The sequence below is a fragment of the Pristiophorus japonicus genome, chromosome 23, assembly GCF_044704955.1.
Source record: "Pristiophorus japonicus isolate sPriJap1 chromosome 23, sPriJap1.hap1, whole genome shotgun sequence".
Taxonomy (NCBI): domain Eukaryota; kingdom Metazoa; phylum Chordata; class Chondrichthyes; family Pristiophoridae; genus Pristiophorus; species Pristiophorus japonicus.
The window spans coordinates 40,512,678-40,801,035 of record NC_091999.1 but is presented as its reverse complement, the minus strand read 5'-3'; the positions used below and the strand labels follow the sequence as shown (position 1 = coordinate 40,801,035).

General features: G+C 47.4%; 2 protein-coding genes, 7 non-coding genes, 2 pseudogenes and 1 gene segment (V, D, J or C); 4 read left to right on the top strand and 8 right to left on the bottom strand.

Moving 5' to 3' along the window:
- Positions 1-14,273: 14,273 nt before the first annotated feature.
- Positions 14,274-14,356, bottom strand: trnal-uaa (transfer RNA leucine (anticodon UAA)). Its single transcript has one exon. It is a non-coding gene; the product is annotated as a tRNA-Leu (tRNA).
- Positions 14,357-19,065: 4,709 nt separating this feature from the next.
- trnas-aga (transfer RNA serine (anticodon AGA)) lies at positions 19,066-19,146 on the bottom strand. The gene has a single exon. It is a non-coding gene; the product is annotated as a tRNA-Ser (tRNA).
- An 88,217-nt stretch (positions 19,147-107,363) lies between these two features.
- On the bottom strand, positions 107,364-107,447 carry trnal-uaa (transfer RNA leucine (anticodon UAA)). The gene has a single exon. It is a non-coding gene; the product is annotated as a tRNA-Leu (tRNA).
- Positions 107,448-115,767: 8,320 nt separating this feature from the next.
- trnal-uaa (transfer RNA leucine (anticodon UAA)) lies at positions 115,768-115,850 on the bottom strand. The gene has a single exon. It is a non-coding gene; the product is annotated as a tRNA-Leu (tRNA).
- A 3,197-nt stretch (positions 115,851-119,047) lies between these two features.
- Positions 119,048-119,130, bottom strand: trnal-uaa (transfer RNA leucine (anticodon UAA)). Its single transcript has one exon. It is a non-coding gene; the product is annotated as a tRNA-Leu (tRNA).
- Positions 119,131-122,149: 3,019 nt separating this feature from the next.
- Positions 122,150-122,233, bottom strand: trnal-uaa (transfer RNA leucine (anticodon UAA)). The gene has a single exon. It is a non-coding gene; the product is annotated as a tRNA-Leu (tRNA).
- A 1,805-nt stretch (positions 122,234-124,038) lies between these two features.
- On the bottom strand, positions 124,039-124,120 carry trnal-uaa (transfer RNA leucine (anticodon UAA)). The gene has a single exon. It is a non-coding gene; the product is annotated as a tRNA-Leu (tRNA).
- A 1,708-nt stretch (positions 124,121-125,828) lies between these two features.
- Positions 125,829-130,490, top strand: LOC139235503 (Ig heavy chain C region-like). The segment is given in 4 exon segments: positions 125,829-125,961; positions 126,611-126,928; positions 128,895-129,203; positions 130,099-130,490. Coding segments are annotated over 4 exon segments (1,152 nt in total).
- A 1,168-nt stretch (positions 130,491-131,658) lies between these two features.
- On the top strand, positions 131,659-163,478 carry LOC139235502 (zinc finger protein 271-like; annotated as a pseudogene).
- A 380-nt stretch (positions 163,479-163,858) lies between these two features.
- Positions 163,859-233,395, bottom strand: LOC139235649 (zinc finger protein 16-like; annotated as a pseudogene).
- Positions 180,103-219,962, top strand: LOC139235648 (histone-lysine N-methyltransferase PRDM9-like). 2 transcript variants are annotated; one of them, XM_070866698.1, is made up of 3 exons: positions 180,103-180,272; positions 184,618-184,774; positions 218,459-219,962. In XM_070866698.1, exon 3 carries the CDS (start codon positions 218,812-218,814, stop codon positions 219,652-219,654), a length of 843 nt encoding a protein of 280 aa, XP_070722799.1. In that variant the 5' UTR covers positions 180,103-180,272; positions 184,618-184,774; positions 218,459-218,811; the 3' UTR covers positions 219,655-219,962. The 2 variants fall into 2 exon arrangements, with proteins under 2 accessions (XP_070722799.1, XP_070722798.1); XM_070866697.1 differs by lacking the exon at positions 180,103-180,272 and having other exon boundaries at positions 183,853-184,774.
- Positions 233,396-244,916: 11,521 nt separating the features above from the next.
- LOC139235355 (zinc finger protein 773-like) lies at positions 244,917-285,259 on the top strand. Of its 7 annotated transcripts, none has more exons than XM_070866500.1 (5): positions 244,917-244,983; positions 247,545-247,701; positions 267,573-267,924; positions 282,755-282,989; positions 283,758-285,259. In XM_070866500.1, the coding sequence occupies exon 5, from the start codon at positions 284,060-284,062 to the stop codon at positions 284,684-284,686; it is 627 nt and encodes a 208-aa protein (XP_070722601.1). In that variant the 5' UTR covers positions 244,917-244,983; positions 247,545-247,701; positions 267,573-267,924; positions 282,755-282,989; positions 283,758-284,059; the 3' UTR covers positions 284,687-285,259. The 7 variants fall into 7 exon arrangements, 6 of the variants coding, with proteins under 6 accessions (XP_070722601.1, XP_070722598.1, XP_070722599.1 ...); XM_070866497.1 differs by having other exon boundaries at positions 244,926-245,164; XM_070866498.1 differs by having other exon boundaries at positions 244,926-245,164; positions 247,219-247,701; positions 282,755-282,908.
- Positions 285,260-288,358: the final 3,099 nt, after the last annotated feature.

Sequence of the window (288,358 nt, the reverse complement as noted above, 5' to 3'; positions counted from 1 at the left end):
AATTATTGCTTCCTTTGACTTGGATATGGCGTTATATCAGAGTATCATTCGGAGCTTTACCCACCTGGAAAAAGTCCAATACATTAATGCTTTCAGTCCTTTCCCGACACCCACACGTCCCATCCATTGGAACATTCAGTCCCTGACCCGACACCCACAGGTCCCATATATTGGTTCTTTCAATACCTGAGCCAAACACCACACGTCCCATCCGCTGGTGAAATCAGTCCTGACCCAAACAGCACAGGTCCCATCCAATGATTTCATCAGTCCTGACCCAAACATCACAAGTCCCATTCATTTACTCCTGACACATTTCACACAAAATTCTTTGAGGCAGCTGTTGTTGCTCTCAATCTGAAATATAAATTCCCTGTTTTTCTCTTTCTTGCAGTGAACTTAGTGACGATAATGATCCTGTCTCGAGGAAGGTGCGGTCTCTCCACGTGTGTCAGCCGTTGCCTGGTGGCAATGGCAGCGGTGGATATCCAGGCAGATTCCTATTCATTATTGGACCGCGTTTGAGTTCATGTGGAAGATTAAAGTTTGTAATATCCATGCCTTCCTGCTTTACGCAGTCACAGACTAGTCTGTCTGGTTCACAGTTGCTTTTACCTTTGATCGATGTATAGCCATTTGTTGTCAGAAGCTCAAAACCAAATATTGCACCGAGAAAACGGCGACTGTGGCTGTGGGAACATGGAGTGCGCTGTTCTGTGTAAAGAACACTTTCTGGTACTTTATGTTTGGAGGTATGTATCAGATTTCCAATAGTCCCTGGTTTTGTTTTGTTAGATGGGAAGTCTCTGAGTCACTATCATGGGCAGTAATTGAATTCCTTCATTATATTATAACACCGTTTATTCCATTTGTTCTGACCCTTCTGCTCAATGCTTTAACTGTCAGATAGGTTTTAGTGTCGAGCAGAGCCCGCAGGGGACTCCGGGCCCACAACAGTGGGGAGAGTCCCATTGACCCAGAGATGGAGAAGCAAAGGAAATCCATCATTTTACTGTTTGTTATATCCGGCAATTTTATCCTCTTATTGGCAGTGTTTCTGTTATATTCTGTGGGGAATCGAATGTATTCGTTAAACTTTATTCCTGTATCTCTACCTAAATATGTACAGGAAATGGGATTTATGCTTCAGCTCCTGAGTTGCTGCACCAAAACATGTATTTATGCCGTGATCCAGTCGAAATTCAGAGAGGAGTTGAAGAATGTGGTGAAATAGCCCTTTACTGTCATTGTTAAATGTATTAAATAATAAGAATCACACAATGTTTTGGGCGTGTATTCTGCCCAATCCGCTCATCTCTGTGATACACACACAGTGAGGCCTATTTTCATCTTTCACCGCGCGGATTCAGTGACGAACAAAAATGATAGAGGTGGGGAAGTCCACGGGGATCAGTCCCGCTGGACTCCTGCAGGTTTTATCCCCGCTAAGACGTCTGCTGCGGCCTGGGACGGATTTATAAAGCTCCCGACCGCCAGGCTCGTGTCGGATGTGTTTACGCAAAGGGAGCGGCGCGGGGAAGGTGGCTCTGTTACTTTTCATTCCACGGGCGGAAGTGCCGCTCAGTCCCCAGCACTCCCAGGGAAAGCTGGGGGGAAATGGCCTGGGACCAAACAACAGCCAGAGAGGGAAGGTTTCAAAGGCTCAAAGGTCAGTGCTTTCATCCTTTTGCAGGCTCCTTGTGTTATTCTCCCAGTGGGGTTTAACCTGATCAGCCCCAGCGCCTGGTGATAGCGACGTATCCTTGTTTCAGATAATCTACCTTTGGGATTAAAGGGTCTCCTGCAGACGGAGTATATCCCAGTGACATTCACCACTGTAACGTTCCTTTGTAAGTTTGCCTGAACAATGCGGTGATCTGCAGGATGAAGTGTTCCCCGCACACACTCGACACACATTAAACTCAGCTCCTCCTCACTCTCTGTAAAATCTCAGAGCTAAACATAGCCCATAATATGCAGTGTTCAGGGAGGGTGGTAACGAGCTTTGTTACTAGGTATTGCAGTATGTGTGATGTAATAAAGCGGGGAAACTCGCATGACACTGTGCCTGAGCATTGTGACATCACAGATCTGCCCTTCTGACCACGCCCTGGCCTGTGGTTGACTCAGAATCGCATTTCAGACATCCCTTCTCCTTCACACCTCACTTTACATAGAGTTACTTAATGTCTGCAGCACAGAAATAGGCCATTCGGTGCTCGCGGCTGCAAACTTGTCTGAGGCGGTTCCCCTGAGGTTTCCCTGGGGGTGCTGGGAGTCAGCAGCCCGTCTGCCTGTGGACTGCAAATTTACAGAGCGACCTTCCCCACCCCGACCATTTCAGCCCAGCAGAGCATGCCAGAGTTTACTCTATCACCACATCCTGATCTTACACGGAGTGCACAAAGAGAGTGGTAAACTTGGGAACATAGAGAAAGTGAGATTCAGTGGTAAGTCCGGGGTGAGTCTGGATGAGTATTAGCTGTAAGAAGTGAAATTTAGTTTAACGTTTTGAATTGAACTTAGAACTTTAAAAACAGAAGTTAGCAGAAAGTGCCTGTTAGTTGTAGTTAACTATCAGTCAGCTTTAAGTGTTAGTCTTAAATATGTGCTAATTACTGCGAGCAATGGGCATGGAGCTGAGACAGCACTTGTAACTTGTGTGTGGCTCCAAAGGTATAAAACTAAACACTAACTGCCGATTCACAGTGTGTTCTGCACAGTGATATTAAACGGAATTTGGTGAGAGTTTGAATGGGAACAGTGTTTGAAGGAGGTGCTGCTTTGGCCTCCAAAATACAGCAGGTAGATGAATGTTTGCTGAGTATTACCTTTTTTCTCGAAGCTTGAACTAAACTAAGACCTGGGAGCAATAACAATACTTTATTACAATAATAATTTAACTATATAACCTAATTAATTAATATAATTATAAATAAGCATTTGAATAAAAACTAAATAATTAAATTAATTCAATGTGTAAATAAGCAAATACATTTATAAAAAATAACTAAAGATGGCAGGGTAGGCAATGAGTCGAGACTGTAATGTGTGTGAGTTTGTGGACATCAAATCTGTCCCACATTCACACATCTGCAGGAAATGTCTATGCTTTATTCACTCTGGCTCAGGGTAATTGGGCTGGAATGCGAGTTCGACAAACTCTGAAATACACAGGATAAGTGATTTCATCCAGAAAACAGTCACATCCCACAGAAAAGCGCAGGTTCAGGAAAGTCCGTGGCTGGTTAGGTGCCGTGTAGCGAGAACTGAGGAGAGACTGAGAATGAGACAATGCTCCTGCCCAAAAGGTACGATATACTCGTTACCTTTAACGATAAGGATAAAGATTGCGTGGAGGACATCCACAATACATACCAAAGTACGTGGCTCAGAAGGTTGTCCACAGGCAGAGATAGGTAGAAATATTAAACAATTGCTTTGCATCAGTATTTATCAGGGAGACAACACAGGTGGACATGACATCGGATGATATTAGAAATGAAATAACTGCATTTAAAATAACAAGAGGAAAATATTATATAAACTAATCAAACCGAAAATGGATAAAATGCCAGCTTCGGACGAATCACATCTAGAGAAGAGATAGCAGAGGCATTAATAAACATATTTAATACTTCGTTAGAATAAGGAGCTGTGCCGGAGGATTGGCAGACACCTAATGTAATAACTATTTTTAAGAAGGGAGGTAGAACGTGTCTGAGGAACTATAGTCCAGTCAACTTAACGTCATTGGGAGGAAAAATAATGGATTCCCTACTGAAAGAAAAAGGGGAAGAACAACTAGAAACCAAAAATGAATAGTCAGCATGGATTATAAAAGGGAAAGTCTTGAATTGACCAAATTCTTTGAATTTTTCGAACAGGTAACAGATAGCGTAAACTAACGTACTGTAGTAGATATGATTTATCTAGATTTCCAAAGGCCTTCGATAAGATACCCCATAATCGACTGAAAGGGCAGATCACAAATCGTAATTACAATTAATAATAATAATTGGGATGTTTTAAAATGGAGTTAGCAGATTTTTTAAATGGATCCCACAGCCTGTTTTTCAGTCTGTGGGAAGCATGTGTGGGATGCCTTCCACAGAGGGGCAGATGTTCCAATTCATAGATCAAATGCCTTGGGAGCTGGGCACAGACACAGATAACATAGAATTTGAATTCTATAACAAGATACAAGTTAAATAAAAAGAATCATAACAACATGTATCCTGAATTACCAATTAAATATATAGAGGCCATATTGGAGGAAGCAACCTACCAGATAATCATGTATTAATCAATCAGCACATATTAATTGTAACTTGCGTAATTACGTAATGCTATAATCTGAAACTGTATAAAATAATATATCTCTGGCAGTTTCTCTGAGCATTCCTTCAAGGATAGCTCCCCTGCCAGCTTGTATCTTTTATTAATAAAAACTGCATTTACTTTAAGGCTAACGGACTCCGAGTGGTGGTTTGAAGTTAACCCTAACAACTTGGCGCAGTCAGCAGGATCTACTGGACGGGCAGATTAGACAGAAAAAGCTGACGAAACTAACAACGAATGAGTAGAGAATTACCTTGAGAAATTTTCCTTGCAAAGTAACCAGAGATGCACCGAATCTGAAGCAGAGTCTGTGCAGCCAGTAAATCCAGTTGAGGGGTGCGTCAGGACACTGTAAGTAAATGCATGTGTCGGGAGAATAAGTATGTATACGGGATATTGGGCAGAAAGCCTCGGTGTAAATAGTTCCGCTTAAGTAAAGATGGGTAAAGTGGGAACTGGGGAAAAAGCCCCAGTGTAAAAAATGGCAAGGGAATCTGCCAAGGCCCTTGGAGGGGTGAGGTATAAACTACCAGAAGAGGTTCTGAGAGATAAATCTGAAAAGGTTAAGAAGATGGTTAAGGCAGGATATGATGAAGGGAAAAAGAGCAGTTTAACAGCCGAAAAGATGAATAGAAATATACCCGAAGTTGAGATGGACAGAGAAAGTGACAAAAGACAAGAGGCTGTAAGTATAAAAATAGATATAGTTGACAGAAGGGTATGGACAGAGGAATTTGGCCCAAATTTGTATCCCCCACTAACAGGGTTATGATTAGGAGCCGAAGAAAATAAAGGATTTATTGGGGGCCAGAAGTATTGCTAAGCAGATATTTTTCGGAAGACCATAATAAAAACTGTTAGTGACTATCTTAAGTGAAATATGGATCCAAAATTAGAGCCGGCCGAACAATAAGCTTTGTTGAATGAAGAGAGACTTTTGTGAATGTCTGTCTTTGAATGAAAGTGCTTCTGTGATTGTTGACTGCGGAATATTTTAGGTGGGTATTAATGAATTTTTCAAGTGTCTGAAAGCCTGCTTCAGAAAGTGGTGGAGCTGTCTGTTGTTTTGGCCCCACCTACTTTTTCAAACAGAGTGAACGTTTTTTTTAACCCTTTACAGTGTTGTCCTGTATGAGGGAAGTTTTAAGAAAGTAGGAACCTAGAATTGAATTACATTTTCATTTAGAAATCCAGGTGTGGATTTATTCGGATGATATGTTATGGAGTTAGGAAATGCACAAAGGATAGGTTTGTTGAGCAAAAGATAAAAAATGCGAGGTCCCGTTGGTTTAAATTGTTTTTTTCGACACGCTCACTTGTCAAAAGAAAACACGTATGCATTGATTACATTTTGTTGAAAGAAAATACATTTAGTCTAGGAATGAGATAAAGAACGATGAAGGGAAATTGTAATGCCTTAAAAAAAGAAGCCTGCGTGGGTGTCTCAAGGCTGTGGGCTTGGGAAATACGCCCCCATATACCTTTGTGTAAAATCTTGATGCAAAAGCTTCTAGCTCAGTAAAAAGATTTTTAAATAAAAGATTGGCAATACAATATTTGAATTGGGACTTTGAGATATTTCAGGTGATTCTCCTTGACAAACATTTTGGTTGTATTGGAAAATATTGTGTTTGGAAGCCTTTTAATAAAAGTAAACATACTGTGTCAGAAGCTGAAGCTTAAAAAGATTACATTTATGAGATACTGTATCACAAAATTGAAGTTACAGCGCAAAAGATTAGAGTTTTTGACGTTCAGCTTCTAAAACAGAAGATAGGCACATAATTATAAAACAAGTACTTTGCATTCTGTGATCTGTGACTCACTATAAGCATAAATGAGAAGTCCGATTAAAAAACAGTTTTACCATACTTGACATTTCATAATCCAACAATAAATATAAATACTACAAAAGGGGAGCAGAAATTAGGATGGAAGAAGTGAACAGTTAATTTTGTTGTGAAGATTTCAAGTACCAATGTTTAAGAAAATACACAACATAAAATGTTAAATCTGACCTCTTAAAAAAAAAGAAATAAAACTATAATGTTTCGAAACAATGTAGAAATGCCTTCAGGGATCAGGGCAAACTCCTGGGCAAGTGGGGAGCTACCTGTGAAAGTTAAAAGGAACTTTGAAAAAATTAAAATGTTAAAACGGCAGGCTTTAGCAGTTTAGAACAAAGGAAAATATAAGTTGAACTTGTGACTTCAGATACGGTGGTTGAAGAACCACAGAATGTGAGACGTAAAGTCTTTGAAACTGGAACAGTTGAGATAACGGAAAGCAGTTATCAAAGCCTATGTGTTAGACTTTGTTCTAGTTATGGAAAAGACATTTGAGATAACGGAAAGCAGGATTTAAAGTAAATCCCAAAAAGGCACAAATCGGACAAGCTGTCGTACAGTACCTGGGACATAAAATATCGCAAGGAACTCGGACCATGTCCAATGACAGGAAGGAGGACATTAGGATTATGCCCCGACTAAAACCAGCCTGAGGGGTGTGTAAGATATTGGGGTTCTTTAGCTATTGCAGGAATTTTGTGCCTAACCACAGCAATTGCAGAACCAATAGGCTAGTGAAAGGAAAATCCGGTTGAAATGGAAATGGTAAGACTCAATCTAAAACCTGGAATATCCAGGATGTGTTTTAAAAACAGAATCTAAACGTGATCATCACCGTGCTTTCGATTCTACAAGGACAAGCTGCAAGGCCGTCCCGAGGGGGCCCAGAAGCATTTTACCACACCAGAGGCTACGTAAAGCAGCCTCTAGGGGGCGGCATCTAAGTGTCAGGAGCGTTTGTCTTGAAGCCATAAGATAAGTGTGTAAAAAATGTTACCTGAATATTGTAAACCAGGGGAATTAACCTTGGGAAATTGGGTGGTAGTTAAACCTGGAACAGAAGTAATGTTGTTATTTGACAATGTCCAGCATGAAATTTGACCTGTGAGCATAAATTGAACAGCCAGAAAAAATTAACCACAAGGCTAGACACAATCCTGAGAATAGCTAGTGACACATCAGGAGCAAGGGAGTAACACAAGCAGCTGAGACACAAAGAAGGAAGACAGAGGAGACAGATGTAAAGAGAAAAAGGTTAGTAAAGACAAATGTAGGTCCCCTGCAGTCAGAATCAGGGGAAGTCATAACGGGGAACAAAGAAATGGCGGACCAATTGAACAAGTACTTTGGTTCGGTATTCACGAAGGAGGACACGAACAACCTTCCGGTTATAAAAGGGGTCGGGGGGTCCAGTAAGGAGGAGGAACTGAGGGAAATCCTTATTAGCCGGGAAATTGTGTTGGGGAAATTGATGGGTTTGAAGGCCGATAAATCCCCAGGGCCTGATGGACTGCATCCCAGAGTACTTAAGGAGGTGGCCTTGGAAATAGTGGATGCGTTGACAGTCATTTTCCAACATTCCATTGACTCTGGATCAGTTCCTATGGAGTGGAGGGTAGCCAATGTAACCCCACTTTTTAAAAAAGGAGGGAGAGAGAAAACAGGGAATTATAGACCGGTCAGCCTGACATCGGTAGTGGGTAAAATGATGGAATCAATTATTAAGGATGTCATAGCAGTGCATTTGGAAAGAGGTGACATGATAGGTCCAAGTCAGCATGGATTTGTGAAAGGGAAATCATGCTTGACAAATCTTCTGGAATTTTTTGAGGATGTTTCCAGTAGAGTGGATAAGGGAGAACCAGTTGATGTGGTATATTTGGACTTTCAGAAGGCGTTCGACAAGGTCCCACACAAGAGATTGGTGCACAAAATCAAAGTGCATGGTATTGGGATTAATGTACTGACATGGACAGAGTACTGGTTGGCAGACAGGAAGCAGAGAATTGGGATAAACGGGTCCTTTTCAGATTGGCAGTAAGTGACTAGTGGGGTGCCGCAGGGCTCAGTGCTGGGACTCCAGCTCTTTACAATATACATGAACAATTTAGTTGAAGGAATAGAGTGTAATATCTCCAAGTTTGCGGATGACACTAAACTGGGTGGCGGTACGAGCTGTGAGGAGGACGCTAAGAGGCTGCAGGGTGAATTGGACAGATTACGTGAGTGGGCAAATACATGGCAGATGCAGTATAATGTGGATAAATGTGAGGTTATCCATTTTGGGGGCAAAAACACGAAGGCAGAATATTATCTGAATGGCGGAAGACTAGAAAAAGTTGAGGTGCAATGAGACCTTGGTGTTATGGTTCATCAGTCACTGAAAGTGGGCATGCAGGTACAGCAGGCGGTAAAGAAGGCAAATGGTATGTTGGCCTTCGTAGCTCGGCGATTTGAATATAGGAGCCAGGAGATCTTACTGCAGTTGTACAAGGCCTTAGTGAGGACACACCTGGAATATTGTGTTCAGTTTTGGTCACCTAGTCTGAGGAACTACTTTCTTGCTGTTGAGGGAGTGCAGCGAAGGTTCACCAGACTGATTCCAGGGATGGCAGGACTGTCATATGAGGAGAGATTGGATCAACTAGGCCTTTAATCACTGGCGTTTAGAATGATGAGAGGGGATCTCATAGAATCATATAAGATTCTGACGGGACTGCACAGGTTAGATTCGGGAAGAATGTTCTCGATGTTGGGGAAGCCAGAACCAGGTGACATAGACTTAGGATAAGGGGTAGGCCATTTAGCAGTGAGATGAGGAGAAACTTCTTCACTCAGAGAGTTGTTGACCTGTGGAATTCCCTGCCACAGAGAGTTGTTGAAACCATTTCATTGGATATAATCAAGAGGGAGTTAGATATGGTCCTTACGCTAAAGTTGATGAAGTGGTATGGAGAGAAAAACAGGAAAGGGTAACTGAAGGAATGATCAGCCAATATTCATATTCAATGGCGGTGCAGGCTCGAAGGGCCTTATGGCCTACTCCTGCAGTTATTTTCTACGTTTCTATGTTTCAAAAACAGAAAATGATGGAAATACTCATCAGATTAGAGATAGGGACAAAATTAGACAGGCAAAGACACGGACAGGGATGATGGGAAAGAGAGAGACAGTCAGACAGAGAGTCTGAGAGAATCCCATTGGAACAGAACTGGACACCGTGAGAAAGAGACAGATTGAGAGACAGAGACAAACAGAGAACCAGGCACAGACAGAGTGAGTCAGAGAGAGGGAGACTGAGGGAGACAAAGGCTCAAGCACACAAACACACACACAGTTCTCTAAAGAGAGAAAGGCAGAGACTGAGATACACAGATCCATTCCACAATTTCATTTCATGATCGGCTCAGAGTGTCACAGAGTTACAGATTCAACCGATGAAAATCCGGTATCACTGGGCAGGATGGGAAAAATCTCTGTTAAATTAAAGAGATTCTTGGCTTGGGGTTCGAATCCACGTGGGAAAAACCCATTGAATTTTAAAGCCTACGCCTTAACCACTCGCCCATCCTGGTCTTTGTAGCGTTTGGATTCTGTCTCTGTGAGAATGTGGGCTTCAGCTCCACCTCTACAGCAACACACACACACAGACACATCGGGTTTCAGTGAGCATTTACGAAAATTTTTAGTAATATTGACACAGGCGCAACTCTCCTATTCTTTTTCGTGTAATGCTCTGGGAATTTTCACATCCACCCGAGGGTGCAGATGGAACTTCAATTTAACATTTCAGCCGATGGTCAACAGCTTCAACAATGCAAAATTCCCCAAATACTGCATTTGAGTGTCATCCAAGATGATGTGTTCAAGTCTCAGGAGTGAGACTTCCACACACAACCTCCTGATTCAGTCGAGAATGGAGTCACTGAACCAAAACCGATACCAAAGATCACAACCGTATTATTTTCCCCAAGTGTTTTGAAAAGTTCCGGGACGTACCAAATTCATGGTGATGATTTCCACAGACAGTTGCATATACACAGAGACATACATACAGATAGAAATACACAGACACGCGCACACACAATAACCAAAAATATACACGCATCAACATAGAAACATAGAAATTACTTGCAGGAATATGCCTTTCGGCCCTTCGAGCCTGCACCACCATTCAATAAGATCATGGCTCATCATTCAACCTCAGTACCCCTTTCCTGCTTTCTCTCCATACCCCTTGATTTCTTTAGCCGTAAGGGCCATATCTAACTCCCTCTTGAATATATCTAATGAACTGGCCTCAACGACTTTCTGCGGTAGAAAATTTCACAGGTTAACCACTCTCTGTGTGAAGAAGTTTCTCCTCATCTCGGTCATAAATGGCTTACCCCTTATTTTTAGACTGTAATTCTTGGTCTCAAACTCCCCAGCAATGAGAACATTCTTCCAGCCTCCAATCTCGTCAGAATTTTATATGTTTCTTTGAGATCCCCTCTCATTCTTCTAAACTCCAGTGGATACCAGCCCAGTTGAGCCAGTCTCTCCTCATATGTCAATCCTGCCATCCCGGGAATCATGCTGGTGAACCTTCGCTGTACTCCCTCAATAGCAAGGACGTTCTTCCTCAGATTCGGGGACCAAAACTGAACACAATATTCCAGGTGTGACCTCACCAAGGCCCTGTACAACTGCAGTAATATCTTCCTGCTCCAATACTCAAATCACTGAGCTATGAAGGCGAACATGCCATTTGTTTTCTTCACCGCCTGCTGCACCTACATGCCAACTTTCAATGACTGATGTACCATGACACCCAGATCAAGATATACACAGGTTGCCTTAGACAAATAGATGGATAGACAGGCAGGGTCACTGAGGCTACTTTGGCTGGTTTTTGCGTTTTTCTATCCGTATGTATCGTGAATACTGCAGATTAATGAAAGAAAGAAAACAGCGGCTGCATCGAAAGATGTGGGACGTTGCTCCATCTATCTCAGAATCAGTTTTGCAGTAACGTGGTTAAATTGTGAAACAGAATGAAATATGCTGAGAAACATAGTCGGCAGGATTCAAAACTGCGCAGAGAAACCCCGATGGATTTTTTGTCCATTGTCTAACCCACTCGGCCACGACTACTGGCTCGCTGCATCATTCAATGTTACTCAGATAAATCTCAGTCATCCATCTCTGTGCAGCAGACGGCCACAGAATCCGGAAAAAGTCTCCGTTTGCTAAAAATCTGGAAGAGGCAATCTCCTCTTCCTGTATTTGTACTGATCTATATTGCTCTGGAACTTTTTAATATGAATCAACACCAAGAAACAGAAGTAAAATTCTGCATTTTGTAAATGCTGCCACCGCGTCGGGAAGTAGAACCACGGTCTCTGGCGGAACAGGCGGGGATACTCACCACTATACTAACGAGCATGAGTTCTATCAGAGCAGGAAGCGAGCTGTGAATGGAACTGGACACCATGAGAAGACGACAGACACATTGCGAGACAGAGACAAACCGACAATCAGGGAGAGACTGACAACGAGATAGAGAAAATGAGAGACAGAAAATGTGAGACTGAGAAGGAGAGGCAGACTGAGTGAGAAAAAGACTCAAACATATACATATACAGAGATGTGTGTGTGTGATCTATAAAGAGAGAGGGAAAGAGTGAGAGAAAGAGAGTAATAAAGACAGTGACAAGGAGAGAGAGAGCGACAGATAGAGAGTGTCAGAGATAGAAACACTAATGCTGGAAATACTCAGCAGGTTAGAGACAGGAACTAACAGAGGCAGGCAAAGACATGGACAGACAGAAATGATGGCAAAGAGAGAGCCAGTCTTACAAAGAGTCTGAGAGAATCCCATTGGAACAGAACTGGATACCGTGGGAAAGAGACAGAGACACAGGAACAGACAGAGTGAGTCAGACTGAGAGTGAAAAACACACAAACACAAACACACCTCTCTAAAGAAAGAGGGAGGCAGAGACCGAGCGACACCGATACATTTCACAATTTCATTTCATTATCGCCTCAGAGTTTCACAGAGTTGCACATTCAACAAATAAAAATTGGGTATCACTGATGAGAATGGGAGGAAATCCGTGTTAATTTAAAGAAGTAGCAGGAGTCAGCTACGAGAACACGCGGGAAACATCCCATTTAATTTTAAGGCCAACGCCTTAACCACTCGGCCATCCTGGTCTTGTCAGAATATGGATTCTGTCTCTGTGAGAAACTGGGCTTCGACCCCACCCCCACAGACACACATACCTGGAGGCTTTCAGTGAGCATTTACGAACATTTTTAGTAATATTGACACGGGGGAATCTCTCCTATTCTTTTTCGAGTAAGGCTCAGGGACCTTTCACACACACCCGATAGTGCAGACTCAGCTTCAATTTAACATTTCATCCGAAAGTCAACAGCTTCAACATTGCAAAATTCCCCAAGTGCGGCACTTGAGTGTTAGCCAAGATGATATGCTCAAGTCTCAGGAGTGCGACTTGAACACACAAATTCCTGATTCAGTCGAGAATGCTGCCACTGAACCAAAGCCGATACAAACGTCCACAACCGTCTTAATTTCCCCAAGTATTTTTTATAATTTCCAGGACATACCAAATTCATGGTGATGATTTCCACAGACAGTTGCACATACACAGAGACATATATACAGATCGACAGACACAGAGACACACCCACATACATAACCAAATATTTACACGCACCAACGGACCTACACAGATGCCTTCAACATATAAAGGGATAGGCAGGCTGACTCACTGTCGCAACTTTGACTGATTTTTGTGTTTTCCTATCCGTATGTATCGTAAATATTGCAGATTAATAAAAATGAGAAAAAAATGACAGTGTTGAAAGGTGTGGGACGTTATACCATCTATCTCAGGATCAGTTTTGCAAAGTTCTGGTTAAATTGTGAAATGGAATGAAAAAATGCCGAGAATCGTAGTGGACAGGCCTCAAAACTACGCAGGGAAAACCCAATGGATTTTTAATCCATCGTCTTAACCACTCGGCCACTTCGAATGCGACTCTGTCTTCTTAAACGTTACACAGAAAAAACTCAGTCATCCATCTCTGTGCAGCAGACGGCCAAAGAATCCTGTAAAAGTCTACGTTTACTAAAAATCTGGAAGAGGCAATCTCCTCTCCGTGTATTTTTCCAGTTCTATATGGCTCTGGAACTTTTTAATATGAATCTCTACCAAGAAACAGAAGTAAAATTCTACATTTTGAAACACCTGGCTTCCAGTCGGGGAATTGAAACCCGGTCTCCCGCGTGACAAGTGGGGATACTCACCACTAAACTAACGAGGAACTTACAGGTAGCAGCTCTGTCAGAGCAGGAATCCAGCAGTGCACAGAACTGGACACCATGAGAAGTCGACAGACACATTGAGAGACAGAGACAAACCGACAACCAGGGAGAGACAGACCGCGAGATAGAGACAACAAGAGTCAGAAAGAGTAAGACTGAGAAGGAGAAGCAGACTTAGTGAGAAAAAGACTCAAATATATACATATACAGAGATGTGTGTGTGTGTGATCTATTAAGAGAGAGAGGGTAAGAGTGAGATAAAGACAATGATAAAGACAGTGACATGGAGAGAGACAGATGGAGAGAGAGCGATAGAGACTAAAACAGAAAATGATGGAAATACTTTTCAGCTTACAGGCAGGGACTAACAGAGACAGGCAAAGACATGGACAGACCGAAATGATGGGAAAGAGAGAGCCAGTCAGACAAAGAGTCTGAGAGAATCCCATTGGAACAGACGTGGGCACCGTGAGAAAGAGACAGATTGAGAGACAGAGACAAATGGAGAAACAGGGACAGACAGAGTGAGTCAGACTGAGAGAGACAAAGACTCAAACATAAAAACACATACACAACTCTCTGAAGAGAGAGAGAGAGGTAGAGACCGAGCGACACAGATACATTTCACAATTTCATTTCATTATCGGTTCAGAGTGTCACATTGTTACAGAAAATTGCTGATTCAACCGATGAAATTCCGGTCTCACTGATCAGAATGGGAGGAAATACGCGTTAAATTGAAGAGATACCAGGAGTGGGGTACGAACCCACGCGGGAAAAAACCCATTGAATTTTAAGGCCAACACCTTAACCACTCGGCTATCCTGTTTCTGTGAGAAGCAGCATTCTGTCTCTGTGAGAAACTGGGCTTCAACCCCAACCCCACATACAAACACATGCACATCGGCTTTCAGTGAGCATTTACGAACATTTTTAGTAATATTGACACGGGGGCAACTCTCCTATTCTTTTTCGAGTAATGCACTGGGAACTTTCATATTCACCCGAGGGTGCAGACAGAGCTTCACTTTAACATTTCATCCGAAAGTGAAATCTTCAACAATGCAAAATTCCCCAAGTGGTGCACTAGAGTGTTAGCCAAGATTATATGCTCAAGTCTCAGGAGTGCGACTTGAACACACAAACTCCAGATTCAGTCGAGAATGCTGCCACTGAACCAAAGCCGATACAAAAGATCACAACCATATTATTTTCCCCAAGTCTTTTTTATAAGTTCCAGGACATGCCAAATTCATGGTTATGAATTGCAGAGACATAAGCACATACACAGAGACATATATAGAGATAGACAGACACAGAGACACACACACACATAACTAAAAATTTGCACGCATCAACGGGTATGCACAGATGCCTGAGACATCTCGAGGGATAGACAGGCTGAATCACTGTCGCAACTTTGACTGATTTTTCCATTTTCTTATCCGGAAGTATCGCAAATATTGCAGATCAATAAAAATGAGGAAAAAATGACAGTGTTGAAAGGTGTGGGTCGTTATTCCATCTATCTCAGGATCAGTTTGGCAGAGAACCGGTTAAATTGTGAAATGGAATGAAAAATGCTGAGAATCGTAGTCGGCAGAATTCGAACATTCGCGGGATAACCCAATGGATTTCTAGTCCATCGCCATAACCACTCGGCCACGACTACTGTGTCGCTGCCTTTTTAAACGTTACTCAGAAAAAACTCAGTCATCCATCTCTGTGCAGCAGACGGCCAAAGACTCCTGAAAAATTCTCCGTTTGCTAAAAATCTGGACGAGGTAATCTCCTCCACCTGTATTTTTACAGTTCGATATTGCTCTGGAACTTTTTAATATGAATTTCTTCCAAGAAACAGAAGTAAAATTCTACAATTTGAAACAACTGCCTCCCCGTCGGGGAAGTGAACCCCGGTCTCCCACGTGACAGGCGGTGATACTCACCACTATACTAACGAGGAACTGACGTGTCCCAATTCTGTCAGAGCAGGAATCGAGCCACTGTGAACAGAACTGGACACCATGAGAAGTCGACAGACACATTGAGAGACAGAGACAAACCGACAAACAGGGAGAGACAGACAGCGAGATAGAGACAACGAGAGACAGAAAGTGTGAGACTGAGAAGGAGAGGCAGACTGAGTGAGAAAAAGACTCAAACATATACATATACAGAGATGTGTGTGTGTGATCTATTAAGAGAGAGAGAGGGAAAGAGTGAGAGAAAGACAATGATAAAGACAGTGACAAGGAGAGAGACAGATGGAGAGAGAGCGATAGAGACTAAAACAGAAAATGATGGAAATACTTCTCAGCTTACAGGCAGGGACTAACAGAGACAGGCAAAGATATGGACAGACCGAAATGATGGGAAAGAGAGAGCCAGTCAGACAAAGAGTCCGAGAGAATCCCATTGGAACAGACGTGGCAGCGTGAGAAAGAGACAGATTGAGAGACAGAGACAAACAGAGAAACTGGGACAGACAGAGTGAGGCAGACTGAGAGTGACAAAGACTCAAACATAAAAACACATGCACAACTCTCTGAAGAGAGAGAGAGAGGTAGAGACCGAGCGATGCAGATGCATTTCACAATTTCATTTCATTATCGGTTCAGAGTGTCACATTGTTACAGAAAATTGCTGATTCAACCGATGAAAATCCGGTCTCACTGATCAGAATGGGAGGAAATCCGTGTTAAATTAAAGAGATACCAGGAGTGGGGTACGAACCCACGCGGGAAAAAAACATTAAAATTTAAGGCCAACGCCTCAACCACTCGGCTATCCTGGTCCTGTGAGAACCTGGATTCTGTCTCTGTGAGAATCTGGGCTTCAACCCCAACCCCACATACAAACACATACACATCGGCTTTCAGTGAGCATTTACGAACATTTTTAGGAATATTGAGACGGGGGCAACTCTCCTATTCTTTTTCGAGTAATGCACTGGGAACTTTCATATCCACCCGAGGGTGCAGACCGAGCTTCAATTTAACATTTCATCCGAAAGTCAACATCTTCAACATTGCAAAATTCCCCAAGTGCTGCACTTGAGTGTTAGCCAAAATGATAATGCTCAAGTCTCAGAAGTGCGACTTGAACACACAAACTCCCGATTCAGTAGAGAATGCTGCCACTGAACCAAAGCCGATGCAAAAGTTCACAACCTTATTATTTCCCCCAAGTCTGTTTTATAAGTTCCAGGACATACCAAATTCATGGTGATGATTTCCACAGACAGTTGCACATACACAGAGACATATATAGAGATAGACAGACACAGAGACACACACACATAACCAAAAAATTTGCACGCACCAACGGGAATGCACAGATGCCTTCGTCATGTCGAGGGATAGACAGGCTGAATCACTGTCGCAACTTTGACTGATGTTTGCAATTTTTGAAACGGATGTATCGTGAATATTGCAGATTAATAAAAATGAGAAAAAAATGTCAAAGTTGAAAGGTGTGGGACGTTATTCCATCTATCTCAGGATCAGTTTGGCAAAGAACCGTTTAAATTGTGAAATGGAATGAAAAATGCTGAGAATCGTAGTCGGCAGGATTCGAACATTCGCGGGATAACCCAATGGATTTCTAGTCCATCGCTTTAATCACTCGGCCACGACTACTGTGTCGCTGTGTTTTTAAACGTTACTCAGAAATAACTCAGTCATTCATCTCTGTGCAGCAGACGGCCAAAGATTCCTGAAAAAGTCTCCGTTTGCTAAAAATCTGGACGAGGCAATCTCCTCTACCTGTATTTTTACAGTTCTGTATTGCTCTGGAACTTTTTAAGATGAATCTCTGCCAAAAACAAAAGTAAAATTCTACATTTTTAAACAACTGTCTCCCCGTCGGGGAATTGAACCGCGGTCTACCGCGTGACAGGTGGGGATACTCACCACTATACTAACGAGGAACTGACAGGTACCATCTCTGTCAGAGCAGGAATCGAGCTGTGCACAGAACTGGACACCTTGAGAAGTCGACAGACACATTGAGAGATGGAGACAAACCGACAAACAGGGAGAGACAGACAGCGAGATAGAGACAACAAGAGAGACAGAAAGTGTGAGACTGAGAAGGAGAGGCAGACTGAGTGAGAAAAAGACTCAAACACATACATATACAGAGATCTGTGTATGTGTGATCTATTAAGAGAGAGAGAGGGTAAGAGTGAGAGAAAGAAAATAATAAAGACAGTGACAAGGAGAGGAACAGACAGAGAGAGAGATAGAGACTAAAACATAAAATGATGGAAATACTTCTCAGGTTACAGGCAGGGACTAACAGAGACAGGCAAAGTCATGGACAGACCGAAATGATGGGAAAGAGAGAGCCAGTCAGACAAAGAGTCTGAGAGAATCCCATTGGAACAGACGTGGGCACGGTGAGAAAGAGACAGATTGAGAGACAGAGACAAACAGAGAAACAGGGACAGACAGAGTGAGTCAGACTAAGAGAGACAAAGGATTAAGCATACAAACCTCTCTAAAGAGAGAGAGAGGGAGAGGCAGAGACCGAGCGACATAGATACTTTTCACAATTTCATTTCATTATCGGTTCAGAGTTTCACATAGTTACAGAAAATTGTTGATTCAAAGGATGACAATCCGATATCACTGATCAGAATGGGAAGAAATCCGCGTTCGATTGAAGAGATAGCAGGAGTGGGGTACGAACCCACGCAGGAAAAAAAATTCAATTCAATTTTAAGGCCAACACCTTAACCACTCGGCTAACGCCTCAACCACTCGGCTATCCTGGTCCTGTGAGAACCTGGATTCTGTCTCTGTGAGAATCTGGGCTTCAACCCCAACCCCACATACAAACACATACATATCAGCTTTCAGTGAGCATTTACGAACATTTTTAGTAATATTGACACGGGGGCAACTCTATTCTTTTTCGAGTAATGCACTGGGAACTTTCATATCCACCCGAGGGTGCAGACGGAGCTTCAATTTAACATTTCATCCGAAAGTCAACAGCTTCAACATTGCAAAATTCCCCAAGTGCTGCACTTAAGTGTTAGACAAGATGATAATGCTCAAGTCTCAGAAGCGCCACTTGAACACACAAACTCCCGATTCAGTCGAGAATGCTGCCACTGAACCAAAGCCGATACAAAAGTTCACAACCTTATTATTTCCCCCAAGTCTTTTTTATAAGTTCCAGGACATACAAAATTCATGGTGATGATTTCCACAGACAGTTGCACATACACAGCGACATATATAGAGATAGACAGACACAGAGACACACACACACATAACCAAAAATTTGCACGGAGCAACAGACATGCACAGATGCCTTCGTTATCTCGAGGGATAGACAGGCTGAATCACTGTCGCAACTTTGACTGATGTTTGCGATTTTTGAAACGGATGTATCGTGAATATTGCAGATTAATAAAAATGAGAAAAAAATGTCAGTGTTGAAAGGTGTGGGACGTTATTCCATCTATCTCAGGATCAGTTTGGCAGAGAACCGGTTAAATTGTGAAATCGAATGAAAATTGCTGAGAGTCGTAGTCGGTAGGATTCGAACCTGCGCGGGATAACCCAATGGATTTCTAGTCCATCGCCTTAACCACTTGGCCACGACTACTGTGTCGTTGCCTTTTTAAACGTTACTCAGAAAAAACTCAAACACGCCAAGGTCCCTCTGTTCCTCTACACTTCTCAGTGTTCTGCCATCTATTGTGTACTCCCTTTCCTTGTTAGCCCTCACCAAATGCATTACCTCACACTCCTGCGGATTGAATTCCATTTGCCCCTGCTCTGCCCACCCGACAGGTCCATTGATACCTTCCTGCAGTCGACAGCTTTCTTCTTCATTATCAACCACACGGCCAATTTTCCTATCATCTGCAAACTTCGTAGTCATACCCCTTACATTCAAGTCTAAATCATTGATGTATACCAGAAACATCCTTCCAGGCACAAAAACACCCATTGACCATTAACCTTTGCTTCCGACCTCAGCCAATTTTGGATCCAAGTTGCCACTTTGCCTTGTATCCCATGGGCTATTACTTTAATGACCAGTCTGCCATGTGGGATCTCATCAAAAGCCTTCTTAAAATCCATATACACAACGTCAAACACAACACCGTCATCGACCCTCCGTGTGACCTCCTCAAAAACTACAATCAGGTTAGTCAGACACGACCTTCCATTAACAAATCCGGACTGAATGTCCCTGATTAATCCCGGTCTTCCTGAATGAAGATGTATCCTGTCGCTCAGAATTTGTTCCAATAATTGAAAGTACAAATTGGGGGAACTGAATTTTATTTTGTCATGCTATCGAGATTGGGGCCAGAGGGACAATAAATAATAATAAATAAATAATTTTAAAAATCGGTGATCAGACCTGCAGTATGATCAAAATCTCCAGATAACGCAAAAATGGGGAGCATGGGGCTCTGTGAAGAGGACTGTAAGTGAGCTCAGTTTGAATGCACAGGTTTGTAAATGGGCTGGATGGATGGCAGATGAAATTTAGTGCAGAGAAATCTGATGCAAAACATTTTGGAAGAAAAATGGAGGAAATGTACATTAAATGGTAACATTTTAAAAGGAGTGGAGGGGTAGAGAGATTTGGGGAAGTAAAGGTCGAGCCAATCCCTTGTCTTATTAATGAGCAAGTTCCAGAGTCCAGTGTTAGCAACTTTAATACCTTAATAAGAAATATAAGATGAGCAGTTTCTCCGTCATCCACCGTATCTTATACTGATCCACCAATCAGAGTAAAGATGCAAGTCCCGCGTGTCCACAGTAACTGACACCAGGTCAGCCCACTGGATGGAACCTCGGGCGCCCTGAGCTTGATCTCCGGTGTCTCCAGTCCCCACTGCCCCCTTACATCAGTCTCCCCTCACTTTTATACCCTGCACTGATCCACCTCTGGCACCGGACTCTTCTTTGTCTTCTCTGCTGGGTTTGGGCAGGAAGTGAGGAAAAGACAGCTGGAACTTCTCTAATCTGTGATTTTCAAGGACACTTTCCCTGGTTCCCAGCACTTACTTTTCTTCAGTAATTTTCTCATTATGCCTAAACTACCCTGCCTGCTGTTAGTTCTTATAGTTTCACAATTATAGGTATAAACATCTCACATTATAATCTAATCTATTCTATTACTCACACTGGTTTAAGCTTGGAAGAAGCACTGAGGGTAGCCGGGCACAGAATGTACTCTGGGTGGGGAACTTCAATGTCCATCACCAAGAGTGACTCGGTAGTACCACTACTGACTGAGCTGGTCGAGTCCTGAAGGACAGATCTGCCAGACTGAGCCTGCAGCAGATGGTGAGAGAACCAACACGAGGAAAAAACCTACTTGACCTGATCCTCACCAATCTACCTGTCGCAGATACGAACAATGACGGACAGGTAAAGACCATCAGGTACATCCAGCCTGTCCCACTTGGAGCTGCCTCTGTCTATGACAGCATTGGTAGCAGTGACCACCGCACACAGTCATTGTGGAGACAAAGACACATCGAACACACTCTCAAATGTGTTGTGTGGCACCATCACCGTGCTAAACGGGATAGATGCAGAACAGATCTAGCAGCTGAAAACGGGGCATCCTCAGGGTGCTGTGGGCCATCAGCAGCAGCAGCATTGTATTCCTCCACAATCTGTAACCTCATGGTCCGGCATATCGCTCACTCTAACATTACCATCAAGTCTGGTTCAATTCGGAGTGCAGAAGAGCATGCCAGGAGCAGCACCAGGCGTACCGAGAAATGAGGTACCAGCCTGGGGAAGCTGCAACACAGGACTACATGTATACTGAGCAGCGAGGGCAGCATGGTATAAACAGGGCTAAGCAATCCCACAATCAATGAATCAGATCAAAGCTCTGCAGTCATCCCACATCCAGTCGTGAATGAACACAAGAACATACATAAGAACTAGGAGCAGGAGTAGGTCATACGGCCCCTCGAGCCTGCACCGCCATTCAATAAGATCACGGCTGATTTTCTACCACAACTCCACTTTCCAGCACTGTCCCCACATCCCTTGATTCCCTTAATATCCTATGCTGGGTTCAGTTCTACACTCATTGGTTCCCCTCCCCTGAAGGTACTGACTCTGGCTGGGTTCAGTTCTACACTCACTGGTTCCCTTCCCCTGAAGGTACTGACTCTGGCTGGGTTCAGTTCTACACTCACTGGTTCCCCTCCCCTGAAGGTACTGACTCTGGCTGGGTTCAGTTCTACACTCACTGGTTCCCCTCCCCTGAAGGTACTGACTCTGGCTGGGTTCAGTTCTACACTCACTGGTTCCCCTCCCCTGAAGGTACTGACTCTGGCTGGGTTCAGTTCGACACTCACTGGTTCCCCTCCCCTGAAGGTACTGACTCTGGCTGGGTTCAGTTCTACACTCACTGGTTCCCCTCCCCTGAAGGTACTGACTCTGGCTGGGTTCAGTTCTACACTCACTGGATCTCCTCCCCTGAAGGTGCAGACTCTGGCTGGGTTCAGTTCTACACTCACTGGTTCCCCTCCCCTGAAGGTGCTGACTCTGGCTGGGTTCAGTTCTACACTCATCAGTTTCTCTCTAATATGTGACCCATGTGCCCAAACTCCATGTGTGAACCTCGACAGTGAATGTCGACTGGCTATTCCACTGTCGTCACCTGAGGCCTCACACGTGCATTTTCCAGCAAGGCCACCGGACCCTCCTCCCAATGGCTCAGTGGATAAAGGCATGTCGGTTCTGTTCCCCATCCCCCCTCCCCAACTGTAAAATGGATTGTCGAATGCAATATAAAACCCACGGGCGGTGGGACGGGTTAATAAAAAACAAACCTCTATACAAACACCCAAAGGGTGGGCTATACATTAAGGGGTTCATTCAAACATTGCAGCGAAACGATGACTCATTGAGAGACTGGAAGGACATCCTCAGAGACAATGATACAGGACACCTGCCATCGATCTAATCAACACAGGCAATAGCACCATACGCCGGCCATGCACACCTTCAATGGTCCCTGGTCCCTGTCAAGAAGGAAGAGGGACATTCACACATTCCTCAACTGTGGAGCCAGATCTGTTCCCAAGGAAGGTTTGCATTGTACTACACAGCAGGAGAGCTGATCGTGCCCGTGTCTGGGCCAGGGAGTGGAATACACTGATGATCAAGAGGTTATTAACCATCGGAAGAGTCGACAGGGGAACAGCAGGAAATATGTTTGATGCTGTGATTATGAAACCCCATAAAAAGAGGACCACTTCGGAGCGAGGGCAGTGCAGTGAAGGAGGATGCAGGGTGGTCAGCTGGTCCCAGCCTACAATCCACACCACAACCACCAGCTGTGTGGGTGATTATAAGTTTCAGTCAAACCGTCGGGGAATTTGTCCGAGTCGTTTTATAATCCCAGTCAAATCGCGGAAGGGTGTTAAACTGTGATATTTCCTGTTAGGTTTCAGGTAACATAGTGTAGGGGGTTTGTATTATGGGTTCGGTGTTATTCCGGTCGGAATCTCAGGGAGGTTGTGTACTGGGGAATAACGCAAGTTCAATAAACATACAAGTTTAAGGTTGAGCCAAAACCCTGTGCCGAGTGTATTTTGTTCTTGTAAATACTGAAGTCAAGAACTGTTGGTGATGGTTTACCGAATCTCTCACAGGCACCACCCAGTGTGACTGAGTCATAGTTCCACCATTCAATTAGATCGTGACTGATCAGTATCTTATCTCCATCTACCTGCCTTTGTTCCATCACTCTTAATACTCTTGCCCAAGAAGAAGCTAGCAAGCACAGTTTTGGAATTTTCAATTGGGCCCCAGCCTGAGTTTTATGGGGAACAGAGTTCCAGATTTCCACAACCTTTAAGAAGATAAGAAACAAAAGCAGGAGTAGGCCATACGGCCCCTCAAGCCTGCTGCACCATTCAATAAGATCCAGGATGAACTTGTACTTCAGCTCCACTTTCCCGCACTATCCCCATATCCCTCGATTCCTTTAGTGTCCAGCAGCTTTCGATCTCTGCTCTGAATATACTCACACTCACAGGTTCCCTCCCCTGAAGGTGCAGACTCTGGCTGTGTTCAATTCCACACTCACTGGTTCCCCTCCCTCCCCTCTCCAGCAGGCAGAGTTTAGGGAGTTTGGAGAGAGATTAAAAAGCAGGACCTCAAAGCTAGTAATCTCTGGATTCCTCCCGATGCCACGAGCTAGTGAGTACAGAAATAGGAGGATGGAGCAGATGTACACGTGACTGGAGAGATGGTGCAGGCGGGAGGGCTTTAGTTTCCTGAGGCACTGGGACCACTTCTGGGGGAGGTGGGACTGGTACAAGCCGGACGGGTTGCACCTCAACAGAGCCGGGACCAATATCCTATTGGGGTGGTTTGCTAGTGCTATTGGGGAGAGTTTAAACTGGCTTGGCAGGGGGTGGAAACCTGAAAATAGATTCAGTAGGGAGGGGAGAAAATCTAGAATTAGAAAGCAAAATTAAAGAAAGTGAGTTTGAAGGAGAGAGGAAACAAGCAGGAAAAAAATTTTAAAAAACAAACTGAAAGGCAGTTTGTCTAAATGCATGCAGCATTTGTAACAAAATAGATAAGGTGACGGCACAAATAGATACAAATGGATATGATCTGATAGGCATTACAGAGACGTGGTTGCAAGGTGACCAGGTCTTGGAATGAAATATTCAGCGGTACTGGAAAATCCGGAAGGACAGACAGAAAGGAAAAGGAGGTGGAGTAGCTCTATTGATAAAGAATGGAATCACTGCAATAGTAAGAAACGATATTGGCTCAAATGATCAGGATGTTGAAAAAGTTTGGCTGGAGATAAGGAACGATAAGCAGAAAAAGTCACAGGTGGGTGTAGTCTATAGGCCCCGTAACAATAGCTACTCTGTTGGTCAGCGCATAAACCAGGAAATAGTGGGGGCTTGTAAAAAGGGAACAGCAATAATCATGGGTGATTTTAATCTCCATATTGTTTGCACAAATCAAATTGGTCAGGGTAGCCTTGAGGAGGTCTTCATAGAGTGCATAAGGGATGGGTTCCTTGAGCATTATGTAACGGACCCAACCAGGGGGCAGGCGCTATCTTAGATCTGGTCCTGTGTTATGAGACAGGATTAATAAACAATCTCCTAGTAAAGGGTCACTTGGAATGAGTGGTCATAGCATGATCTGAATTTGAAATTCAGATGGAGGGTGAGAAAGTTAGATCTCTAACCAGCGTACTAATCTTAAATAAAGGAGACTATGTAGGTATGAGGGCAGAGTTGGGTAAAGTGGACTGGGAAAATAGATTAAAGTGCAGGACGGTTGATGAACATTGGTGTACATTTAAGGAGATATTGCACAACTCTCAAGAAAAATACATTCCATGAGGATAAAAGGGTGTAAAAGAAAAGATAGCCAGCCGTGGCTAACTAAAGAAATAAAGGACGGTATCCAATTAAAAACAAGGGCATACAAAGTGGTCAAAACTAGTGGGAGGACAGAAGACTGGGAAGCTTTTAAAAGCCAGCAAAGAATGATTAAAAAAATGATTAAGAAATGGAAAATAGACTATGAAAGTAAACTAGCACAAAATATAAATACAGATAGCAAGAGTTTCTAAAAAAGGAAAAGAGTGGCTAAAGTAAATGTTGGTCCCTTAGAGGACGAGATGAGGGAATTAGTAATGGGGAACATGGAGATGGCAGAAACTCTGAACAAATATATTCTATCAGTCTTTACGGCCGAGGACACTAACAATATCCCAACAGTGGACAGTCAAGGGGCTACAGGGGGGAGGAACTTAACACAATCACTAAGAAGGTGGTACTCAGTAAGATAACTGGATTAAAGGCAGATAAATCCCCTTGAGCTGATGGCTTGCATCCTCGGGTCTTAAGAGAAGTCGCAGCAGGGACAGTGGATGCATTGGTTGTAATTTACCAAAACTCCCTGGATTCTGGGGAGGTCCCAGCAATTGGAAAACTGCAAATGTAATGCCCCTTATTTAAAAAAGGAGGCAGACAAAAAGCAAGAAACGCGAGACCAGTTAGCCTAACTTCTGTGGTTGGGAAAATGTTGGAGTCCTTTATTAAAGAAGCAGTAGCAGGATATTTGGAAAAGCAAAATTCAGTCAGGCAGAGTCAGCATGGGTTTGTGAAGGGAAGGCATGTTTGACAAATTTGCTGGAATTCTTTGAGGATGTAACAAACAGGGTGGATGAAGGGGAACCAGTGAGTGTGGTGTGTTTGGACTTCCAGAAGTCATTTGACAAGGTGCCACGTAAAAGGTTACTGCACAAGATAAAAGTTCACTGGGTTGGGGGCAATATATCAGCAAGGATAGAGGATTGGCTAACTAACAGAAAACAGAGAGTTGGATAAATGGTTCATTCTCTGGTTGGCAACCAGTAACCAGTGGGGTGCTGCAGGGTTCAGTGCTGGGACCCCAACTATTTACATTCTATATTAAAGGACTTGGAAGAAGGGACTGAGTGTAATGTTGCCAAGTTTGCTGACGATACAAAGATGGGAGGAAAAACAATGTGTGAGGACACATAAAATCTGAAAAAGGACATAGACAGGCTAAGTGAATGAGAAAAAAATTGGCAGACAGAGTATAATATTAGAAAGTGTGAGGTCATGCACTTTGGCAAAAAAAAATCCAAGAGCAAGTTATTATTTAAGTGGAAAAGATTGCAAAGTTCTGCAGTACAGCGGGATCTGGGGGTACTTGTGCATGAAACACAAAAGGATAGTATGCAGTTACAGCAAGTGATCAGGAAGGCGAATGGAATCTTGGCCTTCCTGATCCATGTTTATGAAAGGATATACTTGCTTTGGAAGGTCAGAGAAGGTTTCGGGGATGAGGGGGATGACTTATGAGGAAAGGTTGAGTAGTTTGGGCCTCTACTCATTGGAATTCGGAAGAATGAGAGGTGATCTTATTGAAACGTATAAGGTTATGAGGGGGCAGGTCAAGGTGGAGGCAGAGAGGATGTTTCCACTGATGGGGGAGACTCGAACTAGAGGGCATAATCTTAGAATAAGGGGCCACCCATTTAAAACTGAGATGAGGAGGAATGACTTTTCTCAAAGGGTTGTAAATCTGTGGAATTTCCAGGAGCTGTTTCCAGTCCACTTTGGCTAAATCACATCTCAGCTTAGAAAAATTGGCTTTTCCCCAATTGAGAACTTTTATTCCTGGTCTATCTTTGTCCTTTTCCATAACTACGCTAAATCTAACTGAATTATGATCACGAGCACCAAAATGCTGTCCCACTGATACCCCTTCCTCTGCCCAGCTTCAGTCCCTTATACTAAGTCCAGAACTTCCCCCTCTCTTGTTGGGCCATGCTACATCCTGGCTCAAAGGTTCTGCTGGTTGCTGACCCCTCTGCGAAGGGAAATAGGTCCTTCCTATCCACTCTATCTAGGCCCCTCATAATTTTATACACCTCATTAAGGTCTCCCCTCAGCCTCCTCTGTTCCAATGAAAACAAACTTTTAAGAGGGTTGGTGAGCTGGAGGAGGTTACAGAGATAGGGAAGGGTGAGACCTTGGAGAGATTTGAACAAGAGGATGCGTATTTTAATGGCTGATCAGCCATCTCGCCCAGCACAGAATGTAACTCACTCCCAACAGGTAGGATGTTACTTTAACTATTACGAATGCATCATGCGGGGAAATCAATCTCTGTCCCTTTAACTAACAGCGACATGGAAAAGGGGAAATTAATGACCTTTAAACACCTGGTCCACTTGGCACTGAAGTGTCTGAAACTCATAATAGGAACTCCAAGAAAACAAAATGCTGACAAATGTTGAACTGTTTTGTTGACAAAAGAAATCTCGATTTAACTTTTAAAAGATGAATAGTTTAACAGGGTTCACACTGACTCACCTGACAGGCCGACTCAGGATCCATCCCTCAAGCACCGTGATTGGTTGCAGAACACGCTGCTCCCTGGGCCCTCCGGCCTCTGAGCTATCTTCCTGTGGTTCCCAGGGCAATCAATCACCACTCTCCAACATTACGCTGCCACATTAAGTTGAGGGGCTCGGAGGAAGAAATAAAATGTGGCCGTGAATCTGAGTTAAGAAATAAAATTAGACGAGCATGATGATATAAACAAGGATAGACAATATAAACTAAAGGGTACAATCCTAAAAGGGGTGCATGAACAGTGAGACCTGCGGGTATATGTGCACAAATCACTGAAGGTGGCAGGACAGGTTGAGAAAGCAGTTAAAAAAACTTACAGGATCCTGGGCATCACAGAGCACAAAAGCAAGGAGGTTATGATGAACCTTTGTAAAACACTGGTTCGGCCTCAACTGGAGCATTGTGTCCAATTCTGGGCACCGCACATTAGGATGTGAAGGCCTAAGAGTGGGTGCAGAAAAGATTGACAAGAATGATTCATGAGATGAGGGACTTCAGTTCCGTGGATTGACTGGAGAAGCTGGGGTTGTTCTCCTTGGAGCAGAGAAGGTTGAAAGGAGAATTGATCGAGGTGTTCAAAATCATGAGGGTTCCGGACAGAGTAGATAGTTCCCATTGGTGGAGGGGTCGAGAACCAGAGGAGACGGATTTAAGGTGATTTAAGAAAAACCCTTTTGCGCAGCGAGTGGTTAGGACCTGGAATGCACGGCCTGAAAGGGTGGTGGAGGCAGACTCAATCACAGCTTTCTAAAGGGAATTGGATAAGTATCGGAAAGAAACATTTGTAGGACTGGGGAAAAGGGCGGGGCAGTGGGACTAGCTGGGAGTAGGCAAAGGTTCGATGGGCCGAATGGCCTTCCGTGCTGTAACCATTCTCTGATTCTGTGAGCAGAACCACTCTGTTCCCTGACTCAATCTAAAGCCTTCCTGATTGTGAGCACCTGGTAAACCTGCCCTGCACCTTCACTGCTCCAAGGATCCGCCACGCGGCCGATGCCATCGAGTCGCTAAAAACAGCTCTGGGCCCTGACTGCGTTAGGTGCATCGAGGAGGCTCAAGCACGTGGGGAGATCCCGTCCGAACTGACCCCCGTCCGGACGGAATTCCTCATCGGCGCCAAACCCCGGAACCTCCCTCGGGGGCCGGCGCCTCACAACTTGAGCCGCCACGGGGAAATCCCCTCCGTGCCTTTCAGTTCCGCGCGGAGGGGTTTCCTGTACGGGCTGCTCCTGCACACCCCCAACTTTGCCATCCTCGCTGGCCGTCCGGACACGCCATGGCATACCATCTTGCCGTCCGGAGGAGGCGGGGTTCCCCGATGGAGGGCACTCTACGCAGGGGCCCTCCCACTATTCATCGGGGACTTGGCCTGGAGGGTGGTGCACGGAGCAGTGCCGTTCAACAAATTTTTAAGCCGGTTCACGGACTCCCAGGCCGCCTGCAATTTCTGCGGTCTGGAGGAGTCCGTGTTCCATGTTTTTATTGAGTGCACGAGGTTGCAGCCCCTGTTCCATTATTTGAAGGGGCTGCTCCTGAAATTCTGGCTGCACTTCAGTCCCACTCTCCTGATCTTTGGGCACCCTCTGCGGAGGGGAGCGGGTAGGTCCGAAGGCCTCCTCGTAGGACTGCTCCTGGGCACGGCCAAGGGTGCCATCAGCCGGTCCAGGCAGCGGGCGGTCGAGGGGGTCGTTCAACCTGACTGCCTGCCTCTCTTCCTTTCTTACATCTGGTCCAGTGTGTCCTTGGAGATGGAGCACGCGGTGTCCACCGGTACGCTCGCGGCCTTCCGCGAGAGGTGGGCACCGGAGGGACTGGAGTGCATCATCACGCCCGGCAACCAAATTTTAATTTGATTTTACGTTTTTAAGTTTAATTTGTTTTAATTGCCGGTGCTTTTAGTGTCCCCCTTCCCTTTTATAGGGGGCACTGGGAAAAATTGTGATTTTAGTGCCCAAAAAAAAAAAAAAAAAACACAAAAAAAAAGGGGGGGAAAAAAAAAGGGCCTTGTAAATGTCTGGAGTGTCACCCAGGTCGGGTGGCACCGTTTAATGTTTTATGTTTTGCAGATGAACTCCAAACAGAGTTTCACTGCTCCAAGGAGAACCACCCCAGATGCTGCAGCCATCATCTTATTGAATGGCGGCAGGCTCGAGGGGCCAAAGGGCCAACTCATCTCCTACTTCTGATGTTCTCATGTATTCATGTCACTGGTCCCCATCCTGCACCTGCTCCCTGCAGTAAGATGGCCGCCGCACATGCTCCCTGCCCTGCAGCGGGACAATGGAAAGCATTGCGACGTCGAGGAAGCCCCGCCCCTGTGGTTCCCTGCTCCCCGAGGCGGGCGGACCTCGGCCAAACTCCCCACAAACCCAGACAGTAACCAAGGCCCACTCCCCGCGAAGGTACCCCGTAACCGCCACCCGCCGACTTGGCGGGCAAATCTCCCCGCCCGCGCCTGTCTGTGAGTATGTGAGTCTGCAGGGAGGCTGCACGTGTTGCTCATCCATCGTCCGCGGCCGCAGCAAAACAATGTCCGTTAGTCTGTCAGCGGCCAATCTCCTACAATAGGCTGGCCCCGTGCCTGTGCACAACACCGCCCCGCCTCACCCGGCCCAGCAAGCTCAAAAGCCGCGAGCAGAGCCCGCCAACAAACCGCCCGCTGCACTCAGCCCGCAGCCAATGGCAAGGCACCAACCCAACCAGCGAATGCTGCTCCGCACCAATCAGTGGCGGGGCGGGGCGCGGCACCAATCAGTCAATGGTTCCCCTCCCCTGAAGGTTCTGGCTCTGGCTGGGTTCAGTTCTACACTCACTGGTTCCCCTCCCCTGAAGGTGCTGACTCTGGCTGGGTTCAGTTCTACACTCACTGGTTCCCCTCCCCTGAAGGTACTGACTCTGGCTGGGTTCAGTTCTACACTCACTGGTCCCCCTCCCCTGAAGGTACTGACTCTGGCTGGGTTCAGTTCTACACTCACTGGTTCCCCTCCCCTGAACATACTGACTCTGGCTGGGTTCACTTGCAGACACTGACATCTTTCACTTTATTCCTGTATCAAGATGGCCGCCCATGCACTGTGCTGCTCATTGATTCAAGATGACCGAACGCTGACCTGCCCTCCAATACGAAGATGGCCGCCGTTAGCCTGGGCCTGTGACCAGGAGAAGGCCCCGAAGCTGCAACCGCCGATATTCCGGTTATTATTCCGGGCTTGCGGCGGGCACGGGTTGTTTATGAAGCCTCCCCGGCTCACCGCTGGTCCGTTACTCCGCTCCCTCCCGTTGAAAAGGACACTTCTGAGGATCTTATCCAAAACATGTCTTCTCCACCATTACAAACCTCGCGCATGCTCCAAACACAGCCAGGGCCCGCGCCTGCGCATTGAGCTGCTGTAGTTTGGGTGCGGCACATTCTCCATCGCGGGGCATGCTGGGTACATAAGACCATGAGAAATCGTAGCAGGAGTGGGCCACTCGGACCCCCCGAGCCTGCTCCCCATTCAATAACATTTGACGGGACAGTCTCGGGTGAATTTTACTCTGTATCTCACACTTGCTGTACCTGTTCTGCAGTGTTTGATGGGACAGGTTGGAGAGAGATTTAATCTTTCGGTTACCCGTTCTGTACCTTCCCAAGGATTGTTGGGACAGTAAAGACGGAGAAATTACTCTCTATTTATCCCGTTCTGTTCCTGCCGTGGACAATGCTGAGGGTGCTTTACTCTACATCTAACCTGTGCTGTGCATGCGCTGGAAATGTCTGGTGGGACAGTGCAGAGGGATCCTTACTGAGTATTTAGCCTGTGATGTCCTGCCCTGTGAGTGTGTGATGGGTCAGCCTTCAGGGAGCTTTAAATTGTGACAAACCCTTGCTGTACATGCCCTGGGATTCTTTAGGACACTGCAGAAGGAGCTGTACTCTGCATATAACCCGTACTGTACCTGCCCTGGGACTGTGTCGAGAGATTTACTCCATGTTTAAACCGTGCTGTACTTCACATTAGTGTTTGATGCAGCAGAGTAGAGGGAACTTTACTCGGTAACCACCCTCTTTTGTACCTGCCCTGTGAGTGTTTGATGTGTCAGCATAGAGGGAGCTTTAGTCTGTGTCTAACCCATGTTGTACTTGCCCTGGGAGTGTTTAATAGGACAGTGCAGAGGGAGCTTTATTTGGTATCTGCCCCGCGCTGTACCTGCCCTGGGAGTATTTGTCGGGTCAGTGTAGAGGGAGAAATTACTCTGTATTTATCCCGTTCTGATCCTGCCATGGAGTGTTTGTGGAAGATATACTCCGGGTCTGACTATGCTGTACCTGCCCTGGGATTGTTTGATGCTACAGTGTAGAGGGAGTTTTATTCTCTATCTTTCCCGTGCTGTAATTGCCCTTGAATGTTTGGAATATGGTAGGGGGACATCTACGCCATATCTAACCTGTGTTGTACCTGCCCTTGGAATATCTAGTGGGATAGTGTTTAGGGAGCTTTACTCTGTATCTCAGCAAGGCAAATATATCCTTCCTTAGATAAGGAGATGAAAACTGTGCAAAGTACTCCAGGTGTGGTCTCATCAAGGCCCTGTACAATTGTAGTGAGAGATTAGAGACAGAATTACACTATCTAAATTATGCTGTACCTGCCCTTGGAATGTTTATTTGGACAGTGCAGATGGAGCTTTACTTAATATCTAACTAATGCAGTACCTGCTCTGGGAATGTACTGTGCAATAGTATATAGGGAGATTTAATCTGTATCTAACTCGTGCTGTTCCTGCCTTGGAATGGTTAGGACAGGGTAGAGGGAGGTGCACCCTGTATCTAACCTGTGCTGTACCTGCCCTGGGAGTGTTTGTTGCGGCATTGTAAAGTGAGCTTTACTCTGTATATACACTGTGCTGTACCTGCCCTGTGATTTGATGCAACAGTGTAGAGGAAGTTTTATTCTGTATCTAAGCAATGCAGGATCTACTCTGGAATATTGGGACAGAGTAGCAGGAGATATTCTCCATATTTAACCTGTGTTGTGCCTGCCCTTGGAATGTCTGGTGGTACAGTGTCGAGGAAGCTTTACTCTGTATCTAAGCAAGGCAAGTATATCTTTCCTTCGATTAGGCGACCAAAACTGTGCACAATTGTAAAGAGAGATTAGAAAGAGAATTACACTCGATCGAAATTGTGCTGTAGCTGTGCTAGTAATGTTTATTAGGACAGTGTAGAGGGAGCTTTACTTAGTGTCGAACCAATGCAGTACCTGCACTGGGAGTGCTTGATAGAACAGTGTAGAGGGATATTTACTTTATATCTAACAAATGCTGTATCTGCAATGGAATGGCTGGGTCAGGGTCGAAGGAGATGTACTCTATATCTAACCTGTGCTGTACCTGACCTGGAAGTGTTTGATGGGCTGGTGCAGACGGAGCTTTACTCTGCATCGAACCTGTGTTGTACCTGCCCTGGGAGTGTTTGGGATAATGCAGACTGTGATTTACTCTGTACCAACCCTGGTAGTGTTTGGGACAGAATTGAGTGAGATTCGTACTGTATCTAACCCGTGCATTACGGGTAGTCCTGACATAAGTACTTGTGAAGAAGCTAAAATCTATCACTCAGCACATAGTAAGTAATAACAGGATTGGGCAGAATCAACACGGATTTATGAAAGGGAAATTGTACTTGACAAATCTGTTAATGTTTTTTGAGGTTGTAACCAGCAGGATAGATAAGGGGGGACCATTGGATGTGGTGTAATTCGATTTACAGAAGGCATTCGATGAGGTGCCACACAAGAGATTATTAAACAAAATTAGGGCTCATGGGATTGGGCGTAATATACAAGCAAGGATTAAGGATTGGTTAACGGACAGAAAACAGAGAGTAGGAATAAACGGGTAATTTTCGGGTTGGCAGGCTGTAACTGATGGGGTGCTGCAAGGATCGGTGCTTTGGCCCCAGCTATTCACAATCTATATCAATAATTTGGATGATGGGACCAAATGTAATATATCGAAGTTTGCTGTGGATACAAAGCAAGTTGGGAATGTAAACATAGAAACATTAGAAAATAGGTGCAGGAGTAGATCATTCGGCCCTTCTAGCCTGCACCACCATTCAATGAGTTCATGGCTGAATATGCAAATTCAGTACCCCATTCCTGCTTTCTCGCCATACCCCTTGATCCCCCGAGTAGTAAGGATTTCATAAAAACTCCTTTTTGAATATATTTAGTGAATTGGCCTCAACAACTTTCTGTGGTAGAGAATTCCACAGGTCCACCACTCTCTGGGTGAAGACGTTTCTCCTCATCTCGGTCCTAAATGGCTTACCCCTTATCCTTAGTCTGTGACCCCTGGTTCTGGACTTCACCAACATTGGGAACATTCTTCCTGCATCTAACCTGTCTAAACCTATCAGAAATTTAAACGTTTCTATGAGGTCCCCTCCCATTCTTCTGAACTCCAGTGAATACAAGCCCAGTTGATCCAGTCTTTCTTGATAGGTCAGTCCCGCCATCCCGGGAATCAGTCTGGTGAACCTTTACTGCACTCCCTCAATAGCAAGAATGTCCTTCCTCAGGTTAGGAGACCAAAACTGTACACAATACTCCAGGTGTGTCCTCACCAAGGCCCTGTATAACTGTAGCAACACCTCCCTGCCCCTGTACTCAAATCCCCTCGCTATGAAGGCCAACATGCCATTTGCTTTCTTAACCGCCTGCTGTACCTGCTTGCCAACCTTCAATGACTGATGTATCATGACACCCAGGTCTCGTTGCACCTCCCCTTTTCCTAATCTGTCACCATTCAGATAATAATCTGTCTCTCTGTTTTTACCACCAAAGTGGATAACCTCACAATTATCCACATTATACTTCATCTGCCATGCATTTGCCCACTCACCTAACCTATCCAAGTCGCTCTGCAGCCTCACAGCATCCTCCTCGCAGATAAATGGATATATACAGGCTCAGTGAGTGGGCAAGAACATGGTAAATGGAATATAATGTGAAGAAATGTTAAGTTAGACACTGACAGTAAAAATAGAAAGGCAGAGTATTTTTTTAAATGGTGAGATTGGGAAACATTTTGATTAGAGGGACCTGGGTGTTCTTGTACACAAATCGCTAAAAGTTAATATGCAGATGCAGCAAGCAATTAAGAAAGCAAATAGTATATTGACCTTTATTACAGAAAGATTTGAGTATTTACGTCTTTCTGCAATTATACACGGCCCTGGTGAGACCACACCAGGAGTATTGTGTACAGCTTTGGTCTCCTTACCTCAGGAAAGATAAACTTACTGTAGAGGGAGTGCAATGAAGATTCACCAGACTGATTCCTAGAATGGGGGGATTGTCCGATGAGAGATTGAGTAGACTAGGCCTATATTCTCCAGCGTTGAGAAGAATGAGAGGTGACGCCCGCATCCCATGAACAAATTTTTAAAAAGAGATGTGAGATGTTTAAATTTGATCAAGGACACCAGCCAAATTAATAGAAACACTCCCTGTCCTTCAGGACCTGTGTCCAAGGGAGAAGCTGATGGGTTTATCCGATCATCTTTGGGTTAAATGTTTAGTTCATTGAGCTGAGCAGCTCATGCAGCAACAAACAGTCTCCAGTCGGGCACAGCATGGGTCAGATAAAGAGTGAACCCATCGGGCACTCCCCGACACAGATACTGAGGGACAGGGAGTGTCCGGGACACTGACATTTCTCACTCAATAAGGTATAAATTGATCCTGTACGTCTCTGCATTAATCTTGGGCTTCATACCGCTCGAATCCTGCTCCTCTCTCCCTTTCTGTAACAGCACTGAGCTCAACCCAGCCCATAATGAGCAGGGCTCAGGTAGGGTGGTTGCTAGGCACTGCAGTGATGTCATAAAGCAGGGCCATCCAGCCCAGCTGGTCATCTCTTTGTACCTTTAAATGTGGAGAGCTGGGACATCCTGTCTCAACACACATCCCCCTGTTCATACTGAGAATACCCGGGGAAGGCTCAAGGCCAAGTGTATGGGACGCAACCAAGGGGCAAAGAGGAGGAGAGAAGGGGAGGTAAATCAAGGAGTGGGGACCGAGGGCCACCAAGCTTCACTTTTGGAATCTTGTAGACTTCAGGAGGGATCAGTGAGTTCTGTTGTTTAAGGATCCAGGGAGAGAACAAGGAGGAGATGGGGAGACTGGTGTGGATTCCAGCACAGTGAGGATGTAGGGGGAGGAAGATTGTCACGGGCCGTGCATTAGGGGTGTAGGGGGGACAAGAGAGGAAAGGTCAGAGGAGCAATTACTGCAGCAGTGTCCATCAATAGTGAGAGAGAGAAGGTGGGGGTCAGAGTGGGCCCTGGACATGCCGGTAAACTGTTTGTTTGCTGTGACCAGCTTTCCCTCTGTCACAAATAGCCTCCTGTAGCCCAGTGACACAAACAGCCCATTAAACACCACCAATGTCCTTTGGTATGGTGAGGTCTCCTTTTGTGAAACATCGGCTGTTGTTAAAGCTTCTTATTCTGACTCGCTCACAGTGAGTCATTATCCACTATCTCTTTTATTCCATGGGCTTCATCTTTGCTGGTATTGCTAACACGCTCAGGATCACTAAACACAAAACTTCGTCTGTTAATCACTTTCAGCTACTGGACTTAGCATGTGCCCCACAGCATCTCTCTCACCTTGAATGTGTAAATAGAGCATTACGCCTGCAAAGCTGGTTTAAGTTTATATCCAGGCAGCAAATCTATTTAAGAAAAGCCTGTAGGCCGATGAGACACTGTTCAGGTGCCAGTGTGCTGCTGGTTTGTCCGGCATTTTGCCTGTAATTGAAGATAACTGAACATTTCTCCCAGTGTAACCTTTGCTGTATTGAAATGTGTCTTTTAATAAGCCTCATGTCCTTGCTCACGTCTGCTGCAATTGTGCAGAACGAGGATGTGTGAAGTGATGGTGTTTGTATGGAGATGTGAAACAAGGTAATGGTATCTGTGTGTGGCAGTGACACAGCCTTGTGGTCACAGGCAGAACCATGCACCGATATCCTTGTGGTAATAGTTTGAGCAGGGTCAGTTCATGAACGCTCAAGCTAAGAGGTGCCAGGTATCGGGAGCAGAGGCAGTAAATAACATCTAAATATAAATTCCGATGTAGTTTATCTTCATTTATTGCTATTTTAATAGCTTTTGCTGAAAGTGGCCCATGCCTCGTGCCAGGATGTTGGATCAGGCCCACCATAGAAAATGAGTTTGACACCTTGAGGTAGACAATGTCAACCGGATTCCCCCATCCACCAACCTAACAACTTCTTTAGAAACTCAAGCTAGTTTGTAATATTTGACCTTGTTCACCAGAATCCATGTTCAGTATCTGTAATGGCCCCTTCCCTTTCCCCATGATCGAAAACAGCATCTCTCAGGATCCCTTCAAGCACCTTCCCAGTGATCGAGGTCACGTTGATGGGCCTTCAGTTCCTGAGCTCTGACTTGTGCTCAATTTGGAAAATGGGTACTACATGTGCTACCTTCCAACCTCAGGGAACAACCCATGACTCTACTGAGCTGTTGGAGATCTGGGCCAGGGGCTGGCAGAGCACCCATCCCATCTCTTTAAACACCCTTGGGTGGATATCATCCGCACCTTACACGTCAAGGTTAACCCGCACGGTGACTTTGCTGACAGTGAAGAATGATTAGAAAGACCAAAGTGCCGTTTGCCCCTCTCAGTGTGACCCTGAAGGACTGTGCCATGCTGAAGTTCTTCCCCCATACGATCGTCCGCCCAGATTTTCCTCACTGAGCTCCAGCCAGGTGATGATAAACACTCGGGAAAGACAAAAATCTGCAGCAATGTCTTGAAAGCAACACGAATTTATTTGTCTATATCACAAATATTAAACTCCAGTCCAGTTACAGGAGTTATTAACATCAGCGGAAACAAACCCAAACTGTCAGAATGAACATGGTTCAGTCAGGATGTGATTAACAGCAGCAATAACAGCAGATCCCAACCCCTGCAGTCACTCGTGAACTCTCTGGTGCCTCAACAGATATGATGACCAAGTGAATCCCTTCCCACACTCAGAGCAGGTGATCGGCCTCTTCCCGGTGTGTACTCGCCGATGTGTTTCCAGCTGGGACGGGCAGTTGAAACGTTTCCCACAGTCTCCACATTTACACAATTTCTCCTCAGTGTGACTGCCCTTTTGTCTCTCCAAGTTGGATGATAAGCTGAGCATTGACCACACACAGAGCACGTGTACCGTTTCTCCCCGCTGTGAATGGTGCTTTTTGCTTCCATGGTCAAAGGCTGATGATATTCTGTTCCCGATGAATCGAGTGACTCCGTCAGATCTTAATATGATATTTGGTTTCAGCCTCCAGTCGACAAATCCTCCCCTTTTAATCCCCTGTAAAGTGAATTTCAGACAGGAAAAAGGGTGGGTGAGAGAGAATCCACAAAAGCACAAAGGCATGTTGAGAAATTGAGCTGAATGAACTTGGTCATTTGTAGGGCCAGCACTAGAAATATTAACCATGAAAGCTGCCAGTTTGTACTAAAACCCAACTGGTTCATTAATGTCCTTCAGGGAAGGGAAACCATCTCCATTGACAGCCCCACATGGGGAATTGTTGGTCTCACTGGGCCCAGAATAACTGGGGGTGAAACCCAGCAGCTTCTCCTCCATCTCTACTCCAGCTCAAACTGATGCAACAAACAGACCCACACAGGAGGCCAGGTATCCAAAGCATCGTTCTAACATTTGCAGCATAGTTGAGAGGCGATCTACTCTAAATTGCCCCAGAATTGGAAATCTGAGAGTCTAGATTTTGCTTTGTACCGGAATCCAGGTCAGCGATTGGAGCATGGGCAGGACAATCGGAATGGCCCAGGTACAGCAGGCGATGCGGCAAGCAGCAGAGGAGTGGTGAGGTCCGCGTGGAGTAGCGGCGAGAGATCGGGGCTGAGAGATTGGGGCCCACAAGGGGCGAGAGTTCGGAGCAGAGAAAATGGGGCCAAGTAGAGGCGATAGTTCGGGGCTGAGAGATTGGGGTCAAGGAGAGGCGAGAGTTCGGGATTGAGAGATTGGGCCCACGAGAGGAGAGAGTTCGCGCCGGAGAGATTGGGCCCACGGGAGGCAAGAATTCAGTGCGGAAAGATTGTGGCCAGGAGAGGCGAGAGTTAGGGGTGGAGAGATTGTGGCCCACGAGAGGCATGAATTCGGGGCCCAGAAGAGGCAAGGGCCCAGCGACAGCATGGGCCAGACCACACTGTGATCTATGGGCAGTAGGAGTATGTGCACCAAGTCTGTGCAGCAGTCGTCTTGTTTAACCCTTGCCACTGGACCAAGACCTCGCTCTGTCCAGCCCGTGTGACGGCTGGTGTACAATGGATACACACTTTAAAAGAAACCACGCACAAGCATCTTCTACGCTTCAATATGTAGTTCGGGACCTGGAATATCAGGTCTCATATTGAAACATCTGTGAACTCATCCGTTTTTGGTGTGCAAGTGGGTCATCCTCGATTCAAGGGACTGCCTAATACTGTACAGGAGGCCAGGGAGCGACTTCCGCAACCAGCACCCACCCTGCTACAGAGCGGCTGGGAATTACTGGGCCTGCTGAAAAATGGAACCAGTTGTTTTCATGGTTTAGGGGAGGCGCTGCCCCCGGGGTTTGCTGGTGCCGGGCCCGGCTGTCTGACTCGGGGCAGGGGGGAGCCGCACTCGGTGCTGCCCGGGGCGGGGGCTGCACTCGGTGCTGCCCGGAGCGGGGTGGGGGGCCGCACTCGGTGCTGCCCGGAGCGGGGTGGGGGGGCCGCACTCGGTGCTGCCCGGAGCGAGGTGGGGGGGCCGCACTCGGTGCTGCCTGGGCAGGGCGGGGGGGCCGCACTCAGTGCTGCCCAGAGCGGGGTGGGGGGCCGCACTCGGTGCTGTTCGGGGCCTGAGAGCTGCACTCGGTGGTGCCCGGGGCCTGAGAGCCACACTCGGTGGTGCCCGGGGCCCGAGGGCCGAGGGCCACACTCGGTGTTGCCCGGGGCCTGAGAGCCACACTCGGTGTTGCCTGGGGCCGTGCTCTCTCCGCTCAGTCCCGGGAGCCTCTCCGCACAGGGAGGTGCTCTCTGGGAACCAGCCCTTCCCACGCATTGCCTCCCTGCTGATGGAGATAGGGCGTATTCCCCCGGGCGGAGCGCTCTGGGTACAATCATCCGCCATTGTCAGGGAGTGGTACAGCACAGAAGGCCATGCGACCCATCGTGTCTGTGCCGGCTCTTTGGTGGAGCTGATCAATGGTTCTCACTGTCTGCTCTTTACCCATAGCTCAGCATATTTTTCCCGGCAAGTATTTGTCCAATTGGCTTTTAAAAGTTACTATTGAATCTGCTTCCACCACCCTTTCAGACAGTGCATTCTGGATCGTCACAATTCACTGGGTAACAAATGATCCCACATCTCACCTCTCGTTATTTTGCCAATCATCGGAAATCTGACTCCTCTGGTTACCTTCCCTAATGCCGCAAGAAAGAATTTCCATATTTACTCTTTCTGGTAAATCATTCTTAAATTTGTACATCTCCGTCAAATCTCCTTTTACCCTTTCCTACTCTCTGGAGAAAACTTCACCAGGCTCTCCACATCACGGAAGTCCCACATCCCTGGCACCATTCCTTCTGCACCTTCTCTAAAAGCTTGGCATCATTCCGAAATTTTGGAGCCCAAACTTGAACACAATTCTCCAGCTGAGGCCGAACCAGTTTTTTTTATAAAGGTTTGGCAAACTAAACATCAAATGCTGATATTTTTCTAATGGGGTTTAAAGGGCGAGGTTCATCCAGTCAGTTGGATGTGTCAATGAGACTGCGAACCTCAAGAAGCGCATTTGGAGTGGAGAACCAGGGATATGCTGTGTAACTGGGCGCAAACACTCCTGCACTCCCCACACATCACTTGTTTCCCATTTGGCATAAAAGTAACGTGTTAGTTGCAACAATTCATTTAATTTGATTTCAAATAGTTTAGTATAGAAATTGAATTATGTTTCTATGATTTTTTTCCCCCCAACTCAGATTCAAGGCCTCAATTTTTCGCTTTGACTGTGTACAGTCACAGAATTCCAACTCTGAGACTGCACATTGCAATTCCAACCCTGGGACTGTACATGGGGATTCTAACCCTGGGAGTGTATGTGGGCATTCTAACCCTGGGGGAGAGTACATGGGGATTCTAACCATGGGACTGTATATGGGGATTCTAACCCTGGCATTGTACATGGGGATGCTAACACTGGCACTGTACATGGGGATTCTAACCCTGGGACTGTACATGGAGATTCTAATCCTGGGACTGTACATGGGGATTCTAACCCTGGGACTGTACATGGGGATTCTAACCCTGGGACTGTATAGAGGTTTTCTAACCCTGGGACTGTACATGGGGATTCTAACACTGGAACTGGATATCGTGTCCAGGCAATCGGACCCCCTTTTGAGACGACCAGGCTTCTACTTCCCCGCAGTGCTCCAGGTGTGGTCTAGCCAGGGCTTTGTGCAGCTGCAGAGGGCTGGCAGCGCCCATGGAATAGTACCAAGAGAGGTAGCTTGGTAGTGACTTTCATTTTAAACTTTAAATCAACTTGGGAAACTGAAAAATAACTTGGGAAAATGTTTTTAAAACTCCAGAAGAAACATTTAAAACTTCTGAAAAAACTTTTAACCAACGTGGAAGAACTTTCAAGAATTCTTTTCTTTTTAATTTTTTTTTAATTAAGGAATTGAATAGTGCACCCCAATTGAACTAGAAAATAGTTTGATGTGTTTTATTGGCATCATTTTCAGTCATTTGAAACCGGGTTACACACGACGATACCTGGCGAGCAGGTGTGCCTCCGACCAGGTGTCCTGGACATCATCCTCCCGCCTTCTGCATCTCTCCAGAGGCGGGATTTCATCCCTTCATTTATTTATTTATTTGTCTATATCCCAAATATTAAACTTCAGTCCAGTTACAGGAGTTATCATCAGCAGAAACAAACCACAATTGTCAGAATGAACATGGTTGAGTCAGGATGTGATTAACAGCAGATTTCAACCCCTGCAGTCAGTTGTGAACTTGCTGGTGTCTCAGCAGGTGGGATGACCGAAAGAATCCCTTCCCACACTCAGAACAGGTGAATGGTCTCTCCCCAGTCTGAACTCCCTGGTGTGTCAGCAGGTGAGATGGCTGAGTGAATCCCTTCCCACACTCAGAACAGGTGAACGGACTCTCCCCCATGTGAACTCGCTGGTGTGCCAGCAGGTCGGATAACCGAAAGAATCCTTTGCCACACTCAGAGCAGGTGAATCGCCTCTCCCCATTGTGAACTTGCATGTGTGTCAGCAGGGTGGATGAGTGAGTGAATCCCTTCCCACACTCAGAGCAGGTGAATGGCCTCTCCCCAGTGTGAACTCGCTGGTGTGTCAGCAGGTGGGATGACTGAGTGAATCTCTTCCCACACACGGAGCAGGTGAATGGCCTCTCCCCAGTGTGAATGCGTCGATGAATTTCCAGTTCTGATGGCGATCTGAATCCCTTCCCACAGTCCCCACATTTCCACGGTTTCTCCATGGTGCGGGTATCCTTGTGACTCTCCATGGTTGGATGATCAGCTGAAGCCTCGCCCACACACACAACACGTTTACAGTTTCTCTCCGCTGTGAATGGTGCGATGTTTCTTCAGGCTGTGTAACTGTTTAAAGCTCTTTCCACAGGCAGTGAACTGGAACACTCACTCGGGTGTGTGTGTCTCGGTGCCTTTCCAGTCACACTGATATTTACAATATTGTCCCACAGGCAGGACAGACAAACATTTCTCCTTCCACTTTCAAAGGACGATGATATTCAGGTCTTGATGAATCGATTGACTCCGTCAGATCTTGACGCGGTTTGGTTTGTGTTTCCTGTCTGAAAATCTCCCCTTCTAATACGCTGTAAAAGGAGATAACAAAACTCATCACTGTCAGTACAAGACACAAATTCAGAATAGACACATCTAGGGGACAAGTTTCGACATTAGTTGCTCCTATTGTTTTGGAGTATCCTATAAATCACAATTCTCCACGTTTAATTTGTTCCACTTTCAGTCAGTTAGTTCAGTTTCTTTTTACAGCCACCTAAACCATTTTGGCCAGTTAAGCAAGTTTAGACAGCGAAACGTTACGCCAAACTAACTTAGGCCTGAGTCAGTGCCCACTTTTGTTCGCTCAGAAAAACCTTGAGGACATTTTATAAATCAGGCGCCGGTAGCCAGAGATGGCGGGCGGGGGAGGGGTTGTGGAGGGAAGGGAAGTTAGAGGATTTTACAAAGCATTAAACACTTCACTTTTAAAAATAAAGAACCATCACTAAGAAAGCAATAAAGAAAGGAAAGATAGATTACGAAAGTAAACTTGCGCAAAACATAAAAACAGCTAGTAAAAGCTTTTACCGATATATAAAATGGAAGAGAGTGACTAAAGTAAATGTTGGTCCCTTAGAAGATAAGAAGGGGGATTTAAGAATGGGAAATGTGGAAATGGCTGAGACATTAAACAATTATTTTGCTTCGGTATTCACAGTGGAAGACACAAAAACCATGCCAAAAATTGCTGGTCATGGAAATGTGGAAAGGGAGGACCTTGAGACAATCACTATCACTAGGGGGGTAGTGCTGGACAGGCTAATGGGACTCAAGATAGACAAGTCCCCTGATCCTGATGAAATGCATCCCAGGGTATTAAAAGAGATGGCGGAAGTTATAGCAGATGCATTCGTTATAATCTACCAACATTGTCTGGACTCTGGGGAGGTACCAGCGGATTGGAAAGCAGCTAATGTAATGCCTGTTTAAAAAAGGGGGCAAGCAAAAGGCAGGTAGCTATACGCCGGTTAGTTTAACATCTGTAGTGGGGAAAATGGTTGAAACTATCATTAAGGAAGAAATAGCGGGACATCTAGATTGGAACAGTGCAATCAAGCAGACGCAACATGGATTCATGAAGGGGAAATCATGTTCAAATAATTTACTGGAATTCTTTGAGGATATAACGAGCATGGTGGATAGAGGTGTACCGATGGATGTGGTGTATTTAGATTTCCAAAAGGCATTTGATAAGGTGCCAAACAAAAGGTTACTGCAGAAGATAAAGGTACGTGGAGTCAGAGGAAATGTATTAGCATGGATAGAGAACTGGCTGGCTAACAGAAAGCAGAGAGTCGGGATATATGGGTCCTGTTCGGGTTGGAAATCGGTGGTTAGTGGTGTGCCACAGGGATCGGTGCTGGGACCACAACTGTTTACAATATACATAGATGACCTGGAAGAGGGGACAAAGTGTAGTGTAACAAAATTTGCAGATGACACAAAGATTAGTGGGAAAGCGGGTTGTGTCGAGGACACAGAGAGGCTGCAAAGAGATTTAGATAGGTTAAGCGAATAGGCTAAGGTTTGGTAGATGGAATACAATGTTGGAAAATGTGAGGTCATCCACCTTGGAAAAAAAACAGTAAAAGGGAATATTATTTGAATGGGAAGAAATTACAACATGCTGCGGTGCACAGGGACCTGGGGGTCCTTGTGCATGAAACTCTTTTTGGAGTTTATCTGCAAAACAAAAAAACATTAAACCGTGCCACCCGACCTGGGTGACACACCAGATATTTACAAGGCCCTTTTATTTTTTCCTTTTTTTTTTGTGTTTTTCTTTTGTTTTTGGGTTTTTTTGGGGTGCTAAAATCAATTTTTTTCCAGTGCCCCCTATAAAAGGGGAGGGGGACACGAAAAGCACCGGCAATTAAAACAAATTAAACTTCAAAACGTAAAATCAAATTAAAATTTGGTTGCCGGGCGTGATGATGCACTCCAGTCCCTCCGGTGCCCACCTCTCGCGGAAGGCCGCGAGCGTACCGGTGGACACCGCGTGCTCCATCTCCAAGGACACCCTGGACCGGATGTAAGAGCGGAAGAGAGGCAGGCAGTCAGGTTGAACGACCCCCTCGACCGCCCGCAGCCTGGACTGGCTGATGGCACCCTTGGCCGTGCCCAGGAGCAGTCCTACGAGGAGGTCTTCGGACCTACCCGCTCCCCTCCGCACAGGGTGCCCAAAGATCAGGAGAGTGGGAATGAAGTGCAGCCAGAATTTCAGGAGCAGCCGCTACAAGTAATGGAACAGGGTCTGCAACCTCGTGCACTCAATAAAAACATGGAACACGGACTCCTCCAGACCGCAGAAATTGCAGGTGGCCTGGGAGTCCTTGAACCGGCTTAAAAATTTGTTGCACGGCACTGCTCCGTGCACCACCCTCCAGGCCAAGTCCCCGACGAATAGTGGGAGGACCCCTGCGTAGAGTGCCCTCCATCGGGGTCCCCCGCCTCCTCCGGACGGCACGATGGTACGCCATGGCGTGTCCGGACGGCAGGCGAGGATGGCAAAGTTGAGAGTGTGCAGGAGCAGCCCGTACAAGAAACCCCTCCGCGCGGAACTGAAAGGCACGGAGGGGATTTCCCCGAGGCGGCTCAAGTTGTGAGGCGCCGGCCCCCGAGGGAGGTTCCGGGTTTTGGCGCCGATGAGGAATTCCGTCCGGACGGGGGTCAGTTCGGACGGGATCTCCCCACGTGCTTGATCCTCCTCGATGCACCTAACGGAGTCAGGGCCCAGAGCTGTTTTTAGCGACTCGATGGCATCGGCCGCGTGGCGGACGTTGGCAGAATTTAGGCGCCGCGCCAGCGTATCTGGCGCTATCCAGCCCGCTCCTCCGCCATCGAGCAGGTCCCTGACACTGGTCACCTCACAAGCACAGCCCTCTCTTCCGACCGCCACATAAAACCTCGGTCGTGGAGGTACGGATTCCTGAGCAGCGGCTCCTGCAGGACGGCCGCCACTCCAGCCGGCGGAGAGCTGAGCCTGGTGGAGAGTTTGTTCCAGACCCTGATGAGTTCCTTGTAAAAGACAGGCAGCTCCCGGAGGGCGGTCCTGACACCCCCCAAGTTCACAAACAGGAGCTGCGGGTCGTAATTGAGGTCACGCTGCTGGCGGAAGAAATGCGTCGCCAGAGCACACCACCTAGGATGGGGCTCGATGTAAAGGTATCTCTGCAGGGTCAGAAGACGGAAAGTCGCGAGCTGGGCGCTGACGCACACCAATGACTGACCGCCCTCCTCAAGCGGGAGACTCAAGACCGCAGCAGAGACCCAGTGCTTCCTGTTGTTCCAGAAGAAGTCCACCAGCTTCTTCTGTATCTTGGCGACAAACGCAGGGGGAGGGGTCAAAGTGACCAGCCGGTACCACAACATTGCGGCCACCAGCTGGTTGTCCGAACACGGCATTGGCCGCATGGAGGCCGCCGGGACGCAGGAAACATACGCCCGAGACACGTAAAGGCGGTCGACTCTAGACCATCCTGCTCCAGGCCTCACCCAAGTAAAGGTGCTGGAGTCGGGGTGGAGATTTCGCCAGACGTCCACCAAGTCGAAGGACCCGACCAGGTCCCTCAACTTCTCCATCGCCGTCATGCACTGCGGGGCACCGGAGCGGTCCCTCGCCTCGAGGGTGCAGTTAAAATCCCCCCCGAGGACAATGCAGTCGCCGACGTCGACGGAGGCAAGAAGAGCGGACACTGCTTCGAAGAAGCGCGTTTGCTGCGGGCCGGGCTGAGGGGCGTACACGTTCACGAGATGGAGCGGCACGTCCCCCAGGCGAACCGTTACGTGCAGCAAGCTGCCTGGCACGGGCTCTTCGACCCCCAAGATCTCCGGCTGAAAATGCGGGCCCAGCAAGATAGCCACCCCACTAGAAGTAGCGGTGAGGTGGCTCAAGCGGACCTCTCCTTGCCATTCCAGGAGCCACGTGGCTTCGTCTCCCGGAACGGTGTGGGTTTCTTGCAGGAAGCACCCCGCATTTTTCCCCTCCCGCAGGAGCGAAAAATTGTTAAATCTACGACGTGCCTCTCTGCTGCCGTTGATGTTGAGGCTGGGTATGGTTATCTTCATGACGAGAGCATAGTGCAACCTCTACCTAACCTATTGTGGGGGGGGGGGGGACTGGAGTCGTTTGTTGACCTCCACTCCTTCAGCAGCCCAGCGAGGAACTTTTTGAGCCGGCGCAGCTCAAGACCTTGAGCCTTTGATAAGGGCCCGCCCGCGGCCATGGTTTTAGCAGCGGCGCGGACGGACGCGACGAGAAGCCCCGGCTCGGACCATCTTTCCAGGGCCAGACGGGCTTGGTCACACCGACCCCGGCACTGGACCAAAAAGTCCCGGAGTTCCTCTGCGGGAATGAGGAGGGTCTCTGTCACGGCCGCGAGCAGATCCACCGCCTCACTGGCGATTGAATCGAGATCTTCACCCGCGTCCTCCACCGATTCCCCGTCCCCCTCCGGGAGGTCGCAGCTAGCAGCCGGCCCATCGACCGCACGAGGTACGGCAAACGGCCCGGCCGCTCCATCTGGCCCTGGCTCTGCCCCGATCCCACCCCCAGGTTCGTCGGCAGAGGAGTCCCCACGGGGCTCTTTTAAAATTGGTGCTGGGACGGGAAGCGACAGCGGAAGGGGTTGCTCCTCCGCCCAAGGAGCCGGGGAACATGGAGAGACCTGTTTTAGGAAGTTCTCCAGGTCCATCAAGTCCCTCAGCTCCAAAGTAGGGGGCGAGGGTTGTTGTTCTTCGCCCTCCCCGCCGCCACCCCCCGGCCCAGCGTGTGGATGTATATTAAAATTGGTATTTTCGGTTTCTGCCGAGTCGAGCAAATCCCGGGGGAAGAGCACAACACCTAGGAGGGGGCTCGACGTAAAGGTATCTCCGCAGGGTCTGAAGACTGAAAGTCGCGAGCTGGGCGCTGACGCACACCAACGACTGACCGCCCTCCTTAAGCGGGAGACTCAAGACCGCAGCAGAGACCCAGTGCTTCCTGTTGTTCCAGAAGATGTCCACCAGCTTCTTCTGTATCTTGGCGACAAACGCAGGTGGAGGGGTCAAAGTGACCAGCCGGTACCACAACATTGCGGCTCCAGCTGGTTTATGACGAGCGCTCGACACCTGTAGGACAGCATTCGGAGCAGTCCTGTCCAGCGCCCGAGGCGAGCGGCGACATTGGCCTCCAGCTCCTGCCAGTTCGCCGGCCAGGCTCCCTCGTCGGGGCTAAGGTAGACTCCCAGATAGAGGAGATGGGTCGTGCTCCAGGCAAAAGGGCTGAGCTCCTCCGGCAGGGACTCCATCCGCCACTGACCCATCAGGAGTCCGGAACATTTCTCCCAGTTGATCCTGGCAGAGGACGCGGCCGAGTAAATCACCTGGCACTCACGCATCCTCTGCAGGTCAGCGGGATCCTCTACCGCGAGGAGCACGTCATGAGCGTAAGCCGAGAGGACGACCTCCACGCCCGGCCCTTGCAGAGCCAGTCCCGTCAACCTCGTCCGCAAGAGGCGCAGGAAAGGCTCCACGCAAACGGCGTATAACTGGCCGGACATGGGGCATCCCTGGCGCACCCCTGTCCTAAAGCGAAGGGGCGCCGTCAAGGAACCGTTAACCTTAATCAGACACTCCGCGGCGGCGTACAAAAGTCGGATCTGGGCGACGAAATGCGTCCCGAACCCGAAAGCGCGCAGAGTTCCGAGCAGATAGTCGTGATCTACCCTGTCGAACGCCTTCTCTTGGTCGAGGGATAGGAAGACGACTGACAGACCAGCCTCCTGGCAACAATGGATGAGGTCCCGGACCAGATGGATGTTATCGTGGATTGTCCGGCCCGGGACCGTGTAGGACTGGTCGGGGTGGATCATGTGGTCCAGCACGGCACCAAGGCGAGCAGACATCGCCCTGGCGAAGATTTTGTAGTCCGTGCTGAGGAGGGAGACCGGGCGCCAGTTCTTAAGGAGGCGGAGATCGCCCTTCTTAAGCAGCAGGACGATGACTGCTCTGCGCCAAGAGAGGGGCATCTCCCCGGTCGCCAGACTTTCCCCCAGGACCCGCGCGTAGTCGCCCCCCAGGACGTCCCAGAACGCCCTGTGGAATTCCACGGTCAGCCCGTCCAGCCCCGGGGATTATCCCCTCGAGAGCCGGTCGAGGGCACCGGTCAGCACCGCCAGGCTTTGTGGAGCTTCCAGATTTTCGGCGCCCTCCGGGCTGACCCTTCGGCAGGTCCTCCCACAAAACTCTACGCGCTTCCTCGCTGGACGGATCCGGAGAGAACAGAGCCCCGTAATATTCACGGGCCCTGTTGTTGACGCCCTCCGGATCCGAGACGAGAGAGCCGTCGTCGGCCAGCAGCATCAAGAGCTGCTTACGGACACTCTGCCTTTTTTGCAGCGAGTAGAAGAAGGGGGAGCCGCGGTCCAGATCCCGCAGGAACCGGATCCGCGACCTCACGAACGCGCCTCGGGACCCGACGAGCTGCAGGTCCTTCAGCGTGGCCTTCTTCGCTTCGTACACCGTCCGCAGGGCCGGGTCCTGGCCGACTTGACCGAGACGGGCTTCCAGGTCGAGCACCTCTTTTTCTAGGCGCCCGACCCTGGCCGCCCGCCTCTTGGTCGACCCCCTCGCGTACTCTTGACAGAAGACGCGGACGTGAGCCTTGCCCACGTCCCACCATAGCCTCAAGGAGGGGAAGCCCCCCTGCTTCCTTCTCCAGTCGGACCAGAATCGACGGAACGAGTCCTGGAACCGCTCGTCCTCCAGCAGCCGTTTGTTAAAGTGCCAGTACGCGGACCCCGTCCTCGCGCGGAGCGAAGCAAGCTCCGCGCACACCAGGTGGTGGTCCAAACACGGCACCGGCCGCATGGAGGCCGCCAGGACGCAGGAAACGTACGCGCGAGACACATAAAGGCAGTCGACTCTAGACCATCCTACTCCAGGCCTCACCCAAGTAAAGGCGCTGGAGTAGGGCTGGAGATTTCGCCAGACGTCCACCAAGTCGAAGGACCCGACCAGGTCCCGCAACTTCTCCATCGCCGTCATGCACTGCGGGGCACCGGAGCGGTCTCTCGCCTCGAGGGTGCAGTTAAAATCCCCCCCGAGGACAATGCAGTCGCCGACGTCGACGGAGCCAAGAAGAGCGGACACCTCTTCAAAGAAGCGCGTTTGCTGCGGGCCGGGCTGAGGGGCGTACACGTTCACGAGATGGAGCGGCACGTCCCCCAGGCGAACCGTTACATGCAGCAAGCGGCCTGGCACGGGCTCCTCGACCCCCAAGATCTCCGGCTGAAAATGCGGGCCCAGAAAGATGGCCACCCCACTAGAAATGGCGGTGAGGTGGCTCATGCGGACCTCTCCTTGCCATTCCAGGAGCCACGTGGCTTCGTCTCCCGGAACGTTGTGGGTTTCTTGCAGGAAGCACACCGCATATTTCCCCTCCCGCAGGAGCAAAAAATTCTCAAATCTACGGCTTGCCCCTCTGCCGCCGTTGATGTTGAGGCTGGCTATGGTTATCTTCATGGCAAAAGCATAGTGCAACCTCTACCTAACCTATTGTGGGGGAGGAGTGGAGTCGTTTGTTGACCTCCACTCCTTCAGCAGCCCAGCGAGGAACTTTTTGAGCCGGCGCAGCTCAAGGCCATGAGCCTTTGATAAGGGCCCGCCGTCTACGGGAATGAGGAGGGTCTCAGTGGCGGCCGCGAGCAGATCCACCGACTCACTGGCGATGGACTCGAGATCTTCACCTGCGTCCTCCACCGAGTCCCCGTCCTCCTCCGGGAGGTCGCTGTCAGCAGCCGGCCCGTCGACCGCACGAGATATGGCAAACGGCCCGGCCGCTCCATCTGGCTCTGGCTCTGCCCCGATCCCACCCCAGGATCGTCGGCAGAGGAGTCCCCACTGGGCTCTTTTAAAATTGGTGCTGGGTCGGGAAGTGACAGCGGAAGGGGTTCCCCCTCTGCCCCAGGAACCGGGGAACAGGGAGAGACCCGGTCAAAGTAATGTTCCAGGTCTTCCAATTTCCCCAGCTCCACAGTAGGGGGCGAGGGTTGTTGTTCTTCTCCCTCCCCGCCGCCACCCCCCAGCCCAGCGTGTACGGATTCAATAAAATTGGCATTATCAGAGTCGAGCAAATCCCGGGGGAAGTTGGCTATTGGCTGGGCGTGCTCAGGTTCGGCCTTTTCGGCCCCGCCCGTCTCAGTCCCCGGGACGCTCGACCCGGCGGCTACGCATTCTTCCGCTGGCCCCACGCCCCCCCGCGACAGGCAGATCTTCCACGCCATCCCCAGGAGGCAGCAGCTGGGCAGCCTCGACTGCCTCACCCTCCCCAGGGACAGACTCCTCGCGCCTGTAGCGCAATTTGGGGGCGCTGGTGGGGGACGCGGGACACGCGGCGGGCACCGCCTCCTCCGTGGAGGGATGTTGTTCCACCTCCACCTCATTGGGGTGGTGCCTATTTTTGTTCCTGGTGGTGCGCGAAGGCAGGGAGACCTCCATGTCTGCCGAGGCCTCCCGCTCTGCCCCCCCTTTTCCTTTTCTTGCCCGCGCCCGTGCCCCTCTGTGGTATTGGTGAAGGGCTCAGGCACGGGCTCAGGGCACCCCGCGCTCGCCGGTGACGGGGTTGGGCTGAGCGCGGTGGTCAAATTTTCTGGCGCACTGAGGGGATCCGCCTCTGGATGTTTTGCCTTCTTCCGCGCCTTCTTTCCAGTCGGACGCTCTCCCTCCCCCCCGCCAGAAGCCGTGAAAGCATCGGCCCCCGGTGATGCCCGCGCACGTATGGCTCCCGGCCGACCTTGGCCGCCTTCGGTGGTTTGGCGGCCTTGGAAGCGGGGCAGTTCTTGCGAACGTGCCCCACCTCACTGCAGGCATGGCACCGCACGCCGTCCGACGTCCAAAAGACGTGGTAGGCAGTCCACTCGTGCACCACATTAAAATAACCCTCCGTCGTCTCCTCCCGCGCCAGCCGGACAAAGAGCTGGCGGCGGAAGGAGAACACGTGGCGCAGGCTGTTCTCCTGGAGGCCAAGCGGTATGGGATTGATCCCTGACCTTACCTCCCCCAGTTGGTGTAGGTGAGGGAGGAGGAGCTCAGCGGGTACAAAGGGAGGGTCGTTCGATATGATGATCCTCTGCGCGGTGGCCTCGAGAGGATTCACCGGCAGGAACGTCCCGCCCACCGTGAGCCCCTTTTCGAGGGCCAGGGACGCCGCCCGCTCCGACCCCAGGAAGAACACGGCCTTCCCAGACATCTTGGAGGCTGCGACAATGGCCGAGGGGCCGACTACCCCAGCCATCGCCCGCACGCACTCCTCAATGCTCATTGTGGGGTGAGTGTAGCTCTTGACCCCGTGTTTTTTGGTTATTAGTTTGAATGGTGGCAGGGCAGCAGGTGGCGCAGGAGGCACCGTGGATGTGGATGCCGCCTGCGCATAAGTCCTAGCTGGCCCTGCCACCGGCGTGGATGGGGTCGCCATCACGGGGTCCCTTTAAGGGCTACACCCACCCCAAAGTCACAGGCCTTAATGGTCTTTAAATGGCCTCGTTTAACAGACTGAGCAGAGGAGCCCTTAACGAGGCACACCTCTCCCCTAGTTGGCAATTGGGGAGGGGCCTTGCTCCCTCTGCTCAGTTGTCTTGATTGTGTTTTTTTTTAATTAATTTGGGAGAAAGGGTCTCAGAGAGAGAGGGGAGAAACAGAGTAACAGAGAAAGAGAGAGGGGGGTGGGAAGGGGGGGGGGGGAACTGAGAGGGCAGGTCTCCCCTCGCAGCTGTGGGTGGGTGCAATCCCCAGATGGCAAAACACAAATAGTCTTTGGGATGGTCTTCAGGTGAGGGGAGAAGATGTCTTCACCTGGGGCAGCTAGAGCCAACCAGGCATACACTCCCAACGATGTTCAATTGGTGATTAAAGAAATCTTCAGCCTGGTAGCTCCAGCTATCCCAGGCTAGGCAATTGAGGAGGGGGGCGGTTCAGTTGTGTGTGGGGCCTAGTTGTAAGCAAGGCCCCCACACACACTTTCCACACACACACACCCCCCGCGATGTTCCGGCCCTCAGTGGTCTTCTTTCCTCCCCCCACCGATACAACAAAGTTTTTTTGGGAAATGCACCCACACCCACCTGCAGAAATGGTAGAGTCTCCCTCCTTCCACACTGGATGTTGTTTTGGTCTTTCCCCCTCTCTCCAACTCTTTGTAGAAATGTTAAAAGTGAGTAAAAGTTTTCTTTTTTCCTCCTCTCCCTCTGGGTGAAAGTTGGTGGTGAAGCCCCTTCCTTCCTTCTCTTCCTGGGCTGTTCTCAGGGCTCTCCAGGCAGGAGCAAAAGTTGATAGCTGCTCCTTGCACTGCTCACAGCTCCAAGTGTGCAGGACACGCCTCCACTGCTCTACCATTGGTTCCTTGTGCATGAAACTCTTTTGAGTTTACCTGAAAATAAACATAAACATTAAACCGTGCCACCCGCCTGGGTGACACAGCAGACATTTTCAAGGCCCCTTTTTTTTTTTTCCTTTTTTTTTTGGTTTTTTTTTTGGGCGCTAAAATCAATTTTTTTCCAGTGCCCCCTATAAAAGGGGAGGGGCAAACTAAAAGCACCGGCAATTAAAACAAATTAAACTTTAAAACGTAAAATAAAATTAAAATTTGGTTGCCGGGCGTGATGATGCACTCCAGTCCCTCCGGTGCCCACCTCTCGCGGAAGGCCGCGAGCGTACCAGTGGACACCGCGTGCTCCATCCCCAAGGACACCCTGGACCGGATGTAAGAGCGGAAGAGAGGCAGGCAATCAGGTTGAACAACCCCCTCGACCGCCCGCTGCCTGGACCGGCTGATGGCACACTTGGCCGTGCTCAGGAGCAGTCCTACGAGGAGGCCTTCGGACCTACCCGCTCCCCTCCGCACAGGGTGTCCAAAGATCAGGAGAGTGGGACTGAAGTGCAGCCAGAATTTCAGGAGCAGCCCCTTCAAATAATAAAACAGGGGCTGCAACCTTGAGCATTCCATAAAAACATGGAACACGGACTCTTCCAGACCGCAGAAATTGCAGGCGGCCTGTGAGTCCGTGAACCGGCTTAAAAATTTGTTGCACGGCACTGCTCCGTGCACCACCCTCCAGGCCAAGTCCCCGATGAATAGTGGGAGGACCCCTGCGTAGAGTGCCCTCCATCGGGGACCCCCGCCTCCTCCGGACGGCAAGATCGTACGCCATGGCGTGTCCGGATGGCCGGCGAGGATGGCAAAGTTGAGGGTGTGCAGGAGCAGCCCGTACAGGAAACCCCTCCGCGCGGAACTGAAAGGCACGGAGGGTATTTCCCCGAGGTGGCTCAAGTTGTGAGGCGCCGGCCCACGAGGGAGGTGCCGGGGTTTGACGCGGATGAGGAATTCCGTCCGGACGGGGGTCAGTTCGGACGGGATCTCCCCACGTGCTTGAGCCTCCTCGATGCACCTAACGGAGTCAGGGCCCAGAGCTGTTTTTAGCGACTCGATGGCATCGGCCGCGTGGCGGACGTTGGCAGAATTTAGGCGCCGCGCCAGCGTGTCTGGCGCCATCCAGCCCGCTCCTCCTCCATCGAGCAGGTCCCTGACCCTGGTCACCTCACCAGCCACAGCCCTCTCTTCCGACCGCCACATAAAACCTCGGCCGTGGAGGTACGGATTCCCGAGCAGCGGTTCCTGCAGGATGGCCGCCACTCCAGCCGGCGGAGAGCTGCGCTTGGTGGAGACTTGGTTCCAGACCCTGATGAGTTCCCTGTAAAAGACAGGCAGCTCCCGGAGGGCGGTCCTGGCACCCCCCAAGTTCACAAACAGGAGCTGCGTGTCATAATTGAGGTCGCGCTGCTGGCGGAAGAAATACCTCGCCAGAGCGCACCACCTAGGAGGGGGCTCGACGTAAAGGTATCTCTGCAGGGTCTGAAGATGGAAAGTCGTGAGCTGGGCGCTGACGCACAACAACGACTGACCGCTCTCCTCAAGCGGGAGACTCAAGACCGCGGCAGAGACCCAGTGCTTCCTGTTGTTCCAGAAGAAGTCCACCAGCTTCTTCTGTATCTTGGCGACAAACGCAGGGGGAGGGGTCAAAGTGACCAGCCGGTACCACAACATTGCGGCCACCAGCTGGTTTATGACTAGCGCTCGACCCCTGTAGGACAGCACTCGGAGCAGTCCTGTCCAGCGCCCTAGGCGAGCGGCGACCTTGGCCTCCAGCTCCTGCCAGTTCGCCGGCCAGGCTTCCTCGTCGGGGCTAAGATAGACTCCCAGATAGAGGAGATGGGTCGTGCTCCAGGCAAAAGGCCTGAGCTCCTCCGGCAGGGAGTCCACCCGCCACTGACCCACCAGGAGTCCGGAACATTTCTCCCAGTTGATCCTGGCGGAGGATGCGGCCGAGTAAATCTCCTGGCACTCACGCATCCTCCGCAGGTCAGCGGGATCCTCTACCGCGATGAGCACGTCATCGGCGTAAGCCGAGAGGACGACCTCCACGCCCGGCCCTTGCAGAGCCAGTCCCGTCAACCTCGTCCGCAAGAGGCGCAGGAAAGTCTCCACGCAGATGGCATATAACTGGCCGGACATGGGGCATCCCTGGCGCACCCCTCTCCTAAAGCGAAGGGGCGCCGTCAAGGACCCGTTAACCTTAATCAGACACTCCGCGGCAGCATACAAAAGTCGGATCCGGGTGACGAAATGCGTCCCGAACCCGAAAGCGAGCAGAGTTCCGAGCAGATAGTCGTGATCCACCCTGTCGAACGCCTTCTCTTATGATAGGAAGGCGACCGACAGACTAGCCTCCTGGGAACAATGGATGAGGACACGGACCAGATGGATGTTATCGTGGATTGTCAGGCCCGGGACCGTGTAGGACTGGTCGGGGTGGATCATGTGGTCCAGCACGGCACCAAGGCGAGCAGACATCGCCCTGGCGAAGATTTTGTAGTCCGTGCTGAGGAGGGAGACCGGGCGCCAGTTCTTAAGGAGGCGGAGATCGCCCTTCTTAGGCAGCAGGACGATGACTGCCCTGCACCAAGAGATGGGCATCTCCCCGGTCACCAGACTTTCCCCCAGGACCCGAGCTTGGTCGCTCCCCAGGACGTCCCTGAACGCCCTGTGGAACTCCGCGGTCAGCCCGTCCAGCCCCGGGGTTTTTCCCCTCGAGAGCCGGCCGAGGGCGCCAGTCAGCTCCGCCAGGCTTCGCGGAGCTTCCAGATTTTCACCGCTTTCCGGGCTGACTTTCGGCAGGTCCTCCCACAAAACTCTACGCGCTTCCTCGCTGGACGGCTCCGGAGAAGACAGAGCCCCGTAATATTCATGGGACCTGTTGTTGACGCCCTCCGGATCCGAGACGAGAGAGCCGTCGTCGGCCAGCAGCGTCAAGAGCTGCTTACGGACACTCTGCCTTTTTTCCAGCGAGTAGAAGAAGGGGGAGCCGCGGTCCAGATCCCGCAGGAACCGGATCCGCGATCTCACGAACGCCCCTCGGGACCCGACGAGCTGCAGGTCCTTCAGCGCGGCCTTCTTCGCTTCGTACACCGTCCGCAGGGCCGGGTCCTGGACGACTTGACCGAGACGGGCTTCCAGGTCGAGCACCTCTTTTTCTAGACGCCCGACCCTGACCGCCCGCCTCTTGGTCGACCCCCTCGCGTACTCTTGACAGAAGACGCGGACGTGAGCCTTGCCCACGTCGCACCATAGCCTCAAGGAGGGGAAGCCCCCCTGCTTCCTTGTCCAGTCGGCCCAGAATCGACGGAACGAGTCCTGGAACCGCTCGTCCTCCAGCAGCCGGTTGTTAAAGTGCCAGTACGCGTACCCCGTCCTCGCGCGGAGCGAAGCGAGCTCCGCCCACACCAGGTGGTGGTCCGAACACGGCACCGGCCTCATGGAGGCCGCCGGGACGCAGGAAACGTACGCCCGAGACACGTAAAGGTGGTCGATTCTGGAACATCCTACTCCAGGCCTCACCCAAGTAAAGGCGCTGGAGTCGGGGTGGAGATTTCGCCAGACGTCCACCAAGTCGAAGGACCCATCCAGGTCCCTCAACTTTTCAATCGCCGTCATGCTCTGCGGGGCACCGGAGCGGTCCCTCGCCTCGAGGGTGCAGTTAAAATCCCCCCCGAGGACAATGCAGTCGCCGACGTCGACGGAGCCAAGAAGAGCGGACACTTCTTCAAAGAAACGCGCTTGCTGCGGGCCAGGCTGAGGGGCGTACACGTTCACAAGATGGAGCGGCACATCCCCCAGGCGAACCGTTACGTGCAGCAAGCAGCCTGGCACGGGCTCCTCGACCCCCAAGAAAATGCAGGCCCAGCAATATGGCCACCCCACGAGAAGTGGCGGTGAGGTGGCTCATGCGGACCTCTCCTTGCCATTCCAGGAGCCACGTGGCTTCGTCTCCCGGAACGGTGTTGGTTTCTTGCAGGAAGCACACCGCATATTTCCCCTCCTGCAGGAGCGAAAAATTGTCAAATCTACGGCGTGCCCCTCTGCCGCCGTTGATGTTGAGGCTGGCTATGGTTATCTTCATTGCAAAAGCATAGTGCAACCTCTATCTTAACCTATTGTGGGGGAGGTAGCGGAGTCTTTTGTTGACTCCCACTCCCTCCGCAGCCCAGCAAGGAGTCCCTCGAGCTCCCGCTGCTCAAGGGCCCGCCCGTGGCTAAGGTTTTAGCGGCGGCGCGGACGGACCCCTTGATCAGCTCTGGCTCGGACCATTTTCCCAGGGCCAGTCGGGCTTGGTTGCAGCGACCCCGGCTCTGGGCCAAAAAGTCCCGGAGTTCCTCTGCAGGAATGAGGAGGGTCTCGGCGGCGGTCGCGAGCAGATCCACTGCCTCACTGGCGGCGGTCTCTAGATCTTCTCCCGCGTCCCCCACCGAATCTCCGTCCTCCTCCAGGAGGTGGCCGCCAGCAGCCGGCCCATCGACTGCACAATGTACGGCAAATGACCCGGCCGCTGCAACCGGCCCTGGCTCTGCCCCGATCCCACCCCCAGGATCGTCGGCAGAGGATGCCCCAATGGGCTCTTTTAAAAATGTAGCTGCGTCGGGAAACGACAGCGGAAGGGGTTGCTCCTCCGCCCCAGGAACCGGGGCACAAGGAGAGACCCGGCCATAGGAAATCCCCAGGCTTTCCAAGTGCTCCAGCTCCAAAGTAGGGGACGAGGGTGGGTGTTCCTCCCCTTCCTCGCTACCACCCCCCGGCCCAGCATGAATAGTTTCATTAAAATTATTGTGAATTTCTGTTTCTGCCGGTTCAAGCGACTCGCGGGGGAAGTTGGTTAATAGCTGGGCGGGCTCAGGTTCGGCCTTTTCGGCACCGCCCGCCTCAGTCCCCGGGAAGCCCGGCCCGGCGGCAATGCATTCCTCCACTGGCCGCACGCCCCCCACGACAGGCAGATCTTTCACGCCATCCCCGGGAGGCAGAGACTGGGCAGCCTCGACTGTCTCACCCTCCCCAGGGACAGACTCCTCTCGCCTACGGCGCAGTTGGGGGCGCTGGTGGGGGACGCGGGACACGCGGCGGGCACCGACTCCTCTGCGGAGGGATGTTGTTCCCCCTCCGCCTCATCGGAGCGGCGCCTTCTTTTGTTCCTGGGGGTGCACGGAGGCAGGGAGACCTCCATGTCTGCCGAGGACTCCCGCTCCACTCCCCCCTTTTTCTTCTCTTGCCCGTGCCCGAGCCCCTCTGCGGTATTGGTCAAGGGCTCGGGCACGGGCTCAGGGCACCCCGCGCTCACCGATGACTGGGTTGGGCTGAGCGCGGTGTTCAAGCTGTCCGGCGCACCGAGGGCACCCGCCTCGAGACGTTTCGCCTTCCTCCGCGCCTTCTTTCCGATCGGACTCTCTCCCTCCCCCCCGCCAGAGGCTGTGAAAGCAAAGGCCCCCGGCGATGCCCGCGCACCTACGGCTCCCGGCACGTGGACGCTACTAGGGGGAGGGGTGGCGGCGGCGCCAGCCTTGGCCGCCTTCGGTGGTTTGGCGGCCTTGGAGGCGGGGCAGTTCTTGCGAACGTGCCCCACCTCCCTGCAGGCATGGCACCGCACACCATCCGACGTCCAAAAGACGCGGTAGGCAGTCCACTCGTGCACCACATTAAAATTTCCCTGCGTCGTCTCCTCCCGCGCCAGTCGGACAAAGAGCTGGCGGCAGAACGAGAACATGTGGCGCAGGCCGTTCTACCTGAGGCCGAGAGGTATGGGGTTGATCCCCGACCTTACCTCCCCCAGTTGGTGTAGGTGAGGGAGGAGGAGCTCAGCGGGAACAAAGGGCGGGACGTTTGAAATGATGAGCCTCTGTGCGGTGGCCTCGAGAGGGTCCACCGGCAGGAACGTCCCGCCCACCGTGAGCCCCTTTTCAAGGGCCAGGGACACCGCCCGCTCCGACCCCAGGAAGAACACGGCCTTCCCAGACATCTTGGAGGCCGCAACAATGGCGGAGGGGCCGACTACCCCAGCCATCGCCCGCACGCACTCCTCGATGCTCATTGTGGGGTGATTGTAGCACTTGACCCCGTGTTTCTTAGTTATAAGTCTGAATGGTGGCAGGGCAGCGGGTGGCGCAGGAGGTGCCGTCGATGTGGATGCCGCCTGCGCATAAGTCCTAGCTGGCCCTGCAACCGGCGTGGATGGGGTCGCCATCACGGGGTCCCTTGAAGGGCTACACCCACCCCAAAGTCACAGGCCTTAATGGTCTGAATTGGCCTCGTTTAATAAGACTGAGTAGAGGAGCTCTTAACGAGGCACACCTCTCCCCTAGTTGGCAATTGGGGAGGGGCCTTGCTCCCTCTGCTCAGTTGTTTTAATTGTTTTTAAAAAAAAATTAGGAGGAAGGGCTCTCAGAGAGAGAGGGGAGAGACAGAGAGAGAGAGATAGAGAAATTGGGCTGTGGGAAGGAGGGAGGCTGCGAGGGCAGGTCTCCCCTCACAGCAATGGGTGGGTGCACTCCCCAGATGGCAAAAACAAAAGCACAGTCTTTGGGGTGGGGGGAGAAGATGTCTTCACCTGAGGCAGCTGGAGCCGCACAGGCACACACTCCCAACGATGTTCAATAGGGTGATTACTGAATGTTCAGCCAGGTAGCTCCAGCTATCCCAGGCTAGGCAATGGGAGAGGGGTGCTTAAATTGTGTGTGGGGCCTAGTTGTAAGCAAGGCCCCCACACACACTTCCACACACACACACCCCCCTCGATGTTCCGGCCCTCGAGTGGTCTTCTTTCCTCCCCCCACCATTACAACAAAGTCTTTTAGGGGAAATGCACCAACACCCACCTGCAGAATGTTGTAGAATCTCCCTCCTTCCACACAGGTTGTTGTTTTTCCGCCTCTCTCCAACTCTCTGTAGTTGTGGTAAATAATACATTTTTCTGCGCTCCTCCTCTCCCTCCGGATGTTGAATGGGTAGCAAGCTAGTCCTTCCCTCCTTCTCTTCCTGGGCTGTTCTCAGGGCTCACTCCAGGCCTTCCGAGGCAGGAGCAAAAGCAGCAGCTCCTTCTCTCACTGCTCACAGCTCCAACTGTTTAGGACATGCCTCCACTGCTCCACCATTGGTCCCTGAATCCAAAAGGTTAGTTTGCAGCTGCAGCAGGTAATCAGGAAGGCGAATGGAATGTTGGCCTTCATTGCGAGAGGGATAGAGTACAAAAGCAGGGAGGTCCTGCTGCAACTGTGTAGGGTATTGGTGAGGCCGCACCTGGAGTACTGCGTGCAATTTTGGTCACCTGACTTAAGGAAAGATATGCTGGCTTCGGAGGGGGTGCAGAAACGATTCACTAGGATGATTCGGAGATGAGGGGGTTACCTTATGATGATAGATTGAGTAGACTGGGTCTTTACTCGTTGGAGTTCAGAAGGATGAGGGCTGATCTTATAGAAACATTTAAAATAATGACAGGAATAGACAAGATAGAGGCAGAGAGGTTGCTTCCACTGGTCTGGGAGACTAGAACTAGGAGGCACAGCCTCAAAATATGGGGGAGCCAATTTAAAACCGAGTTGAGAAGGAATTTCTTCTCCCAGCGGGTTGTGAATCTGGAGTTCTCTGCCCAAGGAAGCAGTTGAGGCAAGCTCATTGAATGTATTCAAATCACAGATAGATAGATTTTAACCAATAAGGGAATTAAGGGTTACGGGGAGCGGGCGGGTAAGTGGAGCTGAGTCTACGGCCAGATCAGCCATGATCTTGTTGAATGGCGGAGCAGGCTCGAGGGGCTAGATGGCTACTCCTGTTCCTAATTATTATGTTCTTATGTACCTTCAGAGGGACAACAATGAGGGAGACCATTCGGCCAGGAATAGGGGCGGCGTGCTTCGGGCCCCTCCCACGCAGCCTGCAGAGCACACGCAGAGATTCTGGGGCGAGGAGCTGCTGCACATGCGCGCACACTCGAGCGCGCATGTGCAGAGGTCCTGGCATTGTTTTCTGCACCGGGACCTGGCTCCGCCTCCATCGAGGAGAGGCTGGGGAGTGGCCAAACTCGGCCTGAAGATTTTTGGCACCATAATCGGTGTAGAAAAGCGGGGCACCTCTGGTGAGTTCGCCAGAAATCTCTATCGGCCAAATTTAGGCCCCAAGAGTGGGACTGTTTTAAATTTGCCAATTTAGCACTTTATTCTCACCAATGTGCGCGCTCCCTTCAAATCTGCAGCACGATGATTCTTCCAGCGGTGGGAGCTGGTGAGCAGTCCCTTTAAAACTGCTGCACGGTGTCTCTTCCAGCGGTGGGAGCTGGTGAGCGGTCCCTTTAAATCTGCTGCACGGTGTCTCTTCCAGCGGTGGGAGCTGGTGAGCAGTCCCTTTAAATCTGCTGCACGGTGTCACTTCCAGCGGTGGGAGCTGGTGACACTGTCCCTTTAAATCTGCTGCACAGTGTCTCCACCAGAGGTGGGAGCTGGTGAGCACCCTGCGCGGGACCCTGTGATTGATACGTGACCGTGCGGCCGTCCACCTTCGGGGGAACATTGGTGGGCGGCCTCAACAGCTCAGCAAAACTTGTTCAGTGGCCCTCCAGCCCAAATAATGGCCCACCCCTGCACTAAACCATCTTTAACCATCTTCTGCCTCCTGATGTAGCTGGAAAAGCTTTTGCAATGATTACCATAATTGAGCACTCTCTTCTTTTCCAAAGGTCTCTGAGCTTCTCTAATGGCTGCTTTTGTCTCCCTCAGTTGGGGGTGATATTTCTCTCTATTCTTCTGTAAACTGAATTAATCTGGATCTGAACTGGGTTCAATGTGAAACAGTTCAGGGAATCAGGCATCATTTACCCTTCGGCCTACGCTGGACGGTTCCTTAGTAGAGAATCAGAGTGGTTACAGCACAGAAGGAGGCCATTTGGCCCATCAAGTCTGTGCCGGTTCTTTGCAAGAGCCCTTCAGCTAGTCCCACTCCTCCGCCCTTTCCCCGTAGCTCTGCAAATCTTTTTCTTTCAGGCACTTATACAATTCCCTTTTGAAAGCTGCGATTGAGTCTGCCTCCACCATCCTCTCAGGCCGTGTATTCCAGATCCTAACCAGTAAGGATTCCTCTGGTACCGCGCCATATATTTGTCAGGATACCGAAACCCAGCTTTCTTACACTCCACTCCTGGAGGTCCCACTCCCTGAGCTTACAACCTTCAGCGGAGTTCCACAGTGGAATGAACATGGTTCAGTCCTGGATGTGATTAACAGCAGAATCCAAACCCTGCAGTCATTTGTGAACACGCTGGTGTCTCAGCAGGCTGAATGATCGAGTGAATCCCTTCCCACACATGGAGCAAGTGAACGGCCTCTCCCCAGTATGATCTCGCTGTTGTCTCAGAAGGTGACAATTGTTGTGCATGTATACACCCTGCACACTCAATGAACAGTTACATAAGACCTATGAATGTACATTTACACTGTATACAATATGCCTGTACCACCAGAGGGTGCAACAGGTGGAGACCTAGAGGTCACCTGCACACCGCAGGTATAAAAGGGAGCCCACCTTACTGTAACCTCATTCAGGAGATGCAATAAAAGGACTAAGGTCACAACAGAGCAAGTGCAATACCTGACCTCGTGGAGTCATTAGTAGAGTGCTGGCAAACACTACAGTAATTACTGTTGAATCTGTTTCCACACAAGGAGCAGGTGAACGGCCACTCCCCAGTGTGAGTGCGCTGGTGTGTCCGCAGTTCCTTTTTGCTTTTAAAGCTCTTCTCACAGGCAGAACATTTAAAAGGTATCACATTGGTGTGAACAAGTTGGTGTCTCAGTCGGTGGGTTGAGGAAATGAATCCTGACCCACACACGGAGCAGGTGAAGGTCTCTCCCCAGTGTGAACTCGCTGGTGTGTTAGCAGCTCACATGACCGAGTGAATCTCTTCCCACACACGGAGCAGCTGAACAGCCCCCCTCCCCCAGTGTGATTGTGTTGATGAGTTTCCAGCTCAGACGGGTAATTGAATCCTTTCCCACAGTCCCCGTATTTTCACGGTTTCTCCCCAGTGTGACTGCGTTTGTGTTTGGCCAGGCCACAGGATCGGCTGAATCCTCGTCCACAAATACAACACGTGTACGGTTTCTCCCCGCTGTCAAATCTGCTTTTTGCTTCCATGTTATGTTTGATGATATTCAGGTCCCGATGAACAGAATAATCGACCTTGATGTGATGTTGGGAGTTAAATTGTCTGTCTACAAATCCTCCCCTTCGAATAACCTGTACAATGAATGTAAAACAGATAAAAGGGAGTGAGAGAGAACCCAGAAAAACACAAAGGCTTATTGTAAAATTGAGCTTAATAAATCGGGGAATTTGTGGGGCAGGCTCTGGAAAAACAGTCACCATGAAAGCTGCCGGATTGTCACTAAAATCCCAACTGGTGCACGAATGTCCTTCAGCGATATTGGGATCGGGCGGGAAAGTCAAGTTGAGGTCGAAGATCAGCCATGGTCGTATTGACCGGTGGAGAAGGCTCGAAGGACCATATGGCTGACTCCTGCTCCCAATCCTGATGTTCTGATGGAAGGGAACCTGCCACCCAACCTGTCCCACGGCTTTTACCACCCAGAAGGAAAAGGGCAGCAGGTGAATGGGAACACCATCATCTGCAAGTTCCCCTCCAAGTCACACACCATCCGGACTTGGTCATATATCGCCGTTCCTTCATCGTCACTGGGTCAAAATCCTGGAACTGGCTCCCTAACAGCACTGTGGGAGTACCTTCCCCACACGGACTGCAGCGGTTCAAGTAGGTGACTCCCCACCACCTTCTCCAGTGTAATTAGGAATGGCCAATAAATGCCGGCCTTGGTAGCGACGGCCACAGCACTGAACACATTTAAAAATCTGTAAATGTTCAATGGATTAAAAGTCTCTCCAGAAATACTTGTTCCTCAAACACTTTTCCATTGTGTGGACAGGGTGTGTTTAATAATCTAATCTGCCCCAGAGCCCACCTCCCCGGGGGACCCGCACGGGCCCAGAGCCCACCTCCCCGGGGTCCCCGCACGGGCCCAGAGCCCACCTCCCCGAGGGCCCCGCACAGGCCCAGAGCCAACCTCCCCGGGGGCCCCGCACGGGCCCAGGGCCCACCTCCCCGGGTTCCCCGCACGGGCCCAGAGCCCACCTCCCCGGGGGCCCCGCACGGGCCCAGAGCCCACCTCCCCGGGGGCCTAGAGCCCAGAGCCCAGCTCCCCGGGGGCCCACCTCCCCGGGGGCCCAGAGCCCACCTCCACGGGGGCCCCGCACGGGCCCAGAGCCCACCACCCCGGGGGCCCCGCTCGGGGAAAGGCCGGAGCCGCAGGTTGCTGTTCGGGGCCTGAGACCCAAAGCGGGTGTGTGTGAAGCGGATAATGGCGGAGTGTTGTCTCTCGGGCGGGCGGGGCCTGAGCCCGCACTCGGTGTGTGTGAAGCCCACGGTCCCCCCGGGGTTGATTAACCCGCTCCCTCCCTCCGCCCATCTCTCAGCCGCTGCCTCAGACACTGCCGCCCCACTGCGCATGCTCGGGTGATTGACGGCGGCACCGGGCCAATAGAAAGAGCGGGGGTGGGACTGGAGGACTGGGAGGGAGGTTGGTCCTCCAACCAATCGGAGTGTGCGAGGGGCGGGGTTGAGCCCGGATCTCCCGCACTGAGCATGTGCGGCGAGAGTTGGTGGAGCCCGGATGATGTCGGTTGTCGGCGCGGGGCAGGAATTGGAGCCGCGTGTGGGGCTGGTGAGCGTCATAAACACGTGGTGTAGGGCCCAGGGCCAATCACAGCCCAGAGGCTGACCCCGGGCTTGACCCGCGGTGACAGGCCCGGGGTCAGCGGGGTCACCGGCCGCCAGCTGGGATTTGGGAAGGAGGAAAAATGGGAGATATTCTAAAGCAAATGGTGCAATTTGCAGGTGAACACAAAGCTGTGAGGGGCAGGGTCCGCTGATCAATCTGTTCCAGCATTAATAGCAGTATAGAGTACAACAAGCAAGTTCTGGTCAACCTTTATCACTCACTAGTTAGACTCAGATATTGAGGGTTGGCCTCAATTCTGGGATATCAATAATAACTTTCAAAACCAGCAATGGTCAAAGGGAACATTTTCTGGTGTTTTGGGGCAGGTGCAGGGAGTGGGTCTTTCAGTGAGTCGGACAGGCTCGATGGGCCGAATGGCCTCATTCTGTGCCGTATGATTCCCTGAAACGGTGAGAGTCAGGGAGTGAGTGGTCAGGGAGAGCCCATCAGCAAAACAGGGAGATATTACAGATATATAGGGAGGGTCAGATTGTATAAAGAGGTGACGGGAGCACAGACATCCAGAGTCAGTACCTTCAGTGGAGGGGAACCAGTGAGTGTAGAACTGAACCCAGCCAGAGTCAGTACCTTCAGGGGAGGGGAACCAGTGAGTGTAGAACTGAACCCAGCCAGAGTCAGTACCTTCAGGGGAGGGGAACCAGTGAGTGTAGAACTGAACCCAGCCAGAGTCAGTACCTTCAGGGGAGGGGAACCAGCGAGTGTAGAACTGAACCCATCCAGAGTCAGTACCTTCAGGGGAGGGGAACCAGTGAGTGTAGAACTGAACAAAGCCAGAGTCAGTACCTTCAGGGGAGGGGGAACCAGCGAGTGTAGAACTGAACCCAGCCAGAGTCAGTACCTTCAGCGGAGGGGAACCAGTCAGTGTAGAACTGAACCGAACCAGAGTCAGTAACTTCAGGGGAGGGGAACCAGTGAGTGCAGAACTGAACCCAGCCAGAGTCAGTACCTTCAGGGGTGGGGAACCAGCGAGTGCAGAACTGAACCCAGCCAGAGTCAGTACCTTTAAGGGGGGGAACAGGGAGGGGATAACATTTCACGGGGTTGGAGGTAATATATTCGAATGGATGGAGGATTGGCTAACTGACAGAAAACAGAGTGTAGGGATAAATGGCTCATTCTAGCCAGTCGACACTCACTGTCGAGGTTCATACATGAAGTTTGGGCACATGGGTCACATATTGGAGAGAAACTGGTGAGTGTCGAACTGAACCCAGCCAGAGTCAGTACCTTCAGGGAAGGGGAGCCAGTGAGTGTAGAACTGAACCCAGCCAGAGTCAGTACCTTCAGGGGAGGGGAACCAGTGAGTGCAGAACTGAACCCAGCCAGAGTCAGTCCCTTTAAGGGGGGGAACCAGTGAGTGTAGAAATTAACCCAGCCAGAGTCAGTACCTTTTAAGGGCGGGAACAGGGAGGGTATAACATTTCACGATGTTGGGGGTAATATATTCGAATGAATGGAGGATTGGCTAACTGACAGAAAACAGAGTGTAGGGATTAATGGCTCATTCTAGCCAGTCGACACTCACTGTCGAGGTTCATACATGGAGTTTGGGCACAAGGGTCATATATTGGAGAGAAACCGGTGAGTGTCGAACTGAACCCAGCCAGAGTCAGTACCTTCAGGGAAGGGGAACCAGTGTGTGTAGAACTGAACCCAGCCAGAGTCAGTACCTTCAGGGAAGGGGAACCAGTGTGTGTAGAACTGAACCCAGCCAGAGTCAGTACCTTCAGGGAAGGGGAACCACTGATTGTAGAACTGAACCCAGCCAGAGTCAGTACCTTCAGGGGAGGGGAACCAGTGAGTGTAGAACTGAACAAAGCCAGAGTCAGTGCTTTCAGGGGAGGGGAACCAGTGAGTGTAGAACTGAACCCAGCCAGAGTCAGTACCTTCAGGGGAGGGGAAGCAGTGAGTGTAGAACTGAACCCAGCCAGAGTCAGTACCTTCAGGGGAGGGGAACCAGAGAGTGTAGAACTGAACAAAGCCAGAGTCACTGCTTTCAGGGAGGAGGCACAGAGGTTTCGGGAGGGTGTTCCAGAGCTTGGGGTCTCGGCAACAGAAGACGAGGCCACCAAAGGTTGAGCGATTATAATCAGGGATGCTCAGGAGGGCAGAATGAGAGGAGCACAGACATCTCGGGGGTTGTGGAGCTGAAGGAGATTACAGAGAAAGGGTGTGGCGAGGCCATGGAGGTATTTGTGAACAAGGATGAGCTCAACCGTGAGCCAAGGTAGGTCAGCGAGCACAGGAGGTGATGGGTGAACGAGACTTGGTGCGAGTTAGGACACGGGCAGCCGAGTTTTGGATGAGGTTAAGATTACGCGTGGTAGAATGTGGGAAGCCAGCCAGGAGTGTGTTGGAATAGTAAAGTCTAGATGTAACCGAGGAATGGACGAAGAGGGTGATCTGAGGCTGGGGTGGAGACGGCCGATATTACACAGGTGGAAATAGGCGGTCTTGGTTTTCTGGGGATATGTGGTCACAGCATTCTGGATAAGATCATCCGCCATTTTCATAGAATGAAAGCGCAGGAGGCCATTCGGCCCATCGTGCCTGTGCTGGCTCTATGGTAGAGCTATCCATTTAGTTCCACTCCCCTGCTCTTTCCCCATAGCTCTTCAAATATTGTCCCTTTAGTATTTATCCAGTTCACTTTTGAAAGCCACTATTGAATCTGCTTCCACCGCCCTATCAGGCAGTGCATTCCAGATTGCAACAACTCGCTGCTTATACAATGGTTCCTCATGTCGCCTCTGCTTCTTTTGCCAATCACCTGAACTTTGTGTCCTCTGGTTACCGACCCTTCTGCCACTGGAAAGTGTTTCTCCTTATTTAGTTTATCAACACCGTTCATGATTTTGAACACTCTATCAAATCTCCTCTTAACCTTTTCTGCTGCAAAGAGAATTACCGCAGCTTCTACAGTATCTCCACATAACTGAAGTCCCTCCTCCTTCGTACCATTCTCGTTAATCTTTTCTGGTCCCTCTCTAAGGTGTAAATACCCTTCTGAAAGTGTGGTGCCCAGAATTGAACACAATGTGTCAGCTGAGGCCTAACCAGTGTTTTATAAAGGTTGAGCATAACTAAACATCAAATGCTGCTATTTGTGTGATGGGGTTTAGACGAGCGAGGTTTATCCAGTCAGTTGGATGTGAGCTGAAACATGTGCACTTGGAGCGGGGAGCCAGGATCACGCTGTGTAACTGGGCACAGACACTCTGCACAGCCCACTCATCACTTGTTTCCCACTTGGCCCAGATGGAGGTATTAAATGCAGCAATTCATTTGATTTGACTTTAAATAGTTTTGTTCATAAATTTAATTATGCTTCTCTAATTTTATTTCTTAACTCAGATTCACAGCCCCATTTTATTTCTTCCTCCGAGCCCCTCAACTTAATCTGTCAGCGTAATGTTGGCGAGTGGTGATTGATTGCCTTGGGAACCAACAGGAAGAGAGGTCAGAGGCCGGAGAGCCCAGGGAGCAGCGTGTTCTGCAACCAATCCCGGTGCTTGAGGGCTGGATCCTGAGTCGGCATTTCAGGTGAGTCTGTGTGAACCCCTGTTAAACAATTTATCTTTCAAAATTAAATCGAGAATTCTTTTGTCAGCAAAAGAGTTTAACATTTGTCAGTATTTTGTTTCCCTGGAGTTCCTATTATGAGTTTCAGACACTTCAGTGCCAAGTGGACCAGGTGTTTAAAGGTCATTCATTTCCCTCATGTCGCTGTTAGTTAAAGATACAGAGTTTGATTTCCCTTCATTATGCATCTTTTGTAAGTAAACAAAAATCCTTTCTGTCAGCAGTGAGTCACATTCTGCATTGGGGGAGATGGCTGGTGGCTTCAGGCTTTAAAAGTCTCATCCTCTTGTTCAAATCCCTCCAAGGCCTCGCCCCTCCCTATCTCTGTAACCTCCTCCAGCCCTCCAATCCTCTTAATAAGGAGAAACAATGTTCAGTGTCAGAAAGTTCAGTAACCAGAGGCACAGATTTAATGTGATTGGCAAATGAAGCAGATGCTACATGAGGGGACGAATGAAGCAGTGAGATGTTCTGGCCTGGAACGCACTGCCTGTTCGGGTGCTGGAAGCAGATTCACTTGTAACTTTCGAAAGAGATAAACATGGGTTGAACAAATTTTCAGCGTTATGGGGCAAGAGTAGGACAGGAGTCCCCTGAGTGCATCTCACTCACTAACCGGTTTTCAGTTCTGGATACTGATGAGGGCGATGGTTTCTCTGGAGAGTACAGCCAGAGCCATGTCCACGACACCGTGGGTGGCTCAGCTGCACAGGACGGGAGGAAGAAGAGTGGAAGAGCAATAGTGGTGGTGGATTTGATAGTTAGGGGAACAAACAAGTGCTTCTGCAGGCACAGACATGATTCCAGGATGGTATGTTGCCTCCCTGGTGCCAGGGTCAAGGATGTCAGTGAGCAGCTACAGGTCATTGTTGAGGGGGGAGGATGAACATCCAGAGGTTGTGGTCCATATCGGGACCAATGACATTGGTAGAAAGAGGGATCAGATCCTGCAGGGAGATTTTAGGGAGCTAGGAAAGAGATTAAAAAACAGGACGTCAAAGGTAGTAATGTCCGGATTACTCCAGGTGCCACGTGCTGGTGAGTACAGAAATAAGAGGATAGAGCAGATGAATGCATGGCTGAAGATTGGAGCATGAGGGAGGGCTTTAGATTCCTGAGGCATTGAGAGCATTTCTGGGGGAGGTGGGACCAGTACAAGCCGGACAGGTTGCACCTCAACAGGACCGGACAATATCCTCACTGGAGTTTGAAGCGCTAAATGCCAGTGCCAGTGTGTTTCAATGAGATCACCTCTCATTCGTCTAAACTCCAGAGAGTATAGGCCCATTTTACACAAAATCTCATCATAAGACAGCCCTCTCATCACAGGAATAAATATAGAAATACTTCAATGCCAATGCAAGGAGTCTAGGGATTAAGGCAGATAAGCTCAGGGCACAGACAGACATGTGGGGGTATGATAACTGTTGGTGAAACACGGCTAAAGAAACTACAGGAATGGCAGCTCAACATTCCTGTTTACAGGGTTTTAAGACGAGATAGAGACGGGGATTAAAAAGGCGGGCGCATCGCAGTGTTGATTAAAGAAACAATTCCAGCTGTGGGGAGGGATGATATATTCGACGGATCATCAAATGAGGCCACATGGGAGAAGTGAAGAACAAAACAGGGGCAATCACACTGCTGGGGATGTACTATAGACCCCCAAACAGTCAGAGGGAGATAGAAGAGCAAATATGTCGGCACATTTCTGATACGTGCAAAAATAATAGGGCAGTAATAGTCGGGGATTTCAGCTACCCAAATATTAACTGGGATAGAATTAGTTTGAAAGATAAAGAAGGAGCAGAATTCTTAAAATGCACCAGGAGAACTTTTTTAGCCATTACGTAGCAAGCCCAACAAGCGAGGGGGTGGTTCTGGTCTTAGGTTTAATGAATGAAGCTTGGGCAGGTGGAAGGGGTATCAGTGGGAGAGCATTTTGGTGCTGGTGATCATAATTCAATTAGATTTAGGGTAGTGATGGAAAAGGACAAAGATGGACCAGGAATAAAAGTTCTCAATTGGGGTAAAGCTAATTTTACTAAGCAGAGATGTGATTTAACCAAAGTGGACTGGAAACAGCTACTTGAAGGTAAATTAGTGTCAGAGCAGTGGGAGACATTCAAGGAGGAGATAGTGAGGGTTCAGAACAAGTATGTTCCCTTAAGATAAAGGGTGGGACTAATAAATCTAGAGCCCCTTAGATGTCAATATTAGAATATCAGAGATAGGAGCAGGAGTAGGTCATACGGCCCCTCGAGCCTGCTCCGCCATTCAATAAGATCATCGCCCTCAACTCCACTTTCCCACCTGATCTCCATATCCCTTGATTCCCTGAGAGTCCAAAAATCTATCTATCTCAGCCTTGAATAGACTGAGCATCCACAGCCCTCTGGGGCAGAGAATTCCAAAGATTCACAACCCTCTGAGTGAAGAAATGTCTCATCTCTGTCTTAAATGGCCTACCCCTTATCTTGAGCCCCCGAGTTCTAGTCACTCCAGCCCGGGGGAATCGAGCTCTCAGCATCTACCCTGTCAATACCCTTCAGAATCTTGTATTTTTCATTGAGATCCCCTCTCATTCTTCGAAACTCCAGAGAGTATCGGTCCATTCTACACAATCTCTCATCGTAAGACAGCTCTCTCATCCCAGGAATCAATCTTGTGAACCTCCGTTGCACCATCTCCAAGGCAAGTATATCTTTCCTTAGAAAAGGAGACCCAAAGTGCCCAGTACTCCAGGTGTGGTCTCACCAAGGCCCTGTACAATTGTAGCAATAGATCCTTACTCTTATACTCCATCCCCTTACTGCTAGCTGTACCGTCATGCTCACCTTCTGTGTTTCTTGCACAAGCACACCCAAATCTCTCTCAACACCAACATTTAAAGTTTCTCACCATTTAAAAGATATTCTGTTTTTCTATTCTCTCTACCAAAGTGAATAACCTCACATTTCCCGACATTATACTCGATCTGCCACCTTACTGCCCATTCACATCGTCTGTCTATATATCTTTGCACTCTTGTGTTCTGCTCACAGCTTACTGTCTCACCGAGCTTTGTATCGTCAGCAAATATTACACTCGGTCCCTTTATCTCAGTCATTAATAGAGATTGTAAATAGCTGAGGCCCCAGCACTGATCCTTGCTGCACCCCACTAGTTACAGCCTGCCGGAAGCCCCGCCCCTTACACACTCCAATTGGTTGGAGGACCAACTGCTCATTCGGTCGTTCAGCCCCGCCCCATTCTTCCTATTGGTGGTGAGCTGCCGTCAATCACCCGGGCAGTGTGAGCTGAGCATGTGCAGGCGGCGGTGGCAGACGCTGACGTTGACGCAGGAGGTGAGCGAGATCGAGGGTGCGGGTTAAAGAAACGCTGGGGACAACAACACCGAGTGCAGCCCCGGGCCCGGATATAAACCGGGGAACATTCTCCCCACACCGGGGGGTGGGGGGAATATAAACCGGAGAACATTCTCCCCACACCGGGGGTGGGGGGGATATAAACCGGGGAACATTCTCCCCACACCGGGGGGAGGGGGGGATATAAACCGGGGAACATTCTCCCCACACCGGAGGGGGGAAAATATAAACCGGGGAACATTCTCCCCACATCGGGGGGGTATATAAACCGGGGAACATTCGCCCCACACCGGGGGGGGCGGATATAAACCGGGGAACATTCTCCCCACACCGGGGGGATGGGGGGGAATATAAACCGGGGAACATTCTCCCCACACCGAGGGGGGGATATAAACCGGAGTACATTCTCCCCACACCGGAGGGAGGGGGGGAGATATAAAGCAGGGAACATTCGCCCCACACCGGGGGGGGGGACATAAACCTGGGAACATTCTCCCCACACCGGTAGAGGCGGGATATAAACCGGGGAACATTCTCCCCACACCGGGGGGGGTGGATATAAACCGGAGAACATTCTCCCCACACCGGGGGGGTGGATATATACCGGGGAACATTCTCCCCACACCGGGGAGGGGAGAAAAACCGGGGAACATTCTCCCCACACCGGGGGAGGGGGGATATAAACCGGGGAACATTCTCCCCACACCGGGTGGATATAAACCGGGGAACATTCTCCCCACAGCGGGGGGGTGCCTGGATATAAACCGGGGAACATTCTCCCCACACCGGGGGGGGGGGGTGGTGATATAAACCGGGGAACATTCTCCCCCTGCCTGCTGGGTCCGCTCCAGCCCGAAGGAACGGTCAGTGCATGCGCTGTGTCTGTGTCAAACTCTCAGGGAGCGTCTGTAAATCAACGAGAAATAGTAATGGACCAGGGATCGCCTGTAAATGAAGGAGCAATGGTGACTGAGCAGGGAGCGTCTGTAAAGAATTCTAGAATCACAGAATATTTTAGCACTGAAGGGGGCCATTCGGCTCATCAAGTCTGCGCCGATACTTTCGGGGAGCAATCCGGTTATCCCACTTCCCCCAAATCCCTGCAATATCATTCTGCTTCAAGTGTTTGTCCAATTCACTTGTGAAGGCCACTATTGACTCTCTCTCCACCGCTCCGTCAGGCAGTGCATTCCAAACCCTAACCACTCCTTGTGTGAAAATGGTTTTCCTCATGTGACCTCTGTTTTTGCCAATCGCCTCAAATCTGTGCCCTCTGGTTATCAGCCGATAGAAACAGTTTCTCTACTGATTCTATCTCATCTTCATGATTTTTAACACCTCTATCAAATCTGGTCTTAGCCTTCTCTGCCCCAAGGAGAACAATCCCAGCTTCTCCAGTCTCCACATAAATGAAGTTCCTCATCCCTGACACCATTCCAGTAAATCTCTTCTGTCCCCTCTCCAAACCCTTTGTGTCCTTCCTGAAGTGTGCCCAGAATTGGACCCAATCCTCCAGCTGGGGTCGAGCTCGTGTTTTATATAGCTTTAGCATAACTTCCCGGCTTTAGTAATCTGTGCCTCAATTTATAAAGCCCAGGATCCTTTACGCTTTATTAACAGCTTTGTTAACCTGTCCTGTGACAATCAAAGATTTATTAAACTCTTCCAATATTTCAAAAAATATAGCAGAAATGGAGAGTGGTCAGGGAGCGTCTGTAAAGGAAGGAGAAATGGAGAGTGGTCAGGGAGCGTCTGTAAAGGAAGGAGAAATGGAGAGTGGTCAGGGAGCGTCTGTAAAGGAAGGAGAAATGGAGAGTGGTCAGGGAGCGTCTGTAAAGGAAGGAGACATGGAGAGTGGTCAGGGAGCGTCTGTAAAGGAAGGAGAAATGGAGAGTGGTCAGGGAGTGTCTGTAAAGGAAGGAGAAATGGAGAGTGGTCAGGGAGCGTCTGTAAAGGAAGGAGAAATGGAGAGTGGTCAGTAAGCGTCTGTAAAGGAAGGAGAAATGGAGAGTGGTCAGGGAGCGTCTGTAATGGAAGGAGAAATGGAGAGTGGTCAGGGAGCGTCTGTAAAGGAAGGAGAAATGGAGAGTGGTCAGGGACCGTCTTTAAAGGAAGGAGAAATGGAGAGTGGTCAGGGAGCGTCTGTAAAGGAAGGAGACATGGAGAGGGTCAGGGAGCGTCTGTAAAGGAAGGAGAAATGGAGAGTGGTCAGGGAGCGTCTGTAAATGACGGAGAAATGGAGAGTGGTCAGGGAGCGCCTGTAAAGGAAGGAGAAATGGAGCGTGATCAGGGAGCGTCTGTAAAGGAAGGAGAAATGGAGAGTGGTCAGGGAGCGTCTGTAAAGGAAGGAGAAATGGAGAGTGGTCAGGGAGCGTCTGTAAAGGAAGGAGAAATGGTGAGGGTCAGGGAGCGTCTGTAAAGGAAGGAGAAATGAAGAGTGGTCAGGGAGCGTCTGTAAAGGAAGAAGAAATGATGACTGGGCACGAAGCTCAATTTAAAAATTCTCATCCTTATTTTCAAATCCCTCCGTGCCCTCGCCCCTCCCTACCTCTGTAACCTCCTCCCACCCTACAACCCTCCAGGATCTCTGGGTCATCAACAATTTACAATACATATTAATGACTTGGATGAAGGGTTTTAATCACACCACCATTGGTGGCCATACCTTCAGCTGCCGAGGCCCTAAGCTCCAGAATTCCCTCCCTAAACCTCTCCCTCCTCCTTTAACACCCTAAGAACATAAGAAATAGGAGCAGGAGTAGGCCATTTGGCCCCTCGAGCCTGCTCTGCCATTCCATAAGATCATGGCTCATCTGATCATGGTCTCAGCTCCACTTCCCTGCCCGCTTCCCATAACCCTTTACTCCCTTATCGTTCAAAAATCTGTCTATCTCCACCTTAAATATATTCAGTGACCCAGCCTCTACAGCTCTCTGGGGCAGAGAATTCCACAGATTTACAACCCTCTGAGAGGACAAATTTCTCCCCATCTCAGTTCTAAATGGGCGGCCCCCTTATTCTAAGACTGGGTCCTCTAGTTTTAGTTTCCCCTATGAGTGGATGCAAATATCCTCTCTGCATCCACCTTATCGAACCCCCTCATTATCTTATATGTTTCAATAAAATCACCTCTCATTCTTCTGAACTCCAATGAGTATAGGCCCAACCTATTCAACTTATTTTCAAAAGACAACCCCCTCACATCCGGAATCAACCTAGTGAACCTTCTCTGACAGCTTCCAGTGCAAGTATATCTCTCCTTAAATAAGCAGACTAAAACTGCATGCAGTACTCCAGGTGTGGCCTCACCAATACCCTGTATAGGTTTAGCAGGACTTCTCTGCTTTTATACTCTATCTCCCTTGCAATAACGGCCAACATTCCATTTGCCTTCCTGATTACATGCTGTACTTACATACTAACTTTTTGTGTTTCATACACAAGGACCCCCAGGTCTCTCTGTACTGCAGCACTTTGCAGTTTTTCTCCATTTAAATTATAATTTGCATTTCTATTATTTCTGCCAAAGTGGATAATCTCTCAGTTTCCCACATTATACTCCATCTACCAAATTTTTGACACTCATTGTGCCTTTGCAGATTTTTTGTGTCCTCCTCACAATTTACTTTCCCACCCATCTTTGTATCATCAGCAAACTTGGCTATATTACACTCTGTCCCTTCATCCAAGTCATTAATATGGATTGTAAATCATTGATGACCCAGCACCGATCCCTGCGGCACCCCACTAGTCACTGTTTGTCAACTCGAAAATGACCCATTTATCCCGACTCTGTGTTTTCTGTTAGTTCGCCAATCCTCTATCCATGCTAATATATTAGCCCCACCCAGTGAGCATTTATCTTGTGCAGTAACCTCTTATGTGGCACCTTATCGAATGCCTTCTGGAAATCCAAATACACCACATCCACTGGTTCCCCCTTATCCATCCTGCTCGTTACATCCTCAAATAACCCCAGCAAATTTGTCAAACATGATTTCCCTTTCATAAAACCATGCTGACTCTGCTTGATTGAATCATGCTTTTCCAAATGTCCCATTGCTGCTTCCTTAATAATGGACTCCAACATTTTCCCAACGACAGATGTTAGGCAAACTGGTCTGTAATTTACTGCTTTTTGTCTGCCTCCTTTTTTAAATAGGGGCGTTACATTTGTGGTTTTCCAATCTGCTGGGACTGCCCCAGAATCCAGGGAACTTGGTAGATTAAAACCAATGCATCCACTCTGCAGCCATTTCTCTTCAGACCCTGGGATGTAAGGCATCAGGTCCAGGGGACTTGTCCACCTTTAATCCCATTATTTTACCCAGTGCCTCTTCATTACTGATAGTAATTGTATTAAGTTCCTCCCTACCTGTAGCCCCTTGATTATCCACCATTGGGATGTTTTTAGTTCCTTCTACCGTGAAGACCAATACAAAATATTTGTTCAACGTCTCTGCCATTTCCCTGTTCTCCATTATTAATTCCCCAGTCTCATCATCCAGGTGACCAACATTTACTTGAGCAACTCTTTTCCTTTTTAACCCTCTTTAAAATGTGCCGCTTTGACCCTCGGTGTCAAATTCTATCTGATAATGCTCCTGTGAAGCACCAGGGGCCATTTTACAGAGTTATTTCAAGGTTGAGATAGACACATTTTTGGTGTTTTGGGGAATCGAGGGATACGGAGATCGGGCGGGAAAGTGGAGTTGAGGTTGATGATCAGCCATGATGTTATTGAATGGTGGAGCAGGCTCGAGGGGCCGTATGGCCTATTCCTGCTCATAACTCTAATGTTCTTAAAGGCGCTATATAAATGAAAGTTGTTGTCTATAAAGGAAGGAGAAATGGTGATGGGTCAGGAAGAACATTTGATCAGAACTGGGAGATATGGCAGATGGACAGCTTATAGGGAGCGACACAGTGAGGGAAAGGAGAGATAGAGTGAGTGACCATGTACACAAGAAATGAACTGTAAAGTTGGGTGAGGAAGAGGAGGTGGGGAAGTGACAGCAGACAAAAGGAGGCACAATGGGAGAAGGGAGAGTAATAAAATACATGCATTTATTTCACACCGTTCACCACCACCAGATGCCCCAAAGTGCTTTACAGTCAATTAAGTTCTTTTTGAAGTGTAGTCACTATCGTAATGTAGGAAACACAGCAACCAATTTACAATGTGATAATGACCAGATAATTTGCTTTACTGATGTTAAGGGAAAATATTGGCCAGGACATCGGGGATAACTCCCCTGTTCTGCTTGAAATAGTGCAATGGGACCTTTTACGTCCACCTGAGGGAGCAGACACGGCCTCGGTTAAACATCTTATCCAAAAGACAGCACCTCCGACAGTACAGCAGTTCCTCAGCACTGCACTGGAGCATCAGCCGAGATTTTTGTGTTTATGTCTCTGGAGTGCGACAGCGACCCACAACCTTGTGACCCAGAGGCAAGTGTGTTACCCACTGAGTCACAGCTGACACAAATACTGACATAGTTACAGCAGGTTAGCTCAGTTGGAGATGTTAGATGATGCATTTATCAATGCTTAGATATTTTGTCTATTCCTCAAAATCATCTCACGAACACCCTGTACAGTTGTAGCAAGACTTCTCTACTTTTATACTCCATTCCCCTTCAATAAAGGCCAACATTGCATTTGCCTTCCTGATTACTTGCTGTACATGCATGCTAATTGTTTGTGTTTCATGCACAACGACCCCCAGATCCCTCTGTACCGCAGCATTTTGTAGTCTCCATTTAAATAATAATTTTCCTTATTATTCTTCCTACCAAAGTGCATAACCTCACATTTTCCCACATTATACTCCATCTGCCAAATTTTTACCCACTCACTGAGCCTGTCTATAACCCTTTGCTGATTATTTGTGTCCTCCTCACAACTTGCTTTCCCACCTATCTTTGTATCAGCAGCATATTTGGCTGCAGTGCACTCCGTCCCTTCATCCAAGTCATTAATATAGATTGTAAATAGTTGAGGCCCCAGCACTGATCCCTGTGGCACCCCACTAGTTACATTTTGCCAACCTGAAAATGACCCATTTATCTGTGTTTTCTGTTAGTTAGCCAATCCTACATCTATGCTAATATATTAGCCCCAACCCTGTGAGCTCTTATATTGTGCAGTAACCTTTTATCTGGCACCTTATCGAATGACTTCTGCAAATGCAAATACACAACTGCTACTGGTTCCTCTTCATCCACCCTGCTCGTTACATTTTCAAAGAACTCGAGCAAATTTGTCAAACGTGATTTCCCTTTCATAAAACCATGCCGTCTCTGTTTGACTATTATAATTTTCTAAATGTCCTGCTACTATTTCCTTAATAATGGACTCCAGCATTTTCGCAATGATAGATGTTAGGCTAACTGCTCTTTCGTTTCCTGCTTTCTGTCTTCCTCCCTCCCTTGTTGAATAGGGGTGTTGAATTTGAGGTTTTCCAATCCACTGGGACCTTGCCAGAATCCAGGGAATTTTGGTAGATTACAACCAATCCATCCACTTTCTCTGCAGCCACTTCTTTTAAGACCCCAGGATGCAGGCCATCAGGTCCAGGGGACGTCCATCTTTAGTCCCAATAGTTTGTCTAGTACTTTTTCTCTCGTGATAGTGATTGTTTTAAGTTCCTCGCTCCCTGTGACCCCTTGATTGTCTATTATTATTGGGATGTTTTTAGTGTCTTCCACCGTGAAGACCACACAAAATATTTGTTTCAAGTCTCTGCCATTTCCCTGTTTCTCATTTTTAATTACCCGTCTCATCCTCGAAGGGACCAACCTTTATTTTAACTATCTCTTCCTTTTTATATATCTGCAGAAGCTCTGACTGCATTTATATTTCTTGCCAGTTTACTCTCAATCTACCTTCTCCCTCTTTATTATTTTTATTAAGTCAATATTAAAACCACACAGCAGAAGGGAAGAATGTTCCATAGAAACTAGAATTGTCTCTTCTGAATTGCGATCCGGTACTTACAGTGATGACTTTTGTCAACTCTTTTTGCAGGGTGTTAGAAGGGGAGGATTTGAAGAAGGGAAACTCAAACTTAACGTCACGTCGTGATCAGATAGAGTCACTCGATTCATCAGGACTTGAATATCATCGGCCTTTGAATGTGGAAGGAGAAATGTTTTTTTGTTTTGTCTGTGGGGAAAGATTACAAACATCAGTGTGACTGAAAAAGCACTGAGACACACACACCCGAGTAAGAGTGTATCAGTGCACTGATTGTGTAAAGAGCTTTAACCAGTTACACAGCCTGAAAAACCATCGCACCATTCACAGCGGGGAGAAACTGTAAACGTGTTGTGTGTGGAGGAGGCTTCAACTGATCATCCAACCTGGAGAGACGGAAGCACACCTGCACCACGGAGAAAACGTGGAAATGTGGCGACTGTGGGAAGGGATTCAGCTACCCGTCTGCACTGGAAATTCATCAACACATTCACACTGGGGAGAGGCCGTTCACCTGCTCTGAGTGTGGGAAGCGATTCACTCGGTCATCCGACCTGCTGACACACCAGCGAGTTCACACTGGGGAGAGGCCATTCACCTGCTCTGAGTGTGGGCAGCGATTCACTGTGTCATCCCGCCTGCTGATACACCAGCGAGTTCACACTGGGGAGAGGCCATTCACCTGCTCAGAGTGTGGGAAGCGATTCACTCATTCATCCCACCTGCTGAGACACCAGCAAGTTCACAAGTGACTGCAGGTGTTGGATTCTGCTATCATTGCAGCTGTTAATCACATCCCGACTGAATCGTGTCCATTCCGACAGTTGAAGTTTGTTTCTGATGATAATAACCGTATAACTGGGCTGGAATATAATATTTTGATATTTCAATAACAGAGTGTGTCGACATTTAATGTTCCAAGATAAGGGGAGACTAATTGATGTCCTGTTACTGACTGCACCATTTTGGGGCTTTTTCTCCTTTCTAACTCTGGATTATTTCAGTTCTCATACCTTTGGTTACTCTCGTGGACAAATGCCAGTTCCCTTTACCTTCCAGAGTACCTCTCCTAGCCTTGTTATTGTGGGAAGGTGTCGATAACATGCCTGGGATAACTGAACACAAAACCCAGTCTGTGAATCACTTTCAGATACTGGACTTAGTGTGTCCCACAGCATCTCTCTCACCTTCGATGGGTGAATGGAGCATCACGCCTGCAAACCTGGGTTCAATTTAAATTTGAATCCACTCAGGAAATGTATATAAGAAAATACAGATCACATCAAATAATTGCCAACGGTTTCGAGTCATCAAGATGAACAAGTAAATACATCCCGGCCCAATATTCCAGCTCTACATTCACTAGAGAAAGTCTGTTATCAAACTCCTCGAGTAGACAGAATAGAGAACAATGCTAACTCTAAGAATATCTAGCATCTGTGTAAATTTCTTTCAAATCCCGACTGATACAATCTGGCATTTTCCTTTCAGTTGAAGTGAATGGAAGATGAGAGGGGTGTAGGCATAGGGAACTCGGTTAATTCAGCTTCTGAAAGGTGTTCATGTTTAGTTCATTCCATATCGGGGAAAATGTGGTTGTTATCATCAGAGAGAGATTTCACTGAGCAGCAGTTGGTGTTTGCAACCAACTGGCCGTGGATATTTTCATCATAGAATGTTTAGATTAGAAATATTATGTTCGAATAAGAAGAGTTCAAAGACTAGTGGTTTGTGCTTGCCACAGGAAGACCAGTGCTTCCAACATTGTTGATGTATGTTGAAGACAATGCAGACTTGTGTCTCTGGACTATGCCGTAACCAAAGACGACCATATTAGGCAATGCCAGTTCCAGTTGGATAAGAGATTGATGGCATAGCAAAAGATCCAGCAGTTAAAACAAAATTATCTCCAGTTATCTGCAGACATCGAATGTCACAGCATGCTGACAAAGTTGGACTTCGAAATTTAAAGTATTGAGTTTAATTATTGGGATCGATTGTTATTGAATTGAATTGTTATAGAATGGAAAAGTGGTAAAGTTATGCTAAACTTGTATCGATCCTTGGTTCGACTTTGTGTGTGCAATTCTGGTCACCATATTATAAAAAGGATATGGAGGTACTGGAGAGGGTGCAGAGAAGATTTACAAGGATGATACCAGAAAGGCGATCGTATACCTATTGGGAAAGGATGGACAGGCCAGGTCTCTTTTCTCTTGAAAAAAAAGGCTGCGGGGTGACCTAATAGCTTTAAAATGATGAAAGGTTTTGATAGAGTAGATACAGTGTTTGTATCTATTGTTACTTTAGTCTTCTTTGTAAAATGACAAAGTCTGGGCATAATTTGTTTGTGAAATTAAAACTGATTTTATATATATATATATATATATATATATATATATATTGCTAAGCGTCGCTGGTCAAACACATGGGAAGGAAAATTTAGCTGAAAATTGAAATAATTAAGTTTTATTTTTGAAAAGGTCCCGTCTCTGTGGTTCTGTCCAAACTATGTATTCAGAAATAAGTTTTCGGGGGTGACTGTTATGCTCAAGGTAACTAACATCCTTCTTGTTGTAGACTGAATTGCTCTCTGGCATATTTTGGAGAATAAAAGGTCCAAGAAGAGGTTTGGTTAAATAAAATTAAACAAAGAAACTGGGTCAAAACTTGAACCAAGTGGGAATGTTTGATTGATGTTTTAAAGACAGTATGACAATATTGTATCAGACAGTAAAGTTCCTCCGGGCTCATGAATGAAATGGTGAACACTGTATAAAATGTAATGAGAGGAAATGAGTGAGGAGATAAGAGGAAAACAGGAAAGTTACACCTCCAAATAGAAATGTTTCTTAACTCATTGTTCCTGGGCGAATTGTCATAAATCACCTGGGTACAATCCGGTGTTAATGTAAATTCTTGTTAAAGTCAGGGAAGTGTAGGAAATTGCTAATATTTCTGTCTGACATGTTTGTATCATTGCCGATACTGAACAATAAGAAAACTGAATTTGATCGCCTGGCCACTACCCGAGACATCGGGACCGTGCAGAGGGAGATGAGCAAAGATCTATAGACACCCCACGATCTTTTGATAAGATCACCTCAAATGGTTTGGATCAGATGCCACATGTGGCATGATATTGGGATACCGCTGCGTGTTTGTGTGAACGAGTCTCAGGCATGCTCAGTTATCGACAACAGCACAACATGAAATGGCTAATGTGGCTCAGGAGAGTGAGAGAAATTTTTAAACCATCAAGGTCGTGACACATTCTCGATAGAGAAAGCGACTTTGAAATAACCAGGAAAGAGTTAAACACACTGCTACCTGTCAGAGGCATTAGAATTAACAGTAGCGAGAATGCTAATCAAATTAGGATTTCCTTACAGCTGGAATGGTCATCAGTTTCAAGGCCTCCACTAAGTACTGAACAAAGAAAGCTTGTAGAGAGGCTAAAAACAAAAAAAGTCAGCCTCTCTCTGTCTGGACAAGGTGGCCATGGCTGTGTACAGATCAGCTACAAGCTGAAGGTGGGAGATAAGGAGGCCAGACCTCACAGGCTCCATAACAAAACATGGATCCAAGTGAGAGGCGATCTCCAGGAGGAAGCAGAGGACCTCAAAAGGGTTAGTTTTGCAATCCATGATAAACCGATGCAGAGACCCTCAAAAGCATAATTTTGGTGGCAATAGAGAAAGAACCCTAAAGCCTGCTCCTTGGGAAGATTGGGAGACCAGGAAGACTCCCCTGAACCAGGTGGGTTGGGACACATCCTGACCCCAAACACTAAATTAATAGTGTTCACTTAAGAGTTAGTATCACTCCAGGACAATAAGCAATTCAAGACCATTATAAAATACTTCAATACAAACTAAAAAGGTAATGACAGCAGGTTTTTTTAAAGTAAGACATGTCGTATGTTGATCAGTAATGTTAACTATTGGTTTGCCAAGTAAAAACGCTGACAGTGATCATCATATGTGGGACTTTAATAAAATGACATCCCACCTCACAAAAAGAACTTGACCTGTCCGATCCAGTAAAATAACCCACATTTTAATGGACTAGAATTAACTGAATCTGGAAATGTATCATATAACAATGTGTTTTTTTAAGTTGTGAATTGAAATCAAAAGATTTAAATATGAGCTTGAATCTATCAACTAGATTATGTGAAGGGAGATATTCACAGTTAATAGACAAAATTGGAAGATAATTAGGAAAGGATGTGTTAGTAAAGAATAGAAAACAGGAACCAAGGGATGAGGAAGATGCGGAACACAAGGAGAATCAGTTTAAATCGCAAGGAAAGTGGGAGCTGACAGGATAGCTCAGAATAGGAGCCACAGCAAGGTTAGCAGGAGTAAACAGAATAGATACAGAAAGTGAATGGGAACACGATGTGGCTTACTACAGGTATCATGTGTCGCCTCTGTGACATTTATGATGAATGTGGTACAGAAGGGACTAGACAAGAGAGAGAGTAATCAAATCCCTTTGTTTATTCATGAAGGACAACTGAGAAAATGGTTTAGGGGAATAAAGTCATAGGCTTTGATGTGATGCAGCCAATAGGAATGGGGATTTTGTCCCCTAGGGAAGGAGAAAGAAGTGAAGATATTAGACCAGTGGGATTGGTCTTGCCTTTGCTCAGGAAAAATAAAAATGAAACGAAACCTTGGATGGTGTATAGGGTAGAATCGTTTGCAAGGGTGGAAGACTGAGTTAGGTCCGATCCATAAACAGTATGAGGAATATCCAAGATATCTGATTCAGAAGGGAGGAACTTGGATAGCACCAGATAAGCAGTGTTGTACACTGAAAGGAGCAACATGGCTGTAGCATTGACGGGGAAGGAGGTAATCTGTATAAAGAATTAGAAAGGGTAAGCTGTCGGACAAGTTATAATTAATCACAGAAGGCTGAAAACCAAGGGTGGGATAGGTGTATTGCCTGAAAAAGAAGGAATACAACTAAAGGGAGAGAGTACCCCAGCGATCGTTCGAGGAAATATACGGCGTATGACCTGAAGCGTGACATGGTAATAACACAGTGAAGCTGGTATTGATCGTGCACAGTGCAAGCAAGAAGGAATTCAAGCTAAAAAGTGGGGTGGGACCCCAGGATCCTAGGAAAACTGGGCAGTGGGATAAAAGGCTAGCTGAAATAAATGGAAAATTAATAAAAGAAAAGAAAAATGTTGGAAAAGCAAATTGAATTTACAAAGGACAGTTTGTTTTTACCAAAAGATACAAATGCGAACTTGAAAGCTGCAGCAGCAAGAAAGAGAAACAAAGATGTTGAGGAAAATGGACTGGAGGAAGATCATCAAATTACAAAACCTCATTTGAAGAAACGAGATTTAAATTGGCTGTGAAAAAGATATTGGTTTAAATATAAAAACTTACGAGTTAAACCCGACAAAGCTTTGTGCTGAGAAAGAGAAACAACGATGTTTAACTATGGACTGGAGTAAGGTCATCAAAAAATGATTAAGTTCGGATTCAAAAGGGGGAAAAGTAGTAAGCTAGGCGAACTCAGCACAGAAAGAAAAAACTGGGAGTTACAGAATTTTTAAAAAAGATGGACCGGCACCGAAGATTAGATTTTGTGCCGAGAGAAATAAAACATAAGATTTGCTCAGTGAACGGGATTGTAAAAAAAAAAACTGCTGGAATGTATATAGATTGCGTGGAAATTGGATTTCTGTAAACAGAATAGCTGTTAAAAATGTGTGGTCTCGCATTAAATCAATGAAAAACTCGTTGGCAAATATTTGAATTGGATGTGTAGAGAAATTGGAGTTTAATCTAAAATGCTGCCTTTCTCGCTGAGAAGGTTTTATTTTGACAACTTTACGAATAATTTCTGCTATTTTAACAGATTCCTAATTTCTTATCAAGTTTTGAAAGCACAAAGACTTGGGGAAATATTTTCAAATGAATAACCGAAGTCACGTAATGACGTCAGACCTTCTTACATACCTGTAGTGGAGTTAACCCATTCCATTGACAGCTATTTTATTTGCACTGGACATTATTAGTTTGGATTCCTTAATAAAAGAAAGAAGACTCACCCGACAGACAGAAGACATGGTGGGATAGTCAGAATAAAAATAAAACGAAGAAAGCCTATGCAATAATACTTGCCTGCTACAGAGGACAGATAGATACTCAAACAAAACAAATTCAAGCGTTAGAAGCTAAGATAAATAAGCTGGAAGAGATAAAGACAGGACCAGACGGATAGTGCAGTGCACTATCCCTACGGTGTACCCCACGGTGGGTAAGTGTAGTCCACAACCCCAACCTAACAGTCAATCAGACAGGGATAATGACTGCAGAGTAGAGGGGCACCGGTACATGATAATGGCTATTTATCAGTGACACCGATACGCACCACCACCATTCCCTCCAGCGGATGTAGAGCAGCCCACATTACCAAACAGGAGGTGCCCCTCAGCCCACAGGAGACAAATTCTATTGAATAAGTTACCAACCGCTAAAGCAAAATAGTAGAAATACAGAATTCTGACAAAAGTTTGGAGAAGAATATTTTGACTCAAGAGGCAGGGAAAAGGGTTGGGGAGTATGGGGAACGAAATTGGATTGAATATAAAAACCACTCTGTGGCTGATGACCGCAACAGAAATGATGCAGAATTCTTGAAAATGTTTAAGGATAGACTTTGAAAGGCACATCAAAAGATAATTAAGTGAGTATTTAACATTGGAGATTATTATGATGAAACTTTGGAATGGGCAGAACATGCAGAGGAGTTAAAGTTAGAACAAAGGGATAAAAGAGCAAAAATAGCAGCTACAGCAGTAGCAGCCGAGACGAAGGAGGAAGAGACGCACTCCCGCGCAGCTCACCTGATATGTTTAAACTGCAATCAGGAAGGCAACTTCAGTAGGGATTGCCCGCTGAAAAGCAGAGTTTACGGAAATTCTAAAGGGAGATGTCAAAATTGTGGTAAACTTGGACATTTGGCCAAAGATTGCTGGAGTAATGGGGGAGGCGAGGCCACCAACAGGCAAAGAAGGGAACAGCATTAACCAGGGAAGATCAGATGGATATGCTCAGACAGGTACCAGCACCACTGGTACCACTGCCACCACTGCCCCAACCCGAGAACACCCAATAACCAACTTAGATTTGCCCCTGACCCATAGGACCGTCAACTTACAAATAGAGGGTGGGGGATATCAGAAAGCAACCCTAAGTGAGATGGTGTTGTTAGAAGTACAGGGGTAATGCTACCTGCTCAGTTTTGGTGCTGTCAGAATACAGAAGACAACATATTGGGCATCGATACATTAAGGGAGATAGGGGTACTGATAGATCCTCAGCATAACCGGATTATTTTGGGAGATAAGCACGAAAACCGAATTAAGTTCGAACATCCGGGACACCAGCAGCAACGAGTGGTAGGAACAACCATAATCCAACCTGAGTGGGAAACAAAGGCTGTATGGGGTAGCGTGTGCCAATTATACCCGACTCTGTGGGCACAATGCAACAAGATTATGGATTAGTAGAGATATAACTCATCAAAATTCCTGGACCCGAACACAAAGCTCACCGGCAGTTCCAATTAACACCTGAAGCTGAGGTAGCGGTCTTCAGATAGTGCAGGAATTAGAGGGGCAAAGTGTATTGAAACATGTAATAGCCTCCATTAAATCACCTGTGTGGCTGATAAAGAAACCCAACAGGTCTTACCGACTGACTATCGATTATAACGCCCTGAATAAGGTGACATCCGGAGAACACCCAATAGTGGCAAGTCCGGCCACAGTTTTTAATGGCCTGGATCCAGATCGTAATATATTCACCGTGCTGGTATAGTGAATGGAACTTGGACCATCCCCTTAGACAAAGTGATCCAAGGAAATGCTGTCTTCACGGTAAAGGGAAAACAATACACATGGGCTAAGGTACCACAGGGATTCAATCACAGCCGGAGCATATTTCATCGAATATTGTCAGGGATTTTGGAACCAGTAGACTTAGGAGAAGGAAGGAGCGAAGTAACATATCTGGGATACATAATATCGTAAGGGAAGAGCCAGATGCCCGAGGACAGTAAGGAAGCATTTCAATCAATTCTCAGGCCAGGAACCGTGAAAGGGGTCAGGCAGGTACTAGGGCTATTCAACTACTGCAGAAATGTTATTCCCGAATATGCCAAGATGACCTAACCTATATTGACCAGGTCAAAGGGTGGGAACCCTCCTAAGAGCCAGTAAACTGGGGCCTAGATCAAGAAACTGCATGTGTGCGGTTAAAAGAAACTCTCACAAGTGCTCCAGCCCTGGGACTACCAGACCAGAATAGGCCCTTTTACGTCTATACCTACCATATTAACCATCATTATAACGCGGTGGTGATTCAATTACATGGAGACAGGCATAGACCGTGGCATATTACTCAGACAAACCGCAACCTGTAGCTGCAGGACTGTCCAGGTGCGTTGCTGCCCTCGACTGTGCGGCTTGGGCCATCAGAGTTAACAAACCAATAATAATGTCAGGATGCATTATTCTACAAACCCAGCGTACCTTAGTAGAATTACTTAACACTGGAAGGCTAAAAATGTATTCGATGCACAAAGGGCAAGGTGGTAAATAACGCTCTCCCCCCTCCTCCCCCCCCCCACCACCACCCCACTCAACGGGACGGTAACAATAATAAAAGACGCCTGCAGGGTGGATCATTACAGAGGGAAAGGAGCATCAGTGTAGCACAACAGAAGATGAGGGAAGTAGTCAGGCAAGTGAAACCCTGCTTGAGGAGGCAGACATGGATCTATATGTAGAAGAGTTTCGGCGCTATATCAATGGGACACCACAGACAGGATGGGTCGTGATAGATAGCAGCGGTCAGGCCAAAGGGGAAGGACGGTTAGAAGAGAATCTATCAGCTCAAGTGGTTGAATTAGTGGTTCTAACTGAGGCTCTGAGGCTGGCTAGGGGAAAATGAGTTAACGTCTATACAGACAGTCGATATGCTTTCAGAGTAGATCATGATTATATGATAGCCTGGAGCAGACGGGTATACACGACCTCAGGAGGAGGACCGATTAAACATGAGGAGATTGATAAACATCTAGTGGAAGCCTACTTCCTACCCCAGGAGTGTGCGATAATAAAGATCAAAGCACACGTAAAAAATAATGATCAGTATGAACAGGGGAATGCATGGACAGATGAAGCAACCAAGCGAGTGGCAGGTACACTGGCCGGGGAAGCCCAAGGCGGAGCATGTACAATCGGGCCTGAGGAAGTAAACATGCTTACGGTACAGGGAGAAGTCACTCCGCAGGAACAGGAGGGGTGGAAGCAGAGAGGGTCCAACAAGGGACCGACGGGATATGGAGGAAAGATGGGAATGTGGTGGCCCTGGAATGTATCCAGGGGAGCCTGTTAAATTAACACCACGGGTATGTCCATACAGGTAGAACCAGCATGGTAAGCTCGATGTCCAGATGCTGGTGATGGAAGGGACTAGGTAGAGATATAGAGCACCTCTGTGGAAGGTACATGATATGCACAAAATACAACCCAGGGTGGAAAGTAAAGATCAGAATGGGACATCAGCCCCGACCGAAGGGACTCTGAGAAAATTTTCAGGTAGAGTTTACTGGACCATTATCCAGCAACAAGGGGAAGACATACTGCTTAGTTATAATACACCAGTTTACGAAGTGGGTAGAAGCTTTCGCCACTAGAAATTGTTCAGTAGAAACCATGGCCAGGATCCTAGCAAACAAAATAATGGCACTGCAGCTGAACTCAGATCAAGGTACACACTTCACAGGGATGATAATGAAACAGGCCTGCGCCTAGGGATTAGGCAAAAATATCCCACTTAAAGGAGAATGGAAAGGGACGGGTAGACAGGATATCCCGAGTAGAAATAAAGCTCAAAGCAACCCCTAGTCGGACGACAGGAATGATACCTTTGAACTAAAAAAAAATGGAAATTTGTAATGGAACTCTGTAAGCAGTTACATGATGTAAAGATACAGGCTACAGATTAGCAAATCAAGGATTTAGATAGCGACACTAAGAAACAGAAGTTCCAAACACCCCAAATAGGCAGTCAAGACATTACCCCAGAGAGGTCCTGGCTCGCATCCAACTGGACTGTACTCTATCAGGTAATCATGGTAAGTTATGGTACTTATAAGGAGTATCAGCAAGTGGAAACACTGAACCCAGTTAAAAAAGCATGGTCACTAACTAACCGGTGACAACCGGAAAAGATTGCTTTTTTGCAGGCCTCAAGTGCTCATAGAAATAACGTGGAGTAACGCAGCCTCATATCAGGGACAACAGACTGAGGGATGGCAAGGCCAGTATTACAGGGACTTGGGCGACATTAGTTTAATAAAGAATCAAAAACACTGATGGTGACGGACAGAACAATAGTAGAGTTAAATAACGGGCATAAAACAAAGTAACAAGGAAACGAAACAACATTGGGGATGAGACAATAATATAGAACCATAATTAGTGGGAATAAGACCGCGGTGTGTTTAATAATCAGGAGGGACAAACATATTGCACCCGGGGAAGTGGGTGCAGATTTCACTCAACATCTATGAATGGTGGTGGAGGGATATCTCCAGAGATAGACCCACCAACACGGCCCCACCCACTACTTTAGCAACAGTGAGCATAACCAGGGCCTCGACCATCACACGCCCAGCGCCACAAACGTGTCCAACTGTGAACGCTGGGGCAAAAGAGAAATTGCTATGGCAGACCAAGGATAAGATACACTTCAGGGTACGTCAGCGAATAATTACTGTATTTGTAAATTTAAACAATATAACTAACACCAACATCTGCAGGTTAAACAGTATAAGCCTGTATAGAAACCTGACCCTGCGAAATCTTAAAGTCCTTCAATCAAAAGCCATGAAATTTATTGTCGAAAGAGGGTCAGGTAAAAAACGGGACAGGGGAAAAAGAGGGATGCTAGAAATGGTACACGGTGGGATACATTGCGGGAGTTGCAACCTATAGAGCCAGACACGATAGATTATCGAGTTAACGCCGAAACACAAACCTTACAGTGATTGCTGGAAAGGGATGAGGATCATGAAAAGTTACAGACAGAACTAGGTAATGGCGCAGAAAGGGAATTATTAAACTGGCCCACACATTGCGAGACCACGCCAGAACTAAAAATGAATAGAGCAGAAACGAACTTAAGTAAAACCATACAGACAGAACTAGTATGTGTAGGATATGGAGTATGGTTGCTGAATGGAATAAAACATAACATTGAATAGCTTCAGAATGGAAAGGTGCCGGATTGGATAACACTCGATATATTTACCAACTGGACCTTAGACAAATACATGACTCATGCCTGCGAGGTGTAGAGAAACACTCATGCTTGGGTCCCAAAGGCCTGCTGTGTAACCGCGCATTAAATAGATTTTTTATTATCTATATGACAGGATGATGTGACAATGGTAGATACTCTACATCAAACAATGTAGGAGAAAAAAGGAATCAAACTCGTGTGCGGTACGATGAAAAACCAGAAATGTAACTGAGGAGAACAACAGTACTAAGAGTCCCAGCATATGTAGATTGTTATAAAAATAACCAAGTTGCTTTATGTCGAGATCCACTACGAATGATCAAAGATGACTGTGGATATAACCAAGTGGACAGGTGCACCTTGAGTATCACCCCGCTAACACATTACTACTAAATTATCGCTGTTCCACGAGGATATGGAGATTGATGTGTGAGCATCACGGCAACTGAAATGAAGATAGGAACACTTCATGCACCATTATGGATATTGACTTCTGCTTTACTCCATTTGACGAGACAGATATAAATGGGTTTATTACAACCCCTGAGCTAAAGGAGGAAAGATCGACGGGGCAATGATGGACATTACCTGAGGAGGTTATGCGAAGGCCATCGGACAATAAGGAAAACCGATACTCGAACTGAAAGAGAAACAAACTGGACTGAATTGGACACCATTCGTCAACATAGAGGATACCCCAGGCAGGGCAAGAATTCGGTAGAATAGAGAAGACCCCAAGTGGAGGAAAAATAGAAGAAAGAGAGGATACCCCAGGCGGGGCATTATTCGAACACCGAGCAAATATTGGCTAGAAAGGACTTATACACGAAGTATGCTGGACTCAATGTACTGGTTGCAGTGCAAGGGAACTCACCTTGCTAGTATTATCCTTTAAAAAGCTGGATTCGACGTAAGAAGCAGGCCCTAGTCCGTACTATGGATAAAACATTGAAGAAAGGGAAATCAGACAGTCCGGCAGAAAGGACTTACATAGTATAACCTTGATGGGAAAACCAACAGATAGGTCCAGGAGCTCGGGAAGCAGCACTACCCAAGTGAAAGGACACCACTGGAAGCTCACCCATGTGGAATTAATTGCGACATTGGCTATCTTGGGCCATTAGGGGGAATTGTAAAGGATAAATAGTAAGGTTGTAGATAGGGGGTCAGAATTATGCTGAAGGTTGTGAACTTATCAATTGCCTATGTATGTAACACTTGCTTATAAAGGTATAACACGCTTATACGCAGTATATTATAGCTTAACCTTAGTAAGACTTAAGCAGCCAAAGTCAGCAGTTTTCTTTATAAGTCCCTGAGAAGAGATAAAGAAACCAGGACTACCATACCAGGCATCGGATAGACTGGGGTAGAGGGCAAAATGGAACAAAACAAAGATGAGAGATGGGCAGTTTCATGTACCACTCAGAGCCCGTCTGATAAGAGTCAACAAATCAATGTAACTTCGCTAATAGCAATAGAACTATCGATGATTTTGTAGGAGGAAAGCTCCTCTCCAACACCTGTATAAATTATGCTTGAAAACCCTTCTATTTCAGAGGTTCCAAATTGAACCTTCCCGTGCATTGCTCGGAATAAAACCAATAAACCTGAGGTTTCGTTTGTTTACTTCTTTGGACGTTATACAGTGGGAAGCTGGGCGAGGTGTCGTTTAACTACATCAGTTAGTCCACCTTAAAGGAGAGAAGCCTCCTTTTAACCCCAACACCTCCCCTCCTCACCCCTCCCCTCTCCTCTCCTCTCTCCTCACATCTCTCTTGTGCTCGTGTCCTCTCCTCTCCCCTGCCTTCTCCCCTCCTCTACTCTATTCTCCTCTCCTACCCTCGCCCCTACTCTCTCCTCTCCTCTCCCCAGTCCTCTCCTCTAATCCCTTCCCCTCTTCACTCCAATTTCCTCTCCTCGCCTCTCATCACATCTACTCTCCTTTCCTCTACTCTCCCCTGCTCTGCTTTCTTCTCACCTCTCCTCCCCTACACTCTCGTCCCCTCCCTGCTCATCTCTACCCTCCTCTCTCCGCTCATCTCTCTTTTCCTCCCGTCTCCACAACTCTCCTCCTCTCGCCTCCCCTCTCCTCCACACTCCTCTCATCTCCTCTCTCCTCTGCTCAACTCCTTTTCCTTTCATCTTCTCTCCTCCTCTCCCATCTCGTCCTCTATCCTCTCCACTCGGCTCATCCCTTCTCCCATCTCCTCCTCTCTCCTCTCCACTTCTCTCTTCACCTGTTTTCCCGTTCTCTCCTCTCTCCTCTCCCATCTCCCGAACCTCTCCACAACTCTCCTCCCCTTTCAGCTGTTCTCCTCAACTCTCTTGTGTCCTCATTTTCTCCCCTCTCGCCTAACTTCTCCACGCCTCCATTCCATTCTCCCCTCACCCCGACCCTCTTCTCCTCCCCTTTCCTCTCCTCCATTCTCCTCTCATCTCCTCTCCTCTGCTCTATCATCTCCAATCATCTCCCCTCCTCCCCTATCCTCTCCTCTCCCCTGTTTTCAAGTCGCTTCTATCTCCACTCTCCTCTCCACTCCAATCATCTCTACTCCGCTCCCCTAAATTCTCCCCTCTTCTCCTCTCCCCTCCTTCTCACCTCTTCTCCCCTTTCATTTTAACTCATCTCCTCAACTTGTGTCCTCTGATGTTCTCCCCTCTCTTCTCCTTCCCGCTCTTCTCGTTCCTTCTGCTCTCCTGTACCCTCTCCACTCCTCTCTTCTCCACTCCTCTCCTCGCCCTCCTACCCTCTCCTCCCGTCTGCTCTCCTTTCCTCTACCCTCTTTTCACCTCCTCCTCTCATTCACTGTCTTCTCTCTCCTCTTCTCTCCCCTAACTTCACCACCCCTCTTTTCCATTCACCTCTACTCACCTCTATACTACCCACTCTTCTTTCCTCTCCTGCCCTCTTTTCTACTCTCCTCTCCTCTAATCTACTACCCTCCTCTCTCCACTCTGCTTTCTTCTTTTCTCTCCTCTCCTCTCATCTGCTCTCCATTGCTCTACTCTCCACAGCTCTTCTTCCCTCCATTCTCCTCCCCACTTCCCCTCTCTTCTCCCCTCCCTTCTCATCTCTTCTTGCCCCTCCTCTCTTCCCCTCTGATGGTCTCTCCTCTGCTCTACCGCCACCCTTCCCCTCTACTCTGCTCTACTCTCCTTCCCTTGCATCCTCTCTCCCCTCTCCACTTCTCTCCATTCCTCCCTTCTGCGTTCCGCTCCTCTCCTCCTCTCCCCTCTCATCTCTCTTCTCTCCCCTACCTTCTCCCCACCTCTATTCCACTCTCCTCTCCTACCATTTCCCCTACACTCTCATCTCCATTCCCCTCATCTCCTCTCTTCCCCTCTGCTATCTTCTCCTCTGCCCTCTTTTCTCCTCTCTTGTCCGCTCCAGTCCTCTTATCAACTCTCCTCTCCATTCTTCTACTCATCTCTGCTCTGCTATCCTCTCTACTTCCCCTCTCCTCTATCCTCTCCTCCACTAAACCCTCCTCCCCTTCCTGCTCATCTTCTCTCTTTCCTCTTCCCACCTCTCCTCTCACCTCCTATCCTCTACTCTGCTCTGCTGTCTTCTCCACTCCACTCATCTTCTCCCCTCACCTCTTCTCTCCTATTCCCCTTCTCTCCTCTCCTCTACACTCATCTCCTCTCGTCTACTCCCCTCCCGCCTCCTGTCCTCTCTCTTCTCCCCTCCTCACCTCTCTGCTCCTTTCATCTCCTTTCTTCACCTCCACTCTCTCCATTCCTGTTCTGAGGAAAATAAACGATAAGATGCCGTGTAACTATCAGTATGGCATCGGTCGCCATGAATCCTAACTGTTCATTGTATTAACAGCACACATGTATCCTTACTGACCATTGTATTATCTGTCCCCATGAACCCTTACTGACCAATATATTATCTGCCCCATGTCCCCTTACTGACCACTGTATTATCTGTCCCCATATATCCTTACTGACCTCTGTATTATCTGTCCGCATGTATCCTTACTCACCATTATATTAACAGTCACCATGTACCCTTACTGACCATTTTATTATCCTTCCAATGTACCCTTACTTACCATTGTATTATCTGTCCCCATGTATCCTTATTGGCCACTGTATTATCCCTCTGCATGTAAACTTAGTGACCACTGTATTATCAGTCCCATGTATCCTTACTCACCATTATATTAACAGTCACCATGTACCCTTACTGACCATTGTATTATCAGTCCTCATGTACCTTACTGACCATTGTATTATCAGTCCCCATGTACCCTTACTGACAATTGTATTATCAGTCCTCATGTACCTTTACTGACCACTGTATTATCAGTCCTCATGTACCCTTACTGACAATTGTATTATCAGTCCTCATGTACCTTTACTGACCACTGTATTATCAGTCCTCATGTACCCTTACTGACAATTGTATTATCAGTCCCCATGTACCTTTACTGACCACTGTATTATCAGTCCCCATGTATCCTTACTCGCCATTATATTAACAGTCACCATGTACCCTTACTGACTATTGTATTATCAGTCCTCATGTACCCTTACTGACCACTGTATTATCAGTCCCCATGTACCCTTACTGACCATTGTATTATCAGTCCTCATGTACGCTCACTGACCACTGTATTATCAGTCCCCATGTATCCTTACTGGTCATTGTGTGATCAGTCGTCGTATATCTTTACTGACCATTGTTTTATCAGTGCCCATGTATCCTGAATTAGCACTGTACTGTTAGTGCCCATGTATGTTACTGACCTTTACTTAGCCTGCATCTATCCTTCCATTTGTTTTATTTCACTTGTGTTACCCCGAGAAGTGAATTGAAATTCTGAAATTACAGAGTTATTTTACATCTCAGTAATAATCGAAACTCCCTAAATGAAGCTGCTCCCTTTACATGCAAGCTGTGATTCTGTGGAATTAACTATTTCTGCTTTTACCAATAGTGCTTGGTTTTGGATTAGGTTATTTGATCTGATAGCCACGTTGCTTTTAAGATATTTTGCAATTGAAAGTGATGCAAAGAGAACGTTCGGACAACTTGTTTATTCAGTGACTGTGATTAATATCCTTCAGTGTGCAGTTTAATTGTCTCACTGGAGAGTTCCCTCAGGCTATAAATAGGGATTTTTTCTTCAGTCTGTACAGCAATGTTTGACTTAAGTTGTTGTCTAAAACGGACAGCGCTCATTGGAGCTCATAGAAAGTCAAATCATGTTCTGGGAGATTCCAACTGAGCTTTGGATCCTGAGGGCATTTTTCAATGTGGAACGTTTTTATTACCCGCTCCTCGCTGCTGTTGGTGTTCCTGGTGAGTCCTTAATCTGCAATTAATTATGTAACCCATGTTTCTCTGTATTTGCTGTCCTTGTCCTTTAGTTCTAGTTATTAATTGTATTCAATTTGAACCTCTTGTTCTGAGTTTGGCAATGAAAATAAGTGTCTGTCATGTAATGTTTGATCATTTGTGAATTCGCTGCTCCCAGTTCAATGAACATTATGTTGTTTTCACAATTTAAACCTGTTTTCTGTGTCTGGCAATGCACGGAAGTTTCTGTCATGTAATGTTTGATAATTTGCTGATTCGCTGACCCCAGTTCAATGAATAGTATGTTGTTTTCACAATTTAAATCTCTTGTTCTGTGTCTGGCAATGCACAGAAGTTTCTGTCATGTAATGTTTGATAATTTGCTGATTCGCTGACCCCAGTTCAATGAACAGTATGTTGTTTTCACAAATTAAATCTCTTGTTCTGTGTCTGGCAATGCACAGAAGTTTCTGTCATGTAATGTTCGATCATTTGCTGACTCGCTGCTCCCAGTTCAATAAACAGTGTGTTGTTTCCACAACTTGTTTCCAGTGATAGTGGTTTACAGGATTTGACAGAAATTTGATTTTGACACAAGATATGTTAGTGAACGATTCGATTACTGAACAGCCTGAAGTCAGCTTACTGCACTGATGCCCAGTGTTGGATAATAAATATGTGTTCAGCGGTAATAAGTGTTTTAAGGACCGCTGGATATTGTTAATGACACTGATCTGTGGAAATCAGTGTTGAGAGATACTTCACAAATACATTGAGATATGAGACATTATCCACTAATGATTCAGCTATAGAGAGTTGTCGTAATTTCCACCGCCTCCCGCTCTGCCTCACAGTCACTAAATCCAGATGATCAGGACAGGGTTAAAACTGCAACACGTCTTCCAGTAAAATGTTTATTCAGTTGTGTTTGAATTGATTTATTTCCCTTGTTCAGCCACAGTTCACGAGAGCTCGGGGTGGGCCACACAGTAGCAACTATTCAAAATGGAGCACTATATTGTGAAATATTTTGATATTTCCAGTCTCAAACTCTCTCTGTCGACTGGAAGTCTGTAACCTTCTCACACCAAGTGAAAGGAAGTTGGTTGACACAGTTCCAGCTGTAAACAGACACGTTCGAAAATCTTCTGTGACAGCTTACAACATGGGTCATCATCAGTCTATTGTAATGCGACAGTCCCTTCTTTAAAGATTATTTGCAATATTCTTGGAAAGTCAGCTTAAGCCAGTTACAAAGTGTACTTTCAAAACAATGGTTGGAAAGGTTCTGATTTCGACACATAATACAATTAAAGTCATCTTCTTCAGCCTACGACACAACCGCAGTAACCTCGTCAAAGACTCCATTCCCCTCTCTGGCCACAGATTTCATTCCCCACCTTGGCCACATACTCCATTCCCCTCCCTGTACAAAGATTCGATTCCACTTCCTGGACAAAGAATCGATTCCTCTCCTTGGCCACATACTCCATTCCCCTCCCTGTCACAGACTCCATTCCTTTCCTTGGCCACAGACTCCATTCCCTCCCTTGGCCCCCAATTCCATTCTGGACACAGATTTCATCCCCCTCGCTGTCCCCATACTACATTCCCATCCCTGGACAATGATTCTATTTCCCTCAATGGACGCAGGCTGTTCACAAACTCGCGGCTTCTTGTGCTGAATTATTGCTTCCTCTGACTTGGATATGGCGTGATATCAGAGTCTCATTCGGAGCTTTACCCACCTGGCAAAATTCCAGCACATTAATTATTTCAGTCATGACCCAGCACCCACACATCACATCCACCGCTTCACTCACTCCCTGTCACAACACCCAAACATCCCATCCACTGGTACATTCAGTCCAGAGCCAACACCCACACGTCCCATCCATTAGTACATTCAGTCCTTGTCCCGACACCCACACGTCCCATATATTGGTTATTTCAGTAACTGTCCCAAACACCACACGTCCCATCCGCTGGTGTAATCAGTCCTGACCCAAACAGCACACGTCCCATCCGATGATTTCATCAGTCCTGGCCCAAACACCACAAGTCCCATTGGCTGGTTCATTTAATCCTGACACATTTCACACATAATTCTTTGAGACTGCTGTTGTTGCTCTCAATCTGAAGTATACATTCCCTGTTTTTCTCTTTCTTACAGTGAACATCGTGACGATAATGATCCTGTCTCGAGGAAGGTGCGGTCTCTCCAAGTGTGTCAGCCGTTACCTGGTGGCAATGGCAGCGGCGGATCTACTGGTCGTTATCCTCGACCTGATATCCAGGCAGATTCCTATTCTTTATTCAACCGTGTTTGAGTTCATGTGGAAGATTAATGTTTGTAATATCCATGCCATCCTGCTTTACGCAGTGACAGACTGTTCCGTCTGGTTCACAGTTGCTTTTACCTTTGATCGATGTATAGCCATTTGTTGTCAGAAGCTCAAAACCAAATATTGCACCGAGAAAACGGCGACTGTGGTTGTGGGAACATTGAGTGCGCTGTTCTGTGTAAAGAACACTTTCTGGTACTTTATGTATGCAGGTATGTATCATATTTCCAATAGTCCCTGGTTTTGTTTTGTTCGATGGGAAGTCTATGAATCAGTATCATGGGCAGTAATTGAATTCCTTCATTATATTATAACACCGTTTATTCCATTTGTTCTGATCCTTCTGCTCAATACTTTAACTGTCAGACACGTTTTAGTGTCGAGCAGAGCCCGCAGGAGACTCAGGGCCCACAGCAGTGGGGAGATTCCCAGTGACCCAGAGATGGAGAAGCGAAGGAAATCCATCATTTTACTGTTTGTTCTATCCGGCAATTTTATCCTGTTATGGGCAGTGTTTCTGTTATATTCTGTGGTTGAACGATTGTATTCGTTAAACGTTATTCGTGTATCTCTACCTCAATATGTACAGGAAATGGGATCAATGCTTCAGCTCCTGAGTTGCTGCACCAACACATGTATTTATGCCGTGACCCAGACGAAATTCAGAGAGGAGTTGAAGAATGCGGTGAAATATCCCTTTACTGTAATTGTTAAATGCATTAAATAATAAGAATCACACAATGTTTTGGGCGGGTGTTCTGCCCAATCCGCTCATCTCTGTGGTACACACACAGTGAGGCCTGTTTTCATCTTTCACCGCGCGGAGTCAGCGACTAACAAAAATGGTAGTGGTGGGGAAGTCCACGGAGATCAGTCCCGTTGGCCTCCTTCAGGTTTTATCCCCGCTAAGACGTCTGCTGCGGTCTGGAATGGCTTTATAATGCTCCCGACCGCCAGGCTCGTGTCGGATGTGTTTACCCAAAGGGAGCGGCACGGGGAAGGTGGCTCTGTTACTTTTCAGTCCACGGGCGGGTCGCTCAGTCCCCAGCACTCCCAGGGAAAGCTGGTGGGAAATGGCCTGGGACCAAACAATAGCCAGGGAGGGAAGGTTTCAAAGGCTCAAAGGTCAGTGCTTTCATCCTTTTGCAGGCTCCTTGTGTTTTTCTCCCAGTGGGGTTTAACCTGAGCAGCCCCAGCACCTGGTGATAGCGACGTGTCCTTGTTTCGGATAATCTACCTTTGGGATTAAAGGGTCTCCAACAGACGGAGTATATCCCAGTGACATTCACCACTATAACGTTCCTTTGTAAGTTTGCCAGAACAATGCGGTGAGCTGCAGGATGAAGTGTTCCCCGCACACACTCGACACACATTAAACTCAGCTCCTCCTCACTCTCTGTAAAATCTCCGAGCTAAACATAGGCCATAATATGCAGTGTTCAGTGAGGGTGGTAACGAGCTTTGTTGCTAGGTATTGCAGTATGTGTGATGTAATAAAGCGGTGAAACCCCCATGACACTGTGCCTGAGTATTGTGACATCACAGACCTGCCCTTCTGACCACGCCCTGGTCTGTGGTTGACCCAGAATCGCATTTCAGACATCCCTTCTCCTTCACCCATCACCTTACAAAGAGTTACTTAATGTCTGCAGCACAGAAATAGGCCATTCGGTGCTCGCGGCTGCAAACTGTTCTGAGGCCGTTCCCCTGAGGTTTCTCTGGGGGTGCTGAGTGTTAGCAGCCCATCTGCCTGTGGACTGCAAATTTACAGAGCGACCTTCCCCACCCCGACTCTTTCGGCCCAGCAGAGCATGTCAGAGCTTAATCTATCACCACATCCTGATCTTAAACGGAGTGCACAAAGAGAGTGGTAAATTTGGGAACGTAGAGAAAGTGAGATTCAGTGGTAAGTCCGGGGTGAGTCTGGCTGAGTATTAGCTGTAAGAAGGGACATTTAGATTAACGTTTTGAATTGAACTTCGAACTTTAAAAACAGAAGTTAGCAGAAACTGCCTGTTAGTGGTAGTTAACTATCAGTCAGCTGTAAGTGTTAGTCTTAAATATGTGCTAATTACTGCGAGCAATGGGCATGGAGCTGAGACAGCACTTGTAACTTGTGTGTGGCTCCAAAGGTATAAAACTAAACACTAACTGCTGATTCACAGTGTGTTCTGCACAGTGATATTAAATGGAATTTGGTGAGAGTTTGAATGGGAACAGTGGTTGAAGGAGGTGCTGCTTTGGCCTCCAAAATACAGCAGGGAGCTGAACGTTTGGAGAGTATTAACTTTTTTCTCGAAGCTTGGTCCACATTAAGACCTGGGAGCAATAACAATACTTTATTAAATTAATAATTTAACTATAATTACTAATTAATTAATATAATTATAAATAACCATTTGAATAAAAACTAAGTAATTAAATTAATTCAGTGTGTAAATAAGCAAATAATTTATAAAAAATAACTAAAGGTGGCAGGGTAGGCAATGAGTCGAGACTGTAATGTGTGTGAGTTTGTGGACATCAAATCTGTCCCACATTCCCACATCTGCAGGAAATGTCTATGCTTTATTCTCTCTGGCTCAGAATAATTGGCCTGGAGTGCGAGTTCGACACACTCTGAAACACACAGGAGAAGTGATTTAATCCAGAAAACAGTCACATCCCACAGAAAAGCGCAGGTTCAGTAAAGTCCGTGGCTGATTGGGTGCCGTGAAGCGAGAACTGAGGAGAGACTGAGAATGAGACACTGCTCCTGCCTAACAATAAGGATAAAGATTGCGTGGAGGACATCCACAATACATACCAAGGTACGTGGCTCAGAAGGTTGTCCACAGACAGAGATAGGAAGAAATATTAAACAATTACTTTGCATCAGTATTTATCAGGGAGTAAACACAGGTGGACATGACATTGGATGATATTAGAAATGAAATAACTGCATTTAAAATAACAAGAGGAAAATATTATATCAACTAATCAAACCGAAAATGGATAAAATGCCGGCTTCGGACAAATTACATCAAGGGAAGAGATAGCAGAGGCATTAATAAACATATTTAATATTTTGTTAGAATAAAGTGCAGTGCCAGAGGATTGGCAGATACCTAATGTAATACCCATTTTTAAGAAGTGAGGTTGAACGTGACTGAGGAACTATAGTCCCGTCAACTTAACGTCGTTGGGAGGAAAAATAATGGATTCCCTACTAAAGGAGAAAGTGGAAGAACAACTAGAAACCAAAAATGAATAGTCAGCATGGATAAGAAAAGGGAAAGTCTTGAATTGACCAAATTCTTTGAATTTTTCGAAGAAGTAACAGATAGCGTAAACTAACGTAATGTAGTAGATGTAATTTATCTAGATTTCCAAAGGCCTTCGATAAAATACCCCATAATAGACTGAAAGGGCAGATCACAAATTTTAATTCCAATTAATAATAATAATTGTGATGTTTTAAAATGGAGTTAGCAGATTTTTAAAATAGATCCCACAGCCTGTTTTTCAGATTGTGAGAAGCATGTGTGGGATGCCTTCCACAGAGGGTGAGATGTTCCAATTCATAGACCAAAGGCCTTGGGAGCTGGGCACAGACACAGATAACATAGAATTTGAATTATATAATAAGATACAAGTTAAATAAAAAGAATCATAACAACATGTATCCTGAATTACCAATTAAAGTATATAGAGGCCAGATTGGAGGAAGCAACCTACCAGATAATCATGTATTAATCAATCAGCTAATATTAATTGTAACTTGCGTAATTAAGTAAGACTATAATCTGAAACTGTATAAAATAAGATGTCTCTGGCAGTTTCTCTGAGCATTCATTCAAGGATAGCTCACCTGCCAGCTTTTATCTTTTATTAATAAAAACTGCATTTACTTTAAGACTAACGGACTCCGAGTGGTGGTTTGAAGTTAACTCTAACAACGTGGCGCAGTCAGCAGGATCTACTGGACGGGCAGATTAGACTCAAAAAGCTGACCAACCGAATAACGAGTGAGTAGAGAATTAGCTTGAGAAATTCTCCTCGCAAAGTAACGAGAGATCCAACGAATCTGAGGTAGAATCCATGCAGCCAGTAAATCCAGTTGAGGGGCGCGTCAGGACACTGTAAATCAATACTGTAAGTTTTGGTACAATAAGTACGTATACAGGAAAAAAGCCTCAGTGTAAATAGTCCCGCATAAGTAAAAGCGGAAAAACAACACAAGGTAAAAAGCCTTGGTTTAAAAAGTTCTGCTTAATAAAGATGGTAAAACAGGAACTGGGGAAACAGCCCCAATGTATGAAATGGCAAATGAATCTGCCAAGGCCCTTGGAGGGCTGAGGTATAAACTACCAGAAGAGTTTCTGAGAGATAAATCTGAAAAGGTCATGAAGATGGTTAAGGCAGGATATGATGAATGGAAAAAGATCATTTTAACAGCTGGAAAGATGAATAGAAAGATACCCGAAGGTGAGATGGACAGAGAATGTGACAAAAGACAACAGGATGTAAGTATAAAAATAGATATAATTGACAGAAGGGAATGGACAGAGGAATTTGGCCCAAATTTGTATCCCCCACTAACAGGGTTATGATTAGGACCTGAGGAAAATAAAGTATTGATTGGGGGCCAGAAGGCTCGCTTAGTAGATAGTTTTCGGAAGTCCATAACAAAAACTGTTAGTGACTTTCTTAAGTGAAGTATGGATACAAAAATAGAGCCGGCCAAACAATAAGCTTTGTTGAATAAAGAGAGATTTTTGTGAATGTCTGTCTTTGAATGAAAGTGCTTGTGTGATTTTGGACTTCGGAATATTTGAGGTGGGAATTAATGAATTTTTCAGGTGTCTGAAAGCCTGCTTCAGAAAGTGGCAGAGCTGTCTGTTGTTATGGCCCCACCCACTTTTTCAGACAGAGTGAATTTGTTTTAACCCTTTGCAGTGTTGTCCTGTATGAAGGAAGTTTTAAGAAAGTGTGAACCTAGAATTGAATGACATTTTAATTTAGAAACCCAGGTGTGGATTTATTCAGATGATATGTTATGGTGCTAGGAAATGCACAAAGGATAGGTTTGTTGAGCAAAAGATTAAAAATGTGTGGTCCCGATGGTTTTAATAAAAAATTTTCGACACGCTCACTTGTCAAAAGAAAACATGTAATCATTGATTACATTTGTTTGAAAGACAATACATTTAGTCTAGGAATGAGATAAAGAACGGAGAAGGGAAATTGTAATGCCTTAAAAAAAGAATCCTGCATGGGTGTCGCAAGACTGCGGGCTTGGGAAGTACGCCCCATATTTCTTTGTGTAAAATCTTGATGCGAAAGCTTCGAGCTCAGTAAAAAGATTTTTAAATAAAAGATTGGCATATTTGAATTGGGATTTTGAGATATTTCTGGTGATTCTCCTTGATAAACATTTTGGTTGTATTGGAAAATCTTGGGTTTGGAAGACTTTTAATAAAAGTAAACATACTGTGTCAGAAGCTGAAGCTGAAAAAGATTAAATTTATGAGATACTGTATCACAAAATTGAAGTTACAGCGCAAAAGATTAGAGTTTTTGATGTTCAGCTTCTAAAACAGAAGTCAGGCACATAATTATAAAACAAGTACTTTGCATTCTGTGATCTGTGAATCACTATAAACATAAATGATAAGTCCGATTAAAAAACAGTATTACCATATTTAACATTTCATAATCCAACAATAAATACAAATACTACAAAAGGGGAGCAGAAATCAGGATGGGAGCAGTGAAGAGTTAATTTTGTTCTGAAGATTTCAAGTACCACTGTTTAAGAAAATACACAACAAAATGAAATACATTTAACATAAAAAGTTAAATCTGATCTCTTAAAAAAAATAAGTAAAACTATCATGTTTCGAAACAATATAGAAATACCTTCAGGGATCAGGTCAAACTCCTGGGCAAGTGGGGAGCTATCTGCGAAAGTGTAAAAGGAATTTTGAAAAAAAGTAAATGTTAAAACGGCAGGCTTTTGCAGTTTAGAACAAAGGACAATATAAGTTGAACTTGTGACTTCAGATATAGTGATTGAAGAACCACAGAAAGTGAGACGTAAAGGCTTTGAAACTGAAACATTTGAGATAACGGAAAGCAGGATTTAAAGTAAATCCCAAAAAGGCACAAATCGGACAAGCTGTGGTACAGTACCTGGGACACGAAATATCCCAAGGAACTCGGACCATGTCCAATGACAGGAAGGAGGACATTAGGATTATGCCCCTACCAAAACCAGTCTGAGGGGTTTGTAAGGTACTGGGGTTCTTTAGCTATTGCAGGAATTTTGTACCTAACCACAGCAATTGCAGAACAAATACAGTGGCTAGTGAAAGGAAAATCCGGTTGTAATGGAAATGGTAAGACTCTAACTAAAACCTGGAATATCCAGGATGTGTTTTATCAACAGAATGTAAACGTGATCATCACCGTCCTTCAGATTCTACAAAGACAAGCTACAAGGCCGCCCCTCGGGGGCCCAGAAGCATTTAACCACAGCGGAGGGTACAACAAGTACGTAAAGCAGCCTCTCGAGGGCGGCATCTAAGTGTCAGGAGCGTTTGCCTTGAAGCCATAAGACAAGTATGTAAAAAATGTTACCTGAATATTGTAAACCAGGGGAATTAATCTTGGGAAATTGCGTGGTAGTTAAATCTGGAACAGAAGTAATGTTGTTATTTGACAATGTGCAGCATGAAATGTTACCTGTGAGCATAAATTAATCAGCCCTATACCTGCCAGAAAAAATTAGCCACAAGACTAAAGCGGTGTAAATACGATTGCTAGACACAATCCTGAGAATAGCTAGTGACACATCAGGAGCAAGGGAGTAACACAAGAAGCGGAGACACAAAGAAGGAAGACAGAGGAGATTTACAGCGAATGACGTATTAACTTTACAGGGTCATTTCTAGTAGATGCACCAGATAGACAGGCGATCCAGGCACGTGTAGATAGCTTGAGGGGAACAACGGAGGTACTAATCAGGAAACAGGCCAGGATTGGGATAGAATCTTCAGAGTTAGGATCTAAAACATCCAAAAAAAATGCTAGAGGGTGTATCCGTATTGGAAGGCCATGCAGGAACAATTAATGAGCAAAATAAGCAGGAATTGAGAGGACGATGCCGAGGACAGGAAAAGAGACACATGTCATGCAATGGGAGATGGATGATTGGTCAGGTGAGACACAATATGGATCAGATACAAACCGGGCGAGTTACAGGTTCAATAAATAGCACCCAGTTGAAAGAAATGGCACAGCACACTGGGCCATTAAATGCATGCACCCTGAAACATAGAAACATAGAAACATAGAAAAAGGTTGCAGGAATAGACCATTCGCCCCTTCGAGCCTGCACCAACATTCAATAAGATCATGGCTGATCATTCACCTCAGTACCCCTTTCCTGCTTTCGCTTCGTACCCCTTGATCCCTTTACCTTAAGGGCCATATCCAACTCCCTCTTGAATATATCTGATGAACTGGCATCAACAACGTTCTGCGGAAGAGAATTCCACACGTTAACAACTCTCTGAGTGAAGAAGTTTCTCCTCATCTCGGTCCTAAATGGCTTATCCCTTGTCCTTAGCCTGTGACCACTTATTCTGGACTTCCCCAACATCGGGAACGTTCTTCCTGCGTCTAACTTGCCCAGTCCCATCAGAACTTTATGTTTCTGAGGTCCCCTCTCATTCTTCTAAACTCCAGTAAATAAAGACCCAGTCGATCCTATCTCTCCTCATATGTCAGTCCTGCCATCCCGGAAATCAGTCTGGTGAACCTTCGCTGCACTCCCTCAATAGAAAGAACGTCCTTCCTCAGATTAGAACAAAACTGAATACAGTATTCCAGGTGAGGCCTCACCAAGGCCCTGTACAGCTGCCTTTAGTCCCATCAATTTTCCGAACATAATTTCCCACAAATAAGGATTTCCTTCAGTTCCTCCTTCTCACTAGCCCCTCGGTCACGTACTATTTCCAGAAGGTTATGCATGCCTCCCTTCGTGAATGCAGAGCCAAAGTATTTGTTCAACTGGTCTACAATTTATTTGTTCCCCATTATAAATTCACCTGAATCTGACTGCAAGGGACCTACGTTTGCCTTCACTAATCTTTTTCTCTTCACATATCTACAGAAGTTTTTATGTTCCCAGCAAGCTTCCTCTCATACTCTATTTTCCTCCTCCGAATTAAACCCTTTGTCCTCCTCTGCTGAATTCTAAATTTCTCCCCGTCCTCGGGTTGATGCTTTTTCTGACCAATTTATATGCCTCTTCCTTGGATTTAACACTATCCTTAATTTCCCTTGTTAGCCACGGTTGAGCCACCTTTCCCGTTTTATTTTTTTACTCCAGACAGGGATGTCCAATTGTTGAAATTCATCCATGTGATTTTAAATGTTTTCCATTGCCTATCTGCCGTCAACCCTTTAAGTATGATTTCCCAGTCTATTCTAGCCAATTCATGTCTCATACCGTCGAAGTTACCTTTCCTTCAGTTCAGGACCCCAGTCTCAGAATTAATTGTTTCACTCTCCATATTAACAAATATTTCTACCTTATTATGGTTACTCTTTTCCAAGGGGACCTGCACAACAAGATTGCTAATTAGTCCTTTCTCATTACACATCAACCAGTCTAGGATGCCCAGCCCTCTAGATGGTTCCTCGACATATTGGTCAAGTAAACCATCCCGAATACACTCCAGCAAATCCACCTGTACCGTATTGCTACCAGTTTGGTTAGCACAATCTATATATAGATTAAAGTCGCCCATGATAACTTCTGTACCTATATTGCACACATCCCTGCTTTCTTGTTTGATGCTGTCCCCAAACTCACTACTATTGTTTGTTGATACACAACTCCCACTAGCGTTTTCTTCCCTTTGATATTCCGCAGCTCCACCCACACAGAATCCACGCGAATGTCCTTCCTTACTATTGCGTTAATTTCCTCTTCAACCAGCAATGGCACCCCACCTCCTTTTCCTTTCTGTCTATCCTCCCTGATTGGTGAATATCCCTGGATGTTGCGTTACCAGCCTTCGTCACCCTGGAGCCATTTCTCCGTGATGCCAATTACATCAAATTCATTAATTGCTGCCTGTGCAGTTAATTTGTCCACCTTATTACGAATACTCCTCGCATTGAGGCACAGTGCCTTCACGCTTGTTATCTTGACACATCTTGTCCCTTTATAATTTGGCTGCAATGTGGCCCTTTTTTATTTTTGCCTTGGGTTTCTCTGCCGTCCACATTTACTTTTCAGCCCGCATTTTACTTCCCTCTGTCTCCCTGCATAGGTTCCCATCCCACTGCCATATTAGTTTAACCACTCCCCAACAACACGAGCAAACTCTCCCCCGTGGACATTGGTCCTGCCCAGGTGCAGAGCGTCCGGTTTGCACTGGTCCCAGCTCCCCGTGAAACGGTTCCAATGTCCCAGGAAATTGAATCCCTCCATTCTGCACCACACATTCATCTGAGCTATCCTGCGATTCCTACTCTGACTAGCAGGTGTCAGTGGTAGCTATCCTGAAATTGCTACCTTTGATGTCCTATTTGTTAATTTAGCTCCAGGCTCCCTAAATTCAGCTCGTAATTCCTCAGACAGAGTGAGTCAGACTCAAACACAAACACATAAAGAGCTCTCTTAACACAGAGAGTGAGAGGCACAGAAACATTGCATAACCCCATCTCTTTGTCAGTTGAGAATGCTATAAAGTTATCGACATGAACAGATTCAACAGAATACATTCGCGCATTACTGAGCAGGATGGGAGAAAATCGGTTTCAATTTAAAGATTTACCAAGAGTGGGGTATCGAACCCACGCTGCTATACACCCATTGGATTTTACGTCCAACGCCTAAACCACTCGGCCATCCTGGTTTCGTCAGTATTCGGATTTTGTCTCTGTGAGAATATGGGCTGCAGATCCACTCTCACAGACATAGGTTTTTAATGGGCATTTTCAAATATTTATAGTAATATTGACACAGGGGCAACTCTCCTATTCTTTTTCGAGTAATGCTCTGGGACCTTTCATATCCACCCGAGGGTGCAGACGGAGCTTCAATTTAACATTTCATCCGAAAGTCAACAGCTTCAACAATGCAAAATTGCCCAAGTGCTGCATTTGAGTGTCAGCCAAGATGATATGCTCAAGTCTCAGGAGTTGGACTCACACACACAACCTCATGATTCAGCGGAGAATGCTGCCACTGAAACAAAGCCGATACCAAAGCTCATATCCGTATTACTTTCCCCAAGTCTTTTTATAAAGTTCCAGGACATTTTGAAGTAATATGCAACATTTTGAAAAAGCTCCAACCTCGTCAGCGAATTGAACCCCGACCTCACGCGTGACAGGAAGGGATATTAACTACTACACGAACGAGGAACTGACGCGTATTTGTTTTGTTAGAGCAGGAATCGAGCTGTGAACAGAACTGGACACCATGAGAAGTCGACAGGCACATTGAGAGACAGAGACAAACCGACAAACAGGGAGAGACAGACAGCGAGATAGAGACAACGTGAGACAGAAAGTATGAGACTGAGAAGGAGAGGCAGACTGAGTGAGAAAAAGACTCAAACACACACATATACAGAGATGTGTGTGTGTGCTCTTTAAAGAGAGAGAGGCAAAGAGTGAGAGAAAGACAGTGACAAAGACAGTGACAAAGAGAGAGACCGAGAAAGAGTGAGCGACAGATAGTGAGATAGACAGAGATATAAACAGAAAATGATGGAAATACTCAGCAGGTTAGAGACAGGAACTAACAGAGACAGGCAAAGAGAGAGACAGGTGGAGACATGGACAGAGAGAGATGATGGGAATGAGAGAGACAGTCAGACAGAGAGACTGAGAGAATCCCATTGGAACAGAACTGGACATCGTGAGAAAGAGACAGATAAGTTGAGAGACAGGGAAACAGGGAGAGAGAGACAGCGAGATAGAGACAAAGAGAAACAGAGACTTAGAGACTGAGATGGAAGGTCAGACTGAATAACAGAAAGACTCAAACACATACATATACAGAGATGTGTTTGTGTGCTCCATAAAGAGAGGGGCAAATAGTGATGGAATGACAGGGACAAAGACAGGGACAATGAGAGAGATAATTCATAGAATGCATACGGGACTGTTTCTTAGAACAGTATGTAACAGAGCCTACAAGGGAGCAAGCCATCTAGGATCTGGTCCTGTGTAATGATACAGGAAAAATAAACGATCTCCTCGTAAAAGATCCCCTCGGAATGAGTGATCACAATATGGTTGAATTTGTAATACAGATTGAGGATGAGGAAGTTGTATCAGAAACGAGGTTACGATGCTTAAACAAAGGGGACTACAGTGGGATGAGGGCAGAGTTGGCTAAAGTAGACTGGAAACAAGGACTAAACAGTGGCACAATTGAGGAACAGTGGAGGACTTTTAAGGACCTCTTTCATAGAGCGCAAAAAAAATATATTCCAGTGAAAAGAGGGGCGGCAAGAGAAGTGATAACCAGCAGAGGATAACCAAGGAAATAAAGGAGAGTATCAAATTAAAAACCAATGCGTATAAGGTGGCCAAGGTTAGTGGGAAACTACAAGATTGGGAAAATTTTAAATGACAGCAAAGAATTACTAAGAAAGCAATAAAGAAAGGAAAGATAGATTACAAAAGTAACTGGCGCAAAATATAAAAACAGATAGTAAAAGTTTTACCGATATATAAAACGGAAGAGAGTGACTAAGGTAAATGTTGGTCCCTCAGATGATGAGAAGGGAGATTTAATAATGGGAAATGTGGAAATGGCTGAGACCTTAAACAATTATTTTGCTTCCGTCTTCACAGTGGAAGACACAAAAACAATGTCACAATTTGCAGGCCACAGGAATGTGGAAAGGGAGGATGTTGAGACAATCACGATCACTAGGGGAATAATGCTGGACAGGCTAATGGGACTGAAGGTAGACAAGTCCCCTGGTCATGATGAAATACATCCCAGGGTGTTAAAAGAGATGGCTGAAGTTATAGCAGATGCATTCGTTATAATCTACCAAAATTCTCTGGAATCTGGGGAGGTACCAGCGGATTGGAGAGCAGCTAATGTAACGCCTCTGTTTAAAAAAACGGGGCAGGCAAAAGGCAGGTAACTATAGGCCGGTTAGTTTAACATCTGTAGTGGGGAAAATGCTTGAAACTATCATAAGGAAGAAATAGCGGGACATCTAGATAGGAATAGTGCAATCAAGCAGACGCAGCATGGATTCATGAAAGGGAAATCATGTTTAACTACCTTACTGGAATTCTTTGAGGCTATAACGAGCTTGGTGGATAGAGGTGTACCGATGGATGTGGTGTATTTAGATTTCCAAAAGGCATTGGATAAGGTGCCACACAAAAGGTTACTACAGAAGACAAAGGTACGCGGAGTCAGAGGAAATGTATTAGCATGGATAGAGAATTGGCTGGCGAACAGAAAGCAGAAAGTCGGGATAAATGGGTCCTTTTCTGGTTGGAAATCGGTGGTTAGTGGTGTGCCACAGGGATCAGTGCTGAGACCACAACTGTTTACAATATACATAGATGACCTAGAAGAGGGGACAGAGTGTAGTGCAACAGAATTTGCAGATGACACTAAGATTAGTGGGAAAGCGGGTTGTGTAGAGAACTCAGAGAGACTGCAAGGAGATTTGCATAGGTTAAGCGAATGGGCTAAGGTTTGGCAGATGGAATACAATGTCGGAAAGAGTGAGGTCATCCACCTTGGGAAAAAAACAGTAAAAGGGAATATTATTTGAATGGGGAGAAATTACAACATGCTGTGGTGCAAAGGGACCTGGGGGTCCTTGTGCATGAATCCCAAAAGGTTAGTTTGCAGGTGCAGCATGTAATCAGGAAGGCAAATGGAATATTGGCCTTCATTGCGAAAGGGATGGAATACAAAAGCAGGGAGGTCTTGCTGCAACTGTATAAGGTATTGGTAAGGCTGCACCTGGAGTACTGCGTGCAGTTTTGGTCACCTTACTTAAGGAAGGATATACTAGCTTTGGAAGGGGTACAGAGACGATTCACTAGGCTGATTCCAGAAATGAGGGGGTTACCTTATGATGAAAGATTGAGTAGACTGGGTCCTTACTCCTTGGAGTTCAGAAGGATGAGGGGTGATCTTGGAGAAACATTTAAAATCATGAAAGGGATAGACAAGATAGAGGCAGAGAGATTGTTTCCACTGGTCGGGGAGACTAGTACTAGGGGACACAGCCTCAAAATGCGGAGGAGTCAATTTAAAACCGAGTTGAGAAAAAATGTCTTCTCCCAGAGGGTTGTGAATCTGTGGAATTTTCTGCCCAAGGAAGCAGTTGAGGCTAGCTCATTGAATGTTTTCAAGTCAAAGATAGATAGATTTTTAACCAATAAGGGAATTAAGGATTACGGGGAGAGGGCGGGTAAGTGGAGCTGAATCCACGACCAGTTCAGCCATGATCTTATTGAATGGCGGGGCAGGCTCGAGGGTCCAGATGGCCTACTCCTGTTCCTAATTCTTATGTTCTTATGTTCTTATGTTCAAAGGGGGAGACAGATAGAGAGAAAGACAGATATAGAGAGAGATCGAGACAATAATTCGGTTCTGTCTTTACAAAGGAAGATACAAAAAACCTTGAAGATGTACGAGGGGACTGTGAGTCTAGTGAGAATGAGGAACTGAAAGATATCCTTATTGGCGGGAAATTGTGTTAGGGAAATTGATGGGAATAAAGTCCGATAAATCCCTGGGTCCTGATAGTCTGCATCCCAGAGTACTTAAGGAAGTGGTCCTAGAAATAGTGGATGCATTGGTGATCATTTTCCAACAATCTATCGACTCTGTATCAGTTCCTATTGACTGGAGGGTAGCTAATGTGATGGCACTTTTTAAAAAAGGAGGGAGAGAGAAAGCGGTTAATTATAGATCGGTTAGCCTGGCATCAGTAGTGGGGAAAATGTTGGAATCAATCATTAAGGATGAAATAGCAGCCCATTTGGAAAGCACTGACAGGATCGGACCGAGTCAGCATAGATTTATGAAAAGGAAATCATGCTTGAGGAATCTTCTGGAATTTTTTGAGGATGTAACAAGTAGAGTGGACAAGGGAGAACCAGTGGATGTGGTGTATTTGGACTTTCAATAGGCTTTTGACAAGGTCCCGCACAAGAGATTGGTGCACAAAATCCAAGCGCATGGTATTGGGATTAATGTACTGACGTGGATAGAGAACTGGTTGACAGACAGGAAGCAGAGAATCGGGATAAACAGGTCCTTTTCACAATGGCAGGCAGTTACTAGTGAGGTGCCGCAGGGCTCAGTGTTGGGACCCCAGCTCTTTACAATATACATTAACGATTTGGTTGAAGGAATAGAGTGTAATATCTCCAAGTTTGCGGATAACACTAAACTGGGTGGTGGTGCGAGCTGTGAGGAGGATGCTAAGAGGCTGCAGGGTGATTTGGACAGATTAGGTGAGTGGGCAAATATATGGCAGATGCAGTATAATGTGTATAAATGTGAGGTTATCCATTTTGGGGGCAAAAACACGAAGGCAGAACATTATCTGAATGGCGGCACACTAGAAAAAGGGGAGGAGCAACGAGACCTGGGTGTCATGGTTCATCAGTCACTGAGAGTGGGCTTGCAGGTACAGCAGGCGGTAAAGAAGGCAAATGGTATGCTGGCCTTCATAGCTAGGGGATTTGAATATAGGAGCAGGGAGACCTAACTGCAGTTGTACAAGGCCTTAGTGAGGCCAGACCTGGTATATTGTGTTCAGTTTTGGTCTCCTAGTCTGAGGAAGGACGTTCTTGCTATTGAGGGAGTGCAGCAAACCAGTTGCCAAACAGTTCTCTATTCACGTCAGTGCATTAATCCCAATACCATGCGCTTGGACTTTGTGCACCAATCTCTTGACTACATCCACTGATTCTCCCTTGTCCACTCTACTCGTTACATCCTCAACAAATTCCAGAAGATTCATCAAGCATGATTTCCCTTTCATAAATCCATGCTGACTCGGTCCGATATTGTCAACAGACTGATTCCAGGGATGGCAGGACTGTCATATGAGGAGAGATTGGATCAACTGGGCCTTTATTCACTGCCGTTTAGAATGATGAGAGGGGATCTCATTGAAAAATATAAGTTTCTGACGGGACTGTACAGGTTCGATGCGGGAAGAAAGTTCTCGATTTTCGGGAAATCCAGAACCAGGGGACATAGTCTTAGGATAAGGGGTAGGCCATTTAGCACTAAGATGAGGAGAAACTTCTTCATTCAGCGAGTTGTTGACCTGTGGAATTCCCTGCCGCAGAGAGTTGTTGATGCCAGATCATTGGATATATTCAAGAGGGAGTTAGATATGGCCCTTACGGATAAGGGGGTGAAGGGGTATGGAGTGAAAGCAGGAAAGGGGAACTGAAGGAATGGTCAGCCATGAACATATTGAATGGCGGCGCAGGCTCGAAGGGCCGAATGGCCTAATCCTGCAGCTATTTTCTATGTTTCTATGTTTCTAAAACTGAAAATAATGAAAATACTCATCAGGTTAGAGACAGGAACAAAGTGAGACAGGCAAAGACATGGGCAGAGATGATGGGAAAGAGAGAGACAGTCAGACAGAGATTCTGAGAGAATCCTATTGGAACAGACGTTGGCACCGTGAGAAAGAGACAGATTGAGAGACAGAGACAAACAGAGAAACAGGCACAGAGTGAGTCAGAGAGAGGCAGACTCAGACTCAAGCACACAAACACATGCACAGCTCTCTAAAGACAGAAAGGCAGAGACTGAGATACACAGATACATTTCACAATTTCATTTCATGATCGGCTCAGAGTGTCACAGAGTAACAGAAATTGTTGATTCAACAGATGAAACTCAGGTATCACTGATCAGCATGGGAGGAAATCAGTGATAAATTAAAGAGATTCGAGGAGTGGGGTACGAAATCTCGTGGGAAAATCCCATTGAATTTTAAGGCCAACGCCTTTACCACTCGGCCATCCTGGTCCTTCCAGTGTTTCGATTCTGTCTCTGTGAGAATCTGGGCTTCAACTCCACCCCACAGACACACACATACACATCGGGTTTCAGTGAGCATTTAGGAACATTTTTAGTAATATTGACACGGGGGCAACTCTCCTATTCTTTTTCGAGTAATGCTGTGATCAACCCGAGGGTGCAGACGGAGCTTTAATTTAAAATTTCTTCTGAAAGTCAACAGCTTCAACAATGCAAAATTCCCCAAGTACTGCACTTGAGTGTCTGCCAAGATTATCTGCTCAAGTCTCAGGAGTGGGACTTAAACACACAAACTCCTGATTCAGTCGAGAATACCGCCACTGAACCAAAGCCGATACCAAAGTTCACAACCGTATTATTTTCATCAAATCTTTTTAAAAAGTTCCATGACATACCAAATTCATGGTGATGATTTATACAGACAGTTGCACATACACAGATATATATATAAATACAGATAGACAGACACAGACACACACACACATAGGCAAAAATATACTCGCACCAACGGACATGTACAGATGTCTTCGACATATAGAGGGATAGACAGGCTGAATCACTGTCGCAACTTTGGCTGATTTGTGCGTTTTTCTATACGTAAGTATCGTGAATATTACAGTTTAATTAAAATTATTTTAAAAATGACAGTTTTGAAAGGTGTGGGACGTTATTCCATCAATCTCAGGTTGAGTTTTGCAAAGACCTGGTTAAATTGTGAAATGGAATGAAAAATGCTGAGAATCGTAGTCGGCAGGATTCGACCTTCAGGGGTAAAATACGATGGATTTTCTAGCTCATCGCTGTAACCTATTGGCCACGACTACTGACTAGTTATTTATTTAAATGTTACTCAGACAAAACTCAGTCATCCACCTCTCTGCAGCAGATGACACAGAATTCTGAAAAAAATCTCCTCTTCCTGTATTTTTACTATTCTGTATTGCACTGGAACTTTTTAACATGAATCTATACCAAGAAACAGAAGTAAAATCCTGCATTTTGAAAAAGCTTCCTGTCCGTTGGGGAATTGAAACCCTGTCTTCTACATAACAGGCCGGGATACTACGCACTATACAAATGAATGTGGGTTTAGTCAAAGCAGGAATCGAACTGTGAGGAGAACTGGACTCCATGAGAAGTAGAGAGACACATTGAGAGACAGAGACAAACCGACAAACAGGGAGAGACAGACAACGAGAGAGAGAGAACGAGAGACAGAAAGTGTGAGACTCAGAAGGAGAGGCAGACGCAGTGAGAAAAAACTCAAACACATACATATACAGAGATATGTGTGTGTGCTCTATAAAGAGAGAGAGGGAAAGAGTGAGACAAAGACAGTGTTAATGACAGTGACAAGGACAGAGACAGATAGAGAGAGAGCGACAGATAGAGAGAGAGACAAAGATATAAACAGACAATGATGGAAATACTCAGCAGGTTAGAGACAGGAACTAACAGCGACAGGCAAAGAGAGACAGATAGGCAGAAACATAGACAGACAGAGATGATGGGAAAAAGAGAGACAGTCAGACAGAGTGATTGAGAGAATCCCATTCGAACAGAACTGGACACCGTGAGAAAGAGACAGACACATTGAGAGACAGAGACAAACAGGGAAACAGGGAGAGACAGACAGCGAGATAGAGACAGAGAGAGACAGAAAGTTTTAGACTGAGAGGGAGGGTCAGACTGAGTGAGACAAAGACTCAAACACTTACATACACAGAGATGTGTTTGCGTGCGCCATAAAGAGAGGGAGGCAAATAGTGATGGAATGACAAGAAAAAGACAGAGACAGATAGAGAGAAAGACAGATAGAGAGAGAGAGACACACACAGAAATAAGAACAGAAAATGATGGAATGACTCATCAGGCGAGAGACAGGGTCCAACACAGACAGAGATGATGGGAAATAGTGAGACGGTCAGACAGAGAGAATCCCTTTGGAACAGAATTGGACACAGTGAGAACGAGACAGAGGCAGACTTCGAGAGACAAAGACTCAAACACAGACACAGCTTTCGAAAGAGAGAGGCAGAGACTGAGCGACACAGATACATTTCATTATCTGCTCAGAGTATCACCGAAACATGCAAATGCAACAGATCTAAATCGGGTAACACTGAGCAGCATGGGAAATAATTTCTGTTTAATTAAACAATTACCAGGAGTGGGATTCGAACCCACACAGTTATAAAACCATTGGATTTTAAGTCCAACACCTTAACCACTCGGCCATCCTGGTCCGGGCAGAAATGGGTTTTGTCTCTGTCAGAATTTGGGCTTCAACTCCACCCCCACAGACACACACATACACAGAGGGTTTCAGGGAGCATTTTCGAACATTTTTCGTGATATTGACACGGGGCAACTCTCCTATTCTTTTTCGAGTAATGCTCTGGGACCTTTCACATCCATCCGATGGTGCAGGCGGAGCTTTAATTTCACATTTCATCCGATGGTCAACAGCTTCAACAATGCAAAATTCCCGAAGTAATGCATTTGAGTGTCAGCCAAGATGATGCGCTCAAGTCTCAGGAGAGGGACTTACACACTCGGCCTTTTGAATGGAGCCACTGAAACAAAGCCGATAACAAAGATCACAACCGTATTATTTTCCCCAAGTTCTTTTAAAAGTTCCAGGACATACCAAATTCTTGGTGATGATTTCCACAGACAGTTGCACATACACAGAGACATATATACAGATAGACATACACAGACACACACACACATAAAATAACCAAAAATATACACGCATCAACATAGAAACATAGAAACATAGAAATTAGTTGCAGGAGTAGGCCATGCGGCCCTTCGAGCCTGCACCACGATTCAATAAAATCATGGCTGATCATTCAACCTCAGTACCTATATCCTCCTTTCTCTCCATATCCCTTGATCCGTTGAGCCGTAAGTGCCATATCTGACTCCCTCTTCAATATATCTAACGAACTGGCTCCAACAACTTTCTGCGGTAGAGAATTCCACAGGTTAACCACTCTCTGAATGAAGCTGTTTCTCCTCATCTTGGTCCTAAATGGCTTACCCCTTATTCTGAGACTGTGACCCCTGGTTCTCGAACTCCCCAGCAACAGAAACATTCTTCCTGCCTCTCACTTGTCCAATCTCGTCAGAATTTGATATGTTTCGATGAGATCCTCTCTCATTCTTCTAAACTCCAGTGGATACCAGCAGAGTTGATCCAGTCTATCCTCATATGTCAGTCCTGCCATCCCTGGAATCAAGCTGGTGAACCTTCGCTGTGCTCCATCAATAGCAAGGACGTCCTTCCTCAGATTTGGAGACCAAAACTAACAAAATATTTAACGTGTGGCTTCACCAAGGCCCTGTACAACTGCAGGAAGACTTCCCTGCTCCTATATTCAAAGCACCTAGCTATGAAGGCGAACATGCCATTTTCCTTCTTCACTGCCTGTTGCGCTTGCATGCCCACTTTCAATGACAGATGTACCATGACACCCAGATCAAGATATACACAGAGTGCCTTAGACAAATAGACGGATAGGCAGGCAGGGTCACTGTCGCTGCTTTGGCTGGCTTTTGCGTTTTTCCGTCGAGAATGCTGCCACTGAACCAAAGCCAATGCAAAAGTTCACATCCGTATTATTTTCTCCAAGTCTTTTGAAAAAGTTCCAGGACTGTGATGATTTCCACAGACAGTTGCACATACACAGAGACATATATACAGATAGACAGACACAGAAACACACACACAAACACACACACATAAACAAAAATATACATGCACCAACGGACATGCACAGATGCCTTTGACATATCGAGGGATAGACAGGCTGAGTCACTGCTTTGGCTGATTTTTGCATTTTTCTATCCGTATGTATCGTGAATATTGCAGACTAATAGAAATGTGAAAAAAATGTCAGTGTTGAAAGGTGTGGGACGTTATTCCATCTATCTCAGGATCAGTTTTGCCAAAACCTGGTTAAATTATAAAATGGAATGAAAAATGCTGAGAATCGTAGTCGGCAGGATTCTAACCTACGCGCAGAAAACCCAAAGTATTTCTAGTCCATCGCTTTAACCACTCGGCCACAATTACTGCATCTCTGGCACTTTAAATGTTACTCAGAAAAAATTCAGTCGTCCATCTCTGTGAAGCAGTCGGCAACAGAATCCTGAAAAAGTCTCCGTTTGCAAAAAATCTGGAAGAGGCAATCTCCTCTTGCTGTATTTTTACTGTTCTATATTGCTCTGGAACTTTTTAATAAAATCTATACAAAGAAACAGAAGTAAAATTCGACATTTTGAAAAAACTGCTGCGCCGTCGGGAAATTGAACCCAGTTCTCCCGCATAACAAGCGGGAATAATCACCACTATATGGACGACGGTACGGGTTGCGTTAGAGCAGTAATCGAGCTGTGAACAGAAGTCGACAGACACATTGATCGACAGAGACAAACCGACAAACAGGGATAGACAGACAGCGAGAGAGAGAGACAACGCGAGACAGAAAGGGTGAGACTGAAAAGTGAGGCAGACTCAGTGAGAAAAAGACTCAAACGCCTACATATAAAGAGAGAGAGGAAAGAGTGAGAGAAAGACAGTGACAAGGAGAGAGACAGATAGAGAGAGAGCGACAGATAGAGAGAGAGACAGATACAAACAGAAAATGATGGAAATATTCAGCAGGTGAGAGGTAGAAACTACCAGCGACAGGCAAAGAGAGACAGATAGGCAGAAACATAGACAGACAGAGATGATGGGAAAGAATGAGACGGTCAGACAGAGAGACTGAGTGAATCCCTTTCGAACAGAACTGGACACCGTGAGAAAGAGACAGACACATTCAGAACCAAATACAAACAGGGAAACAGGGAGAGACAGACAGTGAGATAGAGACAAAGAGAGACAGAAAGTTTGAGACTGAAAGGGAGGATCAGACTGAATGAGAAAAAGACTCAAACACATACATACACAGAGATGTACTTGCGTGCTCCAAAAAGAGAGGGGGGCAAATAGTGATGGAATGACAGAGAAAAGGACAGGGACAAAGAGAGAGAAAAAGAGGAAGACAGATAGAGAGAAAGACAGAAAATAATGGAAATACTTATCAGGTTAGAGACAGAGACAGGCAAGGACATGGACAGACAGAGATAATGGGACAGAGAGAGACAGTCAGACAGAGAGTCTGAGAGAATACCATTGCAACAGTACTAGACACCGTGAGAAAGAGACAGATTGAGAGACAGCGACAGACAGAGTGGGTCAGAGAGAGACAAAGTCTCAAACACACAAACACATGCACAGCTCTCGAAAGAGAGAGAGAGCAGCAGAGACATTTCACAATTTCATTTCATGCTCAGAGTGTCACAGCGTTACATAAAACTGGAGATTCAGCAGATGAAAATCGGGTATCACTGAGCAGGATGGGAAAAATCTCTGTTTAATTAAGGAATTACGAGGAGTGGGGTTCGAACCCACGCGGGTATAAACCCACTAGATCTTAAGTCTAACGCCTTTACCACTCCGCCATCCGGGTCCTGAACCTGTCAGAGGTTGGACTCTGCCTCTGTGAGAATCTGGGCTTCAGCTCCAGACACATCGGATTTCAGGGAGCATTTACAAACATTTTTCGTTATATTGACACGGGCGCAACTCTCCTATTATTTTTCGACTAAGGCTCTGGGAACTTTCACATCCACTCGAGGGTGCAGATGGAGCTTCAATTTAAAATTTCAGCCGATGGTCAACAGCTTCAACAATGCAACATTCCCCAAGTACTGCATTTGAGTGTCAGCCAAGATTATGGGTTCAAGTCTCAGGAGTGGGACTTACACACACAACCTCCTGATTCAGTCGAGAAAGGAGCCACTGAACCAAAACCGATACCAAAGTTCACAACTGTATTATTTTACCCCAAGTTTTTTAAAAAGTTCCAGGACGTACCAAATTCATGGTGATGATTTCCACAGACAGTTGCACATACACAGAGACATACATACAGATAGACATACACAGACACACGACACACACAATAACCAACAATATACACGCATCAACATAGAAACATAGAAATTAGGTGCAGGAATATGCCATTCGGCCCTTCGAGCCTGCACTACCATTTAATAACATCATGGCTGATCATTCAACCTCATTACCCCTTTCCTGCTTCCTCTCTATACCCCTTCATCCCTTTAGCCGTAAGGGCAATATCTAACTCCCTTTTGAATATATCTAACGTACTGGCCTCAACGACTTTCTGCAATGGAAATTTTCACTGGTTATCCACTCTCTGAGTGAAGACGTTTCTCTTCATCTCGGTTTCTAAATGGCTTGCCCCTTACTCTTAGACTCTGATCCTTGGTCTCGAACTCCCCAGCAGCGAGAACATGCTTCCAGCCTCTAAGCTGTCCAATCTCGTCAGAATTTTTCATGTTTCTTCTGATCTACTCTCAATCTTCTAAACTCCAGTGGATACCAGCCCAGTTCATCCAGTCTCTCCTCATATGTCAGTCCTGCCATCCCAGGAATCATGCTGGTGAACTTTCGCTGTACTCCCTCAATAGCAAGGACGTCCTTCCTCAGATTCGGAGACCAAAACTGAACACAGTATTCCAGGTGTGGCCTCACGGAGGCCATGTACAAATGCAGTAAGATCTCCCTGCTCCTATACTCAAATCCGCTAGCTATGAAGGGGAACATGCCATTAGCCTTCTTCACCGCCTGCTGCACCTGCACACCAACAATCAATGACTGATGTACCATGGCACCCAGGTCAAGATATACATAGATTGCCTTTGACAAGTAGATGGATAGACAGGCAGGGTCACTGTCGCTACTTTGGCTGATTTTTGCGTTTTTCTATCCGTATGAATCATGAATATTGCAGATTAATAAAAATGAGAAATAGATGTCAGTGTTGAAATGTGTGGGACGTTATTCTGCCTATCTCAGGATCCGTTTTGCAAAAACCTGGTTAAATTGTAGAGAAAAATGCAGTGAATCGTAGTCGGCAGGATTCGAAACTACAAGCAGCAAACCGACAGGACTTCTAGACCTTCGCTTTAACCACTCGGCAACAACTACTGCGTCTCTGGCACTTTAAATGTTATTCAGAAAAAACTCAGTCATCCATCTCTGTGCAACAGACGGCCACAGAATCCTGAAAAAGTCTCCGTTTGCAAAAGATCTGAAAGAGGCAATCTCCTCTTGCTGTATTTTTACTGTTCTATATTGATGTGGAACTTTTTAATAAAAGCTATACCAAGAAACAGAAGTAAAATTCAACATTTTGAAAAAGCTGCTTTTCCGTCGGGGAATTGAACCTGGTTCTCCCACGTAAAAGGGGGGCAGAATCGGCATGACACGGACGAGGGAACGGGTTGCGTCAGAGCAGTAATCGAGCTGTGAACAGAAGTCGACAGAAGCATTGATCGACAGAGACAAACCGATAAACAGAGATAGGCAGTCAGCGAGAGAGAGGCAACGAGAGACAGAAAGGGTGAGACTGAAAAGTCAGTCAGAGTCAGCGAGAAAAAGACTCAAACACCTACATATACAGCGATGCGTGTGTGTGATCTATAAAAAAAGAGAGGGAAAGAGTGAGAGAAAGACAGTGATAAAGCAGTGACAAGGTGAGAGACAGATGGAGAGAGAGCGACAGACAGAGAGAGAGACAAAGATATAAACAGAAAATGATGGAAATACTCAGCAGGTTAGAGACAGGAACTACCAGCGACAGGCAAAGAGAGACAGATAGGCAGAAACATAGACAGACAGAGATGATGGGAAAGAGTGAGACAGTCAGACAGAGAGATTGAGAGAATCCCGTTCGAACAGAACTGGACACGGTGAGAAAGAGACAGACACATTGAGATCCAGAGACAAACAGGGAAACAGGGAGAGACAGACAGCGAGATAGAGACAAAGAGAGACATCAACTTTGAGTCTGAAAGGGAGGATCAGACTGAATGAGAAAACGACTCAAACTCATACATACACAGAGATGTATTTGCATGCTCCATAAAGAGAGGGAGGCAAATTGTGATGGAATGACAGAGAAAAGGACAGGGACAAAGAGAGAGAAAAAGAGGGAGACAGATCGAGAGAAAGACAGATAGAGAGAGAGACATAGAGACAAAAACAGAAAATAATGGAAATACTTATCAGGTTAGAGACAGAGACTAACAGAGACAGGCAAGGACATGGACAGACAGAGATAATGGGACAGAGAGAGGCAGTCAGACAGAGAGTCTGAGAGAATCCCATGGCAACAGAACTAGACACCGTGAGAAAGAGACAGATTGAGAGACAGAGACAAACAGAGAAACAGGGACAAACAGAGTGGGTCAGAGAGAGGTAGACTGAGAGGGACAAAGACTCAAACACACAAACACAAACACAGCTCTCTAAAGAGAGAGAGCGACACAGATACATTTCAAAATTTCATTTCTTTTTCGGCTCAGAGTGTCACAGAGTTACAGAAAATTGGAGATTCAGCAGATGAAAATCGGGTATCACTGAGCAGGATGGGAAAAATCTCCGTTTTATTAAGGAATTACCAGAAGGCGGGGTTTGAACCCACGCGGGTATAAACCCATTACATCTTAAGTCCAACGCCTTTACTACTCGGCCATCCTGGTCCTGATCCTGTCAGTGGTTGGACTCTATCTCTGTGAGAATCTGGGCTTCAGCTCCACCCCCACAGTGACACACAGACACATTGGATTTCAGGGAGCATTTACGAACATTTTTCGTAATATTGACACGGGCGCAGCTCTCCGATTCTTTTTCGACTAAGGCTCTGGGAATTTTCACATCCACCCGAGGGTGCAGATGGAGCTTCAATTTAAAATTTCAGCCGATGGTCAACAGATTCAATAATGCAACATTCCCCAAATGCTGCATTTGAGTGTCATCCAAGATGATGTGTTCAAGTCTCAGGAGTGGGTCTCACACACAACCTCCTGATTCAGTCGAGAATGGAGCCACTGAACCAAAACCGATACCAAAGATCACAACCGTATTATTTTCCCCAAGTTTTTTAAAAAGTTCCAGGACTTACCAAATTCATGGTGATGATTTCCACAGACATTTGCACATACACAGAGATATACATACAGATAGACATACACAGATACACGCACACACAATAATCAAAAATATACACGCATCAACATGGAAACATAGAGACATAGAAATTAGGTGCAGGAATATGACATTCGGCCCTTCGAGCCTGCACCACCATTCAATAAGATCATGGCTCATCATTCAACCTCAGTACCCATTTCCTGCTTTCTCTCCATACCCCTTGATCGCTTTAGCCATAAGGGGCATATCTAACTCCCTTTTGATTATATCTAACGAACTGGCCTCAACTACTTTCTGCGGTAGAAAATTTCACAGGATAACCACTCTCTGAGTGAATAGGTTTCTCGTCATCTCGGTCCTAAATGGCTTACCCCTTACTCTTCGACTCTAATCCTTGGTCGCATACTCCCCAGCAACGAGAACATTCTTCCAGTCTCTAAGCTGTCCAATCTCGTCAGAATTTTATATGTTTCTGTGTGATCCCCTTTCATTCTTCTAAACTCCAGTGGATACCAGTCCAGTTGATCCAGTCTCTCCTCAGATGTCAATCCTGCCATTGCGGGAATCATGCTGGTGAACCTTCGCTGTACTCCCTCAATATCAAGGACGTCCTTTCTCAGATTCGGGGACAAAAATTGAACACAACATTCCATGTATGGCCTCACCAAGGCCCTGTACAACTGCAGTAAGACATCCCTGCTTCTATACTCAAATCACCTAGCTATGAAGGCGCACATGCCATATATAGAGATAGACAGACACAGAGACACACACACACATAACCAAAAATTTGCACGCACCAACGGGCATGCACAGATGCCTTAGACATCTCGAGGGATAGACAGGCTGAATCACTGTCGCAACTTTGACTGATGTTTGCGATTTTTGAAACGGTTGTATCGTGAATATTGCAGATTAATAAAAATGAGAATAAAATGTCAGTGTTGAAAGGTGTGGGACGTTATTCCATCTATCTCAGGATCGGTTTGGCAGAGAACCGGTTAAATTGTGAAATGGAATGAAAAATGGTGAGAATCGTAGTCGGCAGTATTCGAACCTGGCGGGATAACCCAATGGATTTCGAGTCCGTCGTCTTAACCACTCGGCCACGACTACTGTGTCTTTCAGGGACAGACAGAGTGAGTCAGACTGAGAGAGACAAAGACTCAAACATCCAAACACATGCTTAGTTCTCTGAAGAGAGAGAGGCAGAGACCGAGCGACACTGATACATTTCACAATTTCATTTCATTATCGGTTCAGAGTGTCACATTGTTGCAGAAAATTGCTGATTGAACCGATTTAAATCCGGTTTTACTGATCAGAATGGGAGGAAATCCGTGTCAAATTAAAGAAATACCTGGAGTGGGGTATGAACCCATGCGGGAAAAACCCATTGAATTTTAAGACCAACGCCTTAACCACTCGGCTATCCTGGTCCTGTGAGAACGTGGTCCGTACTTGGCCTAAGAAAAAACTCAGTCATCCATGTCTGTGCAGCAGTCGGCCAAAGACTCCTGAAAAATTCTCCGTTGCTGAAAATCTGAACGAGGCAATCTCCTCTACCTGTATTTTTATCGTTCGATATTGCTCTGGAACATTTAATATGAATCTCTACCAAGAAACAGAAGTAACATTCTACATTTTTAAATAACTGCCTCCCCGTCGGGGAATTGAACCCCAGTCTCCAGCATGACAGGCGGGGATACTCAGCACTATACTAATGAGGAACTGACGGGTACCAGTTCTGTCAGAACAGGAATCGAGCCACTGTGAACAGAACTGGACACCATGAGAAGTCGACAGACACATTGAGAGACAGAGACAAACCGACAAACAGGGAGAGACAGACAGCGAGATAGAGACAACGAGAGACAGAAAGTGTGAGACTGAGAAGGAGAGGCATACTGAGTGAGAAAAAGACTCAAACATATACATATACAGAGATGTGTGTGTGTGATCTATGAAGAGAGAGAAGGAAAGAGTGATAGAAAGACAATGATAAAGACAGTGACAAGCAGACAGATGGAGAGAGAGCGATAGAGACTAAAACAGAAAATGATGGAAATACTTCTCAGCTTACAGGCAGGGACTAACACAGACAGGCAAAGGCATGGACAGACCGAAATGATGGGAAAGAGAGAGCCAGTCAGGCAAAGAGTCTGAGAGAATCCCATTGGAACAGACGTGGCACCGTGAGAAAGAGACAGATTGAGAGACAGAGACAAACAGAGAAACAGGGACAGACAGATTGAGTCAGACTGAGAGAGACAAAGACTCAAACATACAAACACATACACAACTCTCTGAAGAGAGAGAGAGAGGCAGAGACCGAGCGACACAGATACAGTTCACAATTTCATTTCATTATCGGTACAGAGTGTCACATTGTTAGAGAATATTGCTGATTCAACCGATGAAAATCCGGTCTCATTGATCAGAATGGGAGGAAATCCGTGTTAAATTAAAGAAATACCAGGAGTTGGGTACGAACTCACGCGGGAAAAACCCATTGAATTTTAAGGCCAACGCCTCAACCACTCGGCTAGCCTGGTCCTGTGAGAACCTGGATTCTGTCTCTGTGAGAATCTGGGCTTCAACCCCAACCCCACATACAAACACATGCACATCGGCTTTCAGTGAGCATTTACGAACATTTTTAGTAATATTGACTCGGGGGCAATATCCAGATATTTTTGTTTTTGTATCCCCTCAAAACAATACTATTTAGATGATACTGCCTCTCCATGTTCCACCCAAAGTGCACCGCTTCTCAATTTTCCGCATTAAATTGCACCTGCCATGTCCCGGCCCATTTCACTCGTCTCTCTGATTCCTCTTCAAGTCTGTTACTATCATGCTCACTATTGGCTACGTTGCCAGGTTTTGCTTCATATTCGAACTTCGAGATGGAATCCCTATAACCAAGTCCAGGTCATTTTTATATAACAAGAACAACAATGGGAATTGAAATGGACCGTTTTAAGGAGAAACTTCCAATTAACCGGATTTTGGAATGGTATTTAATTCGGATTATTTATTGAGTGGGAGGAAGGAGGAAACTCAAGAGACGTCCATTCAATAGGATGGAATAGAGCCCAGGTCACAGTGCGCTGAGTAGGGAGAAACTGCTTCAGCTGTTTGGCGATGGACTACTCCCCCAAAATCACCAGCATTTCCTGGAAGAAAGATAAAATCACCAGCCTTTCCTGGAAGAAAGATAAAGAGCCGGTTAACCATCAGCGAGTCAGAGGTGTGCAGCAGCACCATCTACTGCGAGGTTTGACGTGGTGTGTCGGTCTGGGCCATCACAATGCTAGGTTAGTTATGTGGGATACAGGGCAAACTGTGATAAGAAGAGAAGGTATGTTCAACTTGTACAGAAATTTGGTTAGACGACACTTAGAGTGCTGTGTACAGTTCTGATCTCCATATTACACTTAGAATGCTGTGTACAGTTCTGTTCTCCATATCACACTTAGAGTACTGTGTATAGTTCTGGTCTCCCTATCGCACTTATAATACTGTGCACCGTTCTGGTCTCCCATATCACAATTAAAATATTGTGTTTAGTTCTGGTCTCCGTATCATACTTAGAATATTATGCACAGTTCTGGTTTCCATATCACATTTAGAATACTGTCCACAGTTCAGGTCTCCATATCATACTAAGAATATTGTTTACAGTTCTGGTCTCCTCATCACTCTTGGAATACTGAGTAACGTTCTGGTCTCCAGATCATACTAAGAATATTATGCACAGTTCCGGTCTGCAGATTACACTGAAAAGACTGTGCACAGTTCTGCTCTCTGTAAATGCCAGGTTAGTGTTCGTCTGACAGCGAAGAACCTGTTAAAATATAAGGACACTTTGCATTTCTTAATGATTGATTTTGCAAGCAATGTCAATCATTTGTCTTCTCTTGAAGATTCTGAACGCGACATCATCCCTCCAACTGTTCTCCTCACGCTGAGTTCTACTGAACAAATCACCAGCAGCAGATATGCAAGCGCCGTGTGTTCAATCATCGATTTCCGGCCACAGTCACTGACCGTGAATTTGCTGGAGAGTGGACAACTCCTGGATTCTGGCTCCGTCACCTCTCCCGTATTTGAGGTGAACGGGAACTTCTCGGCGGCCAGTCGGCTGACAGTCCCCGCCGAGGAATGGTTCACCGGCTCGGTCTACACCTGCCAGGACACTCATGAAGGGGTCACGCAAAGCCGTAACTTCATCAGATCTCTGGGTAAGAGGCACAATCCCAGGAGGTTATAGACCATTCTGAGCGCTGATCTCAGTCAGGACTTTTATTGAAATTAATAAAAAGCACCGAACTATTCCTAATTTCCAATCATGCAGTTTGTGTATTCTTGCGTTTACAAACTTGCCTTGAAACAGCGCCTTCAGCTACCTTAGTCTGAACCAAATCGCTTGCCAGCCAATGAATTAAGTTGTGAAATGTGGTCACAGTTGTAATGTACAACGTGCAGCAATCATTTAGTGCACAGCAATCTCCCACAAACAGCAGTGTGATAATGACCAGATTATATTTTGCTTAGTGGTGTTTTTTGAGCTATAAATATTCCCAGGCCACTAAGGAAAAGTCCTCGGCTTTTCATTGAAATAGATCCAGGGAATCATTTATGTCCACCTAAGAGGCCAAATGGATCCTCGGTTTAAAACGTGATCCGAAAGACGGCACCTCCGATAGTGCACCACGCCCCCAGTACTGCACTGGGAGACTCAGCTTACATTTTTTGATCAAGTATCTGGAGTGAGACTTCAACCCACGATCTTCTGGTTCAGGATTCCTCATTGTTCAGGATTTAATAAACTCGCCAACGAAGCTTTCCCCCTGCTCTGATTTCAGGCAGTGAGTAACGTGCCCTTATTCTCACGTTTATCCTGAGTTGGCTGATCATATACGGAGCGGCAGTCAGGGTCTGGAACCCTTTACTGCTAGCTGTCCAGGAACCCACTGTTGGAATGGGCATCTACCCTATTCAGAGCACTGAGCCCAATTCTGGGCTCCGCACCTCAGGAAGGATATACTGGTCATGGAGGCGGTAAAGTTCAGGTTTATCCGAATGATACCGGGGCTAATAAAATAAAATGATGAGGAGACGAGTAGAGAATATTAAGAGGTGATACAATTGAGGTGTTCAAGTAGATAAATACAATTGATCAAGTAGATGTTGAACAATTATTTCCTTTGTTGGAAAAGTCCAGAACAAATAGCAGAATCTTAAAATTAGAGCTAGATCGTGCAGAAGTGATGTCAGGAAGGATTTCTTCACAGGAAGTCTGCATTTCCCTCCCCAAAAGCTGCTGAAGCTTGGTTTCAATTGAAAAGTTGAAAACTGAGATTGATAGATTTTTGTTCGGCAAGATTATCAAGGGTTACACAACCAAGGCGTGAAGATGGTGTTGAGTGTAGATCAGCCCTGATCTAACTGGATTGCGGGACAGGATGGATGGGCTGAGTGGCCTCATCCAGTTCCTATGTTGATATTAATGCCCTGAGGTCATATTTAACTCTAACTCTCTCTCACCAGACATGATAAATGTTCAGTAATGACAGAAATTAACAAACTACCTCACATCATTAAAAATGATGCCCCACCACAAAAGACCCCTTGGAACTCCATATTCCCGACCTTGCACTTCTCCTCTGACGGGGGCTGTGACTAGTTCCTGCACATTTTCACCGCAACAAAGATCACAGCAAGTGACCAGAAACTTAACTTTGTTTCCTGTTATCCCATAAATCCTGAAATCAATTTGACACTTGTTTTGAACCAGTAATGTTGGTGTAGACCTCTTGAACTTCGGGCTATTTGGGCTTCACTATTATAACCAGCGGAGATGCGTTTGGAGGCAAGGATCTATAGATGGGTGTAAAGGAGCAAGAGATTTCAGGAAGAGCGCTATTCAGTGCCTAACACAATTGCACCACAATGTATTCCCGTTTTACGCTGGTTATTTGCTTCACAGCCCATTACAGGTGGCTCTGACTGCAAATACACAAGAAATGTTACAGATCTCCCGGAATCGTTGCCAATTCATTGCCCTTCCAATACCGCCGGTGTTAAAGCAACAGCGAGAGGTTGATATCTCAAAAGTGATGTATTCCCCTTGAACGAGTTAAGGCTAAATATTGTGTCCGGATTCTGAAGCTGCAGCTTTTCCTGACTTTCATTCCTGTTTTGCAGTGGATGTCCCATGCAGCGATTCAAAAATCACTCTTCGCCCACCGTCACTGGAACAGGTCTTACTGGAGGCGACGGTGACCTTAACCTGCGTCGTGTCTGACGCTCCTTATGGGCTCACCATGTCCTGGACCCGAGAAAAGGAGGCTTTGAAATCAGAGATTGCCGTCCAACACGGAGAGGATCCCAACAGTGTGATCAGCAACTTGAACATCTCGACACAAGACTGGCTGAGTGGGGATAAGTTCTACTGCGTGGTGAGCCATCAGGATATGCCGACTCCTATCAGAGATTCCATCCACAAGGAAAAGGGTGAGCGGGGAGATTTTGCAATAAGTGAGATACTGTGACTATTTCCGGTGCATGTGCAAGGGCCAATTCATTATATAAAGTGTTTAATGGGCTAGTCTGATCATTCAGTTTGGTAATCCCACTCTTGGACCTGAGGTTATGTATTTTAGGGGAAACTGGATAAGTCCATGAGCGAGAAAGGAATAGAAGGGTATGTTATTAGGGTTAGATGAACTGAGTCAGGTGGAGGCTTGTATGGAGCATAAACACAGGCAGAGACCAGTTGGCCAAATCGCCTTGATCTGTGCAGTAAATTCAAGTCCAACCCTTCAAGATTTCAGAGAGAAAGATTATGTTCACTCTGCTGCGGGATGGTAAACCAGAGAGGCCCCAGAGGGGAAATAATAAAGCGTTAAATGTCAACGAAGAGCATATTTCTCTGACGTGTAACTACGGGACATTGGCGAATTTAAACGGAGAAGGCGAGTTGGTGGTGGTGGTCTCACAGGCCACCCGGGAGAAGAGGAGGATTGGAATCCGAGTGAGGAGCTCTCGGATCGCGGGGGGTGGGTTCGGCAGGGACCCTGGATCCAGGATGGAGGTGTAAGGGCAATAACCACCTGGGTGCAGCAGTCCACGCATCGCTGTAACTGCTGGGATTTACACAGTATGTCAAGCCGGACCAGCTACAGTTAAACACCGAATGGAGGTTAAAATAGAGGATTCCAGCCTCCTTTAAATATATTATTCAAATACAATATTACAACCAGGAGTGGTCGGTTTGATGTCGGGATTCCGATTTTTACCAATTTAATCACCCCCACACCCTCAACACGCCTGCTTTATTAGATTAAAACTCCCACCATTGTCTCTGGAACTGTCCAGTTCATTGGCCTTTATTGTAACTGTTCTACAGCGAAAGATCCACGAGAACCGGCCGTGTCTGTCCTCCTGCCCTCGGCAGAAGAAGTCTCTGCTCAGAGGTTGGTCAGCCTCACCTGTTTAGTGAGAGGTTTCTCCCCTCGAGAGATCTTCGTCAAATGGACCGTCAATGACAAGCCGGTGGATTCCGACAACTACAAGAACACCGAGGTGATGGCGGAGAACGGCAGCAGATCATTCTTCATGTACAGCCTGCTATCCATTGCAGCCGAGGAGTGGGCCAGCGGCACTTCTTACTCCTGTGTGGTGGGACATGAACCGATTTCCTTGAAAATCACCAACAGAACCGTCAATAAATCCAGAGGTAAACCCAGTTTTGTGAATATTTCTCTTGTTCTGATGGACAACATCAATTCTTATCAATGAGAATCTCTCGATTGCCTTTCAGTTCTTAAATAAAAAACAATAAAGGCCTTTTCTTCCAATCGTGAGTTACACACAGCCGCTCAATTAATTTTGTTTCCTATTTTAGCCAAGGGGCGGGCTGTTAATCTGAAGCAGAATATTTGTCGGACTTGTGGCCAAAGCTGGTACATTCAGCGCTCTCAGCTCATATACACCACAGGTTGGAGACAAAGAGAAGCTCTTTAATGACAGGATACCTCAAAGTCATTTCAGCAACTTTCGTCCCACTGGGAGAATCTGCATAGTTCTATTTCCTGATAAACAAATGCTGTACATTTATATCTCAGTTGGAGATGTTAGACGATGCATTTATCAATGCTTAGACATTTTGTCTATTCCTCAAAATCATCTCACGAACACCCTGTACAGTTGCAGCAAGACTTCTCTACTTTTATACTCCATTCCCCTTGCAATAAAGGCCAACATTGCATTTACCTTCCTGATTACTTGCTGTACCTGCATGCTAACTTTTTGTGTTTCATGCACAAGGACCTCCAGATCCCTCTGTCCCGCAGCATTTTGTAGTCTCCATTTAAATAATAGTTTGCTTTTTTATTCTTCCTACCAAAGTGCATAACCTCACATTTTCCCACATTATACTCCATCTGCCAAATTTTTGCCCACTCACTGAGCCTGTCTATAACCCTTTGCAGATTCGTTGTGTCCTCCTCACAATTTGCTTTCCCACCTATCTTTGTATCAGCAGCATATTTGGCTGCAGTGCACTCCGTCCCTTCATCCAAGTCATTAATATGGATTGTAAATAGTTGAGGCCCCAGCACTGATCCCTGTGGCACCCCACTAGTTACAGTTTGCCAACCTGAAAATGACCCATTTATCCCCACTCTCTGTTTTCTGTTAGTTCGCCAATCCTACATCTATGCTAATATATTACCACCAGCCCTGTGAGCTCTTATATTGTGCAGTAACCTTTTATCTGGCACCTTATCGAATGACTTCTGGAAATGCAAATACACAACTGCTACTGGTTCCACTTCATCCACCCTGCTCGTTACATCCTCAAAGAATTCGAGAAAATTTGTCAAACGTGACTTCCCTTTCATAAAACCATGCCGTCTCTGCTTGACTATTATGATTTTCTAAATGTCCTGCTACTATTTCCTTAATAATGGACTCCAGCATTTTCCAAATGATAAATGTTTGGCTAACTGCTCTATAGTTTCCTGCTTTCTCTCTCCCTCCCTCCCTTGTTGAATAGGGGTGTTACATTTGAGGTTTTCCAATCCACTGGGACCTTGCCAGAATCCAGGGAATTTTGGTCGATTACAACCAATCCATCCACTTTCTCTGCAGCCAGTTATTTTAAGACCCCAGGATGCAGGCCATCAGGTCCAGGGGACATCCACCTTTAGTCCCAATAGTTTGTCTCGTACTTTTTCTCCAGTGATCGTGATTGTTTTAAGTTCTTCGCTCCCTGTGACCCCTTGATTATCTATTATTATTGGGATGTTTTTAGTGTCTTCCACCGTGAAGACCACACAAAATATTTGTTTAAATTCTCTGCCATTTCCCTGTTTCTCATTATTAATTCCCCGTCTCATTCTCTAAGGGACCAACGTTTATTTTAGCTATCTCTTCCTTTTTATATATCTGTAGAAGCTGTGACTGTATTTATATTTCTTGTCAGTTTACTCTCAATCTATCTTCTCCCTCTTTATTATTTTTTATTAAGTCAATACTTAAAATCACACAGCAGAAGGAAAGAATGTTCCATAGAAACTAGAATTGTCTTTTCTGAATTTCAATCCTGTACTTACATTGATGACTTTGTAAAGTCCTTTTGCAGGGTGTTAGAAGGGGAGGATTTGAAGGAGGGAAACTCAAACTAAACATCACGTCAAGATCTGATAGAGTCACTCGATTCATCAGGACTTGAATATCATCGGCCTTTGAATGTGGAAGGAGAAATGTTAGTTTATTCTGTCTGTGGGGAAAGATTACAAACATCAGTGTGACTGAAAAAGCACTGAGACACACACACGAGTGAGAGTGTTTCAGTGCACTGATTGTGGAAAGAGCATTAACCAGTTGCACTGCCTGAAAAACCATCGCATCATTCACAGCGTGGAGAATCTGTAAACGTGTTGTGTGTGGAGGAGGCTTCAACTGATCGTCCAACCTGGAGAGACGGAAGCACACCAGCACCACGGAGAAACCGTGGAAATGTGGGGACTGTGGGAAGGGATTCAGCTGCCCGTCTGCACTGGAAATTCATCAACACATTCACACTGGGGAGAGGCCGTTCACCTGCTCCGTGTGTGGGAAGCCATTCATTCATTCATCCGAACTGCTGAAACACCAGCTTGTTCACACTGGGGAGAGGCCATTTACTTGCTCAGAGTGTGGGAAGCGATTTACTGAGCCATCCAGCCTGGTGAAACACCAGCGAGTTCACACAGGGGAGAGGCCGTTCACCTGCCCCGTGTGTGGGAAGCGATTCATTCAGTCATCCGACCTGCGGAAACACCAGCGAGTTCACACCGGGGAAAGGTCGTTCACCTGCCCCGTGTGTGGGAAGCGATTCACTGGGTCATCCAATCTGCTCAAACACCAGCGAGTTCACACCGGCGAGAGGCCATTCACCTGCTCAAAGTGTGGGAAGGGATTCACTCAGTCATCTCACCTGCTGCAACACGACCGAGTTCACACGAGGGAGAGGTCATTCACCTGCTCAGAGTTTGGGAAGCGATTCACTCAGCCATCCAGCCTGGTGAAACATCAGCGAGTTCACACTGGGGAGAAGCCGTTCCCCTGCTCTGAATGTGGGAAAGGATTCACTCAGTCATCCGACCTGCTGGCACACCAGCGAGTTCACACTGGGGAAGAGGCCGTTCACCTGTTCTGAGTGCGGGAAGGGATTCACTGTGTCATCCAGCCTGCTGAGTCACCAGCGAGTTCACACTGGGGAGAGTCCGTTCACCTGCTCTGAGTGTGGGAAGGGATTCGCTCGGTCATCAAACCTGCTGAAACACCAGCGAGTTCACAAGTGACTGCAGGGGTTGGATTCTGCTATCATTGCTGCTGTTATTCATATCCCGACTGAATCATGTCTATTCCAACAGTTGAAGTTTGTTTCTGATGATAATAACCCCTATAACTGGGCTGGAATATAATATTTTGATGTTTCAATAACAGAGTGTGTCGATAGTTAATGTTCCAAGATAAGAGGAGACGAATTGATGTCCTGTGATTGAGTGCACCATTTTGGGGCCTTTCCTACTTTCTAACTCTGGATTATTTCAGTTCTCATACCTTTGGTTACTCTCGTGGAAAAGTGCCAGTTCCCCTTACCTTCCAGAGTGACTCTCCTAGCCTTGGTATTGAGGGAACGTGTCGATAACATGCCTGGGATCACTGAACACAAAACCCAGTCTGTGAATCACTTTCAGATACTGGACTTAGTGTGTGCCCCACAGCATCTCTCTCACTTTCGATGTGTGAATGGAGCATCACGCCTGCAAACCTGGGTTCAATTTAAATTTGAATCCACTCAGGAAATGTATCTAAGAAAATACAGATCAAATCAAATAATTGGCAACGTTTTCGAGTTAACAAGATGAACAAGTAAATACATCCCGGCCCAATATTCCAGCTCTACATTCACAGGAGAAATTCTGTTATCAAACTCCTCGAGTAGACAGAATAGAGAACAATGCTAACTCTAAGAATATCTAGCATCTGTTGTAACTATCTTTCAAATCCCGACTGATACAATCTGGCGTTTTCCTTTCAGTTGAAGTGAATGGAAGATGTGAGGGGTGTTGGCATCGGGAACTCGGTTAATTCAGCTTCTGAAAGGTGTTCATGTTTAGTTCATTCCATATCGGGGAAAATGTGGTTGTTATCATTAGAGAGAAATTTCACTGAGCAACAGTTGGTGTTTCCAACCAACTGGCCGTGGATATTTTCATCATAGAATGTTTAGATTAGAAATATTGTGTTAGAATAAGAAAAGTTCAGAGACAAGTGATATGTGCTTGCCACAGGAAGACCAGTGTTTTACGTGCTTCTAACATTGCTGATGTATGTTGAAGAAAATGCAGACTTGTGTCTCTGGACTATGCCGTAGCCAAAGACGACCATATTAGGCAATGCCAGTTCCAGTTGGATAAGAGGTTGATGGCATAGCAAAAGATTCAGCAGTTGAAACAAAATTATCTCCAGTTATCTGCAAACATCGAATGTCGCAGCATGCTGACAAAGTTGGAATTAAGAATTTAAAGTATTGAGTTAAATTATTGGGATCCATTGTTATAGAATTGAATTGTTACAGAATGGAAAAGTAGTGAAGTTATGCTAAACTTGTATCGAATCTTGGTTAGACTATGTGTGTGCAATTCTGGTCACCATATTATAAAAAGGATACGGAGGCACTGGAGAGGGTGCAGAGAAGATTTACAAGGATGATACCAGAAAGGCGAGCGTATACCTATCGGGAAAGGATGGACAGGCCGGGTTTCTCTCCTCTTGAAAAAAGATGGCTGAGGGGTGAGCTAATGTCTTTAAAATGATGCAAGGTTTTGATTGAGTAGTCACAGTGTTTCCACTTGTGGGGACCAGCATAATTAGAGGCCATCAACATATGATAGTCACCAAGAAATCAAATCGGGAATTCAGAAGAAACCTCTACCCAGAGAGTGGTGAGAATGTGGAACTCGCTGCCACAGGGAGTGGTTGAAGTGAATAGTATCGATGCATTTAAGGGGAGGCTAGACAAGTATATGAGGGAGAAGGGAATCGAGGGTTATGTGGATATAATTAGATGAGGAAAGAACGGAGGAGGCTCGAGTGGAGCATAAACACCGGCATGGACTGGTTGGGCCGAATGACCTGTTTCTGTGCCGTATATCCGATATAATCCTATTGTCCAAGTCACACTGCTCGAAGGGGAAGATAAATGACTTGCATCCAAACGCAATTGTTACTTTTGTCTTCTTTGTAAAATGACAAAGTCTGGGCATAATTTGTTTGTGCAATTAAAACATTTTCTAAATATATATATATATATATATTGCTAAGCGTTGCTGGTCAAACACATGGGAAGGAAAATTTAGCTGAAAATTGTGATAATTAAGTTTTATTTTTGAAAAAGTCCGGTCTCTGTGGTTCTGTCCAAACTATGTATTCAGAAATAAGTGTTTGTGGGTGACTGTTATGCTAAAGGTAACTAACATCATTCCTCTTGTAGACTGAATTGCTCTCTGGCATATTTTGGAGAATAAAAGGTCGAAGAAGAGGTTCGGTTAAATAAAATTAAACAAAGAAACTGGGTCAAAACTTGCTGGGAATGTTTGATCGATGTTTTAAAGACAGTATGATACATAGAAACATAGAAACATCGAAAATAGGTGCAGGAGCAGGCCATTCGGCCTTTCGGCCCTTCTAGCCTGCACCGCCATTCAATGAGTTCATGGCTGAACATGCAACTTCAGTCCCCCATTCCTGCTTTAATGATATTGTATTAGACAGTAAAGTTCCTCCGGGCTCATGAATGAAATGGTGAACACTGTATAAAATTTAATGAGAGGAAATGAGTGAGGATATAAGAGGAAAACAGGAAAGTTACACCTTGTGAAAATATAGTTACAAGGTTCGATTGGGATATGACTTGGCCAACTTAGAATTTAAAAGAACCCAAAACTTTTGTCAGCAACTAGAATTAAATCAAGGCATCAGCAGTTGAAACCACATGCTGTGTTATCGTTATCCTGTGACATAGTTACACAAAGGTCAGAAAGGGGAAGATAAAGGACGACAGTTTGTAAGGCAGACTCAGAATGACCTAAAATAAGGAAAACTGCGATCAGACAACTAAGGCTGACAGAGATAAGCGCAGATCTAAAACCTATGGCCTTGCGATATGTAAAGAATTTATTGTTTTTAACTTAATCAGCTAACCTGAGATCCTGTGAGACTTTATAACAATGTGACTTATTCCTGCAACTAACTGATAACATTAATTTCATTACACTTAATACACGGAGCATGTTTACTTGTGTGTATAAATATGTGCGATATCTTGTGTTGGGGGAATGACCAGCTCATCCGGTGATTGAGCAGCTGTTACCCCTTTCGCAAGTAAATAAAGAAAGTGCGACAAGCGAAGAAAGTGCGAGAGGAAGGCGAATGGAATGTTGGCCTTCATTATGAGAGGGATGGAGTACAAAAGCATGGAGGTCCTTCTGCAACTGTATCGAGTATTGGTGAGGCGGCACCTGGAGTACTGCATGCAGTTTTGGTCACCTTACTTAAGGAAGGATATACTAGCTTTGGAGGGGGTACAGAGACGATTCACTAGGCTGATTCCGGAGATGAGGAGGTTACCTTATGATGATAGATTGAGTAGACTGGGTCTTTACTCATTGGAGTTCAGAAGGATGAGGGGAGATCTTATTGAAACATTTAAAATAATGAAAGGGATAGACAAGATAGAGGCAGAGAGGTTGTTTCCACTGGTCGGGGAGACTAGAACTAGGGGGCACAGCCTCAAAATACGGGGGAGCCAATTTAAAACCGAGTTGAGAAGGAATTTCTTCTCCCAGAGGGTTGTGAATCTGTGGAATTCTCTGCCCAAGGAAGCAGTTGAGGCAAGCTCATTGAATTTATTCAAATCACAGATAGATAGATTTTTAACCAATAAGGGAATTAAGGGTTACAGGGAGAGGGCGGGTAAGTGGAGCTGAGTCCACGGCCAGATCAGCCATGATCTTGTTGAATGGCGGAGCAGGCTCGAGGGGCTCGATGGCCTACTCCTGTTCCTAATTCTTATGTTCTTAATTGTCTGAGTCCAACTCGGGGTCGAGGAAATTACAACACCGGACAGCCCCGCACGGGCCCAGAGCCCAGAGCCCACCTCCCTGGGGGTCCGCACGAACCCAGAGCCCACCTCCCCGGGTGCCCCGAGCCCAGAGCCCACCTCCCCGGGGGCCCCGCACGGGCCCAGAGCCCACCTCTTCGGGGGCCCCGCACGGGCCCAGAGCCCACCTCCCCGGGGGCCCCGCACGGGCCCCGAGCCCACCTCCCCGGGGGCACCGAGCCCAGAGCCCACCTCCCCGGGGGCCCCGCACAGGCCCAGAGCCCACCTCCCCGGGGGCCCCGCACGGGCCCAGAGCCCACCTCCCCGGGGGCCCCGAGCCCACCTCCCCGGGGGCCCCGCACGGGCCGAGCCCACCTCCCCGGGGGCCCCGCACGGGCCCAGAGCCCACCTCCCCGGGGGCCCCGCACGGGCCCAGAGCCCACCTCCCCGGGGGCCCCGCACGGGCCCAGAGCCCACCTCCCCGGGGGCCCCGCACGGGGAAAGGCCGGAGCCGCAGGTTGTTGTTCGGGGCCTGAGGCCCACAGCGGGTGTGTGTGAAGCGGATAATGCGGAGTGTTGTCCCTCGGGCGGGCGGGGCCTGGGCCCGCACTCGGTGTGTGTGAAGCCCGCGGCCCCCCGGGGTTTATTAACCCGCACCCTCCCTCAGCCGCTGCCTCAGACACAGCCGCCCCACCGCGCATGCTCAGCTCACACTGCCCGGGCGATTGACGAGTGGTGGGTCATCCAACCAATCAGAGTGTGCGAGAGGCGGGGCTTGCGGCCCAACAATGGGCGGAGCTGGAAGACCGAGCTGGAGATGAGCTCTCCAACCAATCGGCGTGTGCGAGGGGCGGGGCTGAGCCCGGATCTCCCGCACTGAGCATGTGCGGATGGCGGCGGCGACAGTTGGTGGAGCCCGGATGATGTCGGTTGTCGGCGCGGGGCAGGAATTGGAGCCGCGCGTGGGGCTGGTGAGCGTCATAAACACGTGGTGTAGGGCCCAGGGCCAATCACAGCCCAGAGGCTGACCCCAGGCTTGACCCGCGGTGACAGGCCCGGGGTCAGCGGGGTCACCGGCCGCCAGCTGGGATTTGGGAAGGAGGAAAAATGGGAGATATTCTAAAGCAAATGGTGCAATTTGCAGGTGAACACAAAGCTGTGAGGGGCAGGGTCCGCTGATCAATCTGTTCCAGCATTAATAGCAGTATAGAGTACAACAAGCAAGTTCTGGTCAACCTTTATCACTCACTAGTTAGACTCAGATATTGAGGGTTGGCCCCAATTCTGGGACATCAATAATAACTTTCAAAACCAGCAATGGTCAAAGGGAACATTTTCTGGTGTTTTGGGGCAGGTGCAGGGAGTGGGTCTTTCAGTGAGTCGGACAGGCTCGATGGGCCGAATGGTCTCATTCTGTGCCGTATGATTCCCTGAAATGGTGAGAGTCAGGGAGTGAGTGGTCAGGGAGAGCCCATCACCAAAACAGGGAGATATTACAGATATATAGGGAGGGTCAGAGTGTATAACGAGGTGACGGGAGCACAGACAACCAGAGTCAGCACCTTCAGGGGAGGGGAACCAGTGAGTGTAGAACTGAACCCAGCCAGAGTCAGTACCTTCAGGGGTGGGGAACCAGTGAGTGCAGAACTGAACCCAGCCAGAGTCAGTACCTTCAGGGGAGGGGAACCAGTGAGTGTAGAACTGAACCCAGCCAGATTCAGTACCTTCAGGGGAGGGGAACCAGTGAGTGTAGAACTGAACCCAGCCAGATTCAGTACCTTCAGGGGAGGGGAACCAGTGAGTGTAGAACTGAACACAGCCAGAGTCAGTACCTTCAGGGGAGGGGAAACACTGAGTGTAGAACTGAACCCAGCCAGAGTCAGTACCTTCAGGGGTGGGGAACCAGTGAGTGCAGAACTGAACCCAGCCAGAGTCAGTACCTTCAGGGGAGGGGAACCAGTGAGTGCAGAACTGAACCCAGCCAGAGTCAGCACCTTCAGCGGAGGGGAACCAGTGAGTGTAGAACTGAACCCAGCCAGATTCAGTACCTTCAGGGGAGGGGAACCAGTGAGTGTAGAACTGAACCCAGCCAGATTCAGTACCTTCAGGGGAGGGGAACCAGTGAGTGTAGAACTGAACCCAGCCAGAGTCAGTACCTTCAGGGAAGGGGAACCAGCGAGTGTAGAACTGAACCCAGTCAGAGTCAGTACCTTCAGGGGAGGGGAACCAGTGAGTGTAGAACTGAACCCAGCCAGAGACAGTACCTTCAGGGGAGGAGAACCAGTGAGTGTAGAACTGAACCCAGCCAGAGTCAGCACCTTCAGGGGAGGGGAACCACTGAGTGTAGAACTGAACCCAGCCAGAATCAGTATCTTCAGGGGAGGGGAACCAGTGAGTGTAGAACTGAACCCAGCCAGAGTCAGTACCTTCAGGGGAGGGGGACCAGTGAGTGTAGAACTGAACCCAGCCAGAGTCAGCACCTTCAGGGGAGGGGAACCACTGAGTGTAGAACTGAACCCAGCCAGAGTGAGTACTTTCAGGGATGAGGCACAGCCAGTTTAGTGAGGGAGTTCCAGAGCTTGGGGCCTCAGCAACAGAAGGCACGGCCACCAATGGTTGGGCGATTATAATCAGGGATGCTCAGCAGGGCAGAATTAGAGGAGCACAGACATCTCTGGGGGTTGTGGGGCTGGAGGAGATTACAGAGATAGGGAGGGGAGAAGCCATGGAGGGATTTGTAAACAAGGATGAGAATTTTGAAATCGAAGTGTTGCTTAACCGGGAGCCAATGTCGGTCAGTGAGTACAGGGGGTGATGGGTGAACGAGACTTGGTGCGAGTTAGGACACGGGCAGCCGAGTTTTAGATGAGGTGAAGATTACGAAGGGTAGAATGTGGGAGGCCAACCAGGAGTGTGTTGGAATAGACAAGTCTAGAGGTAACCAACGAATGGATGAGGGTTTCAGCAGAGGGTGAGCTGAGGCAGGGGTGGAGACGGCCGATATTACACAGGTGGAAATAGGCGGTCTTGGTTTTCTGGGGATATGTGGTCACAGCATTCTGGATAAGGCCATCCGCCATTTTCATGGAATGAAAACGCAGGAGACCATTCGGCCCATCGTGCCTGTGCTGGCTCTATGGTCGAGCTATCCAGTTAGTTCCACTCCCCTGCTCTTTCCCCATAGCTCTGCAAATAGTGTCCCTTTAGTATTTATCCAATTCACTTTTGAAAGCCACTATTGAATCTGCTTCCACCGCCCTATCAGGCAGTGCATTCCAGATTGCAACAACTCGCTGCTTATACAATGGTTCCTCATGTCGCCTCTGCTTCTTTTGCCAATCACCTGAACTCTGTGTCCTCTGGTTACCGACCCTTCTGCCACTGGAAAGTGTTTCTCCTTATTTAGTCTATTAAAACCATTCATGATTTTGAACACTCTATCAAATCTCCTCTTAACCTCTTCTGTTCCAAGGAGAATTACCGCAGCTTCTCCAGTATCTCCACATAACTGAAGTCCCTCCTCCTTCGTACCATTCTCGTAAATCTCTTCTGGTCCCTCTCTAAGGTGTAGATACCCTTCTGAAAGTGTGGTGTCCAGAATTGAGCACAATGTGTCAGCTGAGGCCTAACCAGTGTTTTATAAAGGTTGAGCAGAACTAAATATCAAATGCAGCTATTTGTGTGATGGGGTTTAGATGGGCGAGGATTATCCAGTCAGTTGGATGTGAGCTGAAACATGTGCACTTGGAGCGGGGAGCCAGGGACATGCTGTGTAACCGGGCACAGACACTCTGCACAGCCCACACATCACTTGTTTCCCATTTGGCCCAGATGGATGTATTAAATGCAACAATTAATTTGATTTTACTTTAAATAGTTTTGTTTATAAATTTAATTATGCTTCTTTAATTTTATTTCTGAACTCAGATTCACGGCCCCATTTTATTTCTTCCTCTGAGCCCCTCAACTTAATCTGGCAGCGTAATGTTGGCGAGTGGTGATTGATTGTCCTCGGAACCAACAGGAAGAGAGGTCAGAGACCGGAGGGCCCAGGGAGCAGCGTGTTCTGCAACCAATCGCGGTGCTTGAGGGGTGTATCCTGAGTCAGCCTATCAGGTGAGTCTGTGTGAACCCCTGTTAAACTATTTATTTTTTAAAGTTAATCGAGATTTCTTTTGTCAGCAAAACAGTTTAACATTTGTCAGTATTTTATTTCCCTGGAGTTCCTATTATGAGTTCCAGACACTTCAGTGCCAAGTGGACCAGGTGTTTAAAGATCATTCATTTCCCTCATGTCGCTGTTCGTTAAAGATACAGAGATTGAGTACCCTTCATTATGCATCTTTTGTAAGTAAACACAAATCATTTCTGTTAGCAGTGAGTCACATTCTGCACTGGGGGAGACGGCTGGTGGCTTCAGGCTTTAAAATTCTCATCCTCTTGTTCAAATCCCTCCAAGGCCTCGCCCCTCCCTATCTCTGTAACCTCCTCCAGCCCGCCAATCCTCTTAATAAGGAGAAACAATTTTCAGTGTCAGAAAGTTCAGTAACCAGAGGCACAGATTTAATGTGATTGGCAAATGAAGCAGATGCTACATGAGGGGACTAATGAAGCAGCGAGATGTTCTGGCCTGGAACACACTGCCTGTTCGGGTGGTGGAAGCAGATTCACTTGTAACTTTCGAAAGAGATAAACATGAGTTTAAAAAACTTTCGGCGTTATGGGGCAAGAGTAGGACAGGAGTCCCCTAAGTGCATCTCGCTCGCTAACCGGTTTTCAGTTCTGGATACTGATGAGGGCGATGGTTTCTCTGGGGAGTACAGCCAGAGCCATGTCCACGACATCGTGGGTGGCTCAGCTGCACAGGGCGGGGAGAAAGAAGAGTGGAAGAGCAATAGTGGTGGTGGATTTGATAGTTCGGGGAACAATCAAGCGCTTCTGCAGGCACAGACATGATTCCAGGATGGTATGTTGCCTCCCTGGTGCCAGGGTCAAGGATGTCACTGAGCGGCTGCAGGACATTGTTGAGGGGGGAGGATGAACATCCAGAGGTTGTGGTCCATATCGGGACCAATGACATCGGTAGAAAGAGGGATGAGATCCTGCAGGCAGTATTTAGGGAGCGAGTAAAGAGATTAAAAAACAGGACCTCAAAGGTAGTAATGTTCGGATTACTCCCTGTGTCCCGTGCTGGTGAGTACAGAAATAAGAGGATAGAGCAGATGAATGCATGGCTGGAGTTTGGTGCAGGATGGAGGGCTTTAGATTCCTGAGGCATTGGGAACGTTTCTGGGGGAGGGGGGACCAGTTCAAGCCGGACAGGTTGCACCTCAACAGAACCAGACAATATCCTCACTGGATAGAGAGAGGGGACAGTGTGGATAGAGAGAGGGGACAGTGTGGACAGAGAGAGGGGACGGTGTGGACAGAGAGAGGGGACGGTGTGGACAGAGAGAGGGTTCGGTGTGGATAGAGAGAGGGGACAGTGTGGATAGAGAGAGGGGACAGTGTGGACAGAGAGAGGGGACGGTGTGGATAGAGAGAGGGGACAGTGTGGACAGAGAGAGGGGACGGTGTGGACAGAGAGAGGGGACGGTGTGGACAGAGAGAGGGGACAGTGTGGACAGAGAGAGGGGAAAGTGTGGATAGAGAGAGGGGACGGTGTGGACAGAGAGAGGGGATGGTGTGGAGAGAGAGAGGGGATAGTGTGGACAGAGAGCGGGGACAGTGTGGACAGAGAGAGGGGACAGTGCGGACAGAGAGAGGGGACAGTAGGTATCATGTTTAGAAGGCAGAGGAAACAAAAGCTAGAAAATAGACAATAAGGGAGTTTGGCAGCACTAAATGCCAGTGCCAGTGTATTTTAATGAGATCACCTCTCATTCGTCTGAACTCCAGAGAGTATAGGCCCATTCTACACAAACTGTCATCATAAGACAGTCCTCTCATCACAGGAATCAATCGAGAAATACTTCAATGCCAGTGCAAGGAGTCTAGGGATTAAGGCAGATAAGCTGAGGGCACAGACAGACATGTGGGGGTATGATATTGTAACTATTCGTGAAACACGGCTAAAAGAACTGCAGGAATGGCAGCTCAACATTCCTGATTACTGGGTTTTAAGACGAGACAGAGACAGGGATAAAAAAAGGAGAGCGCGTCGCAGTGTTGATTAAAGAAACAATTCCAGCTGTGGAGAGGGATGATATGTTCGAAGGATCATCAAATGAGGCCACATGGGAGAAGTGAAGAACAAAAAAGGGGCGATCACACTGCTGGGGATGTACTATAGACCCCCAAACAGTCAGAGGGAGACAGAAGAGCAAATATGTCGGCAAATTTCTGCTACATGCAAAAATAATAGGGCAGTAATAGTCGGGGATTTCACTACCCAAATATTAACTGGGATAGAATTAGTATGAAAGATATAGAAGGAGCAGAATTCTTAAAATGCATTCAGGAGAACTTTTTTAGCCATTACGTAGCAAGCCCAACAAGAGAGGGGGTGGTTCTGGACTTCGGTTTCATGAATGAAGCTTGGGCAGGTGGAAGGGGTATCAGTGGGAGAGTATTTTGATGCTGGTGATCATAATTCAGTTAGATTTAGAGTAGTTATGGAAAAGGACAAAGATGGACCAGGAATAAAAGTTCTCAATTGGGGTAAAGCTAATTTTAACTAAGTAGAGATGTGATTTAACCAAAGTGGACTGGAAACAGCTACTTGAAGGTAAAATAGTGTCAGAGCAGTGGGAGGCATTCAAGGAGGAGATAGCGAGGGTTCAGAGCAAGTATGTTCCCTTAAGATAAAGGGTGGGACTAATAAATCTAGAGCCCCTTAGATGTCAATATTAGAATATCAGAGATAGGAGAAGGAGTAGATCATACGGCCCCTCGAGCCTGCTCCACCATTCAATAACATCATCGCCTTCAACTCCACTTTCCCACCTGATCTCCACATCCCTTGATTCCCCGAGAGACCAAAAATCTAACTATCTCAGCCTTGAATAGACTGAGCATCCACAGCCCTCTGGGGCAGAGAATTCCAAAGATTCACAACCCTCTGAGTGAAGAAATTTCTCATCTCTGTCTTAAATGGCCTCCCCCTTATCTTGAGCCCCCGAGTTCTAGTCACTCCAGCCCGGGGGAATTGAGCTCTCAGCATCTACCCTGTCAATACGCTTCAGAATCATGTATGTTTCAATGAGATCACCTCTCATTCTTCCAAACTCCAGAGAGTATAGGTCCATTCTAGACAATCTCTCATCGTAAGACAGCTCTCTCCTCCCTGGAATCAATCTTGTGAACCTCTATTGCACCATCTCCAAGGCAAGTATATCTTTCATTATATAAGGAGACCGAAACTGCCCAGTACTCCAGGTGTGGTCTCACCAAGGCCCTGTACAATTGTAGCAATAGATCCTTACTCTTATACTCCACCCCCTTACTGCTTGCTGTACCTGCATGCTCGCTTTCTGTGTTTCTTGCACAAGGACACCCAAATCTCTCTCAACACCAACATTTAAAGTTTCTCACCATTTAAAAGATATACTGTTTTTCTATTCTTCCTACCAAAGTGAATAACCTCACATTTCCTGACATTGTACTCAATCTGCCACCTTACTGCCCATTCACATCGTCTGTCTATATATCTTTGCACTCTTGTGTTCTGCTCACAGCTTACTGTCTCACAGAGCTTTGTATCGTCAGCAAATATTACACTGGGTCCCTTTATCTAGGTCATTAATATAGATTGTAAATAGCTGAGGCCCCAGCACTGATCCTTGCTGCACCCCACTAGTTACAGCCTGTCGGGAGCCCCGCCCCTCACACACTCCAATTGGTTGGAGGACCAACCGCCCATCCGGTCCTCCAGCCCCGCCCCACTCTTCCTATTGGTGGGGAGCTGCCGTCAATCACCCGGGCAGTGTGAGCTGAGCATGTGCAGGCGGCGGTGGCAGACGCTGACGCAGGAGGTGAGCGAGCTCCAGGGAGCGGGTTAAAGAAACGCTGGGGACAACAACACCGAGTGCAGCCCCGGGCCCAGATATAAACCGGGGAACATTCTCCCCACACCGGGGGGGATATAAACCGGGGAACATTCTCCCCACACCGGGGGCGGGGGGATATAAACCGGGGAACATTCTCCCCACACCGGGGGGGGGGGATATAAACCGGGGAATATTCTCCCCACACCGGGGTGGGGATATAAACCGGGGAACATTCTCCCCACACCGGGGGGAGGATATAAACCGGGGAATATTCTCCCCACACCGGGGGCGGGGGATATAAACCGGGGAACATTCTCCCCACACCGGGGGGGATATAAACCGGGGAATATTCTCCCCACACCGGGGGGGGATATAAACCGGGGAATATTCTCCCCACACCGGGGTGGGGATATAAACCGGGGAACATTCTCCCCACACCGGGGGGGGGGGATATAAACCGGGGAACATTCTCCCCACACCGGGGGCGGGGGATATAAACCGGGGAATATTCTCCCCACACCGGGGTGGGGTGGGGTGGGGTGGGGCGGGGATATAAACCAGGGAACATTCTCCTCCTGCCAGCCGGGTCCCGGCTCTGCTCGCACTGTGTCTGCGTCAAACTCTCAGGGAGCATCTGTAAATCAACGAGAACGAGTAATGGACCAGGGAGCGTCTGTAAATGAAGGAGCAATGGTGACTGAGCAGGGAGCATCTGTAAAGAATTCTAGAATCACAGAATATTACAGCAAAGATGGGGGCCATTCGGCCCATCGAGTCTGCGCCGATACTTTCGGGGAGCAATCCGGTTATCCCACTTCCCCCAAATCCCTGCAATATCGTTCTGCTTCAAGTGTTTGTCCAATTCACTTTTGAAGGCTACTATTGACTCTGTCTCCACCGCTCCGTCAGGCAGTGCATTCCAAACCCTAACCACTCCTTCTGTGAAAATGGTTTTCCTCATGTGATCTCTGTTTTTGCCAATCGCCTCAAATCTGTGCCCTCTGGTTATCAGCCGATAGAAACAATGTCTCTATTTATTCTATCTCATCTTCATGATTTTTAACACCTCTATCAAATCTCGTCTTTACCTTCTCTGTTCCAAGGAGAACAATCCCAGCTTCTCCAGTCTCCTATAAATGAACTTACTCATCCCTGGCACAATTCCAGTAAATCTCTTCTGCCCCCTCTCCAAAGCCTTTGTGTCCTTCCTGAAGTGTGCCCAGAATTGGACCCAATCCTGCAGCTGGGGTCGAGCTAGTGTTTTATATAGCTTTAGCATAACTTCCCGGCTTTAGTACTCTGTGCCTCGATTTATAAAGCCAGGATACTTTACGCTTTATGAACAGCTTTGTTAACCTGTCCTGTGACCTTCAAAGATTTATTAAACTCTTTAAATATTTCAAAAAATGTAGCAGAAATGGAGAGTGGTCAGGGAGCGTCTGTAAAGGAAGGAGAAATGGAGAGTGGTCAGGGAGCGTCTGTAAAGGAAGGAGAAATGGAGAGTGGTCAGGGAGCGTCTGTAAAGGAAGGAGAAATGGAGAGTGGTCAGGGAGCGTCTGTAAAGGAAGGAGAAATGGAGAGTGGTCAGGGAGCGTCTGTAAAGGAAGGAGAAATGGAGAGTGGTCAGGGAGCGTCTGTAAAGGAAGGAGAAATGGAGAATGGTCAGGGAGCGTCTGTGAAGGAAGGAGAAATGGAGAATGGTCAGGGAGCGTCTGTAAAGGAAGGAGAAATGGAGAGTGGTCAGGCAGCGTCTGTAAAGGAAGGAGAAATGGAGAGTGGTCAGGGAGCGTCCGTAAAGAAAGGTGAAATGGTGACTGGGCACGAAGCTCAATTTTAAAATTCTCATCCTTGTTTTCAAATTCCTCCGTGGCCTCGCCCCTCCCTACCTCTGTAACCTCCTCCAGCCCTACAACCCTCCAGGATCTCTGGCCTCCCTCGCATTCCTGGTTTTAATCACACCACCATTGGTGGCCATGCCTTCAGCTGCCTAGGCCCGAAGCTCAAGAATTCCCTCCCTAAACCTCTCCCTCCTCCTTTAAGACCCTAAGAACATAAGAAATAGGAGCAGGAGTCGGCCATTTGGCCCCTCGAGCCTGCTCCACCATTCAATAAGATCATGGCTCATCTGATCATGGACTCAGCTCCACTTCCCTTTCCACTCCCCATAACCCTTTACTCCCTTATTGTTCAAAAATCTGTCTATCTCCACCTTAAATATATTCAATGACACAGCCTCCACAGCTCTCTGGGGCAGAGAATTCCACAGATTTACAACCCTCTGAGAGAAGAAATTTCTCCCCATCTCAGTTCTAAATGGGCGGCCCCTTATTCTAAGACTGTGTCCTCTAGTTTTAGTTTCCCCTATGAGTGGATGCAAATATCCTCTCTGCATCCACCTTATCGAGCCCCCTCATTATCTTATATGTTTCAATAAGATCACCTCTCATTCTTCTGAACTCCAATGAGTATAAGCCCAACCTATTCAACCTATCTTCATAAGACAGCCCCCTCATATCCGGAATCAACCTAGTGAACTTTCTCTGACAGCCTCCAATGCAAGTATATCCCTCCTTAAATAAGGATACTAAAACTGTACACAGTACTCCAGGTGTGGCCTCACCAATACCCTGTACAGGTGTAGCAGGACTTCTCTGCTTTTATACTCTATCCCCCTTGCAATAAAGGCCAACATTCCATTTGCCTTCCTGATTACTTGCTGTACCTACATGCTAACTTTTTGTGTTTCATGCACAAGGACCCCCAGGTCTCTCTGTACTGCAGCACTTTGCAATTTTTCTCCATTTAAATTATAATTTGTTTTTCTATTATTTCTGCCAACGTGGATAATCTCACAGTTTCTCACATTATACTCCATCTGCCAAATATTTGCCCACTCACTGAGCCTTTGCAGATTTTTTGTGTCCTCCTCACAATTTGCTTTCCCACCCATCTTTGTATCATCAGCAAACTTGGCTACATTACACACTGTCCCTTCATCCATGTCATTAATATAAATTGTTAATAGTTGAGGACCCAGCACCGATCCCTGCGGCACCCCTCTAGTCACTGTTTGCCAACTGGAAAAAGACCCATTTATCCCGACTCTGTTTTCTGTTAGTTCGCCAATTCTCTATCCATTCTAATATATTACCCCCAACCCAGTGAGCTTTTATCTTGTGTAGTAACCTGTTATGTGGCACCTTATCGAATGCCTTCTGGAAATCCAAATACACCACATCCACTGGTTCCCCCTGATCCACTCTGCTTGTTACATCCTCAAAGAACTCCAGTGAATTTGTCAAACATGATTTCCCTTTCATAAAACCGTGCTGACTCTGCTTGATTGAATCATGCTTTTCCAAATGTCCCATTACTGCTTCCTTAATAATGGACTCCAACATTTTCCCAACGACAGATGTTAGGCAAACTGCTCTGTAGTTTACTGCTTTTTGTCTGCCTCCTTTTTTAAATAGGGGCGTTATTTGTGGTTTTCCAATCTGCTGGGACCGCCCCAGAATCCAGGGAATTTTGGTAGATTAAAACCAATGCATCCACTATCTCTGCAGCCATTTCTCTTAAGACCCTGGGATGTAAGGCATCAGGTCCAGGGGACTTGTCCACCTTTAGTCCCATTATTTTACCTAGTACCACTTGATTAGTGATAGTGATTGTATTAAGTTCCTCCCTACCTATAGCCCCTTGATTATCCACTATTGGGATGTTTTTAGTTTCTTCTACCGTGAAGACCGATACAAAATATTTGTTCAACGTCTCTGCCATTTCCCTGTTCTCCATTATTAATTCCCCAGTCTCATCCTCCAGGGGACCAACATTTACTTGAGCCACTCTTTTCCTTTTTAACCCTCTTTAAAATGTGCCTCTTTGACCCTCGGTGTCAAATTCTATCTGATAATGCTCCTGTGAAGCACCAGGGGCCATTTTACAGAGTTATGTCACGGCTGAGATAGATATATTTTTGGTGTTTGGGGAATCGAGGGATATGGAGATCGGGCGGGAAAGTGGAGTTGAGGTTGATGATCAGCCATGATGTTATTGAATGGTGGAGCAGGCTCGAGGGGCCGTATCGCCTACTTCTGCTCATAACGCTTATGTTCTTAAAGGTGCTATATAAATGAAAGTTATTGTTGTCTATAAAGGAAGGAGAAATGGTGATGGGTCAGGGAGAGCATTTGATCAGAACTGGGAGATGTGGCAGATGGACAGCTTATAGGGAGCGATAGAGTGAGGGAAAGGAGAGAGAGAGAGAGACCATGTACACAAGAAATGAACTGTAAAGTTGGATGGGGAAGAGGAGGTGGGGAATTGACAGCAGACAAAAGGAGGCACAATGGGAGAAGGGAGAGTAATAAAAGACACATAGAAAATAAAAAGACTTGCATTTATTTCGCACCTTTCACCACCACCAGATGCCCCAAAGCGCTTTACAGTCAATTAAGTTATTTTTGAAGTGTAGTTACTATCGTAATGTAGGAAACGCAGCAACCAATTTACATTGTGATAATGACCAGATAATCTGCTTTACTGATGTTAAGGGAAAATATTGGCCAGTACATCAGGGATAACTCCCCTGTACTGCTTGAAATAGTGCAATGGGACCTTTTACATCCACCTGAGGGAGCAGACGGGGTCTCGGTTTAACATCTTATCCAAAAGACAGCACCTCCGCCAGTACAGCAGTCCCTCAGCACTGCACTGGAGCATCAGCCGAGAGTTTTGTGTTCATGTCTCTGGAGTGCGACAGCAACCCACAACCTTGTGACCCAGAGGCAAGTATGTTACCCACTGAGTCACAGCTGACACAAATACTGACATAGTTAGAGCAGGTTAGCTCAGTTGGAAATGTTTGATGATGCATTTATCAATGCTTAGATATTTTGTCTATTCCTCAAAATCAGTAACATTTTGGAAGCTTCAGGTCAAGGTTCACAGATTAACAATATGAAATAGGAGCAGGAGGAGGCCATTTGATCCCTCGAGCCTGCTCTGCCATTCAATAAAATCATGGCTGATCTGATCTTGACTTCAACTCCACTTTCCTTCCTGCTCCCCATAACTCTTGGCTCCCCTATAATTCAAAAATCTGTCTATCTCCCTTTTAAATATATTGACTGACTCAGCCTCTACAGCTCTCTGGGGTAGAGAATTCCAAAGATTCACGACCCTCAGAGAAGAAATTCCTCCGCATCTCCGTTTTAAATGGGCGACCCCTTATTCTGAATCTATGCATCCTAGTTCTAGATTCCCCACACGAGGGGAAACATCCTCTCTGCATCTACCCTGTCAAGCTCCCTCAGAATCTTACACGTTTCAATAAGATCACCACTCATTCTTCGAAACTGCAATGAGTACAGGCCTAACCTGCTCAATCTTACTTCATCAGACAACCACCTCATCTCAGGAATCAACCTCGTGAACCTTCTGTGAACTGCCTCCAATGCAAGTATATCCCTCCTTAAATAAGGAGACCAAAACTGTACGCAGTACTCCAGGTGTGGTCTCACGAACACCCTGTACAATTGTAGCAAGACTTCTCTACTTTTATACTCCATTCCCCTTCAATAAAGGCCAACATTCCATTTGCCTTCCTGATTACTTGCTGTACCTGCATGCTAACCTTTTGTGTTTCACGCACAAGGACCCCCAGATCCCTCTGTACCGCAGCATTTTGCAGTCGCTATTTAAATAATAATTTGCTTTTTTATTCTCACTACCAAAGTGCATAACCTCACATTTTCCCACATTATACTCCATCTGCCAAATTTTTACCCACTCACTGAGCCTGTCCATAACCCTTTGCAGATTCATTGTGTCCTCCTCACAACTTGCTTTCCCACCTATCTTTGTATCAGCAGCATATTTGGCTGCAGTGCACTCCGTCCCTTCATCCAAGTCATTAATATAGATTGTAAATAGTTGAGGCCCCAGCACTGATCCCTGTGGCACCCCACTAGTTACAGTTTGCCAACCTGAAAATGACCCATTTATCCCGACTCTGTGTTTTCTGTTAGTTCGCCAATCCTACATCTGTGCTAATATATTACCCCCAATTCTGGGAGCTCTTATATTGTGCAGTAACCTTTTATCTGGCACCTTATCGAATGCCTTCTGGAAATGCAAATACACAACTGCTACTGGTTCCTCTTCATCCATCCTCAAAGAACTCCAGCAAATTTTTCAAACGTGATTTCCCTTTCATAAAACCATGCTGTCTCTGCTTGACTATTATGATTTTCTAAATGTCCTACTAATATTTCCTTAATAATGGTCTCCAGCATTTTCCCAATGATAGATGTGAGGCTAACTGCTCTATAGTTTCCTGCTTTCTGTCTCCCTCCCTCCCTTGTTGAATAGGGGTGTTGCATTTGAGGTTTTCCAATCCACTGGGACCTTGCCAGAATCCAGGGAATTTTAGTAGATTACAACCAATCCATCCACTTTCTCTGCAGCCACTTCTTTTAAGACCCCAGGATGCAGGCCATCAGGTCCAGGGGACGTCCACCTTTAGTCCCAATAGTTTGTCTCGTACTTTTTCTCCAGTGATAGTGATTGTTTTAAGTTCCCTGTGACCCCTTGATTATCTATTATTATTGGGATGCTTTTACTGTCTTCCACCGTGAAGACCATACAAAATATTTGTTTAAAGTCTCTGCCATTTCCCCGTTTAATCCTCTCAGGGACCAACGTTTATTTTAGCTACCTCTTCCTTTTTATATATCTGTAGAAGCTCTGATTGTATTTATATTTCTTGCCAGTTTACTCTCAATCTATCTTCTCCCTCTTTATTATTTTTATTAAGTCAATATATAAAACCACACAGCAGAAGGAAAGAATGTTCCATAGAAACTAGAATTGTCTCTTCTGAATTTCGATCCTGTACTTACAGTGACGACTTTTGTAAACTCCTTTTGCAGTGTGTTAGAAGGGGAGGATTTGAAGGAGGGAAACTCAAACTAAACGTCACGTCAAGATCAGATAGAGTCACTCGATTCATCAGGACTTGAATATCATCGGCCTTTGAATGTGGAAGGAGAAATGTTTGTTTATTCTGTCTGTGGGGAAAGATTACAAACATCAGTGTGACTGAAAAAGCACTGAGACACACACACCCGAGTGAGAGTGTTTCAGTGCTCTGATTGTGGAAAGAACTTTAACCAGTTACACAGCCTGAAAAACCATCGCATCATTCACAGCGGGGAGAAACTGTAAACGTGTTGTGTGTGGAGGAGGCTTCAACTGATCGTCCAACCTGGAGAGACGGAAGCACACCCGTACCACGGAGAAACCGTGGAAATGTGGGGACTGTGGGAAGGGATTCAGCTACCCGTCTGCGCTGCAAGTTCATCAACACATTCACACAGGGGAGAGGCCGTTCAACTGCCCCGTGTGTGGGAAGCGATTCACTCAGTCATCCAGCCTGGTGAAACACCAGCGAGTTCACACTGGGGAGAGGCCGTTCACCTGCTCGGAGTGTGGGAAGGGATTCACTGTGTCATCCCGCCTGCTGACACACCAGCGAGTTCACAAGTGACTGCAGTGGTTGGATTCTGCTATCATTGCTGCTGTTATCACATCCCGACTGAATCGTGTCCATTACGACAGTTGAAGTTTGTTTCTGATGATAATAGTCCCTATAACTGGGCTGGAATATAATAGTTGATGTTTCAATAACAGAGTGTGTCGACATTTAATGTTCCAAGATAAGAGGAGACTAATTGATGTCCTGTTATTTTGGGGCCTTTTCTCCATTAGAACTCTGGATTATTTCAGTTCTCATACCTTCGGTTACTCTCGTGGACAAATGCCAGTTCCCCTTACCTTCCAGAGTGCCTCTCCTAACCTTGGTATTGTGGGAAGGTGTCGGTAACATTTCTGGGAGCCCTGAACACAAAACCCAGTCTGTGAATCACTTTCAGATACTGGACTTAGTGTGTCCCACAGCATCTCTCTCACCTTCGATGTGTGAATGGAGCATCACGCCTGCAAACCTGGGTTCAATTTAAATTTGAATTTATTCAGGAAATGTATTTAAGAAAATACAGATCACATGAAATAATTGGCAACGGTTTTGAGTCAACAAGATGAACAAGTAAATATATCCCGGTCCAATATTCCAGCTCTACATTCACAGGAGAAATCTGTTATCAAACTCCTCGAGTAGACAGAATAGAGAACAATGCTAACTCTAAGAATATCTAGCATCTGTTGTAAATATCTTTCAAATCCCGACTGTTAAAATCTGGCGTTTTCCTTTCAGTTGAAGTGAATGGAAGATGAGAGGGGTGTTGGTATAAGGAACTCGGTTAATTCAGCTTCTGAAAGGTGTTCATGTTTAGTTCATTCCATATCGGGAAAAATGTGGTTGTTATCATTAGAGAGAGATTTCACTGAGCAGCAGTTGGTATTTGCAACCAACTGGCCGTGGATATTTTCATCATAGAATGTTTAGATTAGAAATATTATGTTCGAATAAGAAAAGTTCAGAGACTAGTGGTTTGTGCTTGCCACAGGAAGACCAGTGTTTTACGTGCTTCGAATATTGTTGATGTATGTTGAAGAAAATGCAGACTCGTGTTTCTGGACTATGCCGGAGCCAAAGACGACCATGTTCGGCAATGCCAGTTCCAGTTGGATAAAAGGTTGATGGCATAGCAAAAGATCCAGCAGTTAAAACAAAATTATCTCCAGTTATCTGCAGACATCGAATGTCGCAGCATGCTGACAAAGTTGGACTTAAGAATTTAAAGTATTGAGTTAAATTATTGGGATCGATTGTTATAGAATTGAATTGTTGTAGAATGGAAAAGTGGTGAAGTTATGCTAAACTTGTATCGAACCTTGGTTAGACTTTGCGTGTGCAATTCTGGTCACCATATTATAAAAAGGATATGGAGGCACTGGAGAGGGTGCAGAGAAGATTTACAAGGAAGATGCCAGAAAGGCGAGCGTGTACCTATCGGGAAATGATGGACAGGCAAGGTCTCTTTTCTCTTGAAAAAAGAAGGCTGAGGGGTGAGCTAATGTCTTTAAAATGATGAAAGGTTGTGATTGAGTAGACACAGTGTTTCCACTTGTGGGGACCAGCATAATTAGAGGCCATCAACATAAGATAGTCACCAAGAAATCAAGTAGGGAATTCAGAAGAAACCTCTACCCAGAGAGTGGTGAGAATGTGGAACTCACTGCCACAGGGAGTGGTTGAAGCGAATAGTATCGATACATTTAAGGGGAGGCTAGACAAGTATATGAGGGAGAAGGGAATCGAGGGTTATGTGGATATAGTTAGATGAGGAAAGAAGGGAGGAGGCTCGAGTGGAGCACAAACGCTGGCATGGACTGGTTGGGCCGAATGGCCTGTTTCTGTGTCGTATATCCGATGTAATCCTATTGTCCAAGTCACACTGCTCGAAGGGGAAGATAAATGATTTGCATCCAAACGCGATTGTTACTTTTGTCTTCTTTGTAAAATGACAAAGTCTGGGCATAATTTGTTTGTGAAATTAAAACTGATTATATATATATATATATATATTGCTGAGCGTCGCTGGTCAAAAACATGGGAAGGAAAATTTAGCTGAAAATTGAGATAATTAAGTTTTATTTTTGAAAAAGTCCCGTCTCTGTGGTTCTGTCCAAACTATGTATTCAGAAATAAGTTTTTGGGGGCGACTGTTATGCTAAAGGTAACTAACATCCTTCTTGTTGTCGACTGAATTGCTCTCTGGCATATTTTGGAGAATAAATGGTCCAAGAAGAGGTTCGGTTAAATAAAATTAAACAAAGAAACTGGGTCAAAACTTGGAGCAAGTGGGAATGTTTGATCGATGTTTAAAGACAGTATGATAATATTGTATTCGACAGTAAAGTTCCTCCGGGCTCATGAATGAAATGGTGAACACTGTATAAAATGTAATGAGAGGAAATGAGTGAGGATATAAGAGGAAAAAGGAAAGTTACACCTCCAAATAGAAATGTTTCTTCACTCATTGTTCCTGGGCGAATTGTCATAAATCACCTGGGTACAATCTGCTGTTAATGTAAATTCTTGTTAAAGTCAGGGAAGTGTAGGAAATTGCTAATATTTCTCTGAGATGTTTGTGTCATTGCCTATACTGAACAATAAGAAAACTGAATTTGATCGCCTGGCCACTACCCGAGACATCGGTACCATGCAGAGGGAGATGAGCAAAGATCTTCAGACATAAGATCACCTCAAATGGCTTGGATCAGATGTCCCATGTGGCATGATACTGGGATACCGCTGCGTGTGTGTGTGAACGAGTCTCAGGCATGCTCAGTTATCGACAACAGCACAACATGAAATGGCTAATGTGGCTCAGGAGAGTGAGAGAACTTTTTAAACCATCAAGGCCGTGACACAATCTCCATAGAGAAACTGACTTTGAAATAATCCGGATAGAGTTAAACACACTGTTACCTGTCAGAGGCATTAGAATTAACAGTAGCGAGAATGCTGACCAAATTAGGATTTCGTTACAGCTGGAATGGTCGTCAGTTTCACGGCCTCCACTCAGTACTGAACAAAGGAAGCTTGTAGAGAGGCTAAAAACAAAAAAAGTCAGCCGGTCTCTGTCTGGACAAGGTGGCCATGGCTGTGTACAGATCAGCTACAAGCTGAAGGTGGGAGATAAGGAGGCCAGACCTCTCAGGTTCCATAACAAAACATGGATCCAAGTGAGAGGCGATCTCCAGGAGGAAGCAGAGGACCTCAAAAGGGTTAGTTTTGGAATCTGTGATAAACCGAGGTATAGACCCTCAAAAGCATAGAAGCACAGAAGCATAGAAAAATAGGTGCAGGAGTAGGCCATTCGGCCTTTCGAGCCTGCACCGCCATTTAATAAGATCATGGTTGATCATTCCTTCAGTACCCCTTTCCTGCTTTCTCTCCATACCCTTTGATCCCCTTAACCGTAAGAGCCATATCTAATTCCCTCTTGAATATATCCAGCGAACTGGCCTCAACAACTCTCTGCGGCAGGGAATTCCACAGATTAACAACTCTGAGTGAAGAAGTTTCTCCTCATCTCAGTCCTAAATCGCCTACCCCTTATCCTAAGACTGTGTCCCCTGTTCTGGACATCCCCAACATCGGGAACATTCTTCCCGCATCTAACCTGTCCAATCCAGTCAGAATCTTATATGTTTCTATGAGATCCCCTCTCATCCTTCTAAACTCCAGTGAATAAAGGCTCAGTTGATCCAGTCTCTCCTCATATGTCAGTCCTGCCATCCCTGGAATCAGTCTGGTTAACCTTTGCTGCACTCCCTCAATAGCAAGAACGTCCTTCCTCAGACTAGGAGACTAAAACTGAACTCAATATTCCAGGTGAGGCCTCACTAAGGCCCTATACAAGTGCAGTAAGACCTCCCTGCTAGCTATGAAGGCCAACATACCATTTGCCTTCTTCACCGCCTGCTGTACCTGCGTGTCCACTTTCAGTGACTGATGAACCATGACACCCAGGTCTCGTTGCACCTCCCCTTTTCCTAATCTGCCGCCATTCAGATAATATTCTGTCTTCGTGTTTTTGCCCCCAAAATGGATAACCTCACATTTATCCACATTATACTGCATCTGCCATGTATTTGCCCACTCACCTAACCAGTCCAAGTCACCCTGCAGCCTCTTAGCACCCTCCTCACAGCTCACACCGCCACCCAGTTTAGTGTCATCTGCAAATTTGGAGAGATTACACTCTATTCCTTCATCCAAATCATTGATGTATATTGTAAAGAGCTGGGGTCCCAGCACTGAGCCCTGCGGCACTCCACGAGTCACTGCCTGCCATTCTGAAAAGGTCCCGTTTATCCCGACTCTCAGCTTCCTGTCTGCCAACCAGTTCCCTATCCACGTCAGTATATTACCCCCAATACCATGTGCTTTGACGTTGCACAACAATCTCTTGTGCAGTATCTTGTCAAAAGCCTTCTGAAAGTCTAAATACACCACATCCACTGGTTCTCCCTTGTCCACTCTGTTAGTTACATAGAAAATAGGTGCAGGAGCAGGCCATTCAGCCCTTCTAGCCTGCACCGCCATTCAATGAGTTCATGGCTGAACATGAAACTTCAGTACCCACTTCCTGCTTTCACGCCATACCCCTTTATCCCCCGAGTAGTAAGGACTTCATCTAACTCCCTTTTGAATATATTTAGTGAATTGGCCTCAACTACTTTCTGTGGTAGAGAATTCCACAGGTTCACCACTCTCTGGGTGAAGACGTTTCTCCTTATCTCGGTCCTAAATGGCTTACCCCTTATCCTTAAACTGTGACCCCTGGTTCTGGACTTCCCCAACATTGGGAACATTCTTCCTGCATCCAACCTGTCCAAACCCGTCAGAATTTTAAACGTTTCTATGAGGTCCCCTCTCACTCTTCTGAACTCCAGTGAATACAAGCCCAGTTGATCCAGTCTTTCTTGATAGGTCAGTCCCACCATCCCGGGAATCAGTCTGGTGAATCTTCGCTGCACTCCCTCAATAGCAAGAATGTCCTTCCTCAAGTTAGGAGACCAAAACTGTACACAATACTCCAGGTGTGGCCTCACCAAGGCCCTGTACAACTGTAGCAACACCTCCCTGCCCCTGTACTCAAATCCCCTCGCTATGAAGGCCAACATGCCATTTTCTTTCTTAACCGCCTGCTGTACCTGCATGCCAACCTTCAATGACTGATGTACCATGACACCCAGGTCTCGTTGCACCTTCCCTTTTCCTAATCTGTCACCATTCAGATAATAGTCTGTCTCTCTGTTTTTACCACCAAAGTGGATAACCTCACATTTATCCACATTATACTTCATCTGCCACGCATTTGCCCACTCACCTAACCTATCCAAGTCACTCTGTAGCCTCATAGCATCCTCCTCGCAGCTCACACTGCCACCCAACTTAGTGTCATCCGCAAATTTGGAGATACTACATTTAATCCCCTCGTCTAAATCATTAATGTACAATGTAAACAGCTGGGGCCCCAGCACAGAACCCTGCGGTACCCCACTAGTCACTGCCTGCCATTCCGAAAAGTACCTATTTACTCCTACTCTTTGCTTCCTGTCTGACAACCAGTTCTCAATCCACGTCAGCACACTACCCCCAATCCCATGTGCTTTAACTTTGCACATTAATCTCCTGTGTGGGACCTTGTCGAAAGCCTTCTGAAAGTCCAAATATACCACATCAACTGGTACTCCTTTGTCCACTTTATTGGAAACATCCTCAAAAAATTCCAGAAGATTTGTCAAGCATGATCTCCCTTTCACAAATCCGTGCTGACTTGGACCTATCATGTCACCATTTTCCAAATGCGCTGCTATGACATCCTTAATAATTGATTCCATCATTTTACCCACGACTGAGGTCAGGCTGACCGGTCTATAATTCCCTGCTTTCTCTCCCCCTCCTTTTTTAAAAAGTGGGGTTACATTGGCTACCCTCCACTCGATAGGAACTGATCCAGAGTCAATGGAATGTTGGAACATGACTGTCAATGCATCCGCTATTTCCAAGGCCACCTCCTTAAGTACTCTGGGATGCAGTTCATCAGGCCCTGGGCATAATTTTGGTGGTAATGGAGAAAGAACCCTAAAGCGTGCTCCTTGGGAAGATTGGGAGACCAGGAAGACACCCCTGAAACAGGTGGGTTGGGACACATCCTGACCCAAACATTAAATTAATAGTGTTCACTTAAAGAGTTAGTAGCACTCCAGGGCAATAAGTAATTCAAGAACATTATAAAATACTTCAATACAAACTTAAAAGATAATGACGGCAGATTATTTTAAAGTAAGAAATGTTGTATGTTGATCAGTAATGTTAACTATTGGTTTGCCAAGTACAAATGCTGATGGTGATCATCATATGTGGGACTTAAATAAAATGACATCCCACCTCACAAAAAGAACTCGACCTATCCAATCCAGTAAATTAACCCACATTTAATGGACTAGAAGTAACTGAATCAGGAAATGTATTATATAACAATGTGTGTTTTTAAATTGTTAATTGAAACCAAAAGTTTTAAACATGAGCTTGAATCTATCAACTAGATTATGTGAAGGGAGATATTCACAGTTAATAGATAAACTGGGAAGATAATTAGTAAAGGATGTGTTGGTAAAGAATAGAAAACAGGAACCAAGGGATGAGGAAGATGGGGAACACAAGGAGAATCAGTTTAAATCGCAAGGAAAGTGAGAGCTGACAGGATAGCTCAGAATAGGAGCCACAGCAAGGTTAGCAGGAGTAAACAGAATAGATATAGAAAGTGAATGGGAACACGATGTGGCTTACTGGTGGTATTGTGTGTAGCCTCTGCGACATTTATGATGAATGTGGTACAGAAGGGACTGGACAAGAGAGAGAGTAATCAAATCCCTTTGTTTATTCATGAAGAACAACTGAGAAAATGGGTTAGGGGAACCAAGTCATAGGCTTTGATGTGATGCAGCCAATAGGAATGGGGATTTTGACCCCCAGGGAAGGAGAAAGAAGTGAAGATATTAGACCAGTGGGATTGGTCTTGCCTTTGCTGAGGAAAAATGAAAATGAAACGGAACCTTGGACGGTGTATAGGGTAGAATCGTTTGCAAGGGTGGAAGACTGAGTTAGGTCCGATCCATAAACAGTATGAGGAATATCCAAGATATCTGATTGAGAGGGGAGGAACTTGGATAGCACCAGATATGTAGTGTTGTACTCTTAAAGGGACAACATGGGTTTGTAGATGCTCCAGCTTGTGGGTTCACCCTCGACAAAGAATCTCCAGAATGCCAGATTGAAATAAATAAATGGGGCGAAGGCCAAACTAATACCGTGTATAAAGGAAAAGGACAGTATTGTGTGACTACTACTGTCACGTATATGACTGTGGGTTCAACCCGATGCCCCATACTAGAACATCACTTTAGCTTGATTCCACCGAGGAACACATGTATTGGTGCTAAACATTGGTTCTGGTACATCATCATAACGTAACTTATCTGCAGATGAGACTGCCTCTGGAGGATGAAGCCATTCGAGTCATTCCACATATTGGACACTATATTCTCCCTGTTTCTGGCTTTAAAGCTCATAATTCAGCGAATTAGGACATCCCAGAAACACACAGTGCAAATCATATAGAGGAAGAGAGAGACAGAACGGGCAATCCCGAGACATGAGAATCAGGAATGGTGGAAAGTAGTATCGAGTTAGATTGTTCCAGCTGGGGTTGGTGATAGCACGGATAATAGCTTCAGGGATTCTGGTCATTGAATTATGCTGTAAGGAAGTCAATAAGGGACATTGAAAATATAAGAAAAGGGAAGGACGCTGAGAGGAAACCAGGATTAGTAAAGACAAAAAAAGATATAAAACACTTTGTCAACAGGTAATGTAACCCATAAAAAAACCTGTGGGACAGGTTGACACGTGGACCCTGGTTAATTCAGCTTCTGAAAGGGGTTTATGTTTCATTCATTCGATAGAGGGAAAAATGTGGTTCGTATTATTAGGGAGAGAGAGACAGATTTCACTGAGCAACAGCTGGTGTTTTGCGACCAACCAGGCTTCGATATTCATAATAAAATGGATTAGAAGTATTGTTTGGATAAGAAAAGTCCAGAAGTAGTGGTTTATGATCACCGTAGCCAGGCCACAATGCTTCTAAATGTGTTGCTGATGTAAACTTGTGTCTCTGGATTATGCAGTAGTCAGAGACTACCATATTAGGCAATGCTGGCTCCAGTTTGATAAGAAAACAGTCTATAAATGTAAGCTTTTTCCTTTGCTCGTTAGCGTGGAGATACCCGTGCCTGGTTACACGTGCTCCATCTGTGACTATACTCCACTTGTAAATTGATTATAAACAGAAGACTGAATTCGTTACTACTCAAGTGAAGAAACAGAAGTTTGTTTTAAATCAACACTTGGTTCTTTTTTTAAGTTTGGAACTTCAAAACTTCCTTCGGAATTAAAAATCCGTTAAAACAGCAAAAATCATTCGTAAAGCTATCATCATTAACCTTGAATAAAACATAACTTAGTTAATTTCAATAACTCCAATTTAATTCGGACCAATATTTTATTAACTAAACACAATACAGAACAGATAAAATAAAACAAAATAGCACATGCTTACAGAACACAGTAAATTACATCATTGTTACCTTCAGGTGCTTTTAAGGAAAGATAAACTTGCTATAGAGGGAGTGCAATGAAGGTTCATCAGACTGATTCCTGGGATGGGGGGATTGTCCTATGAGAGATTGAGTAGACTAGGCCTATATTCTTCAGTGTTTAGAAGAATGAGAGGTGAGAGGCGACACCCACATCCCATGAACAAATTTTTAAAAAGATGTGAGATGTTTAAATTTGATCAAGGACACCAGCCAAATTAATAGAAACACTCCCTGTCCTTCAGGACCTGTGTCCAGGGGAGAAGCTGATGGGTTTATCTGATCATCTTTGGGATAAATGTTGTGCTCATCGAGCTGAGCAGCTCATGCCAGCATCAAACACTTTCCAGTCGGGCACAGCACGAGTTAGATACAGAGTGAACCCATCGGTCGCTCCCCGACACAGATACTGAGGGACAGGGAGTGTCCGGGACACTGACATTTCTCACTCAATAAGGTATAAATTGATCCTGTACCTCTCCCCATTAATCCTGGGCTCCACACGGCTCGAATCCTGCTCCTGTTTCCCTTCCTGTAACAGCACTGAGCTCAACCCAGCCCATAATGAGCAGGGCTCAGGGAGGTTGGTTGGTAGGCACTGCAGTGATGTCATAAAGCAGGGCAATTCAGCCCAGCTGGTCCTCTCCAAGTACCTTTAAAGGTGGAGAGCTGGGACATCCTGTCTCAACACACATCCCCCTGTTCCTACTGAGAATCCCTGGGGAAGGGGGAAGGCCCAAGGCCCAGAGTGTGGAACACAACCAAGGGGGAAAGAGGAGGAGGTAAATCAAGGAGTGGGGACTGAGGGGCATCAAGCTTCAGTTTTAGAGCCTGTAGACTTCAGGAGGGATCAGTGAGTTCTGTAGTTTCAGGACCCAGGGAGAGAACAAGGAGCAGATGGGGAGACTGGTGTGGACTCCAGCACAGTGAGGATGTAGGGGGAGGGAGATTGTGTCGGGCCGTGTATTAGGGATGTAGGAGGGACAAGAGAGGAAAGGTCAGAGGAGCAATTACTGCAGCAGTGTCCATCAATAGTGAGAGAGAGAAGGTGGGGGTCAGTGGGCCCTGGACAGGCCGGTAAACTGTTTGTTTGCAGTGACCAGCTTTCCTTCTGTCACAAATAGTCTCCTGTAGCCCAGTGACACAAACAGCCCATTAAATGCCACCAATGTCCTTTGGTCTGGTGAGGTCTCCCTTTGTGAAACATCAGTTGTTGTTAAAGCTTCTCATTCTGACTCGCTCACAGTGAGACAGTATCCATTGTCCCTTTTATTCCATGGGCTTCATCTTTGCTGGTATTGGTAACACGCCCGGGATCACTAAACACAAAACCCAGTCTGTAAATCACTTTCAGCTACAGGACTTAGTGTGTGCCCCACTGCACCTCTCTCACCTTCAATGTGTGAATAGAGCATCACGCCTGCAAAGCTGGTTTAAGTTTATATCCAGGCAGAAAATCTATTTCAGAAAAGCCTGTAGGCCGATGAGACTCTGTTCAGGTGCTAGTGTGCTGCTGGTTTGTCCGGCATTTTGCCAGTAATGGAAAATAACTGAACATTTCTCCCAGTGTAACCTTTGCTGTAATGAAATGTGTCCTTTAATAAGCCTCATGTCCTTGCTCATGTCTGCTGCAATTGTGTAGAAAGAGGATGTGAAATGAGGCTTTGTATGGAGATGTGAGACAAGGAAACGGTATATGTGCGTGGCAGTGACACAGCCTTGTGGTCAGAGGCAGAACCATGCACCGATATCCTTGTGGTTATGGTTTGAGCAGGGTCAGTTCATGAATGCTCAAGCTAAGATGTGCCAGGGATCGGGAGCAGCGGCAGTAAATAAAATCTAAATGTAAATTCCGATGTAGTTTATCTTCATTTATTGCTATTTTCATAGCTTTTGCTGAGTGTGGCCCAAGCCAAGTGCCAGGATACTGGACCAGGCCCACCATAGAAAATGAGTTTGACACCTTGATGTAGACAATGTCAACCGGAATCCACCATCCACCAACCGAACAACTTCTTTACAAACTGAAGATAGTGTGTAAGACGTGACCATGTTTACCAGAATCCGTGTTCAGTATCTCTAATGGCCCCTTCCCTTTCCCCATGATGGAAAACAGCATCTCTCAGGATCCCTTCAAGCACCTTCCCAGTGATCGAGGTCACGTTGATGGGCCTTCAGTTCCCGAGCTCTGACTTGTGCCCAATTTGCAAAATGGGAACGACATATGCTACCTTCCAATCTCAGGGAACAACCCATGACTCTACTGAGCTGTTGGAGATATGGGCAAGGGGCTGACAGAGCACCCATCCCATCTCTTTAAACACCCTTGGGTGGATATCATCTGCACCTTACACGTCAAGGTTAACCCACGCAGTGACTTTGCTGTCAGTGAAGAGAGATGAGAAAGACCAAAGTGCCGTTTGCCCCTCTCCGTGTGACCTTGAAGGACTGTGTTCCGGCTGAAGTTTTCTCCCCATATGATCCTCCCCCCAGTGTTTCCTCTCTGAGCTCCAGCCAGGTGATGATAAACACACAGGTGGGAAAGACAAAAATCTACAGCAATGTGTTGAAAGCAACACGAATTTATTTGTCTATAACCCAAATATTAAACTCCAGTCCAGTTACTGGAGTTATTGATATTAGCAGAAACAAACCCCAACTGTCAGAATGAACATGGTTCAGTCGGGATGTGATTAACAGCAGCATTAACAGCAGATCCCAACCCCTGCAATCACTTGTGAACTTGCTGGTGTCTCAACACATGGGCTAACGTACTGAATCACTTCCCACACTCAGAGCAGGTGAACAGCCTCTCCCCAGTGTGAACTCGCTGGTGTCTCAGCAGGTGGGATGATGTAGTGAATCCCTTCCCGCACTCAGAGCAGGTGAACGGCCTCTCCCCGGTGTGAACTCGCTGGTGTGTCAGCAAATGGGATGATGTACTGAATCCCTTCCCACACTCAGAGCAGGTGAACGGCCTCTCCCCAGTGTGAACTCGCTGGTGTGTCAGCAAATGAGATGATGTCGTGAATCCCTTCCCACACTCAGAGCAGATGAACAGCCTCTCCCCAGTGTGAACTCGGTGGTGTTTCAGCAGGGTAGATGAATGAGTGAATCCCTCCTCACACTCGGAGCAGGTGAACGGCCTCTCCCTCGTGTGAACTTGCTGGTGCCTCAACAGGTGGGATGAACACCTGAATCCCTCCCCACACTCTGAGCAGCTGAATGGCCTCTCCCCAGTGTGAACTCGCCGATGTATTTCCAGCTGGGATGGGTAGTTGAAACATTTCCCACAGTCCGCACATTTACACAGTTTCTCCCCAGTGTGACTGCACTTGTGTTTCTCCAGGTTGGATGATCGGCTGAAGCCTTGTCCACACACAGAGCACGAGTACTGTTTCTCCCCGCTGTGAACAGTGCTTTTCCCTTCCATGGTCAAAGGCCGATGATATTCCGTTCCCGATGAATCGAGTGACTCTGTCACATCTTAATGTGATGTTTGGTTTGAGCCTCTGGTCGACAAATCCTCCCCTTTTAATACCCTGTAAAGTGAGTTTCAAACAGAAAAAAGGGTGGGTGAGAGAGAACCCACAAAAACACAAGGGCAGGTTGTGAAATTGAACTGAATAAACCTGGCTATTTGTGCGGCCATCAGCAGAAAATAAGTGACCATGAAAGCTGTTAGATTGTCGTAATAACCCAACTGGTCACTAATGTCTATAGGATTCACAACATTCTGGGACCCCCTACTCAATGGACATGTGTCTGGAATTTAAATTGGAACTGTGTTAGACTTTTGGAGGAGAAATGTGGACAGAAATATCTCACTATTAGGTGCCTTTGGACTAAACTAGGGCCTTTTAGATTGAGTTTGGACATTTTAAATTGTATGCTGGGTCTGCATAGGGCTGCTAACCCACCTGGGAGGCAGGCCCCAGGGAGACATTAGCAGTCTAACAAAAGCCCACTTACCAGGGACCCAGATACATACATATTTTAATAGTTCTTAAAACGGCTATACGGAAAAACCCTGGATTCAGCAAAACACACAATGGACAGTATCAAGACCTGATTACATTCGAACGGCACCATTTGAAAACCCCATCAACACCTTTGGGAATCTTGTATCAGGCTAATACTCAATCAGCCCACCAAAATATCTCACAAAGGGATCACATTAGAGTTGATCAGCCTGCCAACATCGCACAAAAGCAGTCATCAGAAATCAATTGTGCACTCAGGTATAACTGGGGGCCTTGGTGGTGACTTTTGGGCTGTGGTACCTTTTGGGCATAGAAAGTAGGTGCAGGAGTAGGCCATTCAGTCCTTCGAGCCTGCACCACCATGCAACAGGATCATGGCTGATCATTCACCTCAGTACCCCTTTCCTGCTTTCGCTCTATATCCCTTGATCCCTTTCGCCGTAAGGGCCATATCTAACTTCCCCTTGAATATATCAAATGAACTGGCATCAACAACTCTCTGCGGTAGGGAATTCCACAGGTTAACAACTCTCTGAGTGAAGAAGTTTCTCCTCATCTCAGTCCTAGATGGCCTACCCCTTATCCTTGGACTATGTTCCCAAGTTCTGGACTTCCGCAACATCGGGAACATTCTTCCTGCATCTCACCTGTCCAGTCCCGTCAGAATTTTCTATATATCTATGAGAACCCCTCTCATCCTTCTAAACACGAGTGAATACAGGCCCAGTGAATCTAGTTTCTCCTCATATGTCAGTCCTGCCATCCTGGGAATCAATCTGGTGAACCTTCGCTACACTCCCTCAATAGCAAGAACGTCCTTCCTCAGATTAGGAGAACAAAACTGAACACAATATTCCAGATGAGGCCGCACTACGGCCCTGTACAACTGCAGTAAGACCTCCCTGTCCCTATACTCAAATCCCCTCGCTATGAAGGCCAACAAAGCATTTGCCTTTTTCACCGCCTGCTGAACCTGCATGCTAACTTTCAATGACTGATGTACCATGACACCCAGGTCTCGCTGCACCTCCCCTTTTCCTAATCTGCCACCATTCAGATAATATTCTGCCTTCGTGTTTTTGCCACGAAAGTGAATAACCTCACCTTATACTGCATCTGCCACGTGTTTGCCCATTCACCTAACCTGTCCAAGTCACCCTGCAGCCTTTTAGCGTCCTCCTCACAGCTCACACTGCCACCCAGCTTAGTATCATCTGCAAACTAGGAGATATTGCACTCAATTCCTTCATCCAAATCATTAATATATATTGTAAATAGCTGTGGTCCCAGCACTGAGCCCTGCAGTACCCTACTAGTCACTGCCTGCCATTCTGAAAAGGACCCATTTATCCCGACTCTCTGCTTCCTGTCTGCCAACCAGTTCTCTATCCACGTCAATACATTACCCCCAATACCATGTGCTTTAATTTTGCACACCAATCTCTTGTGTGGGACCTTGTCAAAAGCCTTTTGAAAGTCCAAATACACCACATCTACTAGTTCTCCCTTGTCCACTCTACAAGTTACATCCTCAAAAAATTCTAGAAGATTTGTCAAGCAGGATTTCCCTTTCATAAATCCACGCTGACTTGGGCCGATCACGTCACTGCTTTCCAAATGTGCTGCTATTTCATCTTTCATAATTGATTCCAAGATTTTCCCCACTACTGATGTCAGGCTAACCAGTCTGTCATTACCCATTTTCTCTCTCCCTCCTTTTTTAAAAAAGTGGTGTTACATTAGCTACCCTCCAGTCAATAGGAACCAATCCAGAGTCGATCGACTGTTGGAAAATGGTCACCAATGCATCCACTATTTCTAGGGCTACTTCCTTAAGTACTCTGGGATGCAGACCATCAAGCCCCGGGGATGTATTGGCCTTCAATCCCATCAATTTCCCTGACACAATTTCCCACCTAATAAGGATTTCCTTCAGTTCCTCCTTCTTACTCGACCCTCGGTCCCCTAGTATTTCCGGAAGGTTATTTGTGTCTTCCTTTGTGATGACAGAACCAAAGTATTTGTTTAACTGGTCCACTATTTCTTTGTTACACAGTATAAATTCACCTGAATCTGACTGCAAGGGACCTACGTTTGTTTTCACTAATCTTTCACACATATATATAGAAGCTTTTGCAGTCAGTTCTTATGTTGCCAGCAAGCTTCCTCTCATACTCTATTTTCCCCCTCCTAATTAAACCATTTGTCCTTCTCTGCTTTATTACAAAATTATCCCAGTCTTCAGGTTTTCTGCTTTTTCTGGCCAATTTATAAGCCCCTTCCTTGGATTTAACACTATCCTTAATTTCACTTGTTAGCCACGGTTGAGCCATCTTCCCTGTTTTATTTTTACTCCAGACAGGGATGTACAATTGTTGAAGTTCATCCATGTGATCTTTAAATGTTTGCCATTGCCTATCCACCGTCATCCCTTTAAGTATCATTCATCAGTCTATTCTAGCCAATTCATGTCTCATACCATCAAAGTTACCTTTCCTTAAGTTCAGGACCCTAGTCTCTGAATTAACTGTGTCACTTTCCATCTCAATAAAGAATTCTACCATATTATGGTCACTCTTCCCCAAGGGGCCTCGCACAACAAGATTGATAATTAGTCCTTTCTCATTACACATCACCCAGTCTCGGATGGCCAGCCCTCTAGTTAGGTCCTTGATACATTGGTCGAGAAAACCATCCCTAATACACTTCAGGAAATACTCCTTCACCACATTGCTACCAGTTTGGTTAGCCCAATCAATATGTAGATTAAAGTTGCCCATGATAACTGCTGAAGAGAGAAAGCAGTGTGCAACTGGTCTAAACTGTGGAGAAATCCTTTGGTGAGCATAGTCCCTGCAATTTCTGAGCCGAGCTCAGTTAGTGTAGTGGTGGGATGTGTTTTTTTTCCACTGCATAGCCTCTGTACCCGTTGCGTATATGTTTTCCCCCTTTTTCTGTACATTTTGTTATATGCTATTCAGGTAATTAGTGTGGTGTGCTATTTCCTGAATAAAATATTTGTTCTTGCACCAAACAGTTGTCTGTCTACATCTATCACATCTCCTAAATAATTCCAAGCCCGAGAGCCAGGGAGTGGGACGATTCGGACCATCAAGGTCAGAAAAGGCTGACACACCCACCACCCCCTACATGTCCTTCAGGGACAGGAACTCACCACCCGGTCTGGGCCGACACAAGACTCTGGTCTCTATGCGAGGAGGGAGGGGTGGGCGGGGTGAAGGGGAGGGAATGTATACATCTGCAACTCGACCAGAACTTTGACAGAACCTCCCAAACCCACAACCTCTCCCACCCAGATGGACCAGGGCAGCAGGTGCTTGGGAAATCCATCACCTCCAAGTTCCTCTCCAAGTCTCACACCATCCTGACTTGGGCATATATCACCGTTCCTACATCGTCACTGGGTGAAAATCCTGGAGCTCCTCACCTAACAGCATTGTGGGAGGGCCTTCACCACACGGACTGCAGCGGTTCGAGAAGGCCCACCATCACCTTGTCAAGTGGCAAATGGAAATTGGAAATATATTCTGGCCCGACTGGTGACATCCACATCGCAAGAATGGATTAAAACAAATCTGTATATTGAAAGCCCCTACAGAAATACTTGTTCCTAAAACAATACTCTTCTACATTGTGCGGGCAGTGTCTGTTTCACAACCTAATCTCCCCTAGAATCCACCGCTGTTGACAGTCTCTCATCGGAAATTGTTGGGCCCAACTGGGCCCAGAGGTACTGGGGGTTAAACCCAGCAGCTTCTCCCCCTCTCCACTCCAGCTCAAACTGATGCAACAAACAGACCCACACAGGAGGCCAGGGAGCGACTTCCGTATCCAGCGCCCACCCTGATACAGAGCGGCTCTGGATTGGTCTCTCTGTGTTTCCAGTATCGATGCACTGAAGATCAGCATATGAGGGAGAAGGGAATAGAGGCTGACGCTGAGAGAGTTAGAACCATAGAATCAGAGAATGGTTACAGCACGGAACAAGACCATTCGGCCCGTCGAGCCCGTGCCAGCTCTCTGCAAGAGCACCTCAGCTAGTCCCACTCCCCCGCCCTTACCCCACAGCCGTGCAAATGTTTTTCTTTCAGATACTTATCCAACTCCATTTTGAAAGCCGCAATTGAGTCTACCTCCACCACCCTTTCAGGCCGCGCAATCCGGATATTAACCACTCGCCACGCAAAAAGGTTTTTTCTTGTGTCGCCTTTGGTTCTTTTGCCAATCACCTTAAATCTGTGTCCTCTGGTTCACGACCCTTCTGCCAATGGGAAAAGTATCTCTCGACCACTCATGAATTTGAACACCTCTATCAAATTTCCTCTCAATCTTCCCTGCTCTAAGGAGAACACAAGAAATAAGAGCGGGAGTAGACCATTTGGCCCCTCGAGCCTGCTCCATCATTCAATAAAATCATGGCTGATCTGATCCTGGACTCAACTCCACTTACCCCTCGCTCCCATAAACCTTTACTCCGATATCGCTCAAAAAATCTGTCTATCTCCGCCTTAAATATATTCAATGATCCAGCCTCCACAGCTTTCTGGGGCAGAGAATTCCACAGAATTAGAACCCTCAGAGAAGAAATTCCTCCTCATCTCAGTTTTAAATGGGCAACCCCTTATTCTGAAACTATGCCCCCAGTTCTAGATTTTCCTATGAATGGAAACACCCTCTCTGCATCCTCCTTGTCAAGCCCTCCAGTATCTTTTATGTTTCAATAAGATCACCTCTCATTATTCTGAACTCCAATGAGTATAGGCCCAAACTACTCAACCTTTCTTCATAAGTCAACCCCCTCATCTCAGGAATCAACCAAATGAACCTTCTCTGAACTGCCTCCAATGAAAGTATATCCTTCCTTAAATACAGAGACCAAAACTGTTCACAGTACTCCAGGTGTGGCCTCACCAATACCCTACAGTCGTAGCAGGACTTCTCTGCTTTTATACTCTACCCCCCTTGCAACCCCAGCTGCTCCAGTCTGTCCAGGTAACTGAAGTCCCTCATCCCTGGAATCATTCTCGTAAATCTTTTCTGCACCCTCACAAAGGCCTTCATATTATTCCTAAAGTGTGTTGCCCACAATTGGGCATAATACTCCAGTTGAGGCCGAACCAGTGTTTTGTACAGGTTCATCATAATATCCACGCGTTTGTACTCTATACTTCTATTTATAAACAGGGATACTGTCAAGTGTAGTATAAACAGGGACAGGGTCTAGTGTAATATAAACAGAGGCAGGGTCGAATGTAATATAAACCGAGACTGGGTCATGTGTAATTATAAACAGTGACATGGTCTAGGGTAATATTTAGAATGACTCCTGGCGCCATGAACTAGTGAGTACAGAAATAGGAGGATAGAGCAGATGAATGCCTGGCTGGAGAGATGGTGCAGGAGTGAGGGCTTTAGATTCCTGATGCATTGGGACCGCTTCTGGAGGGAGGTGGGACCTGTACAAACCGGACGGGTTGCACCTCAACAGAGCCGGGACCAATATCCTCATCCGGGGGTGGGGGGGGGGTTTGTCAGTGCTGTTGGATAGAGGAAAAAAGCAGGAAAAACAGGTAAAAATAACAAATTTAAAGCTCTTTGTCTAAATGCACATAACATTTGCAACAAAATAGATGAGTTGACGGCACAAATAGATACAAATGGGTACGATCTGATAGCCATTACAGAGACGTGGTTGCAAGGTGACCAGGACTGGGAACTAAATATTCAGGGGTATTTGACAATTCGGAAGGACAGACAGAAAGGAAAAGGAGGTGGGGTAGCTCTGTTAATAAAGGATGAGATCAGTGCGTTAGTGAGAAACGATATTTGCTCAGAGGATCAAGATATTGAATCAGTTTGGGTGGAGATGGGGAATAATAAAGGGAAAGTCACTGGTGGGCAGAGTCTATAGGCCCCTAACAGTAGCTACACTGTTGGACGGAGTATAAATCAAGAAATAATGGAGGCTTGTAATAAAGGAACGGCAATATTTATGGGTGATTTTAAACTTCATATTGATTGGACAAAGCAAATTGGCCAGGGTAGCCTTGAGGAGGAGTCCATAGAGTGTATCTGGGATAGTTTCCTTGAACAGTATGTTGTGGAACCAACCAGGGAGCAGGCTATCTTAGATCTAGTAGTGTGTAATGAGGCAGGATTAATAAATGATCTCGTACTAAAATGGTTGGTGAGAAAGTTGGTTCTCAAACCAGGGTCCCAAGCTGAAATAAAGGAGACTACAATGGTATGAGGGCAGAGTTGGCTAAAGCGGACTGGGAAAATAGATTAAAGAATGGGACGGTTGATGAGCAGTGGCAGACATGATTGAGAGGGAAGATAGATTATGAAAGAAAACTAGCACAAAATATAAAAACAGATAGTAAGAGTCCTTCATGGTAGAAGACACTAAAAACATCCCAGCAGTGGATAAGCGAGAGATCGGGAGGAACGCAATACAATCACGATCACTAATGACGTAGTACTAGGTAAAATAATAGGACTAAAGGCAGACAAGTCCCCTGGACCTGATGGCTTGCATCCTAGGGTCTTAAGAGAAGTGGCTGCAGAGATAGTGAATGCATTGGTTGTAATCTACCAAAATTCCCTGGATTCTAGGGCGGTCCCAACAGATTGGAAAGCCGCCAATGTAACGTGCCTATTTGAAAAAGGAGGCAGACAAAAAGCAGGACAATTGAGACCAGTTAGTCTAACATCTGTCATTGAGAAAATGCTGGAGTCCATTATTAAGGAAGCAGTAGCAGGACATTTGGAAAAGCATGATTCAATCAAGCAGATTCAACATGGTTTTATGAAAGGGAAATCATGTTTGACAAATTCGCTGGAGTACTTTGAGGATGTAACAAGCAGGGTGGATTAGGGGGAAGCAGTGGGTATGGTGTATTTGGATTTCCAGAAGGCATTCGATAAGGTGCCACATAAGAGGTTACTGCACAAGATAAAAGCTCACAGGGTTGGAGGTTATGTATTAACGTGGATAGAGGATTGGCAAACCAACAGAAAACAGAGGGTCGGGATAAATGGTAATTTTCCAGTTGGCAAACATGACTAGTGGGGTGCTACAGGGATCGGTGATGGGTCTTCAACTAATTACAATCCATATTAATGACTTGGATGAAGGGACCGAGTTTGCTGTTGTTACAAAAATTGTGCGGAGGACACAAAAAATCTGCAAAGGGATATAGACATGTTAAGTGAGAGGGCAAACATTCGGCAGATGGAGTGTAATGTGGGAAAATGTGAAGTTATCCACTTTGGCAGAAATAACAGAAAAGCAAATTATAATTTAAATGGAGAAAAATTGCAAAGAGCTGCATTACAGAGAGACTTGGGGGCCTTGTGCATGAAACACAAAAAGTTAGTATGCAGGTACGGCAAGTAATCAGGAAGGCAAATGGAATGTTGGCCTGCATTGCAAGGGGGATAGAGCATAAAAGCAGAGAAGTCCTGCTGCAACTGTAAAGAGTATTGGTGAGGTCACACCTGGAGTACTGTGTACAGTTTTGGTCTCCGTATTGAAGGAAGGATATACTTGCATTGAAGGCTGTTCAGAGAAGGTTCACGAGGTTGATTCCGGAGATGGGGGTTGACTTCTGAGGATAGGTTGAGTAGGTTGGGCCTATACACATTGGAGTTTCGAAGAAATGAGAGGTTATCTTATTGAAACTTAATGATAATGAGGGGGCTCGCCAAGATGGATGCAGAGAGGATATTTCCACTCATAGGGGAAACTAAAACTAGGGGGACATAGTCTCAGAATAATGAGCCGCCCATTTAAAAGTGAGATGAGGAGGAATTTCCTCTCTGAGGGTGGCAAATCCCTGGAATTCTCTGCCCCAAAGAGCTGTGTAAGCTGAGTCATTGAATAATTAAAGGTGGAGATAGACACATTTTTGAATGATAAGAGAATAAAGGGTTATGGAGAGCGGGCAGGGAAGTGGAGCAGAGTCCATGATCAGATCAGCCATGATCTTACTGAATGGGGAGCAGGCTCGAGGGGCCAAATGGCCTATTCCTGCTCCTATTTCTTATGTTCTTATGTTATAGACTGTTTTCCCTCCACTCCCAATTTTCACCACCAATTCTGGCTGCGTTCAGTACGACACTCACTGGCTCCCCTCCATCTCCTTCCCTGAAAGTGCTGACTCTGGCTGGGTTCAGTTCTACACTCACTGGTTCCCCTCCTCCCCTGAAGGTGCTGACTCTGGCTGGGTTTAGTTCTGTACTCACTGGTTCCCCTCCCGTGAAGGTGCTGAATCTGGCTGGGTTCAGTTCTACATTCACTGGTTCCCCTCCTCCCCTGAAGGTGCTGACTCTGGCTGGGTTCAGTTCTACACTCACTGATTCCCCTCCCCTGAAGGTGCTGACTCTGGCTGGGTTCAGTTCTACACTCACTGGTTCCCCTCCCCTGAAGGTACTGACTCTGGCTGGGTTCAGTTCTACACTCACTGGTTCCCCTCCCCTGAAGGTACTGACTCTGGCTGGGTTCAGTTCTACACTCACTGGTTCCCCTCCCCTGAAGGTACTGACTCTGGCTGGGTTCAGTTCTGCACTCACTGGTTCCCCTCCCCTGAAGGTACTGACTCTGGCTGGGTTCAGTTCTACATTCACTGGTTCCCCTCCTCCCCTGAAGGTGCTGACTCTGGCTGGGTTCAGTTTTACACTCACTGCTTCCCCTCCCGTGAAGGTACTGACTCTGGCTGGGTTCAGTTCTACACTCACTGGTTCCCCTTCCCTGAAGGTACTGACTCTGGTTGGGTGCAGTTCCAGACATTGACATCATTCACTTGGTTCCGACACCAAGATATCAGCGCATGCGCTATGCTACTCACTGAACCAAGATGGCGGAGCGATGACCCTGCCTTCCTGTACTAAGCTGGCCGCCGTTAGTCTGGGCCTGTGACCGGGAGAACGACCCGAAGCTGCAACCGCCGATATTCCGGTTATTATTCCGGGCTTGCGGCGGGCACCGGATGTTTATGAAGCCTCCCCGGCTCCCCGCTGGTCCATTATTCCGCTCCGTCCCGGTAAAAAGGAGACTTCTGAGGAGCCTGTCCAAACCGTGTCTCCTCCGCCATTACACGCACCGCGCATGCTCCAAACACATCCAAGATCCGCGCCTGCGCACTGAGCTCCTCTAGTCTGGATGCGGCTCATTCTTCCGCGCGGGGCATGCTGGGTACATAAGACCATGAGAAATTGGAGCAGGAGTGGGCCAGCCGGACCCCTGAGCCTGCTCCCCATTCAATAAGATCATGGCTGGTCTGATCATAGACTCAGCTCCACTTCTCTGCCCGCTCCCCAGAACCCTATACTCCATTATCGCTCACAAATATGGCTATCAACGCCTTAAATATATTCAATGACCCAGCCTCCACTGCTCTCTGGGGCAGAGAATTCCACAGATTTACACCCTCTGAGAGAAGACATTTCTCCTTATCTCAGTTTTGAATGGGCTGAGGAGAAAGGCTGCATTTGTAAATAGAACAGGATTTACTGTGATTGCATTGGGCACTGAAACATGTTCACTCTGGCAGCTCTACTTTGTTTCTGATGATCTTAATAACCCCTATACCTGAGCTGGAGATTAATATTGTGTATAAATGTTGAATAAATTATCTTTGTTTCAAACACAGTGTGTCGAATATTTGATTCCTCCATGATCAGAGGAGACTAATTGATGTTCTGTTACTGACTGTTCCATTTTAGTGCTTTTTCTTAATATAACTTATGTCATTTCTCACCTAGTTCGCCTTCTATCAAACCCCAAACTTGTTCCATTTGAGTACGAGTTGTAGTTGTAGTAGACTTAACTGCAGTGTGTCAGTTTAAACTCAACTGAAATCCTTTGAACCACCCCTTTATTGAACCATCTTGCATAAGGTTCGAAATCCGTTACTTTCTGTAACCCGTTTTTGTAACCGATTGAATTTTACAAACACATCCACACATTTTGCACGTGATAGCCTGTCAAATATACTGATATTTGTAATTTTCATTGCCACAAACTCCGTTCCCTAGCCACAGACTCTGTCCCTCTCCCCAACTTCTGTCTGAGCCTGAACCAGACTGTTTGCAACCTTGATGTCATACTTAACCCTGAAATAGGTTTTTTAACCAGATATCCACGGCATAATTAAGACTGCCTATTTCAATCTCTGTAACATCATCCGTCTCCGCTCTTGCCTCAGCTCATCCACTGCTGAAGCCCTCATCCATGCTTTTGTTACTTCTGGACTTGACTATTCCAATGCAGTCCTCCCACATTCGACTCTAGATAAACTAGAGTTAATCAAAAATTCGGCTGCCCATGCCCTAACTCGCACCAAGTCCAGCTCACCCATCACCCCTGTCCTCACTGACCTACATTGGCTTCTAGTTAAGCAACGCCTTGATTTGAAAATTCTAATATTTTTAAACCACTCCATGGCGTCATCCCTCCCGAGCTCTGTAAATTCCTCCAGCCCCACAACCACCATCCTGTCCCCCACCCATGAGATATCTGTCTTCCTGAGCATCCCTGATTATAATTGATGATGGTGCCTTCTGTTGCCCAGGTCCCAAGTTCTGGAAAACCCAGCCTAAACCTTTCTGTCGAACCCATGCTGTACCTGCTCTGGCAGTTTTTGATGGGATAGTGCAGAGCAAGCTTTTCTCTCTTATCTAATCCATGCTGTATCTTCCCTCGTAGCGTTTGATGGGACAGTGTAGAGTGAGCTTTACTCTGTATCTAACCTGTGTTGTTCCTGCCCTGGGTCTGTTTGATGGGACAGTGTAGAGTGAGCTTTACTCAGTATCTAACTCGTGCTGTACCTGCGATGGGAGTGTTTGATGGATCAGTATATGGAGAGCGTTGCTCTCTGACTAACCCGTGCTGTGTCTGTTGTGCGAATGTTTGATCGGACAGCGTAGAGGGAGATTAACGCTGTATCTAACCTATGCTGTACCTACCCTGGGAGTGTTTGGGGCAGGCTAGAGTGAGATTTAACCTTTAATAATCCACGCTGTACCGACCTGTGAATGTCTGGTGAGACAGTGTAGAGGGAGCTTTACTCTGCATTTAACCTGTGTTGTCATCATCAACATCATAGGCAGTCCCTCGGAATCGAGGAAAAATATAGGAAGACTTGCTTCCACTCCTGAAGTGAGTTATTTGGTGGCTGACCAATCCAATATGAGAGCCACAGACTCTGTCACATGTTGGACAGATAGTCATTGAGAGAAGGGGTGGGTGGGACTGCTTTGCCATATGCTCCTTCCACTGCCTGCGCTTAATTTCTGCATGCTCTCGGCATTGAGACTCGAAGTGCTCAGCGCCCTCCCGGATTCACTGTCTCCACTTAGGGCAGTCTTTGGTCAGGGACTCCCAGGTGTCAGTGGGGATGTCGCACTTTATCAGGGAGGCTTTGAGGGTGTCCTTGTAATGTTTCCACTGCCCACCTTTGGCTCATTTGTTGTGACGGCGCTCCACATAGGGCACTTGCTTTGGGATTCTCGTGTCTGGAATACGAACTATGTGGCCTGCCCAGCGGAGCTGATCAAGTGTGGTCAGTGCTTCAATGCTGGGGACATTAGCCTGGACAAGGACGCTGATGTTGCTGTGCCAGTCCTCCCAGGGGATTTGTAGGATCTAGCGGAGACATCATTAGTGATATATCTCCAGCGACTTGAGGTGTCTACTGTACATAGTCCATTCCTCTGAGCCATACAGGAGGGCGGGTATTACTACAGCCCTGTAGACCATGAGCTTGGTGGTACCTGCCCTGGGAATGGTTCATGGGACAGTGTAAGGGGAGCTTTACTCTGTATCTAACCCGTGCTGTACCTGCCCTGGGAATGTCCAGCAGAACAGTATAGAGGGAGATTTTCTCTATATCGAACTGATGCTGTATATGCCCTGGAATGGCTGGACAAGTCAGAGGGAGATGTAGTCTGTGTCTAACCTGTGCTGTACTTGCCCTGGGAACGTCTGATGGAAAAGTATAGAGGGAGCTTTACTCTCTATTTAAGCCATGTTGTACTTGCCCTGGGAATATTTGATGGGACAGTGTCGAGGGAGCTTTACTCTGTATCTGACCCATGCTGCACCTTCCCTGCAAGTGTCTGGTGGGAGAGTGTATTGAGATCCTTACTGTGTACCTACTCATGTCCGTTATACTCCGCAGAGGATGAAAACCACACTGTGACTCCGGGAGGAGCTCCTCAGCCACAGGGAGAAGATGGTTGAGGAGGATTCTAGCGGTGGCTTTCCCAGGGCGATTCATCTGTAATTGCCCAGTCGGACTTGTCCCCTAGTTAAAGATGGTCACGATTACTGCATCTCTGAGATCTCCAGGCATGCCTTCCTTCTTCCAGATGAGAGAGATTAGGTCATGCATTTGTGCCAATAGTGCCTCTCCGCCATACTTTAGTGCCTCAGTGGGGATTTCATCCACTCCCATTGCCTTGTTGGTTTTGAGCTGGCAGATGGCCTTTTCCACCTCATACAGGGCTGGGGTTTTGCTGAGATGGTAGTGGGTAGCATGCTGTGCGTTGGAGTCGAGGACACTCGAGTCAAAGGCAGTGTGTCGGTTAAGGAGATCTTCGAAGTGTTCCTTCCAGCGGGTCCTGGCTGCCTCGGTGTCCTTGATGAGTATTTCCCCATTCTTGGCCAACAGTGGGGTGGTGCCTTGCGTGGTTGGGCTGTAGGTGGCATTGACTGCTGTGAAGGATCCTCACATATCATGGCTGTCAGCCAGCTGCTGAATCTCCTGTGATTTCTCCACCCACCATCTATGCTTTAGGTCACAGGTTTTTTCTTGGACCTCGGCCTGAAGCCACCTGTAATGCTGCTTTGCTGGTCCTGAGTTGTGTTGTTGTTTTAGGTTCAGAAATGCCCTGCGCTTGCGATTTATTAGCTCTTGGATCTCCTGGTCATTCTCATCAACGATTCCCGGTGTTTCCTCGATCAGGCCAACATCCTCAGCATCAAAGCACTGACCACACTCGACCAGCTGCATTGGGTGGGCCACATTGTTCACAACTATTTTAAGTCGAACAATGATCAAGTGCCCCCTGATTAAAGGGGGGGGGGGTCACACTCCAGAAACTTTCATTAAAGTGTCCCTTGTTATTTTTTTGAGGGCACCAAAAACACAACTTAATAATTCAACATAAAGGGAACCTTTGTCAAATCAAATCAAATTAATTAAAATAAAAATTCTGTTCTCTCTTGAAATTATGCACTCCAGTCTCTGCAGTGTCCATCTCTTGTGGACACGGCGTGCTCCATCTCCAGAGATACCCTGGCTCGCCACATTGTTCACATGGCTGACACAAGACTCCCAAAGCAAGCGTTCTGCTCAGAACTCCTACATGGCAAGCGAGCCCAAGGTGATCAGAGGAAACATTTCAAGGACACATTCAAAGCCTCCTTGATAAAAATGCAGCATCCCCACTGATACCTAGGAGCCCTTGGCTAAATTCTGCCCTAAGTGGAGGAAGTGCATCCGGGAGGGTGCTGAGCACCTTGAGTCTCATCACTGAGAGCATGCAGAAACCAAGCGTAGGAGCATGCGGCAATCCAGTCCCACCCACCATTTCCTTCAATGACCGGCTGTCTCACCTGTGACAGAGACTGTAATTCCCGTATTGGAATGTTTAGTCACCTAAGAACTCACCTTTAGAGTGTAAGCAAGTCTTCCTTGATTTCGAGGGACTGCCTATGATGATGATAATGTGTACCTAACCTGTGTTGTGCTTGTCCTGTGAATTTTTGGATTGGCTGTTTTGAAAGACGTTTACCCTGCATTTAAATTATGCTGTACTTGCCCTGGGAGTGTTTGATGGGACAGTGTAGAGGGAGCTTCACTCTGTCTCTAACCCCTGCTGTACCTGCTACCTGTACGCTTGCGGCCTTCTGTAAGAGGTCAGCACTGGAGGGACTGGAGTGCATCGTCACCTCGAGCAACCAAATTTTAATTTGATTTAAGTTTACCACCTAAAGTTTAATTAGTTTATTTTGTTGGTTATAGTGCCCTCCTCCCTTTAATCAGGGGCATTTGATTTACAGATTAACAACAAAATAGTTGCGCTGTACCTGCCCTGGGATTGTTTCTTGGGACTGTGCAGAGGGAGCTTTATTCTTTATCTAACCCGTGCTGTACATGCCCTGGGAATACCTGGCGGGGCAGTGCAGGGACCCTTACTGTGTATTTAACATGTGCTGTAGCTGCCCTGGGAGTGTTTGATGAAAGTCAGCGTACAGCAAGCTTTAAATTGTAACTAACCCGTGCTGTACCTGCCCTGGGATTGTTTAGGACAGTACAGAGGGAGCTTCACTCTGTATATAACCCTTGCAGTATCTGGCCCACTCCTGCCTGTTTGTCATGGTCTTATCTACCCAGCATACCCTACGGGGGAAAATGTGCTGCATCCAGTCTGCAGGAGCTCAGTGCGCAGGCGCGGGCCGTGGCTGTGTTTGGAGCATGCGCCGTGCGTGTAATGGCGGAGAAGACATGTTTTGGACAGGCTCCGAAGGAGTCTCTTTTTCAGCGGTACGGAGCCGGGTAAGGGACCAGCGGGGAGCCGGGGAGGCTTCATAAACAACCCGTGCCCGCCGCAAGCCCGCAATAATAACCGGATTATCGGCGGATGCAGCTTCGGGGCTTTCTCCCGGTCACAGGCCCAGGCAAACGGCAGCCATATTCGAACAGGTTCAGCGCTCCGCCATCTTCATTCAGTGAGTAGCACCGCGCATGCGCGGCCATCTAGTGTCTGGAACTGAACCCAGCCAGAGTCAGTACCTTCAGGGGAGGGGAACCAGTGAGTGTAGAACTGAACCCAGCCAGAGTCAGTACCTTCAGGGGAGGGGAACCAGTGAGTGTAGAACTGAACCCAGCCAGAGTCAGTACCTTCAGGGGAGGGGAACCAGTGAGTGTAGAACTGAACCCAGCCAGAGTCAGTACCTTCAGGGGAGGGGAACCAGTGAGTGTAGAACTGAACCCAGCCAGAGTCAGTACCTTCAGGGGAGGGGAACCAGTGAGTGTAGAACTGAACACAGCCAGAGTCAGCACCTTCAGGGGAGGGGAACCAGTGAGTGTAGAACTGAACGCAGCCAGAGTCAGTACCTTCAGGGGAGGGGAACCAGTGAGTGTAGAACTGAACCCAGCCAGAGTCAGTACCTTCAGGGGAGGGGAACCAGTGAGTGTAGAACTGAACCCAGCCAGAGTCAGTACCTTCAGGGGAGGGGAACCAGTGAGTGTAGAACTGAACCCAGCCAGAGTCAGTACCTTCAGGGGAGGGGAACCAGTGAGTGTAGAACTGAACCCAGCCAGAGTCAGCACCTTCAGGGGAGGGGAACCAGTGAGTGTAGAACTGAACCCAGCCAGAGTCAGTACCTTCAGGGGAGGGGAACCAGTGAGTGTAGAACTGAACCCAGCCACAGTCAGTACCTTCAGGGGAGGGGAACCAGTGAGTGTAGAACTGAACCCAGCCAGAGTCAGTACCTTCAGGGGAGGGGAACCAGTGAGTGTAGAACTGAACCCAGCCAGAGTCAGCACCTTCAGGGGAGGGGAACCAGTGAGTGTAGAACTGAACCCAGCCAGAGTCAGCACCTTCAGGGGAGGGGAACCAGTGAGTGTAGAACTGAACCCAGCCAGAGTCAGCACCTTCAGGGGAGGGGAACCAGTGAGTGTAGAACTGAACCCAGCCAGAGTCAGCACCTTCAGGGGAGGGGAACCAGTGAGTGTAGAACTGAACCCAGCCAGAGTCAGTACCTTCAGGGGAGGGGAACCAGTGAGTGTAGAACTGAACCCAGCCAGAGTCAGTACCATCAGGGGAGGGGAACCAGTGAGTGTAGAACTGAACCCAGCCAGAGTCAATACCTTCAGGGGAGGGGAACCAGTGAGTGTAGAACTGAACCCAGCCAGAGTCAGTACCTTCAGGGGAGGGGAACCAGTGAGTGTAGAACTGAACCCAGCCAGAGTCAGTACCATCAGGGGAGGGGAACCAGTGAGTGTAGAACTGAACCCAGCCAGAGTCAGTACCATCAGGGGAGGGGAACCAGTGAGTGTAGAACTGAACCCAGCCAGAGTCAGCACCTTCAGGGACCAGTGATTGGTGCACCGGCCCCGCCCCCCCGCCACTGATTGGCGCGGAGCAAGGCGCTGGGTGGGCTGGTGCCCCGCGCCGCCTCGCCATTGGCTGCGGGCTGAGTGTTGCGGTTGGGGGGTTTGTTGGGGGGCTCCGCTCGCAGCCTTTGAGCTCGGGGCCCAGGTGAGGCGAGGCGGAGTTGTGCGCAGGCGCGGGGCCAGCCTATTGTGGGAGATTAGCTGCGGACGGGCAATGTTTTGCCCCCCCCCCCCCCCAGCCGTGGAGGATGGATGAGCAGCCCGGGCAGTGCGCCCAGCCTCCCTGAGGACTCACAGACTTTGGACACGCGCGGGCGGTGAGATTTGGGTGGCGGCTGTGGGGTACCTTCGGGCGGGGACGGGCCTTGGTTACTGTCGGGGATTGCCGGGAGTTCGTCCGCCATCTTTGGGCAGCACGGGTCCACCCGCCACGGGGAGCAGGGAGCAACAGGGGCGGGGCTTCCTTGACGTCACAATACTTTCCATTGTCCCGCTGCAGGGCAGGGAGCATGCGCGGCGGCCATCTTACTGCAGGGAGAAGGTGCAGGATAGGGACCAGTGACATGAATACATGAGAACATCAGAAATAGGAGATGAGTCGGCCCTTTGGCCCCTCGAGCCTGCCGCCATTCAATAAGATGATGGCTGCAGCATCTGGGGTGGTTCTCCTTGGAGCAGTGAAACTCTTTTGGAGTCCTTGTGCATGAAACTCTTTTGAGTTCACCTGTGAAAACATAAAAACAATAAACGGTGCCACCCGACCTGGGTGACACTCCAGACATTTACAAGGCCCATTTTTTTTTTTCCCCCTTTTTTGTGTTTTTTTTTTTTGTGTTTTTTTCTTTTTTTTTTGTTTTTTTTTTGGGCACTAAAATCACAATTTTTCCCCAGTGCCCCCTATAAAAGGGAAGGGGACACTAAAAGCACCGGCAATTAAAACAAATTAACTTTAAAACGTAAAATCAAATTAAAATTTGGTTGCCGGGCGTGATGATGCACTCCAGTCCCTCCGGTGCCCACCTCTCGCGGAAGGCCGCGAGCGTACCGGTGGACACCGCGTGCTCCATCTCCAAGGACACCCTGGACCGGATGTAAGAGCGGAAGAGAGGCAGGCAGTCAGGTTGAACGACCCCCTCGACCGCCCGCTGCCTGGACCGGCTGATTCCTTGGAGCAGTGAAACTCTTTTGAGTTTATCTGTGAAAACATAAAACATTAAACGGTGCCACCCGACCTGGGTGACACTCCAGACATTTACAAGGCCCATTTTTTTTTTTCCCCCTTTTTTGTGTTTTTTTTTTGTGTTTTTTCTTTTTTTTTTTTGTTTTTTTTGGGCACTAAAATCACAATTTTTCCCCAGTGCCCCCTATAAAAGGGAAGGGGACACTAAAAGCACCGGCAATTAAAACAAATTAACTTTAAAACGTAAAATCAAATTAAAATTTGGTTGCCGGGCGTGATGATGCACTCCAGTCCCTCCGGTGCCCACCTCTCGCGGAAGGCCGCGAGCGTACCGGTGGACACCGCGTGCTCCATCTCCAAGGACACCCTGGATCGGATGTAAGAGCGGAAGAGAGGCAGGCAGTCAGGTTGAACGACCCCCTCGAACGCCCGCTGCCTGGACCGGCTGATTCCTTGGAGCAGTGAAACTCTTTTTGGAGTTCACCTGCAAAAACATAAAACATGTATCCGTGCCACCCGACCTGGATGACACACACAAGACATTTACAAGGCCCCTTTTTTATTTATTTTTTTGTGTTTTTTTTTTGGGGCACTAAAATCAAATTTTTCCTTTTTCCAGTGCCCCCTATAAAAGGAGAGGGGGACACTAAAAGCACCGGCAATTAAAACAAATTAAACTTTAAAACGTAAAATCAAATTAAAATTTGGTTGCCGGGCGTGATGATGCACTCCAGTCCCTCCGGTGCCCACCTCTCGCGGAAGGCCGCGAGCGTACCGGTGGACACCGCGTGCTCCATCTCCAAGGACACCCTGGATCGGATGTAAGAGCGGAAGAGAGGCAGGCAGTCAGGTTGAACGACCCCCTCGACCGCCCGCTGCCTGGACCGGCTGATTCCTTGGAGCAGTGAAGGTGCAAAGCAGGTTTAACAGGTGCTCACAATCAGGAAGGCTTTAGATTGAGTCAGGGAACAGTGGTTCTGCTCACAATCAGAGAATGGTTACAGCACGGAAGGCCATTCGGCCCATCGAACCCTTGCCTACTCCCCTCCCTTTTCCCCCGGCCCTGCAAAATGTTTTTTTTCAGATACTTATCCAACTTCCTTTTTATTTGAACGCTGTGATTGAGTCTTCCTCCACCACTCTTTCAGGCCGTGCTTTCCGGATCCTAACCACTCGCTGCATAAAATAGATTTTTTTGATGTCACCTTTGGTTATTTTGCCATTCACCTTAAGTCCGTCTCCTCTGGTTCTCGACCCCTACACCAATGGGAACAGTATCTCTCTATCTACTCTGTCCGGACCCCTCATGATTTTGAACACTTCTAGCAATTCTCCTCTCAACCTTCTCTGCTCCAAGAGGAACAACCCCAGCTTCTCCAGTCAATCCACGGAACTGAAGTCCCTCATCTCGTGAATCATTCTTGTCAATCTTTTCTGCTTCCTCTCTAAGGCCATCACATCCTAATGTGCGGTGCCCAGAATTGGACACAATGCTCCAGTTGAGACCGAACCAGTGTTTTATAAAGGTTCATCATAACCACCTTGCTTTTGTACTCTGTGATGCCCAGGATCCTGTAAGTTTTTTTAACTGCTTTCTCAACCTGTCCTGCCACCTTCAGTGATTTGTCCACATATACCCGCAGGTCTCACTGTTCATGCACCCCCTTTAGGATTGTACCCTTTAATTTACATTGCCTCTCCTTGTTTATTTAATCATGCTTTTCTAATTTTATTTCTTAACTCATTCACGGCCTCATTTTATTTCTTCCTCCGAGCCTCTCAACTTAATTTGGCAGCGTAATGTTGGCGAGTGGTGTTTGATTGCCCTGGGAACCAACAGGAAGAGAGGTCAGAGGCCGGAGGGCCCAGGGAGCAGCGTGTTCTGCACCCAATCGCGGTGCTTGAGGGGTGGATCCTGAGTCAGCCTGTCAGGTGAGTCTCTGTTAAACAATTCATCTTTTAAAGTTAAATCGAGATTTCTTTTGTCAACAAAACAGTTTAACATTTGTCAGTATTTTCTTTCTATTTATGAGTTCCTATTATGAGTTTCAGACATTTTAGTGCCAAGTGGACCTGGTGTTTAAAGGTCATTCATTTCCCTCTTTCCATGTCGCTGTTAGTTAAAGGGACAGAGATTGATTTCCCCGCATTATGCAACTTTAGCAGTTAAAGTAACATCCTTCTTGTTGGTAGTGAGTTACATTCTGTGCTGGGCGAGATGGCTGGTGGCATCAGCCTTTAAAATACTCATCCTCTTGTTCAAATCTCTCCAGGGTCTCGCCCTTCCCTATCTCTGTAACTTCCTCCAGCCCACCAACCCTCTTAATAATAGTTTATTTTCTTTGGCACGGAGGAGACTGAGGGGAGACCTTAATGAGGTGTATAAAATTATGAGGGGCCTAGATAGAGTGGAGAGGAAGGATCTATTTCCCTTCGCAGAGGGGTCAGCAACCAGCAGAACTTTTTAGCCAGTACGTAGCAAGCACAACAAGAGAAGAGGAAGTTCTGGACTTAGTATTAGGTACTGAAGCTGGGTAAGTGGAAGGGGTATCGATGGGACAGCATTTTGGTGCTAGTGATCATAATTCAGTTAGATTTAGGGTAGTTATGGAAAAGGACAAAGATAGACTAGGAATAAAAGTTCACAACTGGGGAAAAGCCAATTTTACTAAGCTGATATGTGATTTAGCCAAAGTGGACTGGAAACAGCTACTTGAAATGGTGAGAGATTGGAAAATGTTGGTGTTTTGAGGGACCTTGGTGTCCTTGTACACGAATCACTGAAAGTTAATATGCAGGTACAGCAAGCAATGAAGAAACCAAATGGTATGTCAGCCTTTATTACAAGAGGATTTGAGGATAAGAGTAAACATAAGAACATAAGAAATAGGAACAGGAGTAGGCCGTACGGCCCCTCGAGCCTGCTCCGCCATTCAATAAGATCATGGCTGATCTGATCATGTACTCCGCTCCACTTACCCGCCCACTCCCCATAACCCCTTATTCCCTTATCGTGTAAGAAACTGTCTATTTCTGTCTTAAATTTATTTCATGTCCCAGCTTCCACAGCTCTCTGAGGCAGCGAGTTCCACAGATTTACAACCCTCAGAAGAAATTCCTCCTCATTTTTGCTTTAAATGGGTGGCTCTTATTCTAAGATCATGCCCTCTAGTTCGAGTCTCCCCCATCAGTGGAAACATCCTCTCTCCATCCACCTTGTCAAGCACCCTCATAATCTTATACATTTCGATAAGATCACCTCTCATTCTTCTCAATTTCAATGAGTAGAGGCCCAAACTACTCAACCTTTCCTCATAAGTCAACCCCCTCATCCCCAGAATCAACCTAGTGAACTTTCTCTGAACGGGCTCCGAAGCAAGTAAATCCTTTCGTCAATATGGAAACCAAAACTGCATGCAGTATTCCAGGTGTGGCCTCACTAATACCTTATACAGCTGTAGCAAGACTTCCCTGCTTTTATACTCCATCCCCTTTGCAATAAAGGCCAAGATACCATTGGCCTTCCTGATCACTTGCTGTACCTGCATACTATCCTTTTGTGCTTCATACACAAGTGACCCCAGGTCCCACTGTACTGCAGCATTTTGTAATCTTTCTCCATTTAAATAATAACTTGTTCCCAGACATCTTACTGCAATTATATCGGGCCCTGGTGAGACTACACCTGGAGTATTGTGTACAGTTTGGCTGTTTACCCAAGGAAGGAAGTACTTACCATTGAGGATGTTAACGAAGGTTCACCAGACTGAATCCTGGGATGGGGGGATTGTCCTGTGAGCAGAGATTGAGTAGACCAGGCCGATATTCTCTACAGTTTAGAAGAATGAGAGGTGATCTCATTGAAACATAGAAAACTTTTACAGGGCTTGACAGTGTAGCTCAGGGGTGTCAAACATACGGCCCGTGGGCAGGACACGGCCCCCCAAGCCCCTTCCTCCGGCCCGCCAAATGTTTTAATTTATACACCCCCACTCCCGATCTTTCGCTTGCTGACCGGAACACGACCTGAATTTGTCGGCCGTCACGGAACAGGAGGAGGGTGGTGGAGGCACGAGGAAGGTCAGTCGGTGTCCACGGGGAGCAATTCTGGGACAACGAGGGCTCTCACACGGACTGTCAATACGCTTTGAGTGAGGCAGTGAGTAGATAAATACCGAGAGAGAGGGGGAGGAGTGTCACTGGAACTCCAGGTGATTTAACAGATGATGGGGGTTAGTGCAGGGTAGGGAGTGAGGGGGTTGTGTTCCTGCACTTCTCCCCCCCTCCTCGGCCCCAGCGAGGCTCTGATTTAAAATTCTCAGCCTCGTGTTAATATCCCTCAATCTCCCCTCCCCTCCCCTCCCCTCCCCTCCCCTCCCCTCCCCTCCCCTCCCCTCCCCTCCCCTCCCCTCCCCTCCCCTCCCCTCCCCTCCCCTCCCCTCCCCTCCCCTCCCCTCCCCTCCCCTCCCCTCCCCTCCCCTCCCCTCCCCTCACCATCTCTAACCTCCTCCAGCCCTGCACCCCTCCCTATCTCTCTAAACCTCCTTAGCCCTACAACCCTCCCGATCTCTGTAACCTCCTCCAGCAACGACCCCTCTCATATCTCTCTAAACCTCCTCCAGCGCCAAAGCCCCAGCCCTACATCCCTCCCTATCTCTCTAAACCTCCTCCAGCCCCTACACACCTCCCTATCTCTGTAACCCCATCCAGCCCCTACACACCTCCCTATCTCTGTAACCACCTCCAGATCCTACACCCCTCCCTATCTCTGTAACCTCCTCAGCCCTACAACCCTCCCTATCTCTGTAAGCTCCTCCAGCCCTGCATCCCTCCCTATCTCTCTCAACCTCCTCCAGCACCGACACCTCTCATATCTCTCTAAACCTCCTCCAGCCCCAAAGCCCCACCCCTACATCCCTCCCTATCTCTTGAACCTCCTCCTGCCCTACATCCCTCCCTATCTCTAAACCCCCTCCAGCCCCACATCCATCCCTATCTCTAAACCTCCTCCAGCCCCTACACCTGTCCATATCTCTAATCCCATCCAGCCACTATCCACCTCCGTATCTCTGTAACCTCCTCCAGCCCTACACCTCTTGCTAGCTCTCTAACCTCCCCCTGCCCCTACATCCCTCCCTACGTCTGCAACCTCCTCCAGCACGACAACCCTCCCCCTCTGTAACCTCCTCCAGCACTACACATCTTGGTATCTCTCCAACCTACTCCAGCACCTACATACCTCCCTATCTCTAACCTCCTCCAGCACCTACATATCTCCCTATCTCTGTAACCTCCTCCAGCCCGTTCACCCCTCCCTATGTTTGTACTCTCCTCCAATCGCTGCACCCCTCCCGATCTCTGTAACCTCCTCGAGCCCCGAGACCCTTCCTTATCTCTGCAATCTCCTTCAGACCTACACCTCTCCCTATTTCTGTAACCTCTCCAGCCCATATACCCCTCCCTATCTCTAATCTCCTCCATCCCCTACACCTCTCCCTATCTCTGACCTCCTCCAACCTCTACACCCCTCCCTATCTCTGTAACCACCTCCGGACCCTACACCCCTCCCTATCTCTGTAACCTCCTCCGGACCCGATACCCCTCCCTATCTCTGTAACCTCCTCCAGACCCTACACCCCTCCCTATCTCTGTAACTTCCTCCAGACCCTACACCCCTCGCTATCTCTGCAATCTCCTCCAGCCCTACATCCCTCCCCATCTGTAACCTCCAGTGCAACACATCTCCACATCTCTCTAACCTCCTCCAGCCCCTACACCCGTCCCTATCGCTGTAACCTTCAGCACCGACACAGCTCCCGATCTCTGTAACCTCCTCCAGCACTAGACCCCTCCATATCTCTGTAAGCAACTCCAGCCCCTAAACCCCTCCCTCTGTCTATAACCTCCTCCAGCCCTAAATCCCTCCCTACCTCTAATCTCATCCAGGCCCAACACCCCTCCCTATCTCCGTAACCACCTCCAGTTCCTACAGCCCTACGTATCTATGGAACCTCCTTCAGCCCCTACATCCCTCCCTATCTCTGTAGTCTCCTCCAACCCCTGCACCCTCCCCTATCTGTAACCTCCTCCAGCCCCGACAACCCTTCCGATCTCTGTAAACTCCCCCAGCCCTGACAACCCTCCCTTTATCTGTAACGTCCTCCAGCACTACAAGCCTCCCCCTCTATATCCTCCTCCAGCCCATACACCCCTCCCTATCTCTTTAACCTCCTCCAGGCGCTACACCCTTTGCGATCTCGATAACCTCCTCCTGCCATACCACCCTCCCTCTCTCTGTAATGTCCTCCAGCCCCTACAGCCCTCCATATCACTGCAACCTCCAGTCCCTACACCACTCACTATCTCTAACCTCCACCAGACCCTACACCTTTCCCTTTGTTTGTAACCTCGTCCAGCCCTTACACCCCTCTCTTTCTCTGTAATCCCCTCCAGCGCCTACACCCCTCCCTCTCTCTGTAACCTCCTCCAGCCCTAAACCCCTCCCTATCTCTGTAACCTCCAGCCACTACACCCCTCTCTATCTCTGTAACCTCCTCCAGCCCTAAACCCCTCCCTATCTCTAACTTCCTCCAGACCGACACCCCTCGCTATCTCTGTAACTTCCTCCAGCCCCTACATACCTCCCTATCTCACTAACCTCCTCCAGCCCCTGCACCCCTCCCTATCTCTCAAACCTCCTCCAGCCCCTGCACCCCTCCCTATCTCTCACCACCTCCAGCCTTACACCTCTACCTATCTCTGTAACCTCCTCCAGCCCCGACAACCCTTCCGATCTCTGTAAACTCCCCCAGCCCTGACAACCCTCCCTTTATCTGTAACGTCCTCCAGCACTACAAGCCTCCCCCTCTATATCCTCCTCCAGCCCATACACCCCTCCCTATCTCTTTAACCTCCTCCAGGCGCTACACCCTTTGCGATCTCGATAACCTCCTCCTGCCATACCACCCTCCCTCTCTCTGTAATGTCCTCCAGCCCCTACAGCCCTCCATATCACTGCAACCTCCAGTCCCTACACCACTCACTATCTCTAACCTCCACCAGACCCTACACCTTTCCCTTTGTTTGTAACCTCGTCCAGCCCTTACACCCCTCTCTTTCTCTGTAATCCCCTCCAGCGCCTACACCCCTCCCTCTCTCTGTAACCTCCTCCAGCCCTAAACCCCTCCCTATCTCTGTAACCTCCAGCCACTACACCCCTCTCTATCTCTGTAACCTCCTCCAGCCCTAAACCCCTCCCTATCTCTAACTTCCTCCAGACCGACACCCCTCGCTATCTCTGTAACTTCCTCCAGCCCCTACATACCTCCCTATCTCACTAACCTCCTCCAGCCCCTGCACCCCTCCCTATCTCTCAAACCTCCTCCAGCCCCTGCACCCCTCCCTATCTCTCACCACCTCCAGCCTTACACCTCTACCTATCTCTGTAACCTCCTTCAGCCGTACACCCCTCCCTATCTCTGCAACATCCTCCAGCCATACACCCCTCCCTATCTCTGCAACATCCTCCAGCCCTACACCCCTCCCTATCTCTGTAACCTCCCCTAGCCCCTACAACCCTCCTTATATCTAACCTCCTCCAGCCTAAACCCCTCCTTATCTCTGTAACCTCCTCCAGCCCTACACCCCTCCCTATCTCTGTAACCTCCCCTAGCCCCTACAACCCTCCTTATCTCTAACCTCCTCCAGCCTAAACCCCTCCTTATCTCTGTAACCTCCTCCAGCCCCTACATCACTCCCTACCTCTGTAACCTCCAGCCCCTACACCCCTCCCTATCTCTGTAACCTCCTTCAGCACTACACCTCTTCCTATCCGTGTAACCTCCTCCAGCCCCTACACCACTCCCTATCTCTAACCTCCTCGAGCCCCGACAACGTTCCAATCTCTGCAACCACTTCCAGCCCCAACAACCCTCCCTATCCCTTGTAACAACCTCCAGCCCCTACCACCCTCCCTATCTCTAAGCTCCTCCAGCCCTACACTCCTCCATATCCCTCAAACCTCCTTCCGCCCTACACTCCTCCCTATCTCTAACCTCCACCAGCCCCTACACCCATCCCTATCTCTGCAACCTCCTCCAGCCCTGAACCCTTCCCTATCTCTAACTTCCTCCTACCCCTACACCCCTCCCTATCTCTGTAACCTCCTCCAGCCCCTACACCCCTCCATATCTCTGCAACCTCTTCCAGCACCTGCTTATTTCTGTAACCTCCTCCAAACCTACACCCCTCCTTATCTCGAACCGCCTCCAGCCCTGACCCCTTCCCTTTCTCTGTAACCTCCTCCTGCCCCTACACCCCTCCCTATCTCTGTAACCTCCTCCAGACCAGATACCCGTCCCGATCTCTAACCTCCTCCAGCCCCTACACCCCTCCCTATCTCCGTAACCACTTCCAGCCCGACAACCCTCCCTTTCTCTGTAACCTCCTCCAGCCCTATACAACTCCCTATCTGTGTAACCTCCTCCAGCCCTATACCCCTTCCTATCTCTAACCTCCTCGAGCCCCTACAACCCTCCCAATCTCTGCAACCTACTCCAGCCCCTACACCCCTTCCTCTCTCTGTAACCTACAGCCCCTACACCCTTCCCTATCTCTGTAATCTCCTCCAGCCCTCCACCCCTCTCTATCTCCATAACCACCTCCAATACCAGAATCTTCCCTATCTCTGCAATCTCCTCCAGCCCCTTCCTATCTCTGTAACCTCATCCAGTACTGCACACCTCCCTATCTCTGTAACAAGCTGCAGCCCTACAACCCTCCCTATCTCTGTAGTCTCTTCCAGACCCTACAAACATCTCTCTCTCTCTAACCTCCTCCAGCCCTTACGCTCATCCTGTTCTCGAAAACCTCCTCCAGCCCTAAACCCCTCCTTATCTCTGTAACCTCCATCCCCTACATCCCTCCCTCACTGTAATCTCCTCCAGCCCTAAACCCCATCCTATCTCTAACCTCCTGCAGGTCCGACACCTCTCCCTATCTCTGTAACCCCCTCCAGCATTACAATCCTCCCCCTCTGTAACCTCCTCCAGCACTCGACCCCTCCCCCTCTGTAACCTCCTCCAGCTTTTACATCCTCCCTATCCCTCTAACCTCCTCCAGCACCTACACACCTCTCTATCTCTCGAACCTCCTCCAGCCCGACACCCCTCCGTATCTCTGACCTTCCTCTTCCCACTGCCCCCCCCCTTTTACAGTTGAGCCACCAATGATGCCTTGTACTCCCTGAGGAACCACCAGTACAGAGAGTGAGATGCACTGAGAGGGGTCCTGCACTACCTGCCTGGTCCTCTATGTCTGTCTCGGCAGTCACCCATTCCCTCTCTGCCTGCACACTCTTATGCTGCGAGGTGACGACCCCCTGAAAGGTGCTATCCACGTAGCTCTCAGCCTCGCGGATGCCGTGACACTCGCTGCTGCTCAAGCTCTCAAACCCCAAGCTCAAGCATTTCTCCCCCAGCTGAAGTGCCTTACCCTACTCCCATTGCATGACTCCCCCAGCTGAAGTGCCTTACCCTACTCCCAGTGCATGACTCCCCAGCTGAAGTGCCTTAGCACAGTCTCAGTATATGCCTTACCCCAGTCCTGTTTCTCGGCACCACCTGCATGGAATGATTTGGGCTTAGAGGGGGCGGGCCATGACACGGGGCGGGGCTTGTCGCCTGTCCATCAGAAAAGTGCAGAACAAATAGTTCCCTGCGTTAATAAATCCCGGGAGGTCACGCAGCCCGAGCGCGGGCCCAGGCTCGAGAGACAACACTCCGCACCATCCGTTACACACACACCCGGGCTCGGTCCCAGGCCCCGAATCACAGCCCGCAGGCCCCGTGTTTGCACCCCCACTTCCAGCCCGGGCACACGCTGTTGGGCCAGCCTGGGCTCACGCTATTGGGCATCACAAAAGACCCAGAGTCCGGCGTAATACAAACGGTGACAGGGTCCGGCGTAATACAAACGGAGACAGGGTCCGCATAATACAAACGGAGACAGGGTCCGGCGTAACACAAACGGAGATAGGGTCCGGCGTAACACAAACGGAGACAGGGTCCGGCGTAACACAAACGGAGACAGGGTCCGGCGTAACACAAACGGAGACAGGGTCCAGCGTAATACAAACAGAGACAGGGTCCGGCGTAATACAAACGGAGACAGGGTCCGGCGTAATACAAACAGAGACAAGGCCTAGTTTTACACTGTAAACAAGTATTTAATAATTGAAACAGCGTTTTTGCAATAATAACAAAGTGTGACACTATCCCCTCTAACAGAAGCCTTTAACACTTTAACAATACCAGAAACATACTCGATGGAATACAAGAGAGACACGATCTACAGTTATAATAATAGAGCTGTGCACTAGAACTGGAACTACAGGGGCAGGTTATTTTCAGGTCTAGTGTAACAATTCCAGAGACAGGGTCCGGAGTAATAACAGCAAATGCATGGCCCACTGTGAGAGTAACAAAGACAGTGTTTGAGCCAATAATAACAGAGGCAGACTCTAGTGTAATACTGAACACAATGCTGGATCGAGCGTGATGGTCACACAGGCAGTGTCCAGTGCAACAAAACAAAGATTGGGTCTCCTCTAATAGTATGTGCAAGTCGGGGCCTATTGCTATAACCTCATTCACCCATCCCCCTGTGCTCACTGACCTACATTGGCTCCTGGTTAAGCAACGCCTCGATTTTAAAATTCTAATCTTTGGTTTCAAAACTCTCCCTGGCCTCGCCCCTCCCTATCTCTGTAAACTCTTACAGCCCCACCACCCTCCGAGTTTCTGCACTCCTCTAAATCTGTCCTTGCCCATCCCTGATTTTAATCGCCCCACCATTGGTGGCCGTGTCTTCAGCTGCCGAAGCTCTAAGCTCTGGAATTCCCCCCTAAACCTCCACCTCCTCTTTCAAGGTTCTTTTTAAAAACTACCTCTTCGATCAACCTTTTGGGAATCTGTCCTGATATCTTTCTCTGTGACTCTGTGTAAAAAATGTTTTCTTATTGATATCGATCGTGTTAAGCACCGTGAGATGTTTCATTGTATTAAAGGCGCTATATTAATGTAAGTTCTGGTTGTTTTCTTGTTGTAACAAATGCTTTACCGAATGTGTGATAACAGTCAAGGCCCACTGCAGTATGAATGTGTGGGTCAGTGTAATAACACCGGCACGGTCTAGTGTAACGGGAACAGGGAACAGACCCTGTCAGCCTTGGCTCAGTGGTAGCACTCTCGGCCGAGTGAGGGTTCAATTCCCAATCCAGAGCCCGAGCACATCATCTAGGCCCATACTCCAGGTGTCAGTACAGAGGGAGTGCTGCACTGTCAGAGGTGCCGTCTTTCAGATGAGACATTAAACCGATGCCCTGCCTAGATTTTAAGTTGGATGTAAAAGATCCCACGGCCACGATTCAGAGGAAGAACAGGCGGAGTTCACCCCGGTGTCCTGGGTAATGTGTATCCCTCAACTTACATCACTGAGAACGGATTGTCTTGTCATCATTACAGGGCTGTTTGTGGGATCCTGCTGTGCACAAATTGGCTGCTGCATTTCCCACATTACATCCCCCCCCCTCGCCCCTTTTTGTCTTGAATTGCCTTCACTGTCATGGAAACTGACAATTGGAACCGGTCAGGATTTGAACGCTATATACAACAGATTCGAGATGTTCTGAGAGTCAGTATCTTTCTCTACTCTGCCCACTCGAGGAGTTAGATGACCAACTTTCTCCTGTGAATATAGAGCTGGAGTATTGGGTCGTGATGTTTTCACTAGTTCATCCTGTTGACTCTAAATATTGAGTCTTGTGGTTTCAGACACCAGATAATCAAGCACAGAACGATAGACTGACTTTTACTGACGTTATTAACAGCACTGCAAACATACAGACAGTATAGTTACTGGATCCAGAGAACAGGGATAATGGAGTGGGTTCCCAGGGCTCCTCTCCCCAGGTGTGTCTAACAAGCTGTGGTTACACTGGCGATATTTATACTGAACTGGTTTGCTACATTCCTGATCTGACCCTGCTCAAACCATAACCACAAGGATATCGGTGCATGGTTCTGCCTGTGACCACAGGGCTGTGTCACTGTCACACACAGATACCGTTTCCTTGTTTCACATCTCCATACAAACACCATCACTTCACACATCCCCTTTCTACACAATTACAGCCGCCATGAGCAAGGACATGAGCCACATTAAACTACACACACATTTCATAATAGCAAAGATTAAACTGGGATAAATGTTCAGTTATTTTCTGTTCAGGCAAAATGCAGAACAATCCAGCAGCTCACCAGCACCTTTACAGCGTCTCATCGGCCGACAGGCTTTCATTAAGTCGGGGCCGTCTGGGGGAGGGGGGGCCGCCTGGGGGGGAGGGGGGGAGAGGGGTCATCTATGGGGGGGGGGTGGAGAGTGGAGGAGGGGCGGTCCGGGAGGAGGGGAGGAGGGGCGGTCCGGGAGGAGGGGGGGGAGAGTGGAGGAGGGGCGGTCTGGGAGGAGGAGGGGGGGGAGGGGGAGTTCCGGGAGGAACCGGCTGGTGCAGGGTCACAGCCCAGCGGGTAAGTGATTGGCTGGTGGATTGGTAAATCTTTTTCTTTTGCTTTTCAGTCGGAAACCTTTGGCATTGTTGTAAGTCGGATCTGCCAGTAAATATATGTGAACTTTATTATCTAAGGAGAGCCAGTTAATTAAATCAGCGGATTGCTGAGTAGTTGCTGGGTGTATTTTTCTAAGGTTGAGAGTTTAGTTCTACTTGATAGTTGCGAGTGTAACTCGAGGGATGACAGGACAGCTCAGTCCCGTGGATTACACATCCTGTGGCATGTGGGAAATCCTGGAAGCTTCGCACAGCCGGGACGACCACATGTGCAGGAGGTGTCTCCAGCTGCACCAACTCCAGCTCCGCGTTTTGGAGCTTGAGCGGCGGCTGGAGTCACTGCGGTGCATCCATGAGACTGAGAGCTACGGGCATATCACGTTTCTAGAGGTGGTCACCCCACAGCTTAAGAATGTGCAGGCAGATAGGGATTGGGTGACCCCTGGACAGAAGAGGAGGACTAGGCAGGTAGTGCAGGAGTCCCCTGAGTCCATCTCGCTCTCCAACTGGTTCTCTGTTCTGAGTACCGGTGAGGGCGATGGTGGCTCTGGGGAGTGCAGCCAGAGCCAAATCCACGGCACCACGGGTGTCTCAGCTGCACGGGGGGGGAGGGGGGAGGAAAGAAGAATGGAAGATCTATAGTGGTAGGGGATTCAATAGTCAGAGGAACAGAAAGGTGTTTCTGCGGCCACAGACATGACTCCAGGATGGTATGTTGCCTCCCTGGTTACAGAGTCAAGGATGTCACTGAGCAGCTGCAGGGCATTCTGGGGGGAGAGGGTGAACAGCCGGAGGGCGTGGTCCACATCGGGACCAATGACATGGGTAGAGGAAACTAACAATATTCCGATAGTGGATAGTCGAGGGCCTATAGGGTGGGGGAGGAACTTAACACAATTACAATCACTAAGGAGGTGCTACTCAGTAAGATAATGGGACTGAAGGCAGATAAATCCCCTGGACCTGATGGATTACATCCTAGGGTCTTAAGAGAAGTAGCGGCAGGGATTGTGGATGCATTGGTTGTAATTTATCAAAATTCCCTGGATTCTGGGGAGGTCCCAGCAGATTGGAAAATTGCAAATGTAATGCCCTTTTTTAAAAAAGAAGGCAGACAAAAAGCAGGGAACTATAGAACAGTTAGTCTAACATCTGTGGTTGGAAAATGTTGGAGTCCATTATTAAAATAGCAGTTGTAGGACATTTGGAAAAGCAAAATTTGGTCAGGCAGAGTCAGCATGGATTTATGAAGGGAAGTCATGTTTGACAAATTTGCTGGAGTTCTTTGAGGATGTAACAAACAGGATGGATAAAGGGGAACCAGTGGATGTGGTGTATTTGAATTTCCAGAAGGCATTTGACAATGTGCCACGTAAAAGGTTACTGCACAAGATAAAAGTTCACGGGGTTGGGGGTAATAATTTAGCATGGATAGAGGATTGGCTAATGAACAGAAAACCGAGAGTCGGGATAAATGGTTCAATCTCTGGTTGGCAACCAGTAACTAATGGGGTGCCACAGGGATCAGTGATGGGATCCCAATTATTTACAATCTATATTAACGACTTGGAAGAAACGACCGAGTGTAACGTTGCCAAGTTTGCTGATGATACAAAGATCGGAGGAAAAGCAATGTGTGAGGAGGACACACAAAATCTGCAAAAGGACATAGACGGGCTCAGTGAGTGAGCAAACATTTGTCAGATGGTGTATAATGTTGGAAAGTGTGAGGTCCTGGACTTTGGCAGAAAACAATCGAAGAGCAAGTTATTATTTAAATGGAGAAAGATTGCAAAGTGCCACAGTACAACGGGATCTGGGGTTACTTGTGCATGAAACAAGGATAGTATGCAGGTACAGCAAGTGATCAGGAAGGCCAATGGTATCTTGGCATTTATTGCAAAGGGGATTGAGTATAAAAGCAGGGAAATCTTGCTACAGTTGTACAGGGTATTGGTGAGGCCACACCTGGAACACTGCGTGCAGTTTTGGTTTCCATATTTACGAAAGGATATACTTGCTTTGGAGGCAGTTCAGAAAAGGTTCACTCGGTTGATTCCAGGGATGAGGGGGTTGACTTATGAGGAAAGATTGAGTAGGTTGGGCCACTACTCATTGGAATTCAGAAGAATGAGAGGTGATCTTATTGAAACATATAAGATTATGAGGGTGCTTGACAAGGTGGATGCAGAGAGGATGTTTCCACTGATGGGGGAGACTAGAACTAGAGGGCATTATCTTAGAATAAGGGGCCGCCCATTTAAAACTGAGATGAGAAGGAATTTCTCTGAGGGTTGTAAATCTGTGGAATTCACTGCCTCAGAGAGCTGTGGAAGCTGGGACATTGAATACATTTAAGACCGAAATAGACAGTTTCTTAAATGATAAGGGGATAAGGGATTATGGGGAGCGGACAGGGAAGTGGAACTGAGTCCATGATTGGATCGGCCATGATGGTGTTAAATGGCGGAGTAGGCTCGAGGGGCCGAATGGCCCACTGTTGCTCCTATTTCTGATGTTCTGATGTTCTAACCCATCCAAGATGTCGGCCAGTGACCCCGCTGACCCGGGCCTGTCACCACGGGGTAAACCCGGGGCCTCTGGGCTGTGATTGGGGCCTGGGGCCTACAGCAGGTGTTTGACGTTCACCCGCCCACTCGTGGCTCCAATTCCTGCCCCGCACCGACAGTCGACTGTCTCCTGTCCGACATCATCCGGGTTCCACCAACTGTGGCCGCCGCTGCCCGTCATGCTCAGTGTGGGAGATCCGGGCCCAGCCCCGCCCACTGGGGGGGGCCACAAGCCCCGCCCCTCGCTCACTCCAATTGGTTCGAGGACCAACCGCCCGCTCGGTCCTCCAGCCCCGCCCCTCGCTCTTATTGGCCCAGAGCTGGCCTTGCCAGTGACACCCATATCCCATGTCCCATGAACAAATAAAAAAACAAGTCAGCTTTGTTTCAAACGCACAGTTGAGTATTTGTTTCTAATTGATGTCCTGTTACCGACTGTTCAATTTTGGGACCTTTTCTCCTTTCTAACTCTGGATTATTTCAGTTCTCATACCTTCGGTTACTCTCAGGGACAAGTGCCAGTTCCCCATACCTTCCAGAGTCCCTCTCCGAGCTTTGGTATCAAGGGAAGGTGTCTGTAACACACCCGGGATCACTAAACACAAAACCCAGTCTGTTAATCACTTTCAGATACTGGACTTAGTGTGTGCCCCACAGCATCTCTCTCACCTTCGATGTGTGAATGGAGCATCACGCCTACAAACCTGGTTTTAAATTTAAATGCACTCAGCAAATGTACTTAATGAAAGCCTGTCGGCCGATGAGACGCTGTAAAGGTGCTGGTGAGCTGCTGGATTGTTCTGCATTTTGCCTGAACAGAAAATAACTGAACATTTATCCCAGTTATGAAATGTTTTTATAGTTTAATGTGACTCATGTCCTTGCTCATGTCGGCTGTAATTGTGTAGAAAGGGGATGTGTGAAGTGATGTTGTTTGTATGGAGATGTGAAACAAGGAAACGGTATCTGTGTGTGGCAGTGACACAGCCTGTGGTCACAGACAAAACCATTCTCTGGATCCGGTAACTATACTGTCTGTATGTTTGCAGTGCTGTTAATAACATGAGTAAAAGTCAATCTGTTGTCCTGAGCTTGATTATCTGGTGTCTGAAACCACAAGACTCAATATTTAGAGTCAACAGGATGAACTAGTGAATACATCACAACCCAATACTCCAGCTCTATATTCACAGAAGAAAGTTGGTCATCTAACTCCTCAAGTTGGCAGAATAGAGAAAGATACTGACTCTCAGAACATCTCGAATCTGTTGTAAATATCTTTCAAATCCTGACTGGTTCCAATTGTCAGTTTCCATTACAGTGAAGGCAATTCAAGACACAAGAGGGGCTGCGAGTACGGGTGAAGGAGGGGTTGGTTGGAGAGTAGGGGTGAAGGAGGGGTTGGGGTGAGGGGGGTTTTGGGGAGGAGATGTAATGTAGGAAATGCAGCAGCCGATTTGTGCACAGCGGGATCCCACAAACAGCCATGTAATGATGACAAGACAATCCATTCTCAGTGACGTAAGTTGAGGGATACACATTGCCCAGGACACTGGGGTGAACTCCGCCTGTTCTTCCTCTGAATCGTGGCCGTGGGATCTTTTACATCCAACTTAAAATCTAGACAGGGCATCGGTTTAATGTCTCACCTGAAAGACGGCACCTCTGACAGTGCAGCACTCCCTCTGTACTGACACCTGGAGTCTGGGCCTAGATGATGTGCTCGGGCTCTGGATTGGGAATTGAACCCTCACTCGGCCGAGAGTGCTACCACTGAGCCAAGGCTGACAGGGTCTGTTCCCTGTTCCCGTTACACTAGACCGTGCTGGTGTTATTACACTGACCCACACATTCATACTGCAGTGGGCCTTGACTCTCTTATCACACATTCGGCAAAGCATTTGTTACAACAAGAAAACAACCAGAACTTACATTAATATAGCGCCTTTAATGCAATGAAACATCTCACGGTGCTTAACACGATCGATATCAATAAGAAAACATTTTTGACACAGAGCCACAGAGAAAGATATCAGGACAGATTCGCAAAAGGTTGATTGAAGAAGTAGTTTTTAAAAAGAACCTTGAAAGAGGAGGTGGAGGTTTAGGGGGGAATTCCAGAGCTTAGAGCTTCGGCAGCTGAAGACACGGCCACCAATGGTGGGGCGATTAAAATCAGGGATGGGCAAGGACAGATTTGGAGGAGTGCAGAAACTCGGAGGGTGGTGGGGCTGTAAGAGTTTACAGAGATAGGGAGGGGTGAGGCCATGGAGAGTTTTGAAACCAAAGATTAGAATTTTAAAATCGAGGCGTTGCTTAACCAGGAGCAAATGTAGGTCAGTGAGCACAGGGGGATGGGTGAATGAGGTTATAGCAATAGGCCCCGACTTGCACACACTATTAGAGGAGATCCAATCTTTGTTTTGTTGCACTAGACACTGCCTGTGTGACCATCACACTCGATCTAGCATTGTGTTCAGTATTACACTCGAGTCTGCCTCTGTTATTATTGGATCAAACACTGTCTTTGTTACTCACAGTGGGCCATGCATTTGCTGTTATTACTCCGGACCCTGTCTCTGGAATTGTTACACTAGACCTGAAAATAACCTGCCCCTGTAGTTCCAGTTCTAGTGCACACCTCTATTATTATAACTGTAGATCGTGTCTCTGTTGTATTCTATAGAGAATGTTTCTAGTATTGTTAAAGTGTTAAAGGCTTCTGTTCATGTGACACTATCACCTCTTTCAATTATTATTGCCAAAAAGTTCTTTCAATATTAAAGACTTGTTTCTAGTGTAAAACTCGGCCTTGTCAGTTATTAGTGCACCAGACCCTGTCTCTGTTTATATTACACTAGACCCTCTCTTTGTTTATATTACACCGAGCACTGTCTCTGTTTATATTACACCGGGCCCTGTCTCTGTTTATATTACACTGGGCCCTGTCTCTGTTTCTACTGGGTCTTTTGTGCTGGCACAATAGGGTGAGTCCAGGCTGGTCCAATAGTGTGTGCCAGGCCTGGAACCAGAAGGGTGAACACGGGGCCTGCGGGCTGTGAGTCGGGGCCTGGGCCCGAGCCCGGGTGTGTGTGAAGCGGATGGTGCGGAGTGTTGTCACTCCGGCCTGGGTCCGCACTCGGGCTGTGTGACCCCCCCCCCCTCCCCGCCCCGGGGTTTATTTAACCCAAGGGAACTATTGGTTCTGCACTTTGTGACCGACAGGCGACAAGCCCCGCCCACTGTCTGGCCCCCACACCCAGCCCCCCCCCCCCCCCCCGAATCATTCCATGCAGGTGGTACTGAGAAACAGGACTGGGGGAAATATGCACTGGGACTGGCGTAAGGCAATTTGGCTGGTGGGGGCATATATTGGGACTGGGCAAGGCACTTTGGCTGGGGGAGGCACTTTGGCTGGGGGAGGCATATATTGGGACTGGGCAAGGCAATTTGGCTGGTGGAGGCATATATTGGGACTGGGCAAGGCACTTTGGCTGGGGGAGGCACTTTGGCTGGGGGAGGCATATATTGGGACTGGGCAAGGCAATTTGGCTGGTGGAGGCATATATTGGGACTGGGCAAGGCACTTTGGCTGGGGGTGGCATATATTGGGACTGGGCAAGGCACTTTGGCTGGGGGAGGCATATATTGGGACTGGGCAAGGCACTTTGGCTGGGGGAGGCATATATTGGGACTGGGCAAGGCACTTTGGCTGGAGGAGTGCATTTAAAGAGATGGAACCCTGTGAGGTGGAGCAAACATTGCAGCGTTTGGGAATGACATGGATTCATTCAGGCCGGGCAGCGGGGATTATTTCAGGGAATAACAGTGGAGCTGTTTTTGTTTAAACAGATGAAACCCTGTCATTGTGGAACAACCACGCTTCTCGTGTCCTGGTCAAGTACGTGTGCAATAAGTGTCGTCATCTGGAGGAGCTCGATCTCCGGGTTTCGGAGCTTGAGCAGCAGCGAGTGTCACTGCATCCGCGAGGCTGAGAGCTACGTGGATAGCACCTTTCAGGGGGTCGTCACCTCGCAGCATAAGAGTGTGCAGGCAGAGAGGGAATGGGTGACTGTCCAGACAGACATGGAGGACCAGGCAGGTAGTGCAGGACACCTCTCAGTGCATCTCACTCTCTGTACTGGTGGTTCCTCAGGGAGTACAGCCAGAGCCAAGTCCAAGGCATCATGGGTGGCTCAACTGTATGGAACGGGGTAAGGGCAAGGTCAGGTAGGCAATAGTGAAAGGGGTTTCAATAGTTACAGGAACAGACAGGCCTTTCTGCGGCTACCGACATAACTCCAGGATGGTCGGTTGTCTTCCTGGTGCCAGGGTCAAGGATATCATTGAGAGACTGCAGGACATTCTGAGGGGTGAGGGTGAACAGACAGATTCCTGAGGGACTGGGGACTGTACAAGCCGGATAAGGTCACACCTCAACAGGGCCCCGACCATTATCCTCCCGGGGTTTGCGAATGCTGTTGGGGAGGGTTTAAACTTGCTTGGCAGGGGGATGGGAACCTGAGCGTAGATTCAGGAGGGAGAGAAGTAAAGCTTGGAAATGGGAGCAGAAAATTCGTAAATGAGTTTGGAAGTCAGAGGAAACAAAGGCTAGAAAATCGACAACAAAGGAGTTTGGCCGTGCTTAATGGTATATACTTCAATGCAAGAAGTCTAGGGGATAAGGCAGATAAGCTGAGGTGTTGTTACAGCAGTGAGGAGGGATGAGATGTTGGAAGGATCATCAAATGAGGCCATATGTGTTGAACTGATGAACAAAAGCGGGGCAATCACAGTGTTGGGAGTGTACTATAAACAGTCAGAGGGAGATAGAAAAGCAAATATGGAGGAAGGTTTCTGAGAAGTCCAAAACCACAGGGCAGCAATAGTCGGGGATTTCAACGACCACAGAATCATAGACATTTACAGCACAGAAGGAGGCCATTCGGCCCACTGTGTCTGTACCGGTCGAAAAAGAGCTATCCAGCCTAATCCCACTTTCCAGCTCTTGCTCCACAGCCTTGTGGGTTATGACACTTCCAGTGCATATCCAAGTATGTTTCAAATGTGGTGAGGGTTTCTGCCTCTACAACCCTTTCAGGCAGTGAGTTCCAGACCCCCACCACCCTCTGGGTGAAAAGTTTCTGCTCAACTCCCCTCTAATCCTTCTACCAATTACTTTAAATCTGTGCCCCCTGGTTATTGACCTGTCTGCGAAGGGAAATAGGTCAGTTCAGAGAAGGTTCACAAGGTTGATTCCTGAGATGAAGGGGATGTCATATGAAGATAGGTTGAGCCTGTACTCATTGGAGTTTAGAAGACTGAGAGGTGATATTGAAATGTATAAGATGCTGAGGGGGCTTGACAGGGTAGATGCAGAGAGGATGTTTCCCCTCGTGAGGGAAACTAGAACTAGGGTGCATAGTTTCAGAATAAGGGGTTGTCCATTTAAAATGGAAATGAGGAAGAATTTCTCTCCCAGAGGGTCGTGAATCTTTGGAATTCTCTGCCCCAGAGAACTGTGGAGGCTGGGTCATTGAACATATTTAAGGTGGAGATAGACAGATTTTTGATAGATAAAGAAGTCAACGGTTTATGCGAGAGGGCAGGGAAGTGGAGTTGGGACCAAGATCAGATCAGCCATGATCTTATTGAATGGTGGAGTGGGCTCGAGGGGTCCGATGGCCTATTCCTATTTATTTCTCCTTATGTTCTTATGTCCTTCCTATCCACTCCATAATTTTGTAAGCAATTCTATCCTCAGCCTCTATTCCAAAGAAAATAACACCACCCCATCTAAAATTCTTCAGCTAAAATTCTTCAGTCCAGGCAACATCCTTGTAAATCTCATCTGTGCCCTCTCCAGTGCAAAGACGTATTTCCTGCACTGTGGTGACCAGAACTGTGCGAATACTCTAGCTGTGGTCTAACTAGTGTTTTACACAGTCCTAGCATAACCTCCAGAGTCTGGAACTTACTGCCTGAAAGTCGAGGCAGAAACCCTCAGCGCATTTACCGAAGTACTTGTATATGCACTGGAAGTGCCGTAACCTACAGAGCTATGAACTAAGAGCTGGAAAGTGGGATTAGGCTGGATAGCTCTTTTTCAGACACACGAGGCCAAATGGCTTCCTTCTGTGTTGTAAACTGCTATGATTCCATGTCACCAATCCCCTCCTGTCTGATATAAACCCACCCCACAGTCACTGACACCAATCTCCTCCTGTCTGATATAAACCCACCCCACAGTCACTGACACCAATCCCCTCCTGTCTGATATAAACCAACCAACATCATAGGCAGTCCCTTGGAGTCGAGGATGACTTGCTTCCACATTACAAATGAGGTCTCAGATGTCTGTTAGGTCCAATGCGTGAGCTACAGTCTCTGTCGCAGGTTGGACAGACGGTGGTTGAAAGTACGTTGGTTGAAGTGCCGGTTTGTTGAAGTGCTTGGGTTGTCGTGTGCTCCTCCCGCCGTCAGCACTTGGTCTCCGCTTGCTCCAGGTGGAGAGACTCGAAGTGTTCGACGCCCTCACGGATTATTCTTTGAGCGATCTTGTGCCAGAGATTCCCAGGTGTCAGTCGGGATGTTGAACTTCAAGGAGGCCTTGAAGGTGTCCTTGAAGCGTTTCCTCGGCCCCCGGGGCTCGCTTGCCATGTTGAAGCTCCAAGTAGAGACTTTGCTTTGGGAGTATCGTATCGGGCATGTGGACGATGTGTCCCATCCATCGTAGCTGATCGAGCGAGGTCAATGCTTCAATGCTGAGGATGTTGGTCTGTGAGAGAACAGACGTTGGTGCGTCTATCCTGCCAATGGATTAGCAGGATATTCCGGAGGCAGCGTTAATGATATTTCTCCAGTGCTTTGATGAGCCTGCTGTACATAGTCCATGTCTGAGAAGCGTGTCTGAGGGCAGGTATCACTACTGCTCGGTAGACCATGAGCTTTATGCCGGTTTTACGGTTCTGGTCTTCAAACACTCTATGCCTTAGGTGACCAAAGGCTGTGCTGACACACAGAAGGTGGTGTTGGACCTAGTCATTGATATGTGCCCTTGTTGACAGCAGGCTCCCGAGGTATGAAAAATGGACCATTTTGCCAAAGGCCTCATCATGGATTTTGATCATCCAGGGTGGGGTGGGGGTGAAGGACAGTGCTGTGTGGTGGGGATAGGTTGATGGAGCACCTTTCTTTTCCGGAGATGTTTAGTGTAAGGCCTATACTCTCAGACACTACGGTGAACGTGTTGACGATGGTTTAGAGCTCGTCCTCTGAGTGAGCGCAGACACAAGCATCATCTGCATATTGTAATTCGATGACAGAGGATGGCACGACCTTGGATCTGGTCTGAAGGCGATGGAGGTTGAACAGTTTCCCATTTATTCTGTAGATTATCTCCACTCCAGCAGGAAGCTTACTGACGGTGAGATGTAGCAATGCAGCAAGGAAGATGGAGAAGAGCGTGGTTGCAGTGACACAGCCTTGCTTCACCCCGGTCCTTACATGAATTGGGTCTGTGGTGGATCCATTGCTCAGGATCACAGCTTGCATGTTATCACCAAGCAAGTGGAGGATGGTGACACATTTTTGAGGACAGCCGAATTTGAAAAGTACACCCCATAATCCCTCACGGTTGACAGTGTCAAAGGCCTTGGTCAGGTCAAAGAAGGTTGACCCAACCCCACAGTCACTGACACCAATCTCCTCCCATGTGATATAAACCAATCCTTGTCACTGACACCAAGTGGACTGGGAAAATATGTTCAAGGGTAAGACTGTAGAAATGCAGTGGCAAACATATAAGGAGACACTTCATAATCTCAGCAGAGAAACAAAGATGCTAAGAGAAGGATGAACCATCCCTGGCGAAGTAAGGAAGTAAAGGATGGTATCAAATTGGAAAAAAAAGCATACAATGTTGCGAAGGACAGTGGAAGGCCAGAGGATTGAGAAATGTTTAGAAACCAGCGAAGGAGGACTAATAATAAGAAAGACAGAGATGATAGCATACGAGATCAAACTAGTAAGAAATATAAAAAGACAGTAAGAGCTTCTACAGGTATGTAAAAAAGAAACGAGTAGCTAAATTAAACGTTGGTCCATTAGAAGATGAGACTGGAGAATCAATTATGGGAAACACGGAAATGGAAGAGACTTGGAACAGATATTTTCTATCGGTCTTCACAGTAGACACTAAAAACATCCCAATAGTTGTTAAAGGAGTTATTGTGGGGGGTGGGGACCTTAAAAGAATCACTATCACTGGAGATAAAGTAGGAAGCAAACTAATGGGATTAAAGGTGGACAAGTCTCCTGGACCTGATGACATGCATCCCAGGGTCTTAAAAGAAGTGGCTGCAGAGATAGTGGATGCACTGGTTGTAATCTACCAAAATTCCCTGAGTTCTGGAGAGGTCCCAGTGGACTGGAAAACTGCAAATGTAACATCCCTATTTAAGAAAGGCGGGAGACAGAAAGCAGGAAACTAAAGACCAGTTAGCCTACCATCTGTCAATGGGAAAATACTGGAGTCCATCATTTAGGAAGTAGTAGCAGGACATTTAGAAAATCATATTGCAGTCAAGCAGAGTCAGCATGGTTTTATGAAAGCGAAATCATGTTTGACAAATTTTCTGGAGTTGTTTCAAGATGTAATGAGCAGAGTGGATAAAGGACAACCCGTTGATGATGTATATTTGGATTTCCAGAAAGTATTCGATAAGGTTACTGCACAGGCTAAGAGCTCACGGGGTTGTCGGTAATATATCAGCATGGATCGAGGATTGGGTAACACACAAAACAGAGTCGGGATAAATGGGTCATTTTCAGGTTGGCAAACTGTAACTAGTGGGGTGCCGCAGGGATCAGTGCTGGGGCCTCAACTATTTACAATTGATATTAATGACTTGGATGAAGGGACCGAGTGTAATGCAACCAAATTTGCTGATGATACAAAGATAGGTGGGAAAGCAAGTTGTGAGGAGTACGCAAAGAATCTACAAAGGGATATAGACAGGCTCAGTGAGTGGGCAAAAATCTGGCAGATGGACGACAATGTGGTAAAATGTCAGGTTATCTCCTTTTGGTAGGAAAAATAAAGCAAATTATTATTTAAATGGATGATTACAAAATACTGTTACACAGAGGGATCTGGGGGTTCTTGTACATGAAACTCAAAGTTAGTATACAGGTACAGCAAGTAATCAGGAAGGCAAATGGAATTCTGGCCTTTATTGCAAGGGGACGGAGTATAAAAGTCGAAGTCCTGCTACAACTGGACAGGTTATTGGTAAGACCACAGCTGGAGTACTGCACACAGTTTTGGTCTGGACTTGTCTCCATTCCCGTGCTGAGGGGATTTCTACACCAGACAGGAGAGGAACCAGGGAGTGAACCTGAAGCTACCTTCTGTGGATGTGTCCAGTTCTATACTCCATGCTTCCCCTCCCTCCCATTTCTCCCCTCCCATTTCTCCCCTCCCCTGAAGGTGCTGACTCTGGCTGGGTTCAGTTCTACACTCACTGGTTCCCCTCCCCTGAAGTTCCTGACTCTGGCTGGGTTCAGTTCTACACTCACTGGTTCCCCTCTCTCCCCTGAAAGCACTGACTCTGGCTGGGTTCAGTTCTACACTCACTGCTTCCCCTCCCCTGAAGGTGCTGACTCTGGCTGGGTTCAGTTCTACACTCATTGGTTCCCCTCCCCTGAAGGTACTGACTCTGGCTGGGTTCAGTTTTACAGCGACATTGACCTATTTTGGTCAGAGACACACCTGCTCGGCCCGACGCAAGGTTTCGTGACATTTAACATTGCATCTAAAACATGGTGTTGACAGTGCATTGATACAACTTTGCTCGAATTGTGTGGTTTGTACTACTCAACCACAATGTCTGACATTTACAGAGAAGTGCACATCTCGCAGTCTCAGCCGACTGTGGTTTACATTCTTGTAGCCAAACATCCTGTCCCATGTGATTTCTTGGAACGGTGTATGCGATGTACTTTATTATTACAGCTCCATCCTCCTGTTGCTGGGGCAACCGGGTTTGCTTCTGACCGACTTTGACTATTGCCAGCGTCTTTCGACAGTGAGATTCTAAAATCCTACTTCATCGACAATCACTGGTTGCCCTCTGGCCCTCCCCTTAAGGTGCTGACTCTGGCTTTGTTCAGTTCTACACTCACTGGTTCCCCTCCCCTGAAGGTACTGAATCTGACTGGGTTCAGTTATGCACTCACTGGTTCCCCTCTCTCTCCTCCCCTGTAGGTGTAGACTTTGGCTGGGTTCAGTTGTGCATTCACTGGTTCCCCTCCCCTGAAGGTACTGACTCTGGCTGGGTTCAGTTCTACACTCACTGGTTCCCCTCCCCTGAAGGTGCTGACTCTGGCTGGGTTCAGTTCTACACTCACTGGTTCCCCTCCCCTGAAGGTACTGACTCTGGCTGGGTTCAGTTCTACACTCACTGGTTCCCCTCCCCTGAAGGTACTGACTCTGGCTGGGTTCAGTTCTACACTCACTGGTTCCCCTCCCCTGAAGGTACTGACTCTGGCTGGGTTCAGTTCTACACTCACTGGTTCCCCTCCCCTGAAGGTACTGACTCTGGCTGGGTTCAGTTCTACACTCACTGGTTCCCCTCCCCTGAAGGTACTGACTCTGGCTGGGTTCAGTTCTACACTCACTGGTTCCCCTCCCCTGAAGGTGCTGACTCTGGCTGGAACAAGTTCTACACTCACTGGTTCCCTCCCCTGAAGGTGCTGACTCTGTCTGGGTTCAGTTCTACACTCACTGGATCCCCTCCCTCTCCTCCCCTAAAGGTGTCGACTCTGGCTGGAACAAATTCTACAATCACTGATCTCCTCCCCTTAAGGTGCTGAATGTGGCTGGAATCTGTTCCAAACTCACTGGCTCCCCTCTCATCCAATGCAGATGCTGAATCTGTCTGGTTTCAGTTCTGCACTCACTGGTTAACATAAGAAATAGGAGGAGGTGTAGCCCATCTGGCCCCTCGAGCCTGCTCCTCCATTTAATACCATCATCGCTGATCTGATCATGGACTCAGGTCCGCTCCCCATAACCACTTATTCCCTTATCGTTTATAAATCTGTCTATTTATGTCTTAAATTTATTAAATGTCCCGGATTGCACAGCTCTCTGAGGCAGTGAATTCCACAGATCCACAACTCTCCAAGAAGAAATTTCTTCTTTTAAGTGGGCGGCCCCTTATTCTAAGATTATGCCCTGTAGTTCTCGTCTCCCCATTATCAGTGGAAATTCCTTTCTGCATCCACCTTGTCAAGCCCCCTCATAATCTTACACATTTCGTTAAGATCACCCCTTATACTTCTGAATTCCAATGAGTAGAGGCCCCACCCCAACCTTTTCTCATAAGTCAACCCCCTCATAGAAACATAGAAACATAGAAAATAGGTGCAGGAGTAGGCCATTCGGCCCTTCGAGCCTTCACTGCCATTCAATGAGTTGATGGCTGAACATGCAACTTCAGTACCTCATTCCTGCTTTCTCGCTATACCCCTTGATCCCCCTAGTAGTAAGGACGACATCTAACTCCTTTTTGAATATATTTAGTGAATTGGCCTCAACAACTTTCTGTGGCAGGGAATTCCACAGGTTCACCACTCTCTGGGTGAAGAAGTCTCTCCTCATCTCGGTCCTAAATGGCTTATTCCTTATCCCCAGACTGTGACCCCTGGTTCTGGACTTCCCCAACATTAATAAGAACATAAGAACATAAGAATTATAAAAACATAAGAATTAGGAGCAGGAGCAGGCCATCTAGGCTCTCGAGCCTGCTCCGCCACTCAGCAAGATCAAGGCTGATCTGGCCGTGGACTCAGCTCCACTTACCCGCCCGCTCCCCATAACCCTTAATTCCCTTATTGGTTAAAAATCTATCTATCTGTGATTTGAATATATTCAATGAGCTAGCCTCAGCTGCTTCCTTGGGCAGAGAATTCCACAGTTTCACAAACCTCTGGGAGAAGAAATTCCTTCTCAACTTGGTTTTAAATTGGCTCCCCCATATTTTGAGGCTGTGCCCCCAAGTTCGAGTCTCCCCGACAAGTGGAAACAACCTCTCTCTGTCCTGTCTATCTCATCCCTGGAATTAACCTTGTGACAATTCTCTGAACTGCCTCCAAAGCAAGTATATTCTTTCATAAATATGGAAACCAAAACTGCACACACTATTCCAGGTGTGGCCTCACCAATACCCTGTATAGCTGTAGCAAGACTTCCCTGCTTTTATACTCCATCCCATTTGGAATAAAGGCCAAGATTCCATTTGCCTTCCTGATCACTTACTGCACCTGCATACTATCCTTTTGTGTTTCATGCACAAGTACCCTCAGGTCTTGCTGTACTGCAGCACTTTGCAATCTTTCAACATTTAAACAATAACTTGCTGTTTAATTTTTTTCTGCCAAAGTGCCTGACCTCACACTTTCCAAAATTATACTCCATCTGCCAAATTTATGCTCACTCACTCAGCCTGCCAATGTCCTTTTGCAGGTTTTGTGTCCCTGCCTCACACATTGCTTTTCCTCCCATCATTGTATCATCAGCAAACTTGGCTTCGTTACACTCGGTCCCTTCTTCCAAGTCATTAATATGGATTGTGAATAGTTGGAGTCTCAGCACTGATCCCTGCGACACCCCACTAGTTACTGATTGTCAACCCAAGAAACAACCATTCATCCTGACTCTCTGTTTTCTGTCAGTCAGCCAATCCTCCATCCATGCTGATATATTACCCCCAAACCAGTGAACTTTTATCCCCTCTCTCTTCCCCCCGCCTCCCCTGAAGTTACTGACTCTGGCTGGGTTCAGTTCTACACTCACTGGATCCCCCCCCCTGAAGGTGTTGACTCTGGCTGGTTTCAGTTCTACACTCACTGGTTCCCCTCCCCTGAAGGTACTGACTCTGGCTGGGGTCAGTTCTACACTCACTGGTTCCCCTCCCCTGAAGGTACTGACTCTGGCTGGGTTCAGTTCTACACTCACTGGTTCCCCTCCCCTGAAGGTGCTGACTCTGGCTGGGTTCAGTTCTGCACTCACTGGTTCCCCTCCCCTGAAGGTACTGACTCTGGCTGGGTTCAGTTCCAGACATTGACATCATTCACTTTGTTCCTGCACCAAGATGGCCACACATGCGCTCTGCTACTCACTGAATCAAAATAGCGGAGCGCTGAGCCTGCCTTCCTGAATGAAGATGGCCACTGTTAGCCTGAGCCTGTGACCGGGAGAAAGCCTCGAAACTGCAACCGCCGATATTCCGGTTATTATTCCGGGCTTGCAGCGGGCATCGTTTTTTTATGAAGCCTCCCCGGCTCCCCGCTGGTCCATTTCTCCGCTCTGTCCCGCTGAAAAGGACACTTCTGAGGAGCCTGTACAAAATGTGTCGCCACCGCCATTACACGCACAGCGCATGCTCACTGAGCTCCTATAGTCTGGGTGCAGCACATTCTCCCCCGTGGGGCACGCTGGGTACATAAGACCATGAGAAATAGGAGCAAGAGTGGGCCACCCGGACCCCCGAGCCTGCTCCCCATTCAATAAGGTCATGGCTGGTCTGATCACAGACTCAGCTCCACTTCCCTGCCCGCTCCCCAGAACCCTTCACTCCCTTACCACACCTGGAGTCCTATGCACTGTTTTGGTCTCCTTCTCTCAGGAAGGATAGGCTTGCCTTGCTTCGATACAGAGTAAAGCTTCCTCAACACTATCCCACTAGACATTCCAAGGTGAGATATGGAGTATATCTCCCTCAACCTGTCCCATGCATTCCAGAGTGGATACTGCATTGGTTAGATAATGAATAAAGCTCACTCTACACTATCCTATCAAACACTCCCAGGATAGGTACAGCACGAATTAAATATACAGTAAATCTGTGCCAAAGGAACTGTACCCCAGTGAGAGTCAGTGCCAGAGGAAACTACAGCATGTGATAGATACAGAATAAATCTCCCTCTACACTGTTCTGAACAAGCCCAGGGCAGGTAAAGCACGGGTTAGATGATCATAGCTGGCCCCTCGAACGAGGATGATTTGCTTCCACATGAGTTCACAGATGTTTCAATGAAGGACCCAATGTTCCAGTCCTGACCTCCAATTGAGGAGGTGGAAGATGCCGATGGGTGGATTGTTTTTAACGTGTGGTGACCGTTGCACACCAGCCACGACACGGGCATGACAGAGCTAGGATTGGTCCAGTGGCAAGGGTTAATCAGGATTACTGGAGACCTGTTTTGCTGTACGGAGCTAGTGTGCACAAATATAACAGTGTGGGCTGGTCCGTGCTGCCCCTGGGCTCTCGCCTCTTTTGCACCCGGTACCCTCATTCGCCGCACCTCCGCCACGATCTCTCGCCACTCCTCCACCACAAACATTCGCTTCACCTCCGCCACGATCCCTCTCCGCTCCCCCTCCAAAAAAACACTCGCCGCACCTCCGCCACGATCTCTTTCCACTCCTCCACCACAAACATTCGCTGCACCTCCGCCACGATCTCTCACGACTCCTCCACCACAAACATTCGCTGCACCTCCGCCACGATCTCTCACGACTCCTCCACCACAAACATTCGCTTCACCTCCGCCACGATCTCTCACCACTCCTCCTCCAAAAAAACACTCACCGCACCTCCGCCACGATCTCCTGCCCCATCTCTGCACCAAACATTCGCTAAACCTCCATCACGATCACTCACCAAATCTCAGGCATGCTCCCTCATCACTCCTCTGCCCCGATCACTCGTCACAAGTCCAGCACATCCTTCCATGTTCCTCTGCTGTACCAGGGCCCTGCCGATGCTCCTGCTCATGGCAATCCAAATGGCAATCTGGGGCCTGATGATGTCACCCAGTCATCTACCTCGAAGCGTCACACATTTGTGTCAGCTCACACTGAAGCTGCAGTGGCTCGCTCCTGCTCTTTTTATAGCCCCAACCTGTGGAGATGTTCTCTCGCAGGTTGGGATGGCCCATGATGTGATACATGGGTTAGATACAGTGTAGAGCTCCCGCTACTCTACTCTGCCACATTAAATACTCTCAGGTGAAGTACAGCACGGTTCAAACAGAGAGTAAATCTCTCTCGACACGGTCCCATTAAACAGTCCCAGGGCAGGTACAGCATGGGTTATATCCAGAATAAAGCTCCCTCAACATTGTCGCAACAAACAGACGAGGGCCGCTACAGCATATATGGAGTACATGTCCCACAAACACTCCAGGGCAGGAACAGCACGGGATAATTACAGAGTAATTTCTCCCTCTACACTGTTCCAATAAAAAAATCCCAGGGCAGGTATAGCACAACTATTTCATTGTTGATCTGTAAATCAAGTGCCCCAGATTAAAGCTGGGGTGGGGGGCACTATAACCAACAAAATAAACCAATTAAACTTTGGACATTAAACTTAAATCAAATTAAAATTTGGTTGCTGGGGGTGATGATGCACTCCAGTCACTCCGGCTGAGGAGCTCCTCCCGGAGTCACAGTGCACATTTCGTCCTCCAAGGAGTATAACGGATATGAGTAGGTACACAGTAAGGATCCCAATACACTGTCCCATCACACTCTCCCAGGGCAGGTACAACATGGATTAAATACAGACCAAAGCTTCCGCTATACAGTTCCCAGGGCAAGTACAGTACAGGTTAGACACAGAGTACATCTCCCTCTAACATCCCAGGGCAGATACAGCATTTATTAGATATTGAGGAGATCTCCCTCTATAATGTTCAACCAGACATTCCCAGGGCAGGTACAACACAGGTTAGATACAGAAGAAAGTTCCCTCTACACTGATCTATCAAACACTCCCATCACAGGTACAGCACGGGTTAGATACAGAGTAAAACTCCCTTTACACTGTCCATCAAACACTCCTCGGGCACGTACAGCACTGGGTACAAACAGAGTAACGTTCCCTGTACACTGTCCCAGCAAACATTCCCAGGGCAAGTACACAAATGATAGATACAGAGTAAATTCCCTCTACACTGTCCTATCAGCCACTCCATGGCAGGTACACAAAGGATTATAATGCAAAGTAAATATCCCTCTACATTGTTCCATTAACCATTCCCAGGATAGGTACAGCACGGGTTAGATACAGAGTAAATCTCCCTCTACACTGTCCGATCAAACACACCCAGGGCAGGAACAACACGGGTTACATATTGAGTAAAAATCACTCTACACTGTCCCGTCAAACACTCTGAGCGAAGATACAGCACAGAGTAGATACAGAGAAAAACGTGCTCTACACTATCCCATCAAAAACTGCCAGGGCAGGTACAGCAGGAGTTAGACAGAAATGTTTAGGCTGGATGTTCCAGAATTGAGGCCTGGGCAACAGAAGGCACAGCCACAAAAGCCACCAATGGTTGAACAATTATAATCAGGGATACTCAGAAAGACTGATATCTCATGGGCGGGAGCGGCGGGGAGGTGGGGATGTTGTGGGGGCAGTGTGAGTGGGAATTTTGAGATCAAGGCATTGCTTCACTGTAGGTCAGCGAGCACAGGGGTGATGGGTGAGCTGGACTTGGGCGAGTTCGGACATGGGCAGCCGAGTTTTGGATCAACACTAGTTTATGTAGGTCAGGATGTGGGAGGAGTGCATTGGAATAGTCAAGTCCAGAAGTAAAAAAAGGCATGGATGAGGGCTTCAGCAGTGGATGAGCTGAGGCATGAGCGGAGATGGGCGATGTTACAGAGGTGGAAATAGGCATTCTTAGTTATTTTGTGGATATGTGGTCAAAAACTTATTTCAGGGTTAAGTATGTCACCAAGGTTGTGAACAGTCTGGTTCAGGCTCAGACAGAAGTTGGGGAGAGGGATGGAGTCGGTCACTAGGGAACGGAGCTTGTGGTAATGATGATTTCAAATATCAGAATATTTCACAGGCTATCACGTGCAAAATGTGTGGATGAGTTTTTAATATTCAATTGGTTTCAAAAACCGGTTAACTGATCTAGAAAGTAACGGATTTCAAATCTTATGCAAGACAGTTCAATAAAGGGGTGGTTCAAAAGATTTCAGCTGAGTTTAAAGTGAGACACGGCAGTTAAGTCTACTACAACCACAAATCATGTATGCAAATGGAACAAGTTTGGAGTTTGATATGCGAGAAAGCGAACTAGGTGAGAAGTGATATAAGTTAGATTAAGAAAAAGCCCTAAAAGGGAACAGTCCATAACAGAACATCAATTAATCTCCTCTGATCATGGAGGAATCAAATATTTAACAAACTGTGTTTGAAACAAAGATAATTTATTCAACATTTATAGAGGGTATTAATCTCCAGCTTTACAATCTATATTAACGACTTGGAAAAAGGGACTGAGTGTAACATAGCCAAGTTTGCTGCTGATACAAAGATCGAAGGAAAAGCAATGTGTGAGGAGGACACAACAAATCTGCAAAAGGACATAGACAGGCTAAGTGAGTGAGCAAAAATTTGGCAGATGGACTATAATGTTGGAAAGTGTGAGGTCATGCACTTTGGCAGAAAAAAATCAAAGAGCAACATATTGTTTAAATGGCGAAAGATTGCAAAGTACTGCAGTACAGCAGGACCTGGGGATACTTGTGAATGAAATGCAACAGGATAGTATGTAGTTTCAGCAAGTGATCAGGAAGGCCAATGGTATCTTGGCCTTTATTGCAAAAGGGATAGGGTATAAAAGCAGGAAAATCTTGCTACAGCTATATGTGAGGCCACACCTGGAACACTGCGTGCAGTTTTGGTTTCCATATTTATGAAAGGGTATACTTGCTTTGGAGGCAGCTCAGAGAAGGTTCACTAGGTTGATTCTGGGCATGAGGGGTTTGACTTATGAGGAACAATTAAGCAGGTTGGGCCTCTACTGACTGGAATTAAGAAGAATGAAAGGTGATCTTATCAAAACGTATAAGATTATGAGGGGGCTTGATAAGGTGGATGCAGAGAGGATGTTTCCACTGATAATAGAATTAGAGTGCATGATCTTAGAATAAGGGGCCGCCCATTTAAAAGAGAGATGAGGAGCAATTTCTTCTCTCAGAGGGTTGTAAATCTATGGACTTCACTGCCTCAGAGAGCTGTGGAAGTTGGGCCATTGAATAAATTTAAGACAGAAATAGACAGTTTCTTAAACGATATGGGAATATGGGTCATGGGGAGCGGGCGGGGAAGTGGAACTCAGTCCATGATCAGATCAGCCATGATCTTATTGAATGGCGGAGCAGGCTCGAGGGGCCGTATGGCCTACTCCTGTTGCTATTTCTTATGTTCTTATGTTCAGGTATAGAGGTTATTAAGATAACCAGAAACAAACAAGAGCTGCCAGAATGAACATAGTTCAGTGCCCAATGCAATCTCAGTACATCGTGTTCTAGTCACAAATGCAATCTTTCTCCTCAACTGATTTAAAACTGAGATGAGGAGGAATTTCTTCTCTGAGGGTTGTAAATCTGTGGAATTCTCTGCACCAGAGAGCAGTGGAGTCTGGATCATTGTATATATTTAAGGCGGAGATAGCCAGATTTTTGAGTGATAAGGGAGTAAAGGGTTCTGGGGAGTGGGCAGGGAATGGAGCTGAGCCTATGATCAGACCAGCCATGACCTTATTGAATGGGGAGAAGGCCCGGGGGTCTGGGTGGCCCAGTCCTGCTCCAATTTCTCATGGTCATATGTACCCAGCATGCCCCGCAGGGGAGAATGTGCTGCACCCAGACTACAGGAGCTCAGTGCGCAGGCGCGGGTCCTGGCTGTGTTTGGAGCATGCACGGTGCTTGTAATGGTGGAGGAGACGCGTTTTGTACAGGCTCCCAAGAAGTGTCCCTTTCAGCGGGACGGAGCAGAGTAATGGACCAGTGGGGAGCCGGGGAGGCTTCATAAACAATCGGTGCTCGCCGCAAGCCCGGAATAATAACCGGAATATCGGCGGTTGCAGCTTTGGGGCTTTCTCCCGGTCACAGGCCCAGGCTAACGGTGGCCATCTTGGTGCAGGAAGGCATGTTCACGCCGCCAATTTGATTCACTGAGCAGCACAGCGCATGCGTGGCCATCTTGGTGCAGGAACAAAGTGAATGATGTCAGTGTCTGGAACTGAACCCAGCCAGAGTCAGCACCTTCAGGGGAGGGGAACCAGTGAGTGCAGAACTGAACCCAGCCAGAGTCAGCAACTTCAGGGGAGGGGACTCAGTGAGTGTAGAACTGAACCCAACTAGAGTCAGTACCTTCAGGGGAGGGGAACCAGTGAGTGTAGAACTGAACCCAGCCAGAGTCAGTACCTTCAGGGGAGGGGAACCAGTGAGTGTAGAACTGAACCCAGCCAGAGTCAGTACCTTCAGGTGTGGGGAACCAGTGAGTGTAGAACTGAACCCAGCCAGAGTCAGTACCTTCAGGGGAGGGGAACCAGTGAGTGTAGAACTGAACCCAGCCAGAGTCAGTACCTTCAGGGGAGGGGAACCAGTGAGTGTAGAACTGAACCCAGACAGAGTCAGTACCTTCAGGGGAGGGGAACTAGTGAGTGTAGAACTGAACCCAGCCAGAGTCAGCACCTTCAGGGGAGCGGAACTAGTGAGTGTAGAACTGAACCCAGCCAGAGTCAGTACCTTCAGGGGAGGGGAACTAGTGAGTGTAGAACTGAACCCAGCCAGAGTCAGTACCTTCAGGGGAGGGGAACCAGTGAGTGTAGAACTGAACCCAGCCAGAGTCAGTACCTTCAGGGGAGGGGAACTAGTGAGTGTAGAACTGAACCCAGCCAGAGTCAGCACCTTCAGGTGAGGGGAACCAGTGAGTCCAGAACTGAACCCAGCCAGAGTCAGTACCTTCAGGGGAGGGGAACCAGTGACTGTAGAACTAAACCCATTCATAGTCAGTACCTTCAAGAGAGAGGAACCAGTGACAGTAGAACTAAACCCAGCCAGAGTCAGCATCTTCAGTGGTGGGGAAAGAGGGGAGGGACGGAGAGGACCCAGTGATTGCAGAAATGACCCCAGCCAGAGACCGCTCCATCAGGGGAGCAGAGGTAGGGGAACCAGTGAGTGCGGAACTGAACACAGCCAGACTCAGCATCTTCAGGGGAAGTGGGGAACATCTGAGTGTCGACCTGATCCCAGCCACAGTCAGAACATTCAGGGGAGGAGAGGGACGGGAACCAGTGAGTGTAGAACTGAACCCAACCAGAATTGGTGGTGAAAACTGGGAGTGGAGGAGAAACAGGCTAGAAATGTGTGTTGATTTGGATTTCAGTGCTGCAGGAGGGACAATGTGTGGGACAGGGATTTACAGCTTTGGAAGAAAAAGAGAGGAAAGAATGTTAAATGGAAACTAGATGTGTATATCCTGAATTTGTGTCTTGTACTGACAGTGATGAGTTTTGTTATCTCCTTTTACATCGTATTAGAAGGGGAGATTTTCAGACAGGAAACACAAACTAAACATCGCGTCAAGATCTGATGGAGTCAATCGATTCATCAGGACCTGAATATCATCGGCCTTTGAAAGTGGAAGGAGAAATGTTTGTCTGTTCTGTCTGTGCGAAAAGATTTCAAATATCAGTGTGACTGGAAAAGCACTGAGACACACATACCCGAGTGAGTGTTCCAGTGCACTGCCTGTGGAAAGAGCTTTAACCAGTTACACAGTCTGAAGAAACATCGCACCATTCACAGCGGGGAGAAACTGTAAACGTGTTGTGTGTGTGGGCGAGGCTTCAACTGATCGTCCAACCTGGAGAGTCACAAGGATACCCGCACCATGGAGAAACCGTGGAAATGTGGGGACTGTGGGAAGGGATTCAGATCACCATCTCTCCTGGAAATTCATCAACACAGTCACACTGGGGAGAGGCCGTTCACCTGCTCTGAGTGTGGGAAGCGATTCACTCAGTCATCCGACCTGCTGAAACACCAGCGAGTTCACACTGGGGAGAGGCCGTTCACCTGCTCGGAGTGTGGGAAGGGATTCACTTGTTCATCCAACCTGCTGAAACACCAGCGAGTTCACACTGGGGAGAGGCCGTTCACCTGCTATGAGTGTGGGAAGGGATTCACTTGTTCATCCAACCAGCTGACACACCAGCGAGTTCACACTGGGGAGAGGCCGTTCACCTGCTCTGAGTGTGGGAAGGGATTCACTCGGCCATCCATCCTGCAGTCACACCAGCGAGTACACACTGAGGAGAGGCCGTTCACCTGCTCGGAGTGTGGGAAGGGATTCAATTGTTCATCCAACCTGCTGGCACACCAGCAAGTTCACACTGGGGAGAGGCCGTTCACCTGCTATGAGTGTGGTAAAGGATTCACTTGTTCATCCAACCTGCTGACACACCAGCGAGTTCACACTGGGGAGAGGCCATTCACCTGCTCGGAGTGTGGGAAGGGATTCACTCAGTCATCCGACCTGCTGAGACACCAGCGAGTACACACTGGGGAGAGGCCGTTCACCTGCTCGGAGTGTGGGAAGGGATTCACTCAGTCATCCGACCTGTTGAGACACCAGCGAGTACACACTGGGGAGAGGCCGTTCACCTGCTCGGAGTGCGGGAAGGGATTCACTCAGGCATCCCACCTGCTGAAACACCAGCGAGTTCACAAGTGATTGCAGGAGTTGGATTCTACTGTTATTGAGGCTGTTAATCACATCCCGACTGAACCATGTTCATTCTGACAGTTGGGGTTTGTTTCTGTTGATGTTAATAACCCGATAACTGGGCTGGATTTTAATATTCTGGATATATTGCTGATTGTGTTCTCAGGGATGCAGTGTCCATTTAAGAAACACTGTGGGTTATCTTTCCCCTTAATTCAGCAATTCTCAACAGAAATTTACTTTGCAATAAAGTTATGAACTTTTACTTTAATCCTAAATTGATCTTTGGTACAAAATCTACAATAGTGTGTGAAAGTTTCCACTGAATAAAATCTCCAATTGGAAAGAGCTTGCTGACAATTCTTAATGCCTTGCTCATTACACACAGTGGCCCCTCCATATCCACCAGAAAGAAGGGGAATGAGAATTGGTGGGGAATCAGTGTACCCAAATGTTGTTGTTCCCATCTGGGTGGATCAATCCTCTCGGCACGAGAATGGAGACAAGTCCAGACCAAAACTGTGCGCAGTAGCCCAGGTGTGGTCTTACAGTTGTAGCAGGACTTCCCTACTTTTAGACTCCATCCCCTTTGCAATAAAGGCCAGCATTCAGTTTGCCTTCCTGATTATTGCTGTACCTGCATGCAAACATTTTGAGTTTCATGCACAAGAATCCCCAGATCTCTCTGTATAACAGCATTTTATAATCGTCCACATCTAAATAATAATTTGCTTTTTTTTCCTACCAAAGGAAATCACCTGATATTTTACCACATTATAGTCCATCTGCCAGATTTTTGCCCACTCATTGAACCTATCTATATCCCTTTGTAGATTCTTTGCGTCCTCCTCACAACTTGCTTTTCCACCTATCTTTGTACCATCGGCAAATTTGGTTATGTTACACTCGGCCCCTTCATCCAAGTCATTAATATAAATTGTAATTAGTTGAGGCCCCAGTACTTATCACTGCGGCGCCCCACTAGTTACTGTTTGCCAACCTGAAAATGACCCATTTATCCGGACTCTCTGTTTTCTGTTAGTTCAGCAATCCTCTCTTCATGCTGATATATTACACCCAACCCCATGAGCTCTTAGCATGTGCAGTAATATTTTGTGTGGCACCTTATTGAATGCTTTCTGGAAATCAAAATATACAACATCAAATGATTCTCCCTTATCCACTCTGCTCGTTACATCCTTAAACAACTACAGCAAATTTGTCAAACATGATTTCCCTTTCATAAAACCATGCTAACTCTGCCTAACTGCAGTATGGTTTTCTAAATGTCCTGCTAGTACTTCCTTAATGATGAACTCGAGTATTTCCCACTGACAGATGGTAAGCTAACTGATGTATAGTTTCCTGCTCTCTGTCTCCCTCCTTACTTGAATAGGCATGTTACATTTGCAGTTTTCCAGTCCACTGGGACCTCTTCAGAATTCAGGGAATTTTGGTGGATTACAACTAATGCATGCACTATCTCTGCAACTAATTATTTTAAGACCTGAGGATGCATGCCATCAGGTCCAGAGGACTTGTCCACCTTTAGTCACATTAGTTTGATTAGCACTTTATCTGCAGTGATAGTGATTGTTTTAAGTCATCCCCCCCAACTCCCCCTCCGCAATAGCTCCTTGGTTAGCAACTGTTGGGATGTATTTAGTGTCCTCTACCGTGAAGCCTAATACAAAATATTCATTCAAAATCTCTGCCATTTCCGTGTTTCCCATTAGTAATTCTCCAATGTCATCCTCTAAGCGAGCAATGTTTACTTTAGATACTCGTTTCCTTTTTATGTCCCTGTAGAAGCTCTTACTGTCTGTTTTTATATTTCTTGCTAGTTTGCTCTCATCTGCTATCTTCTCTGTCTTTTTCATTTTTTAGTCGTCCTTTGCAGGTTTCTAAAAATTCCCAATCCTCTGGCCTTCCACTGTCCTTCACAACATTATCTGCCATTTTTTCCAATTTGATACCATCCTTTACTTCCATGACGACACTTGTTGCACACGTGATTGACCAGGACACGAGAAGTGTGGTTGCTGCACAACGACAGGGTTTCATCTGTTTCAACAGAAACAACTACACTGTGTTACTTCCAGAAATAATCCCCACTGTCTGGCCTGAATGAATCCATGTCACTACCAAATGCTGCAATGTTTCCTCCACCCCACAGAGTTCCATCTGTTTAAAGCCACGACAAAAATGTCCCATTTCCTCCTGGAGTTTGAGGGCAATCAGCTTTAACAATGGGGCAGAGTTTCAGCCAATGAGCGAGATCCAGACCCAGCCCCGCCCACTGGGGGCTGCAAGCCCCACCTCTCGTACACTGTGATTGGTTGGAGGATCAACCGCCTGCCTGGTCCTCCAGCCCCGCCCCCACTCTCCCTATTGGTCGGGAGCTGCCGTCAATCAGCCAGGCAGTGTGAGCTGAGCATGCACAGTGGGTGAGTCAGCAGGTGAGAGATGGGCGTTGGGAGGGAGCGGGTTAATAAAGAACGCGCTTATTTGTACTTCCAAAATGGCCACCACGCCGCACCATTTGTCTATGATTGGTCCCTTGGAGGATAAGCCACACCCTGAGATTTCACTGGAATGTGTAACTGGAACCGCCCATCCCAAGGTCTCACTGACTTTGCAAATTGTAACTTGATCCACTTTGACTTCCTGAAGCGACAGAGGACAGAGCTCCCCATAAGATAGCAAGGGCCAGCCAAAGTACCTTGCCCCCATCCCAATGCATGCCTCCCCCAGCTGAAGTGCATTACCCCAGTCCCAGTGCATGCCTCCCTTGGTCAAAGTGCATTACCCTAGTTGCAGTACATGCCTCCCCCAGTCCCAAGATATGCCTCCCCCAGCGGAATGCCTTACCCAGTCCCAGTGCATGCCTCACCCAGCAGAAGTGCCTGACACTAGTCCCATTGCATTTCTCCTCCCGCCAAAGTGTCTTACCACCGTCCAAGTATATGCCTCCCACAGCCAAAGTGCCTTACCCCATTCCCAGTGCAGGCCTCCGCCAGCTGAAGTGCCTGACCCCAGTCCCAGTGCAGGCCTCCCTCAGCCGAAGTGCCTTACCCCAGTCAGAGTGCATGCCTCCCCCAGCTGAAGTATCTTACCCCAGTCACAACATATGCCTCCCCCAGCCGAAGTGCCTTATCCCAGTCGCAGTGCATGCCTCCCCAGCCAAAGTGCCTTACCCCAGTCAGAGTGCATGCCTCCCCCAGCTGAAGTGTCTTATTCCAGTCACAACATATGCCTCCCCCAGCCGAAGTGCCTTATCCCAGTCACAGTGCATGCCTCCCCCAGCCGAAGTGCCTTATCCCAGTCACAGTGCAACCCTCCCCCAGCTGTAGTGCCTTACCCCAGTCCCAGTGTATGCTTCCTCCAGCTGAAGTGCCTTTCCCAGTCCAAGTCCACCTGCCACCAGCCGACGTGCCTTACCCAAGTCCCAGTGCAGGCCTCCCACAGCCGAAGTGCCCTACCCTAGTCCCATTGCATTTCTCTCCCTGCCGAAGTGTCTTAGCACTGTCCCAGTATATGCCTCCCCCAGGAAAAGTGCCTTACCCCAGTCCCAGTGCAGGCATCCCCCACTCGAAGTGCCTTACCCCAGTCCCAGTCCCAGTCCATGACTCCCCCAGCCGAAGTGCCTTGCCCCAGTCCCAGTGCAGGCCTCTCCCACTCGAAGTGCCTTTCCCCAGTTAGAGTGCATGCCTCCCCCAGCCAAAGTGGCTGAATCCAGTCGCATTGCATTTCTCCCTCATCCGAATTGTCTTACTACAGTCCCAGTATATGCTCCCACTGCCGAAGTGCCTTACCCCAGTCCCAGTATAAACATCCCCCAGCCGAAGTGCCTTACCCCAGTCCCAGTGCATGCCTCCCCCAGCCGAAGTGCCTTACCCTAATCCCAGTATATGCCTTCCCCAGCCAAAGTGCCTAACCCTAGTCCCAGTGCATGCCTCCCCCAGCCAAAGTGCCTTATCCCAGTCCCAGTGTTAGCATCCCCCAGCCGAAGTGCCTTACCCCAGTCCAAGTATATGCCTCCCCCAGCCGAAGTGCCTTACTGCAGTCCCAGTGCATGCCTCCCCCAGCCGAAGTGCCTTACCCCAGTCCAAGTATATGCCTCCCCCAGCCGAAGTGCCTTACCCCAGTCCAAGTATATGCCTCCCCCAGCCGAAGTGCCTTAACACAGTCCAAGTGAATGCCTCCCCCAGCTGACATACCTTACCCCAGTCCCAGTTTATCCCTTCCTCAGTTGAAGTGCCTTACCCCAGTCCCAGTGCATGCCTCCACCAGTTGAAGTGCCTTAGCCCAGTCCCAGTGTTAGCATCCCCCAGTTGAAGTGCCTTACCACAGTCCCAGTGTATCCCTCCACCAGTTGAAGTGCATTACTGTAGTCCCAGTGCATGTTTCTCCGAGCCGAAGTGCATTACCCAAGTCACAATATATGCCCCCCCAGCCGAAGTAGCATTTCTCAGTGCAAATGCATGCCTCCGTCAGCCAAAGTACCCTACCCCAGTCCCAGTATATGCGTCCCCCAGCCAAAGTGCTTACCCCATCTCACTGTATCCATCCCCAGATGAAGTGCCTTACCCCAGTCCCAGTGCATGCCTCTCCCAGTTGAAATGCCTAACCGCAGTCCCAGTGTATGCCTCCACCAGTTGAAGTCCCTTACTCCACTCCGAGTGCACACCTCTGCCAGCCGAAGTCCCTTACACCCGTGCCAGTGCATGCCTCTCCCAGCCAAAATGCCTTGTCCCAGTCCCAGTATATGCCTCCACCAACCAAAGTGCCTTAAACCAGTCGCAGTTTATGCCTATCCCAGCCAAAGTGCCTTACCCAGTCCAAGTGCACACCTCCCCCAACAAAAGTGCCTTACCCCAGTCCCAGTGCATGCCTCCCCCAGCCGAAGTGCCTTGCCACAGTCTGAGTGCAAGCCACCTCCAGCCAATGTATTTTACCCCAGTCGCAGTGCATGCCTTGCCCAGCCGAAATGCCTTACCCACATCCCAGTGCATGCCTCCCCCAACCGAATTACCCTACCCCTGCCCCAGTATATTCTCCACCAGCCGAAGTGCCTTACCCTAGTCCCAGTGCATGCCAACCCCAACCGTAGTGCCTTACCCCAATCCCAGTGTATCCCTCCCCCAGTTGAAGTGCCCTTAGCCCAGTCCCAGTTTATGCCTCCCCCATTTGAAGTGTCTTATTCCAGACCCAGTGTAGCCCTCCCTCAGTTGAAGTGCCTTTCCTCCAGTCCCAGGGAATCCCTCCCCCAGTTGAAGTGCCTTACCCCGGTCCAGTGTATCCCTGCCCCAGTTGAAGTGTGTCGAGGAAATTTCTAAGTTAAAGTAACTCAAGCGGAGATTTCAGAGTCTTGCTTCAAGAGATTCTTTTAATATGTACAGGCGAGATATCTCGGTGAGATGCTTGGTCCTTACCAAGGCAATACTCTGAAATTCTATAGAAACTTGTTCCATCTTTATACAGAAAAAAAGGAATTTTATCTCTACAATTGACACCTACATTATTCAGGAACATTACCAATTCTAAACAGGGCACAAAGGTCAGTTTACACAGCCCAACAGTATCTTGTCACGTCATTATTCAATCTTTTCGAGGGTCAGCAAGATCATCACTAAAAGCCCCTCTTATCAGAGAAATCAGTTTGTCCAGGCAATGGGGGTATCTTAACATATACAAATACCAGATGTACAGCTTTCATGTTATCTGTTCTTTTCTAACAAAGAAGAGACATCAAGTATTTTCTGGCCTTGCAGGATTCTGCAGTCTCAGCACAGAATTAAACTTACTAAAAGGAAAAGAGAAATTTAACCCCTTCCTATATCGTGAACTAAAGTTCTTCCACAACTCCCTCCTTGTTGATCTTTTATCTTTAATGATCAACATGCTTTCCTTCTTAGAAAGAAAAGGGAGGCTCATACCCCTCGGGGTAAGGTCTCATCTCTAAACATTCTTTTTCATTATAGTCATCTAACTGTCCCTCTATTCTGTTTAACCTTCCTTTCACGATCACATTTTTCTGCTCTATTTTTTCTACTAGGTTCATTACTTGTCTGTTATGTAGCCAGATACCTGTAGTTGCTGTAGCCCTTCATCCCACGCGTTTCTCAACTCTATACTTTCTCCTATTAGTCCTCCTACAACCTGGATTTTGTTTTGCAGGGTCTCTATATCTATTGTGTTCAAGGCTCCCATTCCTACTCCTACCCCACCTAATACAGTTCCCAGCACGTCTCGCTTTTTTCTCAAGGATCGGTCCAGTGTGACTCCAACACTGGTCGTGTTGCAACCATCCCTCTCCCTTAGCGGATATAGGATTTGTATGGTTAAATTTACTATACCTGGGGATCTTACTACCGATATGCAGGTGGTCAATATCCGTTTTAAATGGCCCGGATCTCTTTTTTGTACGGTTCATGCACTTTACCCATCCTCTGTTTTCTATTTTAAAATGACAATCTTCTTCGGGGTCACAAAACGTGCCATTAGTTTCTTGGCTCTCAGCTATTTCCTTGCTGGTCAGGCATGTCATTCCGCAGGCCTCACACCTTACTGTGAAGTTCCCCACTTTGCAATCCTCTTTTTCCGAACATACATAAGTGTCCTGCTGTCCTGCTTTGTCAATCGTGCCCCAGGCCATTTCTCCTTTCCATATTTTACCTTCTTTTATAAACCTTTCTTCTGTTTTAACTCTTCCCACTGCCAGAAGGATTAACATACCCAGTGTCCCCTGATAGTTTTGCCAGGAGTCCTTCCTCATCTTCCTCCCTTTGTTTTCTTCTATAATGCTCCTGAACCAATTCGTTAAAATAATAGCTTACTAGTACAATAGTAACAGTGATCTACAAGATAAAGACCCAAATTGGTATACAGGCAAGTTCTGACATCTAGCTTGATACTTCGGGGTATTATGCTCTTAGTCCAGCCTGTCTCGGTAGAAACAAAAGGGGATGAGTACAGTTCTTTTCGGGGTGTGTCCGCCCTAGCTCGGTATTTCTTCTTCTTGCTGTGTTTCGTCTGGAAGGTAGTATTTACATCGGGTGGCATGTATCCAATTTGGATGTTTTTCCAGTTTCAGGGCGGTTCTTGTTGTGAGGATTATCTGATATGGTCCCTTCCACCTAGGAGAAAAAGATTCCTTGTTTAGAGTTTTCACTAATACTTGCTCTCCCGGCCTGAAAGGGTGCATGTTTCCCTCTGACGGAGGTACTTGGGTCTGTTTTATTCGCTCATGCAGGCTTCTCGCTATTTCACACATGGCCTGAGCATATTTTAGCGACTTTTCGTCATTCCAAATTAATGCTACCTTTTCTGCTCCTAGTGGCGGTTTCACACCAGTAGGCATTGGCCTTCCTAATAAGGCTTCATGGGGTGTCAAACCAGTATTTCGGTTCTTTTGGTTTCTTATGGTATATAGTACCAATGGAAGGGCATCTGGCCATTTTAGTCCTGTTTCTTGACATACTTTAGTAAGGGTGGACTTTATCACTCCATTGACTCTTTCCACCATGCCTGAGGACTGAGGTTGATACGGTATGTGCAATTTCCACTGGAAACCTAGCGCTTCGGCTAGATTCTGCACTATTTTTCCTGTAAAATGTGTTCCTCTGTCACTGTTGATTCCCATAGGTATCCCATATCTTGGCACTATTTCTTTAAATAGGATCTTCACTACTGTTCGGGCATCATCCTTCCTTGTTGCATATGCCTCTACCCACCTTGTAAACATATCTACTATTACTAATAGATACTTAAAGCCTAATACTGGAGGCATGTGGACAAAATCAATTTGCAAATTTTCAAAGGGCATGCTTGGTTGGGGTAGATGGTCATATTCTGCAGGCGTCTTTCCTCTATTGTTTTGTTGGCAAATTTGGCAGGTTTTAGCAATTTTCTCAATTATTACTGTTATTCCTGGTGCATACCATTGCGCATTGATAGCATGTATCATCCCTCCTTTGCCCATGTGAGCCTGACCATGAGCTAGGCGAGACAAGGGCAAAAACAAAGACCTGGGACATACAGTTCGTCCGTCAGGATGGGTCCAGATATTTTTTTAAAAACATCCTTGTTTCTCCCATGTTTTTCTTTCCTGCACTGTAACTTGTTGCTGTGCTATTTCAAGTTGTTGGGTGCTCAGTGTTGGCAGAGGGGAGACTGAGGCTGCCTGTAGGCAGCACGTCTGTTCCAAAGCGGCTCGTCGGGCCGCCTCGTCGGCCCTCCTATTTCCTATTGATACTTCATCTTCACCAGTTGTGTGGGCTGCGCATTTAATAACAGCAACCCTTTTTGGCAATTGAATGGCATCTATCAGGTTAAGCACTAATTGTGAGTGCTTAATATGCTTCCCGCCAGAGGTGATGAAGCCTCTGTTTTTCCATAGTTGTCCAAAATCATGGACTACACCAAATGCATATCTTGAATCGGTATATATATTAGAAGATTGATTTTTTAGCTAATATACATGCTCTAGTTAGGGCGAACAATTCAGCTGCCTGTGCCGAGGTTCCGGGGGGCAAGGCAAATGCCTCAACAATTTCATATGGGTTCACAATAGCATAGCCTGCCAGGAGCAAATTGTCTGATGGTCTGTGAGACGACCCATCTGTATAAAGAATGAGATCGGGATTGTCCATTGGTTCCGTAAGCAAATCTGGTCTAGGCATGGTAGCCATCTCCACTGTTGACAGACAGTCGTGCTGGTCTGGGTCCTCTATTTCTCTAGTGGAGCTGGTAGGAACAAAAACAGCAGGGTTTACTGCAGGCGCACGGCGAAAAGTGTAGTTAGGGTGTGACAACAGCAGCACCTCGTAGCCTGTCCTTCGGGATGCTGTGAAATGCTGAGTTGCTGCGGAATTCAACAATAACAGCACCGCATGCGCGGTGATAACAGTGCACGGATAGTCCAATACAATTGGTACTGATTTTTCCACCATGACCGCAGTAGCGGCTACAGCACGCAGACAAGCAGGCATTCCTCGTACTACTGGGGGGAGCATTACCGAATAATAAGCAACTGGTCTATTTCCCCCACCATGTTCTTGGGTTAACACTGCTGTTGCGAATCCTTCTTTTTCATTCACATACATTTGAAAAGGTTTCGAATAGTTCGGAAGTCCCAATGCTGGAGCGTTAGTAATAGCATTTTTTTTAACTGTTTAAATGCTTCTTCCCTCTCAGGGGTCCATTCCACTTTAGGTGGGGACCCTATGGGGCACCGCAGAATAGACTTGTCCAACATGGTTTTTATGTTTAGCCCAGAGTTCGGGGGACACTTGACTCAGTGCCATTGGTATGTTAGGGCTAGTTTGTCCGGGGGGTTGCTGTTTTTCAAACGTAGCATCGTGCCCTTTTCTCTCCCAGTGGAGAATTCCTCTGTCACGGGTGATAAATTCTAGCCGTATATCCTGCAGTTCTATCATCGCCCATGGTTGATAACCTGGTCGCTGTCTTTTCTCTTCTATGTCTAAGATCATCCCGCCCATGTCTTTAGGTTTTGCTGGGGGCTTTACAGCCAATGTCAGATGGGGTGTCGTATTTTCTTCTTTAAATCGTTTTTGTTGTAACGGTGTTAGCTCCACGGCCACCCCCAACCCTTCAGATCCGAAATAAATGTGGGGAGTAGCTTCTATTACTTCGTTTTTATTTAAGAACGGTTGCACAAAGCGCTGATAGTCTTCAGCCCTGTGTCGAGTATACCAGGCTGTACAGTGAAGCTGAACTGCCTCAAAGCTTGTTAAGATGATATACAATAACTCTTTAATATTAGGGTCAATTTTAATCTTTAAGTTTTCCACTGCCTCTTTTATCAGGGGGGAGTAGAAGTTGCCACTCAGTTGCCAACTATAAAGGGCAGCACTTTCTTCATTCTTTTCCTCTTTCTCTCTTTCTATCCCATTAAAGAACTGATGAATGTTATTTGGAGGGATCTCCATAAACATCCCTTCCTTTGTGCAATATATTGTGGCTCCTAGTTTGCACAAAGTCTGTCTTCCTAATAGAGGGAGAGGCGTTGTCTTAGAGACTATCAGGGTTTCGTCATTAACTTGTTGTCCTTCAATTGTCAATTTAGTAGGTTCGGATAAAAAATCTTTCAAGGGGACGCCGGCCACACCCATGCTTAAAACAGTGGTGTTGCTTACGGGTAATCCCACAGAGGGCGGTACAGAGGACATAGTGGCGCCGGTATCCACCAGGAACTTTACATAAGTGTTTCCTACTTTTAGTATTGCTAAGGGATTTTCTTCTATGTCCGTTGATAAGCGAAGAGTCGCTGCCTGTACCGTTATGCCTCTGGGGCATCCCTATGCTGATTGATACGGATTGGGGTTAGAAAAGGAAAATTGAGGGGCTGGTGGAGGTGGAGGTTCGGAAAAGTTCCCTTGCGACCCTCTATTCTGTTTGGGCGGGCATCTACAGTCGCGAGCCCAATGCCCTATTCTTCCACAATTTCTACACTCATCTTGAGAGCGATCTCGCTGTGACCACTGTCCTCTTCCTCTTCCTCTACCCCTAAATCCCCCTCGATTCTGCGCCTGCCCTCCGCCTCTCTGCTGGTAATATTGACCTGTTGCTTTGGTTTTACTTACGTAATTGAACAATCCCTCCCTGTCCATGTTTGCCAAGACAGTGACTGTCTCTTTCCAGGTTTTTCCTTGCCAATCTAAAACTTTAATTTTGTAGGTCTTTGCATGCTGTGGTAACATGCAGTTCAGCAGTGTTTGTACTGCTAAAGGTTCATTCGTATCCAAGGGTATTCCTGCATACTCCTCCCAGCTATTTTTCCACCTGGCTGCGAAATCTATCATTGATTCTTCCGCTTTCTGCAAACAGCGAGTAACCTCCCCTATATCCCCATGTTGTCTAGCCCCTTGTAGAATTGCATTCCGTCCTCTATTCTGTAGCCAGTGTGTTAAAGATTCGTTTCCTTCATTTAGCAAATCATTATTAGCTCTCCAATCCCCTTCTTCTCCGGGCGGGATATGGAACATATCTTTTACTCCCTGCCAGGAAGATCCGTACGCTGCTTGTAATAATAGTTTAACATCCCCTGGTAGCGGATTATAAATTGTACAGGTCTGCTCAAGCCAGTTATGAAATGCAACAGGTTTCTTTACCGGGTTTGGGGCTGCAGAGATCATATCTCTGGCCTCTCCCGGAGACCAGGGTTTTAAAACCGCTGTGGTTCCTATCATTACTCGGGGATTTTGGAGGAGGAGGGTAGAGTCGGCTTCTGCCTGAGCTGGGGTTGTTTGTGACCTTAGGACCATACCAGCTCTCAGATTGGCTCCCCCTTTCTTTCTCTCCTGATTTATTCTCTGATATTTTTACTTTCGGAGGCTGATGTCTTTTTGCAACCTCTAGCCATTTAATAAAACATTTATCCATATAATCTTTGTCCCAAGTAGGGTCTCCTCCCCCTTCCTTAGTTATTTTCCTCCATTCTTCGATTAAAGACAATTTAAAACTTCCTCCATATGGCCAGTCCCCATCAGACCAACCATATAAATCGCTACTAAACGTTACCGCGTATCGGTCATCTCCTGTTTCTTTAATTACAGTGTCCGCCGGCGAGCCGGGTGGCACAATTGGATCTCCTACCTTCTCTCGTTGCTTTACTACCTTACGAATCCTTTTTTCAGTTTTACGCTGCATACTCATTCTTTTAGTTGGAGGGTCGGTTTTCTTCCCTTTTCTAGGAACTGGACGCAAGCATCCTGCTCGACTAGAGCTGTTTCCCATTCTCTCCGGGTGCAGTTTCTCGCGGTGTTTCCTGAAACGAGAGGTTAAGACACGCCCACAAAAATATATACACACACAGTATTTACAAAGCGCTCACCGGTGTCTCTTTTCGGCTCAGCTCGGGTCTCCTTTAGCTTTCTTGTTATTTTAGCTTCTTACGGTAGCTACCCTATGCCTCACCCTTCCGGGATCTCGGCGGCTTGCCCCCTTTTCTAGGACAGCCTAGGCACTTTCCCCCTTAAGCTGGGAAAATCCTTTTAAAATTCCTCTTTTTCTTTTAAGCCAATTTTTACTTTTAAACTTGTTCGTTTGGGATCTCGTTATCAGAGATCCTGCCGACTACGCCAGAAACTGTCGAGGAAATTTCTAAGTTAAAGTAACTCAAGCGGAGATTTCAGAGTCTTGCTTCAAGAGATTCTTTTAATATGTACAGGCGAGATATCTCGGAGAGATGCTTGGTCCTTACCAAGGCAATACTCTGAAATTCTATAGAAACTTGTTCCATCTTTATACAGAAAAAAGGAATTTTATCTCTACAATTGACACCTACATTATTCAGGAACATTACCAATTCTAAACAGGGCACAAAGGTCAGTTTACACAGCCCAACAGTATCTTGTCACGTCATTATTCAATCTTTTCGAGGGTCAGCAAGATCATCACTAAAAGCCCCTCTTATCAGAGAAATCAGTTTGTCCAGGCAATGGGGGTATCTTAACATATACAAATACCAGATGTACAGCTTTCATGTTATCTGTTCTTTTCTAACAAAGAAGAGACATCAAGTATTTTCTGGCCTTGCAGGATTCTGCAGTCTCAGCACAGAATTAAACTTACTAAAAGGAAGAGAGAAATTTAACCCCTTCCTATATCGTGAACTAAAGTTCTTCCACAGTGCTACCTTCCAATCTCGGGGAACAACCCATGACTCTACTGAGCTGATGGAGATATGGGCAAAATGCTGACAGAGCACCCGTCCCATCTCTTTAAACACCCTTGGGTGGATATCATCCGTACCTTACAATGTCAAGTTGAACCCGCATGGCGACTTTGCTGTCAATGAAGAGTGATTAGAAAGACCAAAGTGCCATTTGCCCCTCTCAGTGTGACCCTGAAGGACTGTGTCCAGGCTGAAGTTCTCCCCCCTTACGATCCTCCGCCCAGATTGTCCTCACTGAGCTCCAGCCAGGTGATGCTAAACTCTCGGGTGGGAAAGAAAGAAATCCACACCAATGTGTTGAAAGCAACAAGAATTTATTTGTCTTTCTCCCAAATATTAAACTCCAGTCCAGTTCCAGGAGTTATTGACATCAGCGGAAACAAACCCCAACTGTCAGAATGAATATGGTTCAGTCCGGATGTGATTAACAGCAGCAATAACAGCAGAATCCCACCCCTGCAGTCACTTGTGAACTCTCTGGTGTTTCAGCAGGGTGGATGACTGAGTGAATCCCCTCCCACACTCAGAGCAGATGAATGGCCTCTCCCCAGCGTGAATTCGCTGGTGCCTCAGCAGGTGGGAGGACCGAGCGAATCCCTTCCCACAATCGGAGCAGGTGAACGGCCTCTCCCCGGTGTGAACGCGCTGGTGTGCCAGCAGGTGGGAGGACCGAGGGAATCCCTTCCCACAATCGGAGCAGGTGAACGGCCTCTCCCCAGTGTGAACTCGCTGGTGTATCAGCAGGTTGGATGACTGAGTGAATCCTTCCCCACACTCGGAGCAGGTGAATGGCCTCTCCCCAGTGTGAACTCGCTGGTGCCTCAGCAGGTCGGCTGACCGAGTGAATCCCTTCCCACAATCGGAGCAGCTTAACGGTCTCGCCTCAGTGTGAACTCGCTGGTGTATCAGCAGGTTGGATAATTGAGTGAATCCCTTCTGACACTCAGAGCAGCTGAATGGCCTCTCCCCAGTGTGAACTCGCCGATGTGTTTCCAGCTGGGATGGGTAGTTGAAACATTTCCCACAGTCCGCACATTTACACAGTTTCTCCCCAGTGTGACTGCACTTGCGTTTCTCCAGGTTGGATGATCGGCTGAAGCCTTGTCCACACACAGAGCACGTGTACTGTTTCTCCCCGCTGTGAACAGTGCTTTTTGCTTCCATGGTCAAAGGCCGATGATATTCCGTTCCCGATGAATCGAGTGACTCCGTCAGATCTTAATGTGATGTTTGGTTTGGGCCTCTGGTTGACAAATCCTCCCCTTTTAATACCCTGTAAAGTGAGTTTCAAACAGGAAAAAGGGTGGGTGAGAGAGAACCCACAAAAACACAAAGGCAGGTTGTGAAATTGAGCTGAATGAACCTGGCTATTTGTGCAGCCATCAGCAGAAGAAAAGTGACCATGAAAGCTGACAGATTGTTGTAATAACCCAACTGGTCACTAATGTCCTGCAGGGAAGGGAACCCACCACCCGGTCTGGACCGACACAAGACTCTGGCCTCTGTGGGAGGAGGGAGAGGTGGGCGGGGTGAAGGGGCGGGAATTTAAACATCTGCAACTCGACCAGAACTTTGACAGAACCTCCCAAACCCGCAACCTATCCCACCTAGATGGACCAGAGCAGCAGGTGCATGGAAATCCATCACCTCCAAGTTCCCCTCCAAGTCTCACACCATCCTGACTTGGGCATATATCACCGTTCCTACATCGTCACTGGGTGAAAATCCTGGAACTCCTCACCTAACAGCATTGTGGGAGGGCCTTCACCACACGGACTGCAGCAGTTCGAGAAGGCCCACCATCACCTTGTCAAGGGGCAAATGGAAATTGGAAATATATTCTGGCTCTACGAGCGACACCCACATCCTAAGAATGGATTAAAACAAATCTGTATATTGAAAGCCTCTGCAGAAATACTTGTTCCTAAAACAATACTCTTCTACATTGTGCGGGCAGTGTCTGTTTCACAACCTAATCTCCCCTAGAATCCACCGCCATTGACAGTCTCTCATCGGAAATTGTTGGTCCCAGAGATTCTGGGGGTTAAACCCAGCAGCTTCTCCCCCTCTCCACTCCAGGTCAAACTGATGCAACAAACAGACGCACACAGGAGGCCAGGGAGCGACTTCCGTATCCAGCACCCACCCTGATACAGAGCGGCTCTGGATTGGTCGCTCTGTGTTTCCAGTATCGATGCACTGAAGATCAGCATATGAGGGAGAAGGGAATAGAGGCTTATGCTGAGAGAGTTAGAACCATAGAATCAGAGAATGGTTACAGCACGGAACAAGACCATTCGGCCCGTCGAGCCCGTGCCAGCTCTCTGCAAGAGCACCTCAGCTAGACCCACTCCCCCACCCTTACCCACAGCCATGCAAATGTTTTTCTTTCAGGTACTTATCCAACTCCCTTTTGAAAGCCGTGATTGAGTCTACCTCCAGCACCCTTTCAGGCTGTGCAATCCGGATATTAAACACTCGCTACGCAAAAAGGTTTTTTCTTGTGTCGCCTCTGGTTCTTTTGCCAATCACCTTAAATCTGTGTCCTCTGGTTCTCGACCCTTCTGCCAATGGGAACAGTATCTCTCGATCTACTCTGGCAAGACCACTCATGATTTTGAACACCTCGATCAAATCTCCTCTCAATCTTCTCCAAGGAGAACACAAGAAATAAGAGCGGGAGTAGGCCATTTGGCCCCTCGAGTCTGCTCCATCATTCAATAAAATCATGGCTGATCTGATCATGGACTCAACTCCACTTCACTTCCCCCTCGCTCCCATAAACCTTTACTCCCATATCGCTCAAAAAATCTGTATCTCCACCTTAAAAAAATTCAATGATCCAGCCTCCACAGTTTTCTGGGGCAGAGAATTCCACAGAATTAGAACCCTCCGAGAGAAAAAATTCCCCCTCATCTCAGTTTTAAATGGGCAACCCCTTATTCTGAAACAATGCCCCCTAGTTCTAGATTCTCCGATGAGTGGAAATATCCTCTCTGCATCCACCTTGTCAAGCCCTCCAGTATGTTTTAAGTTTCAATAAGATCACCTCTCATTCTTCTGAACTTCAATGAGTATAGGTCCAAACTACTCAACCTTTCTTCATAAGTCAATGCCCTCATCTCAGGAATCAACCTAGTGAATCTTCTCTGAACTGCCTCCAATGAAAGTATATCCTTCCTTAAATACAGAGACCAAAACTGTACGCAGTACTCCAGGTGTGGCCTCACCAATACCCTGTACAGTTGTAGCAGGGCTTCTCTGCTTTTATACTCTATACCCCTTGCAACCCCAGCTGCTCCTGTTTTGTACAGGTTCATCATAATATCCATGCGTTTGTACTCGATACTTCTATTTGTAAACAGAGATACTGTCAAGTGTAGTATAAACAGGGACAGGGTCGAATGTAATATAAACCGAGACTGGGTCATGTGTAATTATAAACAGTGACATGGTCTAGGGTAATATTTAGAATGACTCCTGGTGCCATGAGCTAGTGAGTACAGAAATAGGAGGATAGAGCAGATGAATGCCTGGCTGGAGAGATGGTGCAGGAGGGAGGGCTTTAGATTCCTGATGCATTGGGACCGCTTCTGGAGGGAGGTGGGACCTGTACAAACCGGATGGGTTGCACCTCAACAGAGCCGGGACCAATATCCTCGTCCGGGGGGGGGGGTGGGGGTTTGTCAGTGCTGTTGGGGAGGGTTTAAACTAACTTGGCAGGGGATGGGAACCTGAGAATAGATTCAGTGGGAGGGAAGTAAAGCTGGAATTAGAAAGCAAAAATATAGAAAGTGAGTTGGAATGACAGAGGAAAAAAGCAGGAAAAACAGGAAAAAAAACAAATTTAAAAGCTCTTTGTCTAAATGCACATAACATTTGTAACAAAATAGATGAATTGATGGCACAAATATATACAAATGGGTACGATCTGATACCCATTACAGAGATGTGGTTGCAAGGTGACAGGACTAGGAACTAAATATTCAGGGATATTTGACAATTTGGAAGGACAGACAGAAAGGAAAAGGAGGTGGGGCAGCTCTGTTAATAAAGAATGAGATCAGTGCGTTAGTGAGAAACGATATTTATCAGAGGATCAAGATATTGAATCAGTTTGGGTGGAGATGAGAAATAATAAAGGGAAAATCACTGGTGGACAGAGTCTATAGGCCCCTAACAGTAGCTACACTGTTGGACGGAGTATAAATCAAGAAATAATGGAGGCTTGTAATAAAGGAACGGCAATAATTATGGGTGATTTTAAACTTCATATTGATTGGACAAAGCAAATTGGCCAGGGTAGCCTTGAGGAGGAGTTCATAGAGTGTATCTGGGATAGTTTCCTTGAACAGTATGTTGTGGAACCAACCAGGGAGCAGGCTATCTTAGATCTAGTACTGTGTAATGAGGCAGGATTAATAAATGATCTGGTACTAAAAGATCCTCTCGGAATGAGTGACCATAATATGGTTGAATTTCAAATTCAACCATATTCTGGTTGGTGAGAAAGTTGGTTCTCAAACCAGGGTCCCAAGCTGAAATAAAGGAGACTACAATGGTATGAGGGCAGAGTTGGCTAAATTGGACTGGGAAAATAGATTAAAGAATGGGATGGTTGATGAGCAGTGGCAGATATTGAAGGAGATATTTCATAACCTGCAACAAAAATATATCCCAATGAGAAGCAAAGACTGTAAGAGACGGGATAACCATCCGTGGCTAACTAAGGAAATAAGGGAGGTATCAAATTGAAAACAAAGGCATACAGTGTGGCCAAGTCTAGTGGGAGGCCAGAGATGTATGACATTTTTAAAAGCCAGCAGAGAACGGCTAAAAAAATGATTGAGAGGGAAGATAGATTATGAAAGAAAACTAGCACAAAATATAAAAACAGATAGTAAGAGTCCTTCATGGTAGAAGACACTAAAAACATCCCAGCAGTGGATAAGCGAGGGGCTATAGATAGGGAGGAACGCAATACAATCACTATCACTAATGACGTAGTACTAGGTAAAATAACAGGACTAAAGGCAGAAAAGTCCCCTGGGCCTGATGGCTTGCATCCTCGGATCTTAAGAGAAGTGGCTGCAGAGATCATGGATGCATTGGTTGTAATCTACCAAAATTCCCTGGATTCTAGGGTGGTCCCAACAGATTGGAAAGCCGCAAATGTAACGTGCCTATTTGAAAAAGGAAGCTGACAAAGAGCAGGACAATTTAGACCAGTTAGTCTAACATCTGTCATTGGGAAAATGCTGGATCCATTATTAAGGAAGCAGTAGCAGGACATTTGGAAAAGCATGATTCAATCAAGCAGATTCAACATGGTTTTATGAAAGGGAAATCATGTTTGACAAATTCACTGGAGTACTTTGAGGATGTAATGAGCAGGGTGGATAAGGGGGAAGCAGTGGGTGTGGTGTATTTGGATTTCCAGAAGGCATTCGATAAGGTGCCACATAAGAGGTTACTACACAAGATAAAAGCTCACAGGGTTGGAGGTAATGTATTAACGTGGATAGAGGATTGGCAAACCAACAGAAAACAGAGGGTCGGGATAAATGGTCATTTTCCAGTTGGCAAACATGACTAGTGGGGTGCCGCAGGGATCGGTGCTGGGTCTTCAACTAATTATAATCCATATTAATGACTTGGATGAAGGGACCGAGTTTGCTGTTGTTACAAAAATTGTGCGGAGGACACAAAAAATCTGCAAAGGGATATAGACAGGTTAAGTGAGAGGGCAAACATTTGGCAGATGGAGTATAATGTGGGAAAATATGAAGTTATCCACTTTGGCAGAAATAATAGAAAAGCAAATTATAATTTAAATGGAGAAAAATTGCAAAGAGCTGCATTACAGAGAGACTTGGGGGTCTTGTGCATGAAACACAAAAAGTTAGTATGCAGGTACGGCAAGTAATCAGGAAGGCAAATGGAATGTTGGCCTGTATTACAAGGGGGATAGAGTATAAAAGCAGAGAAGTCCTGCTGCAACTGTAAAGAGTTTTGGTGAAGCCACACCTGGAGTACTGCATTCAGTTTTGGTCTCCGTATTGAAGGAAGGATATACTTGCATTGAAGGCTATTCAGAGAAGGTTCACTAGGTTGATTCCGGAGATAGGGGGTTGACTTCTGAGGATAGGTTGAGTAGGTTGGGCCTATACACATTGGAGTTTCGAAGAATGAGAGGTGATCTTATTGAAACTTAATGATAATGAGGGGGCTCGCCAAGGTGGATGCAGAGAGGATATTTCCACTCATAGGGGAAGCTAAAACTCGGGGGACATAGTCTCAGAATAAGGAGCCGCCCATTTAAAAGTGAGATGAGGAGGAATTTCCTCTCTGAGGGTGGCAAATCCCTGGAATTCTGTGCCCCAAAGAGCTGTGCAAGCTGAGTCATTGAATAATTTAAGGTGGAGATAGACACATTTTTGAACGATAAGGGAATAAAGGGTTATGGGGAGCGGGCAGGGAAGTGGAGCCGAGGCCATGATCAGATCAGCCATGATCTTATTGAATGGGGAGCAGGCTCGAGGGGCCAAATGGCTTACTCCTGCTTCTATTTCTTATGTTATAGACTGTTTTCCCTCCACTCCCAATTTTCACCACCAATTCTGGCTGCGTTCAGTTCGACACTCAGTGGCTCCGCTCCATCTCCTTACCTGAAGGTGCTGACTCTGGCTGGGTTTAGTTCTGCACTCACTGCTTCCCCTCCCCTGAAGGTGCTGACTCTGGTTGGGTTCAGTTCTACAGTCATTGGTTCCCCTCCCCTGAAGGTACTGACTCTGGCTGGGTTCAATTCTACACTCACTGGTTCCCCTCCCCTGAAGGTACTGACTCTGGCTGGGTTCAGTTCTGCACTCACTGGTTCCACACCCCTGAAGGTACTGACTCTGGCTGGGTTCAGTTCTACACTCACTGGTTCCCCTCCCCTGAAGGTACTGACTCTGGTTGGGTGCAGTTCCAGACACTGACATCATTCACTTTGTTCCGGCACCAAGATAGCAGCGCATGCGCTATGCTACTTACTGAACCAAGATGGCGGAGCGATGAACCTGCCTTCCTGTACCAAGCTGGCCGCCGTTAGTCTGGGCCTGTGACCGGGAGAACGACCCGAAGCTGCAACCGCCGATATTCCGGTTATTATTCCGGGCTTGCGGCGGGCACCGGATGTTTATGAAGCATCCCCGGCACCCCGCTGGTCCATTATTCCGCTCCGTCCCGCTGAAAAGGCACATCTAAGGAGCCTGTCCAAACTGTGTCTCCTCCGCCATTACACGCACCGCGCATGCTGCAAACACATCCAAGATCGGCGCCTGCGCACTGAGCTCCTGTAGTCTGGGTGCGGCACATTCTTCCGCGCGGGGCATGCTGGGTACATAAGACCATGAGAAATTTGAGCAGGAGTGGGCCACCCGGACCCCTGAGCCTGCTCCCCATTCAATAAGATCATGGCTGGTCTGATCATCGACTCAGCTCCACCTCTCTGCCCGCTCCACAGAACCCTATACTCCATTATCGCTCAAAAATCTGGCTATCTCCGCCTTAAATATATTCAATGACCCAGCCTCCACTGCTCTCTGGGGCAGAGAATTCCAAAGATTTACAATCCTCTGAGAGAAGACATTTCTCCTTATCTCAGTTTTGAATGGGCTGAGGAGAAAGGCTGCATTTGTGAATAGAACAGGATTTACTGTGATTGCATTGGGCACTGAAACATGTTCACTCTGGCAGCTCTACTTTGTTTCTGATGATCTTAATAACCCCTATACCTGAGCTGGAGATTAATATTATGTATAAATGTTGAATAAATTATCTTTGTTTCAAACACAGTCTGTCGAATATTTGATTCCTCCATGATCAGAGGAGACTAATTGATGTTCTGTTACTGACTGTTCCATTTTAGTGCTTTTTCTTAATCTAACTTATGTCATTTCTCACCTAGTTCACCTTCTATAAAACCCCAAACTTGTTCCATTTGAGTACGAGTTGTAGTTGTAGTAGACTTAACTGCAGTGTGTCAGTTTAAACTCAACTGAACTCCTTTGAACCACCCCTTTATTGAACCATCTTGCATAAGGTTCGAAATCCGTTACTTTCTGTAACCCGTTTTTGTAACCGATTGAATTTTACAAACTCATCCACACATTTTGCACATGATAGCCTGTTAAATATTCTGATATTTGTAATTGTCATTGCCACAACCTCCGTTCCCTAGCCACAGACTCCGTCCCTCTCCCCAACTTCTGCCTGAACCAGACTTTTTGCAACCTTGGTGTCATACTTAACACTGAAATAGGTTTTTTAACCAGATATCCACGGCATAATTAAGACTGCCTATTTCCATCTCTGTAACATCATCCGTCTCCGCTCTTGCCTCAGCTCATCCACTGCTGAAGCCCTCATCCATGCTTTTGTTACTTCTGGACTTGACTATTCCAATGCACTCCTCCCACATTCGACTATACATAAACTAGAGTTAATCAAAAATTCGGCTTCCCATGCCCTAACTCGCACCAAGTCCAGCTCACCACCACCCCTGTCCTCACTGACCTACATTGGCTTCTAGTTAAGCAACGCCTTGATTTGAAAATTCTAATATTTTCAAACCCCTAAATTGCCTCTCCCCTCCCTAGCTCTGTAAATTCCTCCAGCCCCACAACCACCATCCTGCCCCCCACCCATGAGATATCTGCCTTCCTGAGCATCCCTGATTATAATTGGTGACTGTGCCTTCTGTTGCCCAGGTCCCAAATCCTGGTAAACCGAGCCTAAACCTTTCTGTCGAACCCATGCTGTATCTGCTCTGGCAGTTTTTGATGGGATAGTGTAGAGCAAGCTTTTCTCTCTTATCTAATCCGTGCTGTATCTTCCCTCGGAGTGTTTGATGGGACAGTGTAGAGTGAGCTTTACTCTGTATCTAACTCATGCTGTACCTGCGATGGGAGTGTTTGATGGATCAGTCCATGGAGAGCTTTACTCTCTGACTAACCCGTGCTGTGTCTGTTGTGCGAGTGTTTGATTGGACGGCGTAGAGGGAGATTAACTCTGTAACTAACCTGTGCTGTACCTACCCTGGGAGTGTTTGGGACAGGCTCGAGTGAGATTTAACCTTTAATAACCCACGCTGTACCGACCTGGGAATGTCAGGTGAGACATTGTTGAGGGAGCTTTACTCTGCATCTAACCTGTGTTGTCATCATCATCATCATCATCATCATCATCATCACAGGCAGTCCCTCGGAATCGAGGAAAAATAGAAAGAAGACTTGCTTCCACTCCTGAAGTGAGTTATTTGGTGGCTGACCAGTCCAATATGAGAACCACAGACTCTGTCACAGGTGGGACAGATAGTCATTGAGAGAAGGGATGAGTGGGACTGCTTTGCCGTATGCTCCTTCCATTGCCTGCGCTTGATTTCTGCATGCTCTCGGCATTGAGACTCGAAGTGCTCAGTGCCCTCCCGGATTCACTGTCTCCACTTAGGGCAGTCTTTGGTCAGGGACTCCCAGGTGTCAGTGGGGATGTCGCACTTTTTCAGGGAGGCTTTGAGGGTGTCCTTGTAATGTTTCCGCTGCCCGCCTTTGGCTCATTTGCTGTGAAGGCGCTCCACCTAGAGCACTTGCTTTGGGAGTCTCGTGTCTGGCATACGAACTATGTGGCCTGCCCAGCGGAGCTGATCAAGTGTGGTCAGTGCTTCAATGCTGGGGACATTAGCCTGGACAAGGACGCTGATGTTGCTGTGCCAGTCCTCCCAGGGGATTTGTAGGATCTAGCGGAGACATCATTGGTGATATATCTCCAGCGACTTGAGGTGTCTACTGTACATGGTCCATTCCTCTGAGCCATACAGGAGGGCGGGTATTACTACAGCCCTGTAGACCATGAGCTTGGTGCTACCTGCCCTGGGAATGGTTGATGGGACAATGTAAGGGGAGCTTTACTCTGTATCTAACCCGTGCTGTACCTGCCCTGGGAATGTCCAGCAGAACAGTATAGAGGGAGATTTTCTCTATATCGAACTGATGCTGTATCTGCCCTGGAATGGCTGGACAAGTCAGAGGGAGATGTAGTCTGTGTCTAACCTCTGCTGTACTTGCCCTGGGAACGTCTGATGGAACAGTATAGAGGAAGCTTTAATATCTATTTAACCCATGTTGTACTTGCCCTGGGAATGTTTGATGGGACAGTGTAGAGGGAGCTTTACTCTGTATCTAACCCATGCTGTGCCTTCCCTGCAAGTGTCTGGTGGGAGAGTGTATTGAGATCCTTACTGTGTAACTACTCAGGTCCGTTATACTCCGCAGAGGATGAAAACCACACTGTGACTCCGGGAGGAGCTCCTCAGCCACAGGGAGAAGATGGTTGAGGACGATTCAAGTGATGGCTTTCCCAGGGTGATTCATCTGTAATCGCCGCAGTCGGACTTGTCCCCTTTGTTAAAGATGGTCACGATTACTGCATCTCTGAGATCTCCAGGCATGCCCTCCTTCTTCCAGATGAGAGAGATGAGGTCATGCATTTGTGCCAATAGTGCCTCTCCGCCATATTTTAGTGCCTCAATGGGGATTTCGTCCACTCCCATTGCCTTGTTGGTTTTGAGCTGGCGGATGGCCTTTTCCACCTCGTACAGGGCTGGGGTTTTGCTGAGATGGTGGTGGGTAGCATGCTGTGGGTTGGAGTCGAGGACACTCGAGTCAAAGGCAGAGTGTCGGTTAAGGAGATCTTCGAAGTGTTCCTTCCAGTGGGTCGTGGCTGCCTCGGTGTCCTTGATGAGTGTTTCCCCATTCTTGGCCAACAGTGGGGTGGTGCCTTGGGTGGTTGTGCTGTAGGTGGCGTTGACTGATGTGAAGAATCCTCACACATCATGGCTGTCAGCCAGCTGTTGAACCTCCTGTGATTTCTCCACGAACCATCTATGCTTTAGGTCACAGGTTTTTTCTTGGACCTCGGCCTGAAGCCACCTGTAATGCTGCTTTGCTGGTCCCGAGTTGGGTTGTTGTTTTAGGTTCAGAAATGCCCTGTGCTTGCGATTTATTAGCTCTTGGATCTCCTGGTCATTCTCATCAAACCATTCCTGGTGTTTCCTCGATCAGGCCAACATCCTCAGCATCGAAGCACTGACCACACTCGACCAGCTGCGTTGGGTGGGCCACATTGTTCACAACTATTTTAAGTAGAACAATAATCAAGTGCCCCCTGATTAAAGGGCGGGAGGGTGGTCACACTCCACAAACTTTCATTAAAATGCCCCTTTGTTTTTTTTTTGAGGGCACCAAAAACACAAATTAATAATTCAACATAAAGGGAACCTTTATCAAATCAAATCAAAATTAATTAAAATAAAAATTCTGTTCTCTCTTGAAATGATGCACTCCAGTCTCTGCAGTGTCCATCTCTTGTGGACACGGCGTGCTCCATCTCCAGAGATACCCTGGCTCGCCACATTGTTCACATGGCTGACAAAAGACTCCCAAAGCAAGCATTCTGCTCAGAACTCCTACATGGCAAGCGAGCCCAAGGTGATCAGATGAAACTTTTCAAGGACACCTTCAAAGCCTCCTTGATAAAAATGCAGCATCCCCACTGATACCTAGGGGCCCTTGGCTAAATTCCGCCCTAAATGGAGGAAGTGCATCCGGGAGGGTGCTGAGCACCTCGAGTCTTATCACTGAGAGCATGCAGAAACCAAGCGTAGGAGCATACGGCAAACCAGTCCCACCCACCATTTCCTTCAATGACCGGCTGTCTCACCTGTGACAGAGACTGTAATTCCCGTATTGGAATGTTTAGTCACCTAAGAACTCACCTTTAGAGTGTAAGCAAGTCTTCCTTGATTTCGAGGGACTGCCTATGATGATGATAATGTGTACCTAACCTGTGTTGTGCTTGTCCTGTGAATTTTTGGATTGGCTGTTTTGAAAGACGTTTACCCTGCATTTAAATTATGCTGTACTTGCCCTGGGAGTGTTTGATGGGACAGTGTAGAGGGAGCTTCACTCTGTCTCTAACCCCTGCTGTACCTGCTACCGGTACGCTTGCGGCCTTCTGTAAGAGGTCGGCACTGGAGGGACTGGAGTGCATCGTCACCTCGAGCAACCAAATTTTAATTTGATTTAAGTTTACCATCTAAAGTTTAATTAGTTTATTTTGTTGGTTATAGTGCCCTCCTCCCTTTAATCAGGGGCATTTGATTTACAGATTAACAACAAAATAGTTGCGTTGTACCTGCCCTGGGATTGTTTCTTGGGACTGTGCAGAGGGAGCTTTATTCTTTATCTAACCCGTGCTGTACATGCCCTGGGAATACCTGGTGGGACAGTGTGCAGGGACCCTTACTGTGTATTTAACATGTGCTGTACCTGCCCTGGGAGTGTTTAGGACAGTACAGAGGGAGCTTCATTCTGTATATAACCCTTGCAGGATCTGGCCCACTCCTGCTCCTGTTTGTCATGGTCTTATCTACCCAGCATGCCCTACGGGGGAAAATGTGCTGCATCCAGACTGCAGCAGCTCAGTGCGCAGGCGCGGGCCGTGGCTGTGTTTCGAGCATGCGCCGTGCGTGTAATGGCGGAGAAGACGTGTTTTGGACAGGCTCCTAAGGAGTCTCTTTTGCAGCGGGACGGAGCGGGGTAAGGGACCAGCGGGGAGCTGGGGAGGCTTCATAAACAACCCGTGCCCGCCGCAAGCCCGCAATAATAACCGGATTATAGGCGGATGCAGCTTCGGGGCTTTCTCCCGGTCACAGGCCCGGGCGAACGGCAGCCATATTCGAGCAGGAATGCAAGTTCCGCGCTTCGCCATCTTGATTCAGTGAGTAGCACAGCGCATGCGCGGCCATCTTGGTGCAGGTACAAAGTGAATGATGTCAGTGTCTGGAACTGAACCCAGCCACAGTCAGTACCTTCAGGGGAGGGGAACCAGTGAGTGTAGAACTGAACCCAGCCAGAGTCAGTACCTTCAGGGGAGGGGAACCAGTGAGTGTAGAACTGAACCCAGCCAGAGTCAGTACCTTCAGGGGAGGGGAACCAGTGAGTGTAGAACTGAACCCAGCCAGAGTCAGCACCTTCAGGGGAGGGGAACCAGTGAGTGTAGAACTGAACCCAGCCACAGTCAGTACCTTCAGGGGAGGGGAACCAGTGAGTGTAGAACTGAACCCAGCCAGAGTCAGCACCTTCAGGGGAGGGGAACCAGTGAGTGTAGAACTGAACCCAGCCACAGTCAGTACCTTCAGGGGAGGGGAACCAGTGAGTGTAGAACTGAACCCAGCCAGAGTCAGTACCTTCAGGGGAGGGGAACCAGTGAGTGTAGAACTGAACCCAGCCAGAGTCAGTACCTTCAGGGGAGGGGAACCAGTGAGTGCAGAACTGAACCCAGCCAGAGTCAGTACCTTCAGGGGAGGGGAACCAGTGAGTGCAGAACTGAACCCAGCCAGAGTCAGTACCTTCAGGGGAGGGGAACCAGTGAGTGTAGAGCTGAACCCAGCCCGAGTCAGTACCTTCAGGGGAGGGGAACCAGTGAGTGTAGAACTGAACCCAGCCCGAGTCAGTACCTTCAGGGGAGGGGAACCAGTGAGTGTAGAACTGAACCCAGCCAGAGTCAGTACCTTCAGGGACCAGTGATTGATTGGTGCCCCGGCCCCGCCCCCCCGCCACTGATTGGCGCGGAGCAGGGCGCTGGGTGGGCTGGTGCCCCGCGCCGCCTCGCCATTGGCTGCGGGCTGAGTGTTGCGGTTGGGGGGTTTGTTGGGGGGCTCCGCTCGCAGCCTTTGAGCTCGGGGCCCAGGTGAGGCGGGGCTGAGTTGTGGGCAGGCGCGGGGCCAGCCTATTGTGGGAGATTAGCTGCCGACGGGCGACGTTTTGCCCCCCCCCCCCCCAGCCGTGGAGGATGGATGAGCAGCCCGGGCAATGCGCCCAGCCTCCCTGAGGACTCAGACTCACGGACACGCGCGGGCGGTGAGATTTGGGTGGCGGCTGCGGGGCACCTTCGGGCAGGGACGGGCCTTGGTTATTGTCGGGGATTGCCGGGAGTTCGGCCGCCAGCTTTAGGCAGCACGGGTCCGCCCGCCACAGGGAGCAGGGAGCAACAGGGGCGGGGCTTCCTCGACGTCACAATACTTTCCATTGTCCCGCTGCAGGGCAGGGATCATGCGTGGCGGCCATCTTACTGCAGGGAGCAGGTGCAGGATGGGGACCAGTGACATGAATACATGAGAACATCAGAAATAGGAGATGAGTCGGCCCTTTGGCCCCTCGAGCCTGCCGCCACTCAATAAGATGATGGCTGCAGCATCTGGGGTGGTTCTCCTTGGAGCAGTGAAGGTGCAGGGCAGGTTTAACAGAGTTGCTCACAATCAGGAAGGCTTTAGATTGAGTCAGGGAACAGAGTGGTTCTGCTCACACAATCAGAGAATGGTTACAGCACGGAAGGCCATTCGGCCCATCGAACCTTTGCCTACTCCCCTCCCTTTTCCCCCAGCCCTGCAAAATGTTTTTTTTCAGATACTTATCCAAGTTCCTTTTTTTTTGAATGCTGTGATTGAGTCTTCCTCCACCACCCTTTCAGGCCGTGCTTTCCGGATCCTAACCACTCGCTGCATAAAATAGATTTTTTTGATGTCACCTTCGGTTATTTTGCCATTCACGTTAAGTCCGTCTCCTCTGGTTCTCGACCCCTCCACCAATGGGAACAGTATCTCTCTATCTACTCTGTCCGGATCCCTCATGATTTTGAACACCTCTATCAATTCTCCTCTCAACCTTCTCTGCTCCAAGGAGAACAACCCCAGCTTCTCCAGTCAATCCACGGAACTGAAGTCCCTCATCTCGTGAATCATTCTCGTCAATCTTTTCTGCTTCCTCTCTTAGGCCTTCACATCCTAATGTGCGGTGCCCAGAATTGGACACAATGCTCCAGTTGAGACCGAACCAGTGTTTTACAAAGGTTCATCATAACCTCCTTGCTTTTGTACTCTGTGATGCCCAGCAACCTGTAAGTTTTTTTTAACTGCTTTCTCAACCTGTCCTGCCACCTTCAGCGATTTGTCCACATATACCCGCAGATCTCACTGTTCATGCACCCACTTTAGGATTGTACCCTTTAATTTACATTGCCTCTCCTTGTTTATTTAATCATGCTTTTCTAATTTTATTTCTTAACTCATTCACGGCCTCATTTTATTTCTTCCTCCGAGCCCCTCAACTTAATGTGGCAGCGTAATGTTGGCGAGTGGTGATTGATTGCCCTGGGAACCAACAGGAAGAGAGGTCAGAGGCCGGAGGGCCCAGGGAGCAGCGTGTTCTGCAACCAATCACGGTGCTTGAGGGGTGGATCCTGAGTCAGCCTGTCAGGTGAGTCTGTGTGAATCTCTGTTAAACAATTCATCTTTTAAAGTTAAATCGAGATTTCTTTTGTCAACAAAACAGTTTAACATTTGTCAGTATTTTATTTCTATTTATGAGTTCCTATTATGAGTTTCAGATACTTCACTGCCAAGTGGACCTGGTGTTTAAAGGTCATTCATTTCCCTCTTTCCATGTCGCTGTTAGTTAAAGGGACAGAGATTGATTTCCCCACATTATGCATATTTAGTAGTTAAAGTAACATCCTTCCTGTTGGTAGTGAGTTACATTCTGTGCTCGGCGAGATGGCTGGTGGCATCAGTCTTTAAAATACTCATCCTCTTGTTCAAATCTCTCCTATCTCGGTAACCTCCTCCAGCCCACCAACCCTCTTAATAGTTTGTTTTCTTTGGAACGGAGGAGACTGAGGGGAGACCTTAATGAGGTGTATAAAATTATGAGCGGTCTAGATAGAGTGGATAGGAAGGACCTATTTCCCTTCGCAGAGGGGTCAGCAACCAGCAGAACTTTTTAGCCAATACGTAGCAAGCCCAACAAGAGAGGAGGAATTTCTGGACTTAGTATTAGGGACTGAAGCTGGGCAGGTGGAAGGGGTATCGATGGGACAGCATTTTGGTGCTAGTGATCGTAATTCAGTTAGATTTAGGGTAGTTATGGAAAAGGACAAAGACAGACCAGGAATAAAAGTTCTCAATTGGGGAAAAGCCAATTTTACTAAGCTGATATGTGATTTAGCCAAAGTGGACTGGAAACAGCTACTTGAAATGGTGAGAGATTGGGAAATGTTGGTGTTTCGAGGGACCTTGGTGTCCTTGTACACGAATCACTGAAAGTTAATATGCAGGTACAGCAAGCAATGAAGAAACCAAATGGTATGTCAGCCTTTATTACAAGAGGATTTGAGGATAAGAGTAAACATAAGAACATAAGAACATAAGAAATAGGAACAGGAGTAGGCCGTACGGCCCCTCGAGCCTGCTCCGCCATTCAATAAGATCATGGCTGATCTGATCATGTACTCCGCTCCACTTACCCGCCTACTCCCCATAACCCCTTATTCCCTTATCGTTTAAGAAACTGTCTATTTCTGTCTTAAATTTATTTCATGTCCCAGCTTCCACAGCTCTCTGAGGCAGCGAGTTCCACAGATTTACAACCCTCAGAAGAAATTCCTCCTCCTCATTGCTTTAAATGGGTGGCCCTTATTCTAAGATCATGCCCTCTAGTTCGAGTCTCCCCCATCAGTGGAAACATCCTCTCTCCATCCACCTTGTCAAGCCCCCTCATAATTTTATACATTTCGATAAGATCACCTCTCATTCTTCTGAATTCCAATGAGTAGAGGCCCAAACTACTCAACCTTTCCTCATAAGTCAACCCCCTCATCCCCAGAATCAACCTCGTGAACCTTCTCTGAACGGGCTCCGAAGCAAGTAAATCCTTCCGTAAATATGGAAACCAAAACTGCATGCAGTATTCCATGTGTGGCCTCACTAATACCTTATATAGCTGTAGCAAGACTTCCCTGCTTTTATACTCCATCCCCTTTGCAATAAAGGCCAAGATACCATTGGCCTTCCTGATCACTTGCTGTCCCTGCATACTATCCTTTTGTGCTTCATACACAAGTGACCCCAGGTCCCACTGTACTGCAGCATTTTGTAATTTTTCTCCATTTAAATAATAACTTGCTCCTAGACATCCTACTGCAATTATATCAGGCCCTGGTGAGACTACACCTGGAGTATTGTGTACAGTTTGGCTGCTTACCTAAGGAAGGATGTACAGACCATTGAGGATGGTAACGAAGGTTCACCAGACTGAATCCTGGGATGGGGGGATTGTCCAATGAGCAGAGATTGAGTAGACCAGGCCGATATTCTCTCCAGTTTAGAAGAATGAGAGGTGATCTCATTGAAACATAGAAAATTCTTACAGGGCTTGACAGTGTAGCTCAGGGGTGTCAAACATACGGCCCGTGGGCAGGACATGGCCCCCCAAGCCCCTTCCTCCGGCTGCCACGTGTTTTAATTTATACACCCCACCGCCGATCTTTCGCTTGCTGACTGGAACACAACCTGAATTTGTCGGCCGTCACGGAACAGGAGGAGGGCGGTGGAGGCACGGGGAAGGTCAGTCGGTGTCCACGGGGAGCAATTCTGGGACAACGAGGGCACTCACATGGACTGTCAATGGGAGATAATCTTTGAGTGAGGCAGTGAGTGGATAAATACCGAGAGAGAGGGATAGGAGTGTCGCTGGAACTCCCGGTGATTTAACAGATGATGGGGGTTAGTGCAGGGTAGGTAGTGAGGGGGTTGTGTTCCTGCACTTCTCCCCCCTCCTCGGCCCCAGTGAGGCGCTGATTTAAAATTCTCAGCCTCGTGTTCAAATCCCTCCCCTCCCATCCCATCCCATCCCCTCCCCATCCCATCCCATCCCCTCCCCATCCCATCCCATCCCCTCCCCATCCCATCCCATCCCCTCCCCATCCCATCCCATCCCCTCCCCATCCCATCCCATCTCTGTAACCTCCTCCAGCCCCTCCCCATCTCTGTAACCTCCTCCAGGCCTGCACCCCTCCCTATCTCTCTAAACCTCCTTAGCCCTACAACCCTCCCGATCTCTGTAACCTCCTCCAGCAACGACACCTCTCATATCTCTCTAAACCTCCTCAAGCGCCAAAGCCCCAGCCCTACATCCCTCCCTATCTCTCTAAACCTCCTCCAGCCCCTACACACCTCCCTATCTCTGTAACCCCATCCAGCCCCTATACCCCTCCCTATCTCTGTAACCTCCTCCAGACCCTACACCCCTCCCTATCTCTGTAACCTCCTCAGCCCTACAACCCTCCCTATCTCTGTAAGCTCCTCCAGCCCTGCACCCCTCCCTATCTCTCTCAACCTCCTCCAGCCCCTACACCCCTCCTTATCTCTCTAACCCTCCTCCAGCCCCTACACCCCTCCATATCTCTAACCCCATCCAGCCACTATCCACCTCCGTATCTCTGTAACCTCCTCCAGCTCGACACCCCTTGCTATCTCTCTAACCTCCCCCTGCCCCTACATCCCTCCCTACGTCTGCAACCTCCTCCAGCACGACAACCCTCCCCCTCTGTAACCTCCTCCAGCATTACACACCTTGGTATCTCTCCAACCTACTCCAGCACCTACATACCTCCCTATCTCTAACCTCCTTCAGCACCTACATATCTCCCTATCTCTGTAACCTCCTCCAGCCCGTAGACCCCTCCCTATGTTTGTACTCTCCTCCAATCGCTGCACCCCTCCCGATCTCTGTAACCTCCTCGAGCCCCTAGACCCTTCCTTATCTCTGCAATCTCCTTCAGACCTATACCTCTCCCTATTTCTGTAACCTCTCCAGCCCATACACCCCTCCCTATCTCTAATCTCCTCCATCCCCGACATCTCTCCCTATCTCTATAACCTCCTCCAGCCCCAACACCCCTCCCTATCTGTAACCTCCTCCAACTCTAGATCCATCCCTATTTCTGTCACCTCTTCCAGTCCCTACACCTCTCCCTATCTCTAACCTCCTCCAGCCCCTACACCCCTCCCTATCTCTGTAACCTCCTCCGGACCCTACACCCCTCCCTATCTCTGTAACCTCCTCCGGACCTATACCCCTCCCTATCTCTGTAACCTCCTCCAGACCCTACACCCCTCCCTATCTCTAACTTCCTCCAGACCCTACACCCCTCGCTATCTCTGCAATCTCCTCCAGCCCTACATCCCTCCCCATCTGTAACCACTATCGCTGTAACCTTCAGCACCTACACAGCTCCCGATCTCTAACCTCCTCCAGCACTAGACCCCTCCCTATCTCTGTAAGCAACTCCAGCCCTAATTCCCTCCCTACCTCTAATCTCATCCAGGCCCAACACCCCTCCCTATCTCCGTAACCACCTCCAGTTCCTACAACCCTCCCTATCTTTGTAACCTCCAGCCCCAACACCATCGCTATCTCTGTAACCTCCTCCATCCCTACAGCCCTCCATATCTATGGAACCTCCTTCAGCCCCTACATCCCTCCCCATCTCTGTAGTCTCCTCCAACCCCTACACCCTCCCCTATCTGTAACCTCCTCCAGCCCCGACAACCCTTCCGATCTCTCTAACCTCCCCCAGCCCCGACAACCCTCCCTTTATCTGTAACGTCCTCCAGCACTACAAGCCTCCCCCTCTATATCCTCCTCCAGCCCATACACCCCTCCCTATCTCTTTAATCTCCTCCAGGCGCTACACCCTTCGCTATCTCTCTAACCTCCTCCTGCCATACACCCCTCCCTCTCTCTGTAATGTCCTCCAGCCCCTACAGCCCTCCATATCTCTGCAACCTCCAGTCCCTACACCACTCACTATCTCCATCCTCCACCAGACCCTACACCTCTCCCTTTGTCTGTAATCCCCTCCAGTCCTTGCACCCCTCTCTTTCTCTGTAATCCCCTCCAGCGCCTACACCCCTCCCTCTCTCTGTAACCTCCTCCAGCCCTAAACCCCTCCCTATCTCTAACTTCCTTCAGACCGACACCCCTCGCTATCTCTGTAACTTCCTCCAGCCCCTACATACCTCCCTATCTCACTAACCTCCTCCAGCCCGTGCACCCCTCCCTATCTCTCACACCTCCCTATCTCTCACCACCTCCAGCCTTTCACCTCTACCTATCTCTGTAACCTCCTCCAGCCGTACACCCCTCCCTATCTCTGCAACATCCTCCAGCCGTACACCCCTCCCTATCTCTGCAACATCCTCCAGCCCTACATCCCTCCCTATCTCTGTAACCTCCCGTAGCCCCGGCAACCCTCCCTATCTCTAACGTCCTCTGGTCTCTACACCCGTCCCGAACTCTCTAACCTCCTCCAGTCCTAAACCCCTCCCTATCTCTGTAACCTCCTCCAACCCTACACCCCTCCTTATCTCTAACCTCCTCCAGCCTAAACCCCTCCTTATCTCTGTAACCTCCTCCAGCCCCTACACCCCTCCCTATCTCTGTAACCTGCTTCAGCACTACACCTCTTCCTATCCGTGTAACCTCCTCCAGCCCCTACACCACTCCCTATCTCTAACCTCCTCGAGCCCCTACAACGTTCCAATCTCTGCAACCACCTCCAGCCCCGACAACCCTCCCTATCCCTTGTAACAACCTCCAGCCCCTACAACCCTCCCTATCTCTGTAAGCTCCTCCAGCCCTACACTCCTCCATATCCCTCTAACCTCATATCCCTCTAACCTCCTCCCGCCCTACACTCCTCCATATCTCTGTAACCTCCTTCAGCACTACACCTCTTCCTATCCGTGTAACCTCCTCCAGCCCTGAACCATTCCCTATCTCGAACTTCCTCCTACCCCTACACCCCTCCCTATCTCTGTAACCTCCTCCAGCCCCTTCACCCCTCCCTATCTCCGTAACCACCTCCAGCCCGACAACCCTCCCTTTCTCTGTAACCTCCTCGAGCCCTACACCTCTCCCTATATCTGTAACCTCCTCCAGCCCTATACCACTCCCTATCTGTGTAACCTCCTCCAGCCCTATACCCCTTCCTATCTCTAACCTCCTTGAGCCCCTACAACCCTCCCAATCTCTGCAACCTACTCCAGCCCCTACACCCCTTCCTCTCTCTGTAACCTACAGCCCCTATATCCTTCCTTATCTCTGTAACCTACAGCCCCTACACCCTTCCCTATCTCTGTAATCTCCTCCAGTACTGCACACCTCCCTATCTCTGTAACCAGCTGCAGCCCTACAACCCTCCCTATCTCTGTAATCTCCTCCAGACCCTACAAACATCTCTCTCTCTCTAACCTCCTCCAGCCCTTACACTCATCCTGTTCTCGAAAACCTCCTCCAGCCCTAAACCCCTCCCTATCTCTGTAACCTCCATCCCCTACATCCCTCCCTCACTGTAATCTCCTCCAGCCCTAAACCCCGCCCTATCTCTAACCTCCTGCAGGTCCGACACCTCTCCCTATCTCTATAACCCCCTCCAGCATTACAATCCTCCCCCTCTGTAATCTCCTCCAGCACTAGACCCCTCCCCCTCTGTAACCTCTTCCAGCTTTTAAACCCTCCCTATCCCTCTAACCTCCTCCAGCACCTACACACCTCCCTATCTCTCTAACCTCCTCCAGCCCGACACCCCTCTGTATCTCTGACCTTCCTCTTCCCACTGCCCCCCACTTTACAGTTGAGCCACCCATGATGCCTTGGACTTGGCTCTGGCTGTACTCCCTGAGGAACCACCAGTACAGAGAGTGAGATGCACTGAGAGGTGTCCTGCACTACCTGCCTGGTCCTCAATGTCTGTCTGGGCAGTCACCCATTCCCTCTCTGCCTGCACACTCTTATGCTGCGAGGTGACGACCCCCTGAAAGGTGCTATCCACGTAGCTCTCAGCCGCGCGGATGCAGTGACACTTGCTGCTGCTCAAGCTCTCAAACCCCATGCTCAAGCATGCCTCCCCCAGCTGAAGTGCCTTACCCTACTCCCAGTGCATGACTCCCCCAGCTGAAGTGCCTTACCGCAGTGCCAGTATATGCCTCCCCCAGCTGAAGTGCCTTGCCCCAGTCCCAGTGTATGCCTTACCCCAGTCCTGTTTCTCGGCACCACCTGCATGGAATGATTTGGGCTTAGAGGGGGCGGGCCAGGACACGGGGCGGGGCTTGTCGCCTGTCCATCAGAAAAGTGCAGAACAAATAGTTCCCTGCGTTAATAAATCTCGGGAGGTCACGCAGCCCGAGCGCGGGCCCAGGCTCGAGAGACAACACTCCGCACCATCCGTTACACACACACCGGGGCTCGGTCCGTTACACACACACCCGGGCTCGGTCCCAGGCCTGCAGGCCCAGTGTTTGCACCCCCGGTTCCAGCCCGGGCACACGCTATTGGGCCAGCCTGGGCTCACGCTATTGGGCAGCACAAAAGACCCAGGGTCCGGCGTAATACAAACGGAGACAGGGTCCGGCGTAATACAAACGGAGACAGGGTCCGGCGTAATACAAACGGAGACAGGGTCCGGCGTAATACAAACGGAGGCAGGGTCCGGCGTAATACAAACGGAGACAGGGTCCGGCGTAATACAAACGGAGACAGCGTCCGGCGTAATACAAACAGAGACAGGGTCCGGCGTGTAACAAACAGAGACACGGCCTAGTTTTACACTGTAAACAAGTATTTAATAATTGAAACAGCATTTTTGCAATAATAACAAAGTGTGACACTATGCCCTCTAACAGAAGCCTTTAACACTTTAACAATACCAGAAACATACTCTATAGAATACAACAGAGACACAATCTACATTTATAATAATAGAGGTGTGCACTAGAACTGGAACTACAGGGGCAGGTTATTTTCAGGTCTAGTGTAACAATTCCAGAGACAGGGTCTGGAGTAATAACAGCAAATGCATGGCCCACTGTGAGAGTAACAAAGACAGTGTTTGATCCAATAATAACAGAGGCAGACTCTCGTGTAATACTGAACACAATGCTGGATCGAGTGTGATGGTCACACAGGCAGTGTCTAGTGCAACAAAACAAAGATTGGGTCTCCTCTAATAGTGTGTGCAAGTCAGGGCCTATTGCTATAACCTCATTCACCCATCCCCCTGTGCTCACTGACCTACATTGGCTCCCGGTTAAGCAACGCCTCGATTTTAAAATTCTAATCTTTGGTTTCAAAACTCTCCATGGCCTCGCCCCTCCCTATCTCTGTAAACTCTTACAGCCCCACCACCCTCCGAGTTTCTGCACTCCTCCAAATCTGTCCTTGCCCATCCCTGATTTTAATCGCTCCACCATTGGTGGCCGTGTCTTCAGCTGCTGAAGCTCTGAGCTCTGGAATTCCCCCCTAAACCTCCACCTCCTCTTTCAAGGTTCTTTTTAAAAACTACCTCTTCAATCAACCTTTTGCGAATCTGTCCTGATATCTTTCTCTGTGGCTCTGTGTCAAAAATGTTTTCTTATTGATATCGATCGTGTTAAGCGCCGTGAGATGTTTCATTGCATTAAAGGCGCTATATTAATGTAAGTTCTGGTTGTTTTCTTGTTGTAACAAATGCTTTGCCGAATGTCTGATAACGGAGTCAAGGCCCACTGCAGTATGAATGTGTGGGTCAGTGTAATAACACCGGCACGGTCTAGTGTAACGGGAACAGGGAACAGACCCTGTCAGCCTTGGCTCAGTGGTAACACTCTCGGCCGAGTGAGGGTTCAATTCCCAATCCAGAGCCCGAGCACATCATCTAGGCCCAGACTCCAGGTGTCAGTACAGAGGGAGTGCTGCACTGTCAGAGGTGCCGTCTTTCAGATGAGACATTAAACCGATGCCCTGTCGAGATTTTAAGTTGGATGTAAAAGATCCCACAGCCATGATTCAGAGGAAGAACAGGCGGAGTTCACCCCAGTGTCCTGGGTAATGTGTATCCCTCAACTTACATCACTGAGAACGGATTGTCTTGTCATCATTACAGGGCTGTTTGTGGGATCCTGCTGTGCACAAATTGGCTGCTGCATTTCCCACATTACATCCCCCCCCCTCGTCCCTTCGTGTCTTGAATTGCCTTCACTGTCATGGAAACTGACAATTGGAACCGGTCAGGATTTGAACGATATTTACAACAGATTCGAGATGTTCTGAGAGTCAGTATCTTTCTCTATTCTGCCCACTCGAGGAGTTAGATGACCAACTTTCTCCTGTGAATATAGAGCTGGAGTATTGGGTCGTGATGTATTCACTAGTTCATCCTGTTGACTCTAAATATTGAGTCTTGTGGTTTCAGACACCAGATAATCAAGCTCAGAACACCAGACTGACTTATACAGATGTTATTAACAGCAATGCAAACATACAGACAGTATAGTTACCGGATCCGGAGAACAGGGATAATGGAGTGGGTTCCCAGGGCTCCTCTCCCCAGGTGTGTCTGACAAGCTGCGGATACACTGGCGATATTTATACTGAACTGGTTTGCGACATTCCTGATCTGACCCTGCTCAAACCATAACCACAAGGATATCGGTGCATGGTTCTGCCTGTGACCACAGGGCTGTGTCACTGTCACACACAGATACCGTTTCCTTGTTTCACATCTCCATACAAACACCATCACTTCACACATCCCCTTTCTACACAATTACAGCCGCCATGAGCAAGGACATGAGCCACATTAAACTACACAAACATTTCATAATAGCAAAGGTTAAACTGGGATAAATGTTCAGTTATTTTCTGTTCAGGCAAAATGCAGAACAATCCAGCAGCTCACCAGCACCTTTACAGCGTCTCATCGGCCAACAGGCTTTCATTAAGTCGGGGCCGTCTGGGGGAGAGGGGCCGTCGGGGGAGAGGGGAGGAGGGGTCATCTATGGGGGGGGGGGGGGGGGGAGAGGGGAGGAGGGGCGGTCCGGGATGATGGGGGGGGGGGGGGGGGGGGGGGGGGAAAAGAGTTCCGGAGGAACCAGCTGGTGCAGGGTCACAGCCCAGCGGGTCAGTGATTGGCTGGTGGATTGGTAAATCTTTTTCTTTTGCTTTTCAATAGGAAACCTTTGTCATTGTTGGAAGTCGGATCTGCCAGTAAATATATGTGAACTTTATTATCTAAGGAGAGCCAGTTAATTAAATCAGCGGATTGCTGAGTAGTTGCTGGGTGTATTTCTCTAAGGTTTAGAGTTTAGTTCTACTTGATAGTTGCGAGTGTAACTAGAGGGATGACAGGACAGCTCAGTCCCGTGGATAACACATCCTTGGCATGTGGTAAATCCTGGAAGCTTCGCACAGCCGGGACGACCACATGTGCAGGAGGTGTCTCCAGCTGCACCAACTCCAGCTCCGCGTTTTGGAGCTTGAGCGGCGGCTGGAGTCACTGCGATGCATCCATGAGACTGAGAGCTCCGGGGATCTCACGTTTCTAGAGGTGGTCACCCTGCAGCTTAAGAATGTGCAGGCAGAGAGGGATTGGGTGACCCCTGGACAGAAGAGGAGGACTCGGCAGGTAGTGCAGGAGTTCCCCTGAGTCCATCTCGCTCTCCAACCGGTTCTCTGTTCTGAGTACCGGTGAGGGCGATGGTGGCTCTGGGGAGTGCAGCCAGAGCCAAATCCACGGCACCACGGGTGTCTCAGCTGCACGGGGGGGAGGAAGAAGAATGGAAGATCTATAGTGATAGGGGATTCAATAGTCAGAGGAACAGACAGTTGTTTCTGCGGCCACAGACGTGACTCCAGGATGGTATGTTGCCTCCCTGGTGCCAGAGTCAAGGATGTCACTGAGCAGCTGCAGGGCATTCTGGGGGGGAGATGGTGAACAGCCGGAGATTGTGGTCCACATCGGGACCAATGACATGGGTAGAGGAAACTAACAATATTCCAATAGTGGATAGTCAAGAGGCTGTAGGGTGGGGGAAGAACGTAACACAATTACAATCACTAAGGAGGTGGTACTCAGTAAGATAATGGGACTGAAGACAGATAAATCCCCTGGACCTGATGGATTACATCCTCGGGTATTAAGAGAAGTAGCGGCGGGGATTGTGGATGCATTGGTTGTAATTTACCAAAATTCCCTGGATTCTGGGGAGGTCCCAGCAGATTGGAAAATTGCAAATGTAACACCCCTTTTTAAAAAAGGTGGCAGACAAAAAGCAGGAAACTACAGACCAGTTAGTCTAACATCTGTGGTTGGGAAAATGTTGGAGTCTATTATTAAAAGAGCAGTTGTAGGACATTTGGAAAAGCAAAATTCGGTCAGGCAGAGTCAGCATGGATTTATGAAGGGAAGTCATGTTTGACAAATTTGCTGGAGTTCTTTGAGGATGTAACAAACAGGATGGATAAAGGGGAACCAATGGATGTGGTTTATTTGAATTTCCAGAAGGCATTTGACAATGTGCCACGTAAAAGGTTACTGCACAAGATAAAAGTTCACGGGGTTGGGGGTAATAATTTAGCATGGATGGAGGATTGGCGAACGAACAGAAAATCGAGAGTCGGAATAAATGGTTCAATCTCTGGTTAGCAACCAGTAACTAATGGGGTGCCGCAGGGATCAGTGCTGGGACCCCAACTATTTACAATCTATATTAACGACTTGGAAGAAGGGACCGAGTGTAACGTTGCCAAGTTTGCTGATGATACAAAGATCGGAGGAAAAGCAATGTGTGAGGAGGACACACACAATCTGCAAAAGGACATAGACAGGCTCAGTGAGTGAGCAAACATTTGTCAGATGGTGTATAATGTTGGAAAGTGTGAGGTACTGGACTTTGGCAGAAAACAATCGAAGAGCAAGTTATTATTTAAATGGAGAAAGATTGCAAAGTGCCACAGTACAACGGGATCTGGAGGTACTTGTGCATGAAACAAGGATAGTATGCACGTACAGCAAGTGGTCAGGAAGGCCAATGGTATCTTGGCATTTATTGCAAAGGGGATGGAGTATAAAAGCAGGGAAGTCTTGCTGCAGCTATATAATGAATCGGTGAGGCCACACCTGGAACACTGCGTGCAGTTTTGGTTTCCATATTTACGAAAGGATATACTTGCTTTGGGGGCAGTTCAGAGAAGGTTCACTCGGTTGATTCCAGGGACGAGGGGGTTGACTTATGAGGAATGGTTGAGTAGGTTGGGCCTCTACTCATTGGAATTCAGAAGAATGAGAGATGTTATCGAAACGCATAAGATTATGAGGGGGCTTGACAAGGTGGATGCAGAGAGGATGTTTCCACTGATAGGGGAGACTAGAACTAGGGGACATAATCTTAGAATAAGGGGCAGCCCATTTAAAACTGAGATGAGAAGGAATCTCTCTGAGGGTTGTAAATCTGTGGAATTCACTGCCTCAGAGAGCTGTGGAAGCTGGGACATTGAATACATTTAAGACCGAAATAGACAGTTTCTTAAATGATGAGGGGATAAGGGATTATGGGGAGCGGACAGGGAAGTGGAACTGAGTCCATGATTGGATCAGCCATGATGGTGTTAAATGGCGGAGCAGGCTTGAGGGGCCGGATGGCCCACTGTTGCTCCTATTTCTGATGTTCTGATGTTCTAACCCATCCAAGATGTCGGCCAGTGACCCCGCTGACCCGGGCCTGTCACCACGAGGCAAACCCGGGGTCTCTGGGCTGTGATTGGGGCCTGGGGCCTACAGCAGGTGTTTGACGTTCACCCGCCCACTCGTGGCTCCAATTCCTGCCCCGCACCGACAGTCGACTGTCTCCTGTCCGACATCATCCGGGCTCCAGCAACTGTGGCCGCCGCAGCCCATACATGCTCAGTGTGGGAGATCCGGGCCCAGCCCCGTCCACTGGGGGGGGGGCGCAAGCCCCGCCCCTCGCTCACTCCGATTGGTTGGAGGACCAACTGCTCGCTCAGTCCTCCAGCCCCGCCCCTCGCTCTTCCTATTGGCCCAGAGCTGGCCTTGCCAGTGACACCCATATCCCATGTCCCATGAACAAATAAAAAAAACAGGTCAGCTTTGTTTCAAACGCACAGTTGAGTATTTGTTTCTAATTGATGTCCTGTTACCGACTGTTCAATTTTGGGACCTTTTCTCCTTTCTAACTCTGGATTATTTCAGTTCTCATACCTTCGGTTACTCTCAGGGACAAGTGCCAGTTCCCCATACCTTCCAGAGTCCCTCTCCGAGCTTTGGTATCAAGGGAAGGTGTCTGTAACACACCCGGGATCACTAAACACAAAACCCAGTCTGTTAATCACTTTCAGATAGTGGACTTAGCGTGTGCCCCACAGCATCTCTCTCACCTTCGATGTGTGAATGGAGCATCACGCCTACAAACCTGGTTTTAAATTTAAATGCACTCAGTAAATGTACTTAATGAAAGCCTGTCGGCCGATGAGATGCTGTAAAGGTGCTGGTGAGCTGCTGGATTGTTCTGCATTTTGCCTGAACAGAAAATAACTGAACATTTATCCCAGTTTAACTTTTGCTATTATGAAATGTTTGTGTAGTTTAATGTGGCTCATGTCCTTGCTCATGTCTGCTGTAATTGTGTAGAAAGGGGATGTGTGAAGTGATGGTGTTTGTATGGAGATGTGAAACAAGGAAACAGTATCTGTGTGTGACAGTGACACAGCCCTGTGGTCACAGGCAGAACCATGCACCGATATCCTTGTGGTTATGGTTTGAGCAGCGTCAGATCTGGAATGTCACAAACAAGTTCAGTATAAATATCGCCAGTGTATCCGCAGCTTGTTAGACACACCTGGGGAGAGGAGCCCTGGGAACCCACTCCATTATCCCTGTTCTCCGGATCCGGTAACTATACTGTCTGTATGTTTGCAGTGCTGTTAATAACGTCAGTAAAAGTCAGTCTGTCGTTCTGAGCTTGATTATCTGGTGTCTGAAACCACAAGACTCAATATTTAGAGGCAACAGGATGAACGAGTGAATACATCACGACCCAATACTCCAGCTCGATATTCACAAGAGAAAGTTGGTCATCTAACTCCGCGAGTGGACAGAATAGAGAAAGATACTGACTCTCAGAACATCTCGAATTTGTTGTAAATATCTTTCAAATACTGACCAGTTCCAATTGTCAGTTTCCATTACAGTGAATGCAATTCAAGACACAAGAGGGGCTGGGAGTAGGGGTGAAGGAGGGGTTGGGGTGAGGAGTTGGGGAGTAGGGGTGAAGGAGGGGTTGGGGAGTAGGGGTGAAGGAGGGGTTGGGGTGAGGGGGGTTGGAGAGTAGGGGTGAAGGAGGGGTTGGGGTGAGGGGGTTGGAGAGTAGGGGTGAAGGAGGGGTTGCGGTGAGGGGGGTTGTAGACTAGGGGTGAAGGAGGGGATGGGGGGGTGAGGGGGGGTTGGAGAGTAGGGGTGAAGGAGGGGTTGGGGTGAGGGGGGTTGGAACAGTAGGGGTGAAGGAGGGGTTGGAGTGAGGGGGGTTGGAGAGTAGGGGTGAAGGAGGGGTTGCGGTGAGGGGGGTTGTAGAGTAGGGGTGAAGGAGGGGTTGGGGTGAGGGGGGGTTGGAGAGTAGGGTGAAGGAGGGGATGGGGGGGTGAGGGGGGGTTGGAGAGTAGGGGTGAAGGAGGGGTTGGGGTGAGGGGGGGTTGGAGAGTAGGGGTGAAGGAGGGGTTGGGGTGAGGGGGTTTTGGGGAGATGTAATGTAGGAAATGCAGCAGCCAATTTGTGCACAGCAGGATCCCACAAACAGCCCTGTAATGATGACAAGACAATCCGTTCTCAGTGATGTAAGTTGAGGGATACACATTACCCAGGACACTAGGGTGAACTCCGCCTGTTCTTCCTCTGAATCGTGGCCATGGGATCTTTTACATCCAACTTAAAATCTAGACAGGGCATCGGTTTAATGTCTCATCTGAAAGACGGCACCTGACAGTGCAGCACTCCCTCTGTACTGACACCTGGAGTCTGGGCCTAGATGATGTGCTCGGGCTCTGGATTGGGAATTGAACCCTCACTCGGCCGAGAGTGCTACCACTGAGCCAAGGCTGACAGGGTCTGTTCCCTGTTCCCGTTACACTAGACCGTGCCGGTGTTATTACACTGACCCACACATTCATACTTTGATTCTGTTCTCAGACATTCGGCAAAGCATTTGTTACAACAAGAAAACAGCCAGAACATACATTAATATAGTGCCTTTAATGCAATGAAACATCTCACGGCGCTTAACACGATCGATATCAACAAGAAAACATTTTTGACACAGAGCCACAGAGAAAGATATCAGGACAGATTCCCAAAAGGTTGATTGAAGAGGTAGTTTTTAAAAAGAACCTTGAAAGAGGAGGTGGAGGTTTAGGGGGGAATTCCAGAGCTTAGAGCTTCGGCAGCTGAAGACACGGCCACCAATGGTGGGGTGATTAAAATCAGGGATGGGCAAGGACAGATTTGGAGGAGTGCAGAAACTCGGAGGGTGGTGGGGCTGTAAGAGTTTACAGAGATAGGGAGGGGCGAGGCCATGGAGAGTTTTGAAACCAAAGATTAGAATTTTAAAATCGAGGTGTTGCTTAACCAGGAGCCAATGTAGGTCAGTGAGCACAGGGGGATGGGTGAATGAGGTTATAGCAATAGGCCCTGACTTGCACACACTATTAGAGGAGACCCAATCTTTGTTTTGTTGATCATCACACTCGATCCAGCATTGTGTTCAGTATTGCACTCGAGTCTGCCTCTGTTATTATTGGATCAAACACTGTCTTTGTTACTCTCACAGTGGGCCATGCATTTGCTGTTATTACTCCGGACCCTGTCTCTGGAATTGTTACACTAGACCTGAAAATAACCTGCCCTGTAGTTCCAGTTCTAGTGCACACCTCTGTTATTATAACTGTAGATTGTGTCTCTGTTGTATTCTATCGAGTATGTTTCTGGTATTGTTAAAGTGTTAAAGGCTTCTGTTAGTGTGACACTATCACCTCTTCAATTATTATTGCCAAAAAATTCTTTCAATATTAAAGACTTGTTTTTCGTGTAAAACTAGGCTTTGTGTCAGTTATTAATGCACCATACCCTGTCTCTGTTTATATTATACTGGACCCTGTCTCTGTTTATATTACACTACACCCTGTCAGTGTTTATATTACACTGGGCCCTGTCTCTGTTTATATTGCACTAGACCCTGTCTCTGTTTATATTACACTGGGCCCTGACACTGTTTATATTACACTAGACCTTGTCTCTGTTTATATTACACGACACCCTGTCTCTGTTTATATTACACTACGCCCTGTCTCTGTTTATATTACACTACACCGTGTCTCTGTTTATATTACACTGGGCCCTGACACTGTTTATATTACACTAGACCTTGTCTCTGTTTATATTACACGACACCCTGTCTCTGTTTATATTACACTAAGCCCTGTCTCTGTTTATATTACACTACACCCTGTCTCTGTTTATATTACACTAGACCCTGTCTCGGTTTATATTACACTAGACCCTGTCTCGGTTTATACTGGGTCTTTTGTGCTGGCCCAATAGGGTGAGTCCAGGCTGGCCCAAAAGTGTGTGCCGGGCCTGGAACCGGAGGGTGAACACGGGGCCTGCAGGCTGTGAGTCGTGGCCTAGGCCCGAGCCCGGGAGTGTGTGAAGCGGATGGTGCGGAGTGTCGTCACTCTGGCCTGGGCCCGCACTCGGGCTGTGTGACCCCCCACCTCCCCCCCCCCCCCCCCCCCCCGGGGTTTATTTAACCCAAGGGAACTATTTGTTCTGCACTTTGTGACCGACAGGCGACAAGCCCCTCGCACTGTCTAGCCCCCGCTCCCCCCTGAATCATTCCATGCAGGTGGTGCTGAGAAACAGGACTGGGATAAGGCACTTCAACTGCGGGAGGCATGCACAGGGACTGGGGCAAGGCACTTTGGCTGGGTGAGGCATGCATTTCAAGAGATTGAACCCCGTGAGGTGGAGCAAACATTGCAGCGTTTGGGAATGACATGGATTCATTCAGGCCGGGCAGCGGGGATTATTTCAGGGAATAACAGTGGAGTTGTTTTTGTTTAAACAGATGAAACCCTGTCATTGTGGAACAACCACGCTTCTCGTGTCCTGGTCAAGTACGTGTGCAATAAGTGTCGTCATCTGGAGGAGCTCGATCTCCGGGTTTCGGAGCTTGAGCAGCAGCGAGTGTCACTGCATCCGCGAGGCTGAGAGCTACGTGGATAGCACCTTTCAGGGGGTCGTCACCTCGCAGCATAAGAGTGTGCAGGCAGAGAGGAAATGGGTGACTGCCCAGCCAGACATGGCGGACCAGGCAGGTAGTGCAGGACACCTCTCAGTGCATCTCACTCTCTGTACTGGTGGTTCCTCAGGGAGTACAGCCAGAGCCAAGTCCAAGGCATCATGGGTGGCTCAACTGTACGGAACGGGGGGAAGGGCAAGGTCAGGTCGGCAATATTGAAAGGGATTTCAATAGTTACAGGAATAGACAGGCCTTTCTGCGGCCACCGACATAACTCCAGGATGGTCGGTTGTCTTCCTGGTGCCAGGGTCAAGGATAACATTGAGGCTGCAGGACATTCTGAGGGGCGAGCGTGAACAGACAGATTCCTGAGGGGCTGGGGACTGTACAAGCCGGATAAGGTCACACCTCAACAGGGCCCCGACCATTATCCTCCCGGGGGTTTGCTAATGCTGTTGGGGAGGGTTTAAACTTGCTTGGCAGGGGGATGGGAACCTGAGCGTAGATTCAGAAGGGAGAGAAGCAAAGCTTGGAAATGGGAGCAGAAAATTCGTAAATGAGTTTGGAAGGCAGAGGAAACAAAGGCTAGAAAATCGACAACAAAGGAGTTTGGCCGTGTTTAATGGTATATACTTCAATGCAAGAAGTCGAGGGGATAAGGCAGATCAGCTGGGGTGTTGTTACAGCAGTGAGGAGGGATGAGATGTTGGAAGGATCATCAAATGAGGCCATATGTGTTGAACTGATGAACAAAAGCGGGGCAATCACAATGTTGGGAGTCTACTATAAACAGTCAGAGGGAGATAGAAAAGCAAATATGGAGGAATGTTTCTGAGAAGTCCAAAACCAATAGGGCAGCAATAGTCGGGGATTTCAACGACCACAGAATCATAGACATTTACAGCACAGAAGGAGGCCATTCGGCCCACTGTGTCTGTACCGGTCGAAAAAGAGCTATCCAGCCTAATCCCACTTTCCAGCTCTTGCTCCACAGCCTTGTGGGTTATGACACTTCCAGTGCATATCCAAGTATGTTTCAAATGTGGTGAGGGTTTCTGCCTCTACCACCCTTTCAGGCAGTGAGTTACAGACCCCCACCAACCTCTGGGTGAAAAGTTTCTGCTCAACTCCCCTCTAATCCTTCTACCAATTACTTTAAATCTGTGCCCCCTGGTTATTGACCTCTCTGCGAAGGGAAATAGGTCAGTTCAGAGAAGGTTCACAAGGCAGTTCAAAGAAGGTTCACAAGGTTGATTCCTGAGATGAAGGGGTTGTCATATGAAGATAGGTTGAGCCTGTACTCATTGGAGTTTAGAAGACTGAGAGGTGATATTGAAATGTATAAGATGCTGAGGGGGCTTGACAGGGTCGATGCAGAGAGGATGTTTCCCCTCGTGAGGGAAACTAGAACCAGGGTGCATAGTTTCAGAATAAGGGGTTGTCCATTTAAAATGGAAATGAGGAAGAATTTCTCTCCCAGAGGGTCGTGAATCTTTGGAATTCTCTGCCCCAGAGAACTGTGGAGGCTGGGTCATTGAATATATTTAAGGTGGAGATCGACAGATTTTTGATAGATAAAGAAGTCAACGGTTTATGCGAGTGGGCAGAGAAGTGGAGTTGGGACCAAGATCAGATCAGCCATGATCTTATTGAATGGCGGAGTGGGCTCGAGGGGTCCGATGGCCTACTCCTATTTATTTGTCCTCATGTTCTTATGTCCTTCCTATCCACTCCATCTGGGACCCTCCATAATTTTGTATGCAATTCTATCGTCAGCCTCCTCTATTCCAAAGAAAATAACACCAGCCCATCTAAAATTCTTCAGCTAAAATTCTTCAGTCCAGGCAACATCCTTGTAAATCTCATCTGTACCCTCTCCAGTGCAAAGACATATTTCCTGCACTGTGGTAACCAGAACTGTGTGAATACTCTAGCTGTGGTCTAACTAGTGTTTTACACAGTCCAAGCATAACCTCCAGAGTCTGGAACTTGCTGCCTGAAAGAACAGTAGAGGCAGAAACCCTCATCGCATTTACCGAAGTACTTGGATACGCACTGGAGGTGCCGTAACCGACAGGGCTCTGAACCAAGAGCTGGAAAGTGGGATTAGGCTGGATAGCTCTTTTTCAGCCACACAGACACAGTGGACCAAATGGTTTCCTTCTGTGTTGTAAACTGCTATGATTCCATGTCACCAATCCCCTCCTGTCTGATATAAACCCACCCCACAGTCACTGACATCAATCTCCTCCTGGCTGATATAAACCCACCCCACAGTCACTGACACCAATCCCCTCCTGTCTGATATAAACCCACCCCACAGTCACTGATACCAATCCCCTCCTGTCTGATATAAACCCACCCCACAGTCACTGACACCAATACCCTCCTGTCTGATATAAACCAACCATCATCATAGGCAGTCCCTTGGAGTCGAGGATGACTTGCTTCCACATTACAAATGAGGTCTCAGATGTCTGTTCGGTCCAATGCGGGAGCTACAGTCTCTGTCGCAGGTTGGACAGACGGTGGTTGAAAGTACGTTGGTTGAAGTGCCGGTTTGTTGAAGTGCTTGGGTTGTCGTGTGCTCCTCCCACCGTCAGCACTTGGTCTCCGCTTGCTCCAGGTGGAGAGACTCGAAGTGTTCGACGCCCTCACGGATTATTCTCTTCCACTCTGAGCGATCTTGTGCCAGGGATTCCCAGGTGTCGGCGGGGATGTTGAACTTCTTCAAGGAGGCCTTGAGGGTATCCTTGACTTATGACTTAGGCGACCGAAGGCTGTGCTGACACACAGAAGGTGGTGTTGGACTTAGTCATTGATATGTGCCCTTGTTGACAGTAGGCTCCCGAGGTATGAAAAATGGACCATTTTGCCAAAGGCCTCATCGTGGATTTTGATCATCCGGGGTGGGGTGGGGGTGAAGGACAGTGCTGTGTGGTGGGGATAGGTTGATGGAGCACCTTTCTTTTACGGAGATGTTTAGTGTAAGGCCTATGCTCTCAGACACTACGGTGAACGTGTTGACAATGGTTTGGAGCTCGTCCTCTGAGTGAGCGCAGACACAAGCATCATCTGCATATTGTAATTCGATGACAGAGGATGGCACGACCTTGGATCTGGTCTGAAGGTGATGGAGGTTTGAACAGTTTCCCATTTATTCTGTAGATTATCTCCACTCCAGCGGGAAGCTGACTGACGGTGAGATGCAGCAAGGAAGATGGAGAAGAGCGTGGGTGCAGTGACACAGCCTTGCTTCACCCCGGTCCGTACATGAATTGGGTCTGTGGTGGATCCATTGCTCAGGATCACAGCTTGCATGTTATCACCAAGCAAGTGGAGGATGGTGACACATTTTGAGGACAGCCGAATTTGAAAAGTACACCCCATAATCCCTCACGGTTGACAGTGTCAAAGAAGGTTGAACCAACCCCACAGTCACTGACACCAATCTCCTCCCATGTGATATAAACCAACCCTTGTCACTGACACCAAGTGGACTGTGAAAATATGTAAAAGGGTAAGACTGTAGAAATGCTTTGTGAAACATTTAAGGAGATATTTCATAATCTCAGCAGAGAAATAAAGATACTAAGAGAAGGATGAACCATCCCTGGCTAACTAAGGATGTAAAGGATGGTATCAAATTGGAAAAAAAAAGGCATACAATGTTGCCAAGGACAGTGGAAAGCCAGAGGATTGGGAAATGTTTAGAAACCAGCAAAGGACGACTAAAAATAATGATAAAGACAGAGATGATAGCATACGAGATCAAACTAGCAAGAAATATAAAAACAGACAGTAAGAGCTTCTGCAGAGAGTAGCTAAAGTAAACATTGGTCCCTTAGAGGATGGGACTGGAGAATTAATAATGGGAAACACAGAAATGGCAGAGATTTTGAACAAATATTTTCCATCGGTCTTCACGATAGAGGACACTAAAAACATCCCAATATTTAATAAGAGTTATTGCTGGGGGCGGGGACATTAAAAGAATCACTATCACTGTCACTCGAGATAAAGTACTCAGCAAACTAATGGGATTAAAGGTGGACAAGTCCCCTGGATCTGATGGCATGCATCCCAGGGTCTTAAGAGAAGTGGCTGCAGAGATAGTGGATGCATTGGTTGTAATCTACCAAAATTCCCTGAATTCTGGAGTGGTCCCAGTGGACTGGAAACTGCAAATGTAACATCCTTGTTGAAGAAAAGAGGGAGACATAAACCAGTAAACTATAGACCAGTTAGCCTGCCATCTGACAATGGGAAAATACTGGAGTCCATCATTCAGGAAGTAGTAGCAGGACATTTAGAAAATCATATTGCAGTCAAGCAGAGTCAGCATGGTTTTATGAAAGGGAAATTATGTTTGACAAATTTGCTGGAGTTGTTTGAAGATGTAACGAGCAGAGTGGATAAAGGACAACCCGTTGATGTTGTATATTTGGATTTCCAGAAAGTATTGGATAAGGTGCCACACAAAAGGTTACTGCACAGTCTAAGAGCTCACGGGGTTGTCGATACTATTTCAGCATGGATCGAGGATTGGGTAACACACAAAACACAGAGTCGGGATAAATGGGTCATTTTCAGGTTGGCAAACTGTAACTAGTGGGGTGCCGCGGGGACTTCAACTATTTATAATTTATATCAATGACTTGGATGAAGGGACCCAGTGTTACGCAGTCACATTTGCTGCTGATACAAAGATAGGTGGGAAAGCAAGTTGTGAGGAGGACGCAACAAATCTACAAAGGGATATAGACAGGCTCAGTGAGTGGGGAAAAATCTGGCAGATGGACTATAATGTGGTAAATGTCAGGTTATCTCCTTTGGTAGGAAAAATAAAAAAGCAAATTATTATTTAAATGGACGATTACAAAATACTGTTATACAGAGGGATCTGGGGTTTCTTGTACATGGAACTCAAAAAGTTAGTATGCAGGTTCAGCAAGTAATCAGGAAGGCAAATGGAATGCTGGCCTTTATTGCAAGGGGGACGGAGTATAAAAGTCGGGAAGTCCTGCTACAACTGGACAGAGCGTTGGTAAGACCACACCTGGAGTACTGCGTACAGTTTTGGTCTGGACTTGCCTCCATTCCCGTGCTGAGGGGATTGCTGCACCAGATGGGAGGGCAACCAGGGAGTGATTGTCAGACAGGAAGCAAAAAGAGTAGGAGTAAATGGGTACTTTTCAGAATGGCAGGCAGTGACTAGTGGGGTACCGCAAGGTTCTGTGCTGGGGTCCCAGCTGTTTACATTGTACATTAATGATTTAGACGAGGGGATTAAATGTAGTATCTCCAAATTTGCGGATGACACTAAGTTGGGTGGCAGTGTGAGCTGCGAGGAGGATGCTATGAGGCTACAGAGTGACTTGGATAGGTTAGGTGAGTGGGCAAATGCGTGGCAGATGAAGTATAATGTGGATAAATGTGAGGTTATCCACTTTGGTGTAAAAACAGAGAGACAGACTATTATCTGAATGGTGACAGATTAGGAAGGGGGGAGGTGCAGCGAGACCTGGGTGTCATGGTACATCAGTCATTGAAGGTTGGCATGCAGGTACAGCAGGCGGTTAAGAAAGCAAATGGCATGTTGGCCTTCATAGCGAGTGGATTTGAGTACAGGGGCAGGGAGGTGTTGCTACAGTTGTATAGGGCCTTGGTGAGGCCACACCTGGAGTATTGTGTACAGTTTTGGTCTCCTAACTTGAGGAAGGACGTTCTTGCTATTGAGGGAGTGCAGCGAAGATTCACCAAACTGATTCCCGGGATGGTGGGACTGACCTATCAAGAAAGACTGGATCAACTGGGCTTGTATTCACTGGAGTTCAGAAGAGTGAGAGGGGACCTCATAGAAACGTTTAAAATTCTGACGGGTTTGGACAGGTTGGATGCAGGAAGAATGTTCCCAATGTTGGGGAAGTCCAGAACCAGGGGTCACAGTCTAAGGATAAGGGGTAAGCCATTTTGGACCGAGATGAGGAGAAACTTCTTCACCCAGAGAGTGGTGAACCTGTCAAATTCTCTTCCACAGAAAGTAGTTGAGACCAATTCACTTAATATATTCAAAAGGGAGTTTGATGTAGTCCTTACTACTAGGGGGATCAAGGGGTATGGCGAGAAAGCAGGAATGGGGTACTGAAGTTTCATGTTCAGCCATGAACTCATTGAATGGCGGTGCAGGCTAGAAGGGCTGAATGGCCTGCTCCTGCACCTATTTTTTATGTTTCTATGTTTCTATGAACCTGAAGGTACCTTCTGTGGCTGGGTTCAGTTCTATACTCCATGCTTCCCCTCCCTCCCATCTCTCCCCTCCCCTGAATGTAATGACTCTGGCTGGGTTCAGTTTTACAGCGACATTGACCTATTTTTGTCAGAGACACACGTGCTCGGCCCAACGCAAGGTTTCATGACATTTAACATTGCTTCTAAAACATGGTGTTGACTGTATTAATACAACTTTGCTCGAATTGTGTGGTTTGTACATCTCAACCACAATGTCTGTGACATTTACAGAGAAGTGCACATCTCGCAGTCTCAGCTGACTGTGGTTTACATTCTCGCAGCCGAACATCCTGTCCCATGCTATTTCTTGGATCATTGTCTGTGATGTACTTTATTATTACAGCTCCATCCTCCTGTTGCTCGGGCAACCGGCTTTGCTGCTGTCCTACTTTGACTATTGCCAGGGTCTTTCGACAGTGAGATTCTAAAATCCAATTTCATCGACAATCACTGGTTGCCCTCTGTCCCCTCCCCTGAAGGTGCTGACTGTGGCTGGGTTCAGTTCTACACTCACTGGTTCCCCTCCCCTGAAGGTGCTGACTGTGGCTGGGTTCAGTTCTACACTCACTGGTTCCCCTCCCCTGAAGGTGCTGACTGTGGCTGGGTTCCGTTCTACACTCACTGGTTCCCCTCCCCTGAAGGTGCTGACTCTGGCTGGGTTCAGTTCTACACTCACTGGTTCCCCTCCCCTGAAGGTACTGACTCTGGCTGGGTTAAGTTATGCACTCACTGGTTCCCCTCCCCTGTAGGTACTGACTCTGGCTGGGTTCAGTTCTACACTCACTGGTTCCCCTCCCCTGAAGGTGCTGACTCTGGCTGGGTTCAGTTCCAAACTCAGAAGAACATAAATAGGAGTAGGAGTAGGCCATACGGTCCCTCGAGCCTACTGCTCCATTAAATACGATCATGGCTGATCTGACCATGGACTCAGGTCCGCTTTCCTGCCCGCTCTCCATAACCCCTTATTCCCTTATCGGTTGATAAACTGTCTGTTTCTGTCTTAAATTTATTCAATGACCCAGCTTCCACAGCTCTCTGAGGCAGTGAATTCCACAGATTTACAACTCTGAGAAGAAATTCCTCCTCATCTCAGTTTTAAATGGGCGGCCCTTTATTCTAAAATTATGCCTTCTAGTTCTAGTCTCCCCCATCAGTGGAAACATTCTCTCTGCATCCACCTTGTCAAGCCCCCTCATAATCTTATACGTTTCGATGTGATCACCTCTCATTCTTCTGAACTTCAACCTCCTCAACCTTTCCTCATAAGCCAACCCCCTCATCTCCGGATCAACCTACTGAACCTTCTCTCAACTGCCTCCAAAGCAAGTATATCCTTTCGTAAATATGGAACCCAAAACTGCATGCAGTATTCCAGGTGTGGCCTCACCAATACCCTGCATAACTGTAGCAAGACTTCCCTGCTTTTATACTCCATCCCCTTTGTAATAAAGGCCAAGAGTCCATTGGCCTTCCTGATCACTTGCTATACCTGCGTACTAACATTTAGCGTGTCAGGCACAAGTTCTCCCAGGTCTCGTGTACTGCAGCAGTTTGCAATTTTTTTCCATTAAATAATAACTTGCTCTTTCATTATTTTCTGCCAAAGTGCATGACCTCACACTTTCCAACATCATATACTATCTGCCAAATTTTTGCCCATTCACTTAGCATGTCTATGCCTTTTGCAGATTTTTTGTGTCCTCCTCACACATTGCTTTTCCTCCGATCTTTGTTTCATCAGCAAACTTGGCTGCATTACACTCTGCCCCTTCTTCCAAGTTGTTAATATAGATTGTAAATAGTTGGGGTCCCAGCACTGATCCCTGCAGCACCCCACTAGTTACTGGTTGCCAACCTGAGAATGAACCATTTATCCCAATACTCTGTTTTTTGTTAGTTAGCCAATCCTTTGTACATGCTAATATATTGCCCCCAACCACCTCAATATTTCCTCATAAGTCAACTCCCTCATTTACGGAATCAACATTGTGAACCTTCTCTGAACTGCCTCCTCCCCTCCACTGAAGATGCTGACTCTGTCTGGTTTCAGTTCTAAACTCACTGGTTCCCATCTCTCTCCTCCCCTGAAGGTGCTTACTCTGGCTGGGTTCAGTTCTACACTCACTGGTTCCCCTCCCCTGAAGGTACTGACTCTGTCTGGATTCAGTTCTACACTCACTGGTTCCCATCCCTCTCCTCCCCTGAAGGTGCTTACTCTGGCTGGGTTCAGTTCGGCAATCACTGGTTTCCCGTCCCCTGAATGACCTGACTCTGGCTGGGGTCAGGTCTACACTCACTGGTTCCCCTCCCTCTCGTCTCCTATAGGTGTAGACTCTGGCTGGGTTCAGTTCGACACTCGGTTCCCTTCGCATTCCTCCTCTGAATGTGCTGACTCTGGCTGGGTTGAGTTCTACACTCACTGGTTCCCCTCCCCTGAAGGTACTGACTCTGGCTGGGTTCAGTTCTACACTCACTGGTTCCCCTCCCCTGAAGGTGCTGACTCTGGCTGGGTTCAGTTCTGCATTCACTGGTTCCACTCCTGAAGGTGTTGACTCTGGCTGGGTTCAGTTCTACACTCACTGGTTCCCCTCTCCTCCCCTGTAGGTACTGACTCTGTCTGGGTTCAGTTCTACACTCACTGGTTACCCTCCCCTGAAGGTACTGACTCTGTCTGGATTCAGTTCTACACTCACTGGTTCCCCTCCCTCTCCTCCCCTAAAGGTGTCGGCTCTGGCTGGAACAAGTTCTACAATCACTGGTCCCCTCCCCTGAAGGTGCTGACTTTGGCTGGAATCTGTTCCAAACTCACTGGCTCCCCTCTCATCCAATGCAAATGCTGAATCTGTCTGGTTTCAGTTCTGCACTCACTAGTTAACATAAGAACATAAGAAATAGGAGCAGGCATAGCCCATATGGCTCCTCGAGCCTGCTCCTCTATTTAATACGATCATGGCTGATCCGATCATGGACTCGAGTCCACTCCCCTGTCCGCTCCCCATAACCACTTATTCCCTTAGCGTTTATGAATCTTTGTTTCTGTCTTAAATTTATTCAATGTCCCGGCTTGCACAGCTCTCTGAGGCAGTGAATTCCACAGATCCACAACCCTCTGCGAGAAGAAATTTCTTCTTTTAAGTGGGCGGCCCCTTATTCTAAGATTATGCCCCGTAGTTCTAGTCTCCCCATTATCAGTGGAAATTCCTCTCTTCATCCACCTTGTCAAACCCTCCTCATAATCTTACACATTTCGTTAAGACCACCGTTCATTCTTCTAAATTCCAATGTGTAGAGGCCCAACCTCAACCTTTTCTCATAAGTCAACCCCCTCATCCCTGGAATCAACCTTGTGAAAATTCTCTGAACTGCCTCCAAAGCAAGTATATCCTTTCGGAAATATGGAAACCAAAACTGCACACAATATTCCAGGTGTGGCCTCACCAATACCCTGTACAACTGTAGCAAGACTTCCCTGCTTTTATACTCCATCCCCTTTGCAATAAAGGCCACGATTCCATTGGCCTTCCTGATCACTTGCTGTACCTGCATACTATCTTTTTATGTTTCATGCACAATTACCTCCAGGTCTCGCTGTACTGCAGCACTTTGCAACCTTTCAACATTTAAATAATAACTTGCTGTTTAATTTTTTTCTGCCAAAGTGCATGACCTCACACTTTCCAACATTATACTCCATCTGCCAAATTTATGCTCACTCACTCAGCCTGCCTGTGTCCTTTTGCAGAATTTGTGTCCCTGCCTCACACCTTGCTTTTCTTCCCATCATTGTATCATCAGCAAACTTGGCTTTGTTACACTCTGTCTCTTCTTCCAAGTCATTAATATGGATTGTAAATAGTTGGAGTCTCAGCACTGATCCCTGCAACACCCCACTAGTTACTGATTGTCAACCCGAGAAGCAACCATTTATCCTGACTCTCTGTTTTCTGTCAGTCAGCCAATCCTCCATCCATGCTAATATATTACCACCAACCCCATGAACTGTTATCCCCTCCCTGTCCCCCCCACCCCCTGAAGGTACTGACTCTGGCTGGGTTCAGTTCTACACTCACTGGTTCCCCTCCCCTGAAGGTGCTGACTCTGGCTGGGTTCAGTTCTACACTCACTGGTTCCCCTCCCCTGAAGGTACTGACTCTGACTGGGTTCAGTTCTACACTCACTCGTTCCCCTCCCCTGAAGGTGCTGACTCTGGCTGGGTTCGGTTCGACACTCACTGGTTCCCCTCCCCTGAAGGTACTGACTCTGACTGGGTTCAGTTCTACACTCACTGGTTCCGCTCCCCTGAAGGTACTGACTCTGGCTGGGTTCAGGTCTACACTCACTGGTTTCTGCCCCCCCCCCCGGCCCCTGAAGGTGCTGACTCTGGCTGGGTTCAGTTCTCCACTCACTGGTTCCCCTCCCCTGAAGGTACTGACTCTGGCTGGGTTCAGTTCTACACTCACTGGTTCCCCTCCCCTGAAGGTACTGACTCTGGCTGGGTTCAGTTCTACACTCACTGGTTCCCCTCCCCTGAAGGTACAGACTCTGGCTGGGTTCAGTTCTACACTCACTGCTTCCCCTCCCCTGAAGGTACTGACTCTGGCTGCGTTCAGTTCCAGACATTGACACCATTCACTTTGTTCCTGCACCAAGATGGCCACGCATGCGCTCTGCTACTCACTGAATCAAAATAGCGGAGCGCTGAACCTGCCTTCCTGCACGAAGATGGCCGCCGTTAGCCTGGGCCTGTGACCGGGAGAAAGCCTCGAAGCTGCAACCACCGATATTCCGGTTATTATTCCGAACTTGCAGCGGGCACAATTTGTTTATGAAGCCTCCCCGGTCCCCGCTGGTCCATTACTCCGCTCTGTCCCGCTGAAAAGAACACTTCTGAGGAGCCTATCCAAAACGTGTCGATGCCGCCATTACACGCACCACGCATGCTCCAAACACAGCCTGGGCCCGTGCCTGCGCACTGAGCTCCTGTAGTCTGGGTGCAGCACATTCTCCCCCGCGGGGCATGCTGGGTACATACGACAATGAGAAATCGGAGCAGGAGTGGGCCACCCAGACCCCCGAGCATGCTCCCCATTCAATAAGGTCATGGCTGGTCTGATCATAGACTCAGCTCCATTCCCTGCCCGCTCCCCAGAACCCTTCACTTCCTTACCACACCTGGAGTCCTGTGCACTGTTTTGGTCTCCTTCTCTCAGGAAGGATATCCTTGCCTTACTTAGATACAGAGTAAAGCTTCCTCAACACTATCCCACGAGACATTCCAAGGTGAGATATGGAGTATATCTCCCTCAACCTGTCCCATGCATTCCAGAGTGGATACTGCATTGGTTAGATAATGAATAAAGCTCACTCTACACTATCCTATCAAACACTCCCAGGATAGGTACAGCACGAATTAAATATACAGTAAATCTGTGCCAAAGGAACTGTACCCCAGTGAGAGTCAGTGCCAGAGGAAACTACAGCATGTGATAGATACAGAATAAAGCTCCCTCTACACTGTTCTGAACAATCCCAGGGCAGGTAAAGCACGGGTTAGATGATCATAGCTAGCCCCTCGAACGAGGATGATTTGCTTCCACATGAGTTCACAGATGTTTCAATGAAGGACCCAATGTTCCAGTCCTGACCTCCAATTGAGGAGGTGGAAGATGCCTATGGGTGGATTGTTTTTAACGTGTGGTGACCGTTGCACACCAGCCACGACACGGGCATGACAGAGCTAGGATTGGTCCAGTGGCAAGGGTTAATCAGGATTACTGGAGACCTGTTTTGCTGTACGGAGCTAGTGTGCATAAATATAACAGTGTGGGCTGGTCCGTGCTGCCCCTGGGCTCTCGCCTCTTTTGCGCCCGGTACCCTCATTCGCCGCACCTCCGCCACGATCTCTCGCCACTCCTCCACCACAAACATTCGCTTCACCTCCAGCACGATCCCTCTCCGCTCCCCCTCCAAAAAAACACTCACCGCATCTCCGCCACAATCTCCTGCCCCATCTCTGCACCAAACATTCACTAAACCTCCATCACGATCACCCACCAAATCTCAGGCATGCTCCCTCATCACTCCTCTGCCCCGATCACTCGTCACAAGTCCACCACAACCTTCCATGTTCCTCTGCTGTACCAGGGCCCTGCCGATGCTCCTGCCCATGCTCCAAATGGCAATCTGGGCCCTGATGATGTCACCCAGTCGTCTACCTCGAAGCCGTCACACATTTGTGTCAGCTCACACTGAAGCTGCAGTGGCTTGCTCCTGCTCTTTTTATAGCCCCAACCTGTGGAGATGTTCTCTCGCAGGTTGGGGTGGCCCATGATGTGATACATGGGTTAGATACAGTGTAGAGCTCCCGCTACTCTACTCTGCCACATTAAATACTCTCAGGTGAAGTACAGCACGGTTTAAACAGAGAGTAAATCTCTCTCTACATGGTCCCATTAAACAGTCCCAGGGCAGGTACAGCATGGGTTATATCCAGAATAAAGCTCCCTCAACATTGTCGCAACAAACAGACGAGGGCCGGTACAGCACATATGGAGTACATGTCCCACAAACACTCCAGGGCAGGAACAGCACGGGATAATTACAGAGTAATTTCTCCCTCTACACTGTTCCAATAAAAAAATCCCAGGGCAGGGAGAGCACAACTATTTCGTTGTTGATCTGTAAATCAAGTGCCCCCTGATTAAAGCTGGGGTGGGGGGGGCACTATAACCAACAAAATAAACCAATTAAACTTTGGACAGTAAACTTAAATCAAATTAAAATTTGGTTGCTGGGGGTGATGATGCACTCCAGTCACTCCGGCTGAGGAGCTCCTCCCGGAGTCACAGTGCGCATTTTGTCCTCCAAGGGGTATAACGGATATGAGTAGGTACACAGTAAGGATCCCAATACACTGTCCCATCACACTCTCCCAGGGCAGGTACAACATGGATTAAATACAGACCAAAGCTTCCGCTATACAGTTCCCAGGGCAAGTACAGTACAGGTTAGACACAAAGTACATCTCCCTCTAACGTCCCAGGCATTCCAGGGCAGATACAGCATTTATTAGATATTGAGGAGATCTCCCTCTATAATGTTCAACCAGACATTCCCAGGGCAGGTACAACACGGGTTAGATATAGAGGAAAGTACCCTCTACACTGATCTATCAAACACTCCCATCACAGGTACAGCACGGGTTAGATACAGAGTAAAACTCCCTCTACACTGTCCATCAAACACTCCTTGGGCACGTACAGCACTGGGTACAAACAGAGTAACGTTCCCTCTACACTGTCCCAGCAAACATTCCCAGGGCAAGTACACAAATGATAGATACAGAGTAAATTCCCTCTACACTGTCCTATCAGCCACTCCACGGCAGGTACAGAAAGGGTTATAATGCAAAGTAAATATCCCTGTACATTGTCCCATTAACCATTCCCAGGATAGGTAAAGCACGGGTTAGATACAGAGTAAATCTCCCTCTACACTGTCCCATCAAACACACCCAGGGCAGGAACAACACGGGTTACATATTGAGTAAAAATCACTCTACACTGTCCCGTCAAACACTCTGAGCGAAGATACAGCACAGAGTAGATACAGAGAAAAACGTGCTCTACACGTTCCCATCAAAAACTGCCAGGGCAGGTGCAGCAGGGGTTAGACAGAAATGTTTAGGCTGGATGTTCCAGAATTGAGGCCTGGGCAACAGAAGGCACAGCCACAAAAGCCACCAATGGTTGAACAATTATAATCAGGGATACTCAGAAAGACTGATATCTCATGAGCGGGAGCGGCGGGCGTGGGGGTGTTGTGGGGGCAGTGTGAGCGGAAATTTTGAAATCAAGGCATTGCTTCACTGTAGGTCAGCGAGCACAGGGGTGATGGGTGAGCTGGACTTGGTGCGAGTTAGGACATGGGCAGCCGAGTTTTGGATCAACACTAGTTTATGTAGGTCAGAATGTGGGAGGAGTGCATTGGAATAGTCAAATCCAGAAGTAAAAAAAGGCATGGATGAGGCCTTCAGCAGTGGATGAGCTGAGGCATGAGCGGAGATGGGCGATGTTACAGAGGTGGAAATAGGCATTCTTAGTTATTTTGTGGATATGTGGTCAAAAACTTATTTCAGGGTTAAGTATGTCACCAGGGTTGCGAACAGTCTGGTTCAGGCTCAGACAGAAGTTGGGGAGAGGGATGGAGTCGGTCACTAGGGAACAGAGCTTGTGGTAATGATGATTACAAATATCAGAATATTTCACAGGCTATCACGTGCAAAATATGTGGATGAGTTTTTAATATTCAATTGGTTTCAAAAAGAGGTTAACTGATCGAGAAAGTAACGGATTTCAAATCTTATGCAAGACAGGTCAATAAAGGGGTGGTTCAAAAGATTTCAGCTGAGTTTAAAGTGAGACACTGCAGTTAAGTCGACTACAACCACAACTCATGTATGCAAATGGAACAAGTTTGGAGTTTGATATGCTAGAAAGCGAACTAGGTGAGAAGTGATATAAGTTAGATTAAGAAAAAGCCCGAAAAGGGAACAGTCCGTAACAGAACATCAATTAATCTCCTCTGATCATGAAGGAATCAAATATTCAACAAATTGTGTTTGAAACGAAGATAATTTATTCAACATTTATAGAGGGTATTAATCTCCAGCTTTACAATCTATATTAACGACTTGGAAAAAGGGACTGAGTGTAACATAGCCAAGTTTGCTGATGATACAAAGATCGAAGGAAATGCAATGTGTGAGGAGTACACAACAAATCTGCAAAAGGACATAGTTAGGCTAAGTGAGTGAGCAAAAATTTGGCAGATGGACTATAATATTGGAAAGTGTGAGGTCATGCACTTTGGCAGAAAAAATCAAAGAGCAACATATTGTTTAAATGGCGAAAGATTGCAAAGTACCGCAGTACAGCAGGACCTGGGGATACTTGTGCATGAAATGCAACAGGATAGTATGTAGGTACAGCAAGTGATCAGGAAGGCCAATGGTATCTTGGCTTTTATTGCAAAAGGGATAGGGTACAAAAGCAGGAAAATCTTGCTACAGCTATATGTGAGGCCACACCTGGAATACTGCGTGCAGTTTTGGTTTCCATATTTATGAAAGGATATACTTGCTTTGGAGGCAGCTCAGAGAAGGTTCACGAGGTTGATTCTGGGCATGAGTCGTTTGACTTATGAGGAACAATTAAGTAGGTTGGGCCTCTACTCACTGGAATTCAGAAGAATGAAAGGTGATCTTATCAAAACGTATAAGATTATGAGGGGGCTTGATAAGGTGGATGCAGAGAGGATGTTTCCACTGATAATGGGGAGTCTAGAATTAGAGTGCATGATCTTAGTATAAGGGGCCGCCCATTTAAAAGAGAGATGAGGAGCAATTTCTTCTCTCCGAGGGTTGTAAATCTATGGAATTCACTGCCTCAGAGAGCTGTGGAAGTTGGGCCATTGAATAAATTTAAGACAGAAATAGACAGTTTCTTAAAAGATATGGAAATATGGGGGCATGGGGAGCAGGCGGGGAAGTGGAACACAGTCCATGATCAGATCAGCCATGATCTTATTGAATGGCGGAGTATGCTCGAGGGGCCATATGGCCTACTCCTGTTGCTTTTTCTTATGTTTTATGTTCAGGTATAGAGGTTATTAAGATAACCAGAAACAAACAAGAGCTGCCAGAATGAACATGGTTCAGTGCTCAATGCAATCACAGAAAATCGTGTTCTAGTCACAAATGCAATCTTTCTCCTCAACCTATTTAAAACTGAGATGAGGAGGAATTTCTTCTCTCAGAGGGTTGTAAATCTGTGGAATTCTCTGCACCAGAGAGCAGTGGAGGCTGGGTCATTGTATATATTTAAGGCGGAGAGAGCCAGATTTTTGAGCGATAAGGGAGTAAAGTGTTCTGGGGAGTGGGCAGGGAAGTGGAACTGAGTCTGTGATCAGACCAGCCATGAACTTATTGAATGGGGAGCAGGCCCGGGGGTCTGGCTGGCCCACTCCTGCTCCTATTTCTCATGGTCATATGTACCCAGCATGCCCCGCAGGGGAGAATGAGCCGCACCCAGACGACAGGAGCTCAGTGCGCAAGCGCGGGTCCTGGCTGTGTTTGGAGCATGCACGGTGCACGTAATGGCGGAGGAGACACGTTTTGTACAGGCTCCTAAGAAGTGTCCTTTTCAGTGGGACGGAGCAGAGTAATAGAAACATAGAAAATAGGTGCAGGAGTAGGACATTCAGCCCTTCCAGCCTGCACCACCATTCAATGAGTTCATGGCTGAACATGCACTTCAGTACCCCCTTCCTGCTTTCTCGCCATACCCCTTGATCCCACGAGTAGTAAGGACTTCATCTAACTCCCTTTTGAATATATTTCATAAATTGGCCTCAACTACTTTCTGTGGTAGAGAATTCCACAAGTTCACCACTCTCTGGGTGAAGAAGTTTCTCCTCATCTCGGTCCTAAATGGCTTACCCCTTATCCTTAAACTGTGTCCCCTGGTTCTGGACTTCCCCAACATTGGGAACATTTTTCCTGCATCTAACCTGTCTAAACCCGTCAGAATTTTAAACGTTTCTATGAGGTCCCCTCTCATTCTTCTGAACTCCAGTGAATACAAGCCCAGTTGATCCAGTCTTTCTTGATAGGTCAGTCCCACCATCCCGGGAATCAGTCTGGTGAATCTTCGCTGCACTCCCTCAATAGCAAGAATGTCCTTCCTGAAGTTAGGAGACCAAAACTGTACACAATACTCCAGGTGTGGCCTCACCAAGGCCCTGTACAACTGTAGCAACACCTCCCTGCCCTTGTACTCAAATCCCCTCGCTATGAAGGCCAACATGCCATTTGCTTTCTTAACCGCCTGCTGTACCTGCATGCCAACCTTCAATGACTGATGTACCATGACACCCAGGTCTCGTTGCACCTCCCCTTTTCCTAATCTGTCACCATTCAGATAATAGTCTGTCTCTCTGTTTTTACCACCAAAGTGGATAACCTCACATTTATCCACATTATACTTCATCTGCCATGCATTTGCCCACTCACCTAACCTATCCAAGTCACTCTGCAGCCTCATAGCATCCTCCTCGCAGCTCACACTGCCACCCAACTTAGTGCCATCTGCAAATTTGGAGATACTACATTTAATCCCCTCGTCTAAATCATTAATGTACAACGTAAACAGCTGGGGCCCCAGCACAGAACCTTGCGGTACCCCACTAGTCACTGCCTGCCATTCTGAAAATACCCATTTACTCCTACTCTTTGCTTCCTGTCTGACAACCAGTTCTCAATCCACATCAGCACACTACCCCCAATCCCATGTGCTTTAACTTTGCACATTAATCTCTTGTGTGGGACCTTGTCCAAAGCCTTCTGAAAGTCCAAATATACCACATCAACTGGTTCTCCCTTGTTCACTTTACTGGAAACATCCTCAAAAAATTCCAGAAGGTTTGTCAAGCATGATTTCCCTTTCACAAATCCATGCTGACTTGGACCTATCATGTCACCATTTTCCAAATGCACTGCTATGACATCCTTAATAATTGATTCCATCATTTTACCCACTACTGAGGTCAGGCTGACCGGTCTATAATTCCCTGTTTTCTCACTCCATTTTTTAAAAAGTGGGGTTACATTGGCTACCCTCCACTCCATAGGAACTGATCCAGAGTCAATGGAATGTTGGAAAATGACTGTCAATGCATCCACTATTTCCAAGGACACCTCCTTAAGTACTCTGGGATGCAGTCCATCAGGCCCTAGGGATTTATCGGCCTTCAATCCCATCAATTTCCCCAACACAATTTCCTGACTAATAAGGATTTCCCTCAGTTTCTCCTCCTTACTAGACGCTCTGACCCCTTTTATATCCGGAAGGTTGTTGGTGTCCTCCTTAGTGAATACCGAACCAAAGTACTTGTTCAATTGGTCTGCCATTTCTTTGTTCCCAGTTATGACTTCCCCTGATTCTGACTGCAGGGGACGTACGTTTGTCTTTACTAACCTTTTTCTCTTTACATACCTATAGAAACTAATGGACCAGCGGGGAGCTGGGGAGGCTTCATAAACAATCGGTGCTCACTGCAAGCGCGGAATAATAACCGGAATATCGGCGGTTGCAGCTTTGGGGCTTTCTCCCGGTCACAGGCCCAGGCCAACGGCGGCCATCTTGGTGCAGGAAGGCATGTTCACGCCGCCAATTTGATTCACTGAGCAGCACAGCGCAGGCATGGCCATCTTGGTGCAGGAACAAAGTGAATGATGTCAGTATCTGGAACTGAACACAGCCAGAGTCAGTACCTTCAGGGGAGGGGAACCAGTGAGTGTAGAATTGAACCCAGCCAGAGTCAGCACCTTCAGGGGAGGGGAACTAGTGAGTGTAGAATTGAACCCAGCCAGAGTCAGCACCTTCAGGGGAGGGGAACCAATGAGTGTAGAACTGAACCCAGCCATAGTCAGTAACTTCAGGGGAGGGGAACCAGTGAGTGTAGAACTAAACCCATCCATAGTCAGTACCTTCAAGGGAGAGGAACCAGTGACAGTAGAAGTAAACCCAGCCAGAGTCAGCATCTTCAGTTGTGGGGAAAGAGGGGAGGGACGGAGGGGACCCAGTGATTGCAGAAATGACCCCAGCCAGAGACCGCACCATCAGGGGAGCAGAGGTAGGGAACCAGTGAGTCCGGAACTGAACACAACCAGACTCAGCATCTTCAAGGGAGGTGGGGAACCAGTGAGTGTCGATCTGAACCCAGCCACAGTCACAACATTCAGGGGAGGAGAGGGACGGGAACCAGTGAGTGTAGAACTGAACCCAACCAGAATTGGTGGTGAAAACTGGGAGCAGAGGAGAAACAGGCTAGAAATGTGTGTTGATTTGGATTTCAGCGCTGCAGGAGGGACAATGTGTGGGATAGGGATTTACAGCTTTGGAAGAACAAGAGAGAAAAGAATGTTCCATGGAAACTAGATGTGTCTATCCTGAATTTGTGTCTTGTACTGACAGTGATGAGTTTTGTTATCTCCTTTTACAGCGTATTAGAAGGGGAGATTTTCAGACAGGAAACACAAACCAAACATCGTGTCAAGATCTGACGGAGTCAATCGATTCATCAGGAGCTGAATATCATCGGCCTTTCAAAGTGGAAGGAGAAATGTTTGTCTGTTCTGTCTGTGCGAAAAGATTTCAAATATCTGTGGAAAGAGCTTTAACCAGTTACACAGCCTGAAGAAACATCGCACCATTCACAGCGGGGAGAAACTGTAAACGTGTTGTGTGTGTGGGCGAGGCTTCAATTGATTGTCCAACCTGGAGAGTCACAAGGATACCCGCACCATGGAGAAACCGTGGAAATGTGGGGACTGTGGGAAGGGATTCAGATCACCATCTGTCCTGGAAATTCATCAACACAGTCATACTGGGGAGAGGCCATTCACCTGCTCTGAGTGTGGGAAGCGATTCACTCAGTCATCCGACCTGCTGAAACACCAGCGAGTTCACACTGGGGAGAGGCTGTTCACCTGCTCGGAGTGTGGGAAGGGATTCACTGCATCATCCGACCTGCTGAAACACCAGCGAGTTCACACTGGGGAGAGGCCGTTCACCTGCTCGGAGTGTGGGAAGGGATTCATTTGTTCATCCAACCTGCTGAAACACCAGCGAGTTCACACTGGGGTGAGGCCGTTCACCTGCTCTGAGTGTGGGAAGGGATTCACTCAGCCATCCATCCTGCTGACACACCAGCGGGTTCACACTGGGGAGAGGTCGTTCACTTGCTCTGAGTGTGGGAAGGTATTCACTCAGTCATCCCACCTGCAGTCACACCAGCGAGTACACACTGGGGAGAGGCCGTTCACCTGCTCGGAGTGTGGGAAGGGATTCACTTGTTCATCCAACCTGCTGGCACACCAGCGAGTTCACACTGGGGAGAGGCCATTCACCTGCTATGAGTGTGGGAAGTGATTCACTTGTTCATCCCACCTGCTGACACACCAGGGAGTTCACACTGGGGAGAGGCCATTCACTTGCTCTGAATGTGGGAAGGGATTTACTCAGTCATCCAACCTGCTGACACACCAGCGAGTACACACTGGGGAGAGGCCGTTCACCTGCTCGGAGTGTGGGAAGGCATTCACTCAGGCATCCCACCTGCTGACACACCAGCGAGTTCACACTGGGGAGAGGCCATTCACCTGCTCGGAGTGCGGGAAGGCATTCACTCAGTCATCCACCCTGCTGAAACACCAGCGAGTTCACAAGTGACGACAGGAGTTAGATTCTGCTGTTATTGAGGCTGTTAATCATATCCTGACTGAACCATGTTCATTCTGACAGTTGGGGTTTGTCTCTGTTGATGTTAATAACCCTGTAACTGGGCTGGACTTTAATATTCTGGATATATTGCTGATTGTGTTCTCAGGGCTGCAGTGTCCATTTAAGAAACACTGTGGGTTATCTTTCCCCTTAATTCAGCAATTCTCAACAGAAATTTAGTTTGCAATAAAATTATGAACTTTTACTTTAATCCTAAATTGATCTTTGGTACAAAATCTACAATAGTGTGTGAAAGTTTCCACTGAATAAAATCTCCAATTGGAAAGAGCTTGCTGACAATTCTTAATGACTTGCTCATTACACACAGTGGCCCCTCCATATCCACCAGAAAGAAGGGGAATGGGAATTGGTGGGGAATCAGTGTACCCAAATGTTGTCCTTCCCATCAGGGTGTATCAATCCTCTCGGCACGAGAATGGAGACAAGTCCAGACCAAAACTGTGCGCAGTAGCCCAGGTGTGGTCTTACAGTTGTAGCAGTACTTCTCTACTTTTAGACTCCATCCCCTTTGCAATAAAGGCCAGCTGTACCTGCATGCAAACATTTTGAGTTTCATGTACAAGAATCCCCAGATCTCTCTGTATAACAGCATTTTATAATCGTCCACATCTAAATAATAATATGCTTTTTTTTTCCTACCAAAGGAAATCACCTGATATTTTACCACATTATAGTCCATCTGCCAGATTTTTGCCCACTCACTGAGCCTATCTATACCCCTTTGTAGGTTATTTGCGTCCTCCTCACAACTTGCTTTCCCACCTATCTTTGTACCATCGGCAAATTTGGCTGCGTTACACTCGGTCCCTTCATCCAAGTCATTGATATAAATTGTAATTAGTTGAGGCCTCAGTACTTATCACTGCGGCACCCCACTAGTTACTGTTTGCCAACCTCAAAATGATCCATTTATACGGACACTCTATTTTCTGTTAGTTCGACAATCCTCTATCCATGCTGATATATTATCCCCAACCCCATGAGCTCTTAGCATGTGCAGTAATATTTTGTGTGGCACCTTATCGAATTCTTTCTGGAAATTAAAATATACAACATCAAGTGGTTCTCCCTTATCCACTCTGCTCGTTACATCCTCAAACAACTACAGCAAATTTGTCAAACCTGATTTCCCTTTCATAAAATCATGCTATCTCTGCCTAACTGCAGTATGGTTTTCTAAATGTCCTGCTAGTACTTCCTTAATGATGAACTCGAGTATTTTCCCACTGACAGATGGTAAGCTAACTGATGTAGTTTCCTGCTCCCTGTCTCCCTCCTTACTTGAATAGGCGTGTTACATTTGCAGTTTTCCAGTCCACTGGGACCTCTCCAGAATTCAGGGAATTTTGGTGGATTACAACCAATGCATGCATTATTTCTGCAACTAATTATTTTAAGACCCGAGGATTTATGCCGTCAGGTCCAGAGGACTTGTCCACCTTTAGTCACATTAGTTTGATTAGCACTTTATCTGTAGTGATAGTGATTGTTTTAAGTCATCCCCCCCACTCCCCCTCCGCAATAGCTCCTTGGTTATCAACTGTTGGTATGTTTTTAGTGTCCTCTACCGTGAAGCCTAATACAAAATATTCGTTCAAAATCTCTGCCATTTCCGTGTTTCCCATTAGTAATTCTCCAATGTCATCCTCTAAGCGAGCAATGTTTACTTTAGATACTCGTTTCCTTTTTATATCCCTGTAGAAGCTCTTACTGTCTGTTTTTATATTTCTTGCTAGTTTGCTCTCATCTGCTATCTTCTCTGTCTTTTTCATTTTTCGTCATCCTTTGCAGGTTTCTAAAAATTCCCAATCCTCTGGCCTTCCACTGTCCTTCACAACATTATCTGCCATTTTTTCCAATTTGATACCATCCTTTACTTCCATGACGACACTTGTTGCACACGTGATTGACCAGGACATGAGAAGTGTGGTTGCTCCACAATGACAGGGTTTCATCTGTTTCAACAGAAACAACTACACTGTGTTATTTCCTGAAATAATCCCCGCTGTCTGGCCTGAATTAATCCATGTCACTACCAAATGCTGCAATGTTTCCTCCACCCCACAGAGTTCCATCTGTTTAAAGCCACGACAGAAATGTCCCATTTCCTCCTGGAGTTTGAGGGATATCAGCTTTAACAATGGGGCAGAGTTTCAGCCAATGAGCGAGATCCAGACCCAGCCCCGCCCACTGCGGGGCTGCAAGCCTCATCTCTCACACAATCTGATTGGCTGGAGGACCAACCGCCTGCCTGGTCCTCCAGCCCCGCCCCCATTCTCCCTATTGGTCGGGAGCCGCTGTCAATCAGCCAGGCACTGTGAACTGAGCATGCACAGTGGGTGAGTCAGCAGGTGAGAGATGGGCGGAGGGAGGGAGCGGGTTAATAAAGAACGCGCTTATTTGTACTGCCAAAATGGCCGCCACGCCGCACCGTTTGTCTATGATTCGTCCCTTGGTGGATAAGCCACACCCTGAGATTTCACTGGAATGTGTAACTGGAACCACCCATCCCAAGGTCTCACTGACTTTGCAAATTGTAACTTGATCCACTTTGAATTGCTGAAGTGACAGAGGACAGAGCTCCCCATAAGATAGCAAGGGCCAGCCAAAGTACCTTGCCCCCATCCCAGTGCATGCCTCCCCCAGCCGAAGTGCATTACCCCAGTCCCAGTACATGCCTCCCCCAGCAGAAGTGCTTTACCCCAGTCCCAATACATGCCCCCCCCAGCAGAAGTGCTATACCCCAGTCCCAATACATGCCTCCCCCAGCCAAAGGGGTTTACCCCAGTCCCAATACATGCCTCCCCCAGCCGAAGTGCTTTACCCCAGTCCCAATACATGCCTCCCCCAGCCGAAGGGCTTTACCCCAGTCCCAAGATATGCCTCACCCAGACGAAGTGCCTTACCCTAGTCCCAATGCATAGCTCACCCAGCAGAAGTGCCCGACACTAGTCCCATTGCATTTCTCCTCCCGCCGAAGTGTCTTACCACCATCCAAGTATATGCCTCCCACAGCCAAAGTGCCTTACCCCAGTCCCAGTATATGCCTCCCCAGCCGAAGTGCCTTACCAAAGTTCAAGTGCATGCCTCTCCCAGCCGAAGTGCCTTACTCCAATCACAGTGCATGCCTCCCCCAGCCGAAGTGCCTTACCCCAGTCAGAGTGCATGCCTCCCCCAGCCGAAGTGCCTTACCCCAGTCCCAGTGCAACCCTCCACCAGCTGAAGTGCCTTACCCCAGTCCCGTTGCATGCCTCCCCCAGCTGAAGTGCCTTGTCACAGTGTGAGTGCATGCCTCCAGCA

Excerpts from the sequence above, each read along its gene's own strand:
- LOC139235648 (XM_070866698.1), top strand. The coding sequence starts at position 218,812 with ATGGAGAAACCGTGGAAATGTGGGGACTGTGGGAAGGGATTCAGATCA.
- LOC139235355 (XM_070866500.1), top strand. The coding sequence starts at position 284,060 with ATGGAGAAACCGTGGAAATGTGGGGACTGTGGGAAGGGATTCAGATCA.